General features: G+C 31.6%; 9 protein-coding genes and 2 long non-coding RNA genes across 29 annotated transcripts; 3 read left to right on the forward strand and 8 right to left on the reverse strand.

Moving 5' to 3' along the window:
• Nucleotides 1-9,161: 9,161 nt before the first annotated feature.
• LOC134691643 (adhesion G protein-coupled receptor L2-like) lies at nt 9,162-71,911 on the reverse strand. 11 transcript variants are annotated; one of them, XM_063552220.1, is made up of 28 exons: nt 71,891-71,911; nt 64,450-64,584; nt 50,257-50,433; nt 43,105-43,351; nt 37,885-37,994; nt 35,886-35,984; nt 30,849-30,977; nt 30,332-30,466; nt 29,424-29,639; nt 29,134-29,228; nt 28,711-28,782; nt 27,718-27,912; nt 26,008-26,188; nt 24,974-25,111; nt 24,048-24,274; nt 23,459-23,511; nt 23,093-23,213; nt 22,191-22,294; nt 21,531-21,633; nt 20,944-21,097; nt 20,525-20,591; nt 19,968-20,034; nt 19,412-19,518; nt 18,779-18,853; nt 17,527-17,695; nt 15,617-15,745; nt 15,129-15,201; nt 9,162-11,676 (listed from the first exon to the last, which is right to left on the reverse strand). In XM_063552220.1, the coding sequence occupies exons 3-28, from the start codon at nt 50,324-50,326 to the stop codon at nt 10,916-10,918; spliced, it is 3,897 nt and encodes a 1,298-aa protein (XP_063408290.1). In that variant the 5' UTR covers nt 50,327-50,433; nt 64,450-64,584; nt 71,891-71,911; the 3' UTR covers nt 9,162-10,915. The 11 variants fall into 11 exon arrangements, with proteins under 11 accessions (XP_063408290.1, XP_063408276.1, XP_063408323.1 ...); XM_063552206.1 differs by lacking the exon at nt 71,891-71,911 and adding an exon at nt 65,982-66,019; XM_063552253.1 differs by lacking the exons at nt 37,885-37,994; nt 71,891-71,911 and adding exons at nt 39,749-39,852; nt 65,982-66,019.
• Nucleotides 71,912-75,721: 3,810 nt separating this feature from the next.
• On the reverse strand, nt 75,722-96,666 carry LOC134691722 (ATP-dependent RNA helicase DDX24-like). The gene is made up of 17 exons (XM_063552282.1): nt 96,474-96,666; nt 94,308-94,641; nt 93,876-94,022; nt 93,267-93,415; nt 88,934-89,290; nt 87,955-88,128; nt 87,633-87,743; nt 86,846-86,964; nt 86,332-86,456; nt 85,972-86,090; nt 85,359-85,536; nt 83,289-83,392; nt 82,587-82,704; nt 82,182-82,278; nt 78,191-78,271; nt 76,278-76,441; nt 75,722-75,912 (listed from the first exon to the last, which is right to left on the reverse strand). The coding sequence occupies exons 1-17, from the start codon at nt 96,639-96,641 to the stop codon at nt 75,737-75,739; spliced, it is 2,721 nt and encodes a 906-aa protein (XP_063408352.1). The 5' UTR covers nt 96,642-96,666; the 3' UTR covers nt 75,722-75,736.
• LOC134691736 (uncharacterized) lies at nt 89,441-100,707 on the forward strand. Of its 3 annotated transcripts, none has more exons than XM_063552284.1 (5): nt 89,441-89,523; nt 97,993-98,140; nt 98,497-98,691; nt 99,198-99,280; nt 100,212-100,707. In XM_063552284.1, exons 2-5 carry the CDS (start codon nt 98,002-98,004, stop codon nt 100,248-100,250), a joined length of 456 nt encoding a protein of 151 aa, XP_063408354.1. In that variant the 5' UTR covers nt 89,441-89,523; nt 97,993-98,001; the 3' UTR covers nt 100,251-100,707. The 3 variants fall into 3 exon arrangements, with proteins under 3 accessions (XP_063408354.1, XP_063408355.1, XP_063408353.1); XM_063552285.1 differs by lacking the exon at nt 89,441-89,523 and adding an exon at nt 96,880-96,947; XM_063552283.1 differs by lacking the exon at nt 89,441-89,523 and adding an exon at nt 96,948-97,108.
• Nucleotides 100,708-123,642: 22,935 nt separating this feature from the next.
• On the reverse strand, nt 123,643-136,432 carry LOC134691772 (neurofilament heavy polypeptide-like). 2 transcript variants are annotated; one of them, XM_063552287.1, is made up of 9 exons: nt 136,127-136,432; nt 134,615-134,752; nt 133,550-133,619; nt 132,730-132,914; nt 132,456-132,527; nt 131,296-131,889; nt 130,700-130,754; nt 129,317-129,403; nt 123,643-128,658 (listed from the first exon to the last, which is right to left on the reverse strand). In XM_063552287.1, the coding sequence occupies exons 1-9, from the start codon at nt 136,289-136,291 to the stop codon at nt 128,600-128,602; spliced, it is 1,425 nt and encodes a 474-aa protein (XP_063408357.1). In that variant the 5' UTR covers nt 136,292-136,432; the 3' UTR covers nt 123,643-128,599. The 2 variants fall into 2 exon arrangements, with proteins under 2 accessions (XP_063408357.1, XP_063408356.1); XM_063552286.1 differs by having other exon boundaries at nt 130,667-130,754.
• Nucleotides 136,433-136,501: 69 nt separating this feature from the next.
• Nucleotides 136,502-143,855, forward strand: LOC134691798 (oxidative stress-responsive serine-rich protein 1-like). 2 transcript variants are annotated; one of them, XM_063552289.1, is made up of 4 exons: nt 136,502-136,633; nt 140,204-140,316; nt 141,120-141,179; nt 141,820-143,855. In XM_063552289.1, exons 2-4 carry the CDS (start codon nt 140,222-140,224, stop codon nt 142,511-142,513), a joined length of 849 nt encoding a protein of 282 aa, XP_063408359.1. In that variant the 5' UTR covers nt 136,502-136,633; nt 140,204-140,221; the 3' UTR covers nt 142,514-143,855. The 2 variants fall into 2 exon arrangements, with proteins under 2 accessions (XP_063408359.1, XP_063408358.1); XM_063552288.1 differs by having other exon boundaries at nt 136,542-136,702.
• A 4,397-nt stretch (nt 143,856-148,252) lies between these two features.
• Nucleotides 148,253-172,065, reverse strand: LOC134691824 (HBS1-like protein). Of its 4 annotated transcripts, none has more exons than XM_063552293.1 (17): nt 171,921-172,065; nt 170,470-170,538; nt 169,526-169,684; nt 169,055-169,195; nt 168,043-168,096; nt 155,662-156,055; nt 154,954-155,042; nt 154,599-154,758; nt 154,049-154,161; nt 153,288-153,404; nt 152,541-152,774; nt 152,043-152,216; nt 151,369-151,464; nt 150,860-150,963; nt 150,089-150,189; nt 148,764-148,908; nt 148,253-148,322 (listed from the first exon to the last, which is right to left on the reverse strand). In XM_063552293.1, the coding sequence occupies exons 1-17, from the start codon at nt 171,961-171,963 to the stop codon at nt 148,272-148,274; spliced, it is 2,244 nt and encodes a 747-aa protein (XP_063408363.1). In that variant the 5' UTR covers nt 171,964-172,065; the 3' UTR covers nt 148,253-148,271. The 4 variants fall into 4 exon arrangements, with proteins under 4 accessions (XP_063408363.1, XP_063408364.1, XP_063408361.1 ...); XM_063552294.1 differs by having other exon boundaries at nt 169,055-169,190; nt 169,521-169,684; XM_063552291.1 differs by lacking the exons at nt 148,253-148,322; nt 148,764-148,908; nt 150,089-150,189; ... (7 more) ...; nt 154,954-155,042; nt 155,662-156,055 and adding an exon at nt 160,538-165,656 and having other exon boundaries at nt 169,055-169,190; nt 169,521-169,684.
• Nucleotides 172,066-172,400: 335 nt separating this feature from the next.
• Nucleotides 172,401-181,214, forward strand: LOC134711297 (inosine triphosphate pyrophosphatase-like). Its single transcript, XM_063571830.1, has 4 exons — nt 172,401-172,512; nt 178,294-178,419; nt 180,248-180,440; nt 180,900-181,214. Exons 1-4 carry the CDS (start codon nt 172,483-172,485, stop codon nt 181,190-181,192), a joined length of 642 nt encoding a protein of 213 aa, XP_063427900.1. The 5' UTR covers nt 172,401-172,482; the 3' UTR covers nt 181,193-181,214.
• Nucleotides 181,215-185,494: 4,280 nt separating this feature from the next.
• On the reverse strand, nt 185,495-194,211 carry LOC134691870 (annexin A13-like). 2 transcript variants are annotated; one of them, XM_063552296.1, is made up of 9 exons: nt 194,073-194,211; nt 192,617-192,707; nt 191,605-191,699; nt 191,185-191,298; nt 190,469-190,559; nt 189,944-190,092; nt 188,684-188,864; nt 188,231-188,343; nt 185,495-185,917 (listed from the first exon to the last, which is right to left on the reverse strand). In XM_063552296.1, the coding sequence occupies exons 1-9, from the start codon at nt 194,091-194,093 to the stop codon at nt 185,792-185,794; spliced, it is 981 nt and encodes a 326-aa protein (XP_063408366.1). In that variant the 5' UTR covers nt 194,094-194,211; the 3' UTR covers nt 185,495-185,791. The 2 variants fall into 2 exon arrangements, with proteins under 2 accessions (XP_063408366.1, XP_063408365.1); XM_063552295.1 differs by lacking the exon at nt 194,073-194,211 and adding an exon at nt 193,330-193,497.
• Nucleotides 194,212-199,707: 5,496 nt separating this feature from the next.
• Nucleotides 199,708-202,496, reverse strand: LOC134711306 (uncharacterized). Its single transcript, XR_010106164.1, has 4 exons — nt 202,429-202,496; nt 201,794-201,902; nt 200,923-201,024; nt 199,708-199,786 (listed from the first exon to the last, which is right to left on the reverse strand). It is a non-coding gene; the product is annotated as an uncharacterized LOC134711306 (long non-coding RNA).
• A 1,798-nt stretch (nt 202,497-204,294) lies between these two features.
• LOC134691896 (uncharacterized) lies at nt 204,295-205,403 on the reverse strand. The gene is made up of 3 exons (XR_010102195.1): nt 205,301-205,403; nt 205,103-205,209; nt 204,295-204,488 (listed from the first exon to the last, which is right to left on the reverse strand). It is a non-coding gene; the product is annotated as an uncharacterized LOC134691896 (long non-coding RNA).
• A 27,342-nt stretch (nt 205,404-232,745) lies between these two features.
• Nucleotides 232,746-235,032, reverse strand: LOC134691907 (fibropellin-3-like). The gene is made up of 2 exons (XM_063552297.1): nt 234,257-235,032; nt 232,746-233,411 (listed from the first exon to the last, which is right to left on the reverse strand). The coding sequence occupies exons 1-2, from the start codon at nt 234,901-234,903 to the stop codon at nt 233,312-233,314; spliced, it is 747 nt and encodes a 248-aa protein (XP_063408367.1). The 5' UTR covers nt 234,904-235,032; the 3' UTR covers nt 232,746-233,311.
• Between the last annotated feature and the right edge of the window lie 11,731 nt (nt 235,033-246,763).

The raw sequence follows: 246,763 nt of genomic DNA on the forward strand, positions 1-246,763 counted from the left end.
ATCAACAATATTTGGTCAGTTTTCTAAGGTGTACATGTCTGACAGTAACACTGGTTATAGATCAACAATATTTGGTCAGTTTTCTAAGGTGTACATGTCTGACAGTAACACTGGTTATAGATCAACAATAGTTGGTCAGTTTTCTAAGGTTTACATGTCTATGACAGTAACACTGGTTATAGGTCAACAATATTTGGTCAGTTTTCTAAGGTGTGCATGTCTTTAACAGTAACACTGGTTATAGATCAATAATATTTGGTCACTTTTCTAAGGTGTACATGTCTGACAGTAACGCTGGTTATAGATCAACAATATTTGGTCAGTTTTCTAAGGTGTATATGTCTTTGACAGTAACACTGGTTATAGATCAACAATATTTGGTCAGTTTTCTAAGGTGTACATGTTTTTGACATTAACACTGGTTATAGGTCAACAATATTTGGTCAGTTTTCTAAGGTGTACATGTCTTTGACAGTAACACTAGTTAATGGTCAATAATATTTAGTCAGTATTCTTAGGTGTACATGCTTTTGACAGTAACACTGGTTATAGGTCAACAATATTTGGTCAGTTTTCTAAGGTGTACATGTCTTTGACAGTAACACTGGTTAATGGTCAACAATAGTTAGTCAGTTTTCTAAGGTGTACATGTCTTTGACAGTAACACTGGTTATAGATCAATAATATTTGGTCAGTTTTCTAAGGTGTACATGTCTGACAGTAACACTGGTTATAGATCAACAATATTTGGTCAGTTTTCTAAGGTGTACATGTCTTTGACAGTAACACTGGTTAATGGTCAACAATATTTGGTCAGTTTTCTAAGGTGTACATGTCTTTGACAGTAACACTGGTTAATGGTCAACAATATTTGGTCAGTTTTCTAAGGTGTACATGTCTTTAACAGTAACACTGGTTATAGGTCAACAATATTTAGTCACTTTTCTAAGATGTACATGTCTTTGACAGTAACAATGGTTAATGGTCAACAATATTTGGTCAGTTTTCTAAGGTGTACATGTCTTTGACAGTAACACTGGTTAATGGTCAACAATATTTGGTAAGTTTTCTAAGGTGTACATGTCTTTGATAGTAACACTGGTTAATGGTCAACAATATTTGGTCAGTTTTCTAAGGTGTACATGTCTGACAGTAACACTGGTTATAGATCAACAATATTTGGTCAGTTTTCTAAGGTGTACATGTCTTTGACAGTAACACTGGTTAATGGTCAACAATATTTGGTCAGTTTTCTAAGGTGTACATGTCTTTAACAGTAACACTGGTTATAGGTCAACAATATTTAGTCACTTTTCTAAGATGTACATGTCTTTGACAGTAACAATGGTTAATGGTCAACAATATTTGGTCAGTTTTCTAAGGTGTACATGTCTTTGACAGTAACACTGGTTAATGGTCAACAATATTTGGTAAGTTTTCTAAGGTGTACATGTCTTTGATAGTAACACTGGTTAATGGTCAACAATATTTGGTCAGTTTTCTAAGGTGTACATGTCTTTGACAGTAACACTGGTTATAGGTCAACAATATTTGGTCAGTTTTCTAAGGTGTACATGTCTTTGACAGTAACACTGGTTAATGGTCAACAATATTTAGTCACTTTTCTAAGGTGTACATGTCTTTGACAGTAACACTGGTTAATGGTCAATAATATTTGGTCAGTTTTCTAAGGTGTACATGTCTTTGACAGTAACACTGGTTATAGGTCAACAATATTTGGTCAGTTTTCTAAGGTGTACATGTCTTTGACAGTAACACTGGTTATAGGACAACAATATTTGGTCAGTTTTCTAAGGTGTACATGTCTTTGACAGTAACACTGGTTATAGATCAATAATATTTGGTAAGTTTTCTAAGGTGTAAATGTCTTTGAAAGTAACACTGGTTATAGATCAATAATATTTGGTCAGTTTTCTAAGGTGTACATGTCTGACAGTAACACTGGTTATAGATCAACAATATTTGATCAGTTTTCTAAGGTGTACCTGTCTTTGACAGTAACACTGGTTATATATCAATAATATTTGGTCAGTTTTCTAAGGTGTACATGTCTGACTGTAACACTGGTTATAGATCAATAATATTTGGTCAGTTTTCTAAGGTGTACATGTCTGACAGTAACACTGGTTATAGATCAACAATATTTGGTCACTTTTCTAAGGTGTAATGTCTTTGACAGTAACACTGGTTATAGGTCAACAATATTTGGTCAGTTTTCTAAGGTTTACATGTCTTTGACAGTAACACTTGTTATAGGTCAACAATATTTGGTCAGTTTTCTAAGGTGTACATGTCTTTGACAGTAACACTGGTTATAGATCAACAATATTTGGTCAGTTTTCAAAAGTGTACATGTCTTTGACAGTAACACTTGTTATAGATCAACAATATTTGGTCAGTTTCCTAAGGTGTACATGTCTTTGACAATAACACTGGTTATAGATCAACAATATGTGGTCAATATTGTAAGGTGTATATGTCTGTCTGCCAGTATATCAGTATCATTGTTCCTTGATTTACATCTTTAGCTTTTTGGTTGGACAAATCAAAGTTTTATTTAGTTTTATCTTATATCTTTAATCTGTCATTTAATTTGAATAGCACTTTTATATAACATATTTCCAACAAATTATTTAGGTCTGTTTTTCAAGTCAACCATGAAGGTAAAAGATTGTTGCATATCCACACTTGTATTCCAGTTGACCTACTTATGAGCTAGTTACAAACCTTGGACTTTCAATTTCAAGAAAGTGACTTGTCTTACTAACCAACCTTCAAACAATGTGAAGTAGTTTAGGTGACTTGCTTCTGACCTAATTACATGTTCGGTTTAAAAGAACTGCTGTATATTTTTGTATCGCCTGCACCAAAAGGGATGCTAATCGTTGAGTGTCGGCTGTTTGTATACAGCTTCATACTTCAGACAGTTAAAGACCTGGATGCTTCAAATCTATAAACAGAAGCCTCATTTTAATAAAAAGATTTTTTTGTGTATTTTCCTTGACCTCATTTTCATGGATCAGCTACTGCTTAAAATATAGCTTTTGTTACATTTATTTCTGAGTTATAATGACCTTACTTGGTATATGGAATATTTGCAGTCTATTACTCAATTTATTTCACTTGACTGGGCGGAGTTTAACCTGTTAGCTCATAATAAACCAGTCGGGCTATATAGATAGGTGTTTTAGAATAAACTCATATATGAAGTGTAAAGTCATTCTTTTGTAAATTCCTTTAATGACACTGATCGGTGATTAGAAATCAGTCATACTTATAACGGTAATCATCCTTATCACACAAATCTTCAAATAGAATATCCTTATGCAAATTAAAACATAAGCTTTTTACCAGAGTTCAAATGATATTAAAGATTGCAACTACAGGTCATTGTACTACCTTCAACGACGAGCAACACCATTCCACATAGCAATCTAAAAAGTAACAAGAACTGTATCCTATTCAGGCTTTGCTCATTGTTGAAGGCCTTACAGTGATTTATAATTGTTTATAAAATTAAATATGGAATTACGAAATGTGTCAAAGAGACAGCAATTCGACCAAAGAGTTGAAAACAACCGAAGGCCACCGATGGGTCTTCATAGCAAGAAAATCCTGCAATCAGAGGCAGGCTTCATCAGACCTTTACAAAAATGTGTACTAGTTCAGTGAAAATACATCATAAGATCTCTTGTTGATACTTGTCTCATTGGCAATCATACCATATCTTTTTATTTTTGTATAAAATTGAGATTGGAAATAGGGAATGTGTCAAAAAGACAACAACTCAACCATAGAGCTGACAACAGCCAAAGGCCACCAATGGGTCTTCAATGCAGCGAGAAACTCCCGCACCCGAAGGAGTCCTTCAGCTGGCCCCCAAACAAATATGTTACTAGTTCAGTGTTTTATACCTATTTTAACTGTAAAGTTTCCAAAGTATGATGAAATTAAAGGATTGACTTCTTACATGTCTAAATAATTCTTTATAATAATTTTATATAATTTTGATATAATCATAATAACCCTGATGTTATGTAAATATATTATAAGAAGATATATGTGAAAAGATGCTTTTTGTGTGCATTTTTAAATATTAGTTGCCTTGTGAACCCAATTATTTAAGACATTCATTAGTATAATTACTACGAAGAAGATATATTTGATACAATAATTTATTATTTCTTTTATTTTCCTGTTTAGTTGTTGATGTCCATCAGTGAACATTCCAGCAATCAATGGTTGTCGTCAGAATTCCTCAAAGCAATAGAGAACATCTTTTCAGAGATATTCTCACAGAAAGGAGACTCTGATGCAGCACTTGAATACAGTGACCAGGATTTAAATAAGAGTTCTGATGAAAGTTCAACAAATATTGACAAAGCCCAGAGTGGTGAAAATTTCACAATATTACAGGAAAATGTTATTTCTACAGAGGAACAACTAGTAGACAATATTCTGTCACAGGACAGTTGACAAATTGTATTGAAAAAATATTTTAATAAAGATTTTCATATTGTAACTTGAATCTCTTTATTCAGAAAATGTTTTTTAATATGTTTCTATTAACGAAGGTTCAATGGACCAGTGACAGCTATTGCCATAAAAAAGGGTAATTTTTTCCTTTTTAAAACTTCCTTTAAAATATATCAACATTATTATCTTGTCATTTGAATTATGTTGTATGAACACAGGTCAACAGTATTTGGTTAATATTGTAAGGTGAACAGGACTGTCTGACAGTAATTATGTTGTATGAACACTGGATATAGGTCAATAATATTTGGTTTGTTTTCTAAGGTGTACATGTCTATGACAGTAACACTGGTTAATGGTCAACAATATTTGGTTTGTTTTCTAAGGTGTACATGTCTATGACAGTAACACTGGTTATAGGTCAACAATATTTGGTCAGTTTTCTAAGGTGTACATGTCTATGACAGTAACACTGGTTATAGATCAACAATATTTGGTGAGTTTTCTAAGGTGTACATGTCTATGACAGTAAGACTGGTTATAGGTCAACAATATTTGGTCAGTTTTCTAAGGTGTACATGTCTATGACAGTAACACTGGTTATAGATCAACAATATTTGGTCAGTTTTCTAAGGTGTACATGTCTTTGACAGTAACACTGGTTATAGATCAACAATATTTGGTCAGTTTTCTAAGGTGTACATGTCTTTGACAGCAACACTGGTTATAGATCAACAATATTTGGTCAGTTTTCTAAGGTGTACATGTCTGACAGTAACACTGGTTATAGATCAACAATATTTGGTCAGTTTTCTAAGGTGTACATGTCTGACAGTAACACTGGTTATAGATCAACAATAGTTGGTCAGTTTTCTAAGGTTTACATGTCTATGACAGTAACACTGGTTATAGGTCAACAATATTTGGTCAGTTTTCTAAGGTGTGCATGTCTTTAACAGTAACACTGGTTATAGATCAATAATATTTGGTCACTTTTCTAAGGTGTACATGTCTGACAGTAACGCTGGTTATAGATCAACAATATTTGGTCAGTTTTCTAAGGTGTATATGTCTTTGACAGTAACACTGGTTATAGATCAACAATATTTGGTCAGTTTTCTAAGGTGTACATGTTTTTGACATTAACACTGGTTATAGGTCAACAATATTTGGTCAGTTTTCTAAGGTGTACATGTCTTTGACAGTAACACTAGTTAATGGTCAATAATATTTAGTCAGTATTCTTAGGTGTACATGCTTTTGACAGTAACACTGGTTATAGGTCAACAATATTTGGTCAGTTTTCTAAGGTGTACATGTCTTTGACAGTAACACTGGTTAATGGTCAACAATAGTTAGTCAGTTTTCTAAGGTGTACATGTCTTTGACAGTAACACTGGTTATAGATCAATAATATTTGGTCAGTTTTCTAAGGTGTACATGTCTGACAGTAACACTGGTTATAGATCAACAATATTTGGTCAGTTTTCTAAGGTGTACATGTCTTTGACAGTAACACTGGTTAATGGTCAACAATATTTGGTCAGTTTTCTAAGGTGTACATGTCTTTGACAGTAACACTGGTTAATGGTCAACAATATTTGGTCAGTTTTCTAAGGTGTACATGTCTTTAACAGTAACACTGGTTATAGGTCAACAATATTTAGTCACTTTTCTAAGATGTACATGTCTTTGACAGTAACAATGGTTAATGGTCAACAATATTTGGTCAGTTTTCTAAGGTGTACATGTCTTTGACAGTAACACTGGTTAATGGTCAACAATATTTGGTAAGTTTTCTAAGGTGTACATGTCTTTGATAGTAACACTGGTTAATGGTCAACAATATTTGGTCAGTTTTCTAAGGTGTACATGTCTGACAGTAACACTGGTTATAGATCAACAATATTTGGTCAGTTTTCTAAGGTGTACATGTCTTTGACAGTAACACTGGTTAATGGTCAACAATATTTGGTCAGTTTTCTAAGGTGTACATGTCTTTAACAGTAACACTGGTTATAGGTCAACAATATTTAGTCACTTTTCTAAGATGTACATGTCTTTGACAGTAACAATGGTTAATGGTCAACAATATTTGGTCAGTTTTCTAAGGTGTACATGTCTTTGACAGTAACACTGGTTAATGGTCAACAATATTTGGTAAGTTTTCTAAGGTGTACATGTCTTTGATAGTAACACTGGTTAATGGTCAACAATATTTGGTCAGTTTTCTAAGGTGTACATGTCTTTGACAGTAACACTGGTTATAGGTCAACAATATTTGGTCAGTTTTCTAAGGTGTACATGTCTTTGACAGTAACACTGGTTAATGGTCAACAATATTTAGTCACTTTTCTAAGGTGTACATGTCTTTGACAGTAACACTGGTTAATGGTCAATAATATTTGGTCAGTTTTCTAAGGTGTACATGTCTTTGACAGTAACACTGGTTATAGGTCAACAATATTTGGTCAGTTTTCTAAGGTGTACATGTCTTTGACAGTAACACTGGTTATAGGACAACAATATTTGGTCAGTTTTCTAAGGTGTACATGTCTTTGACAGTAACACTGGTTATAGATCAATAATATTTGGTAAGTTTTCTAAGGTGTAAATGTCTTTGAAAGTAACACTGGTTATAGATCAATAATATTTGGTCAGTTTTCTAAGGTGTACATGTCTGACAGTAACACTGGTTATAGATCAACAATATTTGATCAGTTTTCTAAGGTGTACCTGTCTTTGACAGTAACACTGGTTATATATCAATAATATTTGGTCAGTTTTCTAAGGTGTACATGTCTGACTGTAACACTGGTTATAGATCAATAATATTTGGTCAGTTTTCTAAGGTGTACATGTCTGACAGTAACACTGGTTATAGATCAACAATATTTGGTCACTTTTCTAAGGTGTAATGTCTTTGACAGTAACACTGGTTATAGGTCAACAATATTTGGTCAGTTTTCTAAGGTTTACATGTCTTTGACAGTAACACTTGTTATAGGTCAACAATATTTGGTCAGTTTTCTAAGGTGTACATGTCTTTGACAGTAACACTGGTTATAGATCAACAATATTTGGTCAGTTTTCAAAAGTGTACATGTCTTTGACAGTAACACTTGTTATAGATCAACAATATTTGGTCAGTTTCCTAAGGTGTACATGTCTTTGACAATAACACTGGTTATAGATCAACAATATGTGGTCAATATTGTAAGGTGTATATGTCTGTCTGCCAGTATATCAGTATCATTGTTCCTTGATTTACATCTTTAGCTTTTTGGTTGGACAAATCAAAGTTTTATTTAGTTTTATCTTATATCTTTAATCTGTCATTTAATTTGAATAGCACTTTTATATAACATATTTCCAACAAATTATTTAGGTCTGTTTTTCAAGTCAACCATGAAGGTAAAAGATTGTTGCATATCCACACTTGTATTCCAGTTGACCTACTTATGAGCTAGTTACAAACCTTGGACTTTCAATTTCAAGAAAGTGACTTGTCTTACTAACCAACCTTCAAACAATGTGAAGTAGTTTAGGTGACTTGCTTCTGACCTAATTACATGTTCGGTTTAAAAGAACTGCTGTATATTTTTGTATCGCCTGCACCAAAAGGGATGCTAATCGTTGAGTGTCGGCTGTTTGTATACAGCTTCATACTTCAGACAGTTAAAGACCTGGATGCTTCAAATCTATAAACAGAAGCCTCATTTTAATAAAAAGATTTTTTTGTGTATTTTCCTTGACCTCATTTTCATGGATCAGCTACTGCTTAAAATATAGCTTTTGTTACATTTATTTCTGAGTTATAATGACCTTACTTGGTATATGGAATATTTGCAGTCTATTACTCAATTTATTTCACTTGACTGGGCGGAGTTTAACCTGTTAGCTCATAATAAACCAGTCGGGCTATATAGATAGGTGTTTTAGAATAAACTCATATATGAAGTGTAAAGTCATTCTTTTGTAAATTCCTTTAATGACACTGATCGGTGATTAGAAATCAGTCATACTTATAACGGTAATCATCCTTATCACACAAATCTTCAAATAGAATATCCTTATGCAAATTAAAACATAAGCTCTGCCCGATCAGTTGAAATAACATTGGTAATACATGCCTGTCAAAATGGTTAACCTGACCTTAAGTTTTCGTAGTAAAGTCCCAGATACTACAAGCTATCGGTTAACTTTAGTTGGTGTATGGAACAATTGTAAGATGTATATATGTCTGACTGGCAGATTTCTTATGAACTCTACCTCAATTTCATGGTTTATTGTCAGCTGTGCCCTGCGGAGCATCTGATTTTATAGATATAGCAACCTAGCAAATTACCATAGGGATTGGAAGGACTTTTTGTCATCATAAATGCGTTTTTACTTCCATTATGTTCGACAGGGATAAAACAATGTCAACCATATTTAAACTTCAAACAATAATCAGACTTGCCAAACATTTTTGACCTATCATGTTGCTGAGAACCAGATTTAACTGACCAGGAGGAGCTGATAAAATAATTTAGGTACCTACTTTCCCACGTCCGTCTTAAATCACCATTCTAAATTAGTTTTGATTTTGTCAAACCAGGCCAATAAAATAAGATGTGGGGATATATGTCAATGAAACAAAAACCCACCGGCAAAAACAAACATTTAAAGTTTTTTCACTCTTTTATTTTTCAAACTCGGATGTCAGCTTTAACCATTTTTGTAGCTGATTAAAAACAAGATATACTTAAACATTAAATAACACAGAACATTAAAACATACTTTTATATCAACTTGATGCAAACTTTTTATAGTCATTTGCTAAATTTTAATTTTAACAAATTGCAAATACAGTTATACATCATAACCAACAATACAAACATTGGGCTTTAAACTGGCATTTATAAATGGATTTTGTATGCAGTGTACTTGTAAAGTGGTAATCAAATTATTAAGGTAAAGAAGGAATTTAATCTCAGACTTAAAATATTATCTGAAATTACAATTTACCCTGCATGTTTAAAGAGGGTGGGAATGAGTACCCATCAAGATGATTAAGGTGACACAGTGGCATATTCGGGGAGCTTTTAAAAAGCATGTGCTAATGACACTTAAATATTTGCCTCAATTGAACACTAGGAGAGAAAACGGTATGATACTGAATCATTTAATGGAAAAGAAAGGATATGGGATATCCATCTATAACACACAATCAGAGTCATTTCTACCCTCTTTTAAAAGTATCACTACAAAAAATATATTGTTAACATTTAAGCACCATACTGACTCATTGATGATACTGACATTAATAATTGTAAAAAGTTTACTGGCTTTTGGAGTAAATCTTTTAACGATGCATTAAAGTAAATTTATTTGAAATATATCAGGTTTTTTGTTACCCTTCAATACTTTAAAGATAAATACTGTGAAATGAAAAGGAAAACCTCTGCATTTACAAAATAAATGATTTAAAGTTATCACAACTATATATATACATGTATCTGTAAATATTGAATACCTCTGCGATATAAGTTATGGAATGTCTTAATACAATGAAAAGTAATTCAAAATTATATCTTTGGTTTCTTATGGGATCACAAATCCTATTTAAATTGAAGAAATCACAATCTTAAATTAGAAATATCAAACAAAACAATAGTTTTCAGTCAGATTTTGATATAAACACATAAAAGTAAAACATCTGAATTAAGCACTGAAAAAGACCTGACTGAGGTAATAAAGGCAGTGACAGCTATTATCACACGAAGATTATAATAATCGTTATAGATTTCTTGTATATTTTTAACTAACTGGTCACTTGTAATACTACTTGGTTATTAACTTATTTATTCCTTATTGTTCTGTTATCAAAAATTTTTGAAAATAAAAGATTGAACCAAAGTCTGATGCGATGTAAGCAGGGTTTATAAACTCCAGATCTTGAGATAACAATAAAATACACATGTACACAAACAAATGAACAATGACATGTAAATTTATGTACAAAATATATAGAAATGATTTGATCATTGTATAAAATACAAATTAAACAATAAAATATGATATTTACAATGAACAAAATATAAGAACACTTTAATAATTGAAGGCACTATAAAACAGTTTCTGTTCTCAGGCACTTAATACAACAGATTGTCAGATTTCCTAGGGTCAAAGCACCAAGTATGACATTCTAGTGACAATCATAATCATATCTAGAAAGGGAGGCAATGTACAATGGCTAATGTACATCACTAGCCAATCTTTCAACAAAACTTGTCACTTTGAAACCAAATGTATAGATGTTAAATGAACAGTAATCATTATGCACAATGTCAATAGATTAACCAATTAATGCCACTAGAACGTCTTTTCACTTCCCAATACATTTTTATCAATTTTCATCATGAAATAATAAGAACTAGCACTCACTATGATCCAAAACATATCGGTGAGGGTCAAATTTACCAGGACAATCTGAATTAAGTCTTGTTACTGGTTTTCTACCAGTCTGGGTTTCCCCTGTGTCTATTAATAGATCAGTCTTATTGTTTAATATTGCTTCATAGCCCTGGATTAGTTTCATGTTTGGTGTGCTTCTACTCAGACTGTCTGATGTGTCTATTATCCGTAATTCACTTGATGATGGACTTTTTTTCTGTCCTCCATCTATAGTCACTAAATTGTTCAATAAATTTTTTTCAGAGTTTGTTTTTGGAAAAAGAGGTTCCTCTTCCTTTCTCAAATCTTTCGATTTTTCACTGTCAACGTCACTCATTTCTGAATAGCTCATTTCAGCTTCTGTTGATACAAAGTCTGAATTTTTCACTGCTGAATCCTCGGATAAAACTGACAATCGATTTTTATTGTCATTGTTTTCATCATTACCTTCTTCTTCAGATCCAGATGAATATCGTCGTTTCTCCATGGAAACTTGCATTTTATTATGGCAGAATTCACTCACATATTCACTGTCAATAACAGAACAATCGGCTACTGAGAGATCTCCGACTATTCCCCCATCAGATACCCCAGTGTTGGCGTACATGTACCCATGTGTGTATCCATTATCATAATTATTACTAGGTGGTCGATATTGACTATCGATATTTCCATGATTAGAGATGCTTTGAGAGAAACTTTCTACTTCGCTACTTTTTATGTCACTTCTTCTCTTCTTTCCTGAAAAATACAGACAAAATCATGTAGTTTTTATTTGATTGCTCGAAACCAAATTCAAAATGTAAAATAATAATTAACCAAATCAACTTCAACTTTTTCCAAAAATTCTTTGTCTTTCCTATTGCATTTATTGGCAAGTCCTAAGAGCTGGTTTGGAAATGGAATTCCAAAGAATGTTGAAAAAAATGCTGTTTCTTAAAAATCCTTTAAATGCCATTGATACCACTTTTATCATAACATTACAATATTTGGTTTGTGGTGTGCAATTTTCTATGTGATGCGAAGTATTGAGGTTTAGATTGTGCATAAATATTAAATTCTTTACTTTGTTTATAATATCCATGGTTTATAAATTTATAATATCCATGGTTTATAAATTTACAATAAGTATATAATCAGCTGTACCTTATCATCATATTATTTCTTACTGTCTAAACAAGGATAAGATGTCTCAGGATTTATAATGAGTTGTTTATTTGAAGAAATTTAAAAACTGGACACCATTCCATATTTTTGTAATACTTATATATTTCCTACCACTATACATGACAAGCAAATTAAGTAATCCTGCTTTATAATAGTTGTACCCTAGCCTTTTCCCTTTAGTTATGGACATTTGTAAGAAACAGAAAATAGGTGTGAACTGCCTATACATTTCACAAACTGTTTCACCTCTTTGACTACCAAACTCATATAAATATAATCATTTTGAGCTATTGTACCATTAAGATTGTTATCTCTGTGTGTTTATACTTGGTTATTTTTTGTGAGTAATAGTTATAAATCCCATTTCCATGTTGACTTTCATTCTGTTTTCAGATTTCCCAGTATATAACAATCGATAATTTATTATAATAAAGTATATCAGATAAAACAATTCTTCCTCATGCTAATTATAAAACATTAATTTGTGAATTTCATGCATTGATTGAATTTATCAATCCAGTAATTCTACAACTAAATAATGAACATTCAGAAAATCCATGAATTTATTATGCTTGATTTCATAATTCATCAACCCTTTTCAAATGGAACAGTCTAATAAAAAAAACTTATGATGTGGATCATTTATATTGTTACAACATAAAATCAAGTTATGCTTCTTTATTCAGGTTGATGGTATACATTACATATGTTCTGACACCCCTAAATGTGATTTTGTTATGTTAGGATATTTTGAAAGTATCAGACCAGCATGTTCCTATGGAATGACCGAATAAGAAATACAGTCAGAATGTACTCAGGATTTTCTGGATGAATAGTAGGGTGTCAATAGTTTTATTGTAGATTTTTTCTTCTAAATACTACACCTTCATATATACTGTTCCTGAATTACACTAATATAACAAATAAATATTGCAGTTACTCATCTAGTTGGTATTCAAACAATTGTTGTCCTGTTTTTGTATTCAATTTAATAAACTAGAGGCTTTAAAGAGCCTGTATCGCTCACCTTGGTCTATGGAATATTAAACAAAGGAAGCAAACGGATTCATGACAAAATTGTGTTTTGGTGATGGTGATGTGTTTGTACATCTTACTTTACTGAACATTCTTGCTGCTTACAATTATAACTATCTTTAATGAACTTGGCCCAGTAGTTTCTGTGGAAAATGTTACTGGTAGTCAAAATGAACAAATTTTATGAAAATTGTTTAAAATTGACTATAAAGGACAATTACTCCTTAGGGGGTCAATTGACCATTTTGGTCATGTTGACTTATTTGTAAATCTTACTTTGCTGAACATTATTGCTGTTTACAGTTTATCTCTATCTATAATAATATTCAAGATAATAACCATAAACTGCAAAATTTCCTTAAAATTACCAATTCAGGGGCAGCAACCCAACGGTTCTCTGATTCATCTGAAAATTTCAGGACAGATAGATCTTGACCTGATAAACAATTTTATCCCATGTCAGATTTGCTCCAAATGCTTTGTTTTTTTTAGTTATAAGCAAAAAGCTGCATTTCACCCCTGTGTTCTATTTTTAGCGATGGCGGCCATCTTGGTTGGTTTGGCGGGTCACGCCACACATTTATTAAACTTGATACCCCAGAGATGATTGTGACCAAGTTTGGATTAATGTGGTCCAGCAGTTTTAGAGAAGAAGATTTTTGTAAAAGATATATAAAATTTACGAAAAATGGTTAAAAATTGACTTTAAACGGCAATAACTCCTAAAGGGGTCAACTGACCATTTTGGTCATGGTGACTTATTTGTAAATCTTACTTTGCTGAACATTATTGCTGTTTACACTTAATCTCTATCTATATTAATATTCAAGATAATAACCAAAAACAGCAGAATTTCCATAAAATTACCAATTCAGGGGCAGCAACCCAACAACCGGTTCTCTGATTCATCTGAAAATTTCAGGGCAGATAGATCTTGACCTGATTAACAATTATACCTCATGTCAGATTTGCTCTTAATGCTTCGGTTTTTGAGTTATAAGAGTAAAACTGCGTTTTACCCCATGTTCTTTTTTTAGCTATGGCGGCCATCTTGGTTGGTTTGGCAGGTCACGCCACACATTTTTCAAACTAGATACCCCAAAGATGATTGTGGCCAAGTTTGGATTAATTTGGTCCAGCAGTTTCAGAGGAGAAGATTTTTGTAAAAGATATATAAAATTTACGAAAAATGGTTAAAAATTGACTTTAAAGGGCAATTACTACTAAAGGGGTCAATTGACCATTTTGGTCATGGTGACTTATTTGTAAATCTTACTTTGCTGAACATTATTGCTGTTTACAGTTAATCTCTATCTATAATAATATTCAAGATAATAACCAAAAACAGAAAAATTTCCCTAAAATTACCAATTCAGGGGCAGCAACCCAACAACGGGTAGTTCGATTCATCTGAAAAGTTCAGAGCAGATAGATCTCGACCTGATCAACAATTTTACCCCGGTCAGATTTGCTCTAAATGCTTTGGTTTTTGAGTTATAAGCCAAAAACTGCATTTTACCCCTATGTTTTATTTTTAGCCATGGCGGCCATCTTGGTTGGTTTGGCGGGTCACGGCACACATTTTTTAACAAGATACCCCAATGATGATTTTGGCCAAGTTTGGTTTAATTTGGCCCAGTAGTTTCAGAGTAGAAGATTTTTGTAAAAGTTAACGACGACGGACAACGACAGACGACGACGGACGCCAAGTGATGAGAAAAGCTCACTTGGCCCTTTGGGCCAGGTGAGCTAAAAAATAATTGCTTTGAATTCTAAAGACTTGATTTATATAAGCCATGACTTTTGGAATGGTTTAAATGATACTTTTTGTCTGTAAATTTTGAATTCTTGAAAAAGTGTAATGTACCTAAACTTAAGGTTTAATACAACTTCCTGAGGTAGTGAAGATAGCCTATCAGACATACAAACAAACAAACAATTGAACATATTAAAGTTTTTTTTAAAAGAATAGAATAGGCAGTCATATTTACCTTTAGAAGATTTTTCTAATGTAGAGCCTGATGACTTCCTCCTCCGTTTCCCACTCCAAAACTTCAGTAGATGCTGAAATAGAAGTTTCACATGTAAAATTTAACATTTGACCAAAAAATAAACTGCTGCCCTAGGAGTACATGTTCCTTCCTTGTTGTAAGAATGAAATAGATTAAGTTATAAGTCAGTAGCCCCATTAAATAGCCCTTAGAAAGAAATGCATGAGATCAGTATTTTGTATGTAAACAACATCTTGTGTTGCTCAATGTTTACTTTTTTATCAGATGTTTTGTGGACTTTTGTTTTTTGCCATGGCGTTGTCAGTTTTTGTTTCAATATTTCCTTGTTGTCTTTTGCCTTTTTCTTGACCAATTGATATTCTATTTTGGTTCATTTAAAAAAAAAATCAGTAGAAAGTGTTAATCGTCCTTTTGAACTAATTTTAACATCTGCACTAACTAAGACAACATATAAATTATTGACTTACTCCACCAGATGATGACGAGTTGCTTGGCGATGTAGAACCAAGACTTCCTGAATAACCCACAAATAGACTCCTTATACAACCTGGCAGCCATGTTGCTCTGTAGGCAAACTTTTTGTATTCTTTCTTTACCTGAAGAATATAAGTAAGATATTTTATTGAGCATTATTTAAGATATTCTATTGAGCATTATTTAAGATATTTTATTGAGCATTATTTAAGATATTTTATTGAGCATTATTTAAGATATTGTATAGAGCATTTTTTAAGATATTTTATTGTGCATTGACTTTCCATATGCTGCTTTTTTCATGTTTTATAGATTGTGAGAAATATGAAAGGAGATTGTTCTTTTCTTTATTCACGTTTCAAAACAAATTTATAATCTGTAATTCTATTTATAACTTTAACAACTCCTTACTTCTTTATTTTAACTGAAAACTATTGTAATGTGTACCTATTTTATACTACAAACTGTCAATCCATAATAGAAAATATTCAAATATTCACATTTTTCTCTGAATTGATTAAGGTTCTTGTGTGAACTGCTATAATTTTTTTCATATTTGAATTTATAAAACTTTCTGTATATAAACATTCTACAATACCATATAGAACTAGAGGCTCTCAAGAGCCTGTGTCGCTCACATGTTACTGTATTTACTTATGTTGGTCATCTTGGTTGGTAGGTGGGGTCATTAGACACTTTTTTAAAATAGATACCATAGTGATGATTGTGGCCACGTTTAGTTTAATATGGCCCATAGTTTTAGAAAAGAAGATTTTTGTACAAGTTACAAAAATGACGAAAATTTGTTCAAAATTGACTATAAAGGGCAATAACTCCTTAAGGGGTACTCTTACAATTTTTATCATGTTGACTTATTTGTAGATCCTACTTTGCTGAACAAAATTGCTGTTTACAGTTTATCTCTATCTATAATAGTATTCAAGATAATAACCAAAAACTGCAAAATTTCCTTAAAATTACCAATTTTAGGGCAGCAACCCAATAACGAGTTGTCAGATTCATCTGAAAATTTGCGAGGGGATAGATCTTATTCTGATGGACATTTAAATCTTGAAAGATTTGCCCTAAATGTCTTAGTTTTAAAGATATAAATCAAAAACTGCATTTTACCACTATGTTCTAATTTTAGCCATGTCGGCCATTTTGTTTGGTAGGCGGTGTCATCGGACACAGTTTTCAAACTATATACCACAATGATAATTATCGCCAAGTTTGGTTTAATTTGGCCATGTAGTTTCAGAGAAGAAGATTTTTGTACAAGTTACAAAAACTGACGAAAATTTGTTAAAAATTGACTATAAAGGGCAATAACTCCTTAAGGGGTTGACTGACAAATTTGGTCATTTTGACTTATTTGTAGGTTTTACTTTGCTGAACATTATTGCTGTTTACAGTTTATCTCTATCTATAATAGTATTCAAGATAATAACCAAAAACTGCAAAATTTCCTTAAAATAACCAATTCAGGGGCAGCAACCTAACAACGGGTTGTCCGATTCATCTGAAAATTCTAGAGCAGATAGATCTTGACCTGATTAACAATTTTACCCCATGTCAGATTTGCTCTAAATGTTTTGGTTTCAAAGATATAAGCCAAAATATACATTTTACCCCTGTGTTCTATTTTTAGCCATGGCGGCCATCTTAGTTGGATGGCCAGGTCACCGGACACATTTTTTAAACTAGATACCCCAAGGATGATTGTGGCCAAGTTTGGTAAAATTTGGCCCAGTAGTTTCAGAGGAGAAGATTTTTGTAAAAGTTTACGGACGACGGACGCAGGACGACGGACGACGGACGCCAAGTGATGAGAAAAGCTCACTTGACCTTTCAGGTCAGGTGAGCTAAAAATGTATAAATTCCAGTTAGAACTATGGCATACCTTTTCATTCATGACACAATGGAACACAAAAATAAAGACTCCCTGTAATGTGTTGAGTATGGTGAAGAGATAGGCCATCACCACTGATTCCCTGCTGATATATAGGACTCCAAAGGACCAGGTCAAGCCCAACAGGACCACTAGCACTATTGCTCCTTTCAACCAAGATCTGAAATGAGGGAGAAAAAATTAAAAAGAAATGTCAAGATATAAAAGTAAAACTGGTATGAAATTTATTTATGTGTTCAGATTAGATGAATTTGCTATGTGAAATCTGAAAGAAGACTAGAATTGGATAATTTATTTATTTATAAGTAATTTATAGATCATTGTGAGTTTAATTGCATATATATGTACTGTGATTTCACCTGTTAAAATGCACATTCCTATTACATTACCACTACATTATTTTTAACTTCCGTTCTGATAATTCTACTAAAATCATATGAAAGCAAATCAATGATCACAATGCAATTCAAATATGATATAAACTATCCATACTACATAACTATGGAGAAACTACAACATGAATTTTCTGTCAGTAAACAGATCTACTTTAAATGATTCAGAAAGCTTCACATGCATGATACAAAAGCAAGCAACATATACTAGAGGATAATATGTAAGCATTACATTAAATACTGAGTAGGAAGATAAATTATTCTGTAAATACATCTGGTTAAAAAAAAAACCCATTTACTTCTTTGAAAATATTGATTTAGTTATATCTAAAGGTCAAAATGCAATTCATGCAAAATTCTATACCAAAATAAAAGGAAATTGAATTTTTTGAAGTCCTCCAATTCCATTTGATTAAATTTCAAGGTTTAAATTGTCACGATTATATCAGAACATAACAAAATATATTAAACAAAAAATGACTAACAAAATCATGATAGCAAATTTATTGAGCTGCAACAAATTATCAATAACTTTATCAAGACAACATAAAATTTAAAAAAAAAAAGAAGATTATATAGCAAATAAAAGATTTAAAAAATGATATAAAAAAAACACATAACAAAAATCAACAACCCAGGCTACTAACAACACAAATAGCAATAGCACAGCTACTTCATAAATTGTAAAAACTCATGTATTATATTCTTGGAACTAGTTCTCATGGTTTGTTTTAGTTTCTTTTTTTAAATTGAGTTAAAAATACAAAAAAACTGTTATTCCAAGAATATAATGATGATTTAACAGCAGCCAAGCAAAGCAAGCTAATAGAGCACGGACAACAATATCTTACGGAAGTTCAGGACTCAGGTGGGATTTATCATTGATATTGGTACTTCCTGAACTACTCCCAGAGTTGGGTTCACCACTGTGTAAAAACATTATTCTATTTTATAAAGGCAGACACATTTTCAACTTTCTTAATTTTATCTTTGTTCACTCTCTTTTATATTTACCAGAGGTTTACTCTGATTTCTAATAATTTTTAGTTTTCTCGTATATATTTAATGCAAAGTCTTAATCTTAAAAGATATGTGTAAGAAAGCTGCATGTTATTTTGCAACATATACATGAGTTAAGAACAAAGATACATTATGATCTAGCCTAAACCTGCTTGAATACACACCACCAAACAATTACTGAGTTTATCGGTATCCTGTAACTTTTCTGCATATTTTTTCTGACTGATATTATGTATACCACTGTATTGATTAGGAACACAAAAATACCCAATGAAACATAATAATTGATACAGATATTGAAGATAAATGAATAAACAGTAGGTTTAAAAGTCTTGAAGTTGAAAACAATCATTAAATAATACATACTCGAACTGTTTATATGATTAACAAGAGAAATATACTTTACTAGCTGAAGAAAATTTACATTGTTTTAAATTATTTCTATCAATCAACAGGTTACATACTTTATTTTCTGTAATCTAGTTTTTTCTTTGGTTCTTAATGATGAAGCTAGAGTGTTAGAATGGCGACACATCATGTAGATGGCAATACCCAGCATGATTATATTTATCTGAAAAAGAGAAGAAAATAAATTACAAAGGTTATTATTTTAGTCATTCAATGTATTGTTGTTTCACAATACTGTTGAAAGTTTCCCATTTTAATCATATTCAAAGAGAAATATAAATACTGAAAATTCAGAAATTATTGCAAGGTTTTTATAAATACGACAGAGTTGTAATCGCAATAATTTAATCTAGCATTTTGAAATATTTTATATGAACTAAGCAGGATTTTTCTCAATATCGCAAAAAGTAAAATGGCATTGTAGTCTAAAATTACAAAATCGCAATAATAAATGTATGCAATAATTTCTGAATTAACATTACACAAATGTTAAATCGCATAATTGTTAGAACTTTATCAATTTAAATCAATCAATCAAGGGATATATATTTCCTCTTCAGATGTATAATCTATACAAATCTAACATCAAGTCCTGTCAGTTATTTAACTCACCAATATAACAGCACATACTGGTCCTACAAAACTCCAAATGAAATAATTCTCTGTCTTCAACCAACAACTGAAATAAAAGGATTATGCTATGAATCACTTAAATTTCTTTTAAGTTCTTCTAGGTAATCTTTCATTGCATGCAATTATTATAAAACCAAATGCACATGTTGACAAATATAACAGCTATGTATAAATTTGGCACTCTTTGTTTAATCTGAACTTAAAAATATAGATTTAAAATAAGTAATTTACTTGTAACAAAGAACTTATAAATCCTAGTTGTACATCACATTCTCATTTTCTTTGTCAATTATTCCTGACATGGGAAATTCAGGTACTGTAAAGGGAGGTTTGGGATTGTGCTTGTTTGTAGGAACACCACATTAAAGATCATTAAACACTGCTTTAATAAATATTTTGTCTGAACACAAGCTTCAGATTGCCTTGACCAGATCTGAGACCACTTGTTGTAATGGGAGATAACCCTTCCACTCTTACAATCCTGATTAGTCTCCCTTGGTGAACTCAGTATACCTGTATAACATAGAATAACTCACTGTAATTCTGTTCCATAACCTTCATGGTTGACTGCTGCTGAAACACCAACTATTATAGTGGGTACACCTGAAAAATAAAGATAACAAGTCAATGTTAAGGAATTGCATATCTGTCAGATCATCAGAATAAAAGATACTGATTCTCCCAAGAAAACATATTCCTTTAATACTTTCTAAACTAGCGGTGAACTAATTCTCATAATATTCAATTTAAATTTGCAAAAGCATTGTTTTTATTATTGTGAAAATGTGACAGGATTATAATCGCAATAATTTTAACTCGCTTTTTGAAATTTTTAAAATGAAGTAAACAAGATTTTTCTCAATAGTGCAAAACTTAAAATAGTATTTTACTCTAAAATGACAAAATCACAATGAAAATGCATGCAATAATTTCTGAATTTACAGTATTCACTCACCATATCCAAACAAATAATACCAAAGTCTTCTGGACCTCTCTGCTTCAAACACTTCTATCAGCATGACATATAACTGGACACCCTCTAGACACATCCAACTAAATGCGGCCAGAAACCAAAAGTGTAGTAACCCAGCCACAATACCACATACAATCTAAAACAACATAACAATAAATTATTAAAACATATTATAAAGCAATATTTTGAGCTTCAATCCTTTTTCTCTATACTCTTCAGGAAAATTGACCTTAAATGGATTTGGCTATTTTTTAGGTCATTTTTGGTAATACAATGTACAGCTTTTCACCTCTTTTAATTCTTGTACTTCCTAGGCTTTCAACTATTTGGCTTTTAGTGATCTTAATGAAGGTAAATCCAGAAACGCACTTTGAAAGCATGTAATTTATACCGTGTTGTTTTCATTTTAAAGAGCCTTGTTTATTTGGGCGAAAATACTGAGTTTTTTTTCTCTTAGTAATAATGCACAATGCAAAATGCTATGTATGAATATTATCAATACGTTTCCGGTATAGTACATAATTTGCTTATATATCAAAAGAATACATATATTTTAATTTGTTACTAACCTTATACTGTGTTAGGTTGATACCCACTAAGAACACAATCTCAGCCATCATTAGGGACAAACATAAATTCTTGTGTATTGTGTTTCTATCACATTGAAGATTTCTGAAAAAGAAAATGAAAAGTTACTGAATATAATATGGCTAAACATTACATACCAGCTGATTTCAGTTTTAAACTACGAGTTTTATACATCAAAGTTATGATTCATTTCTTTCTTCAGTATGTTCTACAATGGTGTAAACTAAAATTTTAAATTACTTTTCAATAAATAGTATTTATAACTTAGTCTAAGGATGAAATAGGGTAGAAAAATAATTGCTTAAATACCACAATAACGTTTACCAATCTGAATGTAGTTTCGCTGCATGGACCAGTGGCAGATCTAGAAATTTTCATAGGTGGGGACCCACTGGCTGCCTAAGAGGGGGCCCACTACCATCTCGCTTCAGTGAATCCCTATATACATAATCAACCTAATTTTTTTTCTCAAAAGGGGGGGGGGGGACGGGCCACCTTAATCCGCCTCTGTGGACATTGGTATACACTTTATACCTGATGTAAAGAACATTCTAAATAATTTAAAGAGGAAGGTCTAAAAAAAATTTAAATAAATATTTGATAAATTTTCTTCTTAAGTAGACAGAACTTTCTCTACTTACTTGAAGAAACAGAATGTAAAGATACAACACAACAGACAAGTGATGGATACAATACATCCGAGGTAGGTTATAGCTGTCAGTGTGATCTGGTGCTCCAGAGATAACTAAAAGTAAACAATCAAAAATGTTATACAATGGGCAATCTTTAATTCTCCACAAAATCTCATAATCTAATGCCACAGCTTTCCAACATATTCTGGTGCTAAATAAGTAAGTTAATAATTATTTTTTTTCAATTACTGAAATCCACACAAAAATACAATAGTCTGCGATACATTATTTACCAGGACAAGAGAGCCTTAGTGATCTGTACATGTTAACTTCCATCAGCTGACCTCACCTTTGTAATCTTTGAATAGTAAAGATCTTATTTTTTTGTCCTGTTTAGCAAGTGCTGTCAGAAATGATTGTCAAAATAACATGTTGCATTGTGTATTTGTTCTTCTATTTGTGTAATACCACAAGATTATATTTTGAGAAAAGACAATTATTTATACACCCATAGATAAGTTAACATCCTTTACAGGAAACCAATTTCCAATAACTTGATACTGTAAATTCAGAAATTAATGCGAGGTTTTTATTATTGCGAAAAATGCGACTGAATTGTAAACGCAATAATTTAAACTCGCATTTTGAAATATTTTATATGACTTTAACAGGAATTTTCTCAAAATCGTAAAAATTAAAATCGCATTTAAGTCTAAAATGACAAAATCGCAATATTAAATGCACACAATAATTTCTGAATTTACAGTATATCAATTGAAATTTTTGTTTTGTTTTACAAACGCAATAACCCCTAGAAATTTGAAATCTGTCATAGTAAAATTGAAATATATGTTCAAGAGTATCTTGAGATATTTATTCAAGTCATATTTTGCATGTGAAATCATATATACCTTAGTACCGACAGTATCCATCAAGATGGCAAAGTTTGTCATGTGATCACACTGACATGTGGTGTGGGATTTGTTAGTTTTTACCAAACTACAACCATCATCAGACCACTGTCCAGCTAAACTGAAATTAAAGAAATATAATCTTAAAAATTAAAGTTATTCCAAAGTTTTCCAATGATTCATAAGTCTTGATGGTTTATAACATAGGAGACCTGAATCTTTTTCAATCACCATAAAGTCAATATTTATCTATTTTGGCCTGAATACATTATTTCATTATCTATAAATCAAAATAGTAGATTCAATACATTTTCTAAAATATCTGACTTTTATTTTTTTTATTTTATAAGCATTATTATTAATCACCTTTCATTGAATTGCCAGTATGAACATACAGCATGAAATCCTGGTTGAGGTGCCTGGAAGATAAAAGATAACATGTAATGTACTAATCTAAAATGAACCGAAAATCATCAAACAAATCAAGTGGTTGAAATTCAGATTTTCTCTTTAACATTCAATCTCAATGATAAATAAAAGTATCTCCATCAATTAAGGAAATCAGATTTCTTTTGAAACATTAAACTCAAAAATTAAAACTTCTTTTTGACTCAGTTCAACCTAAGAGTTGACCTGAATTTAAAATATAATATGTTGTTGTTTTTTAATGCCACTCAACAGATAAAAGAGTTTGGTATTTGTTCTCGCAATGGTGACATATTTGAATCTTATCTGTCTATCTAAATATAAATATGTATTTTTACATCTACAATTGAATTTTAGCTAATGTTATTATCTATGTCCATATGCATTGGCATTCATCTTATGAACAATCAATTCAGCAAGAGATATGGCTCACCAGACCATACATGTCTGATATTACAGTTTTTCCTTAGTTTTTCATATGGAACTCATTCCATCAATTAATATAATAAACACCTACAACAGTTCATACCTGTTTGTGTTTCAAGGTAAATGTCAAAGGCTTTGACAGTTGGAATTTAGTTTTCCTGCCGTTGACTGAAGTTGAGAAAATATTAGTTCCAATGAAAGGTTGAGTATCGTTGTTGGCAGTTTCATCTTCATCATCCTTGTTATTGTCATCTCCAGTATTTTCATCTGCAGGTGGACTCATGAACTCACTCAGACTTTTGTAGACAAGAAAAACTATCCTAACCTCACCTGTAAAATATGGTTTCTATGATTAATCTTGCTATTGTCATTTGCTTTAGTTTATTGATGCTTCAATACTTTTCTATAGGGTCTAACTGATTCAAAAGGGTGGTAATATTAGACAGGAATTACATCACAACATTCAGCATTCTTCAATTTAATTTCAAAACTTATAGTCAAAATTTTGTCGAAAAGTTTGACAGTAACAGAATAGAAGAGTTTAGGTCTTTCGCTCTCAAAAGCTGATTTATCTCATAAAATAAACTAAAAGTTAAGTATTGTTATTCATTTTGACAGCAGACAACTTAAGGTTAGAAAATTCTCTAAAAAATATGAATACAACTGAACTAAGACTTGGGTGCTATCAACAAACATGCATATTTGGGACCATAATTTGACAAATACTTATATTTTTCTGCTGTCTTAAACTTTCAATATAATATTCATTGAACCATTCATTATAAAACCTAAATATTTGATTTTCAACCATGTTACAGGTTGTTGAGTGACGAATCTGAAAACGTATCACATGGACGATGATGGTATAGCTGACTTATATAAACCCTGAAATAAAACTTCAGAAGTCCTAATGATGTATGTAGTTCCGGAGAAAGATGCTGTGAAAATCATTACTGGGACAAATGGATGGACAGACAGAGGTAATACAGTATACCCAATTTTTTTTTCAAAAACGGATTAAATACTTACCATTATTAGAAGAGTTGACAAGACTTTCTACAGGAATAGTAACGAAATCATCAGCATCCTCTCGATCTTGAACAGAAGACGGGAAACTCAGTCTTTTGTTTGTTTGATCTTCTGTTCTAATGGCATTAACTTCCATAACTAAAACAGAAAGGATCAAATACATTACATGGATTAAACAAATAATTTATAAACGCCCAAATGTAAACATACTGCAGGTTTATAATACACAGGTGTTAGCATATCTCCGCCTATAACAATTGAAGATTTACATGCCAAGTGTTGAAACATGTTTTGATTTTTTCATTAAACCAATCAATCATTTTTTTATGGTTTATCTATTCTATTATACTTATATATTCTATTTAAGTAAATTTTTAACTGCAGATGTTTTAAGTGAGTATAATAATTGAAAATACGGAGCTAAAATATTCATTTCTCATTAATTTCCTCCAAAAATGAGATATACAGCTCTTGTTTTATAATCTTTTTTGCAAATGTAAAAAAAAATTCAAAACATCTTCATAAGATTTTGACATATTTTAGGTTTATTTCAGAAAATATGCCAAGATGATTTAAAATAATTAATAATAGCACAGGTATGCTTAAATTGCTTAAAATTGTTCTTAAAACAACAATAAGAAATTAAAAAATGGAAAACTTTTTTGTAATTTGCATCTACACAAGAGCTGATGCAGATTTTGATTATTAATATAGAACAAACCCAAAACTATATTTAAAGTTTTTTCAACAAACTTTGTACATCTATTTACAGTAAACTTCCTCTCTATGTTCTATACAATATTAAGATAGTTTTACAGCACTTTAGACTTAAGTTTTTCAGGTAATAGTTTCACATTCCACCAGAAGACTTATGAAGCTTGCAAATACATACATTCAGCTTTAAAATAGAGCTGTTACAAGGGTATCATATACTTAAACTACCCAGAAAATATCACAACATTAATCTTCTGTATCTTTAGTTATAAAATGAAATCTATCTACACATTATTTATCTTGCATATGATAACACTTACATATATTGGTATCCCTAGTGATGACAGGAGGGTCACCAACTTCTAAACTGTCAGCTATCTGGTACCCTGTTTCTTCCATGTTCACAACCAGTGATGTAGCTACACGAGTTCTCTCCATTTTAGGCAACCCTTTCCATGAGTTTGAATCAATCAAAAGGTTACTGCCAGCCTTCAGTATTGACTAAAAAAACAGAATATGATACTGTAAATTCATATATAGTTGTGTACTAAGCTTCAAGTTAATGTGACCACAAACTGTCTTAATCTGATATGGGACAAAAGAAAAGGACAGAAGCACAGACCAGAGCATGTAAATGCTCCTTTACTATTTTAGGCACAGCACAAAATTTCCCCATTATAGCCCCTAATTAAATTATTGAATAATAATGAAATTGCAGTTTACAAAGACTAGGTAACTTAAGTAAAAAGTTATACTGGTAAAGAATTGTGTTGAGTTTCATGTAGAATTTACCTGAAACTTACCAAAGGTCATTTTCAGAGACTTGCGTTTCAGGTGTTGGTATTATTAATTGGTGAAAACAGCAATCAGTGATCGGGAAGGACGTGCGCCCTGCGCCTATAGCGCATATTCACCAGAAATGGCGCATAGAGTGACAAATGTAAGCGCCCACGTGGCGCACAATATTTTTCACATCGTTTCGCAACGTTTAGAATATGGTCAAATAGATTTCCGATCGTGTTCCGTGCCGCCATGTGTGTGTACACAACTGTATAATGTTCCTCCAAACATAAGAGCACCTATATATTTTTAGGACGTCTCAGGTGTTTTCCTATATGGTAATAGAACCATGCGATTTAACGTCTCGGGTGTTTTCCTACGGTAAAAATAGAACCATGCGGTTTAACTGATAACCCAAAAAACGTAATTAACCATCATTCATGATATAATTTTTTATAAACAACTTTACAATTGTGAAATGGCTATTACAGACGAGATTTAACTTTAATAATAATCTTTTAATTTAGTTAAGCTTGCTAGTATTACGATTGAAAACCCCTGAAGCCTTTTTATGAATATAGTTTTTGTCTCCATAAAAGGCGCTTAACTGTCCTTGTCATTTTTTGGTCTTTGGCTCGTTTTGACATTTTGTAAACATGACTTCAGCGAATTATTGTTTTGTTCTATCAATTAATGGTACTCTCTACTGTTATTCTTGTCATCTTGATGAAGTAATAATAATAATACAAGAAGTGCAGAGGACGTTCCTGAAATGTCCTCTAATACGGAACGTCTGGAATGAGTATGGTATCGACGAAGACCCAAATTTAATGTTAAAAAATCATGAACATGAACAAGCCAAGGCAACAGTAACAGTTTAAACATTGTAAATTAAGGTTTATCTTTAATATTGTCTGTTTTGGAAGAAGTTATTGTATATTCAATGTTCATTGAAATTACAGAATCACAGAACAATATTATTTAAAATCATGAAGGTAAACCTCTTTTCCAAAACATGAGAAAATAATGATTCTTTTTATTTTTTTTACAGAAGTCAATTCGAATGGCCCACTCATTTGACAACATGGCCCATTATTTTTTAAAATGGCCCATTGAATTTATTTTTGAGGGGCCCTGGGCCCATAGTGAAAAAAACCTTCCAGATCACTGAGCAATGTTACAAGAATTATCAAGTTTACATCAAATGCGAAATAATTTTTTAAGAAACTGAGGAGCAAATCTATACATACCTTGGCAAATTTTTTAACTTTGTTTCTTTTTTGTCGTTTTGTCATACCACGTGTCTGGGTTATTAACTGTTCATTAAGTTTGGGGAAAAGATCAAGTGTTGTTTTCTTCAAATCCCCAGGACCAAATTTTTGATTGGCAGTCCTCTCATTGAGTGTTGTAGCCACCTCTTCTACATTATCTGAGCCAGCCTCTATCTGGAACCAAATTAACAAACAATCGTCAAATAACTAATAACAATATATTTTACAGTTCTTCAGAGGTTTTTTATTCTAAAAATTTAGCGAGAATAACATCATTTGTTACCCGTTTATTCTTATAATAAGAGAAAGACAAAACTTATTTTCCACATATATGTAAATAAAGTTTGTATGTGCTATGTAGCTACTTCAGAGATCCCTTATAAATGTTTACATCATGTTGTTACATTGCAAGTCTTAATTATAATTGTACTGAATTGATCACTTAATGGTAGAAAATATGAAAAATGTGCATCCTCTTATACAATGTAAAGCTTAACAAGCTTTTACATGATGAATTCAGCACTACTTAAATGTTTAGGAGTTTCAATCATTTAAAAAGGCAACGATGATCTTAAGCTTTAAACACAACTAAGAAAAAAGGAATGTACATCTATTTATAGCAAGTTAACAGAAAATAGTCTGGTAGTTGGTATTTCAACAGAAAAGAGAAAATGATCTATCATCCATTCCAGGAATCTAAAAGCTTCCAGTGAATACCAATTTAGGGATTATGCAAATAGAAGATTTTTTTCAGGCCTGATATTACTGCCAAACATGGTTTGACAATACAAAGTATGAAGTATAAAGCATATTTAAGTGATAATATAAAGGCTCTATATCAATGGAGTAAGATGGAATGAAGAGTCAAATAAAATATAACAATCATAAACACAAATTATAAATAAACATAACGTAGCATTTGGATTTCAGGTAAAAGAAAGATTTTTAAAAAATTTTCATGCTCAAACTTACTGTTGGTTTACAAACTTTGTGTTTTTTACATTTGAAACCATGGAGACATTTTTTACACTTTCTCCTATGTATCTGGTATAACAGAAATAATCACAATTATAAATCTGTGTTGAAATTGAGTTTTATCTGAAACAATAGTCTATTTGGGATGATATAACATTTACCTTCGCAATGACGGCAAAAACAAAACATACTGATGACAATACCTTGCATGGCAACAAAATCTTTTAACAAACACTCTTATGGACACTAACAGAATTTTCAAAACTGAGGATGTTAATAAACCTTTTTAACTGTAGAATATTTTGTAATTAAAGCAGTTTTTCATATTAAATTAAAATTGAAAATGCCTAAATGCTTTAATGGCATTATGTGACCGAAAATGAGGTGACTTCTGCGTATGTAATGTTTAATAGAACCTACCAAATCTTCAAAGTTATCTAGCCATGGTGACACACAGTTTGACAGGTTTGGTTTTCTCTTCCATCCTCTTACACCACATTCCCAGGTCATTTTACCTACAAAGATAATAAACCTCCATTACAATAGACCCAACAGTCCAAAATGAAACAGCTCTTTTATATTTTTATCTGCCAGTTTTTACATTCATTTTTCCCTATTGCCATCAAATCACATTGAATTGGACTTACTGATTGACAGATTGTTGGTTGATTCAGACTAAGTATTAATGCCAGGATGTTTAGAACAATTACCTTTCAAATCTCCTGGGCAGTCTCTTACAACAATCCCTGTCACAGAGACAGGCCACCACACCCCTTCAGACTCTGTACTTTTACATGTGTATCTGCTACTCTTCTCGGTTGTTGTTGACTTGGTCCTTCCTGGTGTGGTCTTTTTGATTGGCATTGGACTGGACTCTGTTGGTTTCGGTGTAGGTGTACTTGGAGCTTTTGTCGTCACAATATCAACTACAAACAGCATAATCAATACATATACTTTCATTTTCAATATCAATTAAACCACATAAAAGATATAACTGGTCTTAAGAACAAAGTTAAAGTGAAAATAAACCGGTAGTTGTTTTAAAAGATCAAATAGATTGATACATTAAGCCACTTACTAACTTCCTAGATGCTATCAATGACATTGTCATAGGGATTACAAATATAAGTATATTTATGACACAACTTCTTTACTAAATACTTGATGTTAAACAATCATGTCAATTTAATGTTAATAGAGACAACTTCTGTCATAATTCATATCACTGGGTCATTATAGTAAGGTATATGAACAGGTATTGACTGATTGAACAAAAATAACAGAAATTAAGATAATGCACAGAATTTGTGCATTTAGTTTGGTTCTGTCCTTTATGAGTTTTAACCCTACCACACAATCACCCCTTCATGTGTTGGTTCACTTATATATTTACACTTTATGAGAATTGTCAACTGGCTGACAAGAATCACATGTTGGTTTCACATTTGGTTCACATTTTACTCATACTGACAGTAGGCGAAATAAATCCATGTTCTCAATCATGGCAAGGTGTGGAAACTTTGATTCATATTTTTCTCCTACTGACAAAATGGGAAATAAATCCATGTTCTCAAATATGGCAAGGTTTGGTGGCAACTTTGATTCACATTTTGGTTACCTTGACAATAAGGATAATTAACAAATCCTGGCCTGCAAGCGTCACATGTTGGTGTCAAGTTTTCTCCACATAGACATTTCCCCGTCTCTTTAGAACATATCCCTGGTAATGTAGCACGGTTATCACAATCACATTCTAGGAAAAAAGAATTGAATAAATTAAAATTAAAATCATACTAACATTGAACATGGATGCATATTGACTTAGATTAATTGATTGATTGTTGGTTGCTTTACGCAGCATTAGCACAACATATTGACTTGGAAAAATAAGGACATAAAATACATAAACATTTCTCTTCACCTTTTTTGTAAATTCAAACGCCCTAAATAAAAATTTTAATTGCAAATTTTTCTTGTTAGCCAAAATATTTTATTTGATTCCATCTTTTAAACATTTATCTGCAGAGGTTTGTTGTAGTAACCAGCAGAACACAGACCTATAACAGCACAGAAAGAACAGCATCAAGCAAAACCTCTACCTGTTTATGCAAGGAAAACCCTAGCAGAATACGTACCTGTGCAGGATGGGAAGTTATAGTACCCAGCAGTACACTGGTCACATTTGGTTCCACTGAAGTTTTCTCTGCAAATACATTCTTTGGTGGGCATACATGTTTTAGTTCCACGTACATCACAATCACAACCTGATAATATACAAACATTAACTATCAGTAACTACACTTTGAAAACTGGCAAATCTAAAATAGCAAGTAATAGAAGGACTTATTAGTTAAGAGAATAGCATTACCTAAGTCAATGCTAATGTATAAAAAGTTCAATTCTAACTTCCTAATGATGTGATTTCTACCTTAACATATTGATATGTATGTGTCAATTTAAAAAAATAACAAAAGTTTAAAAATAACAAGTGTATCATGATTATTCACTTGGATTTTGAAGTAGAAAGCATAAATTAGATTTTCTACCAAAATATAATAAGTATCAATTTATGTCTATTGTATTATCAATAAATGCTTAAATTTGTTTGATATTCATGGCATAATAATAGTGCTTTTTTTTTTTTTTTTTTTTTAAAGTTTGTTTTGAAAATTTTTTTAACAATGCTCTTGATTGTAGTATTTTGCAAAATTTAAGTAAAATTTGGATGTTTTTTTTTTTATCATATTTGCAATTAATAATGAAATTTCTTTCCTCCTTTAGTTTCATTTTTAGATTACTGATGGTTAAATGAGAAATATCTAAATAAATTATTAAATAACAAAATGACCCATCTAATTTGACTTAATTGTGACTTATCTACACACCCTTACTTTTTCGTAAATTTGAAAATCCAAAAATAATAGAAAATCAAATGTTTCCTGTTAGTTTTTTTTTTACTTTCTCACAGAAAAAAGATAAGTACTAAGTCTACATCAGCTATCAGTCTACAAAGTCAAGTGATAAAGTTTGGTGGATTGATACGATAAACCAAATATAGATGTTACATGATGATTAGTGTTTAATATATATTTATCCCTATCATCATGATTACGGTATATGTTGTTTAAAATAAGTGTCAAACTCGGAAATGGGAATTACTTAATAAACAGTAATGTAGCATTAAAACAAAATTGTATCTATATGTAAAAGCTAATGATTTTTTTTTACCACTGCCCAACTTGACATAAATTTAATTTGTTTTTGTGCTGTAAAATTTTTAAACATCAAAAACTAAAACCTCTATTTAACAAATATAACTTAAGTACCCCAAGTTAAGAAGCCACAAAAAAGAAGTGAAGTTTAAACAAATACAGCTGGTAACCGTACTTTGAAAGACAGGACAAAAGAAATCACTTGCTTCCACTCAAACTATTACCAACTGTGACCACAAAAAAGATAGGCCTCCATTCAGACTCTTGGTCAAATTTTACTGTGATTAATTCACCCTGTCACATCGTCAGACAAAATTGCTTTATCACCAGGTAATACTTATAAACGGACTATAAAAACTGACCTTGATTGCATTCATGAAGATTTAACTGTGGTTATAAAGGATAAAACTTTCATATACCCATAAGCTGATGGACCACATACATGTATTATCACTTAGTTAATTATTGTAATAACAGCTGATGTCTGCAGTCAAGTCAACAAATGATGCTAAATATATTTAACAGAATTATAATTTTCTTTGTTATTTATGCAACACTTGAATTCAAAATCATTATCCCTATTTTATATGTTCTTTTATTGCGAAACTCCAATGAGGGGCATTCACTGAACTAAAGCAGACCCATATCACATCCTTACAATCAAAGAGCTGAAAGCTCTGAAGAAAAATGACGCCACTGTCTCTAATATTGGGATAGTTTTTATGCAAGTCTTGATTTTCACATACCGTAATTTGTTTAACAATGCAACATGTCTCGTAAGCATATAATTGATATTCGTATATGCGTGTGTGTGAAGTAAAGGTGCCAACTGGCTGGGTTTTTTTTTAAGACAAATGAATAGGTCAAGACTACCTGAATTGTACAAATAAATCCCGTGGAAAGGCTTCTATATTTCTCACTGGTACATAGGCTGAATCCGGGTCCATTCGTGCCCATTCACGTTTGCGCCAACTCATGTTCGCCCCCTTTCACTTTCACACCCTACATGTTCGCAACTAATCTTAATTGGTTTTGTGTTTAATAACTCTGTAAGCAAGTGTTTTCTTATAAGTATAATTGTTGTCATTGTCTCAAAATAAAGTGAGACAGCATTTTTTTTTTGAGTTGAATAAATCTTAATCATGTTTTGGATAGCGTATTGTTAAAGATAATGATAATCCTTTCTAAATAAAGTGGTATTTTGTCAACGTTTTATTTAGCGTTGAATAACTCTTAATCATGTTTTGGTTAGTGTATTGCTATACTTTGTTTCATTGACCTCTTTCATAATGAAGTGAGATTCTGACTTTTTTTTTTCTGTGTGTTGAATACATTTTATCATGTTTTGGTTATAATAGTGGATTGCTATATTTTGGTTCCTATATTTTATTGTTTCGTTGTTTCAGATCAAAGGGCTTAAAAACAATTATCTTTTGTGTTTTTCCTTTAAAATCTTCAATGTTTTACTCATACCAAGCTATAAATACATTCAGTATTTACACCAAAGCAATTTAAAACAACAATCATGATTTTCCAATTATTCAACTTGAATTTGAATTAAAATTGGGCGCGAATGAGTAGAGTGCGAACGAACCTTGGGTGTGAACGTGCGAGGTGCGAAAGTGTATTGGGCGCAAACAGACCTGATACCACATAGTCTGAACCCCCTTCTCCCACAAAATATGAAGTAAATTAAAAACAAATTGTTCAGAGAACAATTGAAGTCTTTCCACTAGAAAAGATCTATTTTTATATTGAAATATGAAAAATCAGTTTAAAATGTTAGTTCCTATGGCTTTATGACGTCCTATTAACCTATGACCTTGACCTCAATTTCAAGGTCACAAACCATGGACCTTGAATCAAAATATCCTAGGTCTTTAATATGTTTGGTTAATGAGTACTACCACTTGACGCGTAATTTTAAATGTAAGATAGACAAAAACTCCCTTTTATTGTATGCGCAGCCTTTCAACCAAAATATACAAGTAAGGACATGTCGCAACTAATAATTTATGAAAAATTATTTGTCAAAATGTCATACAGTATTTGAAAAGAAGTGAAAATAAGCCAAAATCAAAATTTATAATATGACCTTGACCTTTGACATTGACCTCATTTTCATTTTTAGTACCAATGACCTCATGAAGACCTTAGGTCTCTATCAGTTATGGTTTACCAGTTGAAAATGCATATCGCTTGAATCAAATGAAAAAGGGGGAATAACTCTCATATGGAGTCCCCATAGAGCTATGGTTCAAACGAATATTCTTATCCTAAATATGTAACGAGCAATTTGGTAAAATAAAATCTTTTACGGTTACGAAGGAGAGGTGGCCACAAGAAAAACAGTGTTTGGGGAGATAACTCTTACAACATAATGTATTTTGTTATAATTACATTTGATATATGTTTCATTATAATACTTTATTCTGATTGGCTAACTGCACATCACATGTTATTCCTCAAGCAATTGCATCACTCAATAAAACTTTTCATTCATGATAACATGTGGTCCCACAATAAAGTGCACAGATGAATTGAATAAAAAAGTTATAAAATTCGTGTTTTCATGATCCTAGCTAAAAAAAGTAATTATAAGTATTGAATGTTTCTTTTTGTAACCTCATAGGGTTGCAAAAGCTTTGACCGTGTGCACATTTTTAGAATGAAGCGCTTACGCTTACGCGCTTCATACAAAAAGTACTTCGGTCAACGCTTTTACACCTCAATGAATTTACAAAAAAAAAGCATTCAATACTTAAATGCAGTTGTAAATTTTTAAAGCAAAAAGAGTTAATACTAACTTTCACTTTTTTTGGATGTTCATGTACATTTTGTATGTATTTATTTTTCTCAACTACATGCATTTTTTGGTGCAAAAGTGGGCAAACACTATCACTCTAAGTCTAGACGTTTCATTGGCAATCATACTTTATCTTCTTACATTATATCCAGCTTTCACTACTAGGCAGGTGGACACACACTATCACTCTAAGTCTAGACCTTTCATTGACAATCATACTTCATCTTCTTACATTATATTCAGCTTTCACTACTAGGCAGGTGGACAAACACTATCACTCTAAGTCTAGACGTTTCATTGACAATCATACTTTATCTTCTTACATTATATCCAGCTTTCACTACTAGGCAGGTGGACAAACACTATCACTCTAAGTCTAGACCTTTCATTGACAATCATACTTCATCTTCTTACATTATATTCAGCTTTCACTACTAGGCAGGTGGACAAACACTATCACTCTAAGTCTAGACGTTTCATTGACAATCATACTTTATCTTCTTACATTATATTCAGCTTTCACTACTAGGCAGGTGGGCAAACACTATCACTCTAAGTCTAGACAAACAAAGACCAGCCATACACATCTTATTTCCAACTCAATAGAAAAATTTAGACAACTGCTACGACTTCTGATGGGGTTTCTAACATGGGACAGACTCTCTCACATCGTAAGGGTTAAATTAGTAATTATATTTCCTTAATATAGTCATCAATGGCCGAAACAAATTATACATGTGACCTATAGTTATTACTTTCTGTGTCATTTGGTCTCTTGTGGAGAGTTGTATTATTGGCAATCATACCACATCTTCTTTTTTTATATATACAGTTGTTAATTTGTAGCTTTATTGATCCATGATTTTAATAAGAATGTCATGTTTATACTATTTTTTTTGATAGCTTTACAGTTAAAGGCTGTATGAGACCACATGTTATTATTAGTCAAACCATTATTTTCTAATTAACTTTTTAATGTGAAGACACTTCCATAGTTAGAACTAAAATGAACTTTTATTTCTCAGCAATGATGTGTCTATGGTTTTTATTTTAGACTGCTATGCAAATTAAGGAAAGAAATTCTCTTTTTTTTCAACAGATAAATCTTAATTATAAGATAAACCCTTCATGATACCCCTATGAAGATTATGTACCTGTTGTTGAGACTTCAGTAGGTTTTGTTGTGGGTTCCTTCGTTGTTGTTGATGATGTTGTGGTGGGCTTCTTGGTAGTTGGATATGGTACAGTAGGTTCTGAAAAAGGACTATCCATATTACACACTAATAAAATTTATATGTTGAATTATTGAAGAGGACACTATAGTTAGTAGCAATGTATGCTTTAAGCTTTTAACTTAACCTAATCATTTTATAATGCATTAAGTAACTAATTTCATGGAAATATTTCACAATTTTAAAATCAATATAAATTTTATATCATTAAATCATTACGCTGGTATTTTGCTGATGGCAAAACTCTTGAAAATAACTTATTCTAAGATTTGACTTATATTTACAATAAAAGACAAGACAATATATTATCAATGAATCATGATCTTATATATATATATGATAGATAGTTAATGCATTCAGGAAGACACCTGCTTACAAATCATTCAATTATCAGCTAATTCATTAACAGGGTGGGTATTGTTTAGGTGAGAAATTAGTCGGATTTATACAAACAACATGAAAAAATAAATATTTAAGAAAACATCTCAGAACAGTTTTTTAAAAGTTTGGTAATAGGGTCTTATTACTTTATCCCTCTTACTAACTTGGACAGGTTTTCTTAGGAATGGTCAGGTCTAATTTGTAATTAATACAAAAATGGATAGGTTTTGAAATACAAAATTTCAAATGAATTGCTGGATTTGCTGGCTTTACCTAACTTATAACTGTATTAACTATGAAAAAACATGAAAACATTAATTTGAACACTGTGTTACTGTGAACATTGTTACTTATCTAAACATCCTTCCTTTTCGTTAATTTGAAAATTCACAAACAATAGAAAATAAAATGTTCTTTGTTTGATTTTTTATTTACTTCCTCACAGAAAAAATTTAAGCATCAAGTTTACATCGACTTTCAGTCTACAAAGTGAAGTGATTAAAGTTTGGTGGGTTGATAAAATAAACTAAATATACATGTAACCATCAGTGTTTAATATATATTTATCCCCATTATATTTACAAATGGATGTTGTAAAAATTCTTGTCAAACTCTGAAACTAGCATTATGCAAAGTTGTATCCTTACATGTAAGAGGTAATGACAACTAGTATAACCACTGACCAAATTGACACAAAATTGTTCATGTGCTGTAAAAGTTTGTTAACATCAAAAACCAAAACCTCTATTTAACAAATATAACTTAAATAACCAAAGTTAAAAAGCTGCGGAACAAAAGATAAGTAAAGTTTAAACAAATACAGCTGGAATTTTAGTTGGATATATTAAAAAAACACGGAAAAATAAATATATTTTAAGGAAACTTCTCAGAAAAGCTTTTAAATGTTTGGTAATAGGGTTTAATTACTTTATCACTCTTACTAACTTTAACAGGTATTATAAGGAATGGTCAGATCTAATTTGCAATTATTACAGAAATGGTTAGCTTTTGAAATACAAAATTTTCAAATGATTTGCTTGATCTGATTGTTTACCTTAAGTCAGCTTTAACTATCAAAAAACATTTAAACATTAATTGGAACACTGTGTAATAAAAATCAAATTATACTTGTCAGACATGTCCTTAAGCTAAATGAAATACTACAATACATGCATATAACAGAAAGATGCACTATGTTTAACAAAAATTCAACAATAAAGAGTAAAATAAAGGATAACATTCCAGATATATGATGCTGCGTAAAGAATCTTATAAGCTGATTGAGAAGTTATGTTTGGTCTCACAAGTGTCTAATTGACATCTGAGTCCACTAAATGAACATTTATCTTTTGGAATTCAAAACCAAACTAAACTGAAGTGAAAATAAACAAGTAAAGCTTCTTCTTATGTAATTATTATCATTAAGATCTGTTGTTTACCATGATAGGCATTTACCTCAAGTCATTTGGTTTTTTTGGGTTTTTTTTCATTGGTATATTTGCACCTAAAGTCCATTGTTTTTTTCCAATGGTATATTTACCTGATTGTTGGCAATAATAATAAACTTCTAAATATTTATGAGTTGTTTTACATGGATCTGGGAATACCCGATTGGATGCCATGACGCTGCATTCCGGTCTGCCATCACATCTGTAAGGAAAGGCTACATGCAGTTACATGGAAAGAAGTATTAGAAATGTGATTATACTATGGTATCTCATACACAGATGACAGAAACATATATATGGTATCTGATAAGGAGGTTTGCAGATGACAAGAACGTTTAATAAAGCCATTCCAATACAATTAATTCTATCAACAGACACAGTATTTAATGCATTTCTCAATGTATTTTCCAAATGAAGAAATGTCTAAGCTTAAATATTTATTGATCTTTTCCAAGAACAATGCCTGAGGAAACAAATTGAAGTAATTGTTTTTTTTAAGGTACAAAAAATAAGGTCAATTATTTAAGATAATTTCAAAATAAACTTTCTGAAGGAATCTCTGTTCAAAAAGGTCCTATACATTTTTGATTTAAGATATTGACACATTTTAGGAAAACAATAACGGGTCATAAGTAAGGAAATCAGATTCTACAGTATTGGTTATTTAATGCACGTGATTTAATGAACATTAGTAAATTACTTCACAAAGCAATGTGAAAATCAAACTTGACTTGGACGTCTTTAAAATGATTTTTTTGTGTTGTCTTTAAAATGATTTTTTTGTGTTGTAAGAAATGCTGATTCATGATGTACAAACAGGAATGGGAAAATGATAAGTAAATTGTATCATCATATTACTTCAATCTGGATTTATTCCAAAAGTTAATACCATTCTTTTGTGTCTTTATAGACCAAGGAACTTAAAAGCTTGTATATTTTCACTTAAAACCAATAATGATGACTTGTAAGTTTCTTCAGAAAAATCAAGATGATTCTACACCCCAGAAACTTTTAAAGTCAGATCTTCTCAAGACCTTCAATGAAAATGTTAGCCTAAATGTAAAAAAAATTTTGTATTTTCAGCTATTTTTTGTTAAAATTTGAGAATTGTATGAACAAATTTCTTGTTATGCCTAGCATATGTAAATAAAATATAATGCAGAACATGAAAACATGATGCTATCTAAAATTCTACAAATGAAGGTAAAATTAATATCATTCTTGTAATTATATTTAAACTTTCTACGATTATTCATAGATTACACGATTTAACAGTTGACTCTGGTAAGACTTACCAGAACTTATGACCAAGATGACCTATAATTGGATTTTTTTCTGTTGTGACTAGTCATGTTAGATTTCTACCCATGATTAGAATTGACACTTTTCTGCAGTTCAATTCAATGGCAGTGACGGAAATGAATAAGACTTATTGTTCAGATATCGACAATTCATTTACCAGCCCTTGGACTTAAACAAAAGCCAAAAGACAACACCAGCTGAGTCCTTATAAATAGATTCTAGACAAATGCCTCTGGTCACAGTTAATAACCTTATAATTATTTTCTGTTGCTGCAGTAGGTCCCCCCAGGAAATGAGCAAAACAAAATATCTGATTTTGATTATAAATTTGTGCCCACACATATAAAAGGACATTTTTGTCAGCTGTCTGATGCTTATAATTAATAACAAATCATGTCTCAAGCCTCTATCAAAGTGCTGAGTTAGATGAATAGTATTTCATATTTTTTGCAATCTGAGATGCCCTTTTGTGGACTATAAAAATATTAAACATGAAACTTAACACCACCATGATGGCATGCAGTTCTATGGTTTGATGAATAAATACAAAGTACATGCATATATATACAGGTTTTATTGTATGAATGAGACATGTCAATTAATTTGGTTGGTCATCTTCCTGCTCCATGCATGGAATACATGCATGGTTCTTACCTACACAATGCCACGTCACCTCAAGATATTTATGTGTAGTCTTACAGGGATCACCAAACACCTTAGATGTTACAACTAATGTGCACTGAGGTTTCCAATCACACCTATATATAACCAATACCATAGTGTTAAATTTATATCCATTCAACATATATATATACCACCAATTAGAATTCTATCTTTTCACAGGAGTTGTCTCCCATTTCATAAGTTGCCTAGTACATTTGTTTTGTGTTTTACAATTGCCTTTCCACATTTGATACAGGTTAAATCATTGGCAGTATATAAGATATAAGTAATAAAAATATTTGAACAAATTACCATTAACTTCTTTAGGGGGGTATGGAAGGGGGCCAATCATTTGTGAACAAATTGGAAAATGAATGTAACAGTCTTAGATGGAGACAGACACTAAACTCTCCGATTTTCATATTAAGTAACTGCACAAGATATTTCATAGTCTTTTTTATTGTATTAATGAGAGAACTATCCCCAATTTTGTTTTGCTGCTTTCCATACTGTCATATAAATCTATAGATAGCCTTTTACAAGTAGCGTAATACATAGATATATATGATAAAAGATCAAGTGGGCTCTAATTGGAGACTGATACTACACCCAATGACTAATCATTGTATAAGTACTCATTTCTTCTAAGTATCCAGACTATCTATTTTGGTATGATAGTACTTGTGATGCATCTTTGACCTTAACAGTTGAGTATTTCCTTGTACAACATCCAAGGTCATTCACTGTTAAGTATATTCAGATAGACCAAATGTACATGCAACCAACACCTAACAACAACTAGATATCATTGAGATGGAAGCCATCTCTGTGGGCCCCTCTGTCAATAACGTGGGGTAATAGTGATAGTACTATTTCATAGTATAATAGTGATATGACTGCATGATGTGAACTAATTGTTGACTACTCTAAGGAGTCTCATGTGTGATTTCAATCTAAGATTTTAAGTTAAAACTGATAAATATTCTCATCTTACTTTCATAGTATAATAGTGATATGACTGCATGATGTGAACTAATTGTTGACTACTCTAAGGTGACTTCTGGATGTATGGATTGATGTTTGAACAATATGTTTAAAGGTGCTGCCCAATTGATATTTGTCACATATTTTTAGAATTATGCCTTCAATATATTATGACCCACCAAGTATAAAGTATGAAATATTAACGGTTCTCGAGAGGTAGAGTGGACACAATTTGTTAAGAACAACAAACGGATGGACAGACTGACAGACTGACCTTAGACCTAGGATGCATACATTATGACACATTCTCTGGTGTTGGTTTATATATATGTTAAGTTAAAAATGTTTGTCAGGTATAAAGTATGAAATAATAACAGCTGTCCTCTCAAAATATAGTGTGGATCAAATTTGTTAGCGATGGACAGACCAACAGACAGACAGACCTTTGACCTAGGAAGTGGTACATACATTATGACACACCCTCTGGTGTTGGTTAAAATGGATGTCAAGTATAATATTTGAAATCATAATGGTTCTCAAGATATAGAGCGGACACAATCTTCACCACAGGACACAGGATTGTCAACTGAAACCAAAGTTTTTTTGACGTTGACCTTTGACCTAGGAAGTTGAACATACATCATGACACGCCCTCTGGTGGTTGTTAAAATGGATGTCAAGTATAAACTTTGAAATCATAACGGTTATCTAGATTTGGAGCGGACACAATCCCACAGGACATGGGGTTGTCAACTCTAAACCAAAGTTTTTGACCTTGACCTTTGACCTAGGAAGTTGTACATACATCATGACACGCCCTCTGGTGGTTGTTGAAATGGATGTCAAGTATAAACTTTGAAATCATAACGGTTATCTAGATATGGAGCGGACACGATCTTCACCACAGGACAGGGAAACCAAAGTTTTTGACCTTGACCTTTGACCTAGAAAGTTGTACATACAACATGACACACCCTCTGGTGTTGGTTGATAATCATGTTAAGTATTAAGTATGAAATCATAATGGTTCTCTAGATATGGAGCGGACACGAAAGTGTTACGGACGGACAGACGGACGGACAGACGGACGGACGGACAGACGGACGGACAGACGGACGGACGGACGGACAGACTGATCACTATAGGGCGACCCGACTTTTAGTCGGGGCCCTAATTAAAGCAGTGATTTCAATAACTAGAATGTCATCTGATTCATGGTTGATTTGCACAATCCAAAAAACAGAACATTATATAGGAGGACATAATATCAATGTTCTCATAAAATGATGTAATGTGTAAGCAATATTTTAAATGCTGGTTAGATCAAATTATTGAAATGTACTTTAGACATGTTTTATAATTTTTTAGAAAACATTCACTTCAAAGCTTGCATAAGTTTCGTAAACAATCTAAAACAGGTCATAAAAAAATCCACAAAACAAGATGTTTGAACTAAATCCATCAGAGGTTTGATTACAGAATAATATCAGTGTTTTCTTCCTATCAAAACAAATAACATCTCCAATAGGTCCTATTCACTAATAAACTATTACAAGCTTAATAACAAACCTTTAGAAAAATTGTGGTTATTACAGATAATGTAACATCATTGAACCAAAACAATTCAGAGTATGTATATTAAATATTGTTTACAGAACTGGGTAAATATATCAGGATGTTTACCATTGATAATCATCTATAAATTATAACTATGACATTATATTTGGGGTACAGAATAAATACAATTATCTCTGTGGTAATAATACTTGAAGAACTTTTGGTTCAGTGAAGTAGATATCTTCAATATAACAAACATGGATCCCTTTTATCTATGATATATACTTGTCTTAAAAAAGGAGCAGCAGTTACACAGAAAGGGATTAATGCATGAATCCGGAAAACAATGACCTCAAAACAAGAATAATATCTCACTTTCATAGACAATTCAGCAGACAGAATTCTCAAAACAAGATTGTACCCCACAAACAAGTTATAAAATAAACAAGAATAAAATCTATCCTCTACTGAGACACCCCAACAAATGAGTTACTGAGTGAAATCTCTTTTCTACCAACAATAAAGCCACTCCAAACAAAAATGATATCTCACTTCTATGGACAACCTACAGCAGACTAACTATTCTAATACAGACCTTAAGCTAAAATTCTGGTATGCTTATCATAGATTTTTTTTTAGAAAAAATGTAAAGTTGCAGGGAATGGGTTGCTAAAACTTTTAATATTTGTTAACATCTGACTCTAAGTTCTAACCATACACCAACTAGACTTTTCAATGGTTCATGTTCTAATCATTTATAATTCCAAATCCAGGAGTACTTTCTCACAATAATCCTTGTACATTACCTTGCTGCCACTATGTTAAATGAATCTTTGGCTGTACATTGTAAATTCCATCCCGTTGTCACTGACCAAGGATTACAAGTAGATAACACAAATCGTCCATAATTAGCACGAATTACTCTAATCACACCATTATAGGTTGTACAATTTAAATGCATTGTACTATTCTCACAAGCGTAAGCTATCCTTGTGTCCTTAGAATCATCACGATCACCTCTCCTACTGTAACGATGACGGCTAAAACTTACACCTAAAAGTAGAAAATATTTGTCCAATGTAATGTCATTTGAAAAATGTTCTGAAAAATATATATACTAGTATTTCTTATTCATGGTAAGCAATGTTCTTTGTTGTTACTTCAATCGTTCAAGTTAGATTCTACATGCATGCACCATGATTACCTCTTTGGGTCAGACAAGAGTTTTGAATTAATAGATAAAGCCAATCTGATAATATATTCATATTCTCTCTAGTGACATGCTTAAATAGCTCACCAGCTTTCCTGATCATAATACAATTTATGTTTTAAGTCTTTCAGGTTTAACTAATATTACATTTAGTATTATAGGGTTATTGCATGAATATTGGGGAATATTGTCCCGAGTAGAATTTTATATTGCATGAGCTTGCGAGTGCAATATTTGTTCTACGAGGGACAATATTCCCCAATATTCATGCAATAACCCTTTTATTGTATAGCAATATGATATTTGAATGTTAAAATTGGTTTAAACTAAGATTAAAACGTTGATGATGTCATGCATTTTGAAGATTTATTGCACTAGTGCAATATTACAATTTATTGCACGCTAACTTTTGGTTATGTTCTGTGGGCAATATTATATTGCTATACAATAATATCAATTATTCATAAATGAAGCCAAGACAAACCTTGCCTGGCAGACTTGTACACCTTGCAAGTATTACAGACACCAAATACAATAATGTCAGTTAACTATTTCTTTAAATGTCCGAGAGAAAAACCTTATTACTGAAAACTAAAAGCTAAACCATGATACAATGAAACAGAAACCAAGAAATAGCTCATAACCTTCCATTTTCAATCATAAAAATATTCGTGTTTCTGTTGGTAATTATTCTATCAACCCTCATTACAAAAATACATGTTTCAGGGAAGAGAAATGATTTTGGATGTATTTATATTTGACATTCATTCCACGAAATAATAGAAAATAATGAGATAAAGTACAACTTATATTATCTCTGTGTTTCATCTCCGGTCTTCAACTGAAATATCTGTATCTTACAGCATTGTTATGCTGCACTCTTAGATAACTCAATCACTCAAGTTTAGGGAGGTGACTGCATGAAATAGTAATTAGTAAACATAACATAATATAAAACAGCTTAGATCTTTCTGTTCATAATGTCTATACTGCTTAAGTTCTATGGATACAAACAAATAAAAGTATTTTGGCAGGATTTAAGCATCATTCAAGGGAAAATTCGAAGAATCTGCACCAACAACGTGTTGTATGTTCCTTAACCACACCGATAAGTTGTCTAAAGAGCAAAATCTGATTGAAATTGCATATAACACTTCCCGTAAATCAGTCCATTCAAAGTTTGCCATTTTGTAGGATATGTTAATGACAGAAGGAAATCAAAAGACTTAAGCTTATGTAACAACACCCCTTAGATCAAATAAAACACTTGATGATGTAACGTTATTTCATTGAGTGTTTACGTTATAATTTTGCCAATGAGTTCTTAATTATTGATTTAAACATGCAAACTTGTTCAAAATTCATCAATTTCCTCTCAAAAATCTTCACAAAAATATGATTTAGTTTACTGTTATATGTTTAAGCCTATGCTGGAATTATAATTATAAAGAATTAAATGCATAAAACATCTCATTTCCTTTATACCAGCTTTATTCACAAGAAGTTTTTGTAATCAAAGGTATATGTCAGTTTCTGTTCTTTTGCATTTGACTTCAGACTTAAATAATTTTAAAATCTTGTACAGCCAAAATAAACCCACACATTTCAATATTTTTTGTTTGACATGGTTATATAAGAATAACAATATACTATATTACTACAATGTCACAAGATCCAAACACAGGTCAAAAGGATAAGGATGTAACAATTGCAGGTCACAAACTTCAACAATGAGCTAAACCCATACTCTTTAGAAAAATTTCAAGGATTCCACTCATAATTCTGGTAGATCAGATAGATTCGTTGGAGGATCTCAAGAGTGACTTATTAATAATGTGTGTAAAGATAGACATGCAAACCAACTAATATTTACAAAATCTACTTATCAGCCATGTCATCTATACATTAAAGTGGGGGTAGATTTCCCAGAAGGACCTGTGGGTAGAATCAGATGAAATTATGTCACTGAAAGTGAAACTTTTAATCAATTTTAGATTGTGATAGTTAAAAACATAAACAATAGATGCAAATGTGATATTAATCAAAAAATTTTAGAAAACAATGAATAAAGTGATCATATCAAAATGTGATTTTTCATTTTTGCAAAACAATTTTCACAGATTTATCTGAATTAACAGAATTATCCATGTATACAGTTTTAGAAATATTATATCAAGCAAAGTTCTCTTTGCCTTTTAATTTCTGAGTTTGACAAAGGAGGGACGAAAGATACCAGAGGGACATTCAAACTCATAAACTGACAAAGCCATGACAATTTATATTAATGTTTACAGATATCAGGTCTGTAGCCAGAATTTCCAAGGGGGGGGGGGGTTCGTTGGACTCACAAACTTGACTTTAACAGTCACAATTCGAACAGAACATTGACATTAACAGTGCTTATTTGTTTTCAGGGGGGGTATGGATATTGCCAAAATACTCAGGACGTTTATTCTTTCTCCAATGATAACTTCACACATTACCTGGACTTGATCAGGAGTTTTTATATCTTTTTCACACAATAATCTGTAATGTTTAACAAAGGACAGATATAAAGGTATAATTTCTCCATTTAAAGTCAATATAAGTTAGTAAGGTGGAGAATTAAAGCCATTATGTCCTTTGGCTGCTTATACTGTAGTGTAAAAATCTAAAGAAGGTGTTAAAACATTGAAATGTATTCTTATAAAGATGGGGTAAAAAGGTAACAACACTTTGATGTACACCTGTAGCTTCAGGTGAGAGAAATCTAATTAATGGAAGGACATACACTACCTTCATATTTAGGTCATAACTTCAGGGCTATTGTCTTCTCATAGTTTATTTAACAAAATAAAGAGTAAATTACAAAGCAGACAGATGTATGGGAAATGGCAAATTATAATTAGATTAACGTAATTTATTGTTATTTAAATGTTGTAAAAGCTAACACTAGAAAATAAGTTTTTATAATTCACTCACTCCTTTCAATAAAAGGATTTTTTTCTTAAGATGAAAATTGAAAACTTAATTACTAAAGTGGCATACAATTTGACGACAGCCTCAAAACATATTACAGAATTACATAATACCATGCAATTTTAAACAAACAAATACATATTATACAATTATAGTGAAGTGAGTATAAGTGGACAGATTGTGATCCATGTGTTTCTACAAATCTTAAAAGTAAACATGAACTAAATACTTGTGTTCCATGGCAGCAAGTACTTTAGTTAAGAATTGGATAAAAGTCAATTGTTTTATTGCCCATTTAATCCCTGCTACTTCCCTTTGTCATGTTTTCATATACAGATATTGATATTAATGCAATTGTTAAGGCTTTTGATGGACTACCAAGGATATTTTTGTTTTAGAGTATCACAAGTCTAACAAATAATGGAATACTACTTTGTCCATCCTGGGTCATATGTTGCAGTTTGACTGTCCCTCTGGTATCTTTTGCCCATCTTTTGTATTGTCAGATACTAGTCAAAACTAAAGGCCATAATATTGATCCTAAGTTAAAAGTGTTAGCTTTCAAATTAATCTCTTTAGGCCTTCCAGTGATTATCATATAAAAAACAGCAATGGAACTATTATTTCTTTCATCTTTTGGTTATAAAAAAAATACAGAAGATATCTTGACATTTTTGTCTCATATCATAAACATTCTTTCCCAATGTCAATTGTCTATTTCAACTTTCATGAGTAAACTTTGTGTGAAAGTCATTGTATAAAATATTTCAATAATGCAGCCAATTCTGTGTTGGTCCCTTTTAATAGCAAAAAACATCTGGAGCAGACGGCATTTTGAACCCTTTGTTATAGACTTCAGCAGAAGACAAAAATCCTGTGAAGCATCGTAAAAAGTAGATTTCAGTACTTTATTAAATTAATCCTTTTTAATATGTTGATTGATGGTACAAGTGGTCAAGGGAATGGTTTTGTAAAAACAAGAACTTTTAAAGAAAACAACTAAAAGTAATAAATATTATTTTAAGTGCTCTAAACATAATGAACAAAGGAGTTATTTGTCTGAAATCATTGTACCTGGTCAGTTTATACACCTGTAAATTATGATTAATTCCCTGACAGGTGACTAGTGGACAATAGACCCCACACCAGTGTGAAGATAACCTCACATTTTATTATGCTTCTTCACTGGTCTGAAGTACTCAAGTTAATAATCACTGTTGTGTCCACTGACATGTTCAACATTGTAAATTCATTTTAAATTATCAAATTTGTATTTCTTGTGTCCAGTCTCAATTTATGGCTGTATTTCATTATGAACTATCGAGTTTCATTATGCTTGTCTAAATGAATCCTAATTTATAATATATTAAACAGGAAAAGCAATAAAGGACTAAAAATTGTGACTTGGGTGAATTTGCTAAAAAAGTTTCTTTAAGGATTATGCCTTTGCTTTTGCTTGTTAATTTTAACATATAACTTTGCAGATTTTGATAATTTCCCTGCCCTAATTCTACTTAACCTAAGAAAACAAGATTTTTCTATCATTTAGAACTCTTGAGTTTTCTTTGTTGTGTTTTGAATACAGTTGTTTATCTTTGGGTTTGTTTTTTTATTGCCATGGGGGTCAACTTATTTTCTACTTATAAGTTTGAACATCCCATTTGTATCATTTGTCTCCCTTTCATAATCCACAATTTCAAAAAATCCTTTTTTTTATTTATTAACACAAGTATTAATAAGTTTAGCAAATAAATGTTCACAAGATTCTTAGAACAAGTGATACAGCAATATCAGGACAGACACAATTTTTAATTAAAATATAATTTTTAAATCATAAATGTTGGAACGAAAATAGTAAGGGAATCATGAAAATGTTTCTTCTCATTCCAACTTGGGTGTGTTACAAATAGCAATGTCAGAATCTGACAAATTATAATGAAAAGAAAATAATTCTAACAGTAAATGTTAATTAACAGGGTAATTGGACACATGATCAATAAAGTCCAGTAATTACTTGTATGGTCATAAACGGTCTTAACCTGATAATGATTTTCTTAGTAATGACCCCTATTGTGTCTGGACAGACAAATTTCCCATGTATTGTATATGTGAATTATTAATGAAAGTCTCGCACTAAATTGATCAAAAAGAAGTAAATATGCATACAGAATAACCTTAGAGTGTATATTTGCCATCCCACCCTGTCAAGACTGTTTACGAGAAAGATTTTGAGGTCAACTTAAATCCTATAGTATATCCTACAAAAATATAAAACGGATAACTAAGTTATTAGATCCCAGGACAGATTTTATAAGGTTTTGAAGGGTTTCAGATTCTGTCACAAATTTAATTTGTTTTGAAATATTTAAACCTATTTGGGTTTTAAGTATCTTAAGTTATTTATACAAGATAATAAATCAAGTTTAAATCCTAAGCTTTCAATCAAAAAGATATTTTTAGTGCATCTGCAGGTCTGTCTTTTAGTTGGGGTACTGTCTATTGACCATGGTCTTGCAAGTATGAAATATGTATGAATAATTTTACTATTTGGCTATTTTGAACAGAAGCCAGAGAATGTTAACAATTTTTATGTTTATATTTTTTCATTCATCAGTTTACCCAATTAAATGTCTAGAAATATAATACAACAATATACATTCTGTCAGTGACAAAATACATCTTATTCTATCATAGATCATATTAACTAATTTATACAATGAGACGATTATTTTCTCAATTAGTTTTTTGACAAAATGAAACCTAGGTTTAATATCTTTCATATACAAACTCTCTTCAGATATTTTCCTCAGCAAAAACATTTTTGTTACTACTATATGATTTCACTTTTATTAACATGAAAGACCAAACAAACTAGAGGCTATAAAAAGCCTGGTCAGCTCACCTAGGTCTATGAGCATCTTCATTAATGGTTGGAGATTTCAATCAAAGATTTGGCGCACTTGTATCAGACTTATCATTTTGTCTATTTATTATATCCTCCTGAACATGCATGAAATATTTGCCACTGTACATTAAGCAACCAACAACCAATCAATCATTATGCTTTCGTTTTGGTTTCAATAAAGTCTAAAATGCTAATTACTTTTTTTTCCCAGTGACTAACAACTATTTTTAATGTTATTGCTTTCCATAAATCAAGTATATGATGTCACCATGTTCGACATGCTTTTTGTTTACATGTTTTTTACGCATGTTCTTTGTAGTGTCAATCTAACTCAGGGACATAGGTATTAACAGAGTGTATATATGTTACATTTATAAGCTTTTTTATGATTGTATCTAAGGGATGCCATAGCTGTCAAGTAACATCTTTATAACCATTAGGTCACAAGGGCACTGTATAAAGTAGAGGTCATCTAATTTGAGAATGAGTTCTACTTTAAGTTATATATGTAATAGGAAAAATTAAATAAAAGATGCTTTTTTCCTCCAAATATATGATAATTATATTAGTTTTATGCATTTGAAAAGTTATATATATTCATATCATTTTTGAATATTTGAATTTTTAGCTGAACTTTAACCTTGCAGGAAAGATGTTCTGAATTGACACTACCTAAACTTGCTTGGCCTGCATTTAACTACCCTTATATATATATATGTAGCACTTATTTCTCCATATAAACTGACTCTAAGTTAAGACAACATGTATTTCATTAGGCATGCAATCAGTTGGACCTTAAACATTTAGACAAGTCAAAATAGACTCATGTATCTCATGAAATTGAAATTCAAAGGTAAAACATAATTGTCATGAAAAAAAACTTACCAATAACATCTATAGGTAGTACCATTAACAAAAACACAAAAGTAAAATTCCTCCGAAATAAAAGACTCATTTTGGAATAAATCCTGTTGAATATTAGGTAATTCCTACACTTATCCTCATCAGTAAAACATAAATACAAGGTTACACTTCTCTCTATGAGTCAGGCTGAACTCTGTCCTGTAAAATAACAATTATGAATATGTTATATAACAATAAATGATACAGAAGGGCTGATGACAGATAGGCTAAAAAATAACAACAGAACAGAGATGAAGTGAAACTGTCCTGACAATGTTATGATCTAATACATTACCATCACACCTGCTTCTCATAAACCTCATATAAAATGGCACATTAAAACCATTCACCAGAATTTTATTTTCAATATAATTTAAGAACCTTCTGTAGAAATATCCTATATATCCTGTATATATGATCTATCTAAAGAGAAAATAATTACCTACACAGTAATCAAGTATATCACTGCAGACAAAAGTGAAAATTTATATACATTTAGACAAAAAAGAATACAAATATCATTTGGCATGTTATAGATGTTTTATTTATGTTATATGCAGTCATGAATAACTAAATACATATTTCACCTGTAATCAATTAAAATTATGCTGACAATATGTATATCAAAGTGTTTGCTTCACACAAGACTAGCTTTAAACACAGATTAAATATAAGGATCTGTTTGATTTGTATAATTTTTAGTTTAAAATGCAGTCACAGTAAAATAAGCTGCAACAGCCTACAGTGTGAGGGCTGTATAGCAAGTCAATGTTGTTAATCGAGCTGCAACACACCCCTTCATTGGAGGTAGTCCAAAGACCAGTCTAATATAACTTATAATAATGGTATTTCATTTTTTAAACTAATCAATACTGGTTATTATTAACACAGGGATAGTTATTATTGTTAGTGAACCAGATAAAAGGAAGATATAGGTAGGAGGTATACATTGTACCTGTTCAGTCAATTTTGCCAATTATTGGTTGGATGCAATTCAAACACACCTTTATATTACTGCATGTATAAACTACATGTATTAGATACACATTAGGGGCAATAGCCAAAATTGGTGTAACTAATTTACACCAAGATTTTATTGTCAATGAAGAATGACAGTTCTAAATATTTTAGAAGGGGGTCTTTGAACAATTTGAATTGATCATATGTTATTTCAAAGCATAATAAATGCAATGTATCCAACAATTTTACTGTACAACATCTTTTTGTAAATAGAATTACAACTAACAATTATCCTAAATTCAGGACACAAAAGCTTTATTTCATAGTTAATAAATAAATGAATTGAACAGGAAGGTATATATTTGTACAAGATAATGGTGTAATAAACATTGACAATGTCTCCAGCTAATCTCCAGGATATACCACAATCCTCTACTGTTATCATATATTAACAATTATTCCTATGCACATGTACTATTCTGTACTCTGTCATAGATTACAGGTTATCATAAAACTATTCATTTTCCCTATTATGACAATTCTTTTCTTTCCTTTCTTTTAGCAGTTAACACATACAGTTTAAGGATGGAGGAGCCACACACATGAATGCGTCTCAACAGTATCCCAATGTGACTAAAATGTTAGAACAATCAATGGGTCCAAACTTAAAAGCCAATAGTGAAATCCTTTCTACATATCCTAGAAGTGCCACCAATGACAAGAACTTTTAAATGCTTTGTGGATTACAATGATACCATTTCACTTTCCTGAATTCCCTGTATTCTTTCCCCCAATGTACTGTTGCTTCATTTATATTCGTGGGTACCAATTATCATGGGTCAATAAAAACTTGCGTATTCATGGATATTTCAATTCGCTGTTATGGAAAATTCTGCATACATTCCTTTAGAAAATCTGTATTTTGTTGAGCATTCTAATATGACGTCCTTATTACGCTTTGTTAACAAAGCCGTGTTCTAATGAGCACTAAAAATATGCTTGACACATGCGCAAGGACTTACTGCTTATATTAACGTTATTTCCATGGTTATCCTTTAAAATATATACATTTAGGCAGCTAACATAAACTTCTATCATATATTTTAATGAAACAACATATATTTATCCTGCTAGTAGTTTTTAAACTTATCAAATATGAAATGCAATGCAGATTCATCGAGGAGGAAACTGGAACAGCCAAACATTTTTACAGCAATTTCGTACGCTTCGACCTATAAAAATACTATATTTGTCCTATTAGAATCGAAATAATTCCTTCATGTCATGCTCTATGCTCATTTTAACATGTGTAGGCATTATATTTGACCACATTTTACACCTCGCTAACGCTCAGTGCTCTATGCTCATTTTAACATGGGTAGGCATTATATTTGACCACATTTTACACCTCGCTAACGCTCAGTGTAAAATGTCAACAAATATAATGCCTACCCATGTTAAAATGAGCATAGAGCATGACATGAAGGAATCATTTCTTAATTTAAATTTGTTGTTCCCGTGTTCCCAGGAAAATTGGTATTGAACAAATACTAATGAATCCACAGTAAAAATGAAACATTTTCCCATCTTACCATACTTCAGTTGTCCTTTGAATTTTTACAGATCCGAAACATTTCTTATATTTCATACATATTTTTATAGAGAAACCAATTGTTTAAGGATTATGTGAGATTTTTAATATATCCTTGGTAACTTCCTAAAATCTCACATAGATCAAACACAAATGATAAGTATACATATTAAAAACCACATCCACTTTTAGCCCACAAGATCTATAAATAAGGAAGTCGCCTAATATTTTCCCTACAACATGAAAAAGTGTTGCAAATACTGATATACTCTTATAAATGCGTGGTAAAAAATCTTTTTTTTTTTTAAACCATATGCTTTCAAAGAATAGATACAATTTAGTACATCTTTTTTACCCAAACCTATCATGTATATTAGTGATGACAAGTTCAAAGAATTTAAAATGTGGTATAGTTTCCGCAGTTTACAGCAAATCTGTATATAATGTATCATTATACTGAGTTTCGACACTTATAACAAATTAAATGTCATTTCCAGCTTCATATCCAACATAACTGACATGTGTACAATGAAATACGTAGAATTATCCAACTATAACCTAAATACAGAAGGAAAGCAATACATTTATCATTTTGCTTAACAAAACCAATGGTCAATTATTTGAGTTACGTTTTGTCATTACTGAATTTGAGGTTAACTATTTTATTTGTGCATTGGTATTGTCCATATAAAAAAGAAGATGTGGTATGATTGCCAATGAGACAACTATCCACAAAAGACCAAAATGACACAAATGACACAAACATTAACAATTATAGGTCACCATACGGCCTTCAACAATGAGCAAAGCCCATACCGCATATAGTCTGCATTTAGTCATGCATACTATTAGAATAATCTGAATTTGGCCACAAGTATTTTAACTAACCGATAAGTGACCAATTTTAGAAACTAATTCTGTTTCAAAATGAAAAATTATTAATGTTACTTTTTTAGACAAATTCTAATCATTTTCAAACTTTTTCATTGACTCCTTGATCGATTAATTTATAATAAATTCAATTCCCATGCCATTCTGAAAGTGATAGAATGCATTCTATTCTATATGCACAATATAAGAAATATTCCATGAGAAACATTTTATTGTAAAAATAAGTAATTACACCCATAAATTTTAGTATTTAAGGTGCAATTTACTCAATGTAAGATATATAAAATTTAAGTACATGTAAATTGCAAAAACATAAATAAATTTGAAGTCAATTTTTTTCTGTACAGTAAAATTCATGATTAATTTTGACATTTATTTTAGTTTTCTCAATTTTTTTGGTCATTATTTATACTTACAGTTCAGTTCATTAAAGTTTCACTGACTTAGTTAATCCTGAATATTTACCACTGATAAACAGTAATTTTATATAATGTATTTATATTAAAGGTAAACAATCCTACTGGTCTATATTCACATCAAATATATATCTTTAAAAATCTCTTTAACTGACCACTTTGACAGGAATTTAATGTAAACAATGTCCCACAATGAATGGAGTTACAATTTGTACATTGCCTCAGTCTAGGTCAAGTTTTAAATGTGTAATAATCCTTTTTTACGTATTCCATACAACAGTACAATAGATAAAACTTATCACTGGCCGATCTGACTTCTAAAGGTAAATACCGTCAAATCCTGTTGACATCCAATGGTCATCTACCGTGTCATGATTGACAGGAAATACATGATTCATATTTTTACTGTCCTTGCATCGTTATCACTTAATTAAACTGTAAACGTCATTTGGTACATTCTCCATGACTTAAATGGAATAATTATACAGTAAATGATTTCTCCCATCCTTGTTATCTGTTATAAACATCTTATCAATATTCTACTGTAACCGATCACTCATTACTAAACATGCAAAATTCTGCCACGTCTAAAATTTTTATATTGTTGACTAATTTCTGCAGTACCTTTTTTAATGTAAAAGTATCATGGCTAAGTCAACTCATATATATATATGTCCTTTTTTCACTATCATAATAAAAATCCCAAAATCTGTATTCAATTATAAATTTTCGAACAATTTCTTATGATAAAAAATAGTCAAAGATTTTTACATTTTTTAAATCAGTTAATCCAATGACACAGAAAATTTTTTCAATTCAGGTTAAATCATGTAAAATTGACAAATTCATAGGTCACAAACTTCAAAGATGTTTTCAATATAAAGTAAAATCAAATTTTATACATTCTGAAAAATCGTAAATGATCAATTGTTGCAACATGTGCAATGATGTTATATAAATGAGGCTCCAAATAATTTATTCATAAAACTTCACAGCTGAGTAAACCAAATAAGGTGATTACATCTAAATTTCATTCAGATCAATTTGTTAGGAAACTTCTACATAAAATACTAAAATGCAAGTACTTAGTAGAATTTTATTAACTTTTGACAGAAAAAGTATTTTTTAAAGATTAAGAGGTCATGGCTGTAATCTAATTTTGTCCAATTTTGGGTAAGTTAATTGTTGGTGGTATGCAGCGGTATTCCACATTCACATTGCATACATTTTCTAATACATTTTAGACTTAATGTCTGATACATGAAACTTTATTAAAATCCTACTTGTCCTCCTAAGTTAGCATTATAATCTGATTTCAAACTGTTTTCAAGTATAATTCTGTTTGAGAAATGTAATATAATTAAAATGTACATGAAAAATATGTACATCTAACAGTCAATAGTATTCAGATTTAAATTACATGTAATTCTAATCATTCAAGTTATTTTGATAATAAGATTTGATTTGATAATCTGAATGACATTGTTTCATAAAAATCAGAAATGGAGTCCTACAATCTCTACTTCTATTTTTTCCTATAGATAATAACACTCAAACAGTGGAAAATTCTATATAAGATTTTAAAACTTGATAATATTATCTTTCATGTTAAAGTCTTTTAAGAATTTCTGTGTCTACTTCATCATAAACATGATGTTTCCTTCAAACCAAATGTTATTTATTGTCTCACTATTAGTATTTTGTCCTTTTGAGGAAGCAAATAAAGTCAGTATAAATGTAGATGACATCCCAACTCAAAGAAAAGTAACAGCTCCTATATTGAGGTTTGTACATCACCTCCTCTTACTTTTACCACTCAAGATTGACAAGAAATGTTTATTCTTCATAGAAAAGATTTGTAAGGTAAGAAGGTACACAGAAACTAGGTAACAAGTATAACTAATTTGAAGATTAACAAAATATAAAAGTACCCCAGACCATAATAATCAGGGTTTAATGTTTATATGATAAACTTTTTGGTATGTAAACTTTTTATCCTGTATATACAAATAAATCCTTTCATTATCTGTCTGGCTTCAAATATATAATATTGATTATCAGAAGTAAATATTTTTCAGATTGAAACATGGCGTCAGTGTTATTTTTCTAACAGATCGACCTCCTTTAATAGCTATTGACCACCATACAGCATAACTTATCCTTTTATAAAACCCTCAAAGAAACATGCTAATGCATACATAAAATGAAAGAACGAATACATATTGATTAGGAAACACGTTTTAGGTATTAATCCTATTCATATAAATATCTCAACATTTGTATTCATATAACATGAAGTATCTACATGAAGTATCTACATTTCCATTGTTATAAATTCTCTGAATTCTAATTTAGATGAAAACTACTGATGGAGTAAAACCTGGTATGTGAACTGTAAGCTTTGTAAAGTCAAGGCCACAAACAATTGAATATAAAAAAATAGATACTATAGGTTATATGGTTTGCTACTGACCCCCTACAGATCCATAGAAGGTTAGTAAAATCCATAGGGGTGAGGCCGGAGGGGTCAGTAGTTAACCGTATAAAGAATTTATAGGACGCTGGACTTTTTCTGTTGAAAAAAAAGCAATGAAACACAACAACATTAATAGATGACGTCACCATTAACATGTCATGAACCCCTATGAAACTTACTAACCCCATACGGTCTCATAGGGGGTCACCATGTGACGGCGTTTAACCAATCACAACATGATAATTCATCTGTGGTTCGATAAAGGGCGTTAGTAGATACAATAGCAACCAAACAACATAAAATAATAAGACACTTCTACTGTTAGTTTTTTCTATGGTCGGGTTGTTGTCTCTTTGATACATTCCCCATTTCCATTCTCAATTTAACTATCATATTTTGGACAGGTAAAGAAGACAAACATCAGAAAGGGCTACTGTGTGTGCTGCAATATAAGGGAAACTGTTAACAATTTTTATCCTAACTGTTACATATTTTAGTCTCATCAAAACACACATCTCAACAAATAAGATAACAAGTGAAAGAGATGGGATATATGACAATGAGACAAAACAACAGCTTATATAAAACCTAAAGATTGTGTCAGCTTTTTACCTGTCTCCTGCTGTATTTTTGTCTACTTTATTTTCACAAATCAGACTGGAAGGTTCAGAGACCTAAGAACAAGTTCCATATTTGTCCGACTTAAAATGTCTTCCTCTGAAACAACACTTGATCAAGAGCCTATTAGCATTCCTTTGATTTCAGATTCTTGGACACTTGCCAATATTACATACTAAAGGTCTTATATTGATGGTATTTAAGTGCAACATCTGAGTGAAAGGATAATATTTAAGTCAAGCTTTTCCCTGTTTCTGTTTTATTTTACATATTTTCATACTAAAGATGAGAGATGATGTAAATTGATGATGGTGTTAATTAACTATTAATTAATATTTTACAGTGAAGCATAATCAAAGGGGCATAACTCTACAGCTTTTAATTAAAATTGTAAAATTGGTACCTTTAATGTTGTTTTTATTAGAGCTCATTGAAAGTGAACCAAATACAAAGGCATTAATAATCATCAAACAACTGCTCTTTAAAGTTTCAGTTCCTAAAGAATTTACATAAATTATATAATCACAAAAATAAGTGCATTTATATAAAACTAAGGTTACATAGATGACTTATGTCCCCTGGCTGGTAAACAACGTTTGAATAATTAAAACTATTACTGCACTCAATACATTATCACATTTGTGTTGATGAATGACTATAGCAAATGTTATTAAACATTTACAGTCAAAGCCTTTTCAGGTACCTTCATAGCCAAGGATGATTAATAAACTTTAATTTATTTTTACATAAATAAGGTTGTTAGTTTTCTAGTTTGAATTGTTTTACATTGTCATTTCAGGGCCTTTATAGCTGACTATGTGGTATGGGCTTTGCTCATTGTTGAAGGCTGTACTGTGACCTATAGTTGTTAATTTCTGTGTTATTTTGATCTCTTGTGGAGAGTTGTCTCATTGGCAATCATACTACATTCTCTTTTTTTTTTATATATATCATTGTAATTGTAACTCAGATTTACAACTAGACTTTTTACATGCACATTAAGAGGAGGAATGATTGGGAAAGGAGGGTTAAAAGTCCATGACCACCATATGGAGCTTCATATATATGCAAAGACTTTAAACAAGTGTTAAATTATAGCTTTCACTTATAAAGTGAAGATGTGTGCAATGCAACTCCTAATGATTTTTATTTCTAATTTTGTAAGATTCCTCAGGTATTAAAAAAAAACATGACAAAATGTATTCCTGCCTTTTTGTAAGTTTGAGTTTTATCACGTTACTTTTTTATTTTTACATTAAGGTTTTGGGCTACTACAGTAACACCTACATTAATTATGCCAACAAACCTAGTGTGTGGTACAAAAAAACCTTTTGACTTCTATTGCCTTTATTAATCCTTTCACCATAATCTCTTTTATACTGAGTACGGTCACATCAAATTGTCGTTAGTAAAATCTGATACTCGAATGGACACTCGACCTTATAGGATATTTACATGATAACAATGTCCAGATAACTAATGGCGTGTAATAATCTCTCAACCCACGGGAGAACGTAATTAATAGGCAAAAGGCATCGATTATCAATATCGCAGGTAATATTAAGTATAAGGTATCATGCTTAAATTGACAGAAAAAATTGGTGGTCATTATTTAACTAAGCTAATATTGATGTGTTTCTGCTAATATCACAAAGCTGTATCCTGTCTCTCAGCTGATAATTTGATGACAAATCTAAGGCCATATTTGTACTGATATTGTCGAGTTATTCAATTAATTCCATTCCTATAACATAAATTGGAAGCACATTATTTGTCCTTTCATAGCATTTCCACGGTATAAAGTGCTATTAACGGCTCCCCACTACTACATTATTATAATATAATATCAATGTTTAGCTTTGTCCACTTTTTAGAATCCATTAGGGAAATTTAATTCAATATCATAGACGTGATAACAGCCAATGCTGACCACTGGTCAGAAATTATTTGCATTTTTTCCCCACTTTCCTGATCTTTTATAGGCTATCAATTGTTATTTAAGAGTTTTAACATTTTATAGTATTTTTTAATATTCTAAATTGATCAGACTTGACCTTTTGATGTTTTAACTTGGCTAAAATAATATGTAAGTATGGTTATGTCTTTCATTTTACCTCCTTTTAAAAATTATAATGAGCATTATACTATTTTAAAATTATTCATAATGTTATTTTTGTTACAAGATTCAAATACAGATTTTTACAGGGCATGATTTTGCAATTTTAATTCTCTTTTTTTCAATTTTTTTAATTTTCACGTAAACAACTGAAATGTTTTAATTTATTTAAATCAAAAATAATGAGGAAGCTTAATATATTTCTAATACAAATATTTTTGTTTAAGATGAATACACCTTTTTAATATTTAGTAATTATAGGATGGTTCTTACCTTGTTTAGTACAAAATGTTCAAATGATATAACAACATAATCCTCAAACCAAGAATATCAATATCCATCAATTAATTAAGCAGAAAAAGTCTCCATACCACCTGATAAAATGTCTTTTAATCTTATTTAAACCAATACCACAAGACTGCTGAGGTATTAGCATATTTTAATGAAGTATTGCTTCACAACACTGAATGCCTATAGATTCCGTTTGAAAAGATTCATATACTCTATAATTACATTATATATCGTAATTATTTTGCACTTCCACAAAGGGGTGACTTGTAACCCACAGGGTATAGTCCTATTGTCTGATGGCTGGGTAGTACATATCAATAATACTGTGATAAACAGAAGCATAAATGTCCTAAAGTGCAAAATATAGTAGACACAGAACTACAGGGGATTCACAACATTTATTTTGAAGATATTGTACCTTTTGAATAAATGTGTCAAAACTTAGCTTAAAATTTAAATTAAGTTAATTTTCAAGCCTCTAAAACAATTCACAAGACGAGTATGAAAATTCTCATGGTAATTAATTTTGCTGAACTGGTAAAATAATTATTCCCTTGCTACAAAAGTTCCCACGATTTAGATTCTAGGTTTTTTTTTTAAATAAATAATGAAAACTGCAAGGAACATGACCCATTTTACTGTCAATTATATCAAAATCTTGGACAATCATATGTCATTTTCCATGTAGGCTATTTTAATAAAGCAATATTAAAGATGGTAGAAAATCTTTATGTAGTCCCTATGAAACGTTTCCAACTCACTGCTCTTCCATCATAATTATGACTGACAGTCTTAAACACTACTGTCTACGCTTCTTCATGAGGATGTCTAAATAAGTAACTCAATATCTTAGCTTTGAAAAAAAAAAAATTGTCAGCCTTCTCTACAAAGAATTTTCATGAAACGATTTTTTGTTTTGCCAGAAACTGCATTTTATTTTCATCTCTGAAATTTAATCCTTCTAAAAATTTCATTGGAAATAGAAGCTTGCAGGCTGAATTATGTTAAATAATTAATGTTCATATCTCATTTCTTACGCAAATAAGACCTCAATCTAAAACAACAATTTCTTTGTTGTAACTTATGCAGCTCAGTTAAAACCTGTTGTGATAGCAATATCTCGTAACAGAACAAGGATATTGTAGTTCCATGAATTGATAAATCATTTTCTTCATTAATCCAAATCCAAGGTAACATAGGATGTATTTTCTAGAAATAACCTGAGGGTTGAACTTTTCATTGATTTTTTTCATTCAAACAACTTAGTTCAATTTGGTTGGCAATCTTTAGTTTACAAGTCTCACTGGGAAGCCACACAGCTTAAAATTAGCAGTTTATACGATTTAATGACAGCTTCTGACTAGGTTCTATCCAATTAAATATCAACTCTCAAATTGTCAGCCAGCTTATACACTAAATGGATTTGTATTTCAAATTTAAACCATTTTTATATTCCTCAAAGGCCACTAAACTCTTAATTTGTATTTTGAGCAAACCTTTTTATCTTTTTTTACTGCATTTATGCATTAATGGCATGGAATTTTAGCAAAAAAATAGAATTTTACATTTCAGTCATTTGAACTTTAAGCAACTTTGTATGCTGTTGCAAAAAAACATCAAATGTGTGTATTTAAACAGAATGCAGAATATAGACAGTTGCTGTTGGTTCTTTTTATTACATGATTTTCTCCCCATTATTTTCAATAAGGAAATTTGTATTTGATGTCATATGAGTTATCCAATTAAAAAACAATATTCTATGACAGATTTATATGAATTTATAATTTGTTATACTATGGTTATGTATGTAAATCTTTTTTTCTGGCTAATAACATAATTTTTCCTTTTACATCATATCAGATTTAAACAGTTTAAAATTTTACAGGTGACTAGAGCAATGACAGGGAAGACTAGGTCAACTTTCATTCATGAAACAACATCTTATCGAAAAGATGCCACATAACTATGTAGGTAGAATGACAAAATATATCTGTGCAACCTTGTTAGATTTGATCATTTAAAGTGAACAACTAATTCCCCATCCCTATAATCCTATAACAAATATATTCACAATCAATATCAATGTCAATGTTCCCACACAACCACAGAACAAGACACAAACCTTGTACAGATAAATCACTCTCAAACGGTCCGTCATTTGTCCACTTTGATTCATATAACACAGTGCAAAAGGTGCTTTTACATAATGATGCATTTCAAATGACTTGTTGCTCTCCTTGGCAGATATGTGTACTTCATGCACTCTTATTGTCTAATGTATCAATCTGTCTGGAGGGGTGTGTTCTGCACTTTTGAGATGATAAAGGTTTTCGACTAAGGTATAAAAATCCTTATTTAGTCAAAATCATTGCAACCATAAGACCACAAACCAATAAAATATTACATGAAAACTTGATATAACAACTTTGTGGTTTTCAGAAGATAAAAAAGTTTCCAGATTTCAATAGTTATATTGACAAAGTAAATATCATCACCTCAAATTAACTATTATTCAATGAAAATATGGTATGTCCTATACATTGCATCCAATCTGAACATATAATGCTACGTAAAAGTATGAAAAACAAGAAGAGGAGAATATTTTTGATTTAATAGACAATTTTTCTAATAATAATTAAAAATTTCCAATATTACAGGGGATAAATCTATGATATTACATTCTCTAATTGTTGTTACCACATAGTCTGTCAAATATCAGTATTCATATTTTGAAATATGTCTTTGATTTTTGTTTTTAGTCTGTCACCTTCTTGCTTTTTTAAGGAAACACTGCAAAAACTGCATAAAATATGGGTCTCATTGGGGTCTAAGCGTGACGCAGGAATTGCTGATTTTTTGTAAGCGTGACACCTGAAAGTCAAATCATTGTACCATGAAAACGGGAAATGAAGTCTTGCGGGACACTGGAAATTACAAAAAATTAGAATTGCATACGTACATAGCATAAGCAGGATCCAGGATCAGAACCCCTGAAAGAGACCCCCTAAAACCCCTGATTTTGATATCTTGTCATGAATATTAAGAAATGATGCTTTATTTTGATCATGTGTTGTAATTTGCCTTTTCTTGTATTCAGAGGAGTTGATGTTGGTAGTCAAATATTGTCTTTTGTACTGTGCTGTATGTTTTATGATTCCTGAAATTTCTTCTAATATATAAATAAATAAATTATTCTTGCATCAGTCTTAAGTCTTCTCATCCTATTCCACTAATTGATGAATAAGCAAAGTACCAGTAATTTACATGATTCAAATTCAAATAAAAGAAAATTGGTCATTCACAAATCCATGCACACCAAAATGGACTATATCTGCAATGTTAGTTTGTAATTTTAAAGAAGAATAGAAGGGTAAGCATGTGTTTCATTAACATTTGTTACCGATTTAAATCGATGTAAATGTCACAACTTTTAAAAGCTTTGAGTGCAACTATCACCTATATTTCTTTTCATGAGACCCACACATTTTGTTTGTTTAGTTTTTCCTTAAGATTTGAAAATTCTTTAAAAATGTAAAATTAGACACATTGGACACAACAGATACCTGACATTTCAAATAACAAATAGCAGTTATGGTACATGATGACATGGAAAACTCTAATCAGTTCCAAAAATATACAGTGACAAATCTACTTTACATAAGTTGTGACCTGACCTTCAACCCTACAACATGCTCTCAATCTTACTTTATCTTTTGTCAATACAGTCTGTGTATGGTATTTATTTAAAGCTTTAAATTGGTAGGGTAAGGGAAACACTGGTTGGCATATTAATCAGACATATGAAATAATTCATAAAGCTTTCTTCCTTGGCAATTATGATTATCAATATTTTTTTATCTAGGGATTGAATAAGATCCTCCCTTTATAAACAACCTCTTCGCTCTAATCCCTCCTTTTATTTAGAATTAGTACAGTATTTCATGTACTATAAGCTAGATTTGGAGTCAGGCACTGAAAATCTGTTAAAGAAGAAGAAACAAAAAGATTCTTAAGCAGTGCATGACTATTAATTGAAGATACAAATATATAACAAAAGTGACTTCTTCAATTTTTTGTTTAAAAAGTTCAGTTGTTACAATTATTCTGAATCCTTATTTCATTGAAAAAAAATGTTTTATCTGCTCAAAAAAACGATTTTTTTATTTGACATGCTACTGTTACTAGTAAAAATTTTAATCAAACAGATGAAAAAACTCAAGAATGTAATTCACAGGCAACATATGGTTAATCCTATAAAAGTTATTTTTACAGTTATTTTCTTAATAATTGATTTTTCACAATACAGTAAAATCTGTCCTTTATAGCATTATTAGCATAAAAGAAATTATAATTTATAAATTTTACTTCCTCTTCTTGATATGTTTTAATATGACGGAATAAATATGTGCTTAAGACACTTTATTAAATTCAACAAAATATTAGTTGATATTATAACTACCATTTTTTTTTACTATTTTCTGAACTTCTCAAAGTCATTGAAGAAAAAAGTAGCCATGACATTGCTGTTTCTCACCTTTAAAAGTTTCAAGAGTTTATTTACTATCTGTACACTTAAACTTAATTATTTCTCTCAATAATCAAAACACATTTATTCATTGTACAAAAATATATAAAAACACTTACCCAACTATTTCAGTTAATAATTATATCCAAAATTATGAAGTCGTAAATTTCACAACACAACTGTTTTCTTTACATTCATAGTTAGGTGTAGGTGTTCCAGTTAAATTTACCTGTAATGAATCACCTATCGAAATTCTATCAATAAAACCCACAGGTAACAATTATCACGTACCTTGATTTCCTAATCCTTAGCCAATGGTCAGTCACTTCATGTCATTCATCAATAAAGATTAATTTTCCTGTGTTATTGTTGAAGGATAACTTCTTAAGTTGTAGTCTGTGAAAGTTCACCTGTCCAATTGTTTACCTGTAACATAAATGCGTAAATTAATATGCAGTCAAATTGATATGGTTCAATACACAAAATATTTACCCATGATAGGTAGAAACTATGTAAATATTTCAGACAGTAAATACATAAAATATCATTGGTAAATTAAGGTGTGCTTTTTTTCGTCATCAAACAAAATGTATCAAGGCTAATAAATTCACAAAACAGACATTTTAATCATGTTTGACAACCAATTATAAATAATCTTTTTCTAAAGATAAACTGACCGCTTACATAAATAGAACAAATGAAAGTTTTAAATACCAGGATACTTAAGTATACAAATGTAGTCTCTCATATTCATACTATTTGTCAATTAGGAATTTGGTGTTGAAAAACTGTTGATTTAATTTACAAATGTTTCATGCAAAATTAACTAATAAACTAGAGGTTTCATTACCACAGTGAACTCAAAACATCCACTGTAGTCTTTCATACATATTAGTTGGCTTAAATCTGTACCAATCTGATTTTAATGAATATTACATTCTAATTCAAATGGTGATGTTGTTTATAGAACTCATAAGTTAAAATATGACCCATACAAACATATTGGTCTATAAATAAATTCATTCTGAAAATATCAGATTTTCATCTTGTAGTCAGATCTTTGAAAAAAGTCTTGTTGTACTATCATCATTCATTATACATACTATTGCTATTCAGTTACATGTATTATTACTTATGGTCCTTCATCCTGTCCATACATTGTTCAATGTCATGCGTATGTTGTTATTAACATTAAACATCAGTCTGATTAAAATCAAACCTCTCACAGCTCCCATTTTCTGATATGTAGCATGGGACTCAACATATTAGAAAACAGAAGTGCTGACAGGTTTGATTTTAATCAGACTGAATAAAATTGTTAGAGGTGTAGGGATAGACATTTCAGTCCCTGGAATATGGTTTATCATTTAATATGATTTAGTCAAAATTGGACTTTAAATCTAGAACTATGAGTACTAAGTACTTATAAGCTGAAAACTGATCTGAAAAGCAAAGTCCTTTCTGATTGATTTAAACAGTTTGCTCTTATGTTTTTTATTGTCCTAGGATATGGGGCGTGTTCATAGTTCACCTAAATGTCTCAACCCCCCACATTCTTCATTACATGTCCAAAATCAGGACCATGGCATCCAGTGGTTGTCATTGGTTCCCTTTGCAGTAGTTTTTGTTCATTTATTGTTAGAGATATAAATATTTAGATGTAAGCTCTAGCATTTTTTTTGTTTTTTTGGGGGGGGGGGGGGGGGGAGCAATGCAGGTTGCTTGTGAAGTCAAAACATTCCGAACCGACCAGAAAATCTTTTGATCAGAAAACAATTTAAAGAGGATGTAGATCTATGCTATTTAACACAAAAACTTCATACTTCTTCCTTTAAATAGTCTTTGTTCTTTGTATTCTGAAAAAGAAAAAAAAAAAGAAAATAATTTAGAAAATTATTTGTAAACAAATCCTGAAAATAGAAATCCTGAAGGCAGAATATTGAAATTTACGATAGTTTAGATAATGGTCTTTAAATAAGAATGATTCATCTGCTCATTCTATACCATACAATGCTTTTTCAATGAAACTAATAGTTTAAAATCACCCTAATTAGACTTCATGTTGTATCAATATTTGTAAACAATAAACATGAAAAGTCACATTAAAATTACCTGCCAATAATGAAATATGAATTCCTGAAAGTTGATACAGAATTAATACTTGTATTTTGAATTTTTAATGGACGCTTTGAAATTGAAGCCTCATCTGATAATTTACCGTTTAATCTATAATGATGAGGAAGTTTTTATATTTTAATGTACAATTCTAAATGTATCTTAAAAACTCATTCAAAACTTTATAGGAATATCAATAATGCCAAATTAGAATTAACAACAAATTTAAGCAGCATTATTATCTTTCATATTTTGGAATAAATTTAATCAATACACCAATGTTGACTTTAAAATCACTATAATTTTTACTTGATTAAAATAAAATATTAATGTATAACAAAGATTTTTTAGCGAAAATGGCCAGATCTCAAAATAACATTGATTCGTCTGTGTTCATTTTTCAAGACAATAAAGGCCATTGAAGGCTGGGATGCAAAAAAAGTTCTGGGTTCTCTTATTATAATCATTTGTATAACATTACAATTCATTGTAATAAATGTTCTATTTTTCTATAGCCTAGCTATCTGATGTTCAATAGAAATATAGAAAAACATGCTATTCTAATTCACCTCTGCATAAACTTGTTCCAAAAAAAAACATTCCACTCTAAAGTATAAGACAACAAAGAATTAGGATCCCTTGCAGTGTCTTTCATGCAATTTCCCTTTTATATTGATTGATAGGTGTTAAACACTACTTGTAGCACTATTGTGCTATTTCATGGTATAAGTTTTTTTGTTGGTGAAGGAAGACTGAGTGCCCTAAGAGAACAACCACCCTTGGGTACGGAAACTGAAAATTCTAGTCAATTAATAATGGAGTTGAGTGCACCTGCCACACACAGAATCAAATTCAAAACCTATGTAATTTAACTACTAACACCACTAGGTCACAGAGGCCCCTGAAAACCCTTGAAAAATCAACTCTGCACCATCATGAGACTTTTAATTAGCAGTTTTTGTTTGTTTTTTATGTGTTATCAAACATGAATAAAGGAATGACATCGCATCCTAACAACACCGATGATCAAAAGGCATCTAGAAGTTTTCAATATGATACAAGTGTCTATTCAACATGTCAAGTTTAAAATAACATTATAAGTTATATGGTTTGCCACTTTTTCTGCAGCGCTTTGTTCAAAAATAAACAATGAAACACAACAACAATAATAGATGATGTCGCCATTAACACATCATGAACCCCATATGAAACTTACTAACCCCATACGGTCTCATAGGGGGTCACCATGTGATGGCATTTAACCAATCACAACATGATAATTCATCTGTGGTCCGATAAAGTGTTTTAGTAATGTTCTGTCCACATTGCAATATATACTAAACACTGCACATCTTATCTAGCAAGAAAGGATTACCAGTATATGAAGTCACAATCATATCCAAAACTTAACTTGTAAAATGGGTGAAAATAAGCAACACAACACTGCATAACAAAACTCATCAGCCACATAATGATGAGCCTTCATTATTCGAAATAAAATGATTAACATTTAAGGAAGTACTTACCGGTAATTGAAAAAAAGAAACCAAGAATTTAAAATTTATACTATAACCTGAAAGACCATTTGTTTTGGATCAAAATAAACTAAAAATATTGATGGGTCATGGAGCTACTTTTTCAAGATATTTGATTTTGTTTTTTAAATATGGCTGGAAAAGGTGGACTCTGTCTTTTACCTTATATTTAAATTGATATTATTGGGGGCCTCAAATCAAAAGAAAAAAAATCAAGACTCTGCTTAATTTTTTTTAAATGACCTTTTATAGCTATTGATGTCTTACATGACAAAGCACATTGACCTATTTATCCTCTATAATCTTCTAGTATCAATATATACTAGTGTTATGAAAAGCTAGTTATTGGAGTAGTGAACTTTCTTAAGACCAACTTGTAATGATATTATTTGTAAATGAATTGATAACTGGTGGGTTCAAATCAGATATGCTGCCAAATGATACCATGTTGATAACTGGGGGCTTCAATCAGATATGCTGCCAAATGATACCATGTTGATAACTGGGGGCTTCAATCAGATATGCTGCCAAATGATACCATGTACTATAGTATCTGATTACAATCACCCATTGTAATTGTTAGGTTGTCAATCTACCATACAAGGACTTTTAAGTGTAAGGTCTTTCATCTAATGACAGCTGGACAAGAACATCGACCAATAAAAAAGGTGCATTAAAGGTCATTAATAACATATTTTGGAACTAGCAGCATCACCTAAAATGTTAAATTGATTCAAGGACATGAACTAGATGTTCTATATGGATGCAGTCAGTATTACTACACTTTTTTTTGTTTTGATATATCAGTCATATTCATGATGTTCCAAAATCTATTAAAGCTTTTTTTATACATTAATCCCTTGTACATGTACCAACAAATGAAAGAAAGTAATAGTGTGACAATTCTGTCTGCCCATTCAACATACTCTTGTAAGTAAAGATGCCATTCTGGGCTTTTATCATCAAAAGTTTTATGCATTGAATAATTCAGTGGTTGTCATTTGTTTATTTGTTACATCATGTTACATATTTGTTTTTCATTATTTTTTTTACATAAATAAGGCGGTTAGTTTTCTCGTTTGAATTGTATTACATTGTCATATCAGCTGACTGTGATATGGGCTTGACTCATTGTTGAAGGCTGTATGTTAACCTGGGTCATTTTAGTCTCTTGTGGACAGTCGTCTCATTGACAATCATACCACATCTTCTTTTTTATATTATCTTTTGGTTGAGTGTTTCTTATTTTGTTCTGACATAATATGGGAGCAAGTAATTTGGAATATATTACACATATAAACTTAAAATAAGATGCTTACATTTTTGGAACTCCAATACAATGAAAAACTCTGTTGATTGCTTTTGAACTGCGTTATGATTTTACTTCACATATCTATAAATTTACATTTTTTTGTATGAATATAGATCTGATCACAAAATGAGAGTTTATGATATGAAATTTATAAACCTTTCATGTATTCAAATATGGAGACATATGGAGCTGTTGTCCATTTGAATACTAAACTAATAGTAACCCATACCTTGATAACTGGATTACAATCAGATCTATACAAGGTAGACAATTAATCAATAATCATGTTTTTATATCTAATATCATAATACAGGAAACAGCTGGCCAGTTCACAGTGGATGTGACACTTTAATCATTAGCCCTCCTTATACAAACAATCGAAACTATTAATGTAAATGTACAATTATCAAAAGGTCAACAAAAGGTTCTGTTTAATTCAATTAATCTGACATCGTTTGTTTAATCTTTGTAAAATATATAATCCAGATCAATCACTAAAGGGAGATAATAAAAAAATTACCTAGTTGAGTATTAATCAAACAAGTCATTTCTAGGTAACTTTTTCTCATAGTTGTTAGGCAGAATTCACTGTAATTTTCACTAAAAGTATTCTCTAACAATATTAATTGTTAAAGTAGTACAGAATTCTAATGCAATCTTTGAGATCTGCTATTGCAAGATTGTCAAAATTTAAATAGACAGTTTTTCAGTTTTTCTTTATTGGGTTGCTGTTTTATTGTCCTTATATACCGCTTTACTTTTATTCATGTAAATAAAAATTTGAAAGACACACAATATATTGTGACAGTAAACTATTGAACATTTTTGAAACATAATGGTAAAAGTAAACAGGCAGAAGTTCAGTCATCACAGCGAAATGTGCTTTTACAATTGTATAACCACAAAGGATGATACATTAAGAATATACTAATCAAAAGCTTTTGTTGATGATGCCAAGACTTAAAATGTACTTGTATTTTGGCATTACACAAGGAAATGCTTTTCTGAGACTGTTCTGATGTCTTTACACTAAATTTAATCAATAAGATGTTGATGAATGACACTTTAGGCTGGGCAAACATGGTATATTTATTAGCTGTTATTGGCTTTGAAAAAGGTTTCAGTGAGTTCTCTTAAGATTTGTACTTGGGTGTCTTTTGTCTTTAGGTTAATTATTTTTTTGTGTTATCATGCTCTGCTCCATAAATGAAAATGTTATTTTACATCTGGTCAATATAGGTAATGTGTTTTATCTGATGATCTGTCATACAGTGAACAGACACATAAGCGATTTTACTATTTATCTCAAGACATTGTCAGACCATTTAAAACAGCACCTTGATTAAATCTTAATTAATATTTTTATGGAGATGCATGGTGTACGATTCATTCCCATAATACAACTGTTCATTAAAGACATTACAGACATATTGTTTCGTACAATAAAATGGCAAAGGGTCTGTCAACCTATACTTGTTCCACCTAACAGAAGTTCCAATAGAGACAAGGACTGGATTAGGGGACGACCATTTGATATTCTGGGGGGGGCCAGGAGGATTTTGAAAATAAATAACTCAGCCTTGATAATCCCAAAAATAAATGGTTTGTTCTGTGGCAGTTTGAAAATAAATTACCTGACTTGCAATGTATTGAAAATAAATAACTCAGCAGGTCTATAGCTTATTGGTCCTTCAGCGGTTCCAAAACCCTTCAAAAAAAATTTTGCCTCGCTCCGCTCGGCAAAATATATTTCACAATACTTTTGATAGAGGCTATAGGTAAAACCAAACTAAATTAACTTTAATACTATGTATGTATGTATGTAATATGTGTTATTGTTTGGGAATATAAATGATTCAGTTTGTTAAGAAAATTGTAAAATACTTAATCTAATTATACATGTTATACCAATTGTCTTTTATAATAAACTTATTACTATGAATTTGTGTTTCGTTGGTCCTTTCTCACTATGTATTATCTTAAAATGTTTGTATATATTGTCCTCTTGCACACAAGTATGTGTCTGAGGTTATGAATGAAATCTTGAATCTTATTTCTGAAGGGGATAATGATCTACTAATATTCTGATTAAATGGTACACAATGACTTGACTATACATGTATTAATGGTTTCCCTTTTTTTTAAATGGTTATTTGGATGGAGAGTTGTCTCATTTGGCACTCACACCACATTTTCCTATATCTAATTATTCATAATTAAGAAATATTAAAAAATTGTATGTTTTCAAATATCATAAATATAGTGGTAAAAAATGAATAATCGGTCCCTTGCTTTAATGAAAATGAAAAATCTTGCTTCAATAGTGCAGAAAATGAATAATCTGTCCTCTCAGTTTACAAAAATAAATAACCGATCAAAAACAAATCCTCCTGGCCCCCCCCCCCCCCCCCCCAGAATATCAAATGGTCGTCCCCTTATACATATAATTTTGATAGTGCCGATTTTAGAGATTGATGCACATGTTTCACAGGCACTTGTTTCTGTCAATGTTGGGTTTACTATCCATACCCGTACAAAAAAAACAGTATTGTACGGGTATGGATAGTAAACCCAACATTGACAGAAACAAGTGCCTGTGACATGTTTCGTGCAACGGAAAACGAGTGTCGTTCCCAAATTTCATAATACACAGGTGACACAATTGGAGGGAAAGAAGTTAATCCTGAAAACACAGCATGCATTTTGATTTAAATGGTTGTTAAACTAGATCATCATGCTGTCTGTTTTGTGTTTACCAACTTCAACTTACGTGCGCAATTTTCGCGGGAATTTATAATTGCTATACAAATCCGGAGATAACGTTGATGAATTCCGGGAATATTTATTTTTCTTCTGTTCTCTTCTCAGATAATGTATTAAATAGGTCAACTATATTCAGTGAAATGATTATAAAAGGTGTACATGTTTGTTTGCCAGGATTCATTAAGCTTTAGTTTCATATTTCATTGATCAAATGAAGCAATAAGGTCTGTCTGATCTGGGGCGGATCCAGCCATTTTAAAAAGGGGGGGTCCCAACCTAGGAAAAGGGGGGCTCCAACTATATGTCCCCATTCAAATGCATTGATCGGTAAAAAAAAAAGGGGGTTCCAACCCCAAGGCCCCCCCTCCCCCCTGGATCCGCCAATACTGCAGAGGCCGATTTAAGGGGGGCCCATCCCCCTCCCCTTTTTGGGAAAACATTTCGTTGCTTATTTAGGGAATCAATGAATCATGACTGGAGCGGGCCCCCTCCTAGGCAGTCATTGGGCCCCCACTTATGAACATTTCTGGATTCGACATTGATATGTATCATCTGACCATGATTTCATTTTCAGGGTACATTTTTCTTTATCAATTTTTCATGGTTTTGTCTACTAGAATTTCAAGAATACTATTAGCAATAGGTACTATTTTTGATGAATGGAATGATTGGGAATGTATCTGGCAGGGTATATCTGACCTTAACCTCATTTTCAGGGATCATTGATAATATTAACCCCCCCCCCCCCTCCTTTTTTTCCTGGGAAAAAATTGGTTGATTTATTTAGGAATTCACTGAAGCGAGACTCACCCCTTAGGTCAGTAAGCAGGGATCCCCCTTATGAAAAGTTTTGAATCTGACGCTGCTGACCACAATTGATTTTTAATGTGTTGAAAGTATATGTAAAGATGTGTTAATGATTGCATATTTTGGTATTATTATGATTCACTCTTAGGGTCTTTTTCACTGACCTAGTACACATTTTTTTAGGGGCCAGCTGCGTTGAAGACCCATTGGTTGCCTTTGAATTTTTTCTGCTCTTTGGTCAGATTGGCAACTTTATTTTCACATTTCGAGGAAGTTTTAGCTTGACAACATTTTGCAAATGATATAGGATCCGTGATAATACCATGCTATTTACTAGACCTACTTTCTTTAAAGTCAATCAATTTCCAACTATTAAAATGGTTTTTTTATTGTTTATTTGCATTTTTATTCTTTGATTCTTTAGAATGTCTCAAGAAAAAGTTTCCTACACTCAAAACAGTGTGATTAGATGTGGTATGACCGTATGAGCATCAAAAAATATTTAAGAATATCCTGAATTTTAATTATAGAAGTAGATGAAATATAAAGCTGCAGTTTACTTTAAAACATTTTTCAAAAATTTCAAATATTTTATTGGACAAAGCACATATGATACAATGCGTATTCCAAGATTTAAACACATTAAACATGACAATTTATGCAAATACAACATAAAGAAAACATTTGAAGTACCAATTATATATATAATATCACAGTATTACATAGTATTATACTTATGGTAGACCAACTGACATTAGATTATTATTACGAGCTTCAAAAGCTTGACTTAAATAACTACATATTTGTCTGGTGTTAACTAGATTTACTGGGTTAAGTAAATAGATTGTTGATTTAATATCATCATCATTATTAAGGTTTTTGAAAATATCAAACTTCTCTCGAAGGTCTTTATATAGAGGACAATGTAAAAGAAAATGAACTTCATCTTCCACTTTATCTTTACAAAGTTTGCAGTAATTGCTAAAATTTTTGGTTTGCTATACCTCCCAGTTTCAATTGCAAGTGAATGTGCACTTATTCTAATTTTTGTAATTTTAGATGGGATGAAACGAAATACTTATTCCTTAAAAACATATGGTTAATGGGAGTACATAAAGCATGGCTGTATAGTTTCCCTATTACATATACAGATCTGTCTTGATTTATAGCGAACCAAATGAAAGTTTTCCACAGAGTCGTCTGCTCTTGACCAAGGTATTTAAACTTTTGCAAGTTTACCTGTACCATTGAATCAATACAATAGCTATTGTTCTCTGTGTAGTTTATTCACTTGGACATTTAAATTTCTTCTAGGAGAAATCTATCACTCATTGATTAATTTGCCTGACCAAAAAAATATCTTCTCTGTTGATTGTAATACATGTATAAACTCACAAAAACTGGTATGTGATACAGTATTTATTCAATATTAATAATATATAATCAATCTGTTCAATATAAGCACTGATTTAATTATAAAAAGTTTATTTCTGATTTTTTTTGTTAAATTCTGCATGCATGAAGAACTACAGGAAAACATGCAGATTCTCTGAAACATAAATGCATACATTTATGAAGACCTTTATTTAAACATTATCATTTCAAACTTTTATTTGTGAACAGACTAAAAAACAGCAAATTTTAATAAGTAAAATGTTGAAATTTCATCAGAAATCAACTTTTAATTTTTAAACTAGTGTTTATATCAAACAAATTGAAAATGTGTTATTGATATAATAAATACAACATCACATGCAGTTTTATAATCACTTATTTGTACATGTATTTCCATCATTGAGTTTAATTTTTTGTTCAGGTAAATTAATCAGTGAGTGATATATTTCTCCTAGAAGAAATTTAAAGGTCCTGGTGAATAAACTATACAGAGAACAACCTGTTGTATTTGTTAGATTGGACAATAGAACTGCCAAAAGTTTAAATGGACAGGTAACTTGCAGGTGAATCTGTGGAAAACTATGATAGGTTTCGCAATAATAGTTACTATTTAAGAATATATTGTGAAGTTTTGTTTTTTAGTCACTTTGTTTCTAATTGGTTTTAGTATTTTACTAAGACAATGGTTTTAATCTCTTCCTACACAATCACAAACACTTGACATGCTACCTTAGCTTGCTCCATACAATAGTTAGCAAATTTTGACCATGCCTTCTAAACTATATGTCATCATTTATTCCTCTTCTAGTTAGTGATCATTCTGTTGGTAGCTAGGTTGTGTAGGTTTTTTATTGTGTGTTTCACTTTTATATAATATGGACTATATAGGCAGAAGGGAAGGTTTGTGTTCATGTAAAATCAGGGTCAACTCATCACAGTTTGTGTTTATACAAAGTTGGGCCGAGGTTTGCTTGTTGTCGTATGTCCTAGTTTTTACGTCACTTTCTTGAAGAGCCTGAGGTCAGTGTTTTTGGTGGTCTATTGCATGGTTTAAAACTTCTGGTATATGCTTTTATCCTAAACTCTATTCCTTGCTATTATGAATGACATAATAGTTACTTATATGATCATGAAAGAGCATTTTCAGGACCTGTTAAAACAATGATGATCCCTCAGATACAGACAAAGGTCATTAACAATGTTGAAGTCAGTGATTTTGTTCAAAGGCCAGTCTCATCACTACAATGCCAAACAGGGTGAGTTGTTTAAAAAAGTATCAATAATATAAGAATTCTTTGTAAATAGGAAATTGAAAAACCATCATAGGTCAAAGTAAGGTCTTCAACATGGAGTATTGGCCCACACAGAATAAAGTCTCAAAGTCCTTCTCTGACCTTTCATCAAGGCATACATGTACAGGTTGATTACGATTGGTTCACCTTTATTTTTACAAACAATTTGTATCATTGTCAATTGATCTTTGGTGGATAATTGTCTCAATAGCAATCATACCACATCTCCTTATTTCCATATCAACTCTAAAATTAGAAGTTAGCTTTAACATGATAATACATGCTCATCTTCACTGCAGCAGTAATGAGACACCTTAAATTGAAAATTTTGAGAAATATTATTCATAGACAAATTTTGTTTAAGCATCTTTATTTTTTCTTTTATTTTTCTTTTGTTGTCTTTTAGATTGTTTTTCTTTCTTTTTATTGTCCAATGCCTTTGACATTAATATTCTTTCCTTCTGTATCTGTTGTATAAGCTTCTCTTGTGATTTCTTATCTTTTTTCACAGACAAAATAGCATCACTTCCTTTCTCTGTAAAATAAACACAATATCATTTTTAAAACTGCTTAATTATGAAGTATTGAAATTTCTGTCATAAAATTTGAAGTAATAGTAAAATAATCATAAAATGAAAGTTATGGTTACAGGTCTGTTGCTTATATTTGCTATCTAAAACTGGTATAGTGGTGTGAGTGTTGGCACCTGTAAAACGTTTGAACCTGCTGCATTTGTTTGTACCTGTCTTATGTCTATTTTAATTACTGGCATCCATGTTTGATAGCAGCTTGGTCTTTGACTTATGTTCTCAAAATTCTGAATATCACTAAATTACCTCAAATGAGAAAAAAGTACTGGTCTCTCATAACACCATTGTAAAGATGATAAGAATTACTTACTGGACTCCTCAGGCATCATTAGCTTCCCAGTTTTTGTTGGGTATTTGCCAGAAAATGTCTTGGAGGTCAAGGTTGAATGCAGTAGAGAATTTAGTTCCTGTTTCAGTTGTTTCATGTGGTGTTTATGTTGAGATTGCTCCTGACTGTCCCCTATGTCATTCAATCTGTTATTAGTGGTTAAGGTTTAAACAAAACAATTATATTCTTAATCAAAACTAAGCTAGGTTCACTTAAACTTTCATTAGCACACTGACTCCCTTTTTCAATTATTTAAAGGTAATTTAAGAAATAATTCTGTCATATCATGCTCTACAGTCTACACTCAGTTTAAAATGAAAGGCATTATATTTGTCAATATTTTACACCTCGCTTATGCTCAGTATAAATATAAGTATTCTAATAGAAATTCAGTTCTTTTAATCTTTAAATAGGACATTAAAACATGGTCCTAAGTTCTAGAAAACCAATTATTTCATATTGTATAGTTCCCTTAGGCAAGGATCATTCCTCCAGTCTAATGAGGAGTATGAACAATATTTAACTACAATAATCCTTTTACATATAAAACACATTGTAACAACTTTTGGGTTACTTTGATCTACATCTTAGCAAGAATGATTTTGTTAAGTCATAATGCAGATTTCACACATTGTCGATTATTGCTCCTGTTTGAGATCAGAGAGATAAGATACGAACTGTGAAAAAGTCGGATTACTATCCTCAATTATCTGAAAATGTCCTATCACTGTCTGAACGCAGTTGTTTAAGTTTGAAACAGATTCCTACAGGTCAGGAATGGTCCGGATAGTTCAGCCAAGCCCCCTGACAGTTAGTTGCGTCCCTTAACATTTGGGGAAACTCATCCGATTATATCTAATCGGATTACAACATGACAATATCGTGACAGATTATACTAACAATGTTAGGTGTTTTCTGGACGGTGTCCTGTGAAACAGGAATGATCAGGAGAAATTTTTCGTTGCTGTTTTTCTGTCGATTGAGTCCAGATTGCATCAAGATCTTGTCGAATGCAAACCAATTTTGCAAAAACCATTCCGGAACAGTCCCGTTATTAATACTAAATTCGTAAATGAAACCCACATCAGAGTTCAGACAATTATAGAAAATGATACGTCTGAGACCAGACAAGGCAGTTTGCAACGAGGTAGAGTGGACTGTGATAGGATTACGTTCATCCAGAATATGCTGACATGTTTCTAACGGATAACTTCTGTCATCGACGGTTCACCGTCTGGTCACTGTCTGAACACATTGTTAGAATCGGGACTCAGTCATGACAGATTTGGTTGAATTTTACCATGCGAAAAATACAAATTTTCATTAATGTTTGAATTTTCATCCGATTCACAGGATCCAACTTTCAACAAATTTTAATTGGGAATGGTCCTGTCAATGACGGCATTAAAAATCGTGAATATGTGACCCCAGCTTAAGAAAGAATAAAACATGAATTGAAATATGTTAACTTACTTTTAAAATAATTTTATTATATTTCCTAGCAAGCAACACCAACAAAAATGACAATTTTTATCTCCAGCTTTGTTAAGGGCATACGTTAGAGTTACAGGGGAGGTAATGACGTTGCTAACGTAAAATGTTATTTTCGCGACGTCAAACTATGACATATCGGGAAAAGATGCATTTTTTTAACAAAAAGTAGAACATGAAGGTATACTTTTTATTACATATTTGATTTAGTCAGGTAACAAATAGCGTGTATGCAAATTTTCATTAACTTGTAAATACAGGTTCAAAACTGTATTGTATGCCCTTAATATAAAAATTATGTGCACCCTTTGTTCTATCTGGTTACAAAGCAATAGATGGGCATTGTTTCAAATAGATGTTTAATGTTCAAAAGTTTATTTTTTTCTTATTTAAAAATAGGATACAAATGTCGATCATCTAGTTCAATGTCCATTTCATTAGCTGCCTTTATAAACCAGTTATTCTGTCTTTTCTTCTTCTCAAATCTGAAAAAAGTTGATTTGCATAAATTCAATGTAAAGTAGTTTATGTATTTTATGTTAAAATAAACCAGTTGCTTCGCAGGGCGCAGCATTATACGACCACAGATGTAGAACCCTGAACAGATGGGACAAGTATGGACACAACTTTTAAGTTTGATACAGCTTTAAATGTGGATTGTGATTAAATAGTTGACACAACATAGGTTTATGTCACATTATGATTTGGACCCTTTGGACCTTAATGTAGACCAATTTGAAAACTGGACCAAAAATTAAGAATCTACATACACAGTTAGATTTGGAATATCAAAGAACCCCATTTATTCAATTTTTGATGAAATCAAACAAAGTTTAATTTTGGACCCCGATTTGGACCAACTTGAAAACTGGGCCAATAATTAACCAGATGCTCCGCAGGGCGCAGCTTTATACGACCGCAGAGGTTGAACCCTGAACGGTTGGGGCAAGTATGGACACAACATTCAAGCTGGATTCCGCTCTAAATTTGGATTGTGATTAAATAGTTGACACAGCATAGGTTTCTGACACAGAATGAATGTATTCAAATGAACTTGAAATTTTTGTTTTCTCTTAGAGCAATTCACTATGCTGTTGAATATTAATCCTCTCAAAAAAATGTTTGAAGAAATTTTCTTTTTATTTATGAAATTTCAAATGAGAAAAATTTAATCCAATTTTTTATTCACATCCCCCTTTCCCTTATTCCAAAACTAATTTCAATTAAAATATTCTAATGGAGTTTGCAACAATTACTACTCATTTAAATACATGATGTAAAAAAACTGCTTGTTATCACTGAATGGTAAAGATTATTTAAATTTATCAGTTGGTAGTAAAAAGTGAATATACATTGTATATTGAACTCGTCTAAACATCAACCCAACAAAGATTTAAGTTGATTCTGGACAAAGAAAGATAACTCCAATTAAAAAAAATTCTTGCAGATATTTCTTGCTTACTATACTGGACAAAGAAAGATAACTCTTAATTAAAAAAAAATTTGCTATTTCACAATATTGTGCAATTAGATATTTCTTGCTATTGTGCAATACTGTGCAATTGAAAATTTCTTGCTATTGCACAATACTTAATATGATAATTTTGAATCCTGATTTGGACCAACTTGAAAACTGGGCCCATAATCAAAAATCAAAGTACATGTTTAGATAATGCATATCAAAGAAGCCAAAGAATTTTATTTTTGTTAAAATCAAACTTAGTTTAATTTTGGACCCTTTGGACCTTAATGTAGACTAATTTGAAAACTGGACCAAAAATTAAGAATCTATATACACAGTTAGATTTGGAATATCAAAGAACCCCATTTATTCAATTTTTGATGAAATCAAACAAAGTTTAATTTTGGACCCCAATTTGGACCAACTTGAAAACTGGGCCAATAATTAAGAATCTAAGTACATTTTTAGATTCAGCATATTAACGAACCCCAAGGATTAAATTTTTGTCAAAATCAAACAAAGTTTAAATTTGGACCCTTTGGACCTTAATGTAAACCAATTTGAAAACGGGACCAAAAATTAAGAATCTACATACTCAGTTAGATTCAGCATATCAAAGAACCCCAATTATTCAATTATTGATGAAATCAAACAAAGTTTAATTTTGGACCCTTTGGACCTTAATGTAAACCAATTACAAAACGGGACCAAAAATTAAGAATCTACATACACAGTTAGATTTGGCATATCAAAGAACCCCAATTATTCATTTTTTGATGAAATCAAACAAAGTTTAATTTTGGACCCTTTGGGCCCCAAATTCCTAAACTGTTGGGACAAAAACTCCCAAAATCAATACCAACCTTCCTTTTATGGTCATAAACCTTGTGTTTAAATTTCATAGATTTCTATTCACTTATACTAAAGTTATAATGTACTGATTTCAATTCAAATTTCTAATGAAGTTTGCAACAATAACTGCTGATTTAAATACATCATACAATATTAAAATGTAATAAAAAATGCTTGTTATCACTGAATGGTAAAGATTGTTTTAATTTATTAGTTGGTAGTAAAAATGAAAATACATTGTATATTGTATAAAACTATGATTAAAGTTGATTCAACTACTATTCTATACAAAGAAAGATAACTCCAATTGAAAAAAATAATTGCTATTTCACAATATTGTGCAATTAGATATTTCTTGCTATTGTGCAATACTGTGCAATTGAAAATTTCTTGCTATTGCACAATACTTAATATGATAATTTTGAATCCTGATTTGGACCAACTTGAAAACTGGGCCCATAATCAAAAATCAAAGTACATGTTTAGATAAAGCATATCAAAGAAGCCAAAGAATTTTATTTTTGTTAAAATCAAACTTAGTTTAATTTTGGACCCTTTGGACCTTAATGTAGACCAATTTGAAAACTGGACCAAAAATTAAGAATCTATATACACAGTTAGATTTGGAATATCAAAGAACCCCATTTATTCAATTTTTGATGAAATCAAACAAAGTTTAATTTTGGACCCCAATTTGGACCAACTTGAAAACTGGGCCAATAATTAAGAATCTAAGTACATTTTTAGATTCAGCATATTAACGAACCCCAAGGATTAAATTTTTGTCAAAATCAAACAAAGTTTAAATTTGGACCCTTTGGACCTTAATGTAAACCAATTTGAAAACGGGACCAAAAATTAAGAATCTACATACTCAGTTAGATTCAGCATATCAAAGAACCCCAATTATTCAATTATTGATGAAATCAAACAAAGTTTAATTTTGGACCCTTTGGGCCCTAAATTCCTAAACTGTTGGGACCAAAACTGCCAAAATCAATACCAACCTTCTTTTTTTGGTCATAAACCTTGTGTTTAAATTTCATAGATTTCTATTCACTTATACTAAAGTTATAACGTGAAGATCAAATAAAATGTTTATTTGGGCCCCTTTTTGGCCCCAAATTCCTAAACTGTTGGGATCTCGACTCCCCAAATCACTACCAACCTTCCTTTTGTGTTCATAAACCTTGTGTTTAAATTTCCTAGATTTCTATTTACTTAAACTAAAGTTATTGTGCAAAAACCAAGAATAATGCTAATTTTGGCCCTTTTTTGGCCCCTAATTCCTAAACTGTTATAACCAAAACTCCAAAAATCAATCCCAACCTTCCTTTTGTGGTCATAAACCTTGTGTCAAAATTTCATAGATTTCTATTTACTTAAACTAAAGTTACTGTGCGAAAACCAAGAAAATGCTTATTTGGGCCCTTTTTGGCCCCTAATTCCTAAAATGTTGGGATCAAAACTCCCAAAATCAATCCCAACCTTCCTTTTGTGGTCATAAACCTTGTGTTAAACCTTTCTAAGCCGCCAAAATATCATCCTTTTTGCAATTGATTGGTCCAAAATCAATCAAAATCATATGCATGTAAATGTATATGTGCACTTGCATAAGGTGGATTTCTATCTGACGGAGCTCATATGTTAATACAACGTTTGATAATGCAAAAAAAATCAACATTATCAAGTTAAAATATAAAATTCATAGAAGCCAAGAAAAGTTTAAATGAAAGTTTTGTACCCAAGGTCTTTTGGACAGATGAATGGAATGAAAGAATGTATATGAAATTCAGTAGTGAAGAAAGACCTTTGAAACAGGTCAAAACTACATTGGACTAATATGACCCAAATATGCTATCTTTAATTTTTCTGTACAGATCTTAATCTTTTCCTTTACATTTTTGTATTTGTGGGGATAAAATGCATACATTCTGAACAGGAAGAAAAATTTTCAGTGACTTTGATAATAACAATGATGAAACCATGAAATCAAGTACCAATGAAACAATGACTTTTTCTCTGTGACAAAGAACTAAACTCTGGTATCTAGAATTTTTAAAGTTTTTTTTATGCTTTACCTATAATCAGTCACGTCTATCTTTAAGGCCAAACTTAATCTTTGTTTCAAAGAAGGGAGCATTTGATAATCCACTGGAATCATAGGTAGGTCTTCATCTAAAAAAAATAAAATCATTATTCAAGCAATTAAATATTAATGAAAATTATATGCAGTTTTAAAAAGTGTCTGCATCTAAAAAGTATCCTTTATTTGCAAGTAATTTAACAATGGTATTGTCTAAACTATGTGAACTTTATTGAGGCAGTAAATGTTCTTTAAATGATCCCACACTTAGAGTGTATAATTTTTTTTAAATGATCGGACACTTTCTTCTATTAAGAGTGTGTATAATTTGCTTTAAATGATCGGACACTTACTTCTATTAAGAGTGTGTATAATTTTCTTTAAATGATAAGACACTTACTTCTATTAAGAGTGTGTATAATTTTCCTGTAGTTTTTAACATCATCTGGTCCAATCAACATAACACTAATTCCTTCCTTACTGGCTCGAGCTGTTCTACCACTTCTATGTACATAATTCTGAAATAAAAAAATAAAAAAACAGCACCAGCTATAAATAGTCAGTCTAAACAGATCACAGATTTTGGTAAATTGTCATTGTTTTGTCTCCTTTTGGTGAATAAGATACTTAAACAGTGATAGTATAAAGCTAGATTAAAATTACACTCTTTTTTAGTGTCTGGCCTCCAAGGAACAGTTCTAGATTCTTTTAAAATTGTAATGATTTGCCAATTAATTAGGAAGACTGACAATGGCACCTCTATGTTATAACTCAGTTGAAATGTTTTCCCTTATTAAACCTATATCAGACTTTATCAAATTTTTATTCAATATAAAAAGTGTATATCTGACATGCATTTCCATTTTGGAATGAATTGTTTTTATCATCCATTATTATTTTACAGATGAAGATTTTTTTAATCTATGTCACAATTTGTTTTTGCAGTTTATTTTCCTTTACAGTAGACATATTTCTAAGTTTGTATTGAAATATTCTATGTAAAATAAATCCAATAGAAGAAATGGTAACAAAAAGATTTATAAATTATGTCTTGCTAGAATTTCAACAACATATACAGGTAGGCATTAGATAAAATTCTCACCTCAACTGTTAATGGTACTTGATAGTGAAAGACATGTTGAACATTTGGTATATCTAATCCTCTAGCTGCTACATCTGATGCTAATAATAGACTGTTAGGATCAGCTGCAAAATATAAGTGGAGATAACTCTAAATACTACATCTGATGCTAATGATAGACTGTTATGATCAGCTGCAAAATATAAGTGGAGATAACTCTAAATACTACATCTGATGCTAACAACAAACTGTTATGATCAGCTGCAAAATATAGGTGGAGATAACTCTAAATACAATATATCTGATGCTAATAAAAGACTGTTAGGATCAGCTGCAAAATATAAGTGGAGATAACTCTAAATACTACATCTGATGCTAACAACAAACTGTTATGATCAGCTGCAAAATATAGGTGGAGATAACTCTAAATACAATATATCTGATGCTAATAAAAGACTTTTAGGATCAGCTGCAAAATATAAGTGGAGATAACTCTAAATACTACATCTGATGCTAACAACAAACTGTTAGAATCAGCTGCAAAATATAAGTGGAGATAACTCTAAATACTACATCTGATGCTAATAATAGACTGTTATGATCAGCGGCAAAATATAAGTGGAGATAACTCTAAATACTACATCTGATGCTAACAACAAACTGTTATGATCAGCTGCAAAATATAGGTGGAGATAACTCTAAATACAATATATCTGATGCTTATAAAAGACTGTAAGGATCAGCTGCAAAATATAAGTGGAGATAACTCTAAATACTACATCTGATGCTTACAACAAACTGTTAAGATAAGCTGCAAAATATAAGTGGAGATAACTCTAAATACTACATCTGATGCTAACAACAAACTGTTAGGATCAGCTGCAAAATATAAGTGGAGATAACTCTAAATACTACATCTGATGCTAACAACAAAATGTTAGGATCAGCTGCAAAATATAAGTGGAGATAACTCTAAATACTACATCTGATGCTAATAAGTAAATAACAAACTGAATAGATTAGCGGAAAAAAAAACCAAGTGGAGATGACTAAAATTTAGAGTCTAAACACTACAGCTGATGCTAATAAAAAACTGTAAAGATCAGCTGGAGAAATAAAACAAGAGGAGATAACTCTAAATACTGCAGCCGATGCTAATAACAAACTGTTGAGATCAACTGGAAAATAATGTAACTAACTATACATCTGATGCTAAAAAACAAACTGTTATGATCAATCTAAAGAAAACAAGTGGAAATATCTCTTACTACTATATCTGTTGCTAACAAACTGTTAGAACAAGTGAAACTGCGAGCTACTGCTCACTGATGATACCCCCGCCGCAAGTGGACAATATTAATAGTGTAAAAATATGCAAGTGTTCGGTAAACAGGAAGTTGTCGAGGGATGAATCTGAAAACGCATCACACGGTATAGCTGACTTATATAAATCCTGAAACCAAATTTCAGAAATCCTTGTATTGTAGTTCCTGAGAAAAATGTGACGAAAATTTTCAACTTGGCTATCATGTGTAAAATCATATAAGTGTTCGGTAAAAAGGAAGTTGTCAAGTGATCAATCTGAAAACGCATCACATGGTATAGCTGACTTAGATAAACCCTGAAACCAAATTTCAGAAATCCTTGTATTGTAGTTCCTGAGAAAAATGGGACGAAAGTGTCATGGGACAGACTGACTGACGGATGGACTGACAGACAGAGGTAAAACAGTATACCCCCCTTTTTTGAAAGCGGGGGTATAATTAGCTAAAAATGTAGAGTTACTTCTAAATCCAATGCCAAAAAGAACTGTTAGGCTTTGCTAAAAAAAATTAAATGAAATAATTACCTATCAAAAAATATATCATACAGCTTTCAAATTGGTGTTTTGTGCTGTTCTACCAAGCAACCAGCATTTAACATTATTAGAGCAATGACTGGTTAGCTCAGATTCAGAGTTATGACTTGATGTAGGGCAACATGTCTTTTAGGGGGCAGTTACTGTGTGAGCATAACATTCCAAATCAGTGTGTTCCAGTCAAGTACACAGCCAGAATCTCCTTAAAAGCTGTAAGATGGATAGTAAATTACCTGTGAACTTCTCCAGATTTTTTAACCTTTGTTTCTGGTGCATGTCAGCATGTAGTGGCAGTGGTTTAGTTTGTAAGAGAGTGAAAATAGACACCAATCTTCGGATACAATCTTTACTGTTTGCAAACACTAAAGTTCTACCAGGAAACTGCTGCAGGAAATAGTAGAGAAAAAGGTCCTGAAATTATACAAATTATTGAATATTATGTTTGCAATATTTATAGTATGGACAGATAAATAAAAGATTCTTCAAAAATGTACCATACATTTTTTGAAAAAATTATACTTCTTAAATCTAATAATATATTAAATATCTACCGGTATGTATATTAAAATGGCAACCAGGGTCTTCAGATATGGTTGTAATCAGAAATATTCTTTCAGCATTTACTGCTTTATTTTAAATTTGCCAGAGGTTTAGAGATACTAAAAAAAAACTGGCACATGTATATGTCACCAATAACAAGAAAAACAAGGATGCTGATTAATCTAAGACGATTTATTTGTCACATTGCAGACTACTTGCTCATTAAATGTCATGTGTAAACTTATGGAACATATAATACTGAAAATGTACACTTGTGTAAAATCAGTCAAGATGTAGAAAGTATACCTTTTCTTCCTTTGTACAGTTAATCCTTGCCTCTGTTAAAGTTTCTACAGTGCCAGTCTTTCTTGATAAATCTATGACTTTAGGTTTATGTCTCAATCCTATCCTCTCCATCAGTGATTCTATAAAATAAATAATAATATAGAGGCAACATGTTTGTATCATGTTATTTAAAATATCAGTCAAATATCTGATGGTTTTCAAATTATTATCTTAATTCTAATGGTAAGGTCAAAATATAAACTTAATGTCTTATTTGTCATTGCTTGAAACAAAGTATATCTTGTCCAATCAAAATCGATGCTACAATTTTTTTCTGTAACAAAATTATCAGCACAATGTCAATATTTAATGAATATCTACCTAATTTATCTGTCTCTGTCATTTTGACTCTTTTTTTCTTCGTAGGTCGGTAAGATCCAACATGAATCATGGTCAAAGTTGCAGAATATACAAAATTTTGTCTTTTTTTTCTCTTTTGCTCGTCCCTATAAAATAAAACATATACTTTGAAGTTATTTTAAACAATTTAATGTATAAGCTCATTTAAAACATAAAAAAAAATCCTCATGTAATTATGAAATGAAATTTATGTTTGTCAGCTATCATAGACATACTTACACTTTCAGTATTTGACTGAAGTATTTCTCTGAACGACCATTTTGATGTCAAGCAGAAATCATTTTTGAATAGTGACTTCACATTATTAAGTTGTGAAAATTTTTTGCAAGGACAGATAAAAAGAAACAAATGAATGAATAAAATCCACACATCCTCTTCCAAAATCATAATTAGGTAAGGAAATAATATTAACAAAAACAATCAAATCAAGTCAAGAGCTATGATTTGGATACAAAATATCGATGTTTATACTTACTTATTAATATGTTGACATAGCTTCTCCAATTCCTCAAAATGTCCTTTTTCTACCATTCTGTCAGCTTCATCAATCACCAAGCAGTGGATTTGATCAATGTTTACCAAATATGGATCACCCTGAAATAACAAATTAACTTCTCGATCACAAGGTTGAATTCAATTTATACGTTAGATCATAATAATAACATATCCGATTAAAATTATATTGTCTGTGGACATAATATACTACTCAGATTTTGTATTTACATATTTATAAGCAATATTGTTTTTACACCAGTTATAACCAAAAAAAAACTTTTCACTAATTTTAAAATATTACTTGTTTCTTAAATAATGATATGGGCTCTTGTTACAATAAAGTTTTTTCGCATTAACCAATCAAGCCTTAGCCGTTTACCTGTTATATCCAATACTTCATAAAACAGTGTGTCTTGCTTGCACTATTATGAGCCCATATTCAGTTTACATTAAATCAGGGTCAGAATTGTAAATTGGCATAAGATTTCGAAAGTTTGTATCATTATGATTCTGTTTCATCACAACTCAAAGTTGACTACCTTAACCAAAATCTTTAGCCTGGTACAAGACTAGCTAACAGATGGACACACAGGGCTCACACTACCAGGGGACTCATCAAAGAAGTTTATAATTAAAGAATTTCAAAGACCAGCAAATTATTTCTGTATTTCTTGAGACGGTTCATCAAACATTTTGATTTTTTTTTTAAATAATTTTTTTACTTCATTGGGATGTGATGTAAACATTATGTTTGAATGTGAACAAACCATTTGAAACAGTTCCCACAATCTTCCTGGTGTAGCCACTAAAATCTCTGGTCGTCTTTTCAAAACTCGCTGTTGCTTCTGTAACGACATTCCTCCAACTAGAGTTGCCACCTACAATATAAATCAATATTCCAATATTTTGTCCCAAAAGTATGTATACTGATTGCAAAAAAGCAATAGGAAAAAATACTATACTTTTGCACCAATATTCAGGTATTTTGGTGTTTACTACACTCATATGATTCAATAGTGGACTCTGATTTACATTAACTAATGGACTTATTAATTACTATTTATATACAACTCCTATAGGAATGTTTACCTGTATATCTGTATATTTAAGAACAGCCAGTAAATGGTTTCTGACTTGAACTGCTAGTTCTCGTGTTGGTTCTAAAATCAGTGCAAACGGATGGTCATTTGTTGATGGTTTAATCTCTGTAATACCTAATGATGAAAAGTCTGCATCATCTACTACAGTCACACATCCCATTTCCTGTCAATATATAATTATAACATTAAGTTAGACAGACAGGATGATTTTAATAGGTTTTGTAATTTTTTATGCACAAAAACTTTTAGTTTACCCTTTGGACTTCTTTTGTTCCTAATCTAATCTAAAATTGATTGGGGTATGGTGTGGAAGGCTCTCAAATTAATTACTTGTTGGTGGTTGCATTTTCATTGAAACTTTGTAAGAAATATTTGTAAAATGACCATTTTATACAATGATAGGTTGCCATGGGGTCTAAATAAAATTCTGTAAATGGCCTGTCACTTGAACTCTGAAATAGCCCTTATTTGTTTTTGTTCAAGAAAAACATGTGTATTTGTCAATGTTCCATAAATGCTGTCAAAAGTGAAGGTAAAGGGCAACTTAATAATTTGATAATGTTTGTTTAAAATATATGTACCCACATGAATTCTAGTTTAAATCCTCAAGTTATTTAATTTAGTAATGATAATTTAGCTGTGATTTTGGTATGTGTTAGATAGATAAAGGGACATGTGGTGTGAGTGCCAATGAGACAACTCTCCATCCAAATAACAATATATAAAAGTAAATCATTATAAGTCAATGTACGGCCTTCAACACAGAGCCTTGGCTCACACTGAACAACAAGCTATGAAGGGCCCCAAATTTACAAGTGTAAAACCATTCAAACGGGAAAACCAAATTTTAATTTAAGGACATAATTTTGTCATTTATTTTGATGATGAACAACTAGTACTCATAAAATTTCATAAAAAAATGTAAGAAAAAGTTTATCTTCATATTCCTTCTTAAAATATTCAATAACCTGTTGTCCATCTGAACTCTCCTGCATTTCTTCATCTTCATCAGTAAAACTATCTTCAAAATCACTGTCATCATTTTCGTCTGCCAGACTCTCATCAGAATGACTATCTTCATTTTCATCATCACTTTCCCACTCAAGTTCATCTTCACTATCACTATGGTAGTCTTCAGATTCATGACTTTCATCTTTATCAACACTTTCCTCTAAACTTTTCTCTTTATTTATCTCCTCTGTAGCCTCTGTCTCATCCTCTTTTTCCTCACCATCAAACTGTATGTCCTTGTTCAATTGTTCCTTTTTATATTTCAATATTTTATGAATGACAGGTATTCCAAAGGCCAATGTCTTACCACTACCCTGTAATCAGAGGAAAACTGTGATAAACATGGACAACAAAAGAAACTCAACAATTGGAAAACTGCAGGGGACTTTTTTAAATACTACAAAAACTGTGGTCAGTAAAATTACAGGTAAATCTATTTAAATGCCTTACTATTATACCAGTCACACAATCTCTTGTTTATGTCAGTTTAAAATGTCCATTTGATAATTCAATATAGTTCATGACTGGCGCATTTTGGAGTTTTTAAGTAAGTTAGTAGATATGTTTCAGCCATTTGTAGGTACATAAGATTTTGTTTATAACCTTGTCAGCATGTGAAATATTTCTTAAAATTTCATATCCTGTGAAAGCCTAAAATTCATATTATTATATTATGTTACTGGCAGCTTCCATAGCAATTATAAGGTGACCTTTCAAACAACTACCCTTTAACTATTTATACAAGCCTTTAACATATGAAATTGGGTAATTGAAAAATACTTTTGTGCTACATTTTGTCTTCAATCTTGATCCATAAATAATACCACATTTCAAGGTTAATATGTTGATTATTGAAAATACAACTATAGTTATATAAAAAAGTAATATTGTAACTCCATATGACAACAACAACAGAGTGAGAAGTTAAATATTCTTGACAACAATTGTGATCTGCTTGTACAATGCAGTGTTCTCCCCAGGCCCTTAAAGGACCACGGGCCCGCGATGTATAATTTACTACCGCGGTGGTATCGTTCTTGCCGCGATGTATAATTTTTCTCCGTGGTGCTAAGTTTTCGGTAAAAAAATCGTATTGAAATCGGTAAAGTTTCAGATTACTTCAACTTTACATCAAAATTGACCAGTTCTAACCAGTTTAATCCAGTATTGACAAGTAGATTGTTTACACCACGTGATCGATTTACCTGTTGAGGTTAACCTTGATGATTGGATTTAATCGATGTACATGATTCTTTATGTGTTTTAATTAATTAAGAGATCATAATTTTAATAACAGACTTGTGAGGGACAAGCAGACATTTGTTAATGAACCCTATATAACGCCAGTCTCAAGTCAAAATAATTTGCCTTTTGAGAATTAATTGTGGAGTTACTTCCCCTGATTTTGCTAGTTACAAATAAATGCTCCTCACATATAATTTCTCATTGCAAATAAAAATAAAGTACAAATTGAATTCAAAATTATATTAGAATGTTACATTAAGGATAAAAACATTCTTAGAACATACCAACAAAAATGTTTTGCAAATTATTTTTGAGAATCATACCATTATTGATGCACAGACATATTATGATAAATTGGTATATTTATAAGGAAGTTCTAAAACAGGTTTTAACCAGATGCTCCGCAGGGCGTAGCTTTATACGACCGCAGAGGTTGAACCCTGAACAGTTGGGGCAAGTATGGACACAACATTCAAGCTGGATTCCGCTCTAAATTTGGATTGTGATTAAATAGTTGACACAGCATAGGTTTCTGACACAGAATGAATGTATTCAAATGAACTTAAAATTTTTGTTTTCTCTTAGAGCAATTCACTATGCTGTTGAATATTAATCCTCTCAAAAAAATGTTTGAAGAAATTTTCTTTTTATTTATGAAATTTCAAATGAGAAAAATTGAACCCAATTTTTTAATCACATCCCCCTTTCCCTTATTCCAAAACTAATTTCAATTAAAATATTCTAATGGAGTTTGCAACAATTACTACTCGTTTAAATACATCATAAAATATTAAGATGTAAAAAAACTGCTTGTTATCACTGAATGGTAAAGATTATTTAAATTTATCAGTTGGTAGTAAAAAGTGAATATACATTGTATATTGTATATAACAAAGATTTAAGTTGATTCTGGACAAAGAAAGATAACTCCAATTAAAAAAAATTCTTGCAGATATTTCTTGCTTACTTTACTGGACAAAGAAAGATAACTCTTAATTAAAAAAAAATTTGCTATTTCACAATATTGTGAAATTAGATATTTCTTGCCATTGCACAATACTGTGCAATTGAAAAGACTTGCTATTGCACAATACTTAATATAATAATTTTAGATCCTGATTTGGACCAACTTGAAAACTGGGCCCATAATCAAAAATCTAAGTACATGTTTAGATTCAGCATATCAAAGAGGCCCAAGTATTTGATTTTTGTTAAAATCAAACTTAGTTTAATTTTGGACCCTTTGCACTTTAATTTAGACCAATTTTAAAACTGGACCAAAAAATAAGAATCTACATACACAGTTAGATTTGGCATATCAAAGAACCCCAATTATTCAATTTTTGATGAAATCAAACAATGTTTAATTTTGGACCTCGATTTGGGCAAACTTGAAAACTGGGCCAATAATTAAAAATCTAAGTACATTTTTAGATTCAGCATATCAAAGAACCCCAAGGTTTCAATTTTTGTTAAAATCAAACCAAGTTTAATTTTGGACCCTTTGGACCTTAATGTAGACCAATTTGAAAACGGGACCAAAAATTAAGAATCTACATACACAGTAAGATTCGGCATATTAAAGAACCCCAATTATTCAATTTTGATGAAATCAAACAAAGTTTAATTTTGGACCCTTTGGGCCCCTTTTTCCTAAACTGTTGGGACCAAAACTCCCAAAATCAATACCAACCTTCCTTTTATAGTCATAAACCTTGTGTTTAAATTTCATAGATTTCTATTTACTTATACTAACGCTATGGTGCGAAAACCAAGAAAAATGCTTATTTGGGTCCCTTTTTGGCCCCTAATTCCTAAACTGTTGGGATCGAAACTCCCAAAATCAATACCAACCTTCCTTTTGTGGTCATAAACATTGTGTTTAAATTTCATTGATTTCTATTTACTTTAACTAAAGTTATTGTGCGAAAACCAAGAATAATGCTTATTTGGGCCCTTTTTTGGCCCCTTATTCCTTAACTGTTGAAACCAAAACTCCCAAAATCAATCCCAACCTTTCTTTTGTGGTCATAAACCTTGTGTCAAAATTTCATAGATTTCTATTAACTTAAACTAAAGTTATAGTGCGAAAACCAAGAAAATGCTTATTTGGGCCCTTTTTGGCCCCTAATTCCTAAAATATTGGGACCAAAACTCCCAAAATCAATACCAGCCTTCCTTTTATGGTCATAAACCTTGTGTTAAAATTTCATAGATTTCTATTCACTTTTACTAAAGTTAGAGTGCGAAAACTAAAAGTATTCGGACGACGACGACGACGACGACGACGCCAACGTGATAGCAATATACGACGAAAATTTTTTCAAAATTTGCGGTCGTATAAAAACCAACTGCTAAATAATATAACTCATGCAGAACTATAGCTAGGGATGAACCCTGTGAATGATGTAAATCTTATAAAGTACTCTTCATGTCTGTAACAAAGTATTAACCAGAAAAATAAATAAGTTGTTGTCTAAAAGAATAAGGTCTAAAACTATGGAAAATAGTTTTTAATTTACTGAAGGTTCTGTATCAAAATCTTGTTCAAAGATGATTGTTATGGTGAAATCTAACATGGGGAATGTGTAGTGTAACTATAAGTTTCGGGACAAAATGGCTTGATCAAAATATAAGAAGTGACTTTAACTTAAAGACTAATTGTGCTTTCTTTTATTTATTCTTCAAAGATATTAAAGTATACAAACTGTTTATTAATTTACCTTTTCTACCAATAATTTTCTGACCCAAAGTCCTACAACACAGTACCACAGTAAACAAAACAAAGGCAAAAAGGTAATGACAAAAAGTAACAAGAAAAAAATAAGCGAAGCAACGTGACACAAGATACTGTAAAATTCATTTCATCACACGTTACCCTGGTGCTATCCAAAAATCCTGGGGAGAACACTGCAATGTTGAATAAATTCTGTGAATTCACTGTTCCTTAATTACGCATGCACACCTGTAATACTGAGTAAGTATGTAGTGCACAATTTAAAAAGATAAGACTCATAAGGATGTCAAACAGGGGATTTCACTCACTGTTTCTGCAGCACCAACTATATCTAGTCTGTCTCTGATGGCATGGGGTAGTGTGAGTGACTGTATGTGTGTGGGGGTGGTAAATTTACTATCACGTAAAGCCAGTAGGACCTCTTCCGGTACATATAAATCCTTCCATTGTACCATTTCTAAAATTGACAATACAAATACACATGTACATAACATAATATTTTTTTGAAAATAAATAGCCTTTTTCTTCTTTTTTTTATGCCAATCAAAAATAAATAACTTTTTGTTTGAAAAAACATAATATATGAGTATGTGCAAACATCACAAGTTTACAACCCCCACAAAAATAAAAATATAAATCGTTTGAATAAAAAAATACAATAGGGAGTGCAGAATACAACATTAGTAGGACAATATTTGAATACAAATGTAAGTCATTGTAAAATGTGTTTATCAAATACATCTTTGCTAATTTTGCTAATCATTTGTGAAGATTAAGGGGTAAATGTCACTTTCTGAAAAAATGCAACCATCTGACTTCGTTTTCTTAGATTTCCTTTTCAATAGTAAAAAAATTGTAATTGAACACTTCTCCTCAAGTTATATGAAATGATCTATTCAATTTTATTGAAATTCTACCTTTCATAACATCTTCTTTATTAGGTACAGGTATTGCAGAATCTGTGTTCTCAAGGCTTGTTTCTTTCGAAGCTGTGTTATCGTTACCAGTTTCTTCAGATACTGTATCCAGTTTGCTTCGTTTCAACTTCTTACTTGTAGAGTTATCTGAAATGTTAAAATGTTCTTGTTAAAAAAAAGTATTTCTATATATATAGCTTATAAAGGATAATAAATGTCTATATTTTTTTTGGCAAGTATGATTCTGAATGGCCTAGATAAACCATAAAGCACAAGATGATATGAAGAGAATGTTAAGACCAGACAGAAAACAGATGCTTGTTCATGTACATGTAGCCCACTATGGACCATAAGGGGATGTTAAACATTCAATCACCATCTGATATAACTATGTAAAATGTGCAAAGAACATTTGATTCATTTTTTGCCTACCTGCAGTCGTCTTCTTTCTCTTCTGTCCTTTCTTTTTCTTTCCCTGTTTGTTACTGTTTTCTATCTTATCCTCTTCTTCAATCTGTTGATTGATATCTACTATCTGAGAGTCCATGTGTACTAATTTTCCTTTTTTATTCTTCTTTAACTCTTCTTTTTTCTTCTTTTCTGTGTCTTGTTCTACATGTACATTTAATTCCTTACTATCTCCTTTCAATTTTTTTTCATTAGTCAAGGACACTTCTTTTTTTCCTTTCTTTTTCTTTTCTTTCTTGACAGCTTTAGCTTCATTCTGTTTCTTGGAATCAGTTTCCTTTTCTTCAGGTTTCTGTTTCTAAAAAAAATCCATATATATTTACATATATATAACAAGTCAAAAAGGGTACAACAATTATATATTATATTTTGTAGTGTACAGAATCATATTACATGATCCATCACCCTGTAAGATTGATCATTGAATATTTATTCAGTCATTTTATATTTACATATATATATATAGATATTTCAGCTGATCTGAACAATTTCATCTTCGAATCAGTACCCCCAAAAAAATAAAGTAAACATCGGATGATGCCAAGTTCTTGTGAATGGTCAAAAGCACATGTCTCAGAAAAAAAATCGCATACAATATGCAGACATAAAATTGAGAATGGAAATGGGGAATGTGTCAAAGAGACAACAACCGGACCATAGAAAAAACAACAGCAGAAGGTCAACAACAGGTCTTCAATGTAGCGAGAAATTCCCACACCCGGAGGCCCCTAAACAAATATACTAGTTTAGTGATTATGAACGCCATACTTAAATCTAAATTGTACACAAGAAACTAAAATTAAAATAATACTATTCTAACAAAGGCCAGAGGCTCCTGACTTGGAACGGGCACAAAAATGTGGTGGGGTTAAACATGTTTATGAGATCTCACCCCCCCCTTAAACCTGTAGCCAATGTAGAAAAATAAACGCATAACAATATGCACATTAAAAATTCAGTTCAAGAGAAGTCCCAATCTGATGTCAGAAGATGTAACCAAAGATAATAAACAAAATGACAATAATACATAAATAACTACAAACAATTATGTATAGGAAGATGTGTTGTGAGTGCCAATGAGACAACTCTCCATCCAAGTAATATTTTATTTCTGAGACAAGTTTGAGCGTGGATGATGTATAACTGACAGGAAATTCAACCTCACCGTAATAACTTATATATTGTAGTGATACAAATGAACTCTGGTTTGCTGTTAAGTATTTAAATAAATAAACAGTTACATGTATTTTTATGTTCACTCATTTGAAATTCATTCTATTCCAATATATTAAAAATAGTGCAGTGTAAGTGCATGACAGACAATCTTCTGTAAACATTAGATTTTTCTAATAGATTGGATTTGAGTAGGCTTTTAATTTTCCCACAAAAAACAATCGCCCATGCAGAGTTATCGCTCCTTGCTTTGAGAGAGTTAGCAAAGACAGATAACACTACATGGGAGATTGCTGCAAAAGGTTCTTGAGATATTCTTCCTCATGCATTTACCGTAAACACATTCATAATAAGCGCAGATGTATGTTACTTTGCACATTTTTATCTGTTTAAAGATCGGTTAACGGTCAAACGCAAAAGATATGTAAGTGGAAATCACGTCAGCAACAAATTTACACAGAAATGCCCTCACGGAAGTCATGATGTAGAAATGAATAAATAAAATACTGAGGAAAAAATATATTCAACATATTAACATGGGTGCCATAATGACTACAATGGGTTCTGTAATGACTACAGTGGGTGCCGATTTGACTACTGGCTAGTCCAAATAATTATGACGTCTGGCAAGGCTATTTTAATTTTTTTCTGGGACGCCTTCGTAGGAAGGCGTCCCAGAAAAAAAATAAAAATAGCCTTGCCAAACGTCATAATTATTTGGACTAACTACTGGCATGACTGGATGACGATTTAACCAAATGCAGATCAGTTTGACGGGTTTACTATCCATACAAATCCCGAAAACGAACCCTGATTTTTTTCGGGGTTCGTATTGATAGTAAACCCGGCTGATTGTAACAAACCCCTGTGGTTGTGTGCCGATTTAACTAAAAATTATTCATGCCCATGCCATTTCGGCATTTGTCGGGCATTGATTCATGGACCACACTTTATTACCTTTTTCGATTTTCCAGAGTTTCCAGACGTATAATCTTTGATAAGTTCGTAATCCGTAAGTTCTTCTATTGAAATTAAAGAATCAAAATCATTTTGAGATAAAAGATTATAGTCAATTTTCACTGGTTTCCACTTTCCTTTGGTTTTCACGTGCATGGAAGTCGCCATTTTTACTCTCTAAATGTAAACAAATCTCATAAAGTTATTAAGACAATAAGATATGAAAATTATCTTTAAAATTATCTTTTTGAAAATAAAATTATTTTTATCATCTTTTTTTTATTTGGCTATTTATTTGATACAGCTTATTTATTCCTATTTTGTATTATTTTGAGATTAAAAATATAGCCTGGGTTCCCATTATTCAAGGTTTCAACGCATAGTAGAAATTGAAATTAAACAGGAACCCAGGTTAAAAATATTACAACTGGTTACAATAACACAAACATTCTTATGAAGCTTTAATTGATAGTTGTGAGTTCCAGATTATTTATTGTTGACGTTTTTTGTCTTCTTTCGTTTTACACCATAGAAAACAAAATCAGTGCCATTCCAATAAAATGTAACACTGGTGTAGGAAGAAGAAGATAGTTTACACCTAATCGTCCAAATACACATAGAAAATAGCAGAGAAGGTGATGACATTGAAACTTCCCAAAGTTAAAACTTTTTCAAGGAACATATCATTTGTTTATGGGTTACATCTGAGACTACTTTTATAAAAAACCATCAAGGATGGGGTCTTATGCCATTTATGTAAATAATATGATTGTATCAAGGGCAGAAGGTTCTAGTGCCTAATCCCCATGTCGAATCGAAGACCTTTAATTTCCAGAGTGATGATTTTGTCAGTTTATTATATTTCATTCTGGTGTTAATATCTGTCTTGGTATAGTACACTAATGGACATTTCATACTAATTTTCAAGTCAAAGAGAATGAGCTGCAATGACAAATAAAATAATATGAATGAAAAATGACGAGTCGAGAACCAATCCTATATATACTAATACATACTCTTTGTATTTTATTTTATTTCTTTTCTTATTCTGTTTTGTTCAATTTGATTTTTTCTTCTTTATAGATAAATTTTGATTATTTTTTGGGTGTTTTGGTCAAGATCTTTTGAAAAGACAAATATATTATAATTGCTGTGATTTACATGTACTCTTGAGTGGTTTTGTTGAAAAGCAGAAATTTGTAATCCTTACATGTCATCTATTTTACTATCATTATTTAAAGCAGTATTTATAATCTTGACAATTTTATCATAGTTTATGGTGAATGACATTACACGGATACATGTACATGTATGTTCCAAATTGGTACTGAGGACTCGCAGGACCAGTGTTAGTCAATTATTCAAATAGCAAAAAGTTAAAATAAAAAGGAAGGAATTGGAATTAAATCTCTATCAAAACAGGACATGTTTATGATATATTATAAATTCTTCTTTACTTAAGATTCAATGTATGTGAATATATTTTTATTGTTACTGTAGTTATATTTTTTATTATCAGATTGAAGAGATGCAGTCAAGTGACACTGATTATCATTTTGATAATAACAACACAATTGAAATGGATTTTTGTGCTAATATGGAAATACAAACAAAGAAAAGAAAATTTGAAATGACAACAGAAAATGTGACATCAGCTATCATGTCAGGTTTGTAAATTAATCAATCTAAACACACTAGAAAGGAAGATCTCAGTAAGAGTTGACAAAAGATGAAAAGTAAGTTTTATATGCTTACTTCAAATCAATTAATTTACAAGTGAAAACAAACACCAAATACAAATCATAGTTACAATAATCAATTCAAATGTGGAGAAACAGTTCAGAATTGGATAACTTTATTATACAAAAATACATGATATTTAATATGTTCCCTTGTTATTGTTATTTAGTGAAATTAATTAGATTGTTATGTTTTCTTCTGGTTTCTATAAGTTAGTATCAATCATATATTAGAAATATTTTCACTATGAATGAGAATAAAGTAAAATGCCCATAAATTTTAGGAAAACAGTTTGTTTTACTTCCAAGGAACAGCAGTACCTATGTCACAACAGATTGGAAACTCACAGGAACATCATTATTCCTACCATTGAAAGGAGACACATTTGTCAATCTACAGAAATATGAACAGATAACAGTTGCAGATGGAAGCTACTTCATTGCAGATGATGCAGGAAATTATTCAAGATCTGTAACAGGTATGGAAGAAGGGAAATAACTTTATTGGAATCACATATGAAACAATTCATGATGTTCTTGGAAAATATTTCATCCTTGATTGAATAAATTATTATTGGTTGCTTACTATCATTTCTTCATTAAAAGATTTACTGTAGATGTGTTGCTATAAAGTTCTGGAGAGAACGTTGTTTTCCCATTAACTATAAATGTATTGAATGTGTAAACAATGGGGAAATACATTGTGTTTAATATTTTATGCCCCTGCCAGTCAATGTTGACTATTTTATTTTACCTGCAGAAACTGATTTTACATTTTTGTATATGACTTAAATATCATGTCAGCTTTTCATCCTTTGTTACTGAATTTTGGTATACGTACAGGTCTTGGACTTTCAAATTGTACTTGTTTGGATTTTTTTTCTGTAATGCCTGCAGATGTGGAGCTTGTACAATTTAACTTTCATGAAAAAGATAGATGTAATAAAAAAAATCTTTTAGTATAATCTTCTCTGATGTATTTCAGGTAAAGTTTTACACCTATGGAAATACTGCATGTCAGAGAAAGACTACTTTGTTGCAGAATCTTTCTTGTTTACAAGTCCACAGGTTTGTACATACTATTAATCTAATAAATTTTAGTTGAAAAAATCAACAAAATCAGGTCAATCAATATTTTACAGAATAGTCAACCTTAGTTCTACATAAGAGAAATTTTAAGCCACAAAATAATTTTCTAACATAATTTTCCTGATAATCTATTATTACAATCAGGTAAATGCTTATTTAATGGTTCAAAAGGCGCTTCTACTGTTAGCTAGGTATTATGTTGGTCACAAACTGTAAAGTTTGTACGACAATAAAATATTTGATTTGAAATTTCGATTTGATTTAAAAAAACAATTGTGACTTCTAAAAAGCAGTGAATATTCAAAATTGTAAACCATTAAAAAGTAGTTTACTTTGGCCCGTGCCCTCAGGGAAATATCCTTCAAGGATAGAAAATTTTGGATCCAGAGGCAAATTTAGGGGGGTGCCCAAGGGGGCCTGCCCCCCCCCCCTTTTTGGGATAAAATTTGGTTGCTTTTAAAGGGGATCCCTGAAGCGTGACTGGAGCGGGCCCCCTCTAAGGCAGTCAAATTTCTGGATCAGCCACTGGGATCTTCACCTTTTCTGTGGGCCATAATTGTATTGTATATTGTCAAATACCTGTAACATAAGTTGCTTCTGAATTTGTCCATGTATGTATGTTTGAACGTATTGCTGGGATGTTTTGGCAGAAAATTAAGAGACACAGCACACTATCACACTGATATTTAATTTTCAATATTATTAAAAAAAAATGTTTGCAGCACAAAACAATTTGTAAAGTTTGTAAGTAAAATTTATTAAAAGATTAGAATTTGAATTGAACTGAAAGTAAATATTCTTGTGCTCAATGAGTGACACAATAATTTTATTGAATACAGAAGCTGAACTTTTTTTCGTTTGGTTCTTATTCATAATTGATTTACATAGATGAAATGTTTTTGTCTTGTAGGATTTTTCAGTTGTGATAAATCATCTGTACACAAGTTGAAATGTTCAGGCCTACCTGTGGCAGCTTTAAACGTAGAGTTGTGTGTTCATCCTGGAGCCTAATGATGTGCTTATCTACCATGTGAATAGATGTACAGTGACTGAAAAATGTTTCATATTTTGTTATAAAAATAATATGATAAGGAGCACCTTGCTGTGCTTACAGGAGATGTAAAGAGCTGTGCTATGACTTTTTAATGCACATTTTGCTAACTTAAAAACTAAAGAATAGTGGCAGTTTATGCAAACTTTTATTGATATAAGAATTTTGTAATGTTTAATTTTTACAGTTCATGATGGCACTTTATTTGGTGACTGTTTTTTACATGTTTGATTTTAAAGTATCGTGAAGACATGCTCATTTATTTTATGATGAAAACAGTTTTACAAGTGGATCACATGATATTGAAATATTTTTATATCTAACTTTGAAGTCATTTTATAAAGTTTTAATTACTTTTTTAGCTCACCTGGCCCGAAGGGCCAAGTGAGCTTTTCTCACCACTTGGCGTCCGTCGTCGTCGTCGTCCGTCGTCGTCCGTCGTCGTCGTCGTTAACAATTTACATTTTGAACTTCTTCTAGAGAACCACTGAATGGAATGGAACCAAACATGGCATGAATGTTCCTTATGAGGTGCTGACCAAGTGTTGTTACTTTGTAGCCGATCCATCATCCAAGATGGCCGCCAGCGGGGGACTTAGTTTAACATAGGACACTATGGGAAATGCATACAAATGACTTCTTTTAGAGAACCATTGAATGGAATGAAACCAAACCTGGCATGAATGTTCCTTATGAGGTGCTGACCAAGTGTTGTTACTTTGTTGCCGATCCATCATCCAAGATGGCCGCCAGCCGGGGACTTAGTTTAACATAGGACCCTATGGGAAATGCATACAAATGACTTCTTTTAGAGAACCACTGAATGGAATAAAACCAAACATAGCATGAATTATCCTAATGGGGTGCTGACCAAGTGTTGTTACTTTGTAGCCGATCCATCATCCAAGATGGCCGCCAGCGGGGGACTTAGTTTAACATAGGACCCTATGGGAAATGCATACAAATGACTTCTTCTAGAGAACCACTAAATGGAATGAAACCAAACATAGCATGAATATTCATTCCTTATGGAGTGCTGACCAAGTGTTGTTACTTTGTAGCCGATCCATTATCCAAGATGGCCACCAGCGGGGACTTAGTTTAACATAGCACCCTATTGGAAATGCATACAAATGACTTCTTTTAGTGAACCACTGAATGGAATGAAACCAAACATGGCATGAATGTTCCTTATGTGGTGCTGACCAAGTGTTGTTACTTTGTAGCCGATCCATCATCAAAGATGGCCGCCAGCAGGGGACTTAGTTTAACACAGGACCCTATGGGAAATGCATACAAATGACTTCTTTTAGAGAACCACTGAATGGAATAAAACCAAACATATCATGAATGTTCCTTATGGGGTGCTGACCAAGTGTTGTTACTTTGTAGCCGATCCATCATCCAAGATGGCCGCCAGCGGGGGACTTAGTTTAACATAGGACCCTATGGGAAATGCATACAAATGACTTCTTTTAGAGAACCACTGAATGGAATGAAACCAAACATGGCATGAATGTTCCTTATGAGGTGCTGACCAAGTGTTGTTACTTTGTTGCTGATCCATCATCCAAGATAGCCGCCAGCCGGGGACTTAGTTTAACATAGGACCCTATGGGAAATGCATACAAATGACTTCTTTTAGAGAACCACTGAATGGAATAAAACCAAACATAGCATGAATGTTCCTTATGGGATGCTGACCAAGTGTTGTTACTTTTTAGCCGATCCATCATCCAAGATGGCCGCCAGCGGGGGACTTAGTTTAACATAGGACCCTATGGGAAATGCATACAAATGACTTCTTCTAGAGAACCACTAAATGGAATGAAACCAAACATAGCATGAATGTTCCTTATGGAGTGCTGACCAAGTGTTGTTACTTTGTAGCTGATCCATTATCCAAGAAGGCAGCCAGCGGGGGACTTAGTTTAACATAGGACCCTATTGGAAATGCATACAAATCACTTCTTCTAGTGAACCACTGAATGGAATGAAACCAAACATGGCATGAATGTTCCTTATGTGGTGCTGACCAAGTGTTGTTACTTTGTAGCTGATCCATCATCCAAGATGGCCGCCAGCGTGGGACTTAGTTTAACATAGGACCCTATGGGAAATGCATACAAATGACTTCTTTTAGAGAACCACTGAATGGAATGAAATCAAACATGGCATGAATGTTCCTAATGTGGTGCTGACCAAGTGTTGTTACTTTGTAGCCGATCCATTATCCAAGATTGCCGCCAGCGGGGGACTTAGTTTAACATAGGACCCTATAAGGAAATGCATACAAATGACTTCTTTTAGAGAACCACTGAATGGAATAAAACCAAACATTGCATGAATGTTCCTTATGAGGTGCTGACCAAGTGTTGTTACTTTGTAGCTGATCCATCATCCAAGATGGCCGCCAGCAGGGAACTTAGTTTAACATAGGACCCTATGGGAAATGCATACAAATGACTTCTTTTAGAGAACCACTGAATGGAATAAAACCAAATATGGCATGAATGTTCCTTATGAGGTGCTGACCAAGTGTTGTTACTTTGTAGCCGATCCGTCATCCAAGATGGCCGCCAGTGGGGGACTTTTGAATGAAATTAAACATGTTCCTTTTCTTATAAATGAGGTTGTGTTGTCACTTTTAGCCAAATTTTATATTTTTTTATATGATTTCAAAAACCCAAGTAGAATCAGGTGAGCGATACAGGCTCTTGAGAGCCTCTAGTTATGAAAAGTTGACTACACATGCGATGATATTGCTGTTGTTTTAAATATTGTGATACTGTGGATTTATTAATATTCGTTGGATACCAATTTTTACGTGGATTTCGTGGGTACAGGAGAACCAAGAATTCAAATGTTCATCGAAATACACATTTTGTAAAGGAATGAGTGTAGACTTTGCCAAAACCACGAAATTAAATATCCACGAATATGTAAGTTTTCCTCAGACCACGAAAATAAATGAATCCTCAGTATGATAAATATCAAAATGGCTTTATGCTGGGAAAAAAATTATGGAACTGATATAACACAATGATATTGTACATTTGTTATTTGTGATATTGACTTTGAAAGACTGTGGGAATGTGTATCAGAATCTGTTAACTTATATTACACTGAACACAGATTTTTTTCTTAAAGATTTGTATTTTAAAACATTTATCTACTTAACTTTTTCTACTTTAATAGCTCAAACCAAACATATGATTCAATGATAATTGTTATTGTCTTAATTGCTCAAATCCTTGCCAAGGAAAGGTGCTTTCTTCATTTTCAAACTGTAAAAAGAATAGTATATTATGTTTTTATTTGTTTACATGTTGTACAATGTACTATACAAAAGTGTCTGTAATTTAATTAGAAGTCACATCAATGAAAAATCAAATTTTTCCAAAACATTCCATATTTTTTTTTATGTTAATAATTTCCTAAGATTTTATGTTACCTTGTTTTTTGTCTTACTTTATATAAGCTACTATTGTCTCAATATACATGTATATATATTTGTTGTCAAATCGGTTAAATGTATCTCTATGTAAGCAGTTTATTATCTTTTTACATAAACAATATCTGTACATTGTTGGAAAATATAAAACTTATTTGTACAGTTGTACAAGCTTTTCTCCTGTTTAGAAGTGAGTACAAATAAAACTAAATTTATATTTTGGACAATTTACAAATATCTTTTTATTCTTTAATTTATACCCAGGACTTAAGATTTATTTGTTAAAATCCTAATAGTTGTCTCCGATTTTCCCCCCCCAAAAAAAACTATAGTTAAATCATAGCGGGCAGATTGGACCCAATATGGTGACCTATAGTTGTTAATTTCTGTGTCATTTGGTTTCTTGTGAAGAGTTGTCTCATTGGTAATCATACCACATCTTCTTCTTTTCTTTATGTATGCACATTGAAATATTATCTGTATACTCAATATGGTATGGAAGGAGAAAAACAAGAGAATGTATTTGTGCTGGTCTGACTTTTATGCAAACATATGAATGAACAAGATAGTATAATTTGTGGAAATATAATTTTCTTTTATTTTTTTTGTACCTTTTACGTAACCTTGACATATCAGAGTTAAATTGTGTTCACTTTTCTTTCAGTACCTTCAAATTATTCTCAGATTAAATGAGATTTCAAAACAATTTAGTAAGACTCATCAAAATTAAAACATCAGAAATTCTATAGAGATTGAATAAATATCTTCACTTATCTGAGTTTTTTTTGCACAAACAAGACACAACACAGTTTGACTGTAGTGTTTATGAATAGTTATAAAATTGTTATAATACATGTATATTTTTCTGCATAATAATCAAGTTACTACCTTATTACATAAACCTTATTTCTTGTTGATAGTTATATTTGATATTTGGGTTTTTACATTCAAATATTGATGCTTTTGTAATCAATTTTATATTTTATTTGAGCTGTGGCATATGAAGATCTCCTTAGCAAGTGTTTTGTATTGAATTCAATTTGACCTTGAATGAAACAATACACCTTATCTCTATTTGTCCACCATTACTGTATATCACACAGGTTCCTGTAAATTTTTGACGTCACAAAACCAAATATCTGACGCCACAATGGAAAAGTGATTGTTGTATGCAGCAAAAGTTCAAGCGGCCTGGTCAGTTGGGATTAGCGACAAGGTGTAATACTTAATGATCATGTAGTTATCACATGTAAACAGTTATTTTGTTTCTAGGTCGAGACAATTTTTTTTTTAAACCAACAAATAAATTTTCAGGCTATTTGTCTTCACTTCATATAATCAACTTTGAATGATTATTTTTTACCTATAATAAATTTTGCGTGATGGTCGATCCTGATGTGCCATAGCTCACTAGAAACCTCTAGATAAGGTTGTATTATGTGCCATATAGAAATCTGTCTTCCATGTCATTGATGGTGCTTACGTGTTACTATTTTTATTGAAAACTTTATTAATTATTGATTGGGTTTGCCCTATCCATCTGATGTCATCATCTCTTTACAAGAGGATAAGAAAATAATATGTACTACATTCCCAGCTAACTTTAAGAAAATGTGGACTGGCAGGCTTTGTTCATTATATATTTTTTACCTTACCGGTAACTGTATTGTGTTGAATGTTTTCCACAAATTTAAAAGAAAAGAAGGCTATTTCTAATGTTTTAATAAGGAATATGATTCTATGTTTATGATGTTATTTTGTGTTGACCCTATTTCATTTACCATTTGACATCACTCTATCAACTTGATACTTTACTGTATTTCATGCTTAATTTTTTTTAAGTCATAAGCTTCTTTAAAATACACTGAATTATAGCATTTGGCAGGGAATAATTTTTTTATTAAGTGATTTTAATTTGTAAGACTCAGGAAGAATGCTAGTCCATGTTCCAAATCATTAATTCAGGCCAGTTAAAACCTTTTTATTTTTTCTAGATTATAAGCAATACCTACTAATAACTTGTTGGCATAGCAAATATGCTATTGTTTACCTTTGTTCAAAAAGGTTATACGACTATGTTTTCACCATTTTATATAATTGTGGTAATAACTGTTCACATTTAAAAATAAAAACCAAAAAAACCCTCTGACATTGCATTATAATTTATTTTTAGCAGAGTTAGATCGTCTTATATTTTTATGTCATATGATTAAAGAATCCAATATTTTATTCTTGTTAGCAGAAAACCCTGGTTGGTAAATGTATTTTGAATCAATACATATAGCTGGAATATTTTATTTTGTACATTTACTGAAAATGATAAATATGATGTGTCTCAAAATTTATATAATGTAGAGATGAATGAAGTTCCTTTGGTGAAAGGTAGAAAAATCCTGCTAATTGCTACCTTATTGTACTGTAAATGATATTTGAAGGTCAAATTGCTTTACTAAACCCAAATATTCATAAAAACAACAGAAGTATTTTTGGTCATTAAATCATAGCCCCCCCCCCCCCCCCCTTTTGGGAAATATTTGTTGATTATATAGGTAATCAATTTCAATGGAGGAATTGCCTAAATTATTCATGGACCATTACTTAATTCCATGGCATTTCAAAGTTCATCAGTGTCTTACAGAAAATAATGATATACTAGTCAACTATATAATGCACCACAAAAACTACAACAAAAATATTTTGACAATCATATAATTCTGGGCAGAATCAATTTGCGCCAATTGCAGTTTTGAAAAGGTATTAATTGCGCCACTCTCTTTTATTTTGATGGTATTAATTGCGCCAAGAAATGAAATGAAATTGCGCCACATTTACCTGTTAATATTTTGTACCTATATCATACCTGTACATGTTTTACCTATATCAAGACAAGACAAGACAAATACTTTATGAAAGTCTCACCACTTGTTACATATAAATTATACTGAGCTTTTTAAAACATAAGATAACAACAAGAGCCAATATATAAAGAGTTTTGAGAGACTATAAAACAATTTTTATTAAAATTATAATACAAATACATGTCAACTATCACGAGTATAAAATACATTTTCGCTAAGTATGAAAATTTCACATCAGATTTTGGCGTATACAATACCACATTTTCATTTGTAAAAAGAAATATAATTCTTTCATTATTAGTCTCCAGAAATTAGAACGTCAAATTTTGAGATCTTCGAGCATAAGAAAAGCAACCAATATGTGTTCAGAGCGACCTTCAAAAATGATAAATTCAGAGATCTTCAAAATTGAAGAAGAAAATCTAGAAAAGAAAGATTTAAAATATGTGCGTCAGTCTATGTAAAGAGAGAGAAGAAATCCGGCTCAACCTAAAAATCAAACAGAATTTCAGAATATTGGATAATATTGGTGTTGTTACAAACAAAGATGATAACTTTGTATTGTGTAACGATCCACTAAGCGGGACAATTTTATAAGGATGAGAGGCTATTTTCTGTGTACAATGTCAGAGGATTTTTTTACTGATGGTACCTAGTCAATCATTTAGTTGTTATTTAAAAATAAATAAAATTGGCACAATAAGCGGATTATTTTATTGGAGCAAATGATACCTATACTTTTGAAAATTAGGTGGCGCAAAAGAAGTATTGGCGCAATTAAGTTGTGGCGCAAATGAGTTACTTTTTGGCGCAAAAAGATATCGCCCATAATTCTTAGGATAATAATCTATTTAGTAAAATAGTTATTTAAAAGGATATTACTCCATAAATTATTATACTGTACAGTACTATATGTTTATATAAACAAGACCAATATATAAAGTGTAGAAATATTGTATATATTTATTTCCTAGAAATGGTTGAAGGGATTTATATACATTTAGTCAGAAACTTTTTTAAGCAATTATCAAGTTTAAGAGTGAACCTATATAGAAAGTCTTTATGTTTTGGAGAGTACATTTTTTGTATAGTAGATTAATAGGTTTATGGCAGGTATTTTGTAAAATCAATTGATATGATTATATATCTTAAGCTTTTTTGAATACGTTCATTATCTACAAATGTTTTTTTTTTTTTTATTATAACCAGTTTCTTTCAAAGAAATTGTTCAATGTATATTTCATTATTACTCAACCAAATGGTCAAATCTATCAGGAATGCCTGAAGTAAATTTCATCATTTTGTTCTTCTTTGTCAGCTAATTTTTCAATAAACTCATTGTTAAAGGACATTTAGTGACCTGCAATAATTGTTAAGATGTTTATGGACAGTCGTCTCAGTGGCTGTCATACCAGATTTCTTTTGGTTTAATACTGTTTTGACTGGCTGATTTAAAATAAAATGATGTTGAAAATATGTATAATTTTTCAAAATCTATGGCTTAGATAGAGCCAAGTAGACTTCGACATTCCTTAACATGATTGATCGGCCAGTTTGCTCCGGTGAATATTTTTTCACATTATATAAAAGGAAACATGAAGAATGAGTCTGCACTCACCCATATTCATGAGATTTTGTTATGTTTATTACTTGTTCAGCTTAATTTGTTGAATATTATATTGATATTTGGTTGTTGTTGTTTTCATACTGTATAAGAAACTATATTTTATTATCCTACAACTTTGATAAATTAAAATAAAGTTGTTTTTGAAATTGATGACGTTTTTCCTTAACATATGCCTGCTAGGGCTATTGGTACTTTACGGAACGGAACGGAACGGAACGGAACGGAACGGAACGGAACGGAACGGAACAGAATTTCATTTAAGGTATCCAAAGGGGGCATTTATCAAAATTTCGAAAAATCTTTAAAACAAAACAAACTTTAAAATTCTGTGTTTTACGGTTTTCCATATACAAATAACACAAATGTATACTTAATCTCATCTTCACAGGTGAAATGTGCAATAATGTATAACATCGGGAACTATTCTGTAAATGAATATGTCGGATTGTCCTGATAAAATATCATGAAATTAACGCATTTGCAAGTCATGCATTATGATATCTAGACTGACCTCACGTCGTCCTTTCCGACGATGATTAGAAACATTGGTTCTGATTTTAACTTTTTAAATTTATTATTCCGTTCCGTTCCGTTCCGCAAAGTACCAATTGCTCTGAGGAATTGGTATTTAACGGAATCGAACGGAAACAGACATCTTTCATGTAATTAAAGCAGTATGATAAAAAAAAATTGTCTGACACCTCTTTTGGCATAAGTGGTATGTGTTTTAGATAGCATTTTCGACTTGATCAATAATAAAAAATTTAACACAAAGGCAGGTTACACAAAAAGTCTTTCTCCTTCCATCGGTAATTATATTTTAAAAAAGAGGCCTACAACAGCCCATTCCGACGATGATTAGAGACAGTGATCAAGTTGAATCTGATTTAAACTTTTTAATTTATTATTCGTTCCGTTCCGTTCCGCAAAGTACCAATTGCTCTGAGGAATTGGTATTTAACGGAATCGAACGGAAACAGACATTTATAATGTAATAAAAGCAGTATGATCAACAAAAAATGTGTCTGACACCCCTTTTTGCACGAGAAATAAGTGTTTTTGATAGCATTCCCGACCTGATAAATAATTAAGAATTTAAAACAAAGTCAGCTTAGACAAAAAGTCTTACTCCTTCCATTGGTAATTATATTTTTTAAAAGAGGCCTTCCACCTCTCGTGCCGACGAGGATTAGAAACAGTAATCAAGTTGAATCTGATTTAAACTTTTTAATTTATTATTCCGTTCCGTTCCGTTCCGCAAAGTACCAATTGCTCTGAGGAATTGGTATTTAACGGAATCGAACGGAACCAGACATTTATAATGTAATAAAAGCAGTATGATAAAAAAAAATGTGTCTGTCACCCCTTTTTGCAGAAGAAATAAGTGTTTTAGATAGCATTCCCGACCAGATAAATAATTAATAATTTAAAACAAAGGCAGCTTAGACAAAAAAGTCTTACTCCTTCCATTGGTAATTATATTTTTTAAAAGAGGCCTTCCACCTCTCGTGCCGACGAGGGTTAGAAACAGTAATCAAGTTGAATCTGATTTAAACTTTTTAATTTATTATTCCGTTCCGTTCCGTTCCGCAAAGTACCAATTGCTCTGAGGAATTGGTATTTAACGGAATCGAACGGAACCAGACATTTATAATGTAATAAAAGCAGTATGATAAAAAAAAATGTGTCTGACACCCCTTTTTGCACGAGAAATAAGTGTTTTAGATAGCATTCCCGACCAGATAAATAATTAAGAATTTAAAACAAAGGCAGCTTAGACAAAAAGTCTTACTCCTTCCATTGGTAATTATATTTTTTAAAAGAGGCCTTCCACCTCTCGTGCCGACGAGGATTAGAAACAGTAATCAAGTTGAATCTGATTTAAACTTTTTAATTTATTATTCCGTTCCGTTCCGTTCCGCAAAGTACCAATTGCTCTGAGGAATTGGTATTTAACGGAATCGAACGGAACCAGACATTTATAATGTAATAAAAGCAGTATGATAAAAAAAAATGTGTCTGACACCCCTTTTTGCAGAAGAAATAAGTGTTTTAGATAGCATTCCCGACCAGATAAATAATTAAGAATTTAACACAAAGGCAGCTTAGACAAAAAGTCTTACTCCTTCCATTGGTAATTATATTTTTTAAAAGAGGCCTTCCACCTCTCGTGCCGACGAGGATTAGAAACAGTAATCAAGTTGAATCTGATTTAAACTTTTTAATTTATTATTCCGTTCCGTTCCGTTCCGCAAAGTACCAATTGCTCTGCGGAATTGGTATTTAACGGAATCGAACGGAACCAGACATTTATAATGTAATAAAAGCAGTATGATAAAAAAAAATGTGTCTGACACCCCTTTTTGCAGAAGAAATAAGTGTTTTAGATAGCATTCCCGACCAGATAAATAATTAAGAATTTAAAACAAAGGCAGCTTAGACAAAAACAAAAAATCTTACTCCTTCCATTGGTAATATATTTTTTAAAAGAGGCCTTCCACCTCTCGTGCCGACGAGGATTAGAAACAGTAATCAAGTTGAATCTGATTTAAACTTTTTAATTTATTATTCCGTTCCGTTCCGTTCCGCAAAGTACCAATTGCTCTGAGGAATTGGTATTTAACGGAATCGAACGGAACCAGACATTTATAATGTAATAAAAGCAGTATGATAAAAAAAAATGTGTCTGACACCCCTTTTTGCACGAGAAATAAGTGTTTTAGATAGCATTCCCGACCAGATAAATAATTAAGAATTTAACACAAAGGCCGGATAGACAAAAAGTCTTACTTCTTCCATTGGTAATTATATTTTTTAAAAGAGGCCTTCCACCTCTCGTGCCGACGAGGATTAGAAACAGTAATCAAGTTGAATCTGATTAAACTTTTTAATTTATTATTCCGTTCCGTTCCGTTCCGCAAAGTACCAATTGCTCTGAGGAATTGGTATTTAACGGAATCGAACGGAACCAGACATTTATAATGTAATAAAAGCAGTATGATAAAAAAAAATGTGTCTGACACCCCTTTTTGCAGAAGAAATAAGTGTTTAAGATAGCATTCCCGACCAGATAAATAATTAAGAATTTAACACAAAGGCCGGATAGACAAAAAGTCTTACTTCTTCCATTGGTAATTATATTTTTTAAAAGAGACCTTCCACCTCTCGTGCCGACGAGGGTTAGAAACAGTAATCAAGTTGAATCTGATTTAAACTTTTTAATTTATTATTCCGTTCCGTTCCGTTCCGCAAAGTACCAATTGCTCTGAGGAATTGGTATTTAACGGAATCGAACGGAACCAGACATTTATAATGTAATAAAAGCAGTATGATAAAAAAAATGTGTCTGACACCCCTTTTTGCAGAAGAAATAAGTGTTTTAGATAGCATTCCCGACCAGATAAATAATTAAGAATTTAAAACAAAGGCAGCTTAGACAAAAACAAAAAATCTTACTCCTTCCATTGGTAATATTTTTTTTTAAAAGAGGCCTTCCACCTCTCGTGCCGACGAGGATTAGAAACAGTAATCAAGTTGAATCTGATTTAAACTTTTTAATTTATTATTCCGTTCCGTTCCGTTCCGCAAAGTACCAATTGCTCTGAGGAATTGGTATTTAACGGAATCGAACGGAACCAGACATTTATAATGTAATAAAAGCAGTATGATAAAAAAAATGTGTCTGACACCCCTTTTTGCAGAAGAAATAAGTGTTTTAGATAGCATTCCCGACCAGATAAATAATTAAGAATTTAACACAAAGGCCGGATAGACAAAAAGTCTTACTTCTTCCATTGGTAATTATATTTTTTAAAAGAGGCCTTCCACCTCTCGTGCCGACGAGGATTAGAAACAGTAATCAAGTTGAATCTGATTTAAACTTTTTAATTTATTATTCCGTTCCGTTCCGTTCCGCAAAGTACCAATTGCTCTGAGGAATTGGTATTTAACGGAATCGAACGGAACCAGACATTTATAATGTAATAAAAGCAGTATGATAAAAAAAATGTGTCTGACACCCCTTTTTGCAGAAGAAATAAGTGTTTAAGATAGCATTCCCGACCAGATAAATAATTAAGAATTTAACACAAAGGCCGGATAGACAAAAAGTCTTACTTCTTCCATTGGTAATTATATTTTTTAAAAGAGACCTTCCACCTCTCGTGCCGACGAGGGTTAGAAACAGTAATCAAGTTGAATCTGATTTAAACTTTTTAATTTATTATTCCGTTCCGTTCCGTTCCGCAAAGTACCAATTGCTCTGAGGAATTGGTATTTAACGGAATCGAACGGAACCAGACATTTATAATGTAATAAAAGCAGTATGATAAAAAAAATGTGTCTGACACCCCTTTTTGCAGAAGAAATAAGTGTTTTAGATAGCATTCCCGACCAGATAAATAATTAAGAATTTAAAACAAAGGCAGCTTAGACAAAAACAAAAAATCTTACTCCTTCCATTGGTAATATTTTTTTTTAAAAGAGGCCTTCCACCTCTCGTGCCGACGAGGATTAGAAACAGTAATCAAGTTGAATCTGATTTAAACTTTTTAATTTATTATTCCGTTCCGTTCCGTTCCGCAAAGTACCAATTGCTCTGAGGAATTGGTATTTAACGGAATCGAACGGAACCAGACATTTATAATGTAATAAAAGCAGTATGATAAAAAAAATGTGTCTGACACCCCTTTTTGCAGAAGAAATAAGTGTTTTAGATAGCATTCCCGACCAGATAAATAATTAAGAATTTAACACAAAGGCCGGATAGACAAAAAGTCTTACTTCTTCCATTGGTAATTATATTTTTTAAAAGAGGCCTTCCACCTCTCGTGCCGACGAGTATTAGAAACAGTAATCAAGTTGAATCTGATTTAAACTTTTTAATTTATTATTCCGTTCCGTTCCGTTCCGCAAAGTACCAATTGCTCTGAGGAATTGGTATTTAACGGAATCGAACGGAACCAGACATTTATAATGTAATAAAAGCAGTATGATAAAAAAAATGTGTCTGACACCCCTTTTTGCAGAAGAAATAAGTGTTTAAGATAGCATTCCCGACCAGATAAATAATTAAGAATTTAACACAAAGGCCGGATAGACAAAAAGTCTTACTTCTTCCATTGGTAATTATATTTTTTAAAAGAGACCTTCCACCTCTCGTGCCGACGAGAATTAGAAACAGTAATCAAGTTGAATCTGATTTAAACTTTTTAATTTATTATTCCGTTCCGTTCCGTTCCGCAAAGTACCATTTGCTCTGAGGAATTGGTATTTAACGGAATCGAACGGAACCAGATATTTATAATGTAATAAAAGCAGTATGATAAAAAAAATGTGTCTGACACCCCTTTTTGCAGAAGAAATAAGTGTTTTAGATAGCATTCCCGACCAGATAAATAATTAAGAATTTAAAATAAAGGAAGCTTAGACAAAAAGTCTTACTCCTTCCATTGGTAATTATATTTTTTAAAAGAGGCTTTCCACCTCTCGTGCCGACGAGGATTAGAAACAGTAATCAAGTTGAATCTGATTTAAACTTTTTAATTTATTATTCCGTTCCGTTCCGTTCCGCAAAGTACCAATTGCTCTGAGGAATTGGTATTTAACGGAATCGAACGGAACCAGACATTTATAATGTAATAAAAGCAGTATGATAAAAAAAAATGTGTCTGACACCCCTTTTTGCAGAAGAAATAAGTGTTTTAGATAGCATTCCCGACCAGATAAATAATTAAGAATTTAAAACAAAGGCAGCTTAGACAAAAACAAAAAATCTTACTCCTTCCATTGGTAATATATTTTTTAAAAGAGGCCTTCCACCTCTCGTGCCGACGAGGATTAGAAACAGTAATCAAGTTGAATCTGATTTAAACTTTTTAATTTATTATTCCGTTCCGTTCCGTTCCGCAAAGTACCAATTGCTCTGAGGAATTGGTATTTAACGGAATCGAACGGAAACAGACATCTACAAATGTAATAAAATCAGTATGATAAAAAAGGCTGACACTTCTTTTTTTGAATGAGTGGTAATTGTTTTATATAGCATTCTCGACCTGATCATTAATAAATAATTTAACACAAATGCAGGTTACCCAAAATCCATCCATTCCTTATTATATTTTAAAATTTTCGGGAAAAAAAATGATGAAATGGGCAAAAAAATGTTGTCGTTAATTATTAAAGTTCGGAATGAGTTGCTACATTTGTATGTCTAAAGTACATTGTGTAATGTTGATCCTCTTGGAATTCATTTGAATGTAAGTTTTAAATTGTGCTAATGAATATCATGCATGTGTATTTAAGTTAAAAAAAAAAGGAAAAAAAAAGGTCTTGAATAAAAACAAAGCTCTCGTCAATTATACCCGGCGTCATTACAGTGGTTACAAATGAAAATATCAAAATCAACCTTTTATTAAATTAGAAGTCTGCAACTTTGACAATATACAGTGCGAATGACATAAGCTTTTGATGTAGAAATACAAGTGTACTTAAACTATGACAGTGTCAATTTTTTAATAACTGTAACGGTTATTGGGTTCGGGATTGTGTACTTGTTTTTATGTTGTTCGTTCTATAAATAAAGTTTGAGTACTGCAGACGTCTTTTTGTCACAGCCAAGCTTTTTGTAGATCTCTGCTATTTGTGGTGCCAAATAGGACCCACGTTGTCTGAGAAATGTTTCAGGCATCACACTGGTGTCAGAAGTGTCGACTATTGTGAATTTATTCGACTGAGAAGTTTGGAAATTCATCGGAAAGTTGCCAGTTTGGAAAACCACGTGAGTCGACGATTGGGCGATCCAGAAGCGGATCCCCGTCAATCACAACCCAAACATAATTATTCCGGTGAGATCGTATGATTTTTATACTTTAAATACTGAAAATTGTTTTAATTTTACAAAAAATTTGGCTGACGAAAATTTGCATTTGAAAAAAAATAATTCCGGTGGCTCCGACCTCGTCACCAAATTACCGGACATACAAAAACATTTTTATTTTTTAATTTTTATTTTATTTTAGTCAAGATTTGCATTTTGTATCATAATAATTTGCATATTTTTAGACTGTTTCATGTAATACGTGTTTGTTTTTTAAGTATTACAGATCGAATTTAGAAAATAAAGGACTTATGAGTGAAACTGTTCTACACAACTATCTCAGGTCTATTCCACTCGTCATCACACAACAGACAAAATATTAATGTTCACCTGCTAAGAGACGGGCTTCATCCTAAAAGAATATGGGCACAAAAGTGGTTTAGAAGATTACCACTTGACATATGCCAAGAGTATTGGTTAGATAGGGAATCATTTTCAGTACACGTCGATCCACAGGATTGAAAATTACAATCTTTTATAAATTGCAATTTAATAATAAACATGAATGACGATACAGTAGTAGAGACGGGTTCTGATCGAAAAGTCAGCGAAGATTCCCCGCCAAATGGTGATCAGTTGGGCATAAAAATGCTTAACGTGTTAGAAAGAATGGGGAACGACATGGGAACCTTGGCTGACACCATGACATATGTTTAGAAAACAGGATGAGGTTTCTGCCAATACAATGCAGCTACTCTACCAACAAAGTAGAAGTATAGAAGAATTGAACAATACGTTTTTGCAGAACCGGGAGACATCGAAATCCGACATTAAGAGCACAGGAACTAATACTTCCGGTTACACAGTTGACGATTTTTCTGGGTCTTCTATTTGTCCAAAGTATGGATTATATGATGGAAATAATGAACACCTAGACCCTAAGTTAGGCGAAAACAAACCAGTTGACAGTTTTCAGGTTGGCCAAGAGAACAGTCACAGACAATCTCTGTTCGGTCAAGATAGCAAGCCGAAATCGGTTTTACAGTTCGGTCGTGGGAACAGTCCCAGACCACCTTCATTTAGTTTAGATAATCAACCAATAGGATATTTGCAGTTCGGTCGAGGGAACAGTCCCAGGCCATCGTCCCAGAATACAGATGATGACATACAGACCGGAAGTTTGCAGTTTGGTCGCGGGAACAGTCCCAGACCAAATGCAAATTCACACACACCATTGTCATCAACACAAAGGGATACAACAACACAGAATTTAGATGATGACAGACAGAACGGGAGTTTGCAGTTTGGTCGCGGGAACAGTCCCAGACTAAATGCTAATTCACACACACCATTGTCATCAACACCAAGGGATACCACAACACTCCCCCCTTTTAAACCGTTGCTAAGCACTATAGAAAGATGGGAGTCTAGGTCGAGTTCTATGAACACAAATAATAGACAAGATTTGATAAGAAACATACAACCTTCGTTTTCTAGTGATATTGAAGCTATGCACAGTAGTAACAATACACAGCAGACAAGACAAAAAGTACCAAATAGTGACGTTCCCCACCAAAAACTTCCAACATTCGACGGGAAGGATAATTATGAGGGGTTTATAATCCCATTCAACAGGGAAGCTAGGAGAAACGAATGGACAGAGGAGGAAAAGTTAGATAGGTACATTGAATGCCTGCAATTCCTCGACAGGAAAGAGATACTTTTGAATCCAATTCGCGTCACATGGAAAACAGGTTCAACCGAAAAGAGCCCCCATCCACTGCACGAAAAAAACTATCTGATTGAAGACAACACAATGAAAAGAATGAAGAGTTTGCTGAAGAAGTCAGACGATTAGTCTCAAGAGCATACCCAACAAGTAGTATCGAGTTACAAGAGGAACTTGCAGCGGAACACTTTTTGAAGGGCCACAAGAACGCCAAAATAGCATGTGAAGCTTTAAACCACCAACCTAAGACTGTATCTTCAGCACTAGATATTGTTGTACAACTACAACACAATTATCATGCTACGTTGGGCAGGGATGTTGATTATAATACAAAACAAAGGACCAGACGCGTTACGTTGAAAGATGAAGAGGAAAAGAGTACTGACCAATATGAAGGGATGGACAGCGTTAGGCAGTTGGTAAATTCATTTCGGAAACCAGATAATCAAACATTACAGAATGAAATCAAAGCACTAAGATATCTTTTAGAAAGGGCCATGCTGCATGATTCAAAACCAGCTACCTTGACAGCACAGTCAACGGGATGTTATTTTTGTGGCGATAAAAGCCATTTCAAACGTGATTGTCCAAAAAGATCACGATCCCCAGCCCTATGAGAAGACAAGATACTGGTGCTGATTGTGAAAGGAGATATATTATCAAATTGGCAGAGGACAAGATTTACTCATTCCAATTCAAGTCAATGGCAATAAGGTCGATGCTATTGTTGATACAGGAGCAGATGTAACGGTACTTTCAAGATCCTTTGCAAATTGTATTGGTTTGAGCGGTGCTACCGGTATAAAAGCTTGCTTATTGAATGCAGAAAATGGGAAAGAAATGGAGGCTGACATGAATATTGTTGCAAAGCTTCAACTGGGTAAAAAGGAGATAATTTGGAAAGTATGCATTGCCCCCATAAGAGATGATATTTTGATTGGAATAAACTTACTGAAAGAAGTAGATGGTATCATAATGGCCAAATAAGGTGATCTGCTGATAAATAATGAGCTGATACCAGGACGGTATCGAACAGAAAATGATTGCCAAATATCAAGAGTGACGGCTGAAATGGAACCCACTTTAGATACTTTAAAGCCCATGGACGAGACAGATGTATATGGAGGAGTTGAAAGTCTAAAAGAAAGTATTGTTGATGTTTTAGACCCAGCTTCCTTACAAGACAATAACAACACTGGGTCGGTTTTAGTGGAAACTCGCCTACAGGATAATCTTGAAAAAAATAATGTTTCAGACATGGACGAGGTAAGTGCGATTGGTTCAAATGTGCCACATGAGCCGAGGACACAGGCTCCAGACTCACGTGGGTTTGAGAACAAGAATATTAAGCTATCGCAAGAATTTGTTGTCGAAATTTCAGATGCTTATGATGCGGCTAACGACGATAAATCTGATAGTTCAAAGAAAGAGAATTCACTATTTGAAGACTATATCATATGTTCATTAGAACAGACGATACAAAGTTTAGATTCGGGCAAGAATTCAACCAAACAAGATGATGAATCAGAACAGAAGGAGATTATATCACGTGATTCGGGGACACTGAGTCCAGTCTCAAGTGGTAGTAAGACCCATGCAAACGTAACCAAGAAGATAGGGTCTCTCAATGATGCCTTAAATCCAAAGATTTCACCCAAGATGGATGACAGTTCAGATTCCAGTGAGTCGAGGACACAGGCTCCAGACTTACCTGGGAATCATCAGATGACAAAAGAAAAGCACCCACCTAAAATCAGTCGATATGGACGCAAAATAAACCAACCCTTACGTTTCAAAGATTGACAAAAACATTTGTGCAAAAAAATAAGAGATATTCTTATTGAGAACTGTCTGTTTATAAAGAAAAGGGGGGATAGTGTAACGGTTATTAGGTTCGGGATTGTGTACTTGTTTTTATGTTGTTCGTTCTATAAATAAAGTTTGAATACTGCAGACGTCTCTTTGTCACAGCCAAGCTTTTTGTAGATCTCTGCTATTTGTGGTGCCAAATAGGACCCACGTTGCTTGAGAAGTGTTTCAGGCATCACATTACATTGTGTTAAACTCGCACGTCAATCTTTTGTCTGTCAAGTTTTGATCACTGTTTCTAATCATCTTCGGAAGGCCCCTTTTTTAATTTATAATTACCAATGGAAGTAGAAAGACCTTTTGTCTAACCTGTCTTTGTGTTATTTTTTATACGTCCGTCAATTTTGACGGGACGTATTATGGTATACAAATGTCCAGTGTCCGTCCGTCCGTCCGCCCGTCTGTCCGTCTGTCCGGTGTAAACATGTCGCACCGTTACTTGAGAACGACTTATCCAAATTTCATGAAACTTAACATAGTTGTTTCTTATGATGGTCAAATGATCTGTATACTCTTTTGTGAAAATAAGATTACAACTTTTTGAGTTACGGCACTTTGTAACTAAAACAGGGGTGTGTTTTTTCACATGTCGCACCGTATCTCAAAAACGATTCTTGATTATGGCTTTAAACTTTAAATATTTCTTAGTTATATTAATCTTAATATCTGTATACTTTTTGGTGATGATTCAAAATTTAATTTTTGAGTTATTGAGTATTTTGTAAAAAAGGGGGAGGTTTTTTTGTGAAAATAAGATTACAACTTTTTGAGTTACGGCACTTTGTAACTAAAACAGGGGTGTGTTTTTTTCACATGTCGCACTATATCTCAAAAACGATTTATGATTATTACTTAAAACTTTACACATGTCTTTGTTATATTAATCTTAAGATCTGTATACGTTTTGGTGATGATTCAAAATTTCATTTTTGAGTTATTGAGTATTTTGTAAAAAAAAAAAGGGGGGGTTTACATGTCGCACCATATCTCAAAAACGATTTATGATTATTGCTTAAAACTTTACACATGTCTTTGTTATATTGATCTTAAGATCTGTATACATTTTGGTGATGATTCAAAATTTCATTTTTGAGTTATTGAGTATTTTGTAAAAAAAAAAGGGGGGGGGGTTTACATGTCGCACCATATCTCAAAAACGATTTATGATTATTGCTTAAAACTTTACACACTTCTTTATATTAATCTAAAGATCTGTATACTTTTTGGTGATGATTCATTTTTATGTTTTCGAGTTATTGAGTTTTTGGTAAAAAAAGAGGTTTTTTTTCACATGTTGCGCTGTATCTCTATTGCTTAAAACTTAACAGGCTAATGTTGCGTCGGGTTTCCAAATACATCTTGTACAATGATGAATCTTCCTATTGAGCGGGAATAAGGAAGGAGTCAGGATATACTAAGCATGACATCCTGTACAACCCTGTGTTATTCAAAAAAGATTTATGTTTTTTCTCAAGACGACGGGCGTATCATGCGCTCATGGCGCAGCTGTTTATTTAAATATTGATCAAGTCGAAATGCTATCTAAAACACTTACCACTCATTAAAAAAAGAAGGGTCTGACTTGTTTTTATCATACTGCTTTTATTACATTATAGATGTCTGTTTCCGTTCGATTCCGTTAAATACCAATTCCTCAGAGCAATTGGTACTTTGCGGAACGGAACGGAACGGAATAATAAATTAAAAAGTTTAAATCAGATTCAACTTGATTACTGTTTCTAATCCTCGTCGGCACGAGAGGTGGAAGGCCTCTTTTAAAAAATATAATTACCAATGGAAGGAGTAAGACTTTTTGTCTAAGCTGCCTTTGTTTTAAATTCTTAATTATTTATCTGGTCGGGAATGCTATCTAAAACACTTATTTCTCGTGCAAAAAGGGGTGTCAGACACATTTTTTTTTATCATACTGCTTTTATTACATTATAAATGTCTGGTTCCGTTCGATTCCGTTAAATACCAATTCCTCAGAGCAATTGGTACTTTGCGGAACGGAACGGAACGGAATAATAAATTAAAAAGTTTAAATCAGATTCAACTTGATTACTGTTTCTAACCCTCGTCGGCACGAGAGGTGGAAGGCCTCTTTTAAAAAATATAATTACCAATGGAAGGAGTAAGACTTTTTTGTCTAAGCTGCCTTTGTTTTAAATTCTTAATTATTTATCTGGTCGGGAATGCTATCTAAAACACTTATTTCTTCTGCAAAAAGGGGTGACAGACACATTTTTTTTTATCATACTGCTTTTATTACATTATAAATGTCTGGTTCCGTTCGATTCCGTTAAATACCAATTCCTCAGAGCAATTGGTACTTTGCGGAACGGAACGGAACGGAATAATAAATTAAAAAGTTTAAATCAGATTCAACTTGATTACTGTTTCTAATCCTCGTCGGCACGAGAGGTGGAAGGCCTCTTTTAAAAAATATAATTACCAATGGAAGGAGTAAGACTTTTTGTCTAAGCTGACTTTGTTTTAAATTCTTAATTATTTATCAGGTCGGGAATGCTATCAAAAACACTTATTTCTCGTGCAAAAAGGGGTGTCAGACACATTTTTTGTTGATCATACTGCTTTTATTACATTATAAATGTCTGTTTCCGTTCGATTCCGTTAAATACCAATTCCTCAGAGCAATTGGTACTTTGCGGAACGGAACGGAACGAATAATAAATTAAAAAGTTTAAATCAGATTCAACTTGATCACTGTCTCTAATCATCGTCGGAATGGGCTGTTGTAGGCCTCTTTTTTAAAATATAATTACCGATGGAAGGAGAAAGACTTTTTGTGTAACCTGCCTTTGTGTTAAATTTTTTATTATTGATCAAGTCGAAAATGCTATCTAAAACACATACCACTTATGCAAAAAGAGGTGTCAGACAATTTTTTTTTATCATACTGCTTTAATTACATGAAAGATGTCTGTTTCCGTTCGATTCCGTTAAATACCAATTCCTCAGAGCAATTGGTACTTTGCGGAACGGAACGGAACGAAATAATAAATTTAAAAAGTTAAAATCAGAACCAATGTTTCTAATCATCGTCGGAAAGGACGACGTGAGGTCAGTCTAGATATCATAATGCATGACTTGCAAATGCGTTAATTTCATGATATTTTATCAGGACAATCCGACATATTCATTTACAGAATAGTTCCCGATGTTATACATTATTGCACATTTCACCTGTGAAGATGAGATTAAGTATACATTTGTGTTATTTGTATATGGAAAACCGTAAAACACAGAAATTTTAAAGTTTGTTTTGTTTTAAAGATTTTTCGAAATTTTGATAAATGCCCCCTTTGGATACCTTAAATGAAATTCTGTTCCGTTCCGTTCCGTTCCGTTCCGTTCCGTAAAGTACCAATAGCCCCTGCTAGCAGTATTTGTTGTATTGTTTGTTAGTCTTTTGTACCCTGTACCCGTCAGAATACATTCTATGCATAATGGCAGTGTCAACCTTTGACATCCTGTTGCATTTTTTAAACTGATTAATTTTTATAGTGTCCCATACATAGCAAAGCATGAACTTGGCCATGGGATGAAAGCGGCAATAGGAAAGACGATGTAAACTATTTGTATAAAGCTTAATATTTCAGAAGGCAGAAGAACTTGGTGCTTCATACTTTGTATAAAGATGTCTCATGTAATGAAGTTCCCAATTGACATGTCTCATGTAATGAAGTTCCCAATTGACATGTCTCATCGTCCTTGACCTCATTTTGATGATCTTTGACTGCTTACAATACTTCAGCTTTTTTGTCATATGAATTTCTTGCATATTATGAGTTATAGGATTATTTTATTTGGCACATGATATCCTTGCAAGTTCATTTCAGGGATCAGTGATCAAGGTAAGTTTTCTAAGTCAGGTCAATATCTCAACCTTAATTTGTGTGTAGAAGGGTTGTTTTTGTGGTTTGGTCCGTTTCTCAGGTAGGATATAATTTATTGATTGTTGGTTGCTATATGTCCCTTGGCAAATATTTTAAGCATTTTCAGGAGAACAACCATCTATTGTTGGTTAATATGCATGTCAATTATAAACTTTGAAATCATAATGGTTCTCAAGATATACAGAGGAAATACTCTTTACCATAGGACATAGGGTTGTCAACTGAACCAATGTTTTAGAATTTGACTTCTGACATAGGAAGTTGAACATAGGCCGTACTTTAACCTATAATGGTTTACTTTTTAAATTGTTATTTGGATGGAGAGTTGTCTCATTGGCACTCACACCACATCTTCCTATATCTATTATGACACAACCTCTAGTGTTGGTTCATATGCATGTCAATAATACACTTTGAAATCATAATGGTTCTCAAGATATACAGAGGAAATGCTCTGTACCATAGGACATAGAGTTGCCAACTGAACCAAAGTTTTTGATTTTGACCTTTGACTCTAGTGTTGGTTAATATGCATGTCAATTATATATATAACTTAGAAGTCATAACAGTTCTCAAGATATAGAGCAGACATAATCTTTACCATAGGACATAGGTTTATCAACAGAGAGCTAAGTTTTTGGCCTTGAACTTTGACATAGGAAGTTGTACAAACATTATGACACACCCTGTGGTGTTGGTTAATATACATATCAAGTATTAAGTATGAAATTATAAAGGTTCTCTAGGTATAGAGTGAACACAATTTGTCACAAACTTATCACATTATGGTGACCCGCCACTAGATAATGCATACAATCTGTATGTCCTTTAAAAGGGATATAATGAGTAGAAGGGCTTGAAATTTGGACTGCTACTGCAAGATTTTGTTAAAATCTAAGAGAATTGGATAAAAGTGTATTCAAGAATTTGTACAAAGTGTTGACGGACACACATTGGTATACAATAATACACACTGTCTTCAATGGGGTATAAAAAAGACAACAAGTAACAAAACAGAGAAAACATTAGTTTTTATTTCATTTCTCAGTACAATGACTAACAATAACAAGAAATATCATGATTCACATTGCACTTTCTGACTTAGAATCATCTCCCTTCGATACACCCTGTTTCCATAGTTACATGATTGCTTTAAAATCTTTCATATATTACCTTTTTCTTCTATCACTTAACAATAAAGCTTTCACTAGATGTCATTTATAAAATCTTTAACAAAACAAAAAACAAAATAATTTTGCAACAAAACATTCTCAAGCTGAATGTACTCTTTTAAATTAGTGTATTTTATTTATATAATAAGTTCTTTCATTGATAAATATATATAAAATTTATTTACATTACTGTTTTATGATTTTTATTGTACTTAACCAAAAGATAAATCAGCAAAATTCATAAATTCACTAGTCAAGTGCCCTTAGTTCTTTGTCACAATTGTATGGTCAACAAATGCGTCAAATATTTGTAAAGAGGATTTGTCAAGCACTGCAATCAAAATTAATACTTGCAGACTGAGTTTCAGTCAGGTTGGAGACAGCTCTGAGATTGCAATGCAAACTTCCAACAAATCTTTCAAGCATAACATTTGCTATTGTAGAACTTAATTTTCAATTCATTTATAATCATCTTATGATTTGTACATGATTATTTAAACAATGTAAGAGACAGAGGCTTCCTACAATGACAAAGTAAGTTAATGTGGTGATACTGTGCAAATAATCAACCTCTTAAAGCATGTCAATAAATAGTATGTAATCTTTTAGGAATTATTATGAGATCTTTCATTCTTTTTAAGGTGTATGTATAACTGAAATTAAAGGAACTTATATTAATTTGTATAAAATACAAATTCATCAGTTTACCAAAAATTTATATGTAATATCAAGAGAATAACTGGAAAGAAATAAAGGTAAAACATAGGAGCCCTATACTGAGTTACAAAACAAATTGAAACTACAATGAGAATTAATGCATAAAATATATAATACTCCAGGCAAATGTAATCAAAATATTTCAAATGAGACTGGCAAGACAAAATCTTGAGAAAATAAAATGAATTCATATTTTGGCAGCTTATTTTTGGTTTCCCTTAATGTACACATAAGAAAATGAATATGACTAATTTCAGGGGTTAAAAAATATTGATCCTGGTCTTGATTCATCAGGTCTTAAATTCATCAGAAATACAGGGTTCACTACTAATTGGACCTATCTATTGATCAAACGTATTTCAAATATATGCATAAGAAGATAATTAAACTGTGATTTAAAAACATGACAAGTCTTTCCACTACATTAATCTAAACTAAATTTAACCCCTGATCTCATAAATATGAAATTATTTTTGGCTGCTCTGGTCCATTTAATGGTTAACATACAATGCTAAACAGTCATGACAGCGGATGAAATCAAAGCATTTTTCCATTACCAAGCAAATTCCTACATTCAATATAGCTGGAATATTTGTGACATGGAATGTAGTCTCTGTGATGACTGATATTAACATGATAGTATTGGAAGACAACAACAATCAAGGACTGGCACCATTACTTCTTACAATAAATCGCAGAGTTTGACAACACCTTATTTTGATAGAAATTACATAGTTTTATGATGGGTGTCTGTATTACACTATTATAGTTTTAAATATTGATGTTTTTTTAACATTATTTTTCCCAATTTTTTTAAGCTCATTGTTCAATTAGGTTATTGTCAAACTCTGCATTAACATTTTTACCTGATCCAGAAGATAAATTCCCTAACAGATATTTATAATCATAAGCACCCTTAATAAACAAATCTGATAACACAAGTAAATATTCTGTAGCTTCATGAGATTTTTCATTAAATGTTCACTGGTATATTTAATATTTTATTGTTTTTCTTTAAGATTGTGAACAGATATTTCTAGATCAGCCACTTTCTTAAGGATGTTTATTGCATTCATTTTACAGTATTGAGTAATGCAAAATTTTGTTTTTAAAACATATCAGAATAATACCAAAAGTAATTGTACATGAAAAGCACTTGCTATACATTTGTTTTTTACATTTGTAATCTGAACTGTAACATGTTAAAGCTAAAATGCTTAAAATTTCCTGATGTTTAGTAACTATTTGGTTCACTGTGTAATTTTTTTTCTATTTTTTTTCTAGTTTATAAAGTAAAATAATAGTTTTCTCGCTAATAAATTTACAATTGAAAGCAATATATACGGGTATGCACCTTTCATCTGACGATACAAGCTGCACTATGAGGTCTGAATAAGACAACAGAAATGCTGACAACATATCAACTACATGCACATGTATGGTCATATTCAAAAACAAAAAATATAACAATCTTTTATAGAGAAATAAAAATAACAATAAGTATGGAAGATCTGACATGTTTGATGTAATTTGACATACATATACATAATATATTAATAATTATATATACAAAAATAATTTGGTCCACATTTAACCGTTCACTCATTTATACCCTATACCAACACATTCACACACATTATCAATCATGAACATCAGCACATGGTGCTAAACTTACTTATAACATACAATTAATTATTTACTAAAATCTTCTACTTTTCTCTCCTAATTATCCATTATAAATAAAGTATATTGGTAAACTACAAATTATTGATCAGTGAATATTAATGTATTTAATTTGAAGCATCTTCTTGTGTCCCTTTCAAAAGAAAACAGATCTTCAATTTCTCCTGAAAGTTTCAGAGTTTAACCCTCGAGGAGCAAGTTAATATGTTTTTATCATTAAAACCTTTTGAAATTGTAGTTGAATAGATTCAGTTTTCAAGAGCAACAAAAGATTTTTCTTCAACCTACCAGATTTAAAATCTTAACTATGATTTAACTGTAATCTGGTTAGTCTTTGCAATGCCACTAAGATCCCTTGATAATCACTGGAATTTATTTCTTATCATATTCCATTTAAGCAAACACAACAAACTTCAACTAGCGAAAATAAATTCAATAACAGAACAAAATTACATTCATGAACATTACCAAGGATAATGGTGTCATAATTATCAATAACCTCCTTTCTTATTACTTATAGTCATAATTTGCTGTAAAAATTTTCAAATGCTGAATACTGATTAATTTTGGAATTTCGGACAAAATTGTCATAGACAATTCAATTTCTCACCTCAAACACCAGGATAGAATCCTTCCTTGTATATTCAAAAAGATACTTAAGTATAAAAATCCAGGAATTTTCAAGGGACATAATCTCTTTTTAATCACAGTTACCTGAATAATGCCAGTCTGACACAAAAGATAAAACACCGATCATGCATCATCACAACCACACTTCCAAAGGACGGAGTTATAATTCTCCTGGGAAAACGTTTCTGTGTAAACTATACCAAACTCAAAAAGTTCCTGATATGAAGAAATAATTTATATTCTGTACTATTCATCGTGCACTGTAATTCAAATCTGACATACAATTAACACCAATAGTCCATCACACAAACTCTGGTGCATTTATAACTCTACAATAGTATTTGACTAATTTGGTATTATACACCTTTATGAATCATTATATACAATATTTGTGTCTTTCTTTAAATCTCTAATTTCATTATGAACTGGCCTGCAGTTCCGTGTACATGTTCTCAAGTCCTTTATAAAAACTTTGTTTCCAAGAATTGTAAAAATGGACACATAAATGATGACAAAAAACATGTCTCCAATGATCTACTAAAACTTAATCCATCGTAACAATACATTATCCAAGATCTTTCTTCGTATTCAATATAAATTATTGGTGTTTTTATAGATATACAATTGCAAGGATTAAAATTGTGGTATTAAACCAGAATCTGGTGTTCAAATGTTATACAGAATTAATTCTTATACCTTCTAACTAAAAATATCCATATGAATAAAAATTGTGAACCTTTCTTTGCAAAGTCATTGAAATTATTTGAGCTAAATTTTAGATATGTTTTAAAAGTTTTGTCCGTGTTATGATATGAGATACAAATATTGCTGTAATAACAGACTAGATGTTTACATAGCACCAATTATATACCTACCCTTAGTCATTTTTACGTTTACTGAGAAGTAACAAAAGTACTGCCACTCAACCAATTTAAAAACAGGCTAAACTGACATGGCATGCATTGATCCCCTCACCAAATATTTTTTAATGATAAAAAGAAGTATGAAGGAATAATAAACATGTATGAATAATGAATGATTCATTTCTTTGTAATACTTTTCTTATATGTTGAGACATTTTCATTTGATTATGTTTGACTATTTTTCATGGCTTTCTATTTTGGCTTATGATTCATTTAGAATTTTGCAATTAAAATTTTGTATTTTTTATCTAAAGGAAGAAAACATCATACATAAATTGAAATACAAGTACCTGACTGTAATGTCAAACTAAAATAGTTCCTGAAAATCCTACTCATTTCATTAACTATAAAAGCATCATGTCTGTTATGATAATCGTTTGACTCAAGAAAAAAAAAATGTCATGGATTCTTTGGTATTTTTAAGTGTGCGTAGAATTAACAAAAATTGCAAATATAATACCATAGTTTATCTGACAAGCACTTCCACTAAAACTACCAGTATTTCCCCTCGAAACAGAACTGAGTACTCATACTTTAAGTATTAAATGAAAATATATATCTATGGATTCAAAAAAAAAGCTTGAAAAAAATGGTCCTCACAAAAATGTAAAATTGTCAATCAATAAGATGTAAAAATGTCAAAAAAAGCTAACAGAAAATATCGTAAACATAAACAAATTTCTGACATAAGAAACCCAGGCCATTTACATATTTTAGCTTTGTTTTTGTTACATGTATAACAAAACAAAAGAAGTCCAACTTAATATGAGACTCGAGGGGGTTCTCTATCTTATGTCTGGCCTTGGCTCTGTAGCACTTTACACCTGTATCACAGGAATGGTTTCTCATTAATTCTCACGTCTTGCTTTCTTCTTTTTACTCTTTGGTTTAGCTTCTACCCAGGAATCTAAAATAGAACCATTATTCATACAAATTATTTATATAATAGAAAGTAAAATCACAAAAATACCAAACTCGAGAAGAAAAATTCAAGTCCTTAATCAAATAGCAAAATCAATTGATAAAACACATCAAACAAATGGATAACAAATGTCATATTCAAAACTTGGTACAGGCATTTTCAAATGTAGAAAATGGTGGAATGAACCTGGATTGAAGCTGAAATGTCTCCTCTCCAGACAAAACCCTATCAAAAGGTTAAGGATTAAAGACAGATGAAAATGATGTCAAATGTAATATGAACCCCGACATATGGACATGTCTATCTTACAATATTTTCATACAACATATAAGTTGTGCTTTCACCTAGAGTGACTTGTCCATCTCACATTGACTTTATACAAGTTACAACATATACAGCTGTCCATTTTCTAAGAATGACATGTCCATCTTTCAATATTTTTTTTACAACATACAGTTTTACATTTACTTAAAGCGACAATGTCCATTTTGAAATGCCAAACCACTACCCCTTAATGAGCTACATATATGGTTAATGTATAGACTTTGTCCCACTCAAAGCTTGCTATATCTCTGGGTTTCTACCACTCTCTCCTTTTCGGTATCAGCATCTAATATGTATCAGCATCTAATATTACAATTACCTCCAAGTTCATCAAAAGAAACAGACATGTCAGATCCAGCTGAATTCTTATCACTGTCAACGGGAGAAGACTTCTCTGGTTCAACATCTGAAACAAATATTTGTTTAAAGCACATTGTATATAATTTTTATTTTTTTCAAATGACAAAAATTATTGACAGTCTATTTGTGATCTGACAAATTGCTATAAACTTCCTCCATAGCAAAGATCAGATCATTTAGTTTTGAAACAAAAAAAATTAAGAATCTAAATACACTGTTATATTTGGCATGTCTGTCAAAGAACCCCAATAATTCATTTTTTGATGAAATCAAACAAACTTTAATTTTGGACCCTTTTGGCCCCTAATTCCTAACCTATTAGGACCAAAACTCCCAAAATCAATCCCAACCTTCCTTTAGTGGTCATAAACCTTGCCTAAAAATTTCATAGATTTCTATTTCCTTTTACTGAAGTTATTGTGCAAAAACCAAGAAAAATGCTTATTTGGGACCTTTTTTTGACCCCTTATTCCTAACTGTTTGGACCAAAACTCTCAAATTCAATCCCAACCGTCCTTTTCTGGTCATAAACCTTATTTTAAAATTTCATAGATTTCTTTTTACTTATACTTAAGTTATTGGGCGAAAACCAAGAAAAATGCTTATTTGGGTCATTTTTGGCCCCTAATTCCAAAACTGTTGAGACCAAAACTCCCAAAATAAATCCCAACCTTCCTTTTATGGTCATAAACCTTTGTGTTTATATTTCATAGATTTCTATTTACTTATACTAAAGTTATAGTGTGAAAATCAAAGGTCTTTGGAGGACGACAATGACGCCAATTTTTGCGGTCGTATAAAAACAGGAAATGGCTTAAAATTTTGAATAAATATTTTATGGTTTCAGCTCAGATAGATGTTTTATCTTATTGTATCTTTTCCATCGACATGATCATAGAATTAGAGGTTTTACCACTGCAACAAGTGTGTTACGATATATTTCTCCACTAGAAACAGTTCAATTTTAATATTTCAAGTGCGAGGATTGCCAAGCTTTTTCAATTATTAAAAACTAACTGTTGAGATAGAGATACATGAGTTATAGTGGTAAAATCTGTTTCTTTAATGATTTTAACATTCCTTTACAAAGTTTTGCAGAAAGTTCTGTTCTTTTTAAGTGACGTCATCAGGCATGGGTCACTTTTCTCATGATGTCACAATAGAAAATTCTTAAGAAACACAAGAAAATTGGACATCGTAATAAAATTTTGTCCAAGGAGAAATATTTTTCTCCCATCAATAAAGAAAAGTGAAAACAGCACAAAAATTAGAGAAACACAAGACAGAAATACTAAACATAATTGTATACCTTGGGGATGTATGAGTACAAAATCATTAGTACCTTTTGCAGGTTGGTCAGGTGTTGTTGGTTTGGTTGGAGCTTTGGCTTCACTTTTCTGAAATAGATAAATCATTAAAATTCAATTAAAACCAAAATACATGTCAACATATTCTAAGTTATTCTACTGATTCTACAAACAATATTTATTGAATATATCTTAATACTTTATCAAGAAAATTCCTATACACTTGTAGCATTCTTGTGACATAAGTTATTAAACTTGTAGTTTATCATTCACTTTACTATATTAGTAACTATTATTTATTTCACTTAATTGATGATTTAGTTCTTACATCCAAATTTCACTATTGCTGTGATTTGTTTTCATTGATAGACATGATCAATCTTGAAAGTGAGCAAACTTTTAATACACATGATATTGTGTGCTCTAAATATTTTATAAAAACAGTTACTATGTTTATAGTGTCTGTTATTTTCATAGAATTGCTTTCAAATAATATCCTTATTATTTCCTGAAGATTTTAGTTTATTATTCTTGTTAAACACTTTGCAAAGGCATTTTGCTTACAGCATATTACTCATTAAAATCTTAAAACTATCTTTAAAATACAGATTGAGAACAATCTTAACAATACCTCAGCAGCCTTTTTTCCTTTCTTTGGTTCAGTAGTCTTTGGTTTAACTTCCTCTGGTTTAGATTCACCTGTCTGTTTCTTTGTCTTTGCTTCACTTTTGTCTTCTTTAGGTTTGGCTGCTTCTTGTTTCTTTCCTTCCTTCTGTTTATCTGCTTTTGTTTCTTTCGGTTTAGCTTCTTGCTTAGCCTCTTTTGGTTTAACGTCTTGCTTGGTCTCTTTTGGTTTAGTTTCTTGCTTGACCTCTTTTGGTTTAGCTTCTTGCTTTACCTCTTTAGGTTTATTATCTTGCTTGGCTTCCTTTGGCATAGCTTCTTGTTTGGCTTCTTTAGCTTTAACTTCTTTCTTGGCTTCCTTTGGTTTAGCCTCTTGTTTTACATCCTTGGGTTTAACATCTTGTTTCGCTTCAGTTTTAGTTTCTACTGCCTTTTTTGGTTTGGTATCAGTTTTGGCTTTTGCTTCTGTCTGAACTTTAGGTTCAATTTTAGCTTTAATTTCAGTTTTCTTAGCTTCAACTTTTACTTCTTCCTTCTGACTATCAGCTGTCTTTTTAGATTTAGTTTTCTTGCTAGATGCTTCTTCAAATTTGCCTTCATCCTGTAGAATGAATGAAAATTATCAATATAACAGTTAAGCCCATCTTTTTTGTTTGTGAAGACATATAAAAGCAAAATTTAGTTCAGATTTATTTCATCATTATTTCTAATATCTTAATAACCAGTTTATTACCCTCTGACTCATAGTAAAATAAATTTGATATGATGTCTTAAAAATATATTTACTAAATAATCCTTATTTCAGTTCTAAAAACTGAAAATCAAGCACAAACATTGAATTTCAAAAGGTTATTTTTACTTTTTTTGTACACCCTTTAGTTTTGGAATCAAGTTTTAAAACAAAGTAAAGAATGACAGCACACATATAATCAGAAAAAAACAATATGTGTCTATGATTATGTGTGCATTCTAATCGAAGATAGTTTCTGTGAACATTCATTGTTGTACTAGCTTGTTTGATGCTGTCTAATAATGCAACTAACAATATATACATGATAACATACAATATTTCTCAATTCAGAATACAGAATTAATCCTTTTTATGGAGTATTTTCATAGCACTCAACTGATCCTATGATATGAAGCACATAAAATGTGTATGTTTACCTGTTTTGGTTCAGGAACTTTGACAGGTTCAACTGGAGGTTTACTGGTCTCTACTTTAACTTCTTCTGCTTCCTGAAACAGGAAATGGAATTTGTAGAATAACTTTATTTGATAAAACTGAATACAGCTTACAGTTTACTTAGTTTATGCCAAATAAATACTTTAAATATGTCATTTATGTGTTGTCATTTCTTATTCACTTAAATCTCTTATTTATAAATGACTTTGAGTTCTTCAGTTTTTTCGTATATGTTTGTTTTGTTTCAAATTTTACCTTCCCCGTCTTTTTCTTCTGTTTCTTTTTGTTCCTCTGCTCCTGTGGGGGTTCCTCAGACACAACAGCAGCAGTTACTTCTTTAACCTTCTCAACAATCTTGTCTGCAGTCAACTTTTCCTCAACAGTTTCTGTTTTCTTTCCTCCTTTCTTTTTTCCTCCTTTCACTAAGGTTGTCCATCCATCTGCATATATTACAAATAGCAAAATTATTTCACTGAAGTATGAAAAGCTGAACCAACTTATTACCAAAATATAAAACGTATCTTTACATAAATTTGTTTAAAGCAGTCTTTTTTTCAAATCCAAATGCATGCTATGTTTTTGTATCTCATGTATTTCTCTTAAGCTTTCTTATATGTCCAATTATTTGTTAATTGCTGTTACAATTTGTAATGGTATGCATGGTTATTGGTTATTTTCTCACATTCTTCGTTCTTTCTTAAAATTTATAACGTGTGTGCTAACATCCTCTGGTTTAAAAAAATTCTGCATTCCTATTAAAATTCTTATGTAGCTATAGTAAATATTGTGAATTATTACATGTATTACCGGTATCATCAGGAACAGGTACATTCTTATGTAGCTTTACTTTTTAGTAAATATTGTGAATTATTACCTGTATCATCAGGAACAGGTACATTCTTATGTAGCTTTACTTTTTAGTAAATATTGTGAATTATTACCTGTATCATCAGGAACAGGTACATTCTTATGTAGCTTTACTTTTTAGTAAATATTGTGAATTATTACCTGTATCATCAGGAACAGGTACATTTTTATGTAGCTTTACTTTTTAGTAAATATTGTGAATTATTACCTGTATCATCAGGAACAGGTACATTCTTAGCATTTTTCTTTTCTTCCTCAGCTTCCTTCAAAACTTTCTTCTGCAAAAGAAACATTCAATTATGTTTTAAACTATTTCTGTATCAACAGTCTGGTATCTATTCAAAATGAGCTGCAAAGTACTTATGAAATATGCAAATATTTCCATATTCATTCAACCATAAAATCAGGGTCAAAATCATACTTTGGTATCTCAAATTATAAGTTCCCATCAAAATGAACATGTTAAGGCTGTTAGTTTTCTTGTTTTAATTGTTTTACATTGTCATATTGGGGCCTTTTATAGTTGCCTATGCCATATGGGCATTTGATCCCTGTTGAATGCTGTACAGTGACCTATAGTTATTAATGTCTGTGTCATTTTGGTCTCTTGTGGACAATTGTATTATTGGCAATCATACCACATCTTCTTGTTTATATGTGTACATGAATCCAGATTCAAATTGATGTGATCACAACTTTATGGTCATAACTTCATTAGATAATTAGCCAAAAACTTTGATCTATCATGTCTATTATACTGTAGGCTGACTGGTCCTAATGTTTTATAACCTAAGTAAAACGATGCACTTGGTGCACAGATATGCACATGTGCAAGACACTGCTTTCTCACACAAGAGGTATATATTATATATATTTATTCTCATCACCAAATACATAGGTACAGAGAAGACATGCATGTATAATACAATATATTAAGTACATAAACATAAATATACAATATATACAACAACAACAAAGACAAAAAGAACTTATTCAGGAGGACACACTCGCTTGTTTATAATTCGTATAAACTTACATAAATTAATGAGATCTGTCCTATTTGTAGACGACATAATTTCAGTAAGTACTATAATATTTGGCCTTATACTAACATTTCGATTTATAAATTTAGGTACAATGTATGAAGATATTGATCAATATCATGAATATGATGTTATATTAAGTTAGGATAGGTGGTATTATATTTACACATTTGGTCTAAAGACAAATTTATTCTTTTTTGTACCTTTTAAATGATAACATATTAAAATACCTTTTTAGCAGGTTCTTGTTTGGTTGGTTTGGCAGGCTTTGGTGTGGTCTGTTTCTTTTGCTTTGGAGAAGATTCAGTTTTGATTGGTTGGGTATCTGGTTCAGTTACAGCATGACCATTGGTCTGACCTTTACTTTGCTATAAATAGAAGAAAAGTTAGTAACTTAATTTATATATCATGCATGTCATGTATATAGATATATGAAAGAAAATTCTGAATTCTGAAGCTATTGTGTGTCCTGCAAATCAAATATCATTATTATTTATTCCACATAAAAAAAGAATATTATATTTTAATCATACCAGTGCAAATAAATTACAATGTGTACATATTGTTCAAATATTTAGAACTGCTTCTTGAAAGTATACTTTATTGCCATTACCTTTATTTACGTGTATATTGATAATGATCAATATATTTACTTCACAAAAATTACAAAACTTGAATACAAAAAATGTACAGCATGATAAAAGATTTGATTATCCTGAAAGTTAATGCAATTGCTTTAAAAACTGTTGAAACATTTAAAATAAGACTGTCATTAATCGGGAGAACCAATTTGACTGGCCATCAGGTCCCACGACTTACACAAAATAACAACATTTTACAGAAAAGAACAGAAAAGGACCAAATAGAAGCACTTCTTTTCTGTAAATTTTATCTTTGAACAGATTTGATAGATATGGACAAATAAGATCATTTTAATTTTTCTATTGTTACCCAATGTTGCATCAAACCATGTAAGATCGATCATTGATGCCTGTAATATTTTTTAAGTTAACCAAAATGTAGTCATGGTAGTGGGCTAAAAGAGATATGCACAGTCCAAAAAATCTCCATAAATTGCATAATCCTACAGGTATGAGGGTTGTAATGGGGGTACCTTCTTGACTAATAACGGTAAAAATTCTTGCCAAATAATGTCAACAGTAATTTTTGGTGATATGACAATAAAATGTTCTTTCTTTAAGACAATTAAAAAAGAGACTAGATTTCATTTCCCAAAAATATCAGTAACCTACCGAATTATGACTATTTACCGGATTTGATATCACATAAGCAACATGACGGTGCCACATGTGGAGCAGGATCTGTTTACCCTTCCAGAGCACCCGAGATCACCCCTAGTTTTTGGTGGGGTTCGTGTTGTCTTTTTCCTTTTTAGCCACAGAGTTGTCAGTTTGTTTTAGATTTATGAGTTTGACTGTTCCTTTGGTATCTTTCGTCCCTCTTTCATGTCTTTTACTATAATATTTTATAATTCTGACGAATCATGAATATTTTGACACAACACAGTAAAATTTAAACCCATTTGTCGCTTAATGCTTCTGGTAGTAGGAAAAAAGACGTTTGAAGCCTGACAGTAAAGTGCATTCCAACCCTTAGGTATCCTACAGGTAAAATATAAGCATATACCCTATTTCAGTAATTGTGTATACAAAACAAGAATGTAATCTAACAAAACACACAAACAAATGCTTACCAAAAAGTGCATTTAATTTCAAGAATACCTTTTGCTTCTTTGATTTCTTTTTCTTGTGGTCATCTTCCAGGTAACTAAAGCTTGGTGGCTGAGCTGGTGACTTGAACCCAAATGCAAACACCAGAAAAGCACATAAAAGAACGCCTACAACTGGAAAAGCAACATTTGGCGATACTATCTCGAGTAACTCCATTGTGCTTATTAGAGATAAACTACCGTTTGGTCAAATTGAAGCTTAAATATGGTTAATCTGTGAAACTTATGGCACTTTTCTTCATCTGTAACACGTATCATGGGTTCATGCTGACGTCGCTTGTGCTGTACGTCATCAATTTCTGATGTAGATTAAATTAAAATAATTTGGAATTTTTATAAAAATCTATAAACATTAAAAAAAATTGTATTTAATAAGGTCTATTCTCAAATATCAAATGCATTATATTTTTCCATTGACTTAAGAATTTGTTTACAAACATGCTTATGACGTAAACATTTGGAGCAATATGGCGACGACGGAAATTTCCTTATCATGTTTGTAGGTTGAGACGGAAATAATGTAAAATTACTAGTGGAAGTAATTCTAAACTAAATCGCGTTGGGTTGGGTAAGCTTATCTGAAACTTTTTACATCATGCTAAGAATTGAGTATGTCGCCACGATTGATAATTTTGACCACTTATGGGGTCTTAAAAATTGTAAACAAACCAAAGGCAAAGTCAAATGTGAATCACGTTATGTGATGAAATTGTCATAGAAATAATTAATGAATCATTGTACCTTCATACCAGTGAAGTCTGCTTAATTTTAACAGAATTAATAAGTTATTAATTTAACAGTGCGGATGACACAGTTTATTTTAGTGAATTAACCTGTAAGTGTAAAGAAAAAATAATAATTTTTATGGAATACTGAGGGGGGATAGGAGGGGTCCTGATCCCGAAATCCCGTGCTGAAAAACACTAAATCCTGAGGTCCTGAAATTAAATAAGTAAATCTCGGCATCCCGAAATCTGAAAAAAAGAATTGCCGTCCTAACCCGAAAGGGTCTATCCCGAAATCCCAAGCTTAAAAACAGCCGATCCAGGAGTCCCGATAAAGGTGGTCCGATAAAGGTCCTATCCCCTCTCAATACTGTCTTTTAGAATATTCTAGTCAAATCGGCACATGGTTATATTGTCAATTTATGAAATCATTTCACCATCCACATGTCTTTTTTCAATTTTTAAGGCAAAGACATGTATTCTACTGTTTTAATTACGGATCTTCAAAATTATGGAAATTAAGTCATTAGTCTTTAATGTGACGATTTCTAATGACAAACGTTAGTCTTTACTCATTAGTGAGTGTCAACTTGACACTATAATCTCTGTATTTTCGATCACAATTTTATGTCGCTATTGTATATAACTCATTAGAAGTTTGTATTTATAATGTGGCACTGCAGAGAAAAATATACATGATATTTAAATAATTAAATAAATATAAAAAATAAATCAATAAATTATAAAACCTTAACTATCTATTTTGTGAACCTTCCAGCTGTCATGCCAGTATCTTTAATACAGAACCCTAACATAAGTTAAATATCTTACAACTCGGACCATCTCGAAAAACTTGGACTGTCTATAATAACAACTAAAACTAAATGAACATTATTTTAACTACATTTTGTACAATGCAGTTATTGAATCACATTATTACTCTTATGATCATTAAGCTATACCTATAAACACCTAAATAATCACTTTGTTTTTATAATTTAGAATAATTTATATGTGTATAATTGTAGCATTTAAATGATTTTAAGATGTTTAAGCCCCTGGAATTCTTCAGTTGTTCTTTTATTTTTGTAACATCCATGGTAAACAAGTCACTTTTCACAATTGCATTTAGATGATAGATATATAATATACGTGTATGTGTATTGTGAAATTAAAGTGAATAAATCTTTATGAAAAACATAGTTGATTTTTAAAATGGATCTGAGAAGAAAAAAACTTATTAAAAATAGAAAGACACTCATTAAGGTCTTTCCTTTTACTAAAGGGAAAGACCTTACTGTATTTCTTCTGATTATTATTATTAAGGTCTTTCCTTTTACTAAAGGGAAAGACCTTACTGTATTTCTTCTGTTTATTATTATTATTCTTCCGTTAAACTTTGACAAATTTAGCCGCGTTAACCGTAAGACGTGTCGCTTTCATATTCACAATTTGTATCAGTGTCATGAATACCTATCCAGAACTCACCCTGTGAGTCGAAATATTTTGTCGGTTCGGAGTTATCCCTCCGAAACCAAAAAACCTTGTTATCGTTCCAACACCGTAACCGTAATAGGTAGAAAAAAAACAAAGGGTGAAATTTGTTCAGGACCAGACACCGGTTCTTCATTACATTTGGATCGAAAAGATTCAACGACTCATTGGTAGGGTTATGCCCCTTTGAAAATTAACCGGTGTCGGTTGGCCACCAAAACTCAGAAACCGTTAGTCGTAGACACCTAGGATCTTCACCAATCATCATCAATTCATGTATCTTTGAAAAATTCCTCAAGGTCAAATTTGTATGTTGACCTTGACCTTTGACCTAACATCTTGTTATGGGATAATCTCAGAAACCATAAAACTTACAGAAGTTTTGAATAGTGGAAAATGTTTGGGTCATTATGGCGCAACTTTGTTACATTTTGACCAAAAAGATTTGACCTTTTTTTAAGGGGCATAACCCCTGTTTTAGGTTTCTAAAAAGACAAAATCAGCTTTTACTATATAACCAAAGGTCCTAGACCCTTGGGGTCTTCAGTAATGGCATTGGGGACTGATGACCTTGACAAAGGTCAAAATGTCAAAGGTCAAGGTCATGTCCCAGATAGCGAATTTAGTGTTTTTAACCTTATATAAAGGATTTTTAGTGTTTTTTCGAGCTTTTTAAGATTGACTTTGACCTTTTCAATACATTCTACGTCTGTTGGAACATGTATTTTACATTACAAAAGGAAAGACCTCTCAATTGTTCAAGAACAATTGACAGTTTAATTATTATTCTTTTTGTTCCGCCAAACTTTGACGAAGTTAGCCTCCGTAACCGTAAGACGTGTCGCTTTCATGTTCACACTTTGTATCGGTGTCATGAATACCTATCAGGAACTCACCCTGTGAGTCGAAATATTTTGTCGGTTCGGAGTAATCCCTCCGAAACCCAAAAACCTTGTTATCGTTCCAACACCGTAACCGTAATAGGTAGAAAAAAAATAAAGGGTGAAATTTGTTTAGGACCAGACTTCGGTTCTTCGTTACATTTGGATCGAAAAGATTCAACGACTCATTGGTAGGGTTATGCCCCTATAAAAATTAACCGGTGTCGGTTGGCCACCAAAACTCAGAAACCGTAAGTCGTAGACACCTAGGATCTTCACCAATCATCATCAATTCATGTATCTTTGAAAAATACCTCAAGGTCAAATTTGTATGTTGACCTTGACCTTTGACCTAACACCTTGTTATGGGATAATCTCAGCAACCATTATACTTACAGATGTTTTAAATAGTGGAAAATGTTTGGGTCATTACGGCGCAACTTTGTTACATTTTGACCGAAGAAATTTAACCTATTTTTAAGGGGCATAAAGCCTGTTTTAAGTTTCTGAAAAGACAAAATCAGCTTTTACTACATAACCAAAGGTCCTAGACCCATGGGGTCTTCAGCAATGACATTGGGGCCTGATGACCTTGACAAAGGTCAAAAGGTCAAAGGTCAAGGTCAATTCCCATATATCTAATTATGTGTTTTTGACCTTATTTAAAGGATTTTCAGTGTGTTTTAAAGCTTTTCAATGCATTTTACGTCTATTGAAACATGTATTTTACGTTATAAAAGGAAAGACCTCTCAATTGTTCAAGAACAATTGACAGTTTAATTATTATTGTTATTCTGAACAGCTAAACTTATGATTGGCAAGATTATAGAGAAAAGAAAATCATGTATTATATAAGAAAGAGCAATTTTTAGACAACCAAATATTTACTGTGAAAACAGTCTTACATGTATATGAAAAATATTTTGTGTTGTTGTATTTGTTGATAATTTTTTTATTATTTATTTTCAGGGCCTTGATTTTTAGGACATGGGTGGTGAAAAACAATCCCTTGAAAAAAGCAACAGTAGTTTACGTTTGAATTCAGCATTTAAACGTATGAAAGTGGATCCTCAAATGAAAAGGTACTTGATTAAAACTGCCTGACAGCTGTCTGTTTTTGTACAATGGATTAACATGAAAAATTAATAATGTGATTTTAGGAAATTCAGAAAAGAAATAGTGCTGTCAAAATTTAAAAAAAGCATAAGTAAATAACATGTTTTAGCTGAAGACTATACACATGCACTGCATGACATGTATATACATTTGTACTAGTGGAAAGTAATAGAAAGATTAATAGATGTTTAAGCCAGTGTTGAAATATTTGATGAACAGATTACATGTTCTTTTTATATTTGCCCTAGTACATGCATGTATTTTATACTCTCTCAATTTATATAATATATACATTGCCTATAAGTCATAACTCTGGAGGATATATTGAGCACTATAGGACTCACTAGAAACACAGTTCTATTAGCAGAAATTTGATTTTAAAGTCACTATAGAATACAAATTATTGCCCTTGTTGGGAACTAAACCAGTTTAAATTCGAGTTCTCTGCAGTGCAGTTCTACTTCCCAACAAGAGAATGAGTTTTTGAAAAGGGCTATATTTCTCTGGTAACTGGCATCAATCATTCAATAGTTTTAAAGAGAAGATGTGAAACACTTTTTATACCAAATTTTAGTGTCCTATGAAATGTTGGATCAACATATTAGTACAATTTCATAGCCATAATTTTATGAACTGGGAAAATTGACAATGAAAATAAATCACAATAAAATGTATGCATGCGTGCATGTTCTTCAAAAAGTTAAATATTAGCATCTTGTTTGCTTAAAATTATAAAGTTTTGTTTACACTATAAATCTTTTATTTTCAGGGAAGAAATGGCAGCTAAAAAAGAGGAGGCATTTCAGTCAGTAGCTGAATTATGGAGAACGTAAGGATTTGATACCTGCCATGGGAAAACTTTTATTCTTCCTTGAAAGATCTTTTATTCTTTGGTTCTAATTTTTATGGGGGGGGGGGGAGGATTATTTTTTTGGGAGGTTAGTAGGAGAATAGCCCTACTTGTTATTGCAGATTTCTCTTGTGTCATAAACATATATCTTGGATGTTTCAAAGCACCATTCTTCATTTGTTCATTGGCCTCAAAGGACTAGAGTGTGCTTTTGCCTATTACATGTACTTGGTATAATCTTTGTCTGTAAACTTTTACATAAATCTTCTTTTTATTTAAAAATAACCATACCATGCATACTGATCCAGGAACATCATTGGTTTATCTAATTTATTAAATGTGTTTAATGTCCCTGTCTGCCAACCAAAATAGCTGACTTGGCTTAAAATAGAACATAGGGATAAATGCAAAGTTTTGACTATTGTCTCTAAAACTGCAATAGACGGGGAAAAAATTTGTCATGGCCAAAAATGTTCAGAATGTCGAAATGTACCATAAAACCTATCATGAGTAAATGGTGAATTTTACCATTTTTTTTTTCTTTTAGCTGAAGTCATTCCTGTGTCAGATTTGCTTTTTTTTAACAAAATATTTATATACCTTTTCTTATATATTGCAGTGATAATGAAGATAGGAAGACTGATAAAGGCAAAACAATGAAACATAAAAAGTCATCATCAAGAACAGAACCATATCCCCAGGATATTACTCTTCCTATGCAGAGATTAAACTTATCTGCTAGATGTAAGAAACACCAGTGTAGTTGTTCAAAAGATAAACCAGAGTCTGTCAATAAATTTAATTATGCAAAAGTAACCAAGTCTCCAAGACAAATTATCAGGGAATCAAAGTTAAAAATACATCATTCAGAGAAAGATCGTAGCCAGGTCATTAGAGCAGCAAGGTTAAAACTTCATAAATTAGACAAAGGAATTGAAACTCCACGATTTTACCAAGATCTCTCAAAACATACTAAACCATTAGCACAGGCTAGTCCTCATAAGAATGATGCAATTTTTGGGTCTATTGCAAGCAAACAGACGGTCAAAGACTTTGCCAGTTTTTCAGCTGCATCGGATGAAGGTTCTTCTAATCAATTAACAGTCAGTCATTATAGTGGGCATAGACAAAACAAGAGTTGTACTTCAAAGTCATCTGGTGCTGAATCCTATTCAAGTGACAGTGATCCAGTCAGTTGTTCTCAGCAGGCCAGACTCGATGATATGAGCGTAAATGAACTGGCAGGTTATTTTGATGACTTTGTTTATATACCTAAAAAGATGTCAACAATGGCTGAAATGATGTATACATGATATCAAGCAATTTGTTTTGTTGAAACAATGTTAACATGGCAACCATTATGTTTATCACAGTATAATTATACAAGATTTTATGTTTGTTTATTCAAGTGTGTGTAAACAGCTGATTTTACTGCCGTTTTATTTTGCATTTTTTGTTCTTTTTGAAAGTAGCATTCAAGAAATGTTTTGTATTTTTGTCAGTTCATTTTTAAATATATATACAGTACTGCATCCTTTCATCCTTTTTTAAAAAGATTCTTAAAATCTTCATTTCAGTTGTTAATTATTCTTGCCAAAAAAAGTTTTCTTGCAGACTTAAAAAATAAAATTTTAAATTAAAAATTAAAAAAAACCTGATGTTTTAATGTGTATTACTGTTCAATTCAACTGATTTTTTTTCAATTTTGTCATTTTAGTACAATATTTATGTCTGTTATTAAAGTTTACAACTGCATGTTGTTCAATTGTAAGAATAGGATGATACATTTAAGTAATAAACCATGATTCTGCTTCAATTACAATTCAACACATTATGAAGGGGTTCATCTGAATTAGTTTGGCTTAAAATTTAAAATTTCTGATTTGACCATGTTTGTTCCTGTTTACTTCATGATTTTTTTTATATATAAAGTGGTCATGGTATCTGATTAAATTAGCATATAAATAAAATTTCGGGTTACTTCATGATTTTTTTTTTCAATTTTAGTAGGTTTTTTTTCTATATTTAAATAATGGTATAAAGGTACTACAAATGACTTGATTAACATCTTTTTATAGCAAAGATTAAACTTGTTAATGTTAAAGTTACTGAATTAAGACCTGTTGGAGCAGTGCGTGTGGTTAATTGCTACATCAATATAATAAATCATTTAACAGAATAATTTTTAGTTCAACATGTAGAAAACTTTAAGTTTTTTCCCCTCACATGTATCTGACAATTATGTTCACCTAATACATGAACATCTTGCCCAAAGGTATAAAAAAAATTTAAACATTTAGCAAGTTTATAGGATAATCTTTCAAAAATCTGTTAAACCAATGTTCATTCAGTCACAGTAAACTAATTATAAGATTTTCATGAACACAAACATCCTTCCGGGATTGGGCTAAATTATATTTATTCTAAATTAATTTTTTTTTGTGACTTTTAAAAGTAAAATAGAGAAATGTTTTTATTTAGAAATTCACACTATACTTCATTGATTTTGGCTAAAATGTTGATGTAGTTTATATCAGTAGTGCTTGTTTTTGTTACCTTTAACTGAGGGCAATTTGATGTTTCATACACTGTATATATACTATCATAATCATGTTCAAATTCTATTTATTGGAAAATAAAGTTTACAAAAATAAACATTGTTGTATCTATACTAGTGCGTGAAATCAAGGGTTCCTTTGTATAAAATGACCTCAGCTTTTCATATGTATTACATCAATTTGCTATAACTATTTATAAAGCAATACCTGTACCTCAGTGTATTTCATTCAGACAATTGGATGGAAAAAAACAATATTTTCATATCTACAAATTTTATGATACCATATTTCAATCTTCACACAGATGTTTCAGCAGTAGTTAAAATTGTCCAGAAAAAAATTACCCTTTAACAAGAGTGCACACACTGAAATGTCTCGCCTTCTTTACTAATCATTGATATTATGTTGATAATGATAGTCCTAATAATAAAGCTTTATTACAACAGTCACACAAACTTAACATAAACCAAGAAACATTGACCTTTGAACCATGAAAATGAGGTCAAGGTCAGATGAACCATGCCAGGTAGGCATGTACAGCTAACAATTCTTCCATACAACAAATAAAATTGACTTATTGCTTCTTATAGTTTAAGAAAAACAGACCAAAACAAAAAAGCTTTACACTGAGCAATGAACTGTAAAAAATGAGGTCATGGTCAAATAAAACCTGCACAACTGACATGTAGATCATGAAATATTTCCATACACCAAATATAGTTGACCTATTGCATATAGTATTAGAAAAAAAGACCAAAACTCAAAAACTTAACTTTGACCACTGAACCATGAAAATGAGGTCAAGGTCATATGACACCTGCCAGGTAATCCTGTACACCTTACAACACAACCATTCCATACACAAAATATAGAAGACCTATTGCCTACAGTATAAGAAATACAGACCAAAACACAAAAACTTAACTATAACCACTGAACCATGAAAATGAGGTCAAGGTCATATGACACCTGCCAGTTGGACATGTACACCTTACAGTGCTTCCATACACCCAATATACTAGACCTATTGCTTATAGTATCTCAGATATGGACTTGACCACCAAAACTTAACCTTATTCACTGATTCATGAAATGAGGTTGAGGTCAAGTGAAAACTGTCTAACGGGCAAGAGGACCTTGCAAGGTATGCACATACCAAATATAATTATCCTATTACTTATAAGAGAGAATTTAACATTACAAAAATTCTTAACTTTAAGTAGTCACTGAACCATGAAAATGAGGTCAAGGACATTGGTCATGTGACTGACGAAAACTTCATAACATGAGGCATCCATATACAAAGTATGAAGCATCCAGGTCTCCCACCTTCTAAGATATAAAGCTTTTAAGAAGTGAGCTAACACCGCCGCCGCCGGATCACTATCCCTATGTTGAGCTTTCTGCGACAAAAGTCGCAGGCTCGACAAAAACTAGCTGTTCATCTGAAATCATAATTCTTTCCTCAATTTATAAATGTGAACCTGATAGGTATGCAAGACTTTTACTGTCCTCATTCTTTTATGATTATGGTATGAGAAATGGTCTAAAATAATGTCCAAGTATGTACTCAATTTGATGCAATCTATGATTTCATATCAGCTCCTATATTAACTATATCTGGTCTATAATATAGTCAGTTGCACATTATTTTCTGGTAGAGGTTGTTTGTTCTCATTTTCATGGTTCAATACTCCATCATTAGTTTTATCGGAAAGTTTTCACATACATGTACTTAAAGTCAACTATATTTTGTATACTGTAAATTCAGAAATTATTGCGAGGTTTTTATTATTGCGAAAAATGCGATAGAGTTGGAAACGCAATAATTTAAACTCGCATTTTGGAATGTTTTATACATGTTACATGAATTAAACAGATTTTTTCTCAAAATCGTATTTTATAATTAAAATCGCATTTAAATCTAAAATGACAAAATCGCAATAATAAATACACGCAATAATTTCTGAATTTACAGTATACACTAGTCAGAACAACTGGTTTTACTTGATTTTGATCTCATTTTTCATGTTCAGCAAGAGAGCAAATGCTAAAATGTCTTGCCTGCTGTACTCCAGACTGAATTTATGTTGTATGTCTGTAATATGAAGGTTTTATGACAAGTCAAGCGTGGCATAAACCTGTTAACGAGGTCATGGTCAGATTAACCCTGCCAGACAGATATGTCCACTTTACAATGACACATTTACTATGCACCAAATATAGTTTGCTGTTGCCTGATGTTTGAGAAAAACAAACTTATTAGAAACAGGAAGTTGTCAGGTTCCCTGCGTACCAGTTTTTTCTGCATGAAAATCCAGACCCATAAACAGGATTAATTTAAAATTGATTGTAAGGTTCAGCACTTGTAAGGCCAAAGTCAATCAAAATATAGTTTTTTTCTACTTAAATGTCTACAACTACCCGACGACTAAAATCATGAAAATCAAACTTTATCTTCATTTAGTCACAGGAACAACATGTCAAAATTTGAAACGATTTCGTCAAGTGTTTTCATGTATTTGTAGTGACAGTTTGCAGCTGCCTCTATGCTGTACAATTAATCACTGATATTTTACTATAGCATTCTGGTTAAATATGAAAAATTTACTGTTGAACGATTAAAATGAGGTCAAGGTAAGATAAACCTGCAAGACATGTACACCATGCAATGATTCCATACACCAAATACAGATGACCTATTGCTTATAGAATATGAATATCAGATTTTATCACGAAAATTTAACATTCATTAATAAACCATTAAAATGAGGTCAGGGTCAGATAAAACTTGCCAGACTTATATGTATACCCAACTATCATTTTCATACACCTAAAAATAGTGGCCCAATGGCTTATGGTATATGATAATGTGACCAAACTTGAAATCTTAGCATTATTAAAGGAACATTGAAAAAAATGACAACCACTTGAACTGGACTGGGATCAGTGATCCATGAAGTGAGGTAGACTTTAGGTGAACCCTAACCGACAGACTTGTAGACTTTGCATAGATCAGATTTACCAAATGTATGTATCATTTTACTCATCATATATGAGTATTTCACATGACAAAGAACATATTTTGTTTCACACAGTTGCTGAACCCCCCAAAAAATAGTTCAAGAACCAAGGGCAGACAGAAACATAGTTACATCAGGCATCTGCATACAAGGTATGGATCAAGTCTTCTAACTTCTGAAATATGAAGCTTTATACAAATAGCTTTCACAATTGTCATGACAACTGTTACAATTGTCTGTCACAATCCTATACCCATCTTCTCTTTTGAAGATGACCAATGAATAACCCTAGATGACCTAATTATGTTCAGCAGAAATTACTTCGTTTCTGCATGAATTTGAGATCTGTTCCAGTTTTGGTGATATCATTCATTCTTCTCAGTCAAGCTTTTTTTTTTGGTTTTCACCATGATTTTTTGGTTACTGTTCAATTTATGCTCTTTTTCTGCTCCATTTTTTACACAAATAAAGAGAGCTATACATGCTATGAAATTCTTACAAATCTTGTCAACTACTGTATTGTACTTATTCACAAATATTTATACTGTGAACATCAAGGTTTTTGAGCAAGTATTTATAGTAACTGTTTTCACTTTTCAGAACCATTTAAAGTAAACTTTCTCTAAGTATGTGCTTGTCCCTAGTCAGGAGCTTGTAATTCAGTAGTTGTTGTTTGTTGATGTGTTACATATATTTTTTTTGTTAATTTTTTGTACATAAATTAGGTTGTTAGTTTTCTCATTTGAATTGTTTTACATTTGTCATTTCATGGCCTTTTATTGCTGACTATGTGATATGGGCTTTGCTCATTGTTAAAGGCTATACAATGACCTATAGTTGTTAATTTCTGTGTTATTTGGTCTCTTGTGGAGAGTTGGCAATCATACAACATCTTTTTATATATTCATTCACGCCGGGTTTGTTGGCTCAAATTAAGCAGCAATAGGTAGTAATATTTTCTATAACCACACCTTTAATTAAGAATTTATGGAATGCTGTTAAATAACTAGCTACTTCTGATGGTCTGACCTAAAAGCATAATATTAGCGCTATCAGCTAGTATTATGTTCTTAAAATTCTATGGTGTAGTTTTCGTTTTACTGAAGAAAATTGAGTTTTCGATGCCTAATTTATACAAAATCTGCCATTTTTTGTTTTGCACAATCTATAACGTGAAAATGAGCCATGTGACCCATTCTTCTTTATATCATTTTTATTTTAAAACATGATATAAACTACATTTTGACAAATTGTTAAAAAATTCTATGGATTTTAACTTAGACACCCATGTACCTTTAACAAGAATATATTGCAATCAACAAAAAATAACTGCCGTATATTTTAATGCAGCAGACATCAATCTTAGATTTTAGCCACAACTCTGTTTTACAGCAGCACTAATGTGTATCCTAAAACTCAATCTCCAATTTAAGGGATTATTCTGGTAAGGGGAGGTAATTACAAGACAACATAATCAATTGCACTTTATTTTAACTAGAAGATGATACACCTTCGTCAGTCTTTGACTTTGACTTCAACACCTGTGGAGAAAAATATAAAACTGTATAAGTGACATAAACAAAATGTAACTTCTTTAAACATAAACATCTCATATAAATGTTAACTTTTACAAACTGTCTGAAGATGATACCGTTAATCAAATGAATGCAGATTTCTTTGTCTTAAAGAAGTAATTGCAAAATTTAGCTTCTACATGTCATTCAAAATTTTTAAAAACTTGGGTAAAATTCAATAAGACATCAAGCAAACAAAAACGCCAACCTATATTTGTAAAATCTGAATATCTTTGTTTCTGTCTTAACAAACTCTATCACTTCTAAACTGTATAGCTTGAGGTTCAGTGTTGAAACCTGTTCTTTGACCTATAATGGTTAACTTTTTTAAACATTGTGACTTGAATGGAGAGTTGTCTCTATGGCACTCATAACACATCTTTTCATTTCTATTTAGTTAAGACCAACCTCTTCAACAAGTCCAGCAGCAATAGTATGGCCACTATATCTTAACATAAATCTTCCTAAATCTTTATAGTCTTTGTATAATTCTAAACATATAGGTCGGTCAAATTCTAACTCAACAACTGCACTCATATTCTTCACTAAGCACCTGAAATATAAATATTTTGGACTATAGGACAATCAAATCCAAACTTCATTGAAGGAATCTTTTATATATATACATGAAATTGATATATTAAAACTATTCTGTAACAGAGGTCTTCTAAATTCTTCTAAAACAACATCACAACTGTCATGTCCTTTCACAGAAAGTTAACTTATAGATTGATAAAAGTTCAAATCAACCGGTCTGGTATCAGTTAGTAAATCCATTGCACATTAGTTAATTTCAACTAGCCATAACTGACCTTTATCCTATAAATATTCAAGAAATTCAATAAAAAAAAAAAAAAAATCAATGATATAAAGAATAAACTCATCATAGATACCAGGACTAAATTTAGTATATATGCCAGACACGCGTTTCGTCTACAAAAGACTCATCAGTGACACTTGAATCCAAAAAAGTTAAAAAAAGCCAAATAAAGTACGAAGTTGAAGAGCATTGAGAACCAAAATTTCTAAAAGTTTTGCCAAATACAAGTGGCGCTAAGCATATATTAATTAATTTATTTTATTATATTTTCAAGTTACCATATCAAACTTTAATTGGTTAAAACAAGGGGATACATTCTTTTCTACTCCCTTACCCTTCACAGTGATGCTGGTTTGTTATTTACAGTGTTTCTATGAAAATGACGTCTTACTTTATAACTTTCAATTTAAAAATTAAAAGACAATAATAGACAACTTTCAAGTTCAATGCATTTCTGTCTAAAACTTTGATTTTAGTAAATATCATTCATGCTTTAAGGGGCATCAATACTTTCATTCCATTTTGAGAAAGTGGGTGGAAAACTATAATGCTACATTGCACAAATTATTTTCAAACTGAATTCTCATAATTGGCAATCAGCACTGCTGTCATTGGAGAATTGTGATAAAGCACATACAGAACAAACAGTATTTCTAGTTATACTGCACAAAGATGATCACTTAAGATGCTTGATGAATGTTAACAGTGCAGAGATACAAATGATCCCCTCTATCTGGTAAATGACGTCATAAAGGCATGCATAATTGACGAGTTTTTTCGGGTGAAGGACAAACTTGAAAGTAGTCTATTAACACAGCATTCAGTATAATTATAATTAAAATAAATAAATCAAAGCTGAGAGCAAATTGTAACCACAAGAAAACATTGTAAACCTAGTGGAATTAATACTTACTTTGGTTTATTTTTTATAACTTCTCCTGTACTTTTATTAAGTTGACTGTTGAGTCTTTTTATCACAGCAGGTTCAGTAATGGACTGATAATGAAATACAACCTAAAATAAAAAATAAAGGTAAAATTAATTACCAAGTTCTGTTTAACTAGATTGGAGCCTACATTACTCACTTATGTCTTATTGCTTACCAAGAACTAAAACCAATGGTTTAAATTTATAACTACAGACCAATTATTCCAATTAGCAGTTAGTATCATTTCTGACTTGTATTCTATACCTTTTTGGATGAAAAAAAAAATCATTTTAAGTCTCAATGTATAATTCATAAAACATAACATATTTAGAACAATAAATCCAGTAGATAGGCTGTAAAGTATATCAACAAAGATTAAAGACCTTAGTTTTATGCAATGATTCGTCTGGAGTGCAGTAGCACTGGCCTAATATAAGTTATCAGAAATTTTTTTCTAAGCACACTGGCACTGGCCTAATATCAGTTATCAGATTTTTCTTCTAAGTGCAGTGGCACTGGCCTAATATGAGTTATCAGATTAAAATCTCCATTCCAGCTGACACAGTGAAATAGATGCCCCCTCACCATTGGCTCTATTGAAAATAGATGAAGTTTCACCATATTTTTCAACACCTGACACTCCTTCGAGGTATTAGAGAATTGAAGTGTACTGGTAATATAAAAAATATTTAAGAAATCCATTTTGTTTTATTCCAGATTTTTGTTTGTTTGAGTGCTTGAATATTTATATCGAACCATAAATCCTTTAGTTATAGGAATCTCCACATTAAACAACACTATTTTAGCTTTTATTCTTGTAGCACTCTTCAATGGAGAGGTAGGATCACACAACATACTCCCTGCAAAAAATCATTTACAAACATAAAATGTGATAGCAAATCAACAATAGCTTATTCTTACCAGCGTCATCAAAGTATTAAATATCATTGTTCTTTCTATATATGTTACCCAACCTATATGTCTGAAAACTTTTCTGATCACTTCATCAAAGATCTACTGCTTTATATATCTTGAAATTAAATTGCTTATTTTGCATCTATTATATCTGGTAGATGAATAATTTCTTGAATTTTTTCCAACAAATCAAACAATATATCCAATAAAAACTTTTTTAAACCTAATAATACTCTCAGTAGCAAAGTTTTATTAATGAAAATAAGTCAAAAGCCTAAAACTTGTATATTCCAGTAAAATTAAAAAGATATTGTTTAATAAAAATCATAATGCTACATTTGTATACTAACCAACATGAATGTTGTTCATATCCATGCCTGTAATAGTAACTGTCACATGATCACCAGCAAAAGCACATGGATAAGAGACATCATTGATAGCTAAACCTGAAAGTTGCATAATCAACAGATTATAGAATTATATACATTAATGAAATAATGACAAACAAAAACCAGCTCATTAATTTACTGATCTGGTATTTCAGGATATAATTTGATTGAAATGCAGTGAAAATAAAAAAAAAATAATAGGAGGTAACTCTGTAATTTCCCATCATTCTAACATCATTCTAACCATAGCTATCTAGAGATTTCTCACATTACCAGACACTAAGAAAAAAAAGGCTGTTTTGTCTGAGGTTTTTCTTTTAACCATGTTTTAAAAATCTTTCAAAGCCTGGTGCCTAAATACAAATGTAAATGCAACAGGGACAGTAATGCACATGTGAAGCCAAAGGTACTTACAGGATACAAATTCTCCTGTAAGTCTGTTTTGGATATTTTATATACCAAGTAATGTGACAAATAGAAAATTGACACTTAAGAGAGTTGTCTTATTGGCAATTATACCACATCATCTTATTTCTATATAATTCTTTGTCATAATATTTTCATCCCCATTTCTTGTAAAACATAAAAATAACATCCAAGGAATGAGGTTGTTGTCATATATTGTACATGCTAACCTTTAACTGCCACAGAATCCCCACTAGGAAGAACCAGTAATCTGTCTCCAGGTTGTACTGATCCTGTCACTATCCTCCCAGTAACACTGAATCCACTTCCCATACCCTTAAATATATCTCCAACACACAATCGGAATGGTTTGTCAATAGATCGAGTCACAACTTTAAACTTATCTGAAAAATAGAGGACAAAAAGTATCTGAAATTAATCATATAGCTGTAGAAGAAATTTCTGATTTTCAAGTGTATCCGTAATAAAATGTCAAAAATCCAGTTACAATCCTGTACTAAAAGTCAAACCAAATATATTTTAATGACTATTATATGTTATACAAGAAACAGAAAATAACAAACTGATTGCATAGAATGTATGTTGCATCCTAATATAAAAGACAAATCCTAACTGTTAATGGAAATACCATCATCTTGGGGAACTATCCAGTGTTTATCATCTTCTGGTAAATTCATTGAAACCAAAGCCTTGGTATATCTACTTACCAATTTGTTCCTCAAGCGTACTGCCTTTATACCATGACTCAAGTTTAGGTTCTGGAATTCTCCCTGTTAAATTAACACCACTTATTCCACTACAGGGAATAAATGATATATCATTTTCTTTATATCCAACTTGTTTTAAAAACTGTCCTAATTTTTTGGTAATATCATTATATCTAGTTTCTAACCAATCAATAGTGTCCATTTTATTCACTGCAACAATTAGTTGTGTTACGCCTGAAAAATATATAATCTTTTGTGAATACTCTAGTAAATATGAAACAAAGCAGATCTAATAAATACTGTGCTCTTTCCAGTTTTGACATTCATAAAATGAAGTTCATCCGATGCAGTGAAAAGGATATTTGCTAGATCCAAAATGACTCCAGCAATGCTTCCAACACATCATTGTAACTGTACATGTACTCATAAAATGGTTACAATAAATTATTATTTTAACTCTTGTCACCTTGAAATTGAGTGCAGATGTCATCCAATATAAAGTAATGTTACAGGTCTTAATGGAATTGCATTAAAATTTGACAGTTTCTGACTTTATACAGATTCTCTTTACTTAATTAAATTGTCCGTTTGGTATTTTTTCGCCACTCTGTTAATGTAAATCATTGCCTGTCCTCTGAGTTGTAATTTTACAAACATAGAATCTGTCAGTTCTCAATTCTGTCCAGCTTTCCCCAAGCTCAATTATCTAGTCACAGGTCCCAATTAAAACCCTGGTTTTTTTCTTACCTAAGGATCTGGCTAAAATAGCATGTTCTCTAGTTTGGCCCCCAAGTTCAAATCCTGTTTCAAATTCTCCTTTAGTGGCATTAACTACCAGTATGGCTACATCTGCTTGTGCTGTTCCTGATTAAAAGATAAATATAACAATCTTTCATCTGATGTACATGAGATACAATACATGGAATGTTCTCAAATTTGAATTAATGGAGATGTTAGCTTTACAAATCAATGGCAAATCAAAATGACATTAAGTTTATAATGCCAGACCAATTAAAGATACTTCATTTATAACAATAATAATAAAAAAATATCATTTAAGGTGGTACCCAACACTTTCACTAAAATTAATTTGGCTCGTTTAATTTTCATGAAATTTTGACAAAGTGTTAACTTTGACCCTTTAACCAAAATTTTGAACCAACCATTTTATCAGAAAAATTACACTGGTTATATAGCAGTTTGTCAAACACCAATTTAATAATTGAGAAGCTTAGTATTCCCTTTACAACACAACGTAATTAAAACTTTTAACTGATTTTACAGAGTTATCTCCCTGTAGTGTTAGGTACCACCTTAAAAGAAACACTCCACTTTATCATCACATGTATTAACTTTGTTAGAGGCATGATTTGGAAATCTGAGTGAAATTAATCAGTTGTCAGATGACAAAAAAATAATCTAATCTCTGAGCTTCATACCCATTATCATATTTGGTATAAAATCATATAGAATTTTTATATATTTTTATAAACATGCTATAATATTACCTGTTATCATATTTGGTATAAAATCTTTGTGTCCAGGAGCATCTAGTAAGGTTATAACCTTCTTTGGAGTCTCAAATCTGGACTGAGCAATATCCATAGTAACACCCCGAGCACTGCCAAATATATGACAAATGAAAATAGCAAATAATTTTAAACAAATCATAAAGAATAAATCTTAATCGTACATTTATAAAGCAACACACTTTATTCACTAAACTCGTTAGTTAATTAAAGCTGTTTATATGTGAATAATGTACTGAAATAGCAAACTTGAATATAATTTTAGGTAACATCCAAGAAACTTTTTACTCTGGGGAGTTAACATATTAAGTGCTATTGATTGTTGCTTGAATAACATACAGTGGTAATCTTTTGTGAACTGTATGTAGAGGTTTACATGAGTTTATCCTTAGAAATATGTGTGTGAGCAAGGTTTGTCTATAATTTTACCAGATACTTTTTTATTGGTTAATCAGCAATACAGCAGTCATAGTTTTGAAAACAACCACCAGGACAAAATAAAACTTTTAAACCTTATATTAACACTTACCGTTCCTCCTCAGTTTCATCAAGAACCCAGGCGAAGGCAAATGATCCTTTGCCTAACTTCTTAGATTCCTGTTCATATTTATGCATGATTCGTTGGTTTATCTCCCCTAGCTGGTACAACAGATGACCCATTAGAGTACTCTTTCCAGCATCTACATGTCCTATATAACAACAAAGTGATTTAAAAACTATAATAAAATTTATACATTATTCACTTTTTACATTATAGCATAAGCTTTCTTCAGAAAAAGTTCATAAGAAGAAAATACTTAACAGTAAAGCTGTATGTCTGTCAATTTCAAGATGGTAGAAAGCTAGGACACTTATAACAATAATTTCCTGCAGAATATATTTACCTATAACAACCATATTTAATTGATCCTTTTCTGCAAGTCTTTTGTCATATTCTTCCTTCATTTTTGCTGGATCTAATAACAACTTGGCTCTACAAGAAATTTTAATATTATTTTTTTCTTCAAAATGTAAATATTTTTCTCTTCAAATCATTAATGATAATAATTTCAAAATTTCTTTTATTATTTGATTACACTGATGTGGCATTTAGTGTTGATGTCTTGTGAATAGTTTTTCAATTCTATATCTGAATGACTTTTAAGTTATGGGATGAAAATTACTTATCTAGGAACATGCCTTGTTGACCATAATCACAAATTGTTGAACTGTTTAGATGTTTGTGTGTACCTCAAACTTAGTCCTATGTACTTGGTTTGATTCAAAGATTTACATCTGGTATGGAGATATGCGTCAATGATTTCAGTAAAACGTTTTGAAGATGATCAATGCTGAGTGATGAAAATAGCTCATATGTTGTTTTGTTTTTTTACATTAACAAGGCTGTTGATGATTTTTTAAATTGTTTCACATTTGCCATGTCACAGCTTTGTATAGCTTACCATACAGTATAGATTTTGCTCATTGTTGAATACTGAACAATGACCTATAAATGTTTACATCCAGGTCCTTTGGTCAGGTAGACATTTTATTTTCATACCACATGTCTATATTTGTACACATCTGTTATATCTGACATAATTTGAACTTACTTAGAAGCACTCCTCGGAATAGCTCCAAGAGATGGGTCTTTTTTAGGGGTCAAGAAACTGTCAGTTTTAGACTCCACTTTTAGAGTATCCCCTTTAGAATCAGATTTCACTGTCAGTACACCACTATCTGTTTTTAAATCGTTTTTTCCTGTCCGTAAATTACTGTCTTCAGAATTACTAGCTGCTATCCTTCCTTTATCACTGTCAATATTTAGACTAGTTTTCACATTATTAGATAATGTTTGAGACTTTTGCAAAGATTCACTTTTATCTGAATTTAATTGACTGTTTGTGGCTTGATCACTACTGTTTAGTGTCTTTTCAGGACTTTTAGAAGATTGTCTCCCCTTCGGTGGTACTTTCAATATCACTGTTGGTGGGGCTGTGGCAAATGCTACAATGTCAGCAAATAAAACATTAATTCTGAAAGTAAAATGTTAATGCAAGCTAAACCTAAGTAGAAACAGTTCATGAAAATATAATGAAGTCTAGTCATTTTTTACTATTTTTTAATGTTACTTGCAAAATATGGGAAAATGAAAGAAATATGATTTCAAAGTTACCTCTGGATACTGCGTTTTGATCATAAAGAAGCTTCTGTAAAATTTTCATAAAATTCTATGATGTTTGACAAACTTATTGATGTGTAAAAAAAACTTTTAACTACAGTCTGAACCATCTTCGCTAGCCAAGGGTTACAATCCCCTCCCCTCCTCTCCACCCTAGGCAGATTGAGATGGAATTTCAGAGACACAAGGTAATGATTCTTATTGTTTGCAGTCATAACTGGATGCATCCAATCTAAAATCACCTATAACATGATCAAGTGTAAATGTAAGTAAACAATTGCCACATGCTGATTGTGCAACAAGTCTGTACAGCAGAACACACACAGACAATATTAAGGTAGATCACAGGTATATATTTTTTGAGACAGAATTTTTTGCCGAAAATTTGCCGAAATGAAGATTTTACTATGCTCTTTTCAAAAATTTAATGAAAAGTATGGTTCACCGTGCTATTTTTCAAGCAGTGAGTCGTTGAAAATTGCCAAAATTTGGTTAGTTTGTTCATGAAAAAACACATTAGTGTGCATAAAAAAAATTCTATGAGATAGAATTTTGAAATAAATTGTGAGAAGAAAGATTTCATAATATGTCTTAAGAAAATAAAAAGAAAGCATGGTGTCACCGAATTTGTTTTCCTGCTACAAGTAAAAATAAAAAAAATCCCTATAAGTCCAGTGTAAATTTTGTACTAAAAGAGTTATCTCCCCTTAAATGGCTCATTTGAAAAAAATGATTTTCACACCAAAAAAAATGATATTTGTTAAAATATTTTGTATAATACGATGAATTAACAAGTTATTTTCAAATAGAAAAAAACAGTCTTACTATTGAATTGCAAATATGTCTCTAAATTTGCTGATTTAGGCAAATAACTAGACCTATTTTGTACTGTGATTGTATAATCCAAGATGGCGATATACCATCAATCTACCTTAAGTGACAATTTAAATGTTTATTTAACTATTAGAAGTTCCTGTGTATGTTTCTTGCACAAATGTTGTAATGTCAATCAATATATATTTTCTTTTTCTGCTTCACCAAGTGTGTAGACTCTAGAAGCTATCATGTTTTCCTCTTCACTAAAGAGTGTTCAAGTGCTACTATTTGTCAAGAATAATGTATCTGCCAAAGATGGAGAGAAGGGAAGTGGATCATATTCCTTGAATAGTGAAGATGATACAATTGCACATAAAATATCATTGACTTACCATTACTGGTTCATTAAAAACTGACATTAATAGTTTGTTATTAATTGTGCTGTTAGATTTCTGGTTTGAATTGCTTCACATTTTTCATAGCAGACTACTTTTACTCATTTTTTAAGGCCCTACAGTGGCTGATTGCTACCACTTTATTTGAACATTGGTAGATAGTTGTGCAATTACATCATTTTTTTAAAGTCCATGGACCATAAATAAGGGGGCAGAACCAAATAATCTCCACGAATATGAGATGAGCCAATGCTGATACAACAGGGGCCTTGTCAAGTTAATGCCGTCTTAGGATTAAAATGGTCGATTCGAAAGATGTTGATATTGTTTACAAATATAGACTTTTAGACTGATGATTCTAGAACATTGTAGAAAATTTCAAAATAAATGTGCTGGGCTGACTAAAAGATCCCATGCCATTCCCGTCTCATTATAAATTGTCGGGTTTTTTTGTGTTGCTCATGTAAGTTTTTCATTTCTTCAGATTTTTTCAATGTTCTTTGATGGTCAGTATTTGAAACTATGACCCTTGTGCAGATACTATCCCATGTCTTCTTCTAAAAGTTATTTGTCATCACATGTACCGGTAATAAGTTGGTGAATAAAATCCCCTATGCTTATTTACCACAGCAAACAGAATTTGTATTTTAGGTTCAGATTTTTTTTCTGTTATTATACTCATACTAATTCTATACATGTAATGAGATTAGTATTACCAGTATGTAAAAACTTTAAATATATATATAAAGATTTAAGAATTCCCTTTGAAGGGCACCAATCATTCCCATCTACCAGGGTTCACGTGGATAGGCATGTATATTTCCCAGTTATCAGGTCCCCATTGATAGGTATGAAACATTTACAGTAAACAGGGTCCCCATTGATATAATAATAATAATAATAAATTATAACCAGATGCTCCGCAGGGCGTAGCTTTATACGACCGCAGAGGTTGAACCCTGAACGGTTGGGGCAAGTATGGACACAACATTCAAGCTGGATTCAGCTCTAAATTTGGATTGTGATTAAATAGTTGACACAGCATAGGTTTCTGACACAGAATGAATGTGTTCTAATGAACTTAATTTTTTTTGTTTTCTCTTAGAGCAATTCACTATGCTGTTGAATATTAATCCTCTCAAAAAAATGTTTGAAGAAATTTTCTTTTTTAAATGAGAAAAATTGAACCCAATTTTTTAACCACATCCCCCTTTCCCTTATTCCAAAACTAATCTCAATTAAAATATTCTAATGGAGTTTGCAACAATAACTACTCATTTAAATACATCATAAAATATTAAGATGTAAAAAAAACAGCTTGTTATCACTGAATAGTAAAGATTATTTAAATTTATCAGTGGGTAGTAAAAAGTGAATATACATTGTATATTGTATATAACAAAGATTTAAGTTGATTCTGGAAAAAGAAAGATAACTCCAATTAAAAAAAAATCTTGCTATTGCACAATATTGTGCAATAAGATATTTCTTGCTTACTATTCTGGACAAAGAAAGATAACTCTAATTAAAAAAAAATTTGCTATTTCACAATATTGTGCAATTAGATATTTCTTGCCATTGCGCAATACTGTGCAATTGAAAAGACTTGCTATTGCACAATACTTAATATAATAATTTTAGATCCTGATTTGGACTAACTTGAAAACTGGGCCCATAATCAAAAATCTAAGTACATGTTTAGATTCAGCATATCAAAGAGGCCCAAGAATTCAACTTTTGTTAAAATCAAACTTAGTTTAATTTTGGACCCTTTGGACTTTAATGTAGACCAATTTGAAAACAGAACCAAAAATGAAGAATCTGCATACACAGTTATATTTGGCATATCAAAGAACCCCATTTATTCAATTGTTGATGAAATCAAACAAAGTTTAATTTTGGACCCCGATTTGGACCAACTTGAAAACTGGGCCAAAAATCAAGAATCTAAGTAAATTTTTAGATTCAACATATCAAAGAACCCAACCGATTCATTTTTTTGTCAAAATCAAACTAAGTTTAATTTTGGACCCTTTGGACCTTAATGTAGACCAATTTGAAAAGGGAACCAAAAGTTAAGAATCTACATACACAGTTAGATTCGGCATATCAAAGAACCCCAATTATTCAATTTTGATGAAATCAAACAAAGTTTAATTTTGGACCCTTTGGGCCCCTTTTTCCTAAACTGTTGGGACCAAAACTCCCAAAATCAATACCAACCTTCCTTTTGTGGTTTTAAACATTGTGTTTAAATTTCATTGATTTCCATTTACTTATACTAAAGTTATTGTGCGAAAACCAAGAATAATGCTTATTTGGGCCCTTTTTTGGCCCCTAATTCCTAAACTGTTGAAACCAAAACTCCCAAAATCAATCCCAACCTTTCTTTTAGGGGTCATAAAACTTGTGTCAAAATTTCATAGATTTCTATTAACTTAAACTAAAGTTATAGTGCAAAAACCAAGAAAATGCTTATTTGGGCCCTTTTTGGCCCCTAATTCCTAAAATGTTGGGACCAAAACTCCCAAAATCAATACCAACCTTCCTTTTATGGTCAGAAACCTTGTGTTAACATTTCATAGATTTCTATTCACTTTTACTAAAGTTAGAGTGCGAAAACTAAAAGTATTCGGACGACGACGACGACGACAATGACGACGCAGATGACGATGCCAACGTGATAGCAATATACGACGAAATTTTTTTCAAAATTTGCGGTCGTATAATAATAATAAATTCTTTATTTAAAGAGGGTAGTTACAATAACTAATCTTACCTGAGGCCCTCAAAATGTCAAAGATTGCACATCTTCATGCTTCTCACCTTCATATATTCAGTATTTGCAGCAGTGTATAAATGTCAAATGATAGGCAAGTATTGTTTTCAGATACTAACCTATCATCCCATGTCTTCTACTTCAAATTATTTTTCACCACAAGGGGCCCTAATAACTGGAATTAAGTCATGCCCATCATGATTTTCAAAACATTTACCGTATGTTATATCTTCAGTATGTGTTACTGATGCCATTATAGTCTATTTAATTGCAATTGTGTTCATAAGTGTATGCGCATGTGTGTGTAGTTTTACAAAAGATAATATATTTATATAACACCATAAAAATTTATTAACCAATGGAAAAATATTCAAAAAATACAAAATCTACATAACAATATCATATTTGTTAGTACATATAAATACAATTAATCATGAAGGTGGGAGCATCAAATTAAAGTGAGCTTTTAAAAAACTGTACAAAATGACCATATTACTTAATAATATGTCTTCAATTTTTTTAAATCTATGTATTTTATACCATAATATCTTTTCAACATACCAACATACATCATATAATCCTATTTACCATGCAAAATAAATGGCACAGTATTTTAATTCATTTAATTGCCTCATCATGGAAACATTTGTATACAATAATACGATTTAATATGATAGAATTGATGTAGTTCTTATTTCATTGTTGCAAACTCTAGAAAGAAATTATCACATATCTCTGTCTAAAATTTAATTTTACCATCAATTATTGGTTTATTTAACATAGTTAAACAATTTCAAATACATTTTTTTAGCTATGCAGATAATCAAACAAAATTACAAGTTGCATTTACCATCACAATTCATTCTAACAACATCATTTATTTAAAATATCATTGTTCACTCAAACTATACAAAGTTTTGTTGTTAATTACATTTCTAAACTTACTATTGCGTACTGTGTCATATTGCACATAATTATAACATGACAAGAGCAAACTGAATTTATATGAATGAAAAGTTTACTTAAGGAATGTTTACCTTAGAAAAAGCAATTAAACACCAAAATTGTACAACTATTACGTCATATATTCAGTATTTCAGCAGTGTATATATGTCAATAGATATCGTAATTACAGTATTTCCAGGAGTGTACAAAGAATCAAATGTAATGTGACAGCCAAGTCAGTGAATTTATAATAGATAATATCATATTCTTATTTAAAAGTATTAAGCATTGAGTCAAATAATTAAAATAAAAATCAATACTCCATCAACCTCTGACAGTATGAATTTATATGTAGATATTATGATACAGATGCTATATTTCCAAAATTATAAACACTTTTTTTTTTAAATTCCTATTTTTCATGTAGAATGATAGCTATTATGGTCAAAATAGGATTATAATGTGACATAGACCAAGCCACTGCAAATGTGATATGTAAGTAAAGCGATAAAAATTTATTTCAAATTTTTATAAATTGTGTACAGCATAACATTTCATCAAGAATCAACATAGTGGGTCTCATTGGGGTCTAAGCGTGATGTGGAATTGCCGATTTTTGAAAGTCGAATTATTGTGGCGTGAAAACAGGAAATGAGGTCTTGCAGGACCCGGGAAATGACAAAAAAATTAGAATTGCTTACGCACATAGTGTAAGTGGGATACAGGAATCTAACAAAACAGTAAGCGGGATCCGGGATCAGAACCCCCCAATGAGACCCCCAACATAAGTGTCTATATTTCCTGAATCTTTATCTACTGTGTTAGACTTTGTATGCCTTCAGCTGTTATCTGCTCTTGGTCACATTAGCGTTGTTGTCTCTTTCACACATTACCCGTTTTCATTCTCAATTTCATTTATTAGTTTACAAATGAAAAGTTAGTCCTAGTGATATTTAATGCTGCCAATATTATGCTACTGAGATGATGAACAAAAGAGAGAAATTGTAAATGAAACATGTAATATCATAAATTATAGCACTTAAAATTAAATATTGCTTACATAATTATGTCCTGTGCCAAAATTGAAAGGGAACATTTTGTTCTAGCAGCTGAGATCAAACATCATAAATACATGTATATACAATAATCAAATAAATAACAATAATACATAATTATAAAAACATTAATAAATATGAATGCATATCCTACTATGAAACATGTGAAGAAAATAAACTCATTATAGATACCAGGATTGAAATTTTGTATTAACGCCTAATGTGATTTTGTCTTCAAAAGACTCATCAGTGACGCTTGAATCAAAAAAATAAAAAAGGCAAAAAAAGTATGAAGTTGATGTGCATTGAGAACCAAAAATTCCTAAACTTCTACCTTACTTATTTCAGATATCAGAATTCTATTGAAATATTTCTATAGATTTATGCAAGTCAGATACAGGAACAAGATGTATAATCAACAAAAGTTGTGGCAAAGGACTTTCTAAATTTATTGATGAGAAGTATATGTCATCTAACAGCAACATAAACCCTTAGGTAGTAACAAGTCAGTATACAGACTTAAACAAAAGTTAAAATTGTATGCTATTCCTTTGCAGAGTTCCCAGTTAAGTTAGTTTATATAATTTCTTTTAAAGGTGGCCCCCTTGAATTACTGCCATTCATTTTGCAATAAGGTTTTCCCAAAGTAATATCATTTCTATATACATTCCTATCAACATTCTTAATTTAGCAAATAACAAAAAATACTATATTTATAATACAAATATTAAACACATTCATGTATGAGAATATTTACAAAAGAACAATTTAGTACTTTATGACTGATTCTGTGTGTGCCAAAAAAATATACAAACATTTTGTTTACTGTATACATGTATAATATATATATATGCAATTTTTCTTGGATTTTCCTGAGGAAATATTTCATTCAATTTACACTTTCGCTGGATTTTATTTCATACAAATTTAGTCTCTTCCAAAGTTAAAACAAGAATGTGTCCCCAGTACACAGATGCCCCACTCGCACGATCATTTTCTATGTTCAGTGGACCTTGAAATTGGGGTCAGAACTTTAATTTGACATTAAAATTAAAAAAGATCATATCATAAGGAACATATATACTAAGTTTCAGGTTGATTGGACTTCAACTTCATCAAAAACTACCTCGACCAAAAACTTTAACCTGAAACTTGACAGACAAACGAACAGACAGATGAACAGACGCACAGTCCAGAAAACATAATGCCCCTCTACTATTGTAGGTGGGGCATAAAAAATAAATCTTTTTCTTAAAATCAGTTTAAGCAAATTCCAAATCTCATAATATCAGTATGGCACACACAGAATGATTTTGTTATCAGCTTCTTTATTTATAGTACATGTGCCAGGTTCTTCCCTTTAAAACACATTCCATTTCATTCTGTCTACCTCTACCATTCTATCTGTCTTGTCTCTATTTTCTCTGCTTCAACACAGGATATTCATTGTTTATCAACAGTTTTAGTACTTGGTGTTCTTTCTGGTAAAGCTGCCGTTTTAGTATTCTATCTACCTCTTTCTCATAATCATACAATAGCTGTTGTCTAATAATCATGTCTGCTTAAAAATGGATTTTGGATGTTCATTTTTTCTCACCAGTTCTAGTAAATGCTGCTTTCTGTTTAGATCTGACAATATCATCAGGTGACGGAGTAGTAAAATCAAATGGAATAATCTCATTCATAATGTTACATGACCTTTTAATATTCTTCATTTGATGAGTATAAGAAAATTGACCGTATTTCCTTTTCTTATTTATCTTATAATTACAATCATAAAGACATAAAACCTGTCCAAGAAATGAGGCCTGAAATTTCACAAAGTCACATTGAACAGTATTAATAGTCTCTTCAGAAAAGGTTGGAAGTAGCACTTCATGGTCATGACCTTCAACTGATTCTTGTGCAATAAATTGTTTCTTTTCTTTTTTAACAGTTTGAGAAACTTTTGGAACAGACTTGACAATTTTCTTCCCAGCCAAATCAGTCAGTGAAATATTGGACTCCTTTTTCAAATTAGATATCTTTAAACCATCTAAATTGTATACTAATTTATCTCCTTGACTAGGTTTAACTTCATTAGATGATGTTTTTGACAAAGCTGCCAGTGATGTCATACTTTTCCCTGAGTTCTGACTATCGGTAGATTGTGTAGAGGAATTAACATGTGTTCCTGGTTGATCTGAAGACTGAGTTAAGCGTTTGCTAGGAAGTTGTTTTGATGGTAAAGCTAAATCTGACAATGATAATTGTTTAGCTGTATTATGTTTAACATTGGCTAATTCTGCCAAAGATGGTTGTGTTGACGTTCTTGTAGACTGAGAACTAGCCAGTTCTGCCAAAGATGGTTGTTTTGAAACTCCTACAGACCTAGAATTAGTCAGTTCTGCTAAAGAAGGTTGCCTTACTTGGATAGAAGAATCTTTAGCTATTTCTGCTAAGGAAAATTGCTTCCCTGTACCAGAAGGAAGTATTTTGGTCAAATCAGTTAACTTGCTTTTCAAGGTATCATGACCAATTTCAACACCAGATAATTTACTCTCCAATTCAGTCACCTGGTATTGGTTATCAGTTGTTTTATCTTTGTTCAAATTTGACACCCCTTTCTGACTGGCCAATGCAGACAAAGATGGCTGTTTGGAGGATGGTGTATTCTGACTGGTCAACTTAGACACTGATGGCTGCTGTTTGGATGATGCATTCTGATTGGTCAGCTCTGATAATGAAAGCTTCTTTGATAAATTTAGTCCAGATAAATCAGATAATGATGGTTGCTTAGCAGATGTTCTCTGGTTGGCCAATTGAGATAAAGATGGTTGCTTTGAAGACAAGTTTTGAGTAGCCAGTTGAGATAAAGGTGTATTTTGCTTTGCAAAATGTGATAAGGACGACTGCTGACTACATGATGAGTTCTGTTTAGCTAACTCTGATAAAGATGGCTGCCCTTTGCACTTTACATTCTGACCTGTTAATTCTGATAATGGTATCTGCTTTCTAGAAGAAACATTTTGTTTAGCCAATTCAGACAATGACTTATCTTTTGTAGAAACTGCTGATTGGTTTGCAACATTTATCAGAGCAGGCTGTTTGGAAGATAATGAATTCTGATTGGCTAGCTCTATAACTGATGGTTCATCAGGTGTACATGACAAATAATCAGAAGATCCAGTGGATGGATACTTTTCTCTTTTTCTAATGCCTGATTCTTGACCATCAGGTGTTGTGGAAAGACATTCTGATGAACCGGCGGAGGAATAATTAATAATTTTAGCTTTTAATGCAGTATTTGATATATTTTCTAATGAACTCTCAGAAGACCAGCTACCGCCATATTTCAGTATCCCTAAGGACTGTTTTAAATTATGAGAGAAATTAATTTTAGGGGAATTAGTATCAAGGGATTGTAAAAAGTCATCAAAATCATCATCATAATCTCCTTACCTTACAGATGCCAATTTTAATCCAATCACAATTGTTGTTATTAATATTTGTAATTGACCAATCAGATGTAGAGTTGTTTCAATGAATCACCATGCAGGAACAGGAAGAAATGAAAAAGAAAGAAAAGGCATGATGTTAGGCAAGATATATAGTAGCTAAATTCTGCATTACATAAAATAAACTTTCTGTTCTATAACTTGTTACAGCTGTTCTATGTATGATTTTAATCACTATTTTCTCAAACTTTCCTTCGATCTTTCTGTTTAATAATTTTCAGAATCGCACAACTTTACAGTTATGGTTTATACTCAGAAGTGTAGAAATAGTGTATAAAGTCATAAACCAACATAATTGACATTGCTTATTAAAATACAAATATAGCTATTGGTCTTTCAAACTTAAGGATTTTTCTCAGCTGCATCTCAGGGCTATTGCTCATTGATGATATTGCAACTTAAAAACTCCCTCTGGTTTAATCATCTATGATGATTGATATTTTACATCAATATTTGGCAAGTCATAAAATTATATTATTCCTTTATCACTTAAAAAGTATATTTAAATTAAACTGTAGACTCAATATCAAAAAAAATTATAAACAACAATGTTTTCTTAAAAATGTTTTCTTTCAATTAGACCAAAATAACATCAATGTTTTATAAACATTCAAATGTGGAAGCTTTATTTACATAGTAAGTTCCAATTGTGTTGGAAAATTTGATGGTTTATTGGTTGATATCCACCTAGTGGCAATTATCTATATAGAATAAATAAATAGATGCAATGAATACCTTTGTCATGCTATTACAGCAGAATGCATCAGGTGTGTAGGAAAAGGTAATATCTTTAGTTAGCTTGCTTGCTAGCTGAATCATGAAGTCATTATAAGGTTAGGTAAACTACCTTCTTTTAAGAGTTAGCTAGTCCGTAGATTACCAAGGCTTAAATTAAAATATCGTTTGTTTGCCCTTTACCGACCGACCCTTTAAATTCGTTCCGCCTGAAAATCTTTTATTTGCATTTTCCAGCAAGATTTTATTTTATTTTATTTTTTCGTTCCTATCAAAAATCTTATATTTGAATTTGCCGCTCAAACCTTTTTACTGGAATCCTCGGGTTTTACATTTGTCGTATAACGTCTAGTCCGTTTGGTATCACGTGAGCGTTTGACATGAACACTTGCATTTAGAGTTTCAAAGCATTTGTTTGAAATCGATATTGAACAGTACGTTACTCTGTATCTTTATACTTGATGAGAAGGGTTCATTTACAAAACTATCAACGTGTGTACAAACTATTTTGTAAACGGACGTTGTATTCTATGTAGGGATGGCCTTTTCAAGGACGTATAACTAGCATACGTCCTTGGCCTTTTTGTGATCCGTAGATCAGGATGATTATGTTAACGATGCCTTCGACCAGTATTGCTATATTCATTATATCTGACATGAACCAAAGGTGACAAACGCCTTTAAAGTGGAGAGTATTTGGCAGTAAAATCGCCTAAGTTTTCCATACAGATCATTTTATAAATGCGATGTAAAATATGTGACAATTGAGTTTCAACTTTCAAGTCTCATTGCATTTTAATTAGCAACATAGGCACAAACGAAAATTTAAACACTCTAGGGACTTTTTCTACTAGTAATGTATGTCTGCCTGGGCATATTTTACCAGGACAATATTAAACCTTATAGAAAACCTTTAGGTAGAGGTAAGCAAACAATGTACGTAGTACAGAATATTAGTGCAAGTTAAAACTCTTCAAAGTTCAAGGCATATAAACATTGAAAATATGCGACACAGCTCTATATTTTGATATTTGAAAACAAAATAGTAGTGCATATGAATTAACTTCACATTCTACATGACATTTTTTTTTCAAAACTTCCTTGGACTATGATACAACTTGGAACAGTATATCTAACAATATGTATGTTCCTGGATACAAATAGTCCCACAAACTTTTTAGCAAAAGCAAAACAGACAAAATGACATTATGAAGATTTTTTATCTATAAAATAAAATATTATACCTACCTGCCTACCAATGACAAAAAATATACCGACCCAAGTTATTTTTTTGGGGAAAAAATAAAATATTTTACCTTCCTACCTACCCTGTTTCAAAACATAGGGTCGGAAAAGGGCAAACAAACAATATTTTAATTTAGGCCCAATACATGTATATCTGTAGAACTAGACTACTCAATAAGGAGAGTAGTAAACCTAACCTAATAATGACTTTACAGTTCAGCTAACAAGCAAGCTAACCAAAGATTATTCTTCGACCTATGCACTCATTGCATTCTGGTGTAAAGTCTTAAGCTGTATTACCACAGTAATATTTGATCATAACTTTGGAGTATATTAGATGCATACCTTGTGATCTGTTCCTTCGTGAATCTCGAGGCTGTCTCTGTGGCTTTGGTGCATCTAAAAAGGAAAACCATCTTGTTCAATCTTATTTGGGTGATTACAGATTGTACAATTGTATTTATTATAAGCTTGGCTGTTAGGTTTGGAATTTCAGTCAGTGCAGATTGAACATTGTATTTATTCAAGCTCAGCTCACTAGGTCTCGGAATTCATTTCGAACAGATTGAACATTGTATTTATCTATGTTCATTAGGTCTAAGAATTCATTCAGTGCAGATTGTAAATTGTATTTATCTAAGCTTGGCTGTTAGATTACATTGTACATGTTGTATTGATTTAAGTTAGGCTAATCGGTCTTGGAATTAATTCAGTGCATATATTCTATGTTGCATTTATTTAAGCTTGGCTGATATTTAATCTGGCTTATATGATTTCTAAATCCTTATAATGTCGGTTTAATGTTGATGTTATAACACTTGCATATGATGTTATACAAAAAATTAGTGGTGTCAGACTTTAATAAAATATTTTAGTTATTATCAGAGTAGATTTTATTACACTTGTCTGTTTGATTCAGTTATTATTAGTGTAGATTTTATTTTGCAATTATTTAAGCTTGACTGATATTTAATCTGGCTTATTTGATTTCTAAACCCTTTTAATGTCGGTTTAATGTTGATGTTTTTACACTTGCTTGAATGATTTAGTAATTTTATCAGAGTAGATTTTATGTTGCAGTTATTCAATTTGCATGTTTGATTCAGTTATTATTAGTGTAGATTTTATGTTGCAGTTATTAAACTTGTCTGTTTGATTCAGTTATTATTAGTGTAGATTTTATGTTGCAGTTATTAAACTTGCCTGTTTGATTTAGTAATTATCAGTGTAGATTTTATGTTGCAGTTATTCAACTTGCCTGTTTGATTCAGTTATTATTAGTGTAGATTTTATGTTGCAGTTATTAAACTTGCCTGTTTTATTAAGTAATTATCAGAGTAGATTTTATTAAACTTGCCTGTTCCTGTTTGGTTAAGTAATTCGTTCAGCGTAGATTGTATGTTGTAGTTATGTTTGACAATGGTTTGAGCCATTATATGTTCAGGACAGGATTCTCCCAAGACATTTCTAACTTCATCCAGGCAAGAATTCAACTTGGCTAAAAAACAAATAAATATGATTAAAAAAAAGATTTCAGAATCATTTTTTGATGAGAGCATCTTGACAATTATGATTAAAAATTTACTATGATAATAGGGATATCAAATGAATGCATGATAATTTTATCGTGTCAGTCATTTTTCTAATATATTTTACACAAATACATGAATTATTTTTATATTAGTAGATAAAGCTGGGTGTTTTAGGAATTCTAATGATGCCATTATCTGGCACCCAAGTCAGAAGACTCTTCTGAAATCTCAGCATCACCTTTTTTTTCAATGATCAAGGACTTTTTTTTATACCAAATTTCACACCTACACCTTACCTTGGTCTGTTTCATTTAACTGTAACCTAGGTGTTCCTGCAGAATGATTGAGAATTGTATCCTCATCACTCTCTCCTTCATCCTCTTCAGGAATATTCTCTTCCACATAAGATGACAAGTTAACATTTCTTTCTCCTCTATTGAAAGTGAACTGTGCAGCTGTAAATATAACAACTTCTTGTTTATAATTAAATGTATAAGCTAACACATGAAACCTAATCAAGGAAATGCCTAAGAATTTCTATTAACCCTTACCATGTTGGGGCTGTTATCTTATGGATGAACCCAGAATACCATTATTTTAGCTCCAATTGCTCTCCATACCTTTTGGCGGTCAACTTTATTAGTATGACATTTATTTCGTAGTGTATATATATGTTATCTCAATCTGAAACCATTTAAAGTCATGATTCTCAGTTTTAATGTTCATTTTGAGCTAAAAATACGGACATTGAAAATTGAAATCTGATAAAACTGGGTGTTTTCTTTAGGTGCGGACTTCCCTTCGATGTCTAACACACGAAGTTCAGAGGCCTAAAACTTCAACAAACAGTGTTAACCCACAGGCATATAACAACTGCTCTTGTTTATTATTGAAATATGCCTAGGAAACAACTACTTCCAGGTGCAGGTTAACATGGTCCAGTTCAAGTAAAAATTCAGAAAAAGTTTTGAATTTTTTGTCAAAATTACCTTCTTTAGACACGTTAGATTTTATTGAATCAGTTTTACTACTTGGTTTTAAATTTCAGGTGGCATCATATGGTAGATGTACCACTATGGATTACCATAAAATGCAAAATCAATTCAATTGTACATGTATTTGATTTTTTTAAACTAAAACTGCACAAGTTCGTGGTTGTTTACAGTTTCATCCTACATTGAACCTTACCTTCGAAAGAGATACATGTATACATTAAATGTCCTCATGACTATAATATTACCTGTCCCTGGGGAGATACAATAGTTATCCTCTACTGAATGGCCAAGGTAATCATCATCTTCCAAAAAATCTGAAGAAAAAACAATAACAAATTTGTTTGATTGGTATTTATGGTATTTTTATTTCATGTTAATGTTAACTAATTAGAAAACCAGGCCAAAAACCTAGATAAAATGTACATAGTAAGATTCAACGTATCAAAACCCCATATATATTTAATTTTATTGAAAACAAACAAAGTTGTTTGGTCATTACTGTGGATCACTTTGAAAATGGGGTTGAAGTTTTTAAATCTTCATACACGGTCAGATTTAGCATTACATTGAATTAAACCCCATTAAAATTGGTCAAGAAATATGCAATTAATACAAAGAAATAGAAGGATATTGTTATAGGATTCTTTTTCCTAGCAACTCCCTAAAACTATTCCAACCTTCTTTTTTATATGTGGAACCTTGTGGTACATTTTCAAAGTGATCTATAGACTTATACTCAATTATTGTCTGACAATAAGGAACTCCTTGTATAATTGTTCATAACTCCTGTCATAACTGCTAAAAAAAACATTCTTTTTAAGCTATGGACCCTTTTGGTATAATTTCACAGAAATACATTCACTTTTATATTCACAAGTTATTGTCCTGAAGTGAAACTACAAAAACGATTGGGTGTGGGCCCTTATGGTCCCCAATTCTTAAACAGGTGGGACAATAATGGCCTGGCACAATCAAACCAAAACTTTCATTTGTGGTATGACCCCTGTGGCTGTGGTATAATTTCATTGAGATACATACACTTTTATTCAATTATATGTCTCGAAACGACATTATATGAATGTAAAAAAAAACTGATACAAACGTAGACATGATAGGACTCAAAATACATCTCATGATGTTGGAGTGGCATGTATATATACATTGAATAGTGTGCTTTAATGTTTGTGATTTTTATTTTTATTTCATTTACTTGGTTGATTTGTAAAAAAACACCCATAGCCTTTTAGATCTTCTAAACTGTTGTGCATTGTTCCTCTAACATATGACGTAAATTTGCTTTGTCAATCTAGACTGGTTCTACACTGGACAAAATGGTTTTGCCAAAATATAAAGATTACTAACATTACACATAGGTAAACTTGCTTTTTCTGCTAGCTCTCCATTGTAAATAAAAGTAAGATTAGGTTGTTTGAAAGTGGGGCAAGTTGGTAAAATAATGGGGTGATTTTGGCAACAAACCAAGCATGTTCTTAATTTTTAACAGGTCTGATGAAAAAAAACCGGACAAGCTTCAAAATCCAAGAAAATAATGGTCACTAAATTAAATAACTGCTTTATATCGAATAAACTACCGTACTACGTTTTTAAATTATTTCCCCCCAAATTTTTTAAATCATACAGTAAGAGAGGGTTTAATACTAGATTCATTTTTTAAGTTAGATGAATTTCGTTATACCTTCTTCATAGTTCATAGATCTGACATTCCTGTGTCGTGACATTGTGATCTCTCTTCGTTTATTTGTCTATTTTTCGTGTATCAAACATGTATTTTGACAGAAGCATATTGCCACATAAAGACGAAATGAACGACCTTGACCTAAAAGGCCTAGCTTTACTTGATATATTTTATTTTACCTTTTCCGATACAAAAAAAGTGGGACCAAAAAATAAATCAACAAATCAAAATAATTTCAAGATAAATTCTACGACATATTCTCAAAATTTTGAATATAAAAACAAAAAAGTTCGAAATTTTTATCAGAAAGACTAAATTAAAGGTGTGTAAATCCGAACTAGACACCCAGATCGGTAAAAATAAAATCAAACATTTTAACCATGATTTCAATAATATAAAACCCCCAATTAAAATTATATATATTTGTTTCATTATATACACAACAATGCACTCTGACGCTTTATTTGAATAACAATAAAAAAAATCTCTCAGAATACCAATTTTCGGTATTTGTACAGATCTGAGCTTAAAATATTGCGGGAAACGTGCTAAAGGAAAGTAGATGCAACGTACTCTGTTTACTGGTATAAAGGTGATCAAATATATTTCATGTTTATTTAACCAATTGACTTACCAATCAGATAAAAAAAAAAAAGGGAAGTTAAGGCAAAATTAATATGATGAACAGTAATAATATTTGTAATTTCATGATAATTTTTCAATTTATATATATATGTAATATTATTATCTTTGCTGTCTATGTAAAGTCATTCTAGTTTGCAGTTCATTTTTTGACTCTCCAATAGTTATCAAAGGTAGGTACATAGAATTCCTCACAATTTGAACCTGAGACTACTATAACACATAGTAGTCTCAGTTTGAACATATAAGGGTACAAGTCAAATCGGCACCTGTTCAAATCGGCACCCATAGAAAAAGTCAAATCGGCACCTGGTTAATGCAGGGTTCACACATTGCCGATTATTGCTCCCGTTTGAGATCAGACAGCAATACGATATGAAAAGTGAAAAAGTCGGATTGGTATCCTCAATTATCTGGAATGTCCTATCATTGTCTGAATGCATTCGTTTTAGTTCGTAACAGATTCCTACGGATGGGGAAGGGTCCGAATAGTTCGGCAAAGCATCCCGACAGTTAGGTGCGTCCCGTAACATTCGGGGCAACTCAGCCGATTTTGTCTAATCGGATTACAATCGTGGCTATGTCGTGACAGATTCTGCTGTATCGGATCGAATTCCGAACAATGTCTTGTGTATTCTGGACGGTGTCCTGTGGAACGGGAATGATCCGGAGTAATTTTTCGTAGCTGTTTTCCTGCTGATTGAGTCCAGATTTCATCCAGATCTTGTCGATTGCGAACGTTTTTTTGCCGAAACCATTCCGAAACAGTCCTGTTATTAATACGAAATTCGTCAATGGAACCCACGTCAGAGTCCCGACAACTACAGAATACAATACGACTGAGACCAGACAAAGCCGTTTGCAATGAGATAGAGCGGAACGTAATAGGATTACGTTCCGACAGTACCTGATTATCCCGAATATGCCGACAGTTTTCGAACAAATAACTTCCGTCAGCGTCGGTTCACTGTCTGGTCACTGTCTGATCTCAATCGGATTACATTCGGTAGAGTCGGGACGCAGTCGTGACAGACTCGGTCGAATTTTACCTGGCGAAAAATAGAAATCTGAGTAAAAGCGGATCCAGAACGGGATTATCGGCACTTATTCGCTTAGAAATGGTTGAATATCGGTGCTTCCTGAACACTATCTGATTGTTGTCGTGATCAAATGTTTTTTTTTTAAATTCTAATTTAAGTTTGAATTTCCATCCACGATTCACAGGATCTTGATCAGACTTTTAATAAATTTTAATCGGGAATGGTCCTGTCAAGAATAGTCTCATTGGCACTCACACCACATCTTCCTATATCTAGTAAAAATCGTGAATGTGTGACCCCAGCTTAAATCGGCACCTGTTCAAATCGGCACTCAGTATAGTCAAATCGGCATCCAAAAATATTTGATATTATATATGTATAAATAATTTTAAAATATATAAATTCATGATCTATTTTGGGGTTTGGATTTAATTATGCATAACATCACTAAAAAGCATCAAGCAGTTAGAAAACATAGGTTAATTATTTAAAGTTTTCCCAACATTCTATGACTGATGTTTTGATAAGTTTTCTTTTCAATTAATGTTAATAACTTTAATGAAGTACATAGTTAATATGTTTGTGGTTTTAACTCAACAGTAGAATGTTAAAGGTATTTATTAATGTTTTATTCTTCAAAAACTTCATAAGAAACAAAGAAGCCCTTACACAATCTAATGTTTAACAATGAGACAATTAGAAGCATAATTAAAAAAAGTGGAAAATTATGAGTCCCTTTCAATAATTCAAACTTTCATGCAAAATAATTAGCAATTCAAGGTGTTTTTCAGTAGAGTTTAAATAGCATTAAACCAACAATGTTGCAAAATGTTCAACTGTTAAAAAGTGCATAAAAAATATCCAGTACCGTACCTCATATATCATTGCAAGGATTTGTATAGTGAAAATATAGTACAAATCCTTGATCATTGTATATATATATAACTAATACGCCTTAGATAAGAGAAAAATAACCCCTTCCTTATTTTTACTGTTTTTGCTGAAATTACTGTTAAAATATGTATATAAAACAAATCTAACATGGGTGCCGAATTGACTATATAAAGTGCCGATTTAACCAGGTGCCAATTTGACTAGGTGCCGATTTGACTATACTGAGTGCCGATTTGACCGGGTGCCGATTTAACCAGGTGCCGATTTGACTAGAATTCAACATATAAGGCAGCAACCATAAAATCAATACACACGCAAGACACCAGTTTCTACGTTATGCATTTATCGGTGAGTTCGTTAATACCAATGGCATCACTGAAGAGACATGTATTGTCGAAATGCACATCTGGTGCAAGAAAATTGGTACCGTTAATTTTATTACTACCACTGGGTCGATGCCTCTGCTTGTGGACTATTAGTCCCCGAGGGTATCACCAGCCCAGTAGCCAGTTCTACGGTACTGGCATGAAAATACAGATATTTTTGTGTTATTAAAATTTGCTGTTACAAAATATTAGAAATTATTAAAAAATTAAGGAATGTATCTCCCTCATGCAAAGCTCTGATTCCTTTTACGGATTTGGCTATACTTTTTGGACCTTTTGGATTATAGCTCTTCATCTTTTATATAAGCTTTGGATTTCAAATATTTTGGCCATGAGCATCACTGAAGAGACATGTATTGTCGAAATGTGCATCTGGTGCAAGGAAATTGGTACCGTTAATTTTATTACTACCACTGGGTCGATGCCTCTACTGGTGGACTATTAGTTCCAGAGGGTATCACCAGCCCAGTAGCCAGTACTACGGTACTGGCATGAAAATACGGATATTTTTGTGTTATTAAAATTTACTGTTACAAAATATTAGAAATTATTAAAAAATTAAGGAATGTATCTCCCTCATGCAAAGCTCTGTTTCTTTTTCCGGATTTGGCTATACTTTTTGGACCTTTTGGATTATAGCTCTTCTTCTTTTATATAAGCTTTGGATTTCAAATATTTTGGCCACGAGCATCAGTGAGGAGACATGTATTCGAAATGCGCATCTGGTGCAAGAAAATTGGTACCGTTAGTTTTATTTCTGAGGGTCCTGAGTTTGATTCTCACTCAGAAGGGTAATTTTCATCCTCTCACACACTAATCTCTGGTACCCAGACCGGAGTATAAACTAGAATAGGTAATTTGGGGGCCTCGGTTGGTCAAAGTTGTCCCCTACTTTGACCTGCAGATCAATCTTTTGATATTTCTCGGGTTTGTCTGTTTCCACTGAGTGGCCTGATGGTTTTCTCCAAGTACTTAGGCTTCCTCCACCATAATAACAGACTTCCCGGTGTCCTAGCACTCCCTTTGTGTTGAGTGCACGTGGGGTTTGATTGTCCTTGTGAAAATAATTGTCTAAGTCTTGAGCATTATATTAGAAACAATTGATTGCAATAGATTATGTCAATATACGTATATAGTGTCTTGAAATAGGAAATTTATTTGTATGAGGCTTAGAAACGGGAAAATGGGAGCATTTTCCTGTTTCGTGCCGAATACAAATAAATTTCATATTTCAAGACACTATACATATATTGTCTTTATACTGAAATAAAAAAAAGTATTTTAAAATGAAAAAAAATATAAACAATTGTTAAAATAAGTGTTTGGAATTTACCTCTTGGGTTACCATTTTGGGGTATTTCCCTATGAGCTTAGTCCAGGCGGTAAGACATTGACATATTAAGGAATTAGAAAGGGAAAATGAACTTAATTAATAACATTTGATAAATATGGTATATAAATAACCAATTGTTTAAATTCATAAAAGTTTGACCATTGTTACTTTACGTTGTCATGGTGGGGATGTGACGTTGTTGATGAAATACAGTAGTTCCGGTAAGGAGGCGGGGCTTATATGTTAGTTGAGGTCATCGACATATAAAGCTAACGTTTATACATATAGCTTTATCTGTATAGTAAAAAAGCTGATTGCAGTGTAAAAATTAGCATCAACTTTGTTAACTCCATAACAATTGTAATCACTAGATTTTAACAATAGTCATGAGTATCTATTGTGAGTTTTGAATACAAACAAAAGAGTAGTTGAGTGAATTGATCAGCTATTGAATGGCTTTAAAGTTGATCAATATTGTAAGGGTTGAGTAGGATTGATACTTCAATGTATCAAATACCCTTGAAAGAAGTAGGTCCTGTTTCAGGTTCATCTAAAGAAAGATTTTGGACACTTTTTAAACACTGAAGTGCCTATTTCAATTCATTCAATTAGTTTATGTGAAAGTTTTTAACTGATTTAGTCATTAAAACGCTCCAAATCAAGATTAAATATGAAAAATCTATCAAATATGCCAAAAAACGTCACTTTTCAGATGGCTTTTGTCAAAAATGAAAGTGGCAGCATCAGTGTTCATCTTCAACTTTTATATATGTTATGTATTATCATCTAATACAACTTGAATTTCAATATTATGAACAAACACAAATGCGGCCATTTTCATTTAAGACGGAAACCGTCTAAAATTTAACTGAAATGCTAAAATTGTGAAGATTTCAGTAATTTAGCATGACTTACCCAATTTATGTGCATTGTATTGTAAAAAAAAGCCCATATGTATATACATGTAGCAGAAGCATTCTACCTTCAAGTAAATAGCTAAGGGTGCTATAAACAGTTTCGTATAAAAAACATGGGGTTATTCCCCCGACTAAAAATAACCATGGGAGGAAACCCCTGTTTATTTACTTAATTGGGGGGAAAAGTATAATGTTTTTTGTATTTGATTGTAAAAATTTGTTAATTAGCTTTCTATTAAAACAGGTTGAATGATTGAAATAATTTTAAAATACATGTTTTGAGGGGAGACAACACTGTAAACATCCTGTTTTTTTTGGCAGTGAAAATTGAAAACTTATTTGCAGTCGCTGTAGCTCTTTTCAGAGCAGGTAACTGAAACAAGATTTCATACAGTTTTGATTACAAAAATGTGCATGGATCATGTCTACATGGGTGTGCACATGACCTGATTTCATTTTTTTACGTTCAAATTAGGCTTGTTTTTTTACTGTGTTCTTTGGATGGAATTTTTTTAATATATTAAAAGTACACTTTATTTTTATTTCATTATAAACTAGAGAAAATTATGATTTCAGTGTTATCTAGTTTTATACAAGTATCTTTATTAATCATTCAACCACTAAGGGTCACTTATGCATGGTCCCTCAAAATATGACGTCATAGAAAAAAACTTGATTGCACCCTAAAAGATTACATTTTCACAAGTTTGTAAAACTGCTATATTTTAGGGCCAAAAAGGGTCTTACTGGACCTTCTCTTTTACATGAGACAGTTGATATTCTTACATAATTGTAACAATTAAATATAATCGATATGATCATGAGTCTTAAACAGATAATACCAAAAACATTGGGCTCCAAGAAAAGATCAAATGGAAAGTTTGTAATCAAATGGCAAAAATCAAAAGCTCAAACACATTAAAACAAATGTAGAACAAGTGTCATATTCCTGACTTCTTATGCAGGAAAATGGTTTTATAATTTTATAAATTTGTTTTATAGCTAGCTAAACCTCTCACTTGTCATACTTGTGATTTTACCCACATTTTGTTGGTCAAAACCTTCAGACTTCCACTTTTTGAGATCTTTACCTTAGCTCAAGTAAATATAGAATATACCAATCTATCAAACTATAAAACAAGGCATGACTATATGTTTTAGGTTTACTCCAGAATTTATAAAAGATATATGATGGCCAGCACGAAACAACCTATTACTCTTGTTACTGGAAATAAGAAAAAGCTTGAAGAATTTGTTGCTATTTTAGGAAAAGATTTTCCTTTTGAGGTATGTGTTGAATTTTGTACATGTAGCTTTCATGATAAAGATATATTTAAGGTATTTATTTACATGCTAAGGATATGATAAATAATGAACGTTATGAGTTTTATACAAATAAAAAAAGAAGATGTGGTATGATTGCCAATGTGACAACTCTCCACAAGAGATCAAAATGATACAGAAATTAAAAACTATAGGTCACTGTATGGCCTTCAACAATTGGTAAAGCCCATAGCGCACAGTCAGCTTTAAAAAGCCTGAAATGACAATGTAAAACAATTCAACAAGACTGGCTTCCTAACTTTTTCTACAAACATTTTTTTAAATCCTGGTAGTTATTTGTGAATGTGTGTTCTTCAAAAACACATTTACTTAATTATGATACAACCTATTTCCCCAATGTCTTTAATATTTAAAGGCCTTACAGTTTGACATACATTACAGGCCCGTAGCCAGGAATTTCAAAAGGGGGGTTTGTTTGACTCACAAACTCGACTTTAACAGTCACAATTCGAACAGAACATTGCCTTTAACAGTGCTTATTTGTTTTCAAGGGGGGTTCGTCCGAACCCCCCCTGGCTACGGGTATGCATTATGAAATAAAGAGATTTGGTATGATTTCCAATGAGACAACTATCCCAAGTCATTACCATACAGCTTTCTACAATGAGAATAACCCATACCTCATAACAAACTCTTAAAGTCCCTGACATGACAAAATGTGAAACAATTCAAACAAGAAAACCAATGATCTGATTTATGTATGAAAGAAATATTATATACAGCAGCAAACTTGTAGAACTATCTGTTTATGATTTGTTTACCAGAAGATAAAAAGACTAGTGGTCACTTTTGCACTGTACAATTAACTGAAAAAAAGGTAATAGAGTCATCAAACTTTTGTGTAAATGTTTAACCGAAAATAAAAGAAAAAGAGTTTTGCCCCTTTGAATATTATTTATACGGAAAATTTCATTGTTAGCTATCTCATGTTTATAATTCTTGCAAGATTTTATTCATACTTTTTATCAGCAGTGCCTCAGACATTAGTACATTTTTTCTTGAAACATGAATATACTGAATTGGAGGGGAGTTACTTCATGATGTTTGATACTTAAATTTTTAACCGGATTTTTGGGACAAAAATGTCGGTTATTGACTTGGGGATGTACGGCGGGCGGCCAGGCGACAATCAATGTTGTCCATGCATTAACTCATGAACCGTTCAACCAAATCTTTTAAAATTTCAATACATTGTTACTGACAACTAAATGAAGGTCAAGATCAATAATGGCGATTTTGACTTTTAACGTTTAGGAGTTATGGTTCTTGAAAGATGGAAAAATGGAGTTTCCAGACGTGTCCGTGTTTTTACGCATGAACTGTTCTACCAAATCTTCCCAAATTTTTATATGTTGTTACTGTTGACAAAATAGAGGTAATGTTAAATTATGACGATTTTGACTTTTACCGTTCAGGAGTTATGGTTCTTGAAAGATCGTAAAATGGCATTTCCATTCAAGTTGTTGCATTTACTCATGAACCATTCAATCTAAGCTTTTCAAATTTTAATATGTTGATACTGATGACAAGGTTGAGGTCAAATTTGATATTGACAATTTTTACTTTCACCGTTCATCAGTTATGGTTCTTGTGATATTGGCAGGACACAAATAAATGTTAATAAATCCGGTTTGCTGTCGTTGTGACAGCCTCTTGTTAGATATATCCCTTCAGGTACCTCTTATTTCAAATGTTCTTTATAAACATGTTATTTGGAGTGTTTTAGTGAGTTCAGATTCTTATTTAACTAATTTACTGTTATTTATATTAGGTGATTAGTAATGATGTAGATTTACCAGAATACCAGGGGGAGCCAGATGAGGTAGCCAGATCTAAGTGTGAATTAGCATCATCACAAATCAAAGGTCCAGTGATTACTGAGGATACATGTTTATGTTTTAATGCTCTAGGTGGCATGCCTGGTCCTTATATCAAATGGTTTTTAGCAAAGATAGGTCCAGAAGGTAAGAAAAAGCATTACCGGTACATATACTGCAAGTAGGGATAAAAGAACTCGGAAAAATAGTAGAAACATTCTTATATTTGAATAATGGATTACATAATTTACATTTTATTACAAATTTTCTGCGAAGCAGTTCAGATCAAAATGGCTTAATTTTAGTTAGTTCATGCATTAGTTAAATTGATTTTTTATAAGACTTAAAATCACCCCTTTTGTTTTTGTGTATTTTCCTAAATGTGTTGGACCTTATGTACCTTGGATCTGAATGTGACTTAAATTTGTATGAGCTGCGCCTAATATATTGCATTAGTTGAAACATCTGAAAATATCAATTCAAAGTTAAAAGTATGCTAACAGACTGAAAAGTGGGTTTTTTTTTTTTTTTTTATTAAAATGGGCACAACTAATAATTATAAAAACACATTATAAATGAGTTAACACAAACATTTTGTAATTTCAGGTTTACATAAGATGTTAAATGGATTTGAAGATAAAACAGCATATGCCTTATGTACATTAGCTTATCATTCTGGCCTTGAAGGATCAGAGGTTATCTTATTTAGAGGTCAGACAGACGGTCAAATTGTCTCGCCTAAAGGACCAAGAGACTTTGGTTGGGATCCATGTTTCCAACCTGATAAGTTTACAGAGACCTATGCAGAAATGCCAAAAGATGTAAAAAATACAATTTCACACAGATACAAAGCTGTGACAGCGTTGAGAGAACATTTTATAAAACTTGCAAAGTCATAACAATATAAATCTTTTATAGTCATTTGTCTTCATTTTTAACCGGATTTTTGTGACAAAAATGTTGGTTATTGATTTGGGGATGTACAGCGGGCGGTTGGGTGGGCGCCAACCAAATGTTGTCAGTGCATTTACTCATGAACTGTTCAACCAAAGCTTTAAAAAAAAAATGATATGTTGTAACTGACAACAAAATGACCGTCAAGTTCAAGAATGACGATTTTGACTTTTACCGTTCAGGAGTTATGGTTCTTGAAAGATTGAAAAATGTAGTGTCCGTGCATTTACTCACGAACTTTTCATCCAAAGCTTTTCAGATTTTAATATGTTGTTACTGATGACAAAATGGAGGTCAAGTTCAATAATGTTGATTTTGACTTTTACCGTTCAGGAGTTATGGTTTTTGAAAGATAAAAAAATGGTGTTTTCATTCATTTTGTTGCATATACTCATGAACCTAAGCTCTTTCAATTTTGATATGTTGATACTGATGACAAAATGGAGGTCAAATTTGAAATCGATGATTTTCACTTTCACCGTTCATCATTTATGGTTCTTGTGATATTGCCAAGACACAAATAAATATTGATAAATCCGGTTTGCTGTCGTTGTGACAGCCTCTTGTTATAAATTATGAATCTGAATTATTTGTCTACCAATTCATTAATAGGAAAGGTATATTTATATTATACTTTTGTACTAGCTAACCCTATTGAAAGCTAGTGTGAGCTATAGCCATCCGTCCTTTCATCCTTTTCACTGTCCATCTGAAATATGCTTTTAAATCCTGCCCTTAAACCTCAAAACTAATGGAAGCTAACTTTTCCATCCTTCTTATGGTGCAGTGGCTAGTTTCAAAAAGGGTGCTGATGTCCCTTTCATTTAACCAATATAAAGAAGAGCATAGGGCAAAACATGCTATATTTTCATTTCACCACTTACATATAAAGTTTTAAAAAGGATGGGTTTAGATCTTCAAAAAAAAATTCTAAAACCTGATGACCAAATGGTCTTTGTTGGGAATTTGTATTTTTTTTCTCTCAGTGATGTTTTTCATCGAAGTGGTAAGTGACAAAACTAAGCATATTTTCTGTTGTAAACGTAGAATTCCCAGCGTTCATAAGTTTATAACTTAACACCATTTTTGTAGAAAATAATAGTCAGGATTTATTCACACTACATGTATATACAAACATTACATAAAATACAAAATACACGGCATACACTCCAACAGTACAAACATTCAGCCATCTTGTTCATCTGGCAACCATCTCTCCCTCCCACGTCACTATCACACAACGTCAAAAATACGGGGACTAACGTTAACACTGTTTCGCGACATTACGGACATCAAGACAAAGTCATATTCACAACAAAAAGGATGGGTTTAGATCTTCAAAAATTTTTTCTAAACCTTACCAAATGGTCTTTGTTGGGAATTTGTATTTTTTTCTCTCTGATGTTTTTCATCGAAGTGCTAGTGACGAAACTAAGCATATTTTCTATCCTTACATTACTTCAATTTTTCTTTTGGGCTGCTATCAAAGAATGGCTTGGTACATCTAGGGATATTTTATTGTAATGAGTCATTGAAAAAGTATATTTAAACAAGTGAGTATTGCTTTTATAAAATGTCTTCTGTATTTCTAAAAAATCTGACATCAGTTACAATTAAAACATGTAAAATCAGTAGAGTATATGTGAATGCACAATATGTTGTCTATAAATTTCCATGGGTGATAATCACAAATCATTTACAACCCCTCCCCCTTTTTGATTAGAAATATTGATCTTATCTCCCTTCAAATCTTCACGAGAACATATTCAAACTAAAAGTATAATCAACCAAATATTTTAGTTTTGAGTTTGAAAACAGCTGTGTAGAAGGCATGGCAAAAGTAATTTTTGCAGAAATAAATCAGAATCTAGAATTTTACATTATTTAGCAATTCTAATATTACTACCTTACCTTTCTGAATGTTTCATATGACTTATTGCAATAAATATGTGACTGCATACACATTTTATAGTTACTATGAAGTGGTATTCAAGTATTCAAGGATGGTAAATATGCTTTATCTAATCACTTTACACAATGAAAGACCTATGCTTTTTTTCTTCAAAACAAGTAGCATCTTCACCAAATATTTTGATAACTAAAACAGGAATACTATAAATCAAGAAGCCATTGAGAAATGTAAGCCAAGTTACAATTAGAGAATGCTTGTTTTACCTTTGTAAAAATGATAAATTATATTTCATAAAGATAATCATTCAATAGAGCTTCTATGGGTAGTTCTAGACTTCTATAACATTAAAGATCTTCTGATATAGTAATGCATATCTTGGACTAAACCCATAGTTAACACTAATTGATGTGTCTTTATAAAAAAATAATCATCAAAAAGAGTTTCTATATGTAGACATAGAATTCTATATAAAGAAACATCTGATATTGTAATGTAAAGCTTGGACCAAATAAACTCATCATAGATATCAGGATTGAAATTTGGTATTTGAGCAAGATGTGTTTTGTCTAACCCATAGTAAACACTAATTGATATCTAAGATGTATAGATGGATAATGCATGACCATACTTCATAGTTATAGTTATTGTGTTTGCCTTGTAGCATCCAGCTGTAGTTATACAGGGCTCTTCTGATATTTTGTGTTTGCCTTGTAGTATCCAGCTGTAGTTATACAGCACACTTCTGATATTTTTGCAATGCTTTTGTTTGTGTCATTGTACCAAGTCAGGCATAATATGACAGTTGTCCATTGGTTTGATGTGTTTTGTCATTTGATTTTACCATTTGATTAGGGACTTTCCAATTGAATTTTCCTCGGAGTTCAGTACTTTTGTGATTTTACTTATTGTTAATCAGCAACTCCTTGAAAACGTATTTTCTGAATTCCACCAAACTAGCACAGATTCTACAACAATAAATAACATTGTGTGGCTACTATTATGGAGTTATCAGAGTGGTTTCATTGGGTTGACCATAAATATGGACAGTCATTTCCACTTACATCTATCTATATACATTTTCCTTAGGAGACTCCCATAAATTTAATTCATGTCTCAATTATTTTTGTGCGGTTATTATTAGCTCACCTGGCCTAAAAGGCCATGTGAGCCTTTCTCATCACTTTGCGTCCGTCGTCGTCTTCGTCGTCGTCTGTCGTCGTTTTAGAGCAAATCTGACATGGGTAAAAATGTTCATTAGGTCAATATCTATCAGCCCTGAAATTTTTAGATGAATCAAACAACTCATTTTTGGGTTGCTGGTACTTAATTGGTAATTTTAAGGAAATTTTGCAGTTTTTGGTCATTATCTTGAATATTATTATAGATAAAGATAAACTATAAACAGCAAAAATGACCAGCAAAGTAAGATCTACAAATAAGTTAAATATGACCAAAATTGTCAATTGACCCCTTAAGGGGTTATTGTCCTTTAATGACAATTTTTCACAATTTGTTCATCATATTTGCCAACTTTAAAAAATCTTCTCCTCTAAAACTACTCAACCAAATTCAACCAAACTTCAACTGAATGATCAGTAGGGTGTATAAAATAAAGTTTGTGCTTTATTTTTTATTTCGTCCAAAAACATGGCCGTCATGGCTAAAAATAGAACACAGGGTAAAATGCAGTTTTTGGCTTATATCTCATAAACTCCAGCATTTAGAGCAAATAAGAAAAGAAGTTAAAGTATTTATTAGGTCAAGGTCTACCTATCCTGAAATTTTCAGTCGAATTGGGTAACTGGTTTTTCAGGTATAATGCCCCTGAATTGATGATTTTAAAGAAATTTTGCAGTTTTTGGTTATTATCTAGATACAGATAAACTGTTAATAACAAAAATGTTAAGCAAAGTCAGATCTACAAATATGTCAATTTGACCAAAATTGTCAATTGAACCCTTAAGGAGTTATTGCCCTTTAAAGACTTTTTTCACAATTTGTTCATCATTACTTTAAAAAATCTTCTCCTTTGAAACTGCTGTATCAATTTCAGCCAAACTAAGGCTAAATGAGTTTCAGAGTATCTAGTATCAATTTTATATTTCATTTCCTTGTATGTCAAGAAACATAGCTCCTATGGCCAAAATAGAACATAGGAGAAAATGATTTATATTTGCTTTTGAAGAAAATAGGACGATTCAAAGAACATTTAAATAAATTGAAAAGCCAAAATAATCATTGATTAGAGATTTAACCAAAAAAATTAAGGTGAGCGATTCAGGCTCTTGAGAGCCTCTTGTTTAAACTACATGATTATAAAAAGATAACACGATAACACTATATAGAAGCTGATTTAATTTGGAAAATCCACACATTTGCAAAAAAAGAATTACTTTCCAATATATTTTTAATCATAGTTAAAAGATATTTATACATGTGAATGTCTACAAACACAATATGTTTTCATGGCAACATTAAAAGTTGCTAAAAAAAGGTTTTCTGTGGCATTCAGTTAGATGTGTGTAGAAAAGTCAAAGTTTTCTAAAAAAAAAAATTAACATGTATAAAATCTAAAAATGATATAAAATGGCAAGTGACTAAATGGTCCTTAAACTAGATTAAAATCATAAAATCAATCCTTTCCAGAAAGTCTTAACAATAATTTCCTATAATCTCCATAAGTGTCCTCCTCTATGGCTAACGCTAACCCTTTCTTGTACAGTTCCATATATTTATCAGCAATATCTTTCAGGTCAACCTGGAAATAAATGATAAGTTAACATTCAGGCATATTTTTCACTTTCAATCTTTTATATCCGGGCGTCACTGGTGAGTTTTGTTTGGACGAGGCGCGTTTTTGGTGTATTTAATTTTAGAACTGATGCCTTTTGTTATCTATTAATCATGTGTTTCTTTGTCTAGTACGTTCCACTATTTATCTGTATTGTAGTCCTGTAATATTATGTTGTCATTTAAATGTTATATTTAACATTGCCATTAAAGTGCGAGGTTTGTCATGCCACAAAACCAAATGTCCTGTACCAAGTCAGGAACATGGCCATTGTTATAGCCTAGTTCGTTTCTGTGTGTGTGTAACATTTTAAAGTTGTGTCGTTTGTTTTCTCTTATAATTGAGTGTGAATTCACATTACTATAAGACGTGTAACATTTTAAAGTTGTGTCGTTTGTTTTCTCTTATAATTGAGTGTGAATTCACATTACTATAAGACATGTCACGGTACTTTTCTATCCCAAATTCATGTTTTTGGTTTTGATATTATATTTGTTATTCTCTTCGGATTTTGTCTAATGCTTAGTCCGTTTCTGTGTGTTACATTTTAATGTTGTGTCGTTGTTCTCCTCTTATGTTTAATGCGTTTCCCTCAGTTTTAGTTTGTTACCCCAATTTTGTTTTTTGTCCATAGATTTTACCAGTTTTATACAGCGGTATAATACTGTTGCCTTTATTGATACTTCTGAACCAGGATCTTGACCAATGACCACCAATCTCCATTTCTTAGCAAAATTTACAGGACTTGGAAATTAAATCATACAAAAACAATTATTTTTCTATACGCTCAGCAGTGTTGTGATATAAGTTTGAATAACGCTACAATATTGAATACATTTTTTCTCAATGACAGAGCTTCAGCTGTTTCTTAAGGTAATAAAAAAATATAATTTATACTACTGCGCAAGTATTCATGATTTAATATTAACTACGAGTCATTAAGATCTGCATCCAATACAATGTAGATTTCATTGAGATGAACCTTAATCACTTTCCCATTCTCAATTCGATGCAAAAAGTAAAATAACAAAATTCCGAACTGCGAGTAAACTTCAAAACAGAATTTCTTTAATCTAATGTTAAAATCAAAACCCAAAACACATCAAACGAATGGACAACAACTGTCATATTCCTGACTTGGTGTAAACATTTTCTACGTAGTTTTTATAACTACCTTTAACCTCTCACTTTTTTGACAGTCGCATACATTCCATGGTATATTGACAACAATGTGTGAAGAAAACAAATAGACATAATAGGCAAAGATATCAGAATTAGGGGTACAGTAGTCAGCATTGTGTTATCATCATAATTACTATAAACAAAAAAATATTAACAAAAAACGCAGATTGCATAGTTGATAAGTATATTGACTCAGTTAAGCTCGAATTTTTCATCCGAAAGTTTTGCAATGCTTGATCATGTTGGTAGTAGTCGTGTTAGTTCAGGGAAAATGGTAGGATTACACGATGGTATATGATAACAAAACAAGGGTGCATGTTTCATCAGAATCATATATATAGATTTGTATAAAGCCTGTGTTCAATTTCAATATAAGAGGCAACGCTTCTGATAAGTGATCAAGCAATAATGAAACGTAATATGCAGCAATTTGAGCTGTGAAATAAACACTAGGCATAGAAGATGTTTTCAATAAAAGATAATTCAAATTAGTTCACTACATAATCATGATAGACAACTGATGGTAAAATGGAGTCTATTTACCTTTACCCAACTTGGAACATTTGAAGACAAAAAAATCAAATCAAAGAAAGAAATGAATAAAAGGTGAAAACATGCATGACAAGGTCAAGTTCGAAAAGCAGGCAAACACCTCTTTACATCGGAAAGCAAGTATACTTAGAGCGGGTCAAATATATAACGAATGTTTTATCATTGCAAATTTCTTTTTTTTTATCAGCAGACATTACCTGTCAATTGTCAGGGGTGCTCGCTATGCAATAAAAGAAAAGGATTGAGACGCAATATACTTTCAAAAGGTGCTTGACTCTACCATAAAGTACAGCAGATGTTAAGAAGCCCAAGTTACAAACTATAAGACATAAATGATTTTAGAAAGTATCCATTTTGAAAAAAACCCCATTGAAATGAAGAATAAAAAGATATTCCATCATTGCAATGCATTTATTGGTTAGATAACCAAATTCAGACAACGTTTTGAAAAAAAATAGATATTTAAAGATAAAATTTAGTGAAAAGTGAACAAATTAAGCAGAACGTTTCTTGAAATACTTCTTGAGAACTTGTTTTTATTCATACCTCACAGTGAGCAACTACTAGTTGCATCAGACGTTCATCCTCTGTCCCTGGACCACACATGGTCTCATGGAAACAACTAGCAAAGTATTCTAGAGGATCCTTAATAAACCTCACTGAAATAAAACAAATATATATATACTAAAAATCTAATTTTAATTTTGCGTCTGGCATCACTAATAATATGATTTTTGTCATAACCTTTGAACATAATAATAAAGAAAGTACTAAGTAATTGAATATTCATGTAGTGTATAGAACTAATACTTTAATCTTATCGTCAGTCTAAATAATTCTTTGGCGACATGTTGAAAAGTTTTAGTTTGAAATGTAGAATCAGTCACATTTAACCAATGAATTATAAAAGCTTTGTTCATTATCAATTTTGCCTAATTTCATGCACATGTATTTGTTAAATAATCCTCTGAACAATTATTTTAACATAAAACTAATTACCAACAGCAAGAAATGCTGTGCTCAAATTTCCACTCATCTCATCTGCAACTACAGTTTCTATGTCTTTCTGTTCATCAGATCTATATGCTTCAAAAACAGCCTTCAAATGTGACAAACTTCGTTTTGCTAATATTTTGTTGAATACAGATTCGTCAGTTCCAAACATAAGTTTAGTTCCAGCCTGCAATGTATGTTAAAAAGTTGGACATGTCTGCATTTACAACTTCATTCATTTGGGTTTTCTGAGTTTCAGTTAGTTTCCCAAATATAACATATCTTAGCTATTGTCATTATGCTCACTAGCATAAAAAGAATAGTCTAAAAACCATAAGCATTTTTAGTGTTTTTGTGCACCATAGTGTCATTTCATATTTTATAGTTTGTTTTTATTATTATTTAATATTCTGTTTTATATGAGGTACGTTTCTTTTTCTCTTTTTTGCAAAGGGTGGGGGGAATAGCCTGATTCCTGGTGGAATTATTAAATGATTATGAACTCCTTTTAATGAAGTTATCAATTGGTTAGGGAAGATAAAACTAAATAAATTTCGTGCGTCAGAAGCAGTTTTCTGGACTGACCTCCATCATGAACGCTCAAACCCAAACATTTGAAAACCAGGGGTGTATGGAAATGGTCAAACGTTGGGAGCTAAATTACCACAAGAACTTAGTAAAGGTTTTTCTATATTTCATTCTGAACTTAACCTTAATCGGAAATATTTTTATCATAAAAAAGAAAAGACAGAACTACATCAACCTTAGTTTATCATGCATTCAATGTCATGAAACATCCTTTCCATTTACCATTAATGATACCTAGACCAATTCAGTGGCGAATCCAGAAATTTTCATAAGTGGGGGGCCCACTGACTAACCCGCTCCAGTCATCCAGTCACGCTTCAGTGATTCCCTATATAATCAACCGAATTTTTTTCCAAATCCGCCTCTGCAATTTACCATTCATTTCATCGTTAATTGTATATGAGATGCACCTATTCAAATTTACCATCTATACTTATTTCTATAAATCAGGAATTCCGTTGTTTCATTAATGAAGTAAACAACAGACCTGTAACTTTTGATTTGACGGGTTTTGGAAAGGTATGGCTTGACTGGCTGGTAAAAGTGTGTAGCATTATTTCATGCATCTATATAAATTTCTTTTGCCAATACTACACTATATAAAAAAGGAAGATGTGGTATGATTGCCAATGAGACAACTATCCACAAAAGACCAAAATGACCCGGACATTAATATACCTGTTTTAATTCCTTAACATCTTCTTCTACTTCTTTTTGGTCCACAGTTTGATTTTCGTCTCTGTTTCCCTGCAGCAAAGACACCAATATACGTTGGAAGTCCCCACTAGTCTCTTCTTTAATATCTTCCTCTAGATCTCTCTCATAAACTATATAATAGCAAAACAATATTGAGATCCTGCTAAATATTTAGGAACTAAAACACATTCTGTTGGAATCAATGTCGAAATCTACCAGTGCAGCATGCATAGTAAGATCTTCTATCTCTTTGTGTTATTTTAAAGTTGTTCCGTTTCTTGACAACGTTTGATTTTGTCATCTTTTATCGACTCACCCTATTTGAATTTTCCTTGGAGTTCAGTATTTTTGTTATACGTTTTTTTTCTTTGTGTTTTATCACTTTGTTGAAAAAAGCTCTGTGTGTCCAAGCTTTTTATGTTCGATGGATGTTCTTTGAAGTGATTATCAAAATATACGAAAAGCCCCTGATGTAAAACACAGAAAGTAACACAATGTTTGACATACCTTTCCTGTAGTCTTCTTTAATGTTCTTAATTTCAGAGTTATTATGTGAACATAGAATTTCGATCAACGTAACCTCCTTTGTACCAATACCCTGCAAAACAAATTTCAAAAAATTGTATGCCGTGATTTTGTCATGCAAAGAATAATTCAACTTTTATAATGATATTGCAATAAAACATATACTCATATCAGTGTATATAGATAAATTGTTCACAGTGATGTCTCATCTGTAATTATATACATAAATGTTTAATTCAAAAAATTGAAACTAAAATTGTCAATGTGTTTACATTAACTCATAGATATAGAAGATGTGGTATGAGTGCCAATGAGACAATTCTCCATCCAAGTAACAATTAAAAAGTAAACCATTATAATAGGCCTTCAACACGGAACTTTTGCTCACACCGGACAGCAAGCTATAAAGGGCATACACAATTACTGGTGTAAAACCGTACAAACGGGAAAAGCAACGGTCTAGTCTATGCCCACTGGTGGCCGTCCGCTGTTTACTGATTTGATCAGACTGTTGTCTCTTCTGACACACTCAATTTTATGATAAACTATATGACAATAAAGTATAGGCAATGACTAAAGGTGTCGAGACAAATAATTTCATAGGATTCAATCTAAAGAAATTTAAAGAAAGCTTAAAACATGTATGCAATGCGATTTATCTATTGCGGCTAATCACATGTTTACGTTATACATCTTACCTTCATAGCTTTACGAAGACATTTAGCATCAAATTCAGTGGACGGTGTTAGTCTGTATATACAAAGGCTTTCAAAATGTCCCGATAGCTCACTTCTCAGGTCCTCTTCTAAGTCCTATAATGTAAGTTATTTGCATAGAATCAATGTCATGACGAACTAGGCAAACTTGTTATTTTAAAATTTAAAAAATAATTTAAGTAGGCATTTTGATAGATTCATAGACATGTAGCCAGAAATAATGTTTCAAATGAATAAGATGAAAGTATTCGTTTTAGAATGAAAAGATGAATTTTGGCTGTATGTCAAGTTTCAAAACATTTATGATTAAATCTAATAACCTTGCATACCTTTATTATTTTTTCTCTTTAGTTGACTGTCGTATTATGCTGCTTTCAATAACAAAAAACTAAGCATATTTACCCTTCCATATAAAGTCTTGTAAGTAGATTTAACAGTCTGTAATTGTGTGTTAGTATGCGAAGACAACGCTTCAATTATCACCTTTTCATCAGTACCTGTAGCAAGCATACAAAGAGAATAATGTTAAAATGCAAATGTGGTAAAGTTGTTTTGGAGTTTTAATTTCTTTTGAATTAAACCAGTATCCGAGTAAATTCCATTTACATTTGTAAATTAATACAGACTTTATGAATTTCAAAAAAATTGAAATGCATTTCTGGATTAACCTTCACCAGGAACGGTCAAAATACAAATGTTTGAAAGTCAGGAATGTATAAATACGAAGAAACGGTAGAAACAAGCTATTTGACCAAAAAGAGTCTACAGTGTAGACAAATTCAAAAACTTTGTCTTAGGGACTTGGGACATAAGTTTATTATGAACTTCTTCGCAACACATATTATGTTGGTCGCCGAACAACTATGTGAACATGATTTTCCTTAACAACTTCAATCAAGTGAGGGTACACATTAAAAAGGGAACACATACTAAATGTAATATAAAAAAATGTTCATATATTTCGGGCTTTAATGTATTAGAGAGACAACAATGGTTAGTGAGAGCCGTGGTGTAGTGGTTAGCGCATCGGACTACTAACACAAAGGTTCCTGGTTCGATTCCCGTTTGGGATGAAAATTTCAGGAACTCAATTTTCGGCTCTCCCTTGACACCATTTGCGAGTATGGTCTTGAGGAAACGATGATAGTCCGTCGGACGGGGACGATAAATGGCTGACCCGTGTTAAGAGAGAGCCATATCTCTTGCACGTTAAAGACACCCTTGTAGATTTCGAAAAAGAGTAGGCTAATGCCGCTACAAGGCAGCACTCGCACCCGCAAAGGGATTAATATAAGTTGTAAAACTTGGTCCCAATCCACTATAAATAAATATGTTTAAACTAAGTTTACAATGATTAACCTTTGCAATATTGATCTCCACTACTTTAAAAATAAATATTTCGGGATTCACCTACCCAGTCCTTTCATAGCTTTCCGTAAACGTTCTGATATTTTCTCTTGATCCCCATTCGTGAAATCACTCTCTCCTTTCCCCTTAACTGTGCCCTGATATAAAATTTAAAAAAAATTAGTTTACATTGACAACTTGAACTAAATATATTACACTATTTATATATGATAAGATAATATAAGTTATATTTTATTTCCAATTAACGGCCCACAAGGGTCATATATAGAATACAAGTATAAGCAAAAAGAACACTGATTAGTATAGATACATAGAATTTACATACACACTCACTATACAATTAGACTGTAAGTAATAAAACTGTTGGTTTACAATATATAATATATTTATATGAGCAGTTAATACATCTAACTCCTATTGACTTGAATAAATTTTCCAAAATAATTAAGAACCTGATTGTCTTCACAACTTAATAAATAAATAAATGTTTGCTGATTGTCTACAGTAAAGTTGTGTATTTTATGGCAATCAAAGTCAAAGAGATCATCTCTATCAGACTTAAATTTTGCACATGAAGTTAACAAATATATTTCATTGCATTGTTGAGTCAGTTAATACGATTTACAGACATGTGACCCCTAAGTTTTAACAATTCAAAGATAACAGTTTTATATAAAAAATGTGTATATCATATTTTTTCAAAATCTTCTGAAAAATGATTTGTTTTCTCTTATGAAATGACATACACATGGAACATACCGATTGAAATTCGGCAACCGCTTTGAGCAATTGCGAATGCAAAACCGGTGATTGAAAAACTAAAACTTCGGTACCATATGAAACTTCGTCGAAACATGGGTTGTGGGTTTGAACCAACGTAGGGTCTTCCAAAGAAACAAGTTCTGCTATCATGCCACGTAAGTTCTATATAAAATTCTCCTGTTTGTTCGTTGCTGATACATTCTTGGGTCAATACTGCTCACATTGCGTAGCTTTTTATCATTGAATGAATAATTTGATGGAATTCGAAAACCGCAAAATATAAAAGAAAAAATGAGATAGGAAAGGGTTTAATATCAGAAGATTTTTTTATAATTTACAAAAGGTAGATGTTATTTGATAAATCTTGGAATTATATTTGTAACACTGAAGTAAACAAACTGCTTTGACCTTTATAATCAGGGTTTAATACATGGTTTGTGATTTTATGGATGTTCACGAACCATGCATGCTTTTACAGAAACACCATTTTATCAATCTAAACAAAAGAGTACTTTATCCGTAAATAAGCAATTGAATAACATAAACATAACGATATTGATTTGAAGCTGTCAAATGTTTACATTGGATACCGTTAATGCGCTAATTCCTTCACATCAATTCAAAGTATAATTAAGTCATAAATATTTTAGATAATTAAATAGATTTTAATTACATATGATGACAAGTTAATTAGATAATGAATGGATTACTTAACGTATATATGGATTAAGTAATGTTACCTCATGATAACAAGCCGCCATTCTGCTTCACAAGTTATTTACACTGACAACGGATGAAGAGTATTGAATGAAACGATGCATAAAAAAGTGATCAATAAGTCAATCTACCGAAAAATATATATAAACTTTTAACTTTCAGCGACAACATTACAAGCAATACGTTTTGATAATGTCAATGTGGCTGGGAGTTTAAATTGTATGAACTTTTTTCAACAATGCATATTTACATAAAATACGATATTGCCTGATCCTTAAGCAGACTTGCACTTAAAAACATTTATATACATTTATGTTTATCTAATGAATTAATTATTGAGGCAAATTATTTATATGTTATCAAGGTTTCAAAAGCAATGTTTATTTCAATGTATATTTTTATGGGTCTGCAGTGGTACAAGTTCCGACGATCGCAATTGTTTTAATTGGTAGTTAACGTTGGTTTAAGTTTACTGCCAGTAGTACAATTTGACTTAGTACGAACATGTGATAGAATGAACGGACATGTTTCCGTGGAAAGAAAACTGAGTTTGTGTCCTATAGTAAAAAAGCTATGAGACACGAATCAGACATATGTTCACTGCAACAGGGTTCAAAGGTTAGGTCTGAATACCCATAGTAAATGTAAATGATTTGTTATTTTGCCCCATACATGAATATTTATGGTTTAAGGGTGGGGATCTGGACGGTTTAAAGTTCTCAACAGGAAGGGGTAGGATGACCCCATGGACTTCCCCTACATTACATCTGATTTGTTATATTGTCCCATACATGAATATATATGGTTTAGGGGTGGGGATCTCATCGGTTTTCAAGTTCTCAAACAGGAGGGGTAGGGTGATCCCAGGGACTCCCCTATATTTCATTTAATTAGTTATATTGACCCATACTTGAATATATAGTGTTTAGGGGTGGGAATCTCGACCGTTTCCAAGTTCTCAAACAGGAGGGCAGGGGTTACAACAAGGACTCCTCCTATATTTCATTTGATTCGTTATATTGTCACATACCTGAGAATATATGGTTTAGGGGTGGGGATCTCGATTGTTTCCAAATTCTTAAACGGGAGGGTAGGGGTGACCCCCAGCGACTCTCCCTATATTTCATTTGCTTTTTCATATAGTCCTATTCATGAATATCTATGGTTAAGGGATGGGGATCTCGACCATTCTCAAGTTTTCAATTTTGCAGCTGCAACTGCAGGGACTCCCTATATATATCATTTGATTGATTATAAATTGTCCCATACTTGAATATATATTGTGTTTATTGGCGGGGATCTCGACCGTTTCATATGTTCCCAAACAGGAAAGGGTGGGTGACTCCCGGCCCAGGCCTGAGGAACTCCCCCTTTATTTCATTTGATTAGTTATATTGTCCCATACATGAGTATGTATGGTTTAGGGTTTGGAATATCATCAGTTTCTAAGTTATCAAACAGGTGGGGTTAGGGGAAACACAGGGAATCCCCTTATATTTCATTTGATTTGTTACATAGTACAATAAATGAGTATATATGGTTAAGGGGTGGGGATCTCGGCCATTTCAAATTTATCAACAGGAGAGGGTAGAGTGGCACAAAGGACGCCACCTATATGCCATATGATTTGCTTACACTCAGGTTTTATATAATAAAATTGCAGTATTTGTGAAAATAAAGCTGTAAGAAACTTCCAGCTACTTTCATTGTCCCTTTGAGAAATTGAGAAAGATATCCGTTCAAAATTGCAGTAATATGTTTACACTTTAAAAGCATCTTACATGCATTATCATCATTTATTACTGATAACGAAAAATTAAACTGTGACCATGAACATATATATTGTTAGATATACTGTTCCCATCTGTCACATTGGATTGAGCTGTATTGAATTTTGACATTAAAATTTGTCAAAAAGTAATTTTGAGTTTCTGTTTAAAATATTTTCTGCTTTTTCTTTCTTTTACATATATCTTTTGGTTTTCAATTCTAGTGTGTATATTCATTTACCATGCATAGATTTATTTTGTAACCTGCCTGGATTTTTTTTTTAAGTTGATCGCCAAAACCCAGAATCACCCTTATCCGCTTCCGGAATCGTATCCGATATTGTATTTTTTTTTCTTCACGGCAGCCATTGTTTACAATGGAGTTTTTGTCAGTCAGATACGATTTCACTCGAATTTACACATTATTTGTCGTCGATTTTCCGTTTAAAGCTAGCGGTTGAACAAAATGAACATCGCTGTCATGCATAATAATGATGAAAAGAAGTTTGAGATCGTTTATTTGGAGACTTTGGTAAAAAATTTGCAAAGACCAAAGTATTTTTTTTTTAATTTTCAAGTGGACGGTGACTACGTCGGGCGTAGCTAGAAAACAAGTCCAAATTCCGCTTGCAAACGTGAAAGTTCGCGGACCTCGGACCACCGCTAATTTGAACCTCTGCCTCCAAATTGAAAAGATACAAAATTTTGTCTTCTAATTTGAAATTGCCGCCCAACAGCATGAACAATTGAACTTATTAGATATTTATGACGTAGTTGTACTACGTATTGATGACTTTTGCCATTTGGGAAATCTAAACTACTTGTCTTATTGACATATTTCATACAATTGTTCTTTGAAACCATAGCCAAAAGCACAGGCCATAATAAACTACACAAGGATTCCTAATAAGCACTAATTTCTATGTGCAACTCCAAAACTTTTGGATGATTCTACGATCATTTAAGTTTTTTTTGGTCATATTTTTTGTAATCCCGAATTTAAAGTATAAAAAAGGTTTCCAATTAGTAATATATAACTATATAACAGTAGCTATCTAGATAATACAATGGCAAGTATTTTAGCATTTATTGGGTAGAACACAAATCTAAGGTGCTCGCATAATGCAGCTTAACAGCATAAAAAATGGTAAAATGATTATGAAAAACAACAATTGTGGTTTCAACTGCCCCAGGCAAAGTTGATATTATACGCTTTTTTAACTCAGTTTTGATAAATTACTCAACTTTCTGTTTTTTTTTACACATTCTTGACTTTTCAATGGGTTGGATTAAGCATTCATATTGACGGTAAACCAAGGGAAGGGTTACGGACTCACGCAATTCCTAAAAAGTTATTTTTTGAAATTATTGACATTTAAAAAATAGTAATTGCTAATCTTAAATCTACATAATGAAGGCTATTTTCGCCTTATCACAAACCCTATTGTTGTAAGGTATGAAGTAAAAATAATACACTCACTTTGATATAAGGGGTTATAGAAACAACCATAAAATGCCCTGGTAGTGAACATTTACAAACAGTCTGAATTTCATCTGTTCTTGAAATAGTACATTGGTCATTAGTCCAACGACCAAACTGGGGTTCTCTATAATTAAAAACAATATATAGATATATATACATTTCTGTAACAAAGAAGTTGCTTATTTTCATTTTACAATCTGAATTGATTATGTTTCAATGATTTCAAATGTATCAATCATGAGCAATAATTCATAGAAGAACATATTACTAATGCAAAAGCAAAAGAAACAAAGCGCGCTGTGTAAAAACCGTAGGGTCGTATTTATTTCATATTATATGACAAGTGTACGTCATTTGAAAAAAAATGAACTATTAGACGCTTGTAAACAACACTATTTATACTACTAGTAGTAGAAAAATGAAAAATAATTTTCGAACCTTTTTTATTATTCATTCTTATAATGTATCGACGTAAAGCCGCATCTGGTGTAAAAGAAATTGATACCGTTAATATTAATACTACTACTGAGTCGATACATCTGTTTGTGGACTGTTAATTCCCGAGGTTATCCCTAGATATATAGCCAGAACATTGGTTCTGGCATTGACTCATGGCATTGTGTTACTAAAACTTATCGTTACAATTTTGGAAATTACAGGAAATTAAAGGTACCAGTCTTGTATTACAACTCCAGTTTCCGGTACATGTCAAAACAAAATATTCCATTTTTTCTGAATTTTTTTTTAACTCAATATTTTCTGTTTGATTATAGGTTTATGCTGCATTTAAATACATATATAGATTTAAAAAAAATCTTGCATCTTTTTGGGGATATTCATCCAGGAAATTGGAAGGATATCTTGTTTACTGGAGGTGGTGCTGTAAAAACAGCAAAAAGAAAGTAGAAAAAAATGTTTTGACTTCAGGGTTACGTAACTTTTTATTCTTCGTGGCATGACCCACTTTTTTTTGGATTAAATCACAATTTCACATTAAAACATACATGACATGAACATCAATTTTTTTTCTATGATCAGATTTTTTGCATGTAAGCCTATGGAACAGTCAATTACAAGACTGCAACCTAAAGAATATGTCTTACTCTTGCACATATACTTGTTTTTCTACTGTTATAGTTCTGTGTTGTCAGTTCTACCAGTCTCAATGTTGGTAAAACTTCTGATACAAAAACCAAATAACAGTATGGCAAAGATATTAAAGCTTACCGTTGATCAAATCAAACTCCCATGAAACACAGACTGTTTGATTATATTTATTTGTGGATGAATGCAAAATAAAGGGATATTATGAAAATGTAAGGAATCAGGTAAGGAAAACATCAAGAAAAAACATTAATGTCATTAAAAGTTTACTAACGTTATATAATAGTAAATAAAATCATCAGAAATACCAGGATTAAAATTTCATATTTACCCAAGACGCGCGTTTCGTCTACAGAGGACTCATCGGTGATGCTCGAATCCCAAATTGTTGAAAAGGCCAAAAAAGGTGTGAAAAGTCGAAGAGCATTGAGGTAAAAAAAATGTTTGAAAAGTATAAAGCATTGTAACACACTCTTTTGCATCTAGTATCTTGCTGAACACAATAGTACCACACAAGGAAAACTTTATTTACCTGTCTTTTTATTCAAGATAACTTACCTGAGAAGTATGTTTGATTGGAATGTAAGCCGTGAAATTCTCTGGATGAGGACTGCTGCCTTGCATATGGAATATCGAATGGACATCGGAGATGGGAGACAGGAATTTGATGCTGTAATAATTTAAAGTGATCACACTTTCAATGCTTTATTACTAATGTTAAATAGACTGTGTCTTAGTCAGGGCAAAATAAAATAAAATATGTATGGCGAAGTATATGAATATCGTGCAATTCCCACTGTTTAAAATAATAAACTTTTTGTCGGTTTTAAATCAGAGCTTTTTACATCAACTGAATATAAATCTAGATCCTTTCACATTATATACAAAAAAGAACCACTAAGATGTAAAAAAAAAAGTGTTTATTACTACCATAAAAGCAAGTTACTGCTTTTATTGATATCACCTTTAGCAGTTGAACTGGAGAAAATGTTTTACAAGAAGTGAGAACAAATATGTTATTCAAGTGTATATTTTATGTACCTTTTTAAGCTGAAAATTGTAACAGGGTTCATTTTTGAAGGCTTATAGTATTCCAAAGCTTATAATATAGATTCAGGTTCATGATGAACATGTATACTATATCTGGCACATTAATCTCATTCGGTTGGTGTACTATTTGCGTGTATATAGATATACCCATAAATTGTGCTAAGATTTATATTGACAATATTTGAACATCCGAATGTTCTTATTCACAAAATTTTTTGTAATCATTTATAAAAGTTAAAAAATATTACAAACCTTGGATTTAGTTCTTTTGCTGAAAGCATAGACACAATAGCTTTGTTTTTAAATGAGAAAACCTGCAGTTTCTCCATGTCTGAAAAGAAATTTTAATAAACTGATTATTTGTCTGCACTTTCTCAAACCTTTCAACTGCATATTGTGTTTATCATTTACAAGAACTAGTTAATCAAGATCAAATTATTTATTGAAATCCACATATTTTAGACAAAATGTATGTTCTACAAGGGTCTCGATGGTCATAGCTTGGATAACAAACACTGACTGAGTATTTAGTAACAAATGCCACTTAAATAAAATTGACAAATTTACCATTTTGATAATCGAGACATGTAGATAAACTCATCATAGATACCAGGACTAAATTTAGTATATACGCCAGACGCGCGTTTTGTCTTCAAAAGAGTCATCAGTGACGCTCGAATCCAAAAAAGTTAAAAAGGCCAAAAAAAGTACGAATTTGAAGAGCATTTGTAGAACCTATATTGAGACTCTTACTTAATACATAGATTAAACGAGGTCAAAGTGTCCTGCTTGTGAAGTTTCCTCTTTAAACTTTCGTCTTTAATTCCTTGTCGGTAATAATTTTTGAGAGGCTCGGTCTTATAAAAAGTAGGTATTTTCTGTCAAAAAGAATCAATTTGTAATGGTCTCCATTTCATATCAGATAACGGAACTCAATTGGGAGTTGAAAAAATCTTTCAAATTTAGACAGCGTCTTGCAAAAAAGCATTATCCTCCCGGCAGCTTTTTTTGCATTCGAAGCAATACTTTTGGTGTCTTTATTACATTTTGGCGCTCTATAGCCTTTTAAAACCAGGCTTAATTAACCATTTTCTACATTAGAAGATGTCTGTACCAAGTTCAGAATACGAGACTTGTTATCCATCCGTTTGATGTTTCAGAGCTTTTGATTTTGTCATTTGATAAGGGACTTTCTTTTTTGAAATTTCATCTGAGTTCAGTATTTTTGTCATTTCACTTTTTTTTTCTTGTATTAAAAAAAACTTTGTTGGAAAAAAAGGTTATTATTTTCTGCCAATGTCAGTTTTTACTGGTTAAATGATGTAATATCCAAGAAGTATTATAACGAAACTTATCAAAGATACCAGGATTAAAATTGTATACCCCTGACGAGTGTTTCGTCTATCAATGTCGTCCAGTCAAAAACCTTAAAAAAGAGTTATATTAACATACAAAACTACAACCTACCAGTGAAGTATTCTGGTTCTGCTGATTCTGTAGAATTAGCAATACTTGTGTTTGAATTATTTCCAGTGTCGAATTGTACAGGTAATAAATCTGTTTTTACATCTGTAAATAGCCACATTTCAAACTAAACAACAAAATTATAAGACAAACGTGCTTTGTTCTTAGATTTCGATGACAAATTAGTAAAAACAAAATCAATGAAAAAGTAACCTTCAAAGAGTTTTTTGAAATTTAAATATGTCACTAGTTTCGAACTATGAGCACCTGGGTGCTCAATTATAGATAATATTGGACGCTCAACTCTTTTAATACTTGAGAAAGGGAAATAATATATGTAGTAATAAATTTTAAATCAGACAATGTAGAGATAATTATGGTCTATTCATCCGTTCTTTTAATTCTTCTAATTACATATATAAAACTTAAATATCTTCTTGTTCTTTTTTATCACCATTCTTTTAATGATGTTGTGTGCACAGCAACATTTGCTTTGTTCTCAACATTGTAGGTAGTCACGAGATTAATGGCATTTACATACTGCATATATGTATATGTTGAAGATACACATTTGTCTAATTGTTACCCGATTGATTTTCCCCCGATCGTTTTGTTTTAAGTAAACTGGTGGTGTGTGTGGTCTCCGTTCTTTATTAGTCAAAGTGCAATTCCTTCCTTTTGCTAGATTTCTTATCGTGACGTCCCCAAAATACAGATTTGTTGGGATTAATTTCATTAGAAAAACAGATTCAGTCACAGAAACTTGGCAATTCGGTATTTCTCTACACATGACAGTTGAATTTGATAATACTAAAAAAGGAAAACAAGCTATCGTATCACCTTGATGTAGTGATATACTCTATATATATCTTACCTATCGACTCTGTAGTATACTTGAAATCAGGTTCCATGTACAGAACACTTGAGATGCTTCTTGATATAATCTGATTTATTTTCAAGAACTATGGTGCTGCCTTCATATCCTAATCATAACATATAATGCATATCGATCACCAAATTATAATTGAGCATAGATTCTTATAAGTCTACATCTATGTATTAATTTTTAGTTGTATCTCAATGTTAATTATAATTACTTTTCGCTATAGAATTATCAAAGATTTGATGAAAAATCCTGCAAAATGCAAATACAATAAAGTAAGATTTGTAAATTTACATAAGTATATTGCATGATTTGGCATGCCGTGGAGAGAAAAATTATCAATAAGGAATATTACAATATGAAGAATATTCAATCTTATATAAATATAGGAAGATGTGGTGTGAGTGCCAATGAGACAACTCTCCATCCAATAACAATTTCAAAAAAGTAAACCATTATAGGTCAATGTTATGTATTAGTTAATGCAGTAATATTTCGTTTCATTAAGGGAGATGCATACAGGTTCATATGATATGCACACACATTGGTACTTTTCAGCAGGGTGGTACATTTATTTATTTCACTAATTGTAATTTCGTGGAATGTTTTGAAATATTTAATTTCACCTGTTTTTCTTCCCATGTTGATTGGTTGGCTGCGAACAACAGCACGTTCATCAGATCTATGAGGGACTGAAATAAACAACATCATGTTCATTATATCTATAAGTGACGGAAATAAATTATTATATAATAAGTAAGTGTTTTGTTTTGTAAGACACAGTAAACAACATCACGTTCATTAGATCTATAAGTGACTGAAATAAATAATTATATAATAAGTAAGTGTTTTGTTTTGTAAGACACAGTAAATAACATCACGTTCATTAGACCTATAAGTGACTGAAATAAATAATTATATAATAAGTAAGTGTTTTGTTTTGTAAGACACAGTAAATAACATCACGTTCATTAGACCTATAAGTGACTGAAATAAATAATTATATAATAAGTAAGTGTTTTGTTTTGTAAGACGCAGTAAACAACATCACAATGAACATATTGAAATAATAACAATATAATTAGTATAATGTCTTAAAAGATTAAAAACGTACGACAATAATTAGGGACACTAAAAAAATAATGTAGTTATCTCGAATAAAAGCCTGTTTCCTCTTGACAAAAAGATAAGTGTAATGATGATATAATTTCACCAGAAGTGTCAAATACTAGTATTGAAAACTCTCAAGTTAAGAGTCCGCCTGAGTGCACAAATGATCTAAAATATAACGTACTTTAAATACTATACATAATTCTAATGCAATTTGGATGTAAAAAAAAATTTCATTGGCTCAAAGTGGCCGTCAAATCCACAGTTGACCAGGCGTAACTAAGGAGGGACCCGCCATTTTGAATTGATGAATCAACAAATGTTCGATTACTACTATATAATCAAAAATAAAACAACACCTACCTCGAATTCGCCGTTTTAATGTAATTTTATCCGAATTTGAAGCGTACAGGTAACGTAACAACCTCCAGTTTGTAAGTTTTCATTTGTATTACGTCACGTTTAGCCATGACGTCTTTGTGCCAAACTCATACATGAAGTTTCGCGGATTTTTTTTTATTTGACAAATTTAGACATTTTTTCAAGTTTTATCGTATTTTTTCATTTTTGTAATGCATAAGAATCAGAATAACAGTACTGTAGTTAAAGAGTTGCCATCGTCAATTTTGATTTGACGGTCGCAAATCTACGTTTTACTGTCTCAGCTACGCGCGCCAGTAAAACTGCATTTGCGACCGTCAAATCTACAATTGACGGTGGCAACTCTTCAACTACAGTACTGTTATTCCTTAATTTCCTGCGACTGCTATCAAACAGTCATAAAAAGTATCTAATATTCAGTGACTGCCCAATTATCAGAGAAACATAACAAATAAGGAACCAATGTGAATTTTGGATTCACTTTATTCTGCCTATTAACCTTTTTCAAATTTAGAGTCACCGATGAGTCTATTGAAGACAATGTCTAACGTACAAAATTATACACCTGGCATTTTTAATGATTTTTTTTTTAATTATACATCTGGTATTTTTAATGAGTTTTTTTTATGTGGGACCAAAAACACCACCAAATAATACATGTGGTCACCTATAATTGGTTCTAGAAGTTTATCTGCAGAATAAACTCCTTGCACGATAGGAAATCAAAATGTAAACACTCTTTTAATGTAACGATGAAATGAAGATGCATATATCTTGCATGGTTCTTCTTTTTCAAAGAGATTCGAAATTCCTTACAGGTACATGTATATGTACATGTAAAGTTTTCAAGTTATGGTGGATATTATTTTATTTAAGAAAATTATAATATACAGGACTAAGTAACTATCAACCTTCAAGGTAAAATTGTCACGTTATGGTGGATATTTGCTTATTTAAGAATATTATAATATACAGGACTAAGTACACAACCAACTTTCAAAGTAATCTTGTCATCGCGGGCTGACAATTGTGGGTATTGTTCCAAATGTCTCAGTAACGAACGAAGAATGCTAACAGCTAAATCAACATCGCCAGAATATAAGTGGTTATTATTTCTTCTTATGATAAACTCACATAATTGATCGTATACGTACTTAATGGTTGTTTGCTGATAGCCAAGCCGAAGCATCTCAAGCTGGAAGATAATACAGTAGTATAAGTAATAGTATATCATTATATCACCAGGATAATTATAACATCGATCGAGTGTAAACGGATTTTTAACGGATTTCCACTAAAGCAAAAAGCAAATATCTGCATGTGTACAAACCTGTCTTGTTTAAAGCAAATATTCAGAATATAAGAATTGCTTTTATCTAATATGTTTAATTGTGCACAATTATGTCTTTTTTAAACTTTCTTTTATTTACGAAAATGAAAATTAACAAATATATCAAACTCCAACGTTAATTGAAAAAAGAGGAAGTTCATCAAACCTAATAAAACACAATGCTTGGCTATATCAACTAAAAGAACAAATAGAAACGAACTGTCACATACTGGACTTGACACAAACATTTTTCGAACAATGGTGGATTGAATCTGCTTTTATTCCTAGATAAACCTTCAACTTTATGACAGTTGTCCAAAGATCCGTCATTTTGAAAAAAATTGTGGGAGCAACCCAAACAAGACATTTTTGGTTTAAGTTTCAATAAACGAAAAATACCCTTTGCTGTTATTTTAAACCAATGGAAGTGGTCCCAATTGAAAGTAGAACTTACCAGGGAGTTAAATTATATTGCTTACCTTGTCATAAACCTCATAGACTAAGTATACAGACTGACATTTTGCATAGTTTGGTTCAGCCCAGGTACAAGTCTCACCTGTGCACACACATTGTCTTGTAGCATATCCTACAAATCAAATATAATATTCAGATGAAAATATAAAAGAATGAATATTATTGGAACACGTTGATATATAAAAAGAACAACATATATTTACACAGATTAATTCGTAGTGCACTATGTATTAATTCAACTGATTTTGAATTAATCGCTGTACATATCTGTACATCAAACTAATAAACTAAACTGGGTTATCGGCCATTGTTACAAACAAAATTGTAAATGAAGAAATTAGTTGCTGGTGACTTATCGGTTTGTAATGATTTCACATCGTGCTTCTTGAATTTTGTTAAACTGGAAACAATAAAACAGTCATCACAGAAAACCATTTAACTAAACCTAAGGAAAACAATATAATATTAACAACAAAGACATTTTAGTTTTTGTTAAAACTGCAGTATTGCAATTAAAACGGTATTTATATAAGGTTTTTTTTAACAAAACACAGATATCGACGGTGACTTAACCAAACATAGCATTCAAGTTTTAAGCTTAACCTCTGAATAACTCTGTTTTTTTTTAATTGTATGTCATGTAAATAAAGGCAACAGTAGTATACCGCTGTTCAAAACTCATAAATCCATGGACAAAAAACAAAATCGGGGTTACAAACCAAAACCGAGCGAAACGCATTAAATATAAGAGGAGAACAACGACACAACACCGAAACGCAACACACACAGAAACAAATGATATTACTTCGTACGGACCAATGGTTGCTTTGGGGTGGAATAACCTCCATAATTGTGCATGAATTGTTTTAAGAAGCGCCAAAAGTATACTACAATCTGTCGATACCTGTAACTTGGCTTTGCACAATGTCATGTTTTTCTCTGGCTGTTTATGACGTCTTTACACTAAATCCATTGGATGTTGGATGTGTACGGATTGATTGTTTAGTCTTAGATGCATGATTTTTTTATTAGTTGTTAGAGACTTTGAACTAGCTGTTTGATAACTGCATGTACTCTCAGATCTGTTAATTTTGTCTTTTTGTGTCGGGACGTATAAGTACCCGGCCACGTCGACTTGTATTTTTTGTCCATCTAATGAGTTAAGCCTTTTTCAACTGATTTTTATAGTTCGTTCTTATGTTGTACTGTTATACCACTGTCCCAGGTTAGGGGAGGGTTGGGATCCCGCTAATATGTTTAACCCCGCCTCATTATTTATGTATGTGCCTGTTCCAAGTCAGGAGCCTGTAATTCAGTGGTTGTCGTTTGTTTATGTGTTACATATTTCTTTTTCGTTCATATTTTTACATAAATAAGGCCGTTAGTTTTCTCATTTGAATTGTTTTACATTGTCTTATCGGGGCCTTTTATAGCTGACTATGCGGTATGGGCTTTGCTCATTGTTGAAGGCCGTACGGTGACCTATAGTTGTTAATGTTTGTGTCAATTTGGTCTTTTTTTGGATAGTTGTCTCATTGTCAATCATATTTCTTTTTTATATATAACATTTCATACTGATAAACCTTAACTTAACCTTTTGGTAACTAGCCATAGTTAGAGTTTAATATCGATAAACTTAGCCTGAATACACGAGCCTATGTGAACTTCGCTGAGGAAATAATTAACAAATCAAAAATGTATTTGTTATTTATCTAAATTCTAAACGAAGAGTATATTACAGCTGCTATTTGAAAGGGTCCTTCATCAGATAAAAAAAAATATCGAGATCTAATGAAACTTGCCGAAGAAAATGTTGTCGATGTATATCGCAATGTTGAATGCCTTGGTTAAAATATCAGATATACAACATACAACATAATTCATGGGAAAGATATCGAAGAAACGTCGAATCTAACCAAAATTACCAAAAAGACTGGACAAGTGTTTTATTGTTCTTCATAAAGTCCAGGTATGGATAATTTTAATTAATTCTAATAGTATCACTATTTTATCACAAGCCCAGTAGTCAGCACTTTCGCGCTGACATGAATTATTATTGATATGTTTATATTAATAAACTAACTGTTTACAAAATTTAGAATTTTTTTAAATACTAAGGCTTTTTTACCTCAGGCATAGATTACCTTAGCTGTATTTGGCAAAACTTTTAGGAATTTTGGTCCTCAATGCACTTCAACTTCGTTTTTTATTTGGCCTTTTAAACTTTTTTTGGATTCGAACGTCACTGATGAGTCTTTTGTAGACGAAACGGGCGTCTGGCGTATATACGAAATTTATCTATGATGAGTTTTTTTAAAAAGCCAATGGTAAAACGAACTGTACCTATCTTGAATGGAAAAGACTCTTTAAAACTTTTTTACAAATCGATTGATTGTTTAACAACTGAGGTAATGGTGTATTAATTGTGAGAATCGCACCTTTACACATACACAGTCATGTTAATTTGGTTTCAACGTCACAAGACTCTATGTTACATTTCAATTACCAAACTGCAATACAGGAAGAGTTCACTTGTATACACAATTCACTTGATTTGAATTTTTTAGAACATAAAGATATCCTGTTAACACCAAACCAAGATTATAATTAGAGACTATATATAAATATGTGGAATTTCCGTTCTCACTCTAATACTCGATACTCTTTGATAGAATATTGTAATAATTAACACCGACTGAAAACAGTCAAATATATTTTGGGTTATTGTCAATTTTTTCTTTGAATATACAAACAGTTTCAAACTTAACCCTTCATAAAGTTAAAAAGATTGATATAATTGATGGAAAAAAATAATGTTTATATTTTAATATATTCTGTGTATTTTCCTGGATACTCAGAAAGTATTTCACAGGGATATTTTATTACAATGAAGGAAAGTTGTAACAAGCAATTTGAAGAATAAAGAATATTTATTTATTGTTAAAAAAAAAGTTTCAAACTTAACCATGCATCAGTTTACAAATACATACAACGATATAACATTTATTGGTTGAATTTATCAACTCGCAGTTAACTGCGACTACAATACAAATATGTGAGGACTATGAAAAAAGGACTTAGTATTGAAGTCATTTCAACTACATTTTTGTAATCATTATGATTACTAAAACATCAAATTTGTTACTTCAGAATTTGACTAATAGTTTAAGCTGATTTCACAACGAAAGAAATTCCTAATCCAAAGCAATTTGTGAAATAGTGGGTATAGATTAGAACCATAGCCGTTTAATTGAAATAAGTTCAAACAAATGAATTTACAACTCCAAGAACAATTCATAAAGAAAGTTAATAAATGCATATGTTTACGCACATTCAAAATTGGAATTATAAAAAAACAAAAAAAAACCTATGTAAACAAAAATATAAACTTCCGTTTGCAAATAACAATACAAAGGAATAGTTATCAAAATTTTAATTCAAGTATCATTTTTTCGTTTTAATAAAATTATGGTTAAATCATATTAGGAATGTTTAATAATTAGCACTATTAATAGTTATCAAAAGTACCAGGATTATAATTAAGTACGCCAGACGCGCGTTTCGTCTACATAAGACTCATCAGTGACGCTCATATCAAAATATTTAAAAAGCCAAACAATTGCAAAGTTGAACAGTATTGAGGATCCAAAATTCCAAAAAGTTGTACCAAATACGGCTAAAGTTATCTATGCCTGGGATAAGAAAATCCTTAGTTTTTCGAAAAAGTTTTGAAAACAGGAAATTTATAAAAATTACCACATTATTGATATTCATGTCAACACCGAAGTGTTGACTACTGGGCTGGTGATACCCTCGAGGACGAAACGTCCACCAGTATTTAAACGTTTTTCGCGAGCAAACCAAGAAAAAGAAAATTCATTTCCATTAAGCTTCACTTACCATAGTACAGCCTTTGTGAACATTAGGAGTGTTAACATAGTGGAATATTGTCTACCACTTACCAACATTAATTGGACCATAAACACTAAAATCTAAATTAAGCAATGCCTCTTCTATTATGACAAACAAATTAAAATTAACTAAATCTACTGTATGCCGAACATGATATGCGGTCTGTACCATTCTCAGGTTTAACGCTGGAAATGTTACGGATAAAAGGAATCATAATGCATTTGATAAGATATAAAAGAAAGAAACGAGAATAACAAAATTCGAATTTAAATCACACTATTAGTGTACAAGGTATAATCAATGATATATATTCATTAATTTTTTCCGAACAATTACTGTGTTAAATAGTATGAAACTGTGTTTGAACTGTAATTTTACTGACCTCATCTATAAAACGATATAACTTTAAAAGGAGCCACACGATAAAAGTAGCCGCGTCATCAATTTTCATCTTTTATATAGGCTTTGGATTTCAAATATTTTGGCCACGACCATCACTGAAGAGACATGTATTGTCGAAATGCGCATCTGGTGCAGAAAAATTGGTAACGTAATGTTATTACTACCACTGGGTCGATGCCTCTGCTGGTGGACTGTTAGTCCCCGAGGGTATCACCAGCCCAGTAGCCAGTACTTCGGTACTGGCATGAAAATACGGATTTTTTGTGTTATTGAAATTTGCTGTTACAAAATGTTAGAAATTATTATAAATTAAGGAATGTATCTCCCTCATGCAAAGCTCTGATTCCTTTTAGGATTTGGCTATACTTTTGGACCTTTTGGATTATAGCTCTTCATCTTTTATATAAGCTTTGGTTTTCAAATATTTAGGCCAGGCACGAGCATCCCCGAAGAGACATGTTTTGTCGAAATGCGCATCTGGTGCAGAAAAATTGGTAACGTTAATGTTATTACTACCACTGTGTCGATTCCTCTGCTGGTGGACTGTTAGTCCCCGAGGGTATCACCAGCCCAGGAGCCAGTACTTCGGTACTGGCATGATAATACGGATTTTTTGTGTTATTGAAATTTGCTGTTACAAAATGTTAGAAATTATTATAAATTAAGGAATGTATCTCCCTCATGCAAAGCTCTGATTCCTTTTAGGATTTGGCTATACTTTTTGGACCTTTTGGATTATATCTCTTCATCTTTTATATAAGCTTTGGATTTCAAATATTTTGGCCACGAGCATCACTGAAGAGACATGTATTGTCGAAATGCGCATCTGGTGCAGAAAAATTGGTACCGTTAATGTTATTTCATCGTATTTCAACGTTTAAAAAAAAATAAATGCAAAGCCAACAGCCTAGATAAAAGATAAATAGAAAAAGGTAAACAAAAGTAAACAATACACAGCCGAACTACCAATTTAAAAACAGTAAATAAAAATTCGCAAGTTAAGACATTTGTTACACATAATGCTCATATAGCAAACACGCACATAAGTAAAAATATAAATGATAAAATTGAGAATGGAAATGGGAATGTGTCAAAGAGACAACAACGCGACCATAAAAAAACCCAGCAAAGGTCACGAACAGGTCTTCAATGTAACGAGAAATATACCACAAGCACGGGGACAAGTTCTACTGCAACCAATTACCTAAAGCAGCAAACCCCACAGTCACTTCAAAATTATACCTGACTTGCTTTTAATTAAAAACCAAACAGCAGCCTGGAGAAAATGAATGCAAGATTTCTTAATCTGCTTTTGGAATCAACTATAACTTTATCAGTGGAACGTGTTATTAATCATTTGAAATATATAATTAGTTATGTTGTATTATAAATGAGGAATAGTTTTGTTTTATCTGTGCACGTACTTTAACCTATAATGGTTTAATTTTTAAATTGTTATTTGGATGGAGAGTTGTCTCATTGGCACTCACACCACATCTTCCTATATCTATGTAGTATGGAATTTGATTGCCGTCATAACTATGTGAATGCTTATAATATTACACTCTTAATATTGGGTTGACATGCATCAGTACGGTATCTGTTTTCCATTCACATGTTTCTGAATTTCGGCTTTAGGTAGCAATGTACAGTTAGAAGTTTAGTTTCGCATTATGGCCATGGTGAATTTTTTAAATATGAAAGTATTTGGACAATAAAATTGATTTTTAGATAATTGAAGAATAATATAGCCTTCTTAGTGGGTTTATATGAACATTTAAATTATTTTTTTGCATGTTTTATAGGCAATTTATTTGTTTGACAGTCCGTATTTTCCTATCCGTACCGCCCATAGGTTCATAAATTATTTTAGTGTTTATCAACAAAGATTTTGCGCTCTTTTCGTGATCTTTTCAATTCAATTTTATGGAAAAACGATGAAAAACGATGAACATATGATTTTTTTTGGACCACTTGATATATATCAACCTATGGTTTCAGGAAAGGTATCACTGTAATTGATTAAAATTTTCATTTGGACTAAATTTTGGAGACTTTTGTGACATGTTCACCTCCCTTTTTGCTATATTTGGTATCAAAGAAATGCAGATTGTTGCTATGGTTACACCCAAAATGGATTATATTTCACCATTATGACCATAAGAAATCAAATCTATATAAGGTTCTATTACTATAAATATATATATACATAACATAAATATTAAGCCATATTTGTTAGACATGAGGGGAAAGAGGGTGTTTAAAAATTATGAGTGTCAATTTGAAGTTTTTATCCCAACTATGTATTGCTACCTTGGGCTATTTATAATTTGCTTCATCTCAACTGAAGTTTGAATGTCGTAAAGCCGAAACAAAATGCAATTTTGATGAAGGATTGTGGTATCGAAAATAGAATTAGGAAACTTACAAGCATGCACACAATTACGAAGAGTAAAATTAGAAATTCAATCAAAAGAGATACGTTCTAGGGTAGTATTATGAAATGTTCCAGTTTATAGTTATGTCAATTTAAATGTCAATTGAAGGCATAAACAGAAAATGACCCTGGTATTCGGTTTATTGTGAAACCGTATATTTCGTCAGCATAGCCTGTAACATGAAGTGGTAAGGTAATGGCATACAGATATCTTTAGAATAAAGACATTCTACTAGTATGTATAAATATATGTTTTGTGGTATTTTAGGAAGTGAACACAGCTGACTCGTATAAATAATAAAACTGTATTAGAAATGCCACTTAATGCAAACAACTCTTCTAGTGCATATAACCTTACCTCCCGTTTCTGATGGACAGCGTTCTTTGTCAAAATGATTTCCTGCTGTTTTTGTCCACATAACTTGTTTATGATTACCTTTTTCCACATGTCATATTAGCAGCTGAAGCTAAAAGCAAATTGTATAGACATTATGTTGTGACTCCCCGTTTCAAAAACGTTGAAGTAATAATGTCATCTTGTCCAAGAAGAATATTGTCAGACTTTTTGTCGATTTATCATTAGTTGACATAATTAATATTGTTCGTCACTGTCCGACTAACAATGATTTAAATTTTACTTTATTTGTTCTTTTTTTTGCTATGCTTAGCCCTTATAGTTTATATTGACAGTAGACCAATTTAAAATCAAGAAAATGTACATCCCGCCTCCGTCTGCTAAATATTTTCTCGATATGTTAAAAACCCATTTTTAGACTTTGACTGTTTTCTGTTCTGTAGTCGGGGTTGTTGTCTATTTGATACATTTCCCGTTTCAATTTTCAATTTTATATGTATTTTATTTATTCATTAAACAGTAATAATGGTCTTAGTTTCAATAATGCAAACTTGTTAGAAAACTAAGGATACACAACCTTACCCTTTTGTACGAAGACATGTGAAGTAAATGTAAATGCGCCTGCTTTATTCTAAACGGTACAGGAGAAGTTTGCAGATTCATTTATCTTCCGAACAAAAAGTCTTGTTCCAGCTGGAAATAAATCTTCAACAATTTGATCTGGTTGTCCCGGTGGAATGAACGTTCTCCCACTGTGCCAAGTATAGGTAAAGTTTTTGGCAGTATCCTCAGGTGACATACATATAATACCCTTGCTCTCTCCCTCCACGACGGAAATAGACAAAGGATAAAGGTCAACCAGAGGAACTGTCAGCACATTTATCGATATCGATTTGTTTTCTGCTTTTTCACCATCTCGTGCTTCACAGGTAAATGTACCTGTCAGAAAATACAAAAAAAATATATAAATCTAAAGCTTTATCAACAAATAAGTTTCAAAAGTTTTGAAATTAAATTTTGTATATAACTTATTGTTGATTAATTATCAGGTGGTAGAGGATGGCGATGTTCAATTTCAAAAAGGTTAAAATGTTGAAACGATATCTAAACTCTTAAAGTAGTGTTCATTTTTCTTTAAATGTGCCTTTAAAGTAGGCTTAATTAAAATTGATAGCATTACACTAAATTTAAGGTAGGTTTAAGATAGGATACACATATTTGAGAATACTGATGTCGCCGACTCTATGATTATTTATTATAACTTGCCTCTATCTAATGGACTAACATGGTCAAATGTTATAACAGATCTCAGAATACCATCATTGCTTGCTGGAATTAACGTTTCTTGTGTACGTTTACGGAATAAGCTTACGTCAAAGCGTAAATCAAGTAAATATCCATCCTTGAACCATTTGAAGGTTATATTTGGTCGACCTCTAGCCACACATGATAGTGTCATACTTTTGTCTTCTAATGCTGTTAATCCTGATCCTGTGTCTACTCTCATTGTAAAACTCAGTAGATACAATTCTGAAGTTTAAGAAAAAAAATGATATGACTGAACGAAGCTCATACTCACTTTACATCTTTAAAAGACAAAGAATGAAAGATAGTATCATATCTAATGTATTTGAACATAACATATATGTAAAACGGCAATATACCTAAACAGATAATCAAAAATACTTTAAGATTACAAAACTTTAAACTTTTCGAAAAACTAAGGATTTTCTTATCCCAGGCATACATTACCTTAGCCGTATTTGGTACAACTTTTTGGAATTTTGGATCCTCAATGCTCTTCAACTTTATAATTGTTTGGCTTTTTAAATATTTTGAAATGAGCGTCACTGATGAGTCTTATGTAGACACAACGCGCGTCTGGCGTACTTAATTATAATCCTGGTACCTTTGATAACTATTCATGAAACTTATAGCGAAAGAGTTTATATCTCACAAAATGAACAAAAAAGGCAAGTTATGTATAGCAACATCGAGTTATTCATCAAAAGTACAAGGATGAGCGCTACTGTAATAAAAGCAAAGACTTTTTTTTTTAATATTTCTTAAACATTTCATGGTGAAATAATCTTTTTTTCAAAAGTAACTTGTATTTAGTACACCAGTAATTGAAAAAGTTTTCAACTGCTATTTTGAGCACAGTTATTTAAGAAGGCACAGATGGGTGCTAACCCAGAGGTTAGGGCTGTTTTGTTTTCATAATATATCATTTTAACGGAATTTCTTTTCATAAAATTGTTAAAATTATTCGTAACAGACATTTTTCTTTTTATCTCCATGCATAGATTGCCTATGCAGATGTGCAATTGTTTTTTTTTCTGTTTTTTTGTTTTTGTTTTCATTATTGTTGATCTTGATTATTGATTTGAACTTCCAATTTTTGTGTTTCAAGTTATACTGGTGATTATTTTGGAGATAGAATAATCACCTGACAGTTTTACACCTTGTATCTTTGGTGAGCTTTTATAACCATAGACCGATCGTTACCACGTTGCATCCTCGAAGTTTCACAATGATTTCTCTTCATTCAGACACAGATGTTCTTTTTTATTGTATTTTTCAATTTGTAAAGCTCATTTTCATCCTCATTGTTAGTTGTAATAATCCACTGAAAGTGAACCTTTATCAGTAACCATCATTTACACACTGGTTGACCGAGAAGAAATTTTGTTTCGTAATTCTCTCTGTAGACATGTTTTAGCGATCTTATATCTTTACAGCTTTTTTTGTTATTGTCTAATAATTTAATTTTGGATGTAATGCGTCTTCTGAATGGCTGACGTTATTTTTTTATGAGCCCATAGACATAATTTAGCCATGTGACCGTGACGTCATCAACGTTTTTTCATGGTTTACTACGGTTTTAAAAGGAATTTAGAATTAAATTATAAGAAATGACTGTAATATTTTTTCTATCTATTCGAAATAACATAAAGAATTTGGTGCACACTGTTAAATAACCCGCTTCTTCAGTGTGCACCAATTTTTTTATGTTATTTCTTCATAGACAGGAAAAATATTACCGTCATTCCTTAAATAGATTTGTGCAGTTTTGAACATTGGTCAACTACTGTTGTCTCAAAAGTATTTGAGTATCACTGACGAAACTAACGTCCGGCGAGTTGTCCCGATACCAAATTCACGCATGTGTACTGCAAATATCTACAGTAAAAACATCCGGTTACAAGTAAACAAATGACGTTCATGTAGATGAGATGAAATCTAATAATTTACATAAATAAAAGGGTACGATAGTGATTGTTTTTCAATCATAGTTTACAAATTAAATGATTCAGATGCTTAATTATGTTAAAGTCGGTGCCAGGAATCGGAATTTGGTATGAAATTATAATGCACAGAAACGAATGCGGCATACGGAGGTTCAATGATTTTAAAGTCAGCACCATTGGCCTTCAGAAGACTTGAAGTCTCCTTCCACCAAAAACGAATGTTAATTGATGTTAATGATAGTCCTTTAGTCCAATAGAGGTTGAAATAAAGAAGTACAGGTCACCAATGTTTTTTTCATTAGTATAACTTTTTTTTTAAAGTGCATTTTCCCCCACTGCATGACCACAAAAAAATTCTTCACTTCACTATTGAGCTAAAAGCACATTCTATTCTCAGTATTTCAATGAATCAGAAAATATTTGAGGCTACCTGGGGGTAAAGAATTCATGTTCTCTCGGTTTTTGGTTTATAACCCAGATTTGTTTTCTCTCAATAGAATTATGACTTTTGAATGTGGTTGTACTACTGTTGCCTTTATTATTATTATACTCCTATATTTATTAAGCTTTCGCCACATATTTCAATGATATGCTGTTTTGAAAGTTTAATTTTGGTTACTAATGAACAATTAATACCCTTTTTTATGAAAGTAAAGTTACTTTTACGAAAACAAACTAAAATCAGTATCTTCGAGGTTAAATGTTTTCTCGTGAGGTTAGAGGAGTTCAGCAAATATTGTTGGCTTCAAAATGTGTACTATGCATCATACACATGCATGCGTCTATAAAAACATCAAATTAACAAACAATCTTGTTTTACACGAAAACATTTTTTTCCTTGATATTATGCTACTAATCAAAGTTTATCAAGCATTTAAAAAAATGTTTAAAAAAAATGTAAAATCACAAAAGTACTGTGATAAACATAACTCAAAATTGATAATAATTTCTTCATTAAGAATTATATAAGTATTGTGGCTATATTTCAATCAGTGCAATGCAGTATTTCACTTTAGCTCGAGATACGCAACTCATCTTTAAAACAACACAATTAGTGTTAGTCACATGCAAGTATATTTACTCACTAGTCGGTCTACAATAGTTTGAATTTAATTACACATAATTTTATCTGCTTAAAGAACAGATAGTAACCCAATCGTTGATCAATCAAAGATGCTAAATATTTACCTCAATGCCCAATAGTAATTCATTAAACAGTTAATACATCTGGTAAAGGAAGTGGACTTCTAAAACTCATTGGCCAAAGTATTATAAGACACTATTGCTTAAATTCATAAACCCATCTTTCGAGAATAATCATACAGCTTCCCGACTAGAAAGCAGTGTATACCTGTGTATGGAATCCTCCATAAATATAACAGCCTTAGGAATCGGAACGAACTGTTTAAAGAATCCCCGTTGCGAATTACTTAAATACATGTTTGTAATTTATAATTCCCTTATTCCAAAATTCGAATGGTTTTAGAAATTTGGAATCGGACTCCAGTATAAGTTGCATTTCGAATGTTTTGTGAGTCGGAAGACATTAAGCAGATTAGTTCCTACTTTGAGGCGAAAGATTTTTTTTAATGTATAAGACATCTTTCGAAAATAACTGCTTTGAGAATATCAATCGTTATATTACAACTATTGGAGAGGGACAATTGTATGCGGTCAAAACCTTGCCATGGCTTTTGGGGCTTTGAATAAGAGTGTCATAGTTTGGCTCATTTTGGCTCATCTTAGAATGTATGTACTAATTTAACATGTATAATGTAAACTGGATAAGAAAATATCATTAAGCTGAAACCAAGCCAAAGAATAAGAGAATTTTTTTTTAGAATGTTACTGTCATATCATGCTTCACTCATTCATCTTATGTGTTGCACTCAGATAAATAATTTCATCCAAAACTCATTGTCCATTCAAATGAAACGATAATATTTGTTTATTCCATTCAGCACATTCTTTATCTTTCTTGAATATTTTACCTGGTACGGATGTTATTTGTAATGTTTCCATATCCAAATTAACTCCCTCTAATCTCCGTAACACTTCCGGTAAGTTGCTGTCTAATATTGATCTTTCAAGTGATTCTATGTATAGTCTTATATCAATGTAGTCTTCTGAATCTTGTCTGTTGATTGAAATTGTATATAAAATACTAACAAATAAATAATTTTGGAAAGTTGAATGTACGCTTTTCAAAATGGCCTATGATTAACATCTTGTCTTTTTTTGGTAACATTTTTGCTCAACGTTTTTGCGGCTTACTAGAGAGTTCCAATCTGATCAGAATGTAGCTTGATCGACCTTTGCTAATTGTGCTGTAAATCAAATGCATACAAAATTTTAATCCTGGTATCTATGGTGAGTTTATTTACAACCGCTGGGTCGGTGCCACTGCTGGTGGAGTTTTTATTCCCCGAGGGTATCACCAGCTCCATATTCAGCACGTCTGTGTTAACATGAGCTATCGTTGATATGTTTATAATCATAAGTTGATTGTCTACAAAACCTTTAATTTTTTAGATCAATATCTTGAGGGTTATTCACTTTTGTTGTGGAGGAAAAATAACGTCTTGCTAGTTTACATTCTTTATGATCGTAAGATAAAAGATATACGTAACAATAACGTTACGTTACATTAACAATAGTGTGCGCGAAAGTACGGGAAACAATTACGTAAGAAAATGATCTAAAGTCTCTTGGTCTATATTCACGACACACTAAGGTATTTCGACTTCCTGAATAGATTACGATACCTGTATTTGGCATAACTTTTAGGGATTTTTGGTCTTCAGTGCTATTCAACTTCGTACTTTGTTTGACCTTTTAAACTTTTTTGGATACGATCATTACCGATGGGTCTTTTGTGGACGAAACGTGCGTCTGGAGCATATACGAAATTTAAATACTGGTATCTAAGATGAGTTTATTTTCAAATTAATTGTATGTTGCAATGGTTTTGTTACTTACTGTATGGTTACGTTTTCTACTGAAAATATTTCTCTCTGTTGTAACATGATATTTATCTACAACAACCAAATCACAAATTATTGTAAAAGGAAATTACTATATAATAATTTAAGTTGACTTTTAAACAAGTAAAATCACAAAAACATCAGAACTCCGAGGAAAATTGAAAACGGAAAGTCAAAATCAAAGATTCAAAAACATTTTTTTTTTTTTTTTTAACAACATAAATAAATATTTATTTCAAATATTGGCTTGTTACAATATCATTCAAGAGTCCAAGCTCCTCCTGATGTTCCCTGTTATAATCCACTAATCACTCAGGGTGGTGATTAGTTGCAAAATACATATTACATTTTTTACATCATATATATATATATTAGATAATATCGATTAATCACGTAATATGTTTTCTAATAGTTGCTAAAACATTACTTTTAACCTTCAAACATACTCTTCTATTGAACTCATTGCGAAAAATTGAGTAAACATTGACATTTTTTGTCTTTTGATCAGATATGTAGTAGGCTTTATAAATTGAAAAGCCCACAATTGTTAAAAAATAGTTTAAGTCAAAATATTCTTCTTCAGAAGTTTTATATCCAAATACTAAGTGTCTTAGTTTTACCTTAAAAGTTATTTTACTGTTATTTAAAACTTCATTTATTTTATTCCAAAAAAGTTTTAAATACGGACACAGTATAAAGAAGTGATCATAATCTTCTTCTTGTGTACAAAAATTACAAGAACTATTGTTTACAATTTTCCACCTGCATAAAAGTTTCTTTGTAGGTAGAATATGTTGTAGTAATTTCCATCTAAAAATTCTAAGTTTATTTTCTTTTAAATATTTGAATAAAAATTTATATAGATATTTTTGATATAACACATCATCTATATCAAATATACGCAGCCATTTTTTGGGTCCAATAGCTGGTTCAATTTTTTTATTTATCAGAGACTTATATACAAGTTTATTTGTTAATGCTTCTAATTTTATAGGTAAACCATCCAATATAAATTGGTTTCTTTTTATATTAACAATACTTTTTATAGAATTTTCCGATTTTAAAATTGCTGCCCAGTCTTTTGGTATAGATTTCTTAACTAAATTAATCTCAGCCATCCAGTTTGATTTATTTTTTAGTTTATTTAAAATTATATCTTGAGAAATACAACCTTTTTCATCTATGATATCATTTACATAAATAAGATCGCTTTTAATCCAATATTTTAAAAATATAGCTTTATTTTCAAATTTAATAAATTTATTGTTCCATAATATTTGTTTTCTTATATCTGTAAATGTTTCTGGTTTTTTTGTTAGACCTCCACCAGTTAATTTCCAACATTTAATAATATCTTTATAAAATTCTGGGATGTTTTCAATGCTTTCGTCTGTCTTATCCCCACTGTTTGTTTGAAACACTAACCAGTTTGACCCAAAATTATAAAAATAGTGTTGAGGTATAATTGTCCAACTTCCTTCACAATCATTTACTAATCTTTTTACCCACATAGCTTTTAGAGCGGTGAAATAACTTCTGATATCTATCATATTCAAACCCCCCTTTTCATATGGACTAATAATTGAATTTCTTTTTACTTTATCTGGTTTATTATCCCAAATAAATTTAAAACAACTTTTTTCTATTTCTTTTAAAAATTTCTCTGGAACTCTGCAAGCAGATCCCACAAAAGTAAAAATGGGCACAATTAATGTTTTAATTATCAAATTTTTTCCAAAAATAGTAAGATTTCTTTTTTGCCAAGAATAAAATAATTTATTCATCTTTTCAATCTTATTTTCCCAATTTAGTTTATCACATTCCTCCGTACAATGCCCAAAGTAAATGCCAAGAGTCTTAACTGGACCATTGCTCCAGTTGATTCCCTCAATTTTGTCTTTACAAGATTTAAGTTTTCCTACCCATAACCCCTCTATTTTGTTTCTGTTTAATTTCAGCCCTGAATAAGAACCAAAAATTTCAATTTCATTCATAGCTACTTGAACATCATATTTAGAACAACAAAATAAAGTAGTATCATCTGCCAGTTGCGAAATTTTTATAGTATGATTTTTGCAATCTAATTTGACTCTGATACCTTTAAAATCAGTATTGCTTCTTAATCTGGAAGCCATAATTTCCACAGATAAAACAAATAATAATGCAGATAAAGGACACCCTTGACGTATACCTCTTGTGTTTTTAAAGACCTCAGATATCCAACCATTATTCATTACACATGTTTGAATATCACTATATAAAGTCTTAACCCATCTTATAAAAGATTCATTAAATCCAAAATGTTTTAAAACTGAAAACATAAAATTCCATTCTAGAGAGTCAAATGCTTTAGAAAAATCAACAAAGACTATAGCCCCCTCAATTTTGTATAAATCAGTAAAATCTATAATATCTTGTATCTGTCTAAGATTAAAACCAATAAATCTATTTTTAACATATCCAGTCTGATCTTCTTTAATCAGTTTTGGTAAGATTTTTTTCAATCGTTGTGCTAGAGCGTACGATAGAAGTTTCATGTCAATATTTAAAAGAGAAATAGGACGGTAATTATCTAGTGACAATGGATCACCTTTTTTAAATAATAGCGTTAATACACTTGTACGCTGTGAATATGTAAGTGTTTGATCTTTGTATCCAATATTAAGAATGTTTACTACTATGAACTTTAAGTTATCCCAAAATTTTCTATAAAATTCAACGGTTAAACCGTCTAATCCAGGGGATTTATTAAGTTTCATTTTATAAATAGCATCTGAGCATTCTTCTACTGTAATATCCCCATCGCAAATTGATTTATCATTTTTATCCATTTCTTTATCGAGTTTTGTCTCAAATATATATTTGTCGCTTGATGTTTTATCAGGGTTTTGCGTCGAATATAACTTTTTATAGTATTCTCTAATATTACTAAGTATATCACTTTGATCCGTTAAAATCTCACCATTTTCCCCTTTTAATTTATTGATTGACTTTTTTACCTGTCTCTGTTTTTCTAAACCTAAAAAGTACGAGTTATTTTTTTCCCCAAATTCAACCCATTTCTCTCGTGATCTTATTTGAGCACCTTTAGCCTTTTGTTCATAAATTTTGGCAATATTATTTTCAAGTTCTTCAATATCTTTATCTAAAACGTTATTCTCAGATTCTTGTTCATCTCTTATTTTCAATTTTCTTTCTAATATTTTTTCAAGAGTTCGTAAGTTTTCTCTTTTAAATTTTGCTTTAGATTTACAATAAGCTATAGTTGCCTCCCTTATCTTTATTTTAAATATATCCCATGCTAAACCAAGGTTTTTTAAATTACGATTACCCATAAAGCAGCTTTCCATTTCTTGATTAACTAATTGTATGTAGTCATTATCTTCTAATATAGAATTATTTATTTTCCAGTACCCCCTACCCTTTTCTGATGCACCTGTTCTAAACTTCATAAAAACACTTTGATGATCCGTAGAATCAATAACTGCAGGTTTAATTTTACAACATTCTACTAGTGGTATGAAATCTGAACCTATCAGAATCATATCAATCCTACTTGCCTGTGATTTATCTTTTCTTCGCCAAGTATATTGTTGTTTATTTTTATTTGAATATCTCCAAAGGTCTGTTAAATTATTTGTTTTTATTAAAGATTTTAAACTATTTACTGATTGGATATTTTTTACCTCTGAACGAGCATTTTTCCTGTCTATCGCTTTCATCGTATCATTGAAATCTCCCCCCATTATCGTAATTCCTATCCCTTGTTCTTTTAATGTATTATTTACTTTTTTGAAAAATATATTTCTATTACTTTTACAATTAGGTGCATATATATACATTAGTGTAAAAACGCTTTCATCAATTTCTACATTTAAAAGAATTAATCGTCCATCTACATCGTTATGTTTATTTATCAACTTATAATTCAGTGACTTTTTAATGAGAATAGCCACACCCCTACTAGAGGTCGTTCCGTGACTGCAAAATATATCGAAATTTGAATTATTTCTTATTTCTGTTTCTATGTTTTCATTAAAATGAGTTTCTTGTAGAAAACAGATAGAAGTATTTTGACATTTAATCCATTCAATTACTCTGTCTCTTTTAACTTTATTTTTAGTACCATTTACATTTAAACTACTTAAGTTTATTAGAAATTTAGATGCCATTTCAAAGTATATTTTCATATAATTGTATTACTTCCTCACAAAACTGTCCTTGCCTGCAAACAATACAATTAAAACACATGTTTATAACAATCATATAGAAATCAACAATGCATATCACTCTACTTCTATAAACATAAAAAGTACAATTCATCAAGCTACCTAAAATTACAGGTAGCAAATAAAACACGCTACCTGTGAATTCGGCATTTAATTTACCGGCCTGCTTTGACCTTGTTTTGTAAAAATCAATAGACAATAAAATTGACACTGAAATAATCAACATCCACGTGTGATTTGTTACAGCCTTACAATGACTATTTGAATGGATATATCTGGTTGATATGCGTGTCTTATTCACATTATGTGTGTGCATACTTTTATTTGAAAAAGTGAAATGGAGAATGTAAACAAATTTAGGATAATAACGTATGTCAACTACATCGTTTGCTTTTAAAATTGTGTTGGCTATGCTTACTAAAAAAGTAAACTGTTCGCAAGATATTTTACTTGTATCTATTAGGAAGTTTAAAGGAATATTCAATAGTGCATATCGTGGATTTATTACATGTACCGCAACATTCAAATATGCTTCAAAAATATATTTTATTGAACTACAAATACAGTATAATCTGTATGGATGAATACGCTGACATTGAGGTAAGTATTTATACATTCTAAACAGTGAAAAATTGAATATTAATATTGTATTCAGTGTTCTACTTAATGTCAACAATCGTTCATTTACTATTAATAGCACACAGCATGTGTATACTTGCGCTAAAAATAGCGCAGATAAAAACCCACTTACTAGTAGTATGATAAATATATAAATAAATATTCGCTGTTCGATTTTTTTCAGCGATTGACCAATAGTAAACACAATAGTTGTAAATAATATTAAAGCAATAATGCACATCGTGCATACATGCATTTCATGAGATACTTCATTGAAATCAAAAATAGTTGGTAATATATTTCTTCTTGACATATACATCTCACACTTTATATATCTTTTGTTATAGCTTAGCAAAGCCTTAAATAGAATAAAGGTTTTGAGTTTGCATTTATAAAAACATGCACATGAGTTGCATTTATGACCAATAGTCAACTTCACAATCAACAACATCAACACATTGAAGTTAACTCTTATAAAGAGCTGAAAACTTTTTTTAGTATTCATTTTAATTTTTTTTTTTGGGTTTATATTATACATGTATATAGATAAAAGATCATTGTACTATAATATTTACATTAAAATATTTTACATTGTCTATATGACTACAATTATTAAGCTTTGGCCTTCTTGGGGCCATTATTACCAGTAGTTCTGTCATGTAAGTTCTCTGGGGGTGTAGGCGGGGTATGATGTTGAGACAGATTCCTGCGTTGACTTTGCGGTGTGTTCATAAATTTGTCTATATATGATTGTGCTTTGTCAGAATTGCTTGAACTTGTCTCATTCATACTAGCCTTTACCTTTCCTGGTTTTGCTGAATTTGTCTTATTTGCATTGTTTGAACTAGTGTCTGTTGTTTTTGTATTTCTACCTTTTGGTTTGTTTGCCACATTTGTTTTTGGGTTTAGTTTCTCAGTCTGTTCAGTTGACTGAGAATCATCTACTGTAACAGATTCATCTGTGGTCACTATTTGTTCTTTGTTGCTTACTACTTGGAATGCATTAGGACAATCCATCATTTTGTGGCCTGGTAATTTGCATTTTCTACACACCCAATCATTTGGGCAGTCATACACAAAATGACCCACTTGCAAGCATTTATAGCATGGTTTTGTATTGCCATCACTGTAAGAGCCTCTGTTTTCAAATTCAGGTTGCCCACTATGCATTACTATGGCCATGTATTTGCCTATTTGTAAACTTCTAGCTATAGGTTTGTCTAACAACTTACTAATAATAATTCTGTCTCCAGTTTGACAGTTGGTGATTTTGCCTTTTACCCTTAACCGTTTTCTATTAAGACTCTGTATGTCACAACCTTGTAATGTAAGGGCTCTATGTATTTGACCATCATCAGCTGAAATCGGCACATTTTTCACTATAATTCTGATGGTATCTGGTTGTAAAATGCCTGGATTTCGGGGATTTTGAGAGTGCAGGGGAACTTGTCTGCCACGCAAGTTCATTCCTGTCACTAACAGAGACAGTTTGTCCTCCTCGTTATCCATGTAAATGCGCCACATATCACGGATTCTCTGAATACCTTTTATCCGTTCAGCTGGAATTTTTGTATCAATGGCGTTGTATATTTCTATGTTCGTAAGCCATAGGGGTCTCGGTGGTTTAACAGAACCAAATACATCGGTATCTGTCAGAAATATGGGTTTTATGTAGTCACTTGGATCATGTGATTCATCTGTAGTATAATCAGCCCCAACTGTTTTGTTTTGGTTTGTGTTGGTGTTTGTATTTGACAGTACATCAGAATAGGACGCCATATTTGTTTTGTTTTGATTTGAAATGTCTACCTCGGGGTCTAACAACTCTTCTTGCATACCTTGCATGTCTTCCATAAGACGTTTAAAACGATCTTTTGACATCTTTTTAACTAATGCCTCAATTTCTGGTTCCATCATGTATTTTAACTTTAAGAAAATTATATTTTTTTCTGGAGCGGTATCTCACTAAGCCTTAGCCATAAAGGGACATCACTCATTCAAAAACATCAAACAAATTGATAACAACTGTCATATCCCTATTTTGATACAGACATTTTCTTTTGTAGAAACTGTTCTCTTTGACTATTTTGTTCTGTTGGACGACTGTCTTATATTGAATTGTGAATTTGAAAATCCAATAACTTGTTCCTTTTCTGATTACATGCAGTGAACTTCTTTTCATTGTTCAAATGTATCTCAAGGCAATATGAATATAAAAATGTCAATAAATTTCAGCGTCAATAAAAGAATAGACTTACTTTCTGTTGAATAGTATTACGTTCTCCTGGAGTCAACAACGTTGAACTGTTTTGCAAATCACATCTAATGTCATATTTTTGACGATCTGAAAACATATCAAATATAAATATTATCATTTGTGGGTATCATTTCAACTCACCCAGGCAATGAGACTGGTGATGGTGTTATTTTCATTTCCATTTTATGCTTTTTTTTTGTAAATTAGTTGTGAAATTGAAGGTAGATCCCGAAATGCACTTTTTTGCACACTACACTTTACTTTAAAATACTGATATGGTTTACCTTTAATATGATCACACGTTCTTTTATCTCTGATTAGTCAAAATCCATGGTTACAGCTACTTACAATATGAACACATGTTCTTTTGTCTCTGTTTAGTCCAAATCCGTGATTACAGCTACCTACCGATATGAACATACGTTCTTTTATCTCTGTTTAGACTAAATCCATGGTTACAGCTACTTACCAATATGAACACGCGTTCTTTTATCTCTGTTTAGTCTTAATCCATGGTTGCAGCTACCTACTAATATGAACACACGTTTTTTTTTTATCTCTGTTTAGACTAAATCCATGGTTACAGCTACTTACCAATATGAACACGCGTTCTTTTATCTCTGTTTTAGTCTAAATCCATGGTTACAGCTAATTACCAATATGAACACACGTTCTTTTATCTCTGTTTAGTCTTAATCCATGGTTGCAGCTACCTACCAATATGAACACATGTTTTTATTTTTTTTTTATCTCTGTTTAGACTAAATCCATGGTTACAGCTACTTACCAATATGAACACGCGTTCTTTTATCTCTGTTTTAGTCTAAATCCATGGTTTCAGCTACTTAACAATATGAACACGCGTTCTTTTATCTCTGTTTTAGTCTAAATCCATGGTTACAGCTACTTAACAATATGAACACGCGTTCTTTTATCTCTGTTTTAGTCTAAATCCATGGTTACAGCTACTTACCAATATGAACACGCGTTCTTTTATCTCTGTTTTAGTCTAAATCCATGGTTTCAGCTACTTAACAATATGAACACGCGTTCTTTTATCTCTGTTTTAGTCTAAATCTATGGTTACAGCTACTTACCAATATGAACACGCGTTCTTTTATCTCTGTTTAGTCTTAATCCATGATTGCAGCTACCTACTAATATGAACACACGTTTTTTATCTCTGTTTAGACTAAATCCATGGTTACAGCTACTTACCAATATGAACACGCGTTCTTTTATCTCTGTTTTAGTCTAAATCCATGGTTACAGCTACTTACCAATATGAACACACGTTCTTTTATCTCTGTTTAGTCTTAATCCATGGTTGCAGCTACCTACCAATATGAACACATGTTTTTTTTTTTTTTTATCTCTGTTTAGACTAAATCCATGGTTACAGCTACTTACCAATATGAACACGCGTTCTTTTATCTCTGTTTTAGTCTAAATCCATGGTTTCAGCTACTTACCAATATGAACATACGTTCTTTTGTCTTTGTTTAGACTAAATCCATGGTTACAGCTACTTACCAATATGAAGTAAAAAGTAAGAACACAAAAATACTAAACTCCGAGGAAAATTCAAAAAGGAAAATCAAAAATCAAAAGGCAAAATCAAAAGTCCAAACACATCAAACGAATGGATAACAACTGTCATATTCCTGATTTGGTACAGACATTTTCTAATGTAGAAAATGGTGGATTGAACCTGGTTTTATAGCTAGCTAAACCTCTCACTTGTATGACAGTCGCAACAAATTCCATTACATTGTCAACGATGTATGAACAAAACAAACATACTCAAAGAGTAAAAATGTCAAAAATAGGGGTACAGCACTATAAAAACAACAAATGCAACGAAGAATCACAAAAAGGCATACATCAAATTTAACATACTCATTTTGCTTTTCTTGTACCACTTCATTTATTTAAATAAAGTCTACCCGTAAAGGAAAGAAGGTTTTCATTGCTGGTGTAAAAATGCGCGTTTGAAATTCGTACAGGTAGATATAAAAATAACTATGTCGTTCAAAGTATGAAGGCATGCATACTTGCATCACAATAAAACAACAAATGTAACGAAGAAGCACAAAAAGGCATACATCAAATTTAATATACTCATTTTGCTTTTCTTATACCACTTAATTTATCTATATAAAGTCTACCCGTAAAGGATAGAAGGGTTTTCATTTCTGGTGTAAAATTGCGCGTTTGAAATTCGCACAGGTAGACATAAAAATAATTTTGTCGTTCAAAGTATGAAGACATACATACATGCATAGTCACGTAAAGTTGATATAACAAACAACAGAATCAACAGTAAATGTAATAATAATAAATAAATAATGTGTGGTTCAAAGTATGACGGGATACATACGTACAGTATCACGTCAAATGTCTAACATAAAAAACAAACTTAACAGAAAAAGTATTATTATTATAAAATAATTTTGTCATTCATAGTATGTCAAGATCCATAAGTAAAAGTAATTTAAGTAAATGAAATACTTTTGTCGTTCAAAGTATGATGTTTTTATATAACCACAGAGTCAATTCAAAAGAATATCTGAAAAATTGACTTAACAGTACAAGTAATATTAATAAAGACTAATAAAATAATACTATAACACGTTTTTAGGATGATAACCAACGTCAGTACGCAAAATCTTTACTTCAAGACCATCTTGTATTATTTGTGAGGTTGATACGGAATATTTATCAACGAGTTCTGGGTATCTTCCGATGAACTTTTTTAGAAAAAGGACGAGACGTTCTTTGACATACCCCTGGTTCATCAACTTTCTACTCAGACACTGGTGACGTTTTACAATGTCTTAATAGGAGCTGCAAGCTCTTGAATACCTAATAAGTTGGGAAATGTATATTCCATAAGCTGGTGAAGTTGGTATATTACTACTAAGGTGGGGGGAAATTGATAATTTCAAAATTAAAGTCGTCTCGTTTGTCATAGATTCTGGTACTGAGATGACTGTGTATGTCAAATTCGAGGTATAAGTCTAAAAATGAGGCGGAAGAAGCCGTGTCTGTGGTCTCTTTAATTTCTAGTTCTGGTGGATATATTAATGGAACCCAATCAGAAAAATTCGGATTGTTAATGGAAAGAACATCATCAATATATCTGAAAGTGAAATTAAATAACCTGGCTTCTTTGATCTTCTTGTTTTTAACAAGTGTCTGAAGGAACTCCGATTCATATGAAAATAAGAAGAGGTCGGCAAGGAGAGGCGCACAGTTCGTTTCCATAGGAATGCCGACAACTTGTTGAAAAAGTCTACCTCCAAATTCAACAAATATATTGTCAATAAGAAACTCTAGCATACTGATCACTTGTTCCTCTGTGTAGTATGTTTTACCCTTTTGTTCCTTATTAACAAAATATGCCTTATGGTATCCCAACGTGATAAATTTATAGCGTATGCTACCATTTTTATGATGAAAAGCATTGTGGATTATTTCTTTTAGACGGTTTTTGAATTTCACATGGGGAATGGTTGTATACAAGGTTGAAAAATCAAAAGTTTTAATAGAACTAATTTCAGAAAAAGATCGAGATTTAAAATTATCCAGAAGTTCTTTAGAGTTTTTAAGAATCCACATATGATTAATACCACTACGTGAGTAAACAGTTTCACAGTATATCTGAAGACCCTCTTTAACTGCGGACAGAATTTTGGTCAATCTAATGGACAATTCTTTAGTAGAACAAGCAGATGAGCCAGCAATGTACCGTTGTTTGTACGGAATTTTGTGAAGTTTAGGTATCCAATACAAACAAGGTAAGTCCTCCGATTTGTTGTTCAATGTAATGTTCATAGAAGCCATGAAGGACTTATGATTCGCTAAAATCTCATCCTTGTCAAATGATATGTTTTTGTATGTGGGATTACCTGAGTGCTCATTTATTCCTAATTCTTTTATAAGACACTCGTAGTAATACGATTTACATATAAAGACAATATTATTTGAAGCTTTGTCCGCAGGAACAACAACATATATATCTTGAAGAGATGATAGATTTTACAGCCTCTTTGTCACTAAAAATGGACTTGGGTCGACCATTCACACAGTTCTCCAACTTATGAATGCGACGTTTTATCAGAGACCTGATTTTTTTTACCCATTCTGACAATGTGTCCAGTTGAACTTCTTCTCGTTTAGCCCATGCTCTGGCATATTTCTCAATGGAATCCATAATTATTTTGAAGTTATGGTTCCAATTGATGTGTTGGGGTTATCTAAACTTGGGACCACGAGATATCACCTTTCGGAGATTTTCATGTTGAATTATGTTTAGATCCCCAGTAATAACATGACCAGAGGGGCTGTAATTGTAAGGCGAGTAGGAACAGTCACATGTCAGAGGTTTTACCAATATGAACACGCGTTCTTTTGTCTCTGTTTAGTCTAAATCCATGGTTACAGTTACTTACCAATATGAACACGCGTTCTTTTGTTCTTTTTAGTCTTAATCCATGGTTACAGCTAATTACCAATATGAAGTAAAAAGTAAAGACACAAAAATACTTAACTCCGAGGAAAATTCAAAAAGGAAAATCAAAAATATGAACACATGTTCTTTTGTCTCTGTTTAGTCTTAACCCATGGTTGCAGACACAAGAAGCAGTAGAATTTTTGCTTGTTATACAGGTCTGTTCACAGTCTAACACTGTGCATGCTATAAAAAATTGTTATGATTAAACAAGACCATTAACCAAAGGTGATTAGTGGTAATGTTAAACAAGGCAGCAACAACCAAACAACAATGGTTTACTAATAATTTCTTATAAATAGTATCAAAGCTTTGGCGTTCATGGTTCCTTTGACGTTTTAAAACGGGGTAAAGTATTTTTTTTTACATAAACCAATACGTATCTATATGCTTGTTTGTAAGCAGTCGTCTAAACTGTGGTGAATTGAATAATAAACAGAGAATTATGAGAGAAAAAAAACACATTTTTTTTCCTTTTCAACACTGTCATTCTTACTTGTTTACTTTTCATTTTATAACCAGTTGCATTATAATGATAATGTTTTGAAGCAGTTTTAAAATATTTTATCACGCGTTGGATGCATGTTAGAAAAATGTCAGTAAACTTGCACTACACGTATGTATAATATTATTTCTTATGCTATCTAATGTATATAACAAAAATACACAAGAGGTGGTTAAACTAAGTTACTATATCCTGCTTGTATGATGAAAAGTCAAGTATAAGTTATTAACATTTTTTCACTTAGTCTTTTGAAAGTAGTTTATCTCGTTTATAAATAGCACACAGCCACAAGACTGCTGATGACACTTCTCAAATTTTAGACAGTTGTCTGCATTTAAGTTCTGTGTCAAATAATGACTTACTTTTGTGGATAGTTGTCTCATTGCCAATCATACCACATCTCCTTTTTTATATTTAATAAAAATATAAATTTGAGAGCAAGAAGGACTGAACTACGTTGAAAAACAGCCCAACAACCAAATATTCCCTGTCTAATACATAAAAAAAAACAAAAAAAACCAGAAGTCATAAATACTATTGTATTAAATTCAAATTTAATTCAAATCATCTTGTTTTGATCGGTTGCAATAGTGTAGTTTATCGAACCAAAGGCCTAGTATTCGTTTATTTCTCCCTTGTTTTCGTATATATATTTTTTAACCATGAAAGTTAAAAAATCTGATACTTGCGTCTCTGCTCCGCCCCTTTGAAAGTCACTCCGAAGCACCTACCTAGGTTCTACATGTCTCGGTGATCAAAATGATAAATTTGTCAATTTTATTTAAGTGGCATTTGTTACTAAATAATCATAGTCAGTGTGTTGTTATCCAAGCTTTGACCATCGAGACCCTTGTAGTACATACCTATTTGTCTAAAATATGTGTATTTCAATAAATTCTTTGATCTTTTTATAAAAGAGGGACGAAAGATACCAAAGAAACAGTCAAACTCATAAATCTAAAACAAACTGACATCGCCATGGCTAAAAATGAAAAAGACAAACAGAAAAACAATAGTACACATGACACAACATAGAAAACTAAAGAATAAACAAAACGAACCCCACCAAAAACTAGGGGTGATCTCAGGTAATCCGGATGGGTAAGCAGATCTTGCTCCACATGTGGCACCCGTCGTGGTGCTTATGTAATTATAAATCCGGTAAATAGTCTAATTCGGTAGGTCACATTCACACAAGGTAAGGGGATTGTAGTAACGACGTAAGGAACATATCAGATATTATTTGTGAAACGGTTATTCCATAACGGTCAACCAATTCGTGATGGCGTTCGAAAATTTACGAAGGGATGATTTCAACTTCATCATTTGGAACTCTTGGTTTAATAGCTTCTTTGTGAGCAGCAACCCTCTATCAAGAAAATCATGACAGGAAATGCAAGCACGGGAATATCGTATCAACTCGGAGATATATACTCCGTATGCAGGTGCTGCTGGAATGTTGCTACTTAGAAATGGAAAGTTCTCAATTGGAAAGTTGAAATCATCTCTTTTGTCGTAAAGTTTTGTTTTCAACCGACCCTCATTGTCAATATCTAGATGTAAGTCAAGATATGAAGCCGACTTTACTGTATCTGTAGTATCCTTTATCTCTAGTTCGATGGGATAGATGCGTTCCATATAGTCACCAAATTTTGAATTGTTTAGTGAAAGACCATCATCTACATAGCGGAAAGTAGAGTTAAAGGATATTGCTAACTTCTTATCTTTCATCCTAAGAAGTTCCTGCATGAAGTCAGCCTCATAATAATAAAGAAACAAGTCGGCAAGTAGAGGGGCACAGTTTGTTCCCATTGGAATGCCGACAGTCTGTTGAAAAACACGTCCTCTGAACGTAACAAATATGTTGTCAATCAAGAAATCAAGCATCTTGATAATATCAGTTTCAGAGAATTTTTTGTTTGAATCAGAGTGATTCTTTACAAAGTAAAGTGTTGTTTCCGTTCAATGTTAGCTACATGTACATGATTTTTTAAACACAATATATACCAATACATCAACAGTTTATGTCTAGATACATATTCATGGCAAGAACGAAATAGTATTTAGCTAACCGCCAACCCTCATCCATACAATATACCAATAAACCAATTTAAGTGACTATACGAATAATGAAACGACAAAAAAAATAACCACACTGAACAAAAAGTAAAACAATACAGCATAATACTGATCAACACAATCGTTTACGTTTATGATCATTATAAACCAGTGATGACAGAAGTTTTTACACTGAAGATGACAAAAATCTTAATTATAATCACCAAATCATGAATACTTAGTGTTCTGGGATGTTAGAAGTGAGGCAGTTGATTAGCTATAATTATATTGTTAAAATAGTGGCGGTCGACTTTTAATTGCATTATTAACTTTTACTTGCCGTTATAAAACTAATTTTATTGCGGTATATTAATGTTGCCTTTATTTATTAAATACAAAACATATGTAAAGGATAAAAATGAAAAAAAACCATTTAACTGGATTTTTTTTGCAAAGCTTTGAAGATAATATTTCAAAAAGTTTTTGCCAACTTGACTTTACTGCAATTGAGATGGGAATATACACTGAAATGTGTTCAATTATAAAGTGGAAGAATGGTGGAAATATAAACGTTACATTCTCCTGATCTTGACGCTATATTCAATCATTTTAAAAGTATGACGTTTCTAATGTGCATGTTTCCAATTAGAGTTCCATGTGCAATAATGAATGATAGTTAAATCTAAAATAGAATTAACCACTTGGGTGAATTCCGTTGATCTTCTGTTCGCACTTTGAACCAAGGTAGCCAGGAACGCACTGACATATGTTCACGTGGTCACCATAAATGTATCTAGAAGAAAAAAAGTTGCTTAGTATGGTAAAGGCTAAAAGTACAAAGTTAAATAGCAATTGAAAGGGTTTCCGTTTTCTAATCACCCGCATGTGTAAGTCGTGTTTTGCGAATTACAATACAATTTAACGTCGATCGATTTCCTAACATTTTTTCTTGATATCTCCGAATGGCAGAGAAACCACAAAGGCTAATGTTAAATTCCACTTTCTTGAATTTTTGAACTAATATCTTTTTCAAAGCGCAAATTTTGTGATCAATAAGAAATACTTGGTATAAATTGGAATGTAAAACTTTTCTAATAAGATAGTTTATTAAGATAAGAAAGAGGTTACATTTGGAATATAACAAAATGCAGTTATTTTCCTTCTTCCTCGAGTACGTCAAAAAATATAACCATTCTTGTGAAAAATGAGAAGTTGTGATGTGATTGCCAATGATAAAACTCCCCACCATCGTTCCAATAACGTAGAAGATTATCAAATATAGGTAACCGTGCCTCTTTCAACAATGAGCAAATTTCAAACCGCAGGGCAAGCTTTAAAAGGTGCCGAAACGACGAATGTAAAACAATCCAAAGCGAAATATAACGGCTTGATTCAAGTACTCATATATATTATCAAATGCAATCTGTAAATTGAACCAATTACAAAATTACTATAACCATGGTGGTCTACAAAACGAAATATTGCTTGAAAGAATTAAGAATATGTATAATCTTTTCAGTTATGAATAACAATTACTCATAAACACCTGATTAAGATTTTTGGTTTTTAAAACTTGTCTGATGTGTAACTCGAAGTGAACATTTATATGATTTGTACATGACTTGTAACATGACTTACCTACAGCTGCCATTGTTTTGACACATATTCTTCTCAGTCATAGGGTTACAATGTGGACCATACTCACACTCCTCCCCAGAGAAGTTGGGAAAGCAATGACATTTGTATTCGGAGTAGTCTGCACTAGCATAACAATTACCAAGGTATGAACAATCAAAGGCCGAACAAGTCCACTTATTGTTCACTTCATGTTTACTGACCATTTCATAGGTAATATTAAATCCATAAACATCCATTAAATGGTCCAACACACGAAGGTGAATATTGCCCATCTCTTGAACGGCGAATCGTAACACCACGAACGGTTTGTAGCTGACGATTGTCCATATTTCATCTTCACAGTTGACCGTGGCTAGTTTCTGTTCTCCTATCCACTCATCTTTGTTAGTATAGTGGTCAAATTCATAAACATGAAAAAATCCTTTAAGATAATACTGTGTCAAATATAAAACGATTTTGAGTTTTGGTGGAGCTTGTATAACCCATTCACAAAACACGGGTGTCTCGAAAGGTCCAGGATAATTAGGTGACTGTATAACTCCTTGCTTCTGTGTTAACCGACCACAACAACGATTATATTGACCACTACAAACCGATATCAAAACATGTATCATCAATACTAACGTCACTAGCTTAACAGTGGTCATGATGCACGATGTTATGTCGTTCTGGGTCGCTCAGACATTTCTACATAGTGTCATTCTGAATGTCCATGGTTGGATGGGAAGCGATCAGCTGTCATTAGTTCTTGGTGTCTCTCTAAGTATTTTGTAACATATGGACCAATAAGATTCATGATATCTAACGTAATCAAGCATATAATCAACTTCATATTTCCGTCTGTGTGAGGTGTAAGACTATTAATAATAAATTGTTTTGACAATTAGTTAAGTGTGTTAACATTCACTGTTCATAATACTCTTATTAATTTTCTATAAGTTATAAGCTACATATGCATAAAACACAGAGATCGTAAATCTGCTATGAAAAAAAAGATATGACCACAGCCACCTGAATTCAGGCATTGTGATTGTAATTCTAACGACCTTTTTTTTTAAAACATAAATAAATATTTATTTCAAATATTGGCTTGTTACAATATCATTCAGGAGTCCAAGCTCCTCCTGATTTCCCCTGTTACAATCCACTAATCACTCAGGGTAGTGATTAGTTGCAAAATACATATTACATTTTTTACATCATATATATATTAGATAATATCACTTAACACATAATATGACTATTCATATGTTTTCTAATAGTTGCTAAAACATTACTTTTAATTTTCAAACATACTCTTCTATTGAACTCATTGAAAAAAATTGACCAAACATTGACACTTTTTGTCTTTTGATCAGATATGTAGTAGGTTTTGTAAATGGAAAACCCCACATTAGTTAAAAAATAATTTAAGTCAAAATATTCTTCTTCAGAAATTTTAAATCCAAATACTAAATGTCTTATTTTTATCTTAAAAGTTATTTTACTGTTCTTTAAAACTTCATTTATTTTATTCCAAAAAAGTTTTAAATACGGACACAGAATAAAGAAGTGATCATAATCTTCTTCTTGTGTACAGAAATTACAGGAACTATTGTTTACAATTTTCCACCTGCATAAAAGTTTCTTTGTAGGTAGAATATGTTGTAGTAATTTCCATCTAAAAATTCTAAATTTATTTTCTTTTAAATATCTGAAAAAACATTTATATAGATAGTTTTGATATAACACATCATCTATATCAAATATACGCAGCCATTTTTTGGGTCCAATAGCTGGTTCAAATTAATTATTTATCAGAGACATATATAAAAGTTTATTTGTTAATGCTTCTAATTTTATATGTAAACCATCCAATATAAATTGGTTTCTTATTATATTAACAATACTTTTTATAGAATTTTCCGATTTTAAAATTGCTGCCCAGTCTTTTTGTATAGATTTCTTCACTAAATTAATTTCAGGCATCCAGTTTGATTTATTTTTTAGTTTATTTAAAATGATGTCTTGAGAAATACAACCTTTTTCGTCTATGATATCATTTACATAAATAAGATCGCTTTTAATCCAATATTTTTAAAAATATAGCTTTATTTTTAAATTTAATAAATTTATTGTTCCATAATATTTGTTTTCTTATATCTGTAAAATGTTTCTGGTTTTTTTTGTTAGACCTCCACCAATTAATTTCCAACATTTAATAACATCTTTATAAAAATCTGGGATGTTTTCAATGCTTTCGTCTGTCTTATCCCCACTGTTTGTTTGAAACACTTACCAGTTTGATCCAAAATTATAACAATAGTGTTGAGGTATAATTGTCCACCCTCCTTCACAATCATTTACTAGTCTTTTTACCCACATAGCTTTTAAAGAAGTGAAATAACTTCTGATATCTATCATATTCAAACCCCCCTTTTCATATGGACCAATATTGAATTTCTTTTTACTTTATCTGGTTTATTATCCCAAATAAATTTAAAACAACTTTTTTCTATTTCTTTTAAACATTTCTCTGGAACTCTGCAAGCAGATCCCACAAAAGTAAAAATGGGCACAATTAATGTTTTAATTATCAAATTTTTTCCAAAAATAGTAAGATTTCTTTTTTGCCAAGAATAAAATATTTTTTTCATCTTTTCAATCTTATTTTCCTGACATAATATAATGATACTCATCACCTACGTTTCTTGATTCGCAAAGATGGCACATGAACCTATCATTTCTTGATATGTTATTCCACGAGCATCACTGAAGAGACATGTATTGTCGAAATGCACATCTGGTGCAAGAAAATTGGTACCGTTAATTTTATTACTACCACTTGGTCGATGCCTCTGCTGGTGGACTATTAGTTCCCGAGGGTATCACAAGCCCAGTAGCCAGTATTTGGGTTCTGGCATGAAAATACGGATTTTTTTTGTGTTAAAATTTGCTGTTACAAAATATTAGTAATTATTTTAAGTTAAGGAATGTATCTCCCTCATGCAAAGCTCTGATTCCTTTCACTGATTTGGCTATACTTTTTGGACCTATTTGGATTATAGCTCTTCATCTTTAATATAAGCTTTGGATTTCAAATATTTTGCCACGAGCATCACTGAAGAGACATGTATTGTCGAAATGCGCATCTGGTGCAAGAAAATTGGTACCGTTAATTTTATTATTCCACCTTCACGTCTCGATAGGTAATCGGTGACTTCCACATCTAAATTTACACAATACAATTGATTACATATTGACAATTTGGAGAAATAGCTTTCTAATTTAATATCAGTTTTAAAACTTCTATAACCAGATAACATAAGCATTTTGGAGAAATTAAGTGTTAATTTCGCTTAGGCAATTCTGCAAAAACTGGTCTTTAAGTTTCAACTCAATACTTTTAATTACCCATTTATCTAACATTTGGTTCAACCAGATATTTGACATTCCACATGTATCAAAACATTTTTTACAAATGATATTCATTTACAGTTGAGACCATAGTTATGAAAATTAATATACAATAGTTTATATAAAAGACATGAAATTTTACTTTCTTTACCACATAGTAGTCTACATAAGAAACTATCCATACAAACTTTGGCATTAACAATTACAGGATATCTACCCAATTCCGCATAAACAATACAGCTAGGTGTACTCTGTTTTAAATGTAGAACAAGCTTACAAAATTTTAAATGTACACGTTCTATCAAATCAAAATTTTCAAATCCCTTAATTTCCAAACCATAGAGAAGAAAAGGTAAAATTATCTTATCAAACATGTCTAATTGACATTCTATAGTCAAACTGTTTTGTCAATTACTTAATTAGAAGCAATGTAATGACTATTTCTATCGAATTTGTTTTCACTATAATGAAGTTTAGCAGCGGTAAAATACACAAATTTAAATTGACTGTAAATGACCCCAAAAAATATTTTCTTTTTGTTTCAAAAAAGGGTTTACAGAAGACATCGAACCAAAATTATATGAAGATGACGATAAAAGTTGGGGAAAAGAATTAATTAGTAACAAATATTTAAAAGAACAATCTATGGTGCAATTGACATTTGTCAAGATAGATATTGTTTTTATTTATATTGAGTAACACATAAATATTTGTTACTAACATTCAAGTACTTATACATTCTTGGCTTTCACATATTTGACAGAGCTTTCATGAAGATGGTTAATTCAGAATTGCGGTTTGGACAAAATGTATTTTAAAGTGCTGCTTTATCATATTATAGCACTCGATATATTCCGCTGATGGTAGACTATGCTTCTCCTAGAAGGGTTTCATCAGGTCATGAGATAGTGGTTTGGTACTGAAATGATGAATAGTATACTTAATTGTCTGATTATGAATTAAGAAATTATTGAAATATAAAGGTGTAATTCAGTAGCTGCTCTTCTTAACACTTGGCATCTGATGCAGTTATTTAAAATGTATTGGCGGCATCAACTGTATTGTATATCTTTAGGTATACCAAAACCTTCTTAAAATGTGTGATTCTTCAATGAAGTTTATTAATTGACATACAGGTTATAACGGTAATTAAATAAAGATAATGTTGTTACTGCTACTTTTGGTTAATTTAGTCGGACCCGTTTGATTCTGTCAAGTATTTTGCACTTTTCTATTACAATTTACCTTGTAGCTCGGTATTTCTATACGAGATAGTTGTAATATTTATGTTTAAAAATAAAAGAAAAGAAGAAGGGAACAATTGAAAAGAAAGCTCTTTCGTGAAGTTTTATGCATAAAAACAGAAAATATTTGACTTTGAAGGTGCCTTACGAACGCAAATGCAGAAAAGCATTTAGGACGCTTAATATGCTATTTATGGTCATTTAGCTATTTAAGTATTGCTATAATTCTTTGCTTTCAATTATTTGGCTTGAGCTCTGATGATCAAGGTCAATTAAAAAAATCTTTTCGGACGCATGACATTTCTAAAGTGTTAATGTTCATTTTGAAAGCAATATGTAGACACCACTGTGGGTTCATAATAGCCCAGATGATTTCATCAGCTCTGTGGTCAGTGCTTCGGTTCTGACATGATTTATGACAAACATTTTGTTTTTGGTTTGTCTGTAGGAGAATTAAAATATCAATGCGAAACTAAGGTTCAATTTCTCTCGATCAAAGTTGACATAAGGTACTATTTATAGCTAGTAGATTTGGCTATTATTTTATGTCCCTTTTGGTATTTAATCTCTTCACAAATTTCGTTTATATCACTCTACGAGATCAAAATATCAAAATAAAACGTTTACTTAAACTAGCAAGTTTATTGAATAATTCAAAGTTTAAAAGTAAAAAATAGTCTTCTCATAATGTAATAATTTATTTATAAAGGTATTAAGATATAATGATTACTTTGAAATTGTGATTGTATAGTTAATCCACTCTCTTTAATTTTGATCCCTTTGGAAAAGCATTAATATATAAATATACTTAATATCATATGAACAAATAGAGGTGTTTGGTATGATGTCATTGAGACATACACCTAATACGCGTCACAAAATAAAATCAGAAAAAATTAAAGTCACCGAAGTATATTTAAGTGACTATACGATATGTTATTTATCAGCCCAAATCTAAACAAGATGTGAATACATTATATAACAGAGACAATCAAAGAGATGGCATCAAATTCCTTGAACACCAAATCCCGTTTGAGGTTTGACACAAGACAACCGCTGAATAGATTGATTGGATAGCTATTTGTTTAAAAGAAGACTTATTCAACGCGTTTGTTTCCTGTAAAACGAACCTTCGCTATAATGTGACAATATGATATGAAGTCTTGTGGCATCATTTCAAATGTAGCAAAAAGTAAAATCACAAAAATACTGAAAATTCAAAACGGAAATTCCCTAATCCAATGGCAAAATGACTAGCTCCAACACATTAAACGAACGGATAACAACTGTCATATCACTGACTTGGTATGGTACAGGCATTTTCTTGTGTAGAAAAATGGTGGATTAAACCTGGTTTTATTGATAGTTAATCCTCTCACTTAAAGACAGTCGCTTATAATTGCATTATATTGACAATGGTGTTTGTATCCGTCAAGTTTAGAAAATTTTCTGTTTATATTATGTTATTTTGGATTGACAGCCCAAGAAATATTGCATGGAGTGGGACATACATATGTAACATGTAAATGATTGTATTTAAACTTTACACTTGTACACTGACAAAAAAAGGCAGGTATAAAACTGAATGCACATGCTTATCAAATTTGAATAAAAGATCAATATTTTCTATATATGTTTTCAATATCTTTTTAACTAGTATTAACTGATTCTTATATATTAAGCAGATTTGTATCATGACCTACAAAATGTCACAAGTAAATTAAATAAGTCTTATAATTACATAAACAATATTTTAACCTTTAAAGTGTAAGAGGATAACAGTTCATCTTTTTGATATGATCAAGTTACCTATAGTTCATGCAAACCAAGAAAAGTGGTACGTGGTTAAGGTTGTATATGTATATATTGAGTGTAAAGGAAACATTTACTCAACTTACACAGCATAAAACACTTAAGACTGAGAAACACAAACCCTACCAAAAGCTGCATGAATCTATCTCAGTGATCAGGAAGGGTAAGCAGATTCTGCTTCACATGTAGCACCGTTGTATTGTTCATGTACGTGCAAACCCGGTGATAAGACTTATTTTGTTGGTAACATTCGGGGCAATAGGAACGCGATTGTAGTTATACGATCATAAGAAAAAATAAAATCACAAAAATACTGAACTCCGAGTGAAATTCAAAACGGAAAGACCCTAATCAAATGACAAAATCAAAAGCAAACGAATTGTTAACAACTTTCATATTCCTGACTTGCAACAGGCATTTTCTTATGTAGAACATGGTGGATTGAACCTGGTTTTAAAGCTAGCTAAACCTCTCACTTGTATGACAGTTGCATCAAATTACAATATATTGACAATATGCGTGAACAAAACAAACAAGCATAATAGGTAAAAAATGTTAAAAATAAATAGGGTTACAGAAGTCAAAATTGTGTCATAATCTTAATCACATCAAAACCAAACAAATATTTAACAAAGAAGCACTAAAAGGCATATATCAAATTTAACAATCAATTCATTGTTTTCTTCTTTTTATACTTTTATGTTTTATGTTTTAGGCATATCCTCTGCAGAATGTAAATTGTAATTTTACTATGTCCAAATGCCGCTTGTCTATATGTTTATTGTGTATTTCTACTAAAAAGAGCCATGTCATTATGTATCAAAGAAACACAAAAGGCCATGTAGACAAAACATTAGCAAATATGAAAGACAAGAATACAAAAGAGAACATATCTATCGTTATCTGTCAAACAGTTATTCCATAACAGTCGGACAACTAATCAACTCTACCGCTTTAAAATCTGTGTTTAAATATTTCCTCGTGAGTATCAACACACTACAAACGAAACAATGATAGAACATAAACGCCCTAGAATACCGAATCAATTGAAAGATACAAAGGCCATTTGCAGTCGCTGCTGGAGTATTGCTACAAAGAAATGGAAATGGTTCACAATTAGAAAACGAAAATCATCTCTTTGTCGTAAAGTTTTCCAACCGATCCTCATTGTCAATTTCTAGATATCAGGAGAACCTAACTGTATGTTTTGTAATACGGATATTAATTTAATGCGTCTGTGCTAGTCAAATACGTCGATATTTTAGGTTGTGTTTCATGAGGTGAAATTCAGAAAGATGAGAGGCGAAAGATATCAAAGGGATAATCATACTCATTAGTCGAAAACCAACTGACAATGCCATAACAAAAAACAATCATTCAAAATATACACAGCAGTATACAAAAGACAACATAGAAAATTAAAGAGTGAGCAACTAGAACTCCATCAAATACTTGTGGTGATCTGGGTTACTCGGGACTGAATGAAATGTCACCACTCCTGTACTTCCGGATACCGATTGCTAGAGACATTCACTGCCAGTGTAAAACTGTAAGAAGGCATTTCGATATTGTGATTATTTAGAAATTGATATTGTATAGCTAATCCACTCTCTGTATTTTTTCTTTGACCATATTACGTGTCTTCAATATCATAAAAGGGTTAATATTAAATGACTGAATAAATAGTCAACGATCAATCTTACAGGGCGATGGATCATGTAATATGATTCTGTAGATGGTTAATATATATTGTATATAGTATATATTTTTATATACATAATGAATGTATGTAGTATACAAGGGAGTCGTATACGTCATCGAGACATCAATAATATACGTGTCACACACAAAAAAAAACAGAAAAAATAAGAATAAACAAAGTATACCCAAGTGACTTTACGATATGCTATGTATCGGTCTTAGTCTAGACAAGTTGTGAATACAATTTAAAACAGAGACCTGTCAAATATCGTAAACGACGAAAACATTTAACATAGCCACAAGACAACCACTCAACAGGTTCATTAAATAGCTATATGGTTCAAAGAAGTATAATTCAATGCGTTTTGTTTCCTGTCAAACGATTTTCTGCTATAATACGGCAATACAAAATGCAATGCGTTCATTGTAGAATTGGCTTCATTTCAGTCTGGTAAAATTTTACTGCTTATATTTTGTTATTATGAGTTCATTTGATTTAGTTTTGAATATCTATAACTGAAAGTCGCACAAATATTGCATGGTGTGGGACATATATATGCGTCAGGTAAATGATTATTTTGTTTAATAGACACATAGAAACTAACTGTGCGGGCGTGTTTAAGATTGAGTGCAAGTTCTTATCAGAAAGAAGATCAATGGAATTTTCGATCAACTTAGTTTTACGGGTCTTTTTATGTTATATCTTATAAGAAGATTTCTTTCATAACTTCAAAAATGTCACAGGTTAATGAATTATTTCTTAATTACATAAACAAAATATCTTAACCTATAACTGTTTAAAGTGTAATAGGATAATTAAATGATAACCTTAGTGACATGATCAATTTTACAAATAGTCATTGCAAACCCAGGAAGTGTATCCACGGCTTTATGCTTTTTCCTTTTTACAATCACTAGGTCGATGACACTGCTGGTGGACGTTTTATCCCTTATAGTATAGCAAGCCCAGTTGTCAAAACTTTGTTTTGACATGACATCTTGTTGATCTATTTATTGTTCTGTAAATCTACTATATAGAATATTGAATTAATCGGAACACAAATAATGTTCTTCTCCCAAATATAGGTAGAATGCCTTCGCTTTACTTTGAGGCATACTTTTGGTCTTCTAGCTGATTTGATTCGAGAGTCTTTGCTGAGTCTTTATGTAGACGAAACGCGTGTATCAAACAAATCTATAAGCCTGGTAACTTGAATAAGTTTTTAAAAGCCATCAATTTCGAAATTTAAATTGAAAACATTTAGATTAAAATCACAAAAAATACTGAACTCCGAGTATTCAAAACGGAAAGTTTCTAATCAAATGGCAAAATCAAATGATCTAATCAGTTCGGTAGTGTATCGTGAACGCCCAAGATACTATATAATGCACATAGTCTGAGCGATTAACATGGAAGCAAATGGTATATTCTTCATATATATTTGGGATGAATATGGACTGAATGATTGCATTGGAACAGAATAGAGAATGAGCCAACGAGAATTGAAAAGAAATGGACCACAAAAAAAAGGATATGGAAATAGATAGACAAATAAGGAATAGAGAATAATGGAATGTTAAAATTTAAAGCATGGACCTTTCGATTAAAAATAACGCATTAAAGTAGCATTTTTTGTTATCTGAAAAGATAATAACTAACGAAAACGTGACTCATGTCTGCTATATGTTATCTAAATGTCTATGAAATATTGTTTTAATTTGTAAAAATTTCTGATTTCATTCAATACAATTCTAATATTTTAAATACTTGTATGTGGATAAGAACAATCATTTCTAAAACAAGGTTCAAACAGAACCTGAATTTAAAAGATCAAAATAACTGAATAACACTTGTTTATAATTCTTTACATAATAGGTATCGTTTCGTGCTCAAAGTAAGAGATAACCACTGGCAGTTTTCCACTTTCTGTGTATACCAATCTGTGCATTATCAGGAATTGTCAGTAAATATTTATACTCAAATTTCAAACGTTGACAAAGGACTCAGAAATAGTTCAAGACATCTGAATATCTCCTTTCCTAAACAAACTTTTCAATACTAAATCTTTAAATTAGTTTAAACAGGAGAAACATTTAAAAGTTCAAAATTACATTGTATATCTTTTCACCAATTTTGATTAGCCAAACAATGGATATGTAGTGTTAGTAATCTTATTAACCCGGTACTTTATATGGAACGTGCAAGGTGCATAGAGCTTAAAATTCAACAAGGTAGGATTGTTTTATTATTTTTGTCACTTTTGTTTTGGAAACTCAGCAATTTCACGGTGTTTCAGTTCCGTTGAACAAAAAATGAAGAGATAGAGAATAAACTTTTTGAAAAAAATCACCCCAAATATACGAAATGCGTCTAAGTTCCGAATACTAGTATATAGAGTACATAGAGTACATCTATATTTACGTAAAACGCCCTTAGTATACATAATGCGTCTATATTTACTGAATTCTGCAGATGTCTACGTCAGGTGGGCTCTGAAAACAGGTTATATAACATCATGCCAAATCTTCTTATTTTCATAAAGAGTAGGTCACATTTACTCAAGACATCCTGAATATTCGGGGTACGTCAGCAATCATTCATTCCATATATATTTAATACATAAATGAGTACTTCAGCATTTTCTCAATTAATTATTTATACGGTTATTTAGTTTTACATGTATTATTTTTTATTAGTTGTTATTTATACCAATTGTTTGGATGTACAATTACCCGTCCACGTTTACTGTGACGAGTTAAGCCTTTTTAAACTATTTTTTATGATTTTTCTTATGTTGTACTGTTTCCAAGATAAGGGGAGTGTTAGGCACCCTCTAATATGTTAAACCCCGACAAATCCTGTATGGGTATGTCTGTCCTAATTCAAGTCAGGAACTTGTAATTCAATGGTTGTCGAATTTTTTGCTGTGTTACATATTTGTTTTTCATTATAGTGTATATAAATTAGGCTGTTAGTCGGTTGAATTGTTTTACACTTGTCATTTCATTGCCTTTTATAATTGAGTATGCGGTGTGGACTTTGTTCATTGTTGACGGCCGTATGGTGACATATAGTTGATAATTTCTGTCTCTTTAAGTTACTTGTGGAGAATTGTCTCTTGTCAATCATAGCATATCTTGTTTTGGGAGAAGGCTGTATAAGTTTTATTAACTTCTGTCTCATCCCTTTTGCATATGTAAGCAAATAAAATATGTTTAAACTAAAACCACATCTTCATTTTACAGAGTACATCAACATGTATTCAATACATCTCAAATCTATATAAAGAATATTTAAAAATTTACTCAATAAATTACAAATATATAGAGCACTTCAAGATTTTCTCAATATACCTAAAATGTATACTCAGAATACTTCAAGATTCACTCAATGCATTACTTATTAATATACCGACTACGTCAACATTTACTCAATGTATCCCTTATATGCAGACTACTTCAATCTGTCGTCAATCGTGACATCAAAGACATCAAAATGGACTGCGTACGTCAACATATTCTAATTTCTTATATACAGAGTACAAATGTTTGTAATTAGTGACATTGATGCACGCAAATGCTGGAAACCTTTTGAGCAAAACATGGTGTTGCTTTACAGTAAATATTGTTATTACATTGGTAGCAATGAATTACCGTGTTTTCCCAGTTTAAAACCCATAAATTCACATGAAATAAACTCAGTTTTGCCATTCCTCTGACGTCACATAACAGTAAGTGTTTGTCAAGACGTTGCCGATGATGTCGCATCAAAGCAAATTGTGAATGAGTAGGAACAAGATAAAGGTCTTTAAATGTTAAACTTAAGTTTTATTAGAAAGTCCAGTGTTTATGTAATAAAAAGAATAAGTAATGATAGTTAATGAATAACTTATCAAAGTTTCAAATATTGAACTATATTCAAAATCTTAACCGAACCACACTGATATTAATTTAATTTAAACATATTTATTTAGATTGGATTGGGAAACAAGTTTTGCAACTTATATTAATCCCTTTCCACTTTGCGGGTGCGAGTGCTGCCTTGTAGCGGCATTAGCCTACTCTTTTATTAACACATGCGCTACACACATTCGTGAATTAATGTGTTGTTTTGTCACTCGAACACTGAATATTTCAATTTTGTCTATATTTGGTTATAACTACCCACTAACATTACACAAATATGTCAACGTCACAGTTTCAATGTCTGAAAAGCAAAACTGTAAAACGGAAGACAAATAATATGAAACAGGAAAAAAATTATGAAAAGTTCTACAACTTAGGCGTGATTCAAGGTTTGTAAAAAACGTTTAAATATGTTTATGTCACACAAAAATATCGATATGAAATTTCT

This window comes from Mytilus trossulus, chromosome 1 (assembly GCF_036588685.1).
Source record: "Mytilus trossulus isolate FHL-02 chromosome 1, PNRI_Mtr1.1.1.hap1, whole genome shotgun sequence".
Taxonomy (NCBI): domain Eukaryota; kingdom Metazoa; phylum Mollusca; class Bivalvia; order Mytilida; family Mytilidae; genus Mytilus; species Mytilus trossulus.

What these genes read in the sequence shown, in the direction of transcription:
- LOC134691643 (XM_063552220.1), bottom strand. Translation starts at nt 50,326, where the DNA reads ATGAGTCTTTTATTTCGGAGGAATTTTACTTTTGTGTTTTTGTTAATG. An exon ending in TTATTATTGCCAACAATCAG is followed by an intron (nt 35,985 to 37,884) that starts GTAAATATACCA and finishes GTCCTTTTTCAG; the next exon opens with AACCTACTGTACCATATCCA. An exon ending in TGTCAACTCTTCTAATAATG is followed by an intron (nt 24,275 to 24,973) that starts GTAAGTATTTAA and finishes CATATTTTACAG; the next exon opens with GTGAGGTTAGGATAGTTTTT.
- LOC134691722 (XM_063552282.1), bottom strand. Translation starts at nt 96,641, where the DNA reads ATGGCGACTTCCATGCACGTGAAAACCAAAGGAAAGTGGAAACCAGTG. An exon ending in TTAAATATACAGATATACAG is followed by an intron (nt 87,744 to 87,954) that starts GTAAACATTCCT and finishes TTTATATTGTAG; the next exon opens with GTGGCAACTCTAGTTGGAGG. An exon ending in CTATGTCAACATATTAATAA is followed by an intron (nt 86,457 to 86,845) that starts GTAAGTATAAAC and finishes TTTATTTTATAG; the next exon opens with GGACGAGCAAAAGAGAAAAA.
- LOC134691736 (XM_063552284.1), top strand. Translation starts at nt 98,002, where the DNA reads ATGCAGTCAAGTGACACTGATTATCATTTTGATAATAACAACACAATT. An exon ending in GACATCAGCTATCATGTCAG is followed by an intron (nt 98,141 to 98,496) that starts GTTTGTAAATTA and finishes CATAAATTTTAG; the next exon opens with GAAAACAGTTTGTTTTACTT. An exon ending in TCTTGTTTACAAGTCCACAG is followed by an intron (nt 99,281 to 100,211) that starts GTTTGTACATAC and finishes TTTGTCTTGTAG; the next exon opens with GATTTTTCAGTTGTGATAAA.
- LOC134691772 (XM_063552286.1), bottom strand. Translation starts at nt 136,291, where the DNA reads ATGGAGTTACTCGAGATAGTATCGCCAAATGTTGCTTTTCCAGTTGTA. An exon ending in AGAAATCAAAGAAGCAAAAG is followed by an intron (nt 134,753 to 136,126) that starts GTATTCTTGAAA and finishes TTCTATTTATAG; the next exon opens with CAAAGTAAAGGTCAGACCAA. An exon ending in AAGTTCCTGAACCAAAACAG is followed by an intron (nt 131,890 to 132,455) that starts GTAAACATACAC and finishes TTCATTCTACAG; the next exon opens with GATGAAGGCAAATTTGAAGA.
- LOC134691798 (XM_063552289.1), top strand. Translation starts at nt 140,222, where the DNA reads ATGGGTGGTGAAAAACAATCCCTTGAAAAAAGCAACAGTAGTTTACGT. An exon ending in GTGGATCCTCAAATGAAAAG is followed by an intron (nt 140,317 to 141,119) that starts GTACTTGATTAA and finishes TTTTATTTTCAG; the next exon opens with GGAAGAAATGGCAGCTAAAA. An exon ending in GTAGCTGAATTATGGAGAAC is followed by an intron (nt 141,180 to 141,819) that starts GTAAGGATTTGA and finishes TATATATTGCAG; the next exon opens with TGATAATGAAGATAGGAAGA.
- LOC134691824 (XM_063552291.1), bottom strand. Translation starts at nt 171,963, where the DNA reads ATGTCACGACACAGGAATGTCAGATCTATGAACTATGAAGAAG. An exon ending in TTGTATCTCCCCAGGGACAG is followed by an intron (nt 169,685 to 170,469) that starts GTAATATTATAG and finishes TTATATTTACAG; the next exon opens with CTGCACAGTTCACTTTCAAT. An exon ending in ACTTAACCAAACAGGAACAG is followed by an intron (nt 168,097 to 169,054) that starts GCAAGTTTAATA and finishes TTTCCTTTTTAG; the next exon opens with ATGCACCAAAGCCACAGAGA.
- LOC134711297 (XM_063571830.1), top strand. Translation starts at nt 172,483, where the DNA reads ATGCAACGTACTCTGTTTACTGGTATAAAG. An exon ending in CTCTGTTTACTGGTATAAAG is followed by an intron (nt 172,513 to 178,293) that starts GTGATCAAATAT and finishes TATATGTTTTAG; the next exon opens with GTTTACTCCAGAATTTATAA. An exon ending in AGCAAAGATAGGTCCAGAAG is followed by an intron (nt 180,441 to 180,899) that starts GTAAGAAAAAGC and finishes TTGTAATTTCAG; the next exon opens with GTTTACATAAGATGTTAAAT.
- LOC134691870 (XM_063552295.1), bottom strand. Translation starts at nt 193,482, where the DNA reads ATGATAGCAGAACTTGTTTCTTTGGAAGACCCTACGTTGGTTCAAACC. An exon ending in ATGTTAAGGAATTAAAACAG is followed by an intron (nt 188,865 to 189,943) that starts GTATATTAATGT and finishes CATACATTGCAG; the next exon opens with GCTGGAACTAAACTTATGTT. An exon ending in TAGTAGTTGCTCACTGTGAG is followed by an intron (nt 185,918 to 188,230) that starts GTATGAATAAAA and finishes ATTTATTTCCAG; the next exon opens with GTTGACCTGAAAGATATTGC.
- LOC134691907 (XM_063552297.1), bottom strand. Translation starts at nt 234,903, where the DNA reads ATGACCACTGTTAAGCTAGTGACGTTAGTATTGATGATACATGTTTTG. An exon ending in CAAAACAATGGCAGCTGTAG is followed by an intron (nt 233,412 to 234,256) that starts GTAAGTCATGTT and finishes TTTTTCTTCTAG; the next exon opens with ATACATTTATGGTGACCACG.